Raw genomic sequence first — 216,483 nt, forward strand, 5'->3', positions numbered from 1 at the left:
TGAATACCATAGGCTACGCAGTAGTAAACACGAATTATAGATGCCGGTAGGAGTCCAATTCAGTTTTCGTGCATATATGTATTTATTCAATATTCGAGCTTCCTTCCGTCTCGTCTTTATCTTTATATGCTTTGTGTTTGAATGTGTAGAGTGGATATTAACTTTCCCGAGGTGAACTGTTAACTCAGCATGGTGGCTATTCAATGGACAAGGTCATAGATTTAATAATCGCAGCCTACATAATTTACGTTGCATGATATGAAAAAAGTGTGTTATTCGAATCCTCCCCATAGCGATGTGTTGGATTGCAGATATTTAGGGCTGTTCTAGATACATTTAGCTACTATGTCCCTATGGAGTATTTCAGTTGAGTCGAAACATATACAAGGCAGAATTTGGTACTCCAATACATAAGCTGCTCTCTGCTTGGTCTTACGGTTTGGTGTTAGGCCTGGGTAACCAATCAGGTATAATCTTGTAATTAGTATTACATTGAATCGCTTTGTGGAATAAGGTAACGATGCCGACGCTTTCAGTTTCAGTAAACTCATTAATTATAATATCGTAATTAGCATCACATTGAATCGCACTGTGGAATAAGTTAACGATGCCGACGCTTTCAGTTTCAGTAAACTCATTAAACATTGTTCGATTCATATGTTCCTGTTCCTACGTATTACATATATTCCCCGGTAAAAAGAATGCATTACCATGTTACTAAATCATGGTGCATATAATTAATCTCATGTGCAAATTACTAACTTAATTAATTGAACAATTCCCACTGACCGACCATCTGTTCATTTTACAAAATTTTAATTTCGAATACGTTTTCAAAAAACAAAAACGTTATACAGACTGATGAAGATCAGATAAATGTTGCCCTGTAAATAAAAGCAGCAACAACAACAATAACAAAGCTAAGTATTAAAGCAAGTGTTCACAAGAATAGGCGACTATATAACCATATAGTAATGGTTATTAATATGTGCTGAACAAACTACCGTATCGGCAAATGAATTCCACCACGACAACCATACCACAGAGCAATACTCAAGATGTGTCTTTATTCGAATTTATGAGTGTATTGACTCCTTAAAACTGAAACACGCCAATAAAATGTGTTATTAGCTACATAATAGACGTGCATTGCTATCTGAATTGCAAACATTAAATTAGACATATATTCTTTACGCGTAAAGTAAAGGTCAAAACCATGATAACATATCAACGATGTTTATTTCCGTGTGTGAATGGAGCGTGCACTTTTGAAACTACTATACACCCCAATCTAGCTATATATATTATTTTACTATCGGAGGTAAAACCTACCTGACCTTTACACTCTGGCTTGTAAAACCTATCTGCCTTTATGGGGTTTATGGGTACAGATAGAAAAACACATAAAACAAATGAGTTTGCATTAAACAATTTTAAAAAGTACAAATGCAATACTACACCGCAAATACGGTTGTCTTTTTACTTAATAGTATAATATCATGATACAGCTATTTACGAATAGTTTCAAAATTGGGAACACATTATGGGTCTTATGCCATGTATATTGATCATATATGCAAATAATAACAAATGTGCTTACGTTGGCGACTTAAGACACGATTTTTTTAAATTGTTTATATTACCGATCCTTTACTTGAAATTATATTGGCATCATATACGTAATAGAAAACTGTCTACAGGAGGGTCTGATTCTAAAACTAGAAACCGCGATGGATGGTTGTCTATTTCAAAATTCGATGTTAATTAATATAATTTCAAAATTTACAATAGTTAAAGTAATGTAATAAAGCAAAGAATAATTTAATGTGTGATGAGCAGAAAAAAAAAACGGAGCGGATGTGCATGACACGGCACGGTCCTGCTTAGGTAATTTAGTGACCATTCCATGATTTGGTTTTTACCGGGTCCCGCGTATTGCTACTAGAAAGCGGTCTCTTATAAAAATTGAGGAAGAAGTTACACTCGACATGTATTCTTCATGTTTGAAAAAAAAACAGTCTGAATAACCTGTAGAAAAAAACTGGAGGTACGTTCTAGCTCGAACAAAATAAAATATTAGAGGGGGCTGGTTGGAATAAACAGAAAGTTCTTTCCCCGTAAATGAAGTACGTTAAACGAAATACTTTCCGCTATCAAAGGTTAGCCGACTGCTGAATAAGACAAACAAGCCAAAATGTAATATTACATCCTTATAGATTAGGTGATTGACAGCGAGAGTAGCTAATCGCCGACAGAGTTATAGAGTTACTGCTGGTTATCTTTGTAATGAGAGACAAGCCATGCATGATGGTGCAACATATTCGCTTTACTAGTAAACCAGCTGGGCCGAAAGTTGCGATGATGTTGTTGAGAGCATATTTAAAACAGTGAAATGGTAAACATGTGTTGTCTAGACTACTTAACTGTCAATATCAACAGATGATGGAAAATAGAGAATTATTTGATGACAGAGCAAATCTTTTGATCGTATCTGCTGCTTTAAATTAAAGTAGCCAAAAGTAGGTAGCAACACGGAAAAAACATGAAAGTTGTTTCGGGCTATACCCTCACAACACCATGCTGGTGTTATCTAGACTTATGTTATCTACTTATGACTGGATAGACTCCGAACGCTGTAGGTTACACTATTCAATATTCTATCTCTGAAAACATCTCTGACATATTTTCTGTTTGATGATTGGGATATGTAGGATAGAAAAAGAATAACATAAAATAAAATATATCAGTGGTTATATGCATTCATATGAATAACATGAGAGAACGTTAATTGACTTTATAACGTGTGCGATCGTAAAATACGTGCGTAGTAGTATTTGTTAATTGAAATCAAGAAAATGCGCGAGCCCTGTATTTGCATACATGCGCAGATAAGTCAAGCGCACTAGCGTTAATTCATCTAATATTTCCCATACCTATAACTATTATTAATATTGAATCACGATCTACCAAGGACTCGCCGGTGGTACCATGTGTCAAATTCGTTTGATGATAGTATCTTATAACTAACGGAAGATCACAGTCACTTTTATTTGCTGAATATCATTACTGCAGCATTCCCAAGGCTGAAAGCACTGTTTAATATTTCCGCATATATCGCCATATATTTGTTCTTAATTGCCTTCATATGCCAAGTGTTCAGTGAGTATTTATCACTTAGTTGCCATAGTGATTACCATAGCGGAGTGGATAATTTATAAAATAAAATGCGTTCTTCAGTCTCACCACTAACTGCATCTGAGCATAGCACGTATTTATATTTTATTCACTTCAACATGCTCAATTGCAGATCTTAACTGCCACAGCTCTCATTTGAACCTATATGACAAAATGGGGGTTCATAATCATGTCAGACTAGTTACTTTCGGGTAGACATGAGTTCCGGAACGTGCATTGAATAAAAATAAACGGGACTCACCTGAATTATCCCCAAGAATCTGATAAATATGGAAACAGTAAAACAATACCAGGATCCTCGTCAACATTTTATTCTATCTAGCAAGTCTGTAAACGAAGTGAAAAAAACATTATGTCAATTGTAAGAAGATGCCAGTTTCCGAAGTCATTATCGGGGTTACTAGAATAAAAACTTCATTTGATCACAAATAGGCCGATTATGTATTTTGTCATTTCATCAGACGTAGAGCATGTGCACTGATTCGTACAGTACAATTCGTACAATATCAACATACAACATCCCATTTGTACTGATTACCATTACGATATGTTGAGGACCTCCATACTTTACATCGTTCATAAGAACCGTTTGCATACACAATTCCAATACATTGTAAATCGTGGAAACGTTTTCATGTTAAAAAAAATGCAATGTTTCAATTGAAGCACTCTATATGAATTAAAACAAACGACAACATACGTATGTTTAATCAAAATAAAACATGACATTTCATTGGTGTATTAATTAATTAATTAATTAAGCCAAAATTGTGCTACCAGCAGTAATAATAAATTTGAGTAAAGCGACTTAAATATTGTCCGGGACTCGAACTGGAACTCCGTGTGTTCTATAGCATTGTCCTTCTCAGAGATCCTTGCGACCAGAACACCGAAAGTATCTCTTCCACCACACACCGGCATTTTGTGGTGAAACACCACAAGACTTTTACTACGCATTTTTTTTGCGTATTTTTGTTATTAGAAGGATCTCGTGTTGATTTATTCCTACTGATGAACAAGTTTTAAAATATTTCATTGATAGCTGATAATGATTTTTTTGTAAAATGCACTGTCAAGGGTGAAATAGTTATAATTTAAAAAAGAAAATAATTTCATTGCCGAATAACCGTTACTAAGGTGTTACTCGGTTCATCAAACTGACCGTCCTTCTGCCACACCGTTTGTGCTACGGAAAGTAATAAAGGAGCTTCTAACTTTGAAAACAGCCAGAATCTACAAACAACGCGTACACATTCGTCGGGTTCGAAAATCGAACACTTGCATGGCAATGTTTTGGTGGGCCTCTTTGAAAGTAGTACCACTGTGACGCATTGACCAACTAATGACGAGCATAAAATCGCGTGGTGGCAGAGATATATTCGTAGAAGATTTGTTATATAGATGTAACTAGCTGATCAGTCATAAGGTCGTTACATTGCCTTATTCAAAAAGATGTAATACAGTTTCATGTTTATGATGTTTCGAGTTTATCGAATCTAGATGTCTAATAAGTGTCACAGTCAGCAACAAAACTGTACCATCTCAAGCATCAGATTATGAAAGAAATAATTGTATGTACTCTTATATGGCCTTACCAAAAACTAGAAATCAAGCCTTGATATGTTCAAATGTTATTCGTATTTTAAATAAACCTTATTTGTAAGTGCAATTTCAATTTATTTTTCAAAAACTGTTCAAAATCAAGTATTTCAAAATAGAAACACACCTACAACGTATCATGATACTATACACGAATAGAAATGTTTCACAGCGTGTTAATACAACCGGTTCACTTTTAAGTACTTCAGAAAACAAACACACATGTAATGTTTCAACCTAAAAGTGGAACATCGTGCTTTCTAGGTCTAACGAGATCTCGGCGACTACAATGCAAATAAGTCAAACAACGTACATTATGCAAAATACACAATCCCAAGACACAACAAGAGCATAACGATGAAATATACACACAATAAACAATACGGACTATTCGTCTAGAAAAAGATAGATGGATTGTAAATAGCAAGAAAGTATCTTATTAAACACAATGAACACCACGTAGCTCTACGTTGTACACACACCAACAATATCAGGAGTTTTTCATAAAATCGGGGAATCTTATATATGCATGCAATATTTTCAAAAAAATGTCGGAAGGTATTTCACGACAATCTCCGTGACATCTATTTGTATTTATAAGTGATCTTTGTATTTAGATGAATGGCAATACTGGATCACAAGTAAAACTATGTGATACCGCGGGGTTGTAATAACTTGTTATCATACATGACTTCACGATGTGTTGTGAGATAAACACAGATGATTTCACGGCAGATTTTCGTCGGTACTAAGTGCCCGCTCAATACGTACACTGCTAGCGTACTGATAACGACGCTGGAACGGGAACAGATTCCCCTGTACGATCAAAGGGACCGCGTGTTCAATGTATGATAATGGTAACTATCTCAACAGTAATGTCGGATTGGAATAGGTGTAAGTGATCTACACTACATGTACACTAATAATAATATATAGTCTAATGAACCCAATTAATTAGAAAATTACAATTAATTAGATAATTCAGTTACTCAAACTCAATTCCACAGTTCAAGTATTTTCAAAGATAAAACTTACCCCCGACCGCGTTGAACACGAACAACTCAGGGTCTAGAAGTGAAGCCAACTGTGAAACATTTGTTCCTGTCTCTCTTATAAACATATCAATCGGTCTGTCGCCATGGTAATCCGCGTAGTTTGAATGACGTCAGGAAATACACATCATATTATACGACGCCATAATAGTTTTGACTATTATATAAAATGATTCCGTTGATGCTGTTGCACATATGACTAATTATAACACTGAAAACACACAAATCCAAATTATCTAATGGCCCATCCTGTAATAGATTCTGCTGAACCAGCATAATATATATCATTCAAGTAACAAAAGTCTACTGAAATTATATACTGCATATATACTTTTTTTCTAGAATACAACATAACTGCCATTATAAATTCGTCTTTTCATTTATGAATGTCACATCTTTATACTTTGTTTTATGTTCGTAACAGTTGAAACAGTGTTCTGTGATATCGATAATACAATAATAGAAGTATGCATTATATAAATCATATTTATTATTCAAATTCGAATCAGGATTTCTGCACTGACATTAACAACATGTGGTTATTTGCCACACACAGTAGAAAAAAAATAGTACACATGGGGTACTTTTTGGCGCTCCTTAGTAAGCTGTTGGCTTCAAGCTTACTTTATCATCAGAATACACGGTAAAATAAAAAAATGAAGTGATCAGAAGTAACAATTCCTCATGCTCACGTTTATCAGTCATAGACATATCGCATTTCATTTAAAATATAATTAACTATGTCCTACAATTTTTACTGGAGTTGCACTAATAATATTTACCAATACACGGATGGCCAGAAATTAACATTGATGATAATTCACGCGAAGGGAACGCGATAAAATGAAATGACATGCTATATCATGCAAGACACTCACATGTACTCAAATGTCAGCGTTATGATGCAGCATACCATCTGAAATATCACTAACATTTCAACTTTAATTAGATTTAATAATATTATATATTTACGGTGTTATTATTCGTAATTAAACTAATACAAGTACCACTTTCCTGAACTGAGCACATTGCCCACACGCGCCAGTAATCATACACATACGAGACTGTCTTGAAACACCAAATATATGGATTGTCTGTCTCTTAAAGTCTTGTCAAGATAATCTTACATCAATAGACATTTGATCTGTCAATGCAATGCTGATATAACCATATATTCCCTGCTGAGAATTTGTACATGCCAATTTGTAAGGATATGATATTAAAAGGACCATGCCAATTACGAAAAAACTAATTCCTCCATTTCCTGCTCAGTTTGTACACTTCGGTTGACAGTGCACCGTGTATTGATTGCGTGTTCATCGTTAAATGCCGTGATGTTATTAATATTATTATTATCGGCAAACAGCTGGGTCCGAATCTCATATTGTTTGGGTTATAAATCTCATGGACGTTTGAAACCTTTTGACTTTGTTAAGCGGCTTGGATCTTTCAGACTACATGTCTTGTTATTAGATATAAAACGGATACTCATTAAGTATTGTGGCTTTCGTGATTAGGATGTGAATACATGTTCAAGCTCGAAAGCCCTACCATCAATCAAATACCATATACCCAGTGAGCACGTTTATTCAACATAAAATGAAAAGAGAGTTTTCAAATGCGATCTTTTTTTCATCGATATAACGCAGAATTAAGTACCGAATAAATACACACGGTGTTCTTCATAGCTTGGAGTGTTAGCTTTTGCTCGAAAAAAATAAACTCTACATAATTATCATAAAACATGACACTAACATCAAGTACGAGAAGGCATCGACCCTTTTCCCCCAGACCCGTCGCATTTATGTTGAATTTGAATTAAGTTTGGGGAATCTACTGTTTGTTGAGCGATTGTGATTATCTAGCAATTCGAATAAAATCTTCATCGCATATTACACAATTTGCATACCCTCATCTTTTAAATCATTGCTCAAACATATAAAGGGTTGGTATGGCAACGATTCTAGGAATACCAACTACCAACATCAGATTTCGAGCAAAACAGAAATACTAAATCCGTTCAGAGTCTAATTGAAGTATATTAAGTATTATATTCCCTCTATTGGGATTAAATATACATTGTGCACGTAACTTCCAGTGATTCCATATTTTGGAAACGTAAAATAGGATGTTCTGTCGAAATTCTCCATTGTTGATGGGGAGTTAAGGAGGTTGAAGAAGAAGTGTGGAAGAGGAGAGGCAATGAACTGGAAGACGAAGAGAACAGGAGAGAGAAGGAGGGGCAAGGGAAAGTAAAACAGGAAGAAGTGAGAACGAGAAAAGAGAAGGAAAGAAGAAGAGGAGGTGTTGTTTATGGGAGATAGAAGGTCAATTGTGTACTGATAACAATAGTCGGTTTATTATTTACAATATAAAGGGTGGACAAATATTAGACATTTTGTTTGAAAGCAGGCTAAATTAGTTAAAGTAAATGATAATGCCATTATGTTCAATAAAATATATCTAGACATTACTAATTTCCGTAATTGGCAACGTTTAAATCATCGGTCAATAAAATAGCACAATGAATAACTTATTCCTTTAACAAACAATAGCTAATCGATAAATAACATAATCGAGTACGTGTTTGTAGATTTAAAAAAAACGCCTTTGATAAAATTAATCCTTATGTATTGTTCTAGAACCGTCTAATATTGGGTATTACGTGTAAGGTATTTGGCATGTATTGAAACATACAATTCTTTGTCCCCACATCTGTCGGAATTCCTGGCAACATTTTTCATGTTCTTCTGACTTTCGGCGTATTTCTACTCTGTCTTCATTTCTTTTCTTCCTTTTTATGAATGGTTTATCAATGAATAGAAGGGGAAATGGTTTTCTGGGTGAATGAGTAAAGTCAATATACACACAATGCCGTTAAGGCTGTATGATAGAAACGTGTTATAGTTAAAGTGATTATGTATTAATATAATGATTCAAAAGATAAGTTTGAAACAAAAGTCACTTTTTTAATATAGACGTGCAACTCGCTTTATACAATATTTAAGAGTTTAGTGAGAAAGATATTGTAAAGGTATATAGAAATCATGATGTTTGTAAATATGCGCTGGCTACACATCCACGTATATGGCATGTTTTTTAGGTTTGTTACATAATTCATGAACATGGGAATACTAGATAAAAACTGTTAAATATTGGGAACATTTGTTTCATATGGGTAAGGGGAGGTTTGAGTAAATCGGGGAGTGGTTAATAGCTATCATATTTTTGCTTCAGCCAGCAATGTAATGATGTATAACGTAACAGTTATAAGCGTTTACTAATAGTTAGATTCAAACAGAAGTTTTAAAACTATAGATGTTCTTGAAATAAACTTGAAAATGATATAACTCTCATAGTGCAGCGGATATTTATTTCATAATTTAAGCGTTGGATATAAGAGAATAATATATATACTGCAGTACAAAAATAGTCCTTTGCATGAAAACGTGTACATTAAACCAATTTGCAATACATATTCATGAGAAACTCATGGCTCGCGTTATTGTATTTAATGTGTCCCTATCCGATAATAATGTAGTATTATTATTATTACTATGTACTATATATGCACTGGAGGCTGAAGTATCATATAAAGTTTTATTCTTATAGTGTATAATCAGACACATCACCATGTATTTCCTCGTTTAGCGAGCAATGATTATTTTCTCAATATTAAACATCAAATCACGTGTTCAATCGACCATTCTGGCATTCTGGGACTTGTCCCTAAAATACGTGCGTACTTCATTCAATCTTACACATATCCCCAGCCTATGATATGATGTGAATATTACGTTGGTTAATTTTGCCGGAGCAGATATCTCATACCGTGAATGTTGCGCCATAATATAATGCTTATTTAAAAATTCCGTTGAAAATGACCTATGGATTGTTATTGCTGTTATTACACTGAATACAACAAATATGACTGCAAAATATATCCTTTTCCGTTCACTGCCAGATCCCGCGTTATGCGTGACATCGAACGTAAAAACAGAATAAACAAATGTTATAGCGTCGTAGTGACGTCAAAACGCGATAGTAATTTGGGGGGGGGGCTATTTGATAATATGCCCTATCATTTGATGCTTGTCAGTTTTGGTGGAAGAAGAGTGTCATAGGTCGGCATTTCGAAATTGACCTATAAATAAAGTAAATTCAAAATCAAATCGTTCGATTTTTGCGGCACACGTTGGGTCTTTCGCGAGATCTCGCAGTGATTGGGAAATCACATGTGTTGTTGAGGTGAATCAAGTTTTCTATTTATAGTTTAACGCATGTCATTTTAACCGACTATTAACAGAAAGGCAGTCACAGTTCGATATATACTCCGACAAATTGTTTCCACTAAAAATGAAAAGACACGGCAGTTTAAATCATACTATTCGAACCGTTTTGAAAAAAAGAATATTGGAAAATGTAGAAATACGTTATTCAAACTTGCAACTCATCAGTAAATGAGCCGCACTACTATAAGCTGATACACTCCGTGATAAGCCACAACGCAATGTTCTAAAAGAGTGTGAAAATGAGAAAATATTTCACTGTAGAAACATGATTTATGGAATCTTTAAATGCTAATCATTTTTTTATAAGTGTCCCAGACGACTGCTATCGTGCTGTTTGAAAATCCGGCAGCTCCATAAAACAAATGGAACACATGCACCAAAGGACAGAGTACATACTTCCGCAGATTCCGTAATCTTAGACAGAAAAATAAACTGACGCATCAAAACTTTGGCAATGATTACATTCATTTGCCGTAAACTTTATATTGAATATATATAGATGGTTTCAAAAATTTAAATATTCCTTATAGAATCGCATGACGATAAACTGATTGCTATTCATATAACAGTGGTAATTTATTCAAATGAGATGATTTAGGAAGTCTTGAATACGAGACCCTAATTACGTTACTGGCACTGTTTCCGCTCTTAACTGGACATACGCATGAAATTCATGAATATCAGATTGATAAAAGTGTAGTTATTAAAAAGAGCGGAAACTCGGTCAGTGCAAACTACCACACTCCTTATGAGATTAATTAATGTTTATATACACTAAATGTACAAAAATAATTGTATTTCTTGCTTCGCATTATTAATTATCGCGGTTATTCTCGCCTTGTTGTACACAGTGAACATTGCACAGAAAACGTCACAATATGCTGTAAAGTCTTTAGCATTGTCCCCACAAGAACCAATTCATTTATGATAAATAAATCATTACTCGAAAATATCCCAAATCGATTTGCTCGTTATCTTAGTATTTCTTCTGAATAAATCATTACCAAGCAGTTGAGTCTCTCTCTCTCTCGAAACGTGATAGACAAACGTAAGGGACATTTAAAAAAATCGTAGTGATCGGATTAGTGTGCATAATTTATGTTAACGGGATAAGCCATTTTGGATTAATCTCATCGGCTGAGTACATGAAACTGTATCAATGGGCTGTGAGGTTAAAGCTTAATTCAATCAGTCATTGAACTTGGTCACAAAAATCTGGCATAATGCCAACAATTCAATTGTACCCCAGGTGTTGATTGACTCAAAATGTCGTCAGATGTAGTATGTTAGGCGTTTGTGCTTTACACGGGAATCTTAATTGCTATTGACTTCAGGGGATATATTATTGATGTTGCATTATATATTTATGAAACAGGTTATTTGGGATAATACTTTATAAGACATTAAAATATATTAAATTTCTGCTTAAATCATTTAAGCGGTATCGGTTAAGGTATCATATTTCTGATCATTTGAGTTGAAAATAATTGGCGGTACACTAACGATATATATATATATATATATATATATATATATATATATATATATATATATATATATATATATATATATATATATATATATAACTGCTTCGTTCATCCTAATTACTCAACGTATTTATCAAATGTCCGTATAGTGGCGAGGGATGACAATTAACATGCTGTTTTTGCTTCTGTGACAAAGGTTGCGTGGTAATAAAAGATACATATGTATATAAGGTTACTCAGTATTATCGCAGAATTCTAACATTTGCTGAATCTGTTTAAATTGACGTGAAAGATATGCAAAATGAAAGAATGGTTTGTTGATTTCACCAAATTCATACATACAAATCAGAATGACAGGACCATAGTTACCGGAAAGGAATAAAATACAAGTGTCGTTTTAGTTGCATTAGTGTGCGTCCAGTTAATGTATATCGCGGGTGTATCGACTAAATTAATAGAAACGAAAATTTATTAAAAATATTTTGGTTTAAAACTGTCGTATTTATAAATTTTACACATGTCACATGTGTTTTTTGCATATGGCACCTGACATGACTATGGCATTGATACCATTGAATGTATTCCCCTATTAGTGAAAATCGAAACGCGCGTAAAAGAAAAAAAACTAATAACACAAACGACAAAGAGCACCTCTCTGGTGTATTATTGTAAGTGAGTCGATTCATTGAACAATATTTGAACCATTCTAAAAACAATATTTGTAATGAACGACGCATAAACGTTCTATAGGTGTGTATTAATACAGAAACACGCTATGGTTACAAACTTTACAATATGTGTAGCGATACAGTTGTATTGCTATTACAATTGTATTGCTATTACAGTTGTATTGCTATTACAGTTGTATTGCTATTACAATTGTATTGCTATTACCGTTTTATTGCTATTACAGTTGTATTGCTATTACAGTTGTATTGCTATTACCGTTGTATTGCTATTACAGTTGTATTACTATTACACTTGTATTGCTATTACCGTTGTATTGCTATTACAGTTGTATTGCTATTACCGTTGTATTGCTATTACAGTTGTATTGCTATTACAATTGTATTGTTATTACAGTTGTATTGCTATTACAGTTGTATTGCTATTACAATTGTATTGCTATTACCGTTGTATTGTTATTACAGTTGTATTGCTATTACAGTTGTATTGCTATTACAATTGTATTGCTATTACCGTTGTATTGCTATTACAGTTGTATTACTATTACAATTGTATTGCTATTACAATTGTATTGCTATTACCGTTGTATTGCTATTACAGTTGTATTGCTATTATAGTTGTATTGCTATTATAGTTGTATTGCTATGATAGTTGTATTGCTATTACAGTTGTATTGCTATTACAGTTCTATTACTATTACAGTTGTATTGTTATTACAGTTGTATTGCTATTACCGTTGTATTGCTATTACAGTTGTATTGTTATTACAGTTGTATTGCTAATACAGTTGTATTGCTATTACAGTTGTATTACTATTACAATTGTATTGCTATTACCGTTGTATTGCTATTACAGTTGTATTGTTATTACAGTTGTATTGCTATTACAATTGTATTGCTATTACCGTTGTATTGCTATTACAGTTGTATTGTTATTACAGTTGTATTGCTATTACAGTTGTATTGCTATTACAATTGTATTGCTATTACAGTTGTATTGCTATTACAGTTGTATTGCTATTACAGTTGTATTGCTATTATAGTTGTATTGCTATTACAGTTGTATTACTATTACAATTGTATTGTTATTACAGTTGTATTGCTATTACAGTTGTATTGCTATTATAGTTGTATTGCTATTACAGTTGTATTGCTATTATGGTTGTATTGTTATTACAGTTGTATTGTTATTACAGTTGTATTGCTATTACAGTTGTATTGCTATTACAATTGTATTGCTATTACCGTTGTATTGCTATTACAGTTGTATTGCTATTATAGTTGTATTGCTATTATAGTTGTATTGCTATTACAGTTGTATTACTATTACAATTGTATTGTTATTACAGTTGTATTGCTATTACAGTTGTATTGCTATTACCGTTGTATTGCTATGATAGTTGCATTGCTATTACAGTTGTATTGATATTACAATTGTATTGTTATTACAGTTGTAGTGCTATTACAGTTGTATTGCTATTACCGTTGTATTGCTATTACAGTTGTATTGCTATGATAGTTGTATTGCTATGATAGTTGTATTGCTATTACAGTTGTATTGATATTACAATTGTATTGTTATTACAGCTGTAGTGATATTACAGTTGTATTGCTATTACCGTTGTATTGCTATTACAGTTGTATTGCTATTACAGTTGTATTGCTATTACAATTGTATTGCTATTACAGTTGTATTACTATTACAGTTGTATTGTTATTACCGTTGTATTGCTATTACAGTTGTATTGCTATTACAGGTGTATTGCTATTACAATTGTATTGCTATTACCGTTGTATTGCTATTACAGTTGTATTGCTATTCAATTGTATTGCTATTACAGTTGTATTACTATTACAATTGTATTGCTATTACAGTTGTATTGCTATTACAGTTGTATTGTTATTATGGTTGTATTGTTATTACAGTTGTATTGCTATTACAATTGTATTGTTATTACAGTTGAATTGCTATTACAGTTGTATTGTTATTACAGTTGTATTGCTATTACAGTTGCATTGCTATTGCCGTTGTATTGCTATTACATTTGTATTGCTATTACAGTTGTATTGCTATTACAGTTGTATTACTATTACAGTTGTATTGCTATTACAGTTGTATTGCTCTTACAGTTGTATTGCTATTACCGTTGGATTGCTATTACAGTTGCATTGTTATTATGGTTGTATTGCTATTACAGTTGTAATACTATTACAGTTGTATTGCTATTACCGTTGTATTGCTATTACAGTTGTATTGCGATTACAGTTGTATTGCTATTACAGTTGTATTGTTATTATGGTTGTATTGTTATTACAGTTGTATTGCTATTACAATTGTATTGTTATTACAGTTGTATTGCTCTTACAGTTGTATTGCTATTACCGTTGTATTGCTATTACAGTTGTATTGCTATTACAATTGTATTGTTATTACAGTTGTATTGCTATTACAGTTGTATTGCTATTACCGTTGTATTGCTATTACAGTTGTATTGCTATTACAATTGTATTGTTATTACAGTTGTATTGCTATTACAGTTGTATTGCTATTACAATTGTATTGCTATTACCGTTGTATTGCTATTACAGTTGTATTGCTATTACAGTTGTATTGCTATTACAATTGTATTGCTATTACCGTTGTATTGCTATTACAGTTGTATTACTATTACAATTGTATTGCTATTACCGTTGTATTGCTATTACAGTTGTATTGCTATTACAGTTGTATTGCTATTACAATTGTATTGCTATTACCGTTGTATTGCTATTACAGTTGTATTACTATTACAATTGTATTGCTATTACAATTGTATTGCTATTACCGTTGTATTGCTATTACAGTTGTATTGCTATTATAGTTGTATTGCTATTATAGTTGTATTGCTATTACAGTTGTATTACTATTACAATTGTATTGTTATTACAGTTGTATTGCTATTACAGTTGTATTGCTATTACCGTTGTATTGCTATGATAGTTGTATTGCTATTACAGTTGTATTGCTATTACTGTTCTATTACTATTACAGTTGTATTGTTATTACAGTTGTATTGCTATTACCGTTGTATTGCTATTACAGTTGTATTGTTATTACAGTTGTATTGCTATTACAGTTGTATTGCTATTACAGTTGTATTACTATTACAATTGTATTGCTATTACCGTTGTATTGCTATTACAGTTGTATTGTTATTACAGTTGTATTGCTATTACAGTTGTATTGCTATTACAATTGTATTGCTATTACCGTTGTATTGCTATTACAGTTGTATTGTTATTACAGTTGTATTGCTATTACAGTTGTATTGCTATTACAATTGTATTGCTATTACCGTTGTATTGCTATTACAGTTGTATTGCTATTATAGTTGTATTGCAATTACAGTTGTATTACTATTACAGTTGCATTGTTATTACAGTTGTATTGCTATTACAGTTGTATTGCTATTACAGTTGTATTGCTATTATAGTTGTATTGCTATTACAGTTGTATTGCTATTATGGTTGTATTGTTATTACAGTTGTATTGTTATTACAGTTGTATTGCTATTACAGTTGTATTGCTATTACAATTGTATTGCTATTACCGTTGTATTGCTATTACAGTTGTATTGCTATTATAGTTGTATTGCTATTATAGTTGTATTGCTATTACAGTTGTATTACTATTACAATTGTATTGTTATTACAGTTGTATTGCTATTACAGTTGTATTGCTATTACCGTTGTATTGCTATGATAGTTGTATTGCTATTACAGTTGTATTGATATTACAATTGTATTGTTATTACAGTTGTAGTGCTATTACAGTTGTATTGCTATTACCGTTGTATTGCTATTACAGTTGTATTGCTATTACCGTTGTATTGCTATGATAGTTGTATTGCTATTACAGTTGTATTGATATTACAATTGTATTGTTATTACAGCTGTAGTGATATTACAGTTGTATTGCTATTACCGTTGTATTGCTATTACAGTTGTATTGCTATTACCGTTGTATTGCTATTACAGTTGTATTGCTATTCAATTGTATTGCTATTACAGTTGTATTACTATTACAATTGTATTGCTATTACAGTTGTATTGCTATTACAGTTGTATTGTTATTATGGTTGTATTGTTATTACAGTTGTATTGCTATTACAATTGTATTGTTATTACAGTTGAATTGCTATTACAGTTGTATTGTTATTACAGTTGTATTGCTATTACAGTTGCATTGCTATTGCCGTTGTATTGCTATTACATTTGTATTGCTATTACAGTTGTATTGCTATTACAGTTGTATTACTATTACAGTTGTATTGCTATTACAGTTGTATTGCTCTTACAGTTGTATTGCTATTACAGTTGGATTGCTATTACAGTTGCATTGCTATTACAGTTGTATTGTTATTATGGTTGTATTGTTATTACAGTTGTATTGCTATTACAATTGTATTGTTATTACCGTTGTATAGCTATTACAGTTGTATTGTTATTATGGTTGTATTGTTATTACAGTTGTATTGCTATTACAATTGTATTGTTATTACAGTTGTATTGCTATTACAATTGCATTGTTATTACAGTTGTATTGTTATTACAGTTGTATTGTTATTACAGTTGTATTGCTATTACAGTTGTATTGTTATTACAGTTGTATTGCTATTACAGTTGTATTGCTATTACAGTTGTATTGCTATTACCGTTGTATTGCTATTACAGTTGTATTGTTATTACAGTTGTAGTGCTATTACAGTTGTATTACTATTACAGTTGTATTGCTATTACAGTTGTATTGTTATTACAGTTGTATTGTTATTACAGTTGTATTACTATTACAGTTGTATTGCTATTACCGTTGTATTGCTATTACAGTTGTATTACTATTACAGTTGTATTGTTATTACAGTTGTAGTGCTATTACAGTTGTATTACTATTACAGTTGTATTGCTATTACAGTTGTATTGCTATTACCGTTGTATTACTATTACAGTTGTATTGTTATTACAGTTGTATTGCTATTACAGTTGTATTGCTATTACCGTTGTATTGCTCTTACAGTTGTATTGCTATTACAGTAGTATTGTTATTACAGTTGTATTGTTATTACAGTTGTATTGCTATTACAGTTGTATTACTATTACAGTTGTATTGTTATAACCGTTGTATTGCTATTACAGTTGTATTGCTATTACAGGTGTATTGCTATTACAATTGTATTGCTATTACCGTTGTATTTCTATTACAGTTGTATTGCTATTACAATTGTATTGCTATTACAATTGTATTTCTATTACAGTTGTATTACTATTACCGTTGTATTGCTATTACAGTTGTATTGCTATTACCGTTGTATTGCTATTACAGTTGTATTGCTATTACAGTTGTATTGTTATTATGGTTGCATTGTTATTACAGTTGTATTGCTATTACATTTGCATTGCTATTACAGTTGTATTGCTATTACAGTTGTATTGCTATTACAGTTGTATTGCTATTACAGTTGAATTGTTATTATGGTTGTATTGTTATTACAGTTGTATTGCTATCACAATTGTATTGTTATTACAGTTGTATTGCTATTACAGTTGTATTGCTATTACAGTTGTATTACTATTACAGTTGTATTGCTATTACCGTTGTATTGCTATTACAGTTGTATTGCTATTACCGTTGTATTGCTATTACAGTTGTATTGCTATTTCAGTTGTATTACTATTACAGTTGTATTGCTATTACCGCTGTATTGCTATTACAGTTGTATTGCTATTACCGTTGTATTGCTATTACAGTTGTATTGCTAGTACAGTTGTATTGCTATTACAGTTGTATTGTTATTACAGTTGTATTGCTATTACCGTTGTATTGCTATTACAGTTGTATTGCTATGATAGTTGTATTACTATTACAGTTGTATTGCTATTACAGTTGTATTGCTATTACCGTTGTATTGCTATTACCGTTGTATTGCTATTACAGTTGTATTGCTATTACAGTTGTATTGCTATTACAGTTGTATTGCTATTACCGTTGTATTGCTATTACAGTTGTATTGCTATTACAGTTGTATTGCTATTACAGTTGTATTGCTATTACAGTTGTATTGCTATGATAGTTGTATTGCTATTACAGTTGTATTGCTATTACAGTTGTATTGTTATTACCGTTGTATTGCTATTACAGTTGTATTGCTATTACAGTTGTATTGCTATTACAGTTGTATTGTTATTACAGTTGTATTGCTATTACAGTTGTATTGTTATTACAGTTGTATTGCTATTACCGTTGTATTGCTATTACAGTTGTATTGCTATTACAGTTGTATTACTATTACAGTTGTATTACTATTACAGTTGTATTGCTATTACAGTTGTATTGATATTACCGTTGTATTGCTATGATAGTTGTATTACTATTACAGTTGTATTGCTATTCCAGTTGTATTGCTATTACCGTTGTATTGCTATTACAGTTGTATTGCTATTACAGTTGTAATACTATTACAGTTGCAATACCATTACCGTTTTATTGCTATGATAGTTGTATTGCTATTACAGTTGTATTGCTATTACAGTTGTATTGCTATTACAGTTGTATTGCTATTACCGTTGTATTGCTATGATAGTTGTATTACTATTACAGTTGTATTGCTATTCCAGTTGTATTGCTATTACCGTTGTATTGCTATTACAGTTGTATTGCTATTACAGTTGTAATACTATTACAGTTGCAATACCATTACCGTTTTATTGCTATGATAGTTGTATTGCTATTACAGTTGTATTGCTATTACAGGTGTATTGCTATTACAATTGTATTGCTATTACCGTTGTATTGCTATTACAGTTGTATTGCTATTCAATTGTATTGCTATTACAGTTGTATTACTATTACAATTGTATTGCTATTACAGTTGTATTGCTATTACAGTTGTATTGTTATTATGGTTGTATTGTTATTACAGTTGTATTGCTATTACAATTGTATTGTTATTACAGTTGAATTGCTATTACAGTTGTATTGTTATTACAGTTGTATTGCTATTACAGTTGCATTGCTATTGCCGTTGTATTGCTATTACATTTGTATTGCTATTACAGTTGTATTGCTATTACAGTTGTATTACTATTACAGTTGTATTGCTATTACAGTTGTATTGCTCTTACAGTTGTATTGCTATTACAGTTGGATTGCTATTACAGTTGCATTGCTATTACAGTTGTATTGTTATTATGGTTGTATTGTTATTACAGTTGTATTGCTATTACAATTGTATTGTTATTACCGTTGTATAGCTATTACAGTTGTATTGTTATTATGGTTGTATTGTTATTACAGTTGTATTGCTATTACAATTGTATTGTTATTACAGTTGTATTGCTATTACAATTGCATTGTTATTACAGTTGTATTGTTATTACAGTTGTATTGTTATTACAGTTGTATTGCTATTACAGTTGTATTGTTATTACAGTTGTATTGCTATTACCGTTGTATTGCTATTACCGTTGTATTGCTATTACCGCTGTATTGCTATTACAATTGTATTGCTATTACAGTTGTATTGCTATTACAGTTGTATTGCTATTACCGTTGTATTGCTATTACAGTTGTATTGCTATTACAGTTGTATTGCTATTACCGTTGTATTGTTATTACCGTTGTATTGCTATTACCGTTGTATTGCTATTACCGTTGTATTGCTATTACAATTGTATTGCTATCACAGTTGTATTGCTATTACAGTTGTATTGCTATTACCGTTGTATTGCTATTACAGTTGTATTGCTATTACAGTTGTATTGCTATTACAGTTGTATTGCTATTACAGTTGTATTGCTATTACCGTTGTATTGCTATTACAGTTGTATTGCTATTACAGTTGTATTGCTATTACAGTTGTATTGCCATTACAGTTGTATTGCTATTACCGTTGTATTGCTATTACAGTTGTATTGCTATTACAGTTGTAATACTATTACAGTTGTATTGCTATTACAGTTGTATTGCTATTACAGTTGTATTGCTATTACCGTTGTATTGATATTACAGTTGTATTGCTATTACAGTTGTATTACTATTACAGTTGTATTGCTATTACCGTTGTATTGATATTACAGTTGTATTGCTATGATAGTTGTATTGCTATTACAGTTGTATTGCTATTACCGTTGTATTGCTATTACAGTTGTATTGCTATTACAGTTGTATTGCTATTACCGTTGTATTGATATTACAGTTGTATTGCTATTACCGTTGTATTGCTATTACGGTTGTATTGCTATTACAATTGTATTGTTATTACAGTTGTATTGCTATTACAGTTGTAATACTATTACAGTTGTAATACCATTACCGTTGTATTGCTATTACAGTTGTATTGCTATTATAGTTGTATTACTATTACAGTTGTATTGCTATTACAGTTGTATTACTAACTTCTTGAATATAGTAATACAGCGCTCTTTCTTGTGTTTAATGATCAATGTTAAATTGGCAGTTTGTCAAGTCAAGTAGAACGGTGAAACAACGGTATTGATTCATCGTAACATGTTCACACTGTTTTACTAAGTATGCCCCCTGCTTATACACATCTTGTCATATTTGGGTTGATTTACATTGATTAACAACATTGCCCCAGTTATAACCGTTAAACAAACAAATAGTGTGGCAAAACATACATATATGCACTCCCCAATATTCAAGCTGATGATGTACACGTAGTCATATTACATGAATAGAATGAGCTAATTATAATCAGATGATTGTGCTCATTCTATTTTATGCAATCCAAAGTAAGTACAACCAGTATCGCTAATGCAAAATTATTTCTAAAATTGTTAGATATTTAAAAATCAAAGTCTTTCAACAACATACTAGATATGACGTAGCCAACTAGTGTTCACAATGTTTATCGGAAGATGTGTTTGCCGCATGGTTTCTGCGAAGAAATATAACTGTCTTTGACTTGTGTTTCTGTAATTTCGTCGTTAAAGCAGAATACGTCGGTATACACCATGTGTTCTACTCACGTCGTTGCCATTGTTGACACTCGACAGAACATAACGACGATGACGGAGCAGTTGATGAAGTTAGAAATAAATCACATTACCTACCTTCGTCCGTTCATTTACACAAATTTAAAATGACTGTAATACTCACATTTTCACGATACGCTATCCTAGTTTTGGTAATAATATACACTCGACAAAACCACATCATACGACAGCTGTGCGCGCAACACGTTTGATGCAACACTCACACATTACTCCTTTGAAATTCTCGTTATTTAAATCGATTAAAAACTGTGGCATTCTGATTCGCCAGCATGACATTTCAGTCTACTAAATATCGTTGCTTCGATACCGTCTACGTTTAAAGCACAGTCAACTTGTGTGTGAGTGGTAATTCAATAAATAACACCAAGATAGCAAGCAGTGTGTATAAAAGTAGTATTTTAAACTGTATTTATCTGCGGGGAATCGTGTTGGCTTTCCAAGTGCTAAACATCGCAGTAGTTTTATTTAGTAAATGCCGGCGGACTGTTGGTCATCGATGATGAATTCCATGCATTGTGAATTTTGCACAGAATATATATCCTGGAGCGTGAATGCACGTGTTCATGTTGTTGTGATTCTTCGTTAGATCTAGTAGTTAAAGGCATGTTTCACCTCTCTGACAATATATGGGAAATAAAAGACAATAGAGCGTATAATACAATTATTGACATCGACATAAAACTATAACTGTCTAAAGCCGCTGATAAATAACTGACACTATGCGCTGTTGAATTGTTAAGACCTTTTTCATAAAGTAATATTCGAATCCAATTAAAGCCGCTCTAGTGCTTAAAGCGCGGTAGTCGTCGCGCTGCGCGACATGCGCAACGAATGCACATTGATTTTCCCACAATCCAATGCGTTCTTCAAATGGAAATCACAAGTATGAGGTTTGACCGAAGCGTGACTTGCACTGATTACCGACGGTGACTCCTTCGATACCTTCCAATCGCATGAAAATTCCCTAATTAAAGAAACGTCTCAGTTTGTACTCGTTGATCTGCGCAACAGTCAAAGTCGCCATCTTTGTTTATATGAGACCCATATATCTCGCACATGCGCAGCGCGACGACTACCACGCTTTAATAGACTTCATTTTCCATTCTCTGCCGCCATCGCACGGTTACACGGTTCAGTCAGCGACGGTTGAGAATGGAACTCTATCTGGAAGGCACAAACAAGTCGCGTTGCTCTTTTGCTCGGATCGAGATCTCAACGGCCATTTGAAACTATAACTATTGACTATGTACGGGTTAATATCAGAAAACCTCGTTTTCATTTGTTTTACGTCGAGCATACGTTTCCAGCAGGGACTATTTGATTATGATATTGAGACATGGCTGGTTCAATATGCGAAACAGGATGTGCGCACTCGAATCTTTATTTTATGTGCTTTGGGTCCATTAGAAATTTCTCTCGCTGATTTCATATTGTGTGTTTGTTTGTTTTGTGTTCGTAATCTCCATTTACGAATTGGAATTTGAGAGAGTGTGACATTATTTCTACATTTCTATAACGCAAGGTGATGGCATCGGGAAAAAGACACCCCTTGATGAATATTATGTATTCGCGAATAACGTTTACCTCCACAACAAAATAGAATTTTAGTCGTGCCAACTTGCCTATACATTCTTTTTTTCATATTATGAATGTGCATGTTTAGCGAAAGACAAAATATGATTTTCGATAGCGTCAATTCATCGCAAGGTTTTGTTTTCAAGTGCCGGTAATATTTTCAATTTAGATGCAATTATTTCAGATACATTCATTACAGATATCCAAGTGGTCAAATCAGGCGAATGTTCAGGAAATAAATGACGAAGCGCCGCCTATCGTTATGTGATACCAGAGCAAGAACTAAGATGGGCGTGATAATTGGAAAGATACAGACAAGCAAACTGTTTAGGCGAACGCCCCCAGCCGAGCACTGTTATCACGTAATATTGAACACTACGTCGTCATGTATCCTCTGAATATAATTAATTAAAATTCAAATACGCGCATATATTTTGCAGCCAAGTAATTGATTCATACACCCAATCACAATCCATATGGGTAAATAATAGATACAATGGAATTAAGTACTTGATCTACTCCAAAAAAACTAAAATGCATTAAAACCCCAATAAACCATATGATGACTGTTGATCTCATAGTTCATATAAAGGCATCTTTTAAACCTACTCTGTGTACTATGCAGAGTGTAAACTAAACCTTCTTTGATATTGGTCAAGGCACAATGTTTGAAATTGAATTGAAACCAGAATTCATCTTTAAAGGTTGAGTTCGAAACAAAATTTCAAAACCAGAGGCATACTTTTGAACATCAAAAGCATTGGAGATTCGTCTGAAGGTTCCAACAAAAAATACGTATTCAACTGTATTTTTGCGTGTGTTTTTTTCTCTGTATATCGTCACGGTGATATAAAACGAAAATGATCACCCCTTCTGTATATCGTCGCACTGTGACGACATGTGAGTACATTTTTGTACATTTTTGTCAACCAGCATTCTAATTTGTGATCAACACAGGCTTGCGACTGATCTAGGAGTATGATTACATTGCCAATAATTTGTTTTTAACAGAAACTCATACATGTATATTTAATACTAACAGCAGCGAACAACGCCATTATTTTATCGCGAGTGCGAATGGCTGGTTCTTGCCAACCAGAACCAGTTACTGCGCACGAGTACGCACACGCGCACAGAACGTAAACAAGTGCGACATAATAGATACACATAATAATTGTGTCAATGGTATAAGCTGTTGCACTCATTGGAAGCTCACGTGTAATATATGCATGTAAATAGCATCTCCGCGCATACTTCACTTTTCCCAGACTTCAGTTGTCGAGACGTTGTGATGCGATCAGTACTTCGATGATACCCAAATTCCATTGCGCTATTTCGCGCCAGGTCCTATTTGTCACATTCATTCAGAATATGTACCATGATGCCGTAGAACCTAGAACAAAGCTGCACGCCAACTTAAAGGCAACAGCGCTATTTTGGGGATTACCCGATATGTTAATTCATCTTAATCTGAACATATGGAAAACGCTGAACACCGGTATGTTAATATATTCATGTCTTTTTTTAATGGAAGTAGCCAGCGGTTGGTTTATTGGAGTGTGTTATATATGCGATTTTCTGTTCGCTGTAGGTTTGAGTATTGCATTCTCTAGACGATTGAAGAATAGATTGATTCAGTTCGACAGTTCAAACTGAGCAGCCTGCAGCATTTTGTTTTGGTGATTTAAACAACAATTCATTGGCAACCCATCAAAGGTATCAAAGGTTCACGCTTCTGTCGTCAAAATGGAGGAGTGTTTATCCACACCGGCGACTGCGGAGTGATATCAGTGCCAATATTGATTTTTTTAAATAATACGTTATATTAGCTATTTATCACACGATTATTGTGGGCGCATTTTTTAATATAATTTTTTGTTTTTTTCTGCATTTTTGATCATTTTTCGACCAATATATGATTGTTTTTCCACGTTTTTTGGTTATATTTGATGTTGTGAACTTTTTTCGTTTTGTGCATTTTTAGATTTGATCGTTTAATTTTTTTTTTTTCATTGTCATAATTTATGCAAATATCTTCCTAGACATGATCGCGTGGTGGTATTCAATGTTTAATATCGTAGTAAACATATCGTACTGCTACTTCAGGGAAGTACCGCCACCAGCCCCCGCCCCATCCCTACTTAATGCTAGATAATGCATAGATGTTAAGCTCGCTTTGCTGCAAGTACTGCGTTATGCCCAAATTGTCGGTCGTTTGTTATGCCCAATATTTTCACAACAAGCTTATTGTCCTTTAAATTGTGTACTATATCGATTTAAGTGTTTTACTTTTGATGTTTAATTTTAAACGAACATTCCAATATCAAATAAACCCTGTTTAAATTACCAATACGTGATGATATTACTCGTAATACACAAACTCTAGTACTTTCATGACGTACAACAACAATGACTACCAAAATGCATTGACTTTCAACAGTTACAACGAAGTAAATCAATCGAGCAAACATAGCGGTTCATTGAGTAAATATAAACGATCTGTTCTTGGAATTTTGTGTATTGGCTCCGGGCCAAGCCGACGTTATAATGGAAGTAGTAAAACCTGTAACAACCTTATATTGTACCATATACCTTCGAATGCTATATTTTCTCCCGCCCAAAATGTTAGAACCATATTTTACACATTTGTATGTATTTTTCTATGATGGCTATAGATCTTGCGCAAAATATTTTATTTTTTTGTTTTAATTATGCAGTTTTTGTGTAAAAAATGAAACAAGTTGACTTTGGCGCACAAAAATTAAAATAGAATATACAGGTATGCTGAGTAATCTAGACTATATTGTATAATTATGCAGTTTTATTTGCAACCGCGATTCGCGCAAAATATCCCACATGCAGATCAGCCATGATCAATTAACACAAATATTTAATATAATACCTTCATAACCGCATGATGACCACTAAAACAAATTACGAATTTATCCAGTGTGTGTTTTATAAACTGACAAGTGAATTGCGCATATACTTCGGAAATGCCTAAAATACGATTAAGAAGTTTAGTTGACCCAAATTAAGTTAACATTGTGCCATTACTTAAATGCTGAATGCAGTAGACCATTCAACATAAAGTCAGTTACTTTTACTAGAGCGAATGTCCCCTACATGATGCATAACAAATATCATTAAAATAATGGGCGGGAATGATTAATATTGAAGCTGTGGTTAGTCTCCCTGAATTAATATGCTGTTTATTTAGCATGCAAACAAACAAACCAATTAGGTAGGTGTCAATTGCCCCATCATGCATAGCGCTGACCATTATAACTGTGTGTAGGTCGAGTGTCGGGAAGAAAATCTCAATATTCAATATTTCTAAGCAATAGCTATATGACATGATAATATGACATGAGCATGAGCCTTAATCTAATTTATGTTTTTGTATATTGCACTCCCATGAGCTGATCTAGTGCTAATGACCCCCTTTCTTGCTACATGTGCAACTTATAAAATAATACATGAAAGTTATGTGTTCGAATAAACTACAGATTGAAATCTGACATCCAATCCGTTTGTTGATTTGAAATTGTGATAATCATCTTGCACTCCACTATGGGAACTGTCGCGCTGACAGAGTAATAATATTTTATTTGTACTAATCAAATTATATTCACATAAATCACGTTCATATAAATGAGCGCAGTACATTCAACATTACAGTAGTCAATACCAATGGGAATGTAACAACGTTAATACAATCTCGTAAAACCGGACCCGATGATTGTTTTCGGTGAATTTACATTAGCTTAGGGGGTCATACAATACTTTGAGGACACAAGTGATGTATGTAATATGCCTTCTACTGAATTATTCAATCATGTAACCAAAATGAAATATAAATCATCGTTTAACAATCCTAGCGTTTCGCCCCAAGATAGTTCCGTCAATCAAAATACACTAATATTTAAAACACAATAATTTAAATAAATATCTCAATTTAATCATTATTATAACATTCATTAGTTGTATTATATTTAATATCAGTTTCGTCGATTTGAAAGGATAACAAAGCTATATGATTTGTATAATGTGTTTCGATAATGCATATTTTTCTACAATAGATATCCGCCCAATGTGTCGGTATTTTGGAACGTTAACCTTTTAGCGGAATTTTAGAGAAACATTTTGAACTTTTTTAAGTATTTCCCTGTGATGACGTCATTAATTTTGGATCAGTTGAAAATGATTTCATACGAATCACACGTCCTGATAAATGATGTTGATCCATTTTGTAACAAAGGTGAATTTTAACGTTCCTTGAGTTGTATCAAAATACACCGGATATCTGAATAAAACAACGTATCTGAGAACTGAAAATGTTTTTGTTTTTTTTATTTTTCGAAAGCGAAAAGACAGTCTCTCTGGAGTTTAATGCACGTTCACTACAGTCAATGTAATCAAGTCTATGTGCGTAAACTCTGATCTGGTCATTTTAAATATAGAACTCAATTTTGAAATCTATAACAAGTTAACGGTTCAGATTTCAATATGATAACTAGTCGTAATTAAGTGGCTATCATTTCTTAACTTTTACCACGTAACTTCATTTCACGGCGTTGCTCACAAAATTCGGCTGAATTTGGTCACCGAAACATCTGTCAACTTCTTAGTTGGGCAAATGGTGATAAAAGCACGAAAGTGACTTCTAAGGGGATACCTAAAAAATCACTCTGATTGGACACTCAAAGATGGCGGCCATTTTTCCAGATAAGAGGTTTTCGCATTTACAGGGGTATGGTTGGTCAATTGGAGTGATCTTAGTGTCAATATATATGGTTTATAGCATGCTGAATTCAATTTTTCTAGCTTTACAATCTTCAGAGTACCTGTTGTGCAAGAAAATGACAAATTGATAACAGCAATACACATATTCAATTTAGTTATTTTTTTTATTTTTAAGGTTTGTTACTTTATAACATATTACACTTTTAAAAGATCAGATTATTGATTCAAGTGCTGGATATGAAAGGCTTCTCACTGCAGGAGGATTAGGATTCTTGGGAATAAATGGAACCTTCTTTACACTAACATTGGCACCGATTTTTAGTGAATTACGTTCCTAACCATGGTGTTCAGAGGTAGGATGCTGAAAGATGAACATGATGGTATCATGGAACGAAGATTTAGCTGCTTCAGTTGGTTGTGATCAATGTTGTCCACAGCTGCAGTTGTGAACACATCTATCCTCAAGACAGGTGGGTAGATCACTCCATCTTCCACATACTGGGCCACAACTTGGCTGATATTGCGAGGACCCTATCATAAAATATACTGACCCCATTTTCATGAAGTATCTCTATGAGTCGCCTCTTTCTCGTCTTAGCAAATATGGACATGCAAACGTAGACAGCAATATGTGTCTTCCGGTCCTTGGAATGTGACTTTGCTAAACAGTTTTACTGCAACAAATGTGACATTGCAATGTCCAGCCATGCTGCAGTTGTGACTTAATGTCAACTCCATGCTCGATCATACAGACAAATTGAAGCAGTGATATTGGGACAGCTTTTTCAAAGCATCCATCATGGAAAGTACTGTTGAACCCTGATTTATGTTGAAGCATGTCGTATCACCCCAACAGATTTTGCAAGATAGATAGCTTCTCCATGTCTGCTTGCTTGTGCAAGGAATAACCTGACGTCTTTCTTAAAGGCTAGAAATACATCATGCCCCTGGTGATGAACTTCTCAACTCAGGGATGTGGAAAAGCAGCTGGTCCTTCAGTCAAGTAGCATGCACCTGAGGAGATGCAATGCCAAGCTGCTCCAGGCTCTCCCTGTAGAGCATACGTAGGTCAATAAGTCTGAAAATGGGTGGGTCTGGACTCTCACTTGCAGTTTTCATCTCATTGATGTAAGTCAACAGTCACCATTGGGTAGGTTTTATTCTCTTGCAGCAACTTTTTGTTTTTGTGCATTCAGATAGGCTTTTTCTCTATTGTGCAGAGCTGCCAAGCATGTAGGGTGGTACTTCAGCTTTTGAGCACTCAGTGTTGCAAGGAGCTTCCCGTCATTGATTGTCTTTGCACATTCATTAATTCTTCTGTTCATTTTCATAGTCATGGCTTGACTTAGACTGTCTCCTTCCTCTTCACACAGAAAGCGCTCCACTGTCCACTGCTGGGGTCAAACTTTTCTCAGCTCTTTGTAACATTGTGTTGTTGAACAGTAGCCAGCAACTCTCATAATACGCAGCATTTTTTTCTCAACGTTTCGTAAATCCTACAGCCATCATCAAGTCTTGCTGGATAAAGCTTGATTGGTAACTAATTGAATATTCCTACCCAAGAGACTATAGCCACCGTCTACCCTGCCAGGATTTGCACGTGGAGAGGTAAGTACTTCCTTCTTGTTTTGTCTTTGTATCCATTGTATTGTTCAGGACGGAGGGTTTATCTTTTTACCACCCTGTTTGATGGACACATTCCTGTATGGGATACAACTAGGTTCATGCATTTCGCCCTACGCCTAGCCCGATCGTTCATCCAACGTAATTTAATTCCTGTCCCATCTGTACACCATCTGGATAACTATGAACCCCGTTATCCTTGGCTCGGCTTCTCGCGCTGGCACATTCAGGTGCGGTTGCATAAGTGACTGGGGTTGGTTGGGCAACATTTGGGACACTAAGTATGAAAATGAATTCTTCTTAGCTTACGCTGAATCCCATGCTACGTTAAACAGCTAATTGTCACCTGTGCGCTCTGGTAGTGCCTAACAATCACTCCTAAGGGAGGAAAAGCCTCAAGGTTCACTCTCCAAAAAGTCCTCAAGGTACACTTTTCAAATAAATGTACAATGTGAATGTGTGGTTCACTGTCTCCAATTGCTAGTCAGGTGCCTATCATTCAGCTATTCCATTTGCACAAAGGCCTGGTTCGTGATCTTCATGCACATTATAATTTTGTAGCTAGACATAGTGAATCACAACTCTGCTTGCTACCCTAATCTTGTTCAGTCATCATGCCAATTCAGTTTACTGGGTGTGGCCGATGCTGTGTAATAGAAACTTGTTGTAACCAAATGTGAGACATGGCTGGCTGGTACCACCTCTATCAATAAAACCATACATCTCAGGCATACACAAGCAGAAAATATGGAACCTGAAAATTGACACAATAATCCGGAAAAGACTCGTCAATTCACCAAAAAACTGAAAGAAATTGACACTCGATATTGCTAAATCTAACAAAGATTGATTCGGCATACAAGAAAACATAGAAATTGACACAAAAATCACTCAACTCGACCAAGTACATGCCTTTCTATGAGAAAAAAACATTTCCAGGCTTATTTGAAAAAATGGCCGCCATCTTGGATTTTCAGGTGGACAATCGGGTAGATTTACTAAATATACACTTGGGAGTCGCCATGCAAAATTTAGTGCTTTTATCACCTTTTGCACGATTTTTGTGCAAAATTGTTTTTGCATTGGTTCCTTACGTAAAAAGCATTCGTCGTAAGTAAAACATTCGTTAACTAGGTATGCGCATATGCCCACATTGTGTAATAAATTCACTAAACGTGTGTATTTTACAGTCACAATGTTGTTAACTTTGAGTGTGTACTTGTACCATTTATTGTGAAATAAATAAAAACTCATATTGGGGTTTTGCGGTGCTTCGCGGAAAGAATAATGCTAGGTTTTATGTAAATCACATCAATTATTTTTTTTTAAATTCCTCAAAATTATAAAATAAAATTCGCAATGCCTCTAACAAGCCCTTACGACTAACCAATTTATTTCTGCAATTAATACCAAGAAAATTTGCCAATCAATTATTCAAAGTGACCCTGGGAGAAAAAATACAATTGCACATGATTCTGATTAATTAATGTTCTGTTCGATTTTCGGTATGATATATGCTGTCTTGGTGCACCACTTTCAGATAAAATGAAACTTTGCGTTATTTGGGATTGATCATTACTCAAATCATTAGACTTTTGTTCACATAATAACAAGTGGGTTTTCAGTTTAAATATAACAATGCTGGACATGAGCGGCTGCATTTGTTTTTAAAAATGCGCCAAATGCCGCTTATAGATCATTTCCATCCTCTACGAGATCCCGCATTACGCGAGAAATAAAACGTAAAACAAGAACAAATAATTTGACATGAGAATTCTGCCAAAATAATGTGTTATATACATTTGATGGTGGTCAATTTTGACGAAGCAAGAGTATCTCAACATCATATTCTTTTCTGAAAGACCGACAATCTGATATTAAGCTATACAGTTCAAATCCAAATGTCTTTATCTAAACAAACTGGACATTCTTTTAAAAACTCAATTCAGATATCGTGTCAAACACAGTACAGAACTCTTTGCAGATTTAACGACGGATAATATTGACAGTAAGTGCACAACTTCGGGTATTTTTTAAACGATCTGCGGAAAACCTTTGATACCATCAACCATTCTATCTAGATGCAAATATTGAAACACTCCTATTTACAATTACATAATTTTTATTAAAATTACATAACAATATATATATATATATATAATTCATTAGATAAATTCCAACTCAATTTAAACGACTTGAATAATGAACTTGGTAAAGTCACTGATTGGTGTAACGCATTGCCTCATTGCCAACATTGCCATCACAAATTACAACTCAATGGCCTGTCAATATGAAAGCAAACTCACAATTATCATTGAATAAGTTGAATTTGTATCGCATTCTATCTACCCGTATTAGTAAAATTACACGAAAAATGATTTATAAAATTGTTGTCATCGACAGTTAGAATACTTACTTGTAAAACACATTGTATTAATGATTTATAGTTCTTTAACTCTACCTGTATTGAAATATGGGGTAATATATTTAAAGCGGGGAAGTCGTCACCTGCGCATGCGTCAGATGGCCATATCGTGTCAATGTTTACAAGCAAGCGTCTACACATGAGCCTTTTGCGTTTTTAGCGTATGTTAAGTCGCCTGGGACTAAATACCCGTGCGTGCGCAGGTGACGACCCATCCGTTTTTAATCTCTTATTGAACTTATTGCCCAAATTACAAAACAGTTAGTTCACCAAATCACATTTTCTAAAGCCAGTGTCCACACTTCTCCTTTTTTCAGAAACTGTGCATTCCAGACATTGTTAAAACTTTTATTGTAAAATGCAAATGTGTATGTTCACATTTGACATTAAACATGGACGCTATGCCCATCCCTCCAGATCATTATATCCACGGGTTGACGCATATTTACAGTACTAGTCAAAATCCAATGACAATTACCTTGTACCTTTTATCAATATGGGAATAACCAAGAACTTACTTAATACTGCATACATGGAACGATCTGCCTTATTCTGTTAAAAACCTAAAGTCACGCTCAAAGTTCAAATTTTTGCTTAAAACAGCCTAATTTATAAATGCTCATATGTTCTTATATACTGTAAAGGGGGTAATTATTCACTGGGTTTTAATTTAGCTTATTTCGCTGACTGGAAAATGCGCTAATTTAAAACCCAGTGAATATGTAAAATTTAGCATAGAACACATTATCTAAATGACAAAACCGTGAATTTAAAACCCACTGAATATGCCTGAAATGGTAAATCAGTGAAATTTAAACCCAGTGAAAATTAGTCATTTTACAGTATGAAGGTATTTTTTCATCCAAAACTCTTTTTTTTTCTTATCCGTTGTTTCAATAATGTAAGATGGTGAAATAAATAAATAAATAAATAAATAAATAAATAAATAAATAATTCCATGCGAATATTGTGTACACAATACACGAGATCTCGCAGTGCATTGAAAATAACCAAATATGTTTTACGCTCAATGTAAAATTCTATGTATAGAACTTATTTTCCGAACATCATGGTAATATATAGGTCAAAGCAACAAAGATTGTGATGACGGTAGAGAATGAAACTAGTCCCCTGGCTTTCCCAGTCAACGAAATCTCGCCGTCCACATATTTGCAAATGGGGTCGATTTAAGAGAATTGGAAAAGCAGAGCGGCTTGAAATGTCATTCAATGACATTGTTACAACATTACATCACTGCAGGGATGCAATTAATGTTTCAGATATTAGACAACAGATGTAGGATGCAATTTACTACTCACAATGGTTTAGTGCTGTTTCTTTTATTACATTATTATTATTTTTCAACATGGTGAACACATTTCATGGTTCTTCTGTTCAAAATTTAAGTGGCACGATGAAATTACAGGCGAGGCGTGAAATTACACAATTGCAAGTACTTATAAAACACCACTGATATCGATGTCTAGTAGTCTTTGTTCACGCCATGGTAGCTACGAAGTATAATACAATCGGATATGTTATGACAATTTCGTCCACACTCACTAATCATAAGGGACAACGTCAAAAGATCGATGTCGGATAAAAAACTTATTTCCTTTAGTTTGGGGGTGGGGTTTTGATCTAAAAAAGTTTCCATCTTACAAAAACGATTTTATTTTTTAATGAAGTCAAAAAATCTTGGAGTATTTGTAGTTCTATCCAATCATGGACAGAAATAACCGAAAAGGGAAAAAAAACAGAAAAATGGTTTGGTTCGAGTGTAAATCTGTGCGGCAAATGAGGTGCATTTCTAAACTCTTTTTACACCCACCCGACAACCAACTCCTATGCAATACTACTGTCCGATTATCAATTTGAATTTAATGATGAATGTAGTCTGACGCCATGACCAATATTTATCAATTAAGTTTCAGTGTGTGTGGGGGGGGGTAGGGGGGTTTGGAAAAAAACTAAAGGAATTAAGTTTTTTATCCGACATCGATCCTTTGACGTCGTCCCTAACAGAGCTGACATGCGCGTGTTTGATGTGTTTGTACAGGTACTATACTTCTAACACAATTGGGTATTAATATAATTATTTACCTAGACTAATGCCGATATCAAGAATTACCGTTATTAGGTGGCTGCTATTTGCCGACTCTGACCCCAGGAGGACAATGCCAGCCGTTTGGAAACGGTAATTCTTGATATCAACACAAGCCATAGTCCAGTATTAAAGTTGATCTCTGGAACCAAAGAATAGTCAGTTGTTTGAGCAATATAGTCGTTTTCTGCTAAATGATATGTCCCGGATTTTATGACGCCAGGAATACGAAAGAGTTAATAAGATGTAGGAGGCCAAAAATAAAAAAAAAAAAAACACTTGCAAGCCAATATCGACTTTTCCGCAAAGATTCTTATTGATCGCAATCGTGTTATGTATAAGGGATATATTCTTGATTCAATGTTTGTGTAGTTGTGGGTCTGACGTATATATCGTTCACATTTGCAGAAGATAATTGTCCAGAATACATCTTAAAGCGGGAGGGTCATCACCTGCGCACGCGCGGGAATTGAGTCCCAAGCGATGATAACAACACTCGCTAAAACACAAAGGCTCGTGGGTAGACGCTTGTTTGTAAACAATGACACGCTAAGGCCATCTGACGCATGCGCAGGTGACGACTCCCCCGCTTTAACCATTTGAGTGCCAATGTCAACTTTATTCACCATTCACAAAATAAATACCCACATAATTTTACTCATATTTATTCCAAAATGTTAATCAACGTCAATAAGAAATAATTTTCAATTGTTTCAAAAGTTATAAATAAACAAAAACATAAAAATAGGCAAATTATTGGACCAATTATTGGGGAATAATTAAATTATTTCTGTTATTATGCGTTCATTTTGGGTAATAATATGTTATTGTATTTAATTATTTGTGTTTCTATGTGTATACGCCTCGTTTCACACAGCCAAGGCGATTGACGAGACAACGCATGAGATAACGCATCGATAATAACGCCTACAGGAGGCCATGGGTGACTAGTTGCCTGAAACACGATATGACGGCTTTTCATGCGATGTTACCTCATAAATCTCTCCGTGTAAAATGGCATTTAATGACTGAGTTTCTGAAGAAAATGTCAGAAGTGGCCATATGTGGTACCTGTATGTCAAGTATGATATTATCAGAAACATTCCAATGTTTGGGATAAAATAAGTACTTTTTTATCATAGAGAAAGTAAATTTTAAATGGGTTGCTTTACTAGCATTGTATTTATCATAGCAGTATTGTCATTAAATTCCAAATCTAATAATTAAAAGCGATATTCTTTCATGACCATGACGATTTGTTTTAGTTGGGCTTAACCGAGTGTTGGCATTTAACACTATACATGATTGAATTCAACGTGCTACACATTGTCAGAGACCAGTTGACGAGAAACAAAAGTAATCACTTAACTAACGTCAAACTCTTACCTTTTGTTTCTCTGTTGATGCACACGCATATATTATGTTGAGAAATGTTAATTTGATACATTTTTGAATATTAAAATGGTGTGATTGTGTATCACTGGTACTGCTGAAATATTAGTTTCTAAAAAATAGAACCCTCACACATCCAAATACAATGCATGCAACTCGTGCATTACAGTGCAAAATGATCGCGCAATCCCTAAATCAAAGAAAGCTAAGAAAGAACTCCCGTGTGCTGAAGATATTGGAGACATGAAGTACAAATAAGGAATATTGCATTACTACTAGGTAGCTATGGTTTAACATTTATAAATATTCAATAAAATAGTGACCAAATATGATGACTTCATATTTTGGGTCATGTATATTGTCAGACAACACAATATTAGCATTTACGATATTACAGGTATGCATATTATGACCATATATAGTCATCTGATGATTTAGTAATATCGCATTATCAGATGCCTTCACTGGTTCCGCGTTCAATCTTTGTATGGGCCGCAATGTACAATATCTATGTATCCTCGGCGGCGGAGCTGCGTCACAAGACGTGCCACGTTGCTAAGACGCGCACCACTGTACATTTTTTCTATGGGTTATGCGCGCGCTGCTGAGCAGCGCGGAACGCCGAGCGGAGAGCAGGTGAAAAATTCAAGAAAACAAGAATTCAAATTTGAAGTAATCCTGAACAATCATATTTATATGCGTTACACGCGCAGGGGAGTTTCAACAACCATCCCAAAGTACAGTTTTCTGATAGTTTTCGGCCTTTGTTTTCACCGTGATGGTTGCCATGCGGTGAAAATGCCCGGATGTCCGCCCGAGAGTATAGCTTCCAAATGTTGTCATGGTACTTATAAACGTGTCACGGCGATTATGTTAGCATTTGCATTTGGGACAGGCAGTCACAGGCTGGCATACGCCTCAGTGGGCACAATGAACCCCGCAATGGATCGCGTCTAAGTTGGAAGTTACGGTCAGTGGATTCATTTGTAGAAAATCACACTGTGTTAGCATTAATATTTACTGGCTGATTTTTTTCTAGCAGATTTTTTTCTATTTGCAGATTTTTTTCTATTTTCCTATGCCATCAATTTATCATCTACGATATTCGCGTAGAATCTAAATATAGATAGTAACTAGAAAATATTTTTTATGTGTGTTTTGAAGCGGAAACGTTTCTCTGCACTTCATTATATTTATTATATACCCTATATATAAAATATGTTTTTTAAATTCAGTCCTTCACCCCTTGGCTATTATCGCCGATTTTTCGTCGCCGGAATGATTTACATCGTCAATTTTGGTTCCCCTAGCGTCTCTAATAAATAACCTATCTAACCGCTGGAATGAATTAATGATATTATCAAAAAATCATTGAAGATTTGGCGAAAATCGGTCGTTTTTGACATCGACGTATTTTCGCTCGGAAACGCAAGGGCGATAAGGCTCGATTTTCAATGACGCAGGTTGTTTGGATCGAACTGTTTCTTTTGTTTCGAGTTCGTTGTAAATCTAGAAACATAACAACGTTTTTTTTAGTGAATCAGAATATGTTCTGTTTCAATACAGGATTTTGATATGCCAATCGTTCAATTTTAACAATTTCTCACTGAAGCGTTCCCTGTATAAATGGTCCTTTAACTCTCCAAAAAATGACAATGGTACTAGCCCAGAATGAACTTCCTGTTCAGCAAGTTTTTAATTGTAGCAACGTTTACGCAACTGTACGAAAATACGAACACTCGCGAATTTGATAACATTCACTTGAGCGTTTTAGTATAGTGTCATGAATTTGTTTTTGCGTATCTGTTGGTCGACTTAATTAACTGATTATTAGCGAATTGCTGTGTTATGTCTGTCATCGTGTAGGCCTATTTGAAGTTTTGGACGGAACTTGGCTCAGCGGTTTGGAACTAATTACAAGATACCGTCGCTATTCTGACATTCATAGTTATTAATGTAGTGAACGATTAATCAAAAGATATGACGTATGCAGTACTTAGTTTGATTGGCTTTATGATTGAAGTTTACGCCTTAGAGTCTTTTTACTGCTTTGTAATTGGTTAGAGTTTTGAAAATGAATAAAGAGAGTTTGAGTTGGTCTTGGCGAATACTCCACGACAGACGAGTAGAGAGAGAGCAGTCTGAGAGTCCGAGAGAGTCCAGGGGCGAGCCTTGAGGCAGTCCAGTCTTGGGCTAGTCTTGGGTCAGCCTTGCGAGAGTCTTGGGGATTTTTTCCCCAGGGCGCTGTGTCTTATAGAGTGCTCGATTGACCGACTAAGACGAGAGCTGAAACGTATTTCGTTGTGTGTGTCTTATTTGACTGTAAAGTTAAAGTGACTTTCCCGATCCCGTACCTCAAGGGGACGAGATAGAGAGACGAGACGAGTTTCCCCCCTGACAAGTGTGGAGACCCCAGAGAGAAGAGATTTCCCCATGACAATAGTGGGAATAGAAGCAAATAGATGGAAATATCAGTTACGTCACTCATGAAGATTGATGATTCGATTGCTGGGTGGTATAGCTGTATTTAATGTTCATTTCTATGTAATATGTCTACACCTGCGATTCTCAATTTCGATGTGTAAAATCATATCGCTGCTGTGGACAGCGACGGCTGACAGACAGTTTTGGTTCCGCGGCTCTCTTGACACGGGCAACTAATTTTTAGATTACTTTTCTTTTTTACTATTCTGACGTTTACTTGGTCTCATTCTGTATATACCAGTCAGACACTGACAACAAGTAAGTAAACGCGCCGGGTCAACATGGGACTCTATAGGCTCCGGAGAGCGTCATCGTACAACATTAACGAAAAAATGCATTATTAAGACAAGGAAAAATAATGCTTTTTTGTCAAGTCTATAAATTCTCTTATTTTGGGGATATTTTGTAAGTGTACACGTATATGTATACCCATTAAAATTATCAAAATTTCAAATGTGTGTGAGAGTGATTTTGGAGTTATTGAAAAAATACCCGAAATGCTGTGACATTGTCTAATTGGTGGTGTGAATTGTCAAGCCAGCTTATAAAATAGTGAACTAAAGATTTCGTAAATATTACTGACCGCGAAAGAAGCCCATCGCGAAGTGTCTTGTTTTTATCATGATTAACCATAGACCTCTTTGAAGGTATATGGATAAACTGAATGTTCTGTGAATATCACGCATACCAAGGTAGCATACTTGGTTCTCTATTTTTTATAATATATTTTAATGATCTGCCACTTCACATAAATAGTAGCATTGACATTACGATGTGCAAGGTGTCTTTCTGAAATCGAGAAGACTCTCCAATAATATTTACAATTGGTGCAGAAATAATAGAATGGCTGTAATTTGTGAAAAGACAAAAACATTGATTGTCACAACACAACAAAAACGTAATCATTTAAACAAACAAACAAACACCAAACTGTAAACTTGGTGAAATCATGGACCTTAGAATTCTAAGGTCTATGGTGAAATTGATTTACAAAAAATACTTGGTGTCCTTGTAGATGAAAATCTAACATAGAATCCTCACTATGATAAGGTTTTCAAGCAAGTAACCAGTAACATTGCTTTACTAACGAGAATTAAAACATTTTTACCAATGTATACCAGAAAACCTTTTTATAATAGTTATATACTACCTCATTTGGATTATTGCAAAAACGAGCTCTGAGAGTTATATGTGACGTAAAGTACAATGCACCAACTGAGCAATTATTTAAAAAAACTATGTAATGCCATTACCAGATAGAATTTGTTATAAGAATGTATGTATGTTCCAAAAATGTTATGGGTAGCCTTTTTAATGTAATTAATCACATACGAGTTACTAGATCTAAAGCACGGTAATTAATGCAAATTCCGGCTACAGCCAAGGATTTTTATCGTAGAGGTTTCACTGTGAATGGTGCAAAACCATGGAATAGTGTAAATTTTTAATGTAAGATCTACTAGCTCGCTTTCTGGATTCAAGAGATCATATTTGTAGGAATATTGGGGTTGATGCTTTCTTTTAAAACTGCAGTATATTTTAATATTATTTCTGTAAAGTTTTAGTGTATTTTTATAGTTGTATTGTAATATATTATAATATTGCTTTGTATTTAGAGGGCCCTAGGGTGAGACAAGCATCTTTGTTGAAGCTTACCAGGCTACCCTTATTAAATAAGGTTTAATAAATAAATAATAAATAAACATAATTGAATTCGAGTTTAAGTAATGTAAGTCATTTCGCAATTTCTGCAGTTGATTTTCTAAGCGAACACTTCCTCATTGGCACGTAATATCCGGGTAGTATCACACATCTCCTTAATCAGTTTGCAAACGCTTTCAGGCGTTCGATAATTAATTACGAACACATTCAAGCGTTTGTAAATTATATTTCCCTTAAACGAAGTTCGGGATGAAAAAATACGAGACCCTTAAAATGTTTCGAAACCCTCAATATGTAGACCTTTTTGAAGACAACTGATTGGGCATAGTTATATAAGACTATGGTTATGAGACTCTCTGGAACAGCGTAAAATGTACAAATTTGCACCTGCACAACAAATTTGGTTAATCAGGATTGTCTCATAAATGAGTTTGTGCTGTTTTCTTGACTATAGCTGCTAAACCGGCTCTTCGACCGGCGCTTCTTGGCAGCTCGCGAAAAGGCCATAAAAATACATGATACAGTGGTTCAAAAAACATAGAACCGTCTGTGACGTCGACGTAGCTCAGCTCCACGAATATGTACTGTCAACTTTTTGGTTGGTATTTAATAAATAAAAAGTCGGGCGATACTAAAGTGACATTCAATGTTGGAAAATATCGAATTGATATTTGGATTGTGAAATGCAAATAGAATTTTCGATTATTGCAAAATGCACAATAAACCAACATGTGACTTACCAAATAAGGGCGAAAAATACTTTTTTGTAACACGACACTGTGTCTTCAGCTGATATTACGAGACGGTTCAAAACCCGCTAGTTCGCAGCATCGCATCAATTCACAATAACAAGCGTATTCTAAAGACGTTTTAATATAAACGCTTTCTTTAAGATAATTCTTACTAAATATTTAATGTACAGTTACAACGGTATTAACCAATAGGAAATCTCTTTTGATAATTAGTTTATGCAATAGTGATTCTATTATAAAATTCATCTTAGTTGTCATTTCCCTCCATAAATGTTAATGAGAAGTCATTGGTTTGCGTTAATTAATTAAACTGTATACAATGCATAATTAGCATATATAGTAGTCCTTATTAATAGCTCAAGGTAACTGGTTCAACATGTTTACATAAAAAAAAACAATATATAGAGCTCTGCACATCAAACTATAAACATCGTTAATAACTTTCAAAGCTGGGAATTAAACGCTGCTTAATATTTACATTTTTGTATATATTAGGGCGGAGGGGTTGTCACTCGCGCACGCGCGGGAATTGAGTCCCAACCGACGATAACAACGCGTGTTTAAAAGGCAAAGGCTCATGGGTGGACGCTTGTCTGTAAACAATGACACGCTATGCCCATCTGACGCATGCGCAGGTGACGACACCCCCCGCTTTAAATCAATAATGATAGTTTCGCTTTAACACATATGCAAATTTTCAATGTAAGTAAATCAGGCTCATTAACCCATATTTCTCGTATTCGAAATGTTTTAGACTGAACAATTAATTCACGCGTTTATAACCTCAAGATTGAATTACTGAAATAGTCTTCCATCTTCCAGAACATCTGATCAGATTGGCCGTCATTTTGCAGCACGGTTGTTACACCGTCTCGTAACGTGAACACATATCGCCTATTCTTAAAAATCTGCATTGGTTACCAACCACTCAGCGTATTGTTTTTAAAGTTGTAATGCCCACACATAAAATCTAACATGATGATGCGCCAACCTGTTTGTATAACCTCAATAATATCCATGTCAGAGCAGCCCGTTCTTCGTCTATGATTAATTTAGTTGAACATCGTTCTAAGCAGGAGCACTATATTGGATTATTATTATCAATTTCTTTCGTCAGATAATAAAAATAACTAAACAAGACTAAGACAAAATAGTATTATTTTTACTATTTGTGTTGTTATTATTTTTCACAGAAGCTTCGTCACAAATAAACATAGTTGGTTGTTCATTTCAGCTTCGTATTTACGGATACTCACTCTCTATCTGAAACCAATTAAAAACAGCGAAGACAGCATTTCAATATTAACACATTTCTTAGCGCAAAATAAATACTCCCGATACAAAAATAATTGGACAGTAGTGCAAATTTTGATTAGGCACTCGTTATATTAAATTAGCTTTTAATCTGTAATAGAAAAATGCCATAAAAAGCGTTCAAATATTTACACTTGTTGCTAGTCGCATACATATGTGAGGCTATAACGGATTAACCCTGAAAAACGGAATAAACTTTTAAACCTGACAAACCTATGTCGATTTAGACCTAACACCCGACATTGCAATATTGTAAAGCATCTAGTAGCATTTGTTAGTGTAGCTATGGTCAGGTATAATATTGAACAGTTTACACCAATATTTAACACATGCAGTATCGCACAGTATGGAAAACATCGGTACTCTCATATACGCCTAAGAACATACACATTTAAAGCATTACAAGTGACACCTACAAATCTGTGGCAGAATTGAAACTGAATTTGTTCCAAACAGTGATACTAGTATTCATCAAACCCCCATATGTCTGCACCATATGTTAAAATTAAAAAAAAACCTTCAAACGAACACATTCATGTCATTCGTGTAACTATAAATATGTTAAAGAAAACGTTCTCAGCCTTGAAGGAGAATGTTTTGGCTGTCTCTGAACATATCAGTATAATTATATTATATAATACACCGCCACTGCTACCCTTTCATCGTTGTACACCCATTTTTCATTTGCCGCCTGCTTTAGGTGCACTAACTTTTGTTTTTATTAAGTCAACAGATGATTTCCCTGTTGAAGGACGCTGTAAGCCAATAACTGTATTGGATACTAGAGAAATGTCGTCGTCATACTCTCAATCACGTTTGGTGGGTGTTCCGACGCATACGAATGAGCGATTCATTTGACAATTCGTCAACGAAATATGAAAACAATAAGGGCTTAACATGCACTTAAACAATTAAAATAATCAGTAAACGTATTATCATACGTATTATTTGACACACATCTGTGTACATAATATTAGCATCTTTAACAAGTCATCCCTCATTCTAAAAACAGTGTCGAAGGCCTTAAAACACTCAATGAATACACAATAAAGTTTCCTGCGCTTTTTAGATCTATAGTTTTAATAATCGATTGCAGAATATCCACGACAAAAACCTGATGGTATCTCATCGATCTTACTAATCCATTCTGCCAAAAGACAGAACGATTATTTAAGATAGAAGTGTAAAATGTGCTAAGAATACTCGATAACAAAGTAATTCTGAGTACCATATACAGAAGGGAAAACACCTGAATCAAGTCAGTTAAAGGTGCGGGTATTTGGTATCGGATATAAAATTAACATATATGGCGGGAGCTAATACCCGAGCGTAACCTCTGATCTCTATTTTGTTAGGTATTTAATCCAGTTTATTAAGTTTCGGAACAGGATCACAGGTCTTCTAGTACCACTGAATAAGACCTTGCTTCAGATGGCTAGATTCAGAATAACCATGTTATAATGTAAGATATGGGACGTTAAAGGTTATAAATATTATATATTTATAATAATACATAGTTTATATCGTGTCTGATATCAATCAATCAATCAATCAATCAATCATACCAAATACTGCTTCCACATTATTACCCTGGCTAGTTTGTCATGTACTGAGTCAAACTTATTCGCCATCTAAACTCCCAGGAAGCATACAAGCCTGGCTGTCATATACATGCTCACATGAGTTGAGTGCCAATCGACTGCATAGCAGGTTTCATTGTTTCCTGCGTAGAGAGTGACAGTAGTAGTAACTACCTTTCCCAAGGATACAATACCATAACATAGTCAGATTTCGAAAACCTTATCTAATCACCCGTTCAAAATGTTTGTACATGAGAATCAATTATTTTTGAGTTATAAATAAAAAAACATTTCCGAAATTACTGTTACTGTTGCAACCGACTCACACCTCTACCAATTTGCAATGGTTTGCTCTTGTGCCAATCAAAGTGAACCATCAATCCATAAGCTCGATAATCGACTTCTCAAGTGTCGCAAACACTCAAAATCGTCTTATAAACGTAAAAGTAAATGTTAGTGGTGCTTACCCGATTTACGTCTCAAAAACAGTCTGAATCGAAATAACGATTTCTCCTGTGAACACTTTTTCAATCATGATGGTCTTCGGTTCACGATCATCGGTGTCATTATGTGTCACATATGTCACATATGTCGCTATTTTAACAAGCTCATCTAATCAACAAGCAACGTTATTGGCGACTCTTTGACTTGTATCAATTTCACAGCAACCACTTTACTTTAATCACCTTCCGACTGGATGTCTCTTGGAATCACATCACGTGCGCTCAGTGTTAAGCTATGTATGTGTATTACACGCATAGATGGGACAACATTCATCGTGAATCGGTGACTAGATTAAAATGTATCAATTTTGCCTAGGCTGTAGCATACACTATGTCACCATATTGAGATCGTTACATTCTTCGCAACAACACAGGCAGGGGACTCAATCAGCCACGTCACTCTCTCGAATGTATACGAACTATTGCTGCGCATAACTCGGCGGCGAATCTGGAAACATGTACATAAAACATGTTCTTGCTTTTTTTCTGTTAGTTTCTGTTTATTAACGTATTTTTCTGATATATAAAAATGAGAACAATCGCTCATTGTCAGCCACGTTTTCGTACGTTGCATATACATTCGATAAAGCATGTCCAATGGCATTCATCAATGGATGTTGTGAGTGTGTTGTCAGTCAACATGAATTTGCACTTTCTCGGATTTCCGGGATGTATTAAAGCGGAGGGATCGTTACCTGCGCACGCGCGAGAATTGAGTCCCAGGCGACGATAACAGCACACGCTAAAATGCAAAGGCTCAGGGGTAGACGCTTGTTCGTAAACAATGACACGTTATGGCCGGCCATCTGACGCATGCGCAGGTGACGACTCTCCCGCTTTAAGATTTCGGGTTTCCGAGTTACCGCTGAAGTGTATGTCAATAGTGAAAACAAGATGAAGATGATATATGGCGGTTGTAGTCAATTCGATTCTGACTAGTTCTACAATTATTGTAAGAGTGGGAGTCTGTATTGAACAGTTCTAAAACCATGTACATAGTACCGTGTCCATTGCATGTCTACACACATATTGGGGAGTACCGGTATATCAGTACTATCAACATGTTATGTTATTGACCTCTACGCCTCATGTCGTTGGTGGCGCTTTCCAATTCCAATTGGATTTGCAAGATTTATGGCGCAAGACATGAGTCCTAGTTGACACAGACACACCGCAATACTCTTCACTTGTGTGCATGGTAAGAGTTTCCACAGTCACCACTTACAAGAAACAGTCACTCAATTCTGTTCTCCGTTGTAGAACGGCTGCGATTTAAACTATTTATTAAGAAATTTACTTTCTTCGTGGCAATCGCCACTTTTGACATACCTAAAAATAATCAAACAACCCCGTCGGTTTTAACCAAGATTCAAACATCGCTACTCTTTGTACTAGATTTCTGGCGATGAATTAGCTTTCACAAAAAATCGTGATTGAAAGTATTATATTATTTATTATTCTCGAAAATGTCACCATGCCATAACCAATATATATGCACGAATTAAACAGATATATTGATACATTCACGTGCGTAAATGAATAAAGCCCCTTGGGTTTACTGCGTAACCAATATCTAATCAAACTAACATACATTATTGAATTGTGTATCTTATATTATACAATGTTGTGATGTGTCGTTGATATATGCAATGAATGCTATGAATTTTTCGTAACACTGGGGACATTGTTGAATGAATGGCGTAGGGTATGTTTAGATCTTAGCACTTGCCACGACTACGATTGAATTGCGACTAGATCATACAGTCGAATCGTAAGGTGCATGGATGTATATGACTGTAAATTAAAGTCGTAACATTTCTACATGTTGAGTTTTTACGACCAATATTGGCTAATCGGTGACAGGTTATAAGTGTACGTGTATCAATATTTTTAACACGTTGATGTAGGATAAGCGGACTAGTTTAAAGCAGGAGGGTGGTCACCTGCGCACGCGCGGAAATTGAGTCCCAAGCGACGATAACAACACACACTAAAAACACAAAGGCAGGCGCTTGTTTGTAAACAATGACACGCTATGGCCCCCTGACGCATGCGCAGGTGACGGCACCCCTGCTTTAACATTTTACAAAGTCAGGTTTGCCGCTACTGTGAATAAGTTGTCAATAGTTGAAAATGTGATATGTAAAACACAAAAATGAGTCATGTAACCGGTATTGACATATTTACAATGCTGGAACATTTTGTTCATTTATGTATGCCAAGAATTTCTCGTCGTCTATCCCCAATTCACCGGTCGGCCGGTTAGTTGGTGTGATTTGAACGATCCTTAAACCCTAATTTCATTTCACAAACAGAAATAATGACAACTTTAAATCGTATATAAAAAAACAAGAGCATATAATAATAATAATAATAATAATAATAATAATAATGAAAGTGTGTTAATATTCTATTCGTTTCTATTCGGTCAACGAAACTGTTCGTGTAAGACAGCCGTTCGAGTGAGGTTTTGGGAGTGGGCGGAAAAATATCTTATAGGTTTGTTGTTGGGAGGCAGTTTTACTTCTCTGCACACAGTTCAGCAAGTACGATGTATTTTGGCAAGAGGGCGGAGAGATTTTTCACGCGTTTGCGTGGGTATTTTCATTCTTGTAGTTGGTAGTTCACAATTAACCGCTAAAGTACTCCTAGAGTTCACCTTGGCACATGTACTTTGTTTGTCACTGTTTACGTTCGGTACACTACATAGCCTGAGACCCCTTAGCGAGTAGGACTTTCGTTCTTTTTACCAATCTTATTGGCCAGTGTTTTGTTACTTTCTCCTTGCGAGTGCAGAAGCTGTTCGACAAAAACGTTCGGTAGTGGGATGGGGATGCGCGCACCAAATGCAGTGAGTGGAGAAAGAAGAAGATGAAGATTAAAAGAGATGCAGATTTTGAATTTTTAATTCCAAAATGGTATGGCACTTTCTTAAAGGAGTAGAAGGAGTTTTTGTTAATGACATTTAAAATTAATTGGAAAAACTACATGAGCACTATCAGAGGTACATTGCTTGGGGTTTGCAACCACGGTGACATGATACCAAGATTCCGTTTCAATCTCGCTCTCGCATAAGCGTTCCAACTCAGAAAAATGCGAATGCGCATTCCCGAAGTAACTAGGATACTGGGATGTCCAGGTAGATCAAAATAGTTGCTTACGATATGACGGATTACGATAACTATATTTTCTGTACATTTTTGATGTATTACATTTTTTCACTATGATAGTGGTGAGACATGTTTTGATGTTTTATCTACGAGATGAGACTTGAATGGGATCTTGACATGATGTCACCATACAGTACTATGCGCATAGACTGGCGCAGTCGGGGCGATTAATTTGTTTTTGTAGTTTAAATAAAATAAAACATTTCGCGAAATGGAGGTGTTAGCGCGAAATCCCCTGTAACTGCGAAATCACCCCGACTGGTTTATTCTGCATGGCCCTCTATCGACACTGCAGGAACCCGTCGATTTTTCACCGGGTAGTTATGTTAATGAGTGTTGTAATTGACAACCATCTAAGCCAATCACAACGTCTCTTCAACTGAACTTTTTTTTTTAATTATACGACTAGTACGAGTTACTTTTTTACACACTGTGATGAATTAGAAACGACGACTACGACAAACTCGAATTTCAACATGCCGCCATGTTGGGTCTGCATTGTGACATTTACCATGTTGACCTCATTATGCACGTATTTCCGCGCTCACCTCGTTATAATATGTGCTCATGAATATTTAATAGCAATGAACTTCCTGCAGAATAAACCAGTCGGGGTGATTTCGCGCTAACACCTCCATTTTGCGATTTTTTTTTATTTTATTTAAACTACAAAAACAAATTAATCGCCCCGACTGCGCCAGTCTACTATGCGCATTGCAAACCCCAAGTAATGTACCTCTGGCATTATGTGTAAAATCGCCCCTTGGCTGTTTCACATATAGGCTGCCTTTGTCCAACCATAACCCAGGGCATTGTCGTAATCACAGTATAGTATATATATAAGAGCGGCTAATCGGTAAAAGAGAGTCATTTTGGAAAGAAATTGAGCCATGCTGGAGCACAGTGGAACAAGCCGTAACAGTGTCCAACGACAAACGTAACCTTCATAACAACCTGTTGATGTCCTTCGTGGCCAGCAGAGGGCGATATCACTATTCGTATGGGTTGACGCTGTCTTTAGTTCCGATTAGAATGTCTTTCCTATTTGATGACTTTTGGTGTTAAAAAAGTGCTGTGGTGAATGTAATCAATACGACGGTGAAGAGAAAAGCTGAAACGTAAATTCTATATTTGTGATATTACATAAATTATGTATTACCCCTCCCCCCCCCCGCAAATATGGAGATTTGTGGCGAGATGGGCCTGAATCGTGTCCATATATGGAATGCAATAATCCGTACGTGTTGGTTTCAATATCAACCAAATACCCCGGATGTTCCTAATCTGATGTTTGCATCGAATTTGCGTAAAAGTGCGGGTATGTTATAAATGAAATGAACTGGTGGATCAACTTGAGAATCAGGACATTTGATGATAATCAATCAGTGTGTGTGTGTTTAATGTGCTCAGTCGATAGGCAGCGTGTTTGTTTGCGTCTTCAAATGTTGCACAGAAGGGTACGCACGTGTCAATTGTCCTGCCGGAAGTCGAAATGCTACTCAATCACCCGTCGACACGGTTCTTAACAGATGCTAAGTCATAGCGCCGCCTACGATAGAGGTCAGTATGTTTGATCGATGTACAGCATAAAGATAAGGTATGTTAATATTTAATCGTATCGGCACCTGTATGGATAACGTAGCGTCCTTCTGTTACTGTTCACGGGTACAAAATCCCGTTGTCATCGTTATATCTGAGATTTCTTTGCCTAGTTTCGCTGTTATTAGTCGTTAAATGTATGGTTCTTCACACGCTGTCTACTTGCAGTTACCAACGCAGAGTGGTTTGCGAGGACACTGCTGTTTTCCGGACCGCTACCAACCCCAAATGACGAACTGTTCGTTCACACCTTAATTTTGACCATGGACGTCCACTGCTGATTAATACACTATAAATCAACGAAGATATCAGCGAAGGTAAGTTTACTACCGTGGGAATAGTAATACTGGATTCTACAGTTACATTCGTCTCGGTGACCCCGACGCTTTAAAGTAATATATTGTCCTGAACAACATACCTAGGACGCCGTAGGGTTATGTGATGTATCACTGCACAGACTATTATCAACCGAAGTTTTGTTCATTTCAATGTAACGGACACGCTCCAGTGACTGGGTAATCGCGGGGAAACACGCATTCAAATCTTAAAACGACTCCGAATGAAAATGACGGTAAATTGACGCCCTGGTCACCGCAGTTCACTAAAATAAACTAAACGTTTTTAGCACATGTGTGTTTGTTTTGTTCTTGTGTTTTACTCGTTTTAAATCGATGACGTTACCACAAGTAGGGTGTGCTATTTGTACCTACCATTCAAAAAAATACGATTACAGTGGTTTAAGGCCTCGGTATTTGAAAAACAAGATGGACAGAGAAATGGTTAAATTGTAACTTTATCGATGACATCGTGGATCCACATTTCTGAACTTGACATTGTGAAGTTCATGACTGCAATAAACATCTCCCCGTACAAATTCCACCCACATTGTTAGTTTCTTTTAACGGTGTTAAATATGATTTTATACAACACTTCATTGTTCATTTACGATCTTACAGGTTTTGAACACCTTCAACAGTATTGCTCAAATACAAAATACGCTGAGACAAATCTATTTTCGGGTTAGATTATCATTGCTGTGTAGCTACGGCGTAAGTAGATCCAACAGTCCGTATTTGACATCTGTGTGGTACATCTGAACCTTTTTTCTTTTTGTATAATTTAAATTGTTATTGTGTTCGAGGGTTTTTTACAATATTAACTTTTTTCTCGGAACAAATGCTTCAATCAACACCTTTTGCATGCTAAAGTTTTAAAACTGATAACATTGGCATCTCGTCAATGTAATTGAGGTCGTTAAGAGGCTGTTCTGTTTTAAGATGAACTTCCCGGTATAACTTCCTTATAAAAACATGTTTACTTGGATACGTAGTCATATTTGACATCTGTGTGGTACATCTGAACCTTTTTTTTTTTTTTGCATAATTTAAATTGTTATCGTGTTCGAGGGTTTTTTACAATATTAACTTTTTTCTCGGAACAAATGCTTCAATCAACACCTTTTGCATGCTAAAGTTTTAAAACTGATAACTCAATGTAATTGAGGTCATTAAAAGGCTGTTCTGTTTTAAGATGAACTTCCCGGTATAACTTCCTTTTGAATAACATGTTTACTTGGATACGTAGTCATTCTGAACACAGTGTACGGAGTAAGTCCATACACTCGAACTTATAAAACATCATTGAAATATAATGTAAATAGTCTCATTTATATCAATACCCTATGTTTCTCGGGGAATAAGATACTATTTTGTGTTTTCTGAGCTCTGTGTCGCGTAACAAGATATATTAGGAGATAGGACATCATTTACAGTTGTCATGGAAGTAATATTTTATCGAAATATCTAAACCGGGATTAATAATTGGCGGAGGAGTCAAGGTTTGATCAATTATTACCTATTGACCCCGCTTAATCGCTAATTATGTATGTGCGAAGGTAAATGTACATCTTTGTTTTAGCCAAAGTCCGCTTATTGATTATCGCGTTACCACTATATATTCGTTCGTGGGGACGTATGTTTGTATCGAGTTCACAAAACCGTGCGATTCGGATGATTCGGTTAGTGCAAGGCCAAGCAGATAGCTAGGATCAGAACTCGACACCAACCATTGCCCAACCGAGACACAGTCTCTCTTTGTCGCGACGTAATGTTTGAAATCTAGGGGGCGTTACACTTTCACATTTTGTTCGCAAACTTTAGTGTGTTTTTTTCCTGCTTCGCTATTATTAGGCGTGAAGCTTACGTCATTGTTTTCCGTGTGATCACGTCATCGTCACTTGCGCTCTAAATCGACAGATATGTGACGGGCGTTACGGTGATATGAATGTGCGCATGCGTTAACGAAGGCATACCTCATAAGTATTTGTTCCAGCCAATAAAATCGTACACCGTGAAATTAGTTCATCGTAAACATCCACTATTCAAAAAGGCGAAGCTAACGGAATGACCTTTTTGTGGAAAGACTACATGTGTATTAAGACATTTGCGGTGTATGCTATTGTGTATGCAACTATTAATTCATTAATAATATTACATTTACTTTTTACGGAACACTCCTTCAGGCATTTTTTGGTTTTTACTAATAGTTTAAATGTGCGTTTTTCTGATTCACATGGTGACGCCCTTTGTGTATATGTCTGATGCATCGTGGGAAGAATGGGGCTAGTCAAATCCACCGTGAATCTTCGCAGTACCGAAAACGCCCTAAAATACGACTCCATGTCCACTCCAAATCTTTGGTGAAATAATAATAACTTTATTACACTACTAAAAAACCTTCAGAGGGTTTTTGTATGGTAAGGAACATAAATACATACATTTGACTAAATACATAAATACATAAATACATAATAAATACATAATACAAATACATAAGTGAATATACATAAATACATACATCATATTTGACTCGTTATCAGCCACTAATCGCCAAGCTGATCAAAGTCCAAGTGATCTCACAGATTTTTAATAGTTTAATTACCATGGTAACACGGTCATGTACTCAATAAATGAATTGAATGCATGTACATGTAGTGGTGTCCAGGCAAGTTTGATTCAATGTAAAAATAGACTTATTTAATAGCTGTTAGTTGCAAACTCGGGTCCTCAGGACTGCTGCGAACGCTACCCGTTGAGGGCGCAATGCATTGGCCAAGTTGACTCCGAGCTACACAGCTGACACTAAGCAATGATATGTGATCCATATTTGACTGGGTTTCACACAGTATGCATAATTAAACTAAACCTGGATCATGTATCGATCTTAATCAATGATTCACTGTTCCCACGGTCAAAATTTAGTGCAGCAATTTTCAACTGAAATGTATGACATGTTCAGTAACAGTCGCTGCAAGTGACCGGTATTTATTTAAATAAATAAATGAGAAAATGTTAGTTATAAAGTCAGTAATGGTGGCAATTTCAGCTTTGCCGTCTTACTGTTAGTTGGTGATAAGGCTATAGATGACACATTTGTTCGTACATGCAATTATTTACAGATTCAATGTGGACAAATATATATATATATTTATTATTTTGGTCAATACTATATACGAAACCGGATTGTGATTTATCATCATAAAGTAACAATGTTGCATTTGCAGGGACCCCCCAATACTCATGTGCAGTGATTCGGGGGGGGGGTCCCGCCGGCAATAAATTTAATTTTAGTTCAGTATGTAAATATATAAAGTATTAATTTGAATGCACATTCATTACATTGTAATACATATCTATATCCCATGTACAAATTAAAATGCACATTCATTACATTGTAATACATATCTATATCCCATGTACAAATTAAAATACACAATAGTTTCCATGAAGTATATATTGATTGAATATTGACTCAGCTTGAATGCACAAACATTATGTAAGAATTTGAATCTATCTAGCCATTACTTACCAGTAACTGAACACAATCAAATACAAAAATTTTGTTTGTTTTCTTTTTCTTTTCTTCACTTGCTCGCACTCACTATTTTTAAAATTTAAAAGCACTAGCCAAATATCCACACAAATTCTCTATGAGGTGCATAAAAATGTTTAAAATATTTTTATTTTTACACAATTTTCACTGAAACTTCTGTATCGACTTGAGTTAAAAAAAAAACGGCCCAACCCAATTATTATAGGTGATGTTAATTTTCCTAATATGTCTAGAACGTTCCACGTTGCTAAGACGCGCACCACAGTACCACGTATTTCTACGGGCTCTGCGCGCGCTGCTGAGGAACGCGGAACGCCGAGCGAAGAGCCAGTGAAAATTCCAGAAACCAACAGGAACTCAACTTTGAAGTAATCCTGAACAATCAAATTTGTATGCGTTACGCGCACAGGGGTAATCTTGTCAAACTGTTCAGGGGAGTCTCAACAACTATCCCAAAGTACCGTTTTTTGAGAGTTTTCGGTCTTTGTTTTCACCGTGATGGTTGCCATGCGCTGAAAATTCCCGGATGTCCGCCCCCGAGAATAGTACATTATTGTACGTATCAAAACAACTTACACATGTGTATTATATCAAATAAGCACGTGTGCTCTACAAAAACAGCGTTTATAGTTCATGTTAAATCATAATCTAATGTACCAGAGGTACATTACTTGGGGTTTGTAACTACGGTGACATGATACCAAGATCCCGTCACAATCTCGCTCTCGCATAAGCGTTCCAACTCAGAAAAATGCGAATGCGCATGCCCGAGGTAACTAGGATACTGGGATGTCCAGGTGGATCAAAATAGCTGCCCACGGTATGACGGATTACGAGAACTATATTTTCTGTACATTTTCGATGTATTACATTTTTCACTATGATAGCGACAAGAAAAGTTTTATTTTTTCATTACAAACCTTGAACATTGATATGTGTCATGTCATAAGGTCGTAGCCTCAGTCTCGCTATCTACGAGAAGTGACTTGAATGGGATCTTGACATGATGTCACCATACAGTACTATGCGAGTTGCAAACCCCAAGTAATGTACCTCTGAATGTACCTATCAGTTTACAAATATTAATATTAATCGTAATTATCGTAGCCATTTTAAAAACTTTAATTTTTGCATCATAATATATCGCAATTTGATTTTGAACATGTAATGTTGTACCAAATAACAGCATTCCAAATATATTCGATGTCTAACAATATTATCGTTTTTTGTGTTTTTTTCAGTAACTGTAAGATGTCAACGCATGACAACGGAGGGTTCCCGGATGACGACCTGATACAATGTCCCGGATGCAAAGAGTATTTTGAAAATTTGAAAGTACTTCCCTGCTCTCATTATTTCTGTTATGACTGCCTTCTCCATATCGCTGTATCATTGGCTGGGAGACTGGGATGTCTCACGTGCGAATCCAGCCATTATCTACCGGTAGGAGGAGTGCCTAGCCTACCTGATCTCGTCCCATGGCTTGGGAGAGCTAGATCTCGCGATAGTTATATATCACGTGACAGTTTCCCTTCAAGTGATTCGTTGGATAAATTCGCATCTCATGATTCTCCGCGTGAAGGATTGAAAGTGTCAAGTTCGTTCGGGAGACAGTCGCATACAACTAATGATGTAGGCTATTACGTAGATGATGACGTAGGTGATGATAAGTTTGATATATGTTGGTTGTGTGATTTTATGGCGACTGAATACTGCCATGACTGTGACAGGATTTTTTGTAAAAACTGCCGAGAGGACTATCACAAACTTCAAAATAGTCCGCGTCACAATATAGTTGCTATGGTAACCGATTTAGACGATGCGTCATCTTCGAAACCGAATGAAGATGAACATGTAGAATACCGTGAAGAGTGTCCTGAGCACCACGGTGAAACAGTGATATATTTCTGTCAAACATGTGAAAGGTCTCTTTGTGAACGTTGTAGGGAATCTCACCAGCCGTCACATGCTATGACATATCTATGTAAAGACGCAAATAATGATGAGGACAATAATGATGGTGGTGGTGATGACGAAGACGATGATAGTGTAGAATCTGTTCAATACTCGCCTTCTGACTCGCCGAGATACCTGGAATCGCCAAGGCAAAAATCGCACACCGACGACCTCGAATCGGCAATTTCATACATTAAGTCGTCGACTGGGAGACAACCAGGCCATGTAGCATCACCAAAACGGAATCAGTCGTTCAAGTACGCAACGGTTAAGACAAAACAGTCCATGAATCAACCGTCTCTCGCTCCACTTTACGAAATTTCAGCCCCTCGGTCCCAGTCTGCCACAATGCCCCGTTCGTTAGCTAGGTCGCCACATAGTCTGGCAATGACAATGAAACAGGAGGAAGAACTTGAAAGAAAAACGTCAGAAACTATCAGAAATATTCAAACATGGGCCAACGACATCATGATGGAACTTAAGATTCAAGAGAAAGAAATGATCGGCGAAGTCACTGGTTATTACGCTGTTGCTAAGCAACGACTGCAGGACAAACTGACTTCGCCTTCGTCGCCGTCTTCAAACGGGCTTCAACGCAGAAAGTGCAATTCTATGCAAAACGAGTTTATGGGCACTAGGGCAATCACACAACAAACTAGACGGCTATCGAGTTCATCATTAGATGACAGTTACCATGGAGACATCGAGAATGTCCTTTTATTCAAGAGAAACGACCAACTCCTTGGGATGTTAAAAAACAACCAGATCGGTTATCTAGCGAAAATGCCGCTAACTGTGACCAGTCACAAAGAGGTTTCGAGAAACGCTGAGCCACACCCTCGAGCGAGTGTAGAAGTTCCGCCTACCTATCTAGTTTACCGTAAATTGACGTCAGTTGGCGGAAGTCACGACCCAGCCACGAAACTAACCATGCCATTTGGTGTTGCCATGACAGCACGTCGGGAATGTCTCGTGGCGGATACGCTTCGCGGGGTTGTGGCGTTTGATCACGATTATAGATACCGAGGACATTTTTCCACTGGTGGCGAGGAGGAGGAGTTTGAACCACGTGACATACTTGTGTTGAAAGACGGCAACATCGCCGTTACTGATATCGAGAAGGGACGCGTTGTCGTATGCGAGCCGTATGGAAGGAAAAAACGAGACTTCGGGAACTCCGAGTTACAGAGCCCAGTAGGAATCGCCGCATCATCAAATTCCCGGATGTACGTAACGGACATTGATGCCCACTGTGTAAGAATTTATGATCGTTTTGGAAAACACATGAAAACGTTCGGTTGCTATGGGGACGGGCCGGGCCAATTCAAAAACCCCTGGTTCGTCACAGTCAGTCGTAATGATGACGTCATCGTGTCAGATTACTACAACCACCGTGTTCAGGTGATGAATTCCGATGGAGGTTATCTATACGAATTCGGGCAGCGTGGCTATGACGACGGACAATTTTTCCACCCAAGGGGTGTAGCAGTAGATCCACTCGGTAACATTCTCGTCTGCAGCGACCATCGCGTTCAAGTGTTCACCGGTGACGGCAGATTCTTGTGTCGTGTCGACCAGGATCTGGACGAACTTTGGTTTGCTTCTGGTATCGCGGTGACTGGCGGTGACCCATATGATGTAATTGTGACCCACCATGCAAAGAAATCCCTGATGTCACCGGCAATGTTTACGGTATTCTCAGGCAAAATAAAGTCAACCTAATGATGGTGGTTCAAGTATATGCAGACGAGTGTATTGAACACAAAGTTGAACAATTCATATTTTCGCACCCTCTAGCGACGAAGTGGTTCTGTGGCGTCAAGGACACGTCTTATCCGCGTCGTTGTATTTTGTGTGTATCTGTGTCGTCCTTCAATAACAATACTATTTTTTCAAATGCTGAACGACTATGTGAAAGAGTAGACTATTTGAACAATATTATAGACCACTTTCCCGGAAGATGAAGATACGCCGTTTCGCGTGCGCGTGGCTGTCGGATATAGGGTGTAACGTAAACATGCGCGCGTGACATTGTGCTTTTGGGTGTACCAATCGACGTCACAAAAATAAAATTGCCTTCCATCGACTAGCAGCACACTAACGACCCATGGGACAGGCATACTCAACGAAATTTCAAAAAATATTCCATCACGCAATCCTGGATTAAAACGTTCGTGAAAGTGGAAAGTGATAACTCATCAGAATATGTAATATTTCAGTCAGGAAGCAAAACAAAAAATGCAATTTCAGCATTCTCGTTCAACGGGTATTTGGTACATATAATACAATTTCTATATATTTAATATCACATATAAAATAGTTTGATAGAATATATGCAGTATCAAAATTGTTCAGTTTAAATTAGACAGAATGTCAAATAAGATAAAATCTTATCTCCTGACTTTTGCTTACAATATTGCAAAGCAACATGAAAAATCACGTTGATACCCATTGATATAAGTAAACTTTGTAATTATATCCTAAGTCATTCACATCATTAATTTCTAACGATATATAAGCATTGAAATTCATGTTAATTTTAATATCACGGGATGTAGGGTTAATCATGTTCTGTTGTATCGCAGCCTACAGAGCATCGCTCCAAATTACTATTAGCTTAGTTACCATTTAGGAGAAGTAGTCGATGAAGAGCCCCGCACATGTATACAATGACAAATTACAGTGTTTTTAAATTTATTGCACATTTCTTTCTTTCTATTTTTGTATACATTTTTAGATGAAGGGTTATCTTACAAATAATGAAGATAGAATAAATGTAGCATTGCAGATATCCAATCATGGTCACGTGGTGACGCTGGTAATGAACGTTGTATTTACAGTAGTTTGATTTTTTTAAACAATTTACAATAAATTGCTTAAACTAATTTGAACAAATATATGTGATATTAACATGTCTTAAGTCTGTCTAGGTTCATACTGAAACATTGTGACAATATAGCGACTCTGAGGCAAAAATCGAAACAAAACACGCGGCAGACATTGTATTGTGTCAAAATGTAATAGATCTATTTGGCAATTCGAAATCGGCATTATGCGAAACACGGAATAAACTTCACAATGGCGCCATGGAAGTTACGTCTCAGAGCAATTAACACTGTTACGCCTTCTATATTAACGGAATTAGAACAGTGTGCAATACTCACATGTTTCAGTTGGTGAAAAATTTGGGTACGTGTAACGCGTATTAATGGTACGTACCAGTATCTCAACACACATGCACTATGAATTAACGATTGATTTGTGCTTGTCATGCGGTGTATTTGAGACATGCATCATTGAGTTTTGGTGCAAGTTTGTAATAGGTGAATTGGTTTTGAGCGAGTTAATTTCGGGAGAGTTGGATTTGCACGATTTGGTTTCACACACTGTACCATGTATTTCTATGGGCTCTGCGGCGCTGCTGAGGAACGCGGAACGCCGAGCCGGTGAAAATTCGAGAAAACAGGAACTCCACTTTGAAATAATCCTGAACAATCAAATTTATATGCGTTACACACGCAGGGGTAATCTTGTTACACTGTTCAGGGAAGTCTCAACAACCATCTCAAAGTACCGTTTTCTGAGAGTTGTCAGCCTTTGTTTTCACCGTAATGGTTGCCATGCGGTGAAAATGCACGGATATCCACCCCCAAGAATAAGTATGGCCATGGTACATTCTTTTTCTCGGTATTGTAACTAAGTTACAGTAATAAGGTCAACATATCTCGATACTGCAATCTCTGATGATTGCATTCAGGGGTCGACCATCATCTGATCGTCAACGTTACTATGAACTTTAGTCCTGCATTATGATCGTGCTTATCAAGTTGAGGGCGGAGTCGAACTACTAGCAAGTCCTCGCTGCTAGTACATGTAATCTATACTCAACTTCAATTATTCATACAAATTACGCAACAAGCATGAAATGCGGTGGTTGCAGCACCCAGGAGCCACACGCGTTTATTACGTGTATTTACCCCCCCCCCCCTTACATATGTAAATATACACGAAATTGATGCCAAAGCCCCATCGCGAATACATCGACCGCCCAGGAAAAAACAGATACAAAAACCCGTCAAGGGAGAAAAACATCTGGAAACCTGTACCCGACGCAATGTCAGATGTACCTAGGGGTAGACGTCGGGAGTCGTCCATGTTAAGAAAACTATACATTTATAAAAATAAAAAATACATCGTGAGTTGTTTGCAACTGAGACTGAATACAATAGAATACTCTTCTTACTATATACTCATGAGCACCTGGCTACTTAACCACTAACCAATCGGAGCGGTGCAGTGGCACCTGGATAATTTACATACGAATAGATAGCAGTTATCTGCTAATCTACGAAACGCAGATAATTTCTCAATCTATACTCAACTTCAATTATTCATACAAATTACACAACAAGCATGAAATGCGGTGGTTGCAGTACCCAGGAGAGCAAAAAATTAGTTATGGTTTCACAAAGCGGAATCCAGGGGCGAAGCTGTATTCGCGTCGTCTAACAAAATCCGAAGATATATAGCAATCATGATGTGCAACGGCTAGGTGGAGAGGCGACGCCCTCTGTCAGATTTGACTTGCACCTTTGTTTCCATCTGAGCCAACTGCCGGTGTACTTGATTAACGCATTACCGGCTCTAGACGCCAACATCACAGAGTGTCGCAGAAGTCATCCACTGGGTTGCTAAGTTCGGCCTTCCAATCCTGTATCTGAAAGACATCTAAAACTACACGATTTATACAACAAAATTAACGCGACGGCGCAATAATATACTGACATTTAAACACGTATTGTCTACTTACATCGCACGCTGCTGTTGCACAAGAACGTCATCAGCGTCCATAACGCAAGCAACACGCCGAAAGGCGAATATATACAGACATGGCGAAAGGCTAATATATACAGACATGCCGAAAGGCGAATATCTATACAGACATGCCGTAAGGTGAATATAAACAGACATGCCGAAAGGCGAATATCTATACCGACATGCCGAAGAGCGAATATATACTGACATGCCGAAAGGCGAATATCTATATAATACCGACATGCCGAAAGGTGAATATAAACAGACATGCCGAAAGACGAATATATACAGACATGCCGAAAGGCGAATATATACAGACATGCCGAAAGGCGAATATCTAAATAATACCGACATGCCGAAAGGTGAGTATATACAGACATGCCGAAAGGCGAATATATACAGACATGCCGATAGGCGAATATATATACCGACACGCCGAAAGGTGAATATGTATACCGACATGCCGAAAACGAATATATATACTGACACGTCGAAAAGTGAATATGCCGAAAGGCTACATACCCTGTAAGAAGGTAAACAAGCATACAAAATAATGCGACATAAATCATTCATAAGTTACAGCGTGCCGTAATTTTGCGGTATTGCACTGGGTATTTTCATCCTACCATATTATGAAATGCGAATTCCAAATATGGACCGTTACGCTCGTAATCGTCCTCTAATTATAATGAGAAAACAAAACAAAACAAAACAGAGTTTGACCGTACCCCACACAATGATTAGAAGTTCGCTAAATCTGCTCTAAACTTTTGGGATTTCGGCATTTCCATGAAATATTCAAGGGAGGAAAAGATGTATAATAATGAGTTTATTACGAGGATACTGCAAAGTATGCACGAAGACAGTACAGCGAAGTATCGACCGACGCACAGCGGAAGGCGATGTGTCCGAGTACTGTCATATATAGTTGTATCTTTTGCTAGCTCGCGGACAATATATTCGCTAAATTGAACAGATTATTCATTTCAGCTTGTCATATTTAGCTCATGATTTGCTCTCTTGTTGAGGTATGGCGCCCGCTAGTGGCAGTCTATACTACATACATCCAAAATGGCGTTGAGGGCCATTGCTTGAACATACGGAAAAAGACAGGTAAAAAAACAGTACATTACGCTATCAAACGTGACGAAGCGGAAATAAAAGTCGAATTTATTTCATAAGTTATACATCTTGTATTAGTACAAATTATCCCAGAGATTTGCCGGAACTTTGAGAATTGCTTTTCGTTTTCTGAAAATGTACAATTTTGGTTCACATTATGCAAATTCGCTCCATGCAATTTCTTTACAGTGATATTTAATTGTTTCTTTTTTGTAATAATAGGGGGTGGGGTACCTGGTACAGGTTAAAGGAAATAAAAAAGGTATTTTACGTTTTTACAGAAAATAAAATGAAAGTTCCATTTATAGTAAAAAATAGTTTTTACACTTCACAGATAATGTAAATTCCTAATTATATTTTACATTTTTATAATATATTTGATAATTTGTGTTTAAAAATTAAAATTGTAAAAATTTACGACTTTGACCATGGAGCTTTACTTCTACTTCTAATGATATATACCGTAGTTACTTGTGACTGTTAGCAAACTCGACAATTACTCGACTACCTATAAACCCCATGTACATTGGAAGCGAAAACTGAAATAGCCGAGGGAGTGTGTGCGTATGCCCGGGGTGTGTCTGGCGATGGCTGTGGCTTTGTCAATAAAATCGTTATTGACGAAGCAGTTACCCGCCCTAACTGCTATTATGATGTCTCAATTACACCCATTTCAAATTATGTTCGCATAGGCTACCGTGCAACCCCCTTGCTTTGTGGTTTAAACTATACTCTAATAGGGTATGGAGTCTGAGTTAAAATTAATTATTTCGCAATTTGTTTGCCTGGCAGGCGTCCAGGTGCATTTACTAGTATATTTCTGAATATTTGCCATTTCTTTATTTCGCTGAATTTCAACTTGTTTTGTGCAGAGTACAATGAACTGAGATAAACACCCTTCATCAAAGGGTTTTTATCACCCTTTTGTTAAGTGGCGGTCTAAAGTAAATAACAGTTGCCTAGTAACAGAGTGGCATCATCGACGTCACCGCCATGATATGTAAATTAGCAATCCTGTCATTGACGCGGGTCAGCTTTTTTTTCTTATCGCTATCGGTGATTGGTTCGCTGAAATGAGAGGTTTATTTTCAATACCTGTTCCATCAAATGTCTAGAACATGCCAAAATGCGAAAACATATCTTAATAAACTTTGGGTTTCAGAACAACATTATGAATGGCAATACTTCACGAGAATATTTGTGTTATATATCACTGATATAATATTTGTCGCGGACCAATCAGAGAGCTCGTTATAAAGGGCATCTGAAGGTTGACGGAAAGGAAAGTTGTGAAACTCAAGACGTACTGTGTAAACTGAATCGACGCACACGGCGGTTAAACGCTGCGGTTTTTTGACATTTCTGCTGTGCCGACCGAAATCACAAACACTGGGATTATAAGCAGCCAAGGGAAAGTAATTGCAGTATCTCTTGCCATTGAAAAACCGCTAAAAACATCAGAACGACTTGACGGATGATCGCATCGACAAGTGGATGCCGTTCAAAGAGGACCATGTAACGAAGAATTTATCCGCTTTGTAACTCGCCGTCCATATTTATTTATATAAATAGTTAGGAAAATGATTGGAAATTTTCCCTCCGTATCCCATATTTACATAGGAAAGTCTATTTTTGCTATATTTACATTGCTTCTGCTGGTTTCAGGTAAGTTACTCATTTTAAATTCAATGGCGATTCATTTCCTTTCTGTTTCCCATTAGTGTCCTTCAAAACGTTATGAAAACATAGCCACATTTAAGAACTCGTGTCGAGTCAACTAGTTTTGATATTTTTGTGACTTTTTTTAACGAACACAAACATCCCTCACTAAACTCACCAACGCTAAAGATCAATTAATTAATCGTCGTAAAAAGTATTGTTCCATTTGACGATTCGGATTTTTTGTAATTCTTTTGGAACCACACAATTGCGCTTCAAAATAATAAAATACAGTCGTTTCTAAAATCGATTTAGTTTTGATTTTGTGTTGACGATCACAATAACTTTGACGGATTACCACCGTTTGATGATATAACCTTACGCCAGTTTTGTATGTACGCCGGTAGTACATTCAATTTTGCAATTCAAACAGGTGGCCTATGTAGGTATTCAGTTTTGGAAAAATGATTATCATAATTCTTTGCAGCTTTTGTTTGTTTATCTGGGTAAGTTATCAGTTTACAAAAAATAAAATAAATTGTGAAATGTGGACCTTTTGCCTGTGCAATGGTATTGATTTAATAGGCATTCATTACATAATAGAACAGAATACATGGTCTTGCTATACCGTATTTGTACTATTAGTATTCAAATCACCTGTCCTATAAAGTAGGCTACCCTAATGATATCAAAAATTGAATTAAATCAATTTTTCTGTACTACCAGCATTAGACAGGAACCCTCTGTTTTGGACATTAAGACCTCTATTTGCATACACTTTTATTTCTCCTGTACTTTTTAATCTTTGACTTGCATGGGAAAAGTTGGTTGAGTTTGATCAATGATGTACATACATTTTGGGCTTTTCAATGCAGCACCTCTGGAAATTGTATTGTAATATTATTTTTAATTCTAATATTACGGAGTTAGTTCAACATTATCTAATCAGCAAGCTCAACATTTCGAATAAGTAGGTGGTCGCAGTTGTTATGTCATATGAAGGCATGTGCACGAAAAATTGGACAATTTTGAGCTCTTGAGAAAATGGCTATTAAAGCGTGGTGGTCGTCGCGCAGCATGTGTTTGAATTTTATGTAAATAAACAATGTAGTTTACATGCGTTGTATGCATCGCTATGAGTCCCATATTGAACAGGAGGCGACACAACAACTGCCGCCTTTTAAATATATGGATTTAAGTGAAAGCTGTTGATCGGTAATTAAAAATTGTTATAAATATGCTTTTAAACTAAAACAGCTTTCTGCCTTCCACTGTAATCAATAACATTTATTTGTGCCTTTCATTTTATAAGCAGGATTAAGTAAAAAAGTCTAATCATTGACACTCATCTTAGATAGATTTTTTTTCCATAGATGAAATTACTGGATCGATTCAGTCTTTGGAAATTTAGACAGACCATTTACTGCACAGTCAATAACATTGTATTTGCTTTTCTTTTTATAAGTCTTGAGTGAAAATGTAAGACTAGATATTCATATTTTGTTCTGTATTGAAAATCCAATAACGGATCATGTGAATTTAAACCTTTCAGGATTTTGTTTAAATCGGAAATTGTTATTCATAGCTGTATAGTGAGTGTACAGCAAAGAATATTAAGTTACAGTTGGTAGAAATGAAAAGTCTGTTGCATAATAGTGAATGATTGTGAAGGAAATTGATATGATGTATTGAACTGTGCCACAAGAGTAGACTTTTAATTAGCTATTAGGCCTACTAAAAAAATAAGAACGGTTTTCCTACCTACAAGTAGCATTTATTGTCTACCCAAAACTATTTTTGGTCAAACATGGAAAAAACGCTACAAAATCAAACAAGGTTTCAATGAGATGAAACTGATTTTATTATCCAGAATTTTGACTGCATGAGTAATCAGCAAGCTAGTGATGATGACAAAAATTTGTAAAAACAAATTTGAAAGCTGACCTACCCTACCCTTTTTGAAGTGCATTTATCGTTTTGACACTAAAATATAACATTTCACAGTGCATTAGTGAGTTTGGGAATTTTTCTCAAAAAAATAGAAATGTTCCAAAATTTAGCTAAAATTGTGTCACATTAATTATTTATTTATAATTATAATTATTTCAAAATCACAATTGGTAACAATTCTAAGTATCATATTTGCTCTATCAGAAGCACATCTTTAATAGAAGTTCACATAACTCAAAATTGTATTTATGCTATGCTGACTCAATAATATACGACTTATTTTGACAACAGACACACCTCTGTCATTTAGGTAATGCACTACTAATAGAACAAATACTGTATTACAACTTCATATCGATTAATTTTTATTGTAGCAGACACTTAATAAATTAATTCATCCAGTATATTGAAAATATGGAAATGTCCCCAAAAATTTATTATTCTGGGTCAGACTGTCTACTGTCAAGTCAATCTGGTAGAATAAAATATGTCTTGACTTGTGATATAAAGTAATTTTTAGGCCTAACTTAAACAAATTAGGTGTGCAGGCAGGGATTTTTATTTTATTTTATTATTTTTTTTTTTCGAATTAATTGTAGTCTTAGGTTTTTGTGAGAACATAATCTTGATTTAACCAATTCCATAGACTAAAAAAAAATGTTTTTTCAGATCTTTGATTTAACTACAGAGGTAAAAAAAATGACATCTAAGTTAGTTTTCAGAATATATTTCTTTAATTAATACAATCGCAAAGGCAAGTAATTCACTACATGTAAGGAAGTAATTGAAATAAAAAAAATACAACATTGGTGGAATGATCATATTTAGATCAGGTTTTTGTGAGAACATAATCTTGATTTAACCAATTCCATAGACTAAAAAAAAATGTTTTTTCAGATCTTTGATTTAAACTACAGAGGTAAAAAAAATGACATCTAAGTTAGTTTTCAGAATATATTTCTTTAATTAATACAATCGCAAAGGCAAGTAATTCACTACATGTAAGGAAGTAATTGAAATAAAAAAAAATACAACATTGGTGGAATGATCATATTTATTTATTGAGTACATTTATTGATTTGAACAATTTAGAACCCCACCCCTTTATCTCAATTCAGCTGGATGTCATATTTTGAGATGTTTATTTGGGTGGGATGGTTCAGGTCAATTTATAGGTGCTATTATCAAATAACAACACATTCTGGGTGTACTTTTGTTATTTAGTACATGTCTGAGTTGGCCTAAATATATTTTTAAAAGCAAATGGCTTTAGTAAGGGAAGTGCATTTCCTATTAGCTTCTATCAAGTTAAATGCTTTGAAAATGGAATGTTGCATTTCTATGTGGATGTTAAATTTTCTCCTTTAATAAGCATTGAAAATAAGTATAACTTGCATACAGATTGGCTTGATCTTCAGTAATTTTAAGGCACCCTATTTAAAGGTGAACATTGTCTTGTGAAGGAAATATTTTGAAGGAAACACTTCATTCAGGTTGTATCCAGGCAACTGACAATGTTTGTTCACATCTTATTTAACTCAAAATAATTAGGATAATCTGTTTTTAATTGCAGAAAAATATTTTGCAGGGTAATTTCTTTCCTGTCATATTTCAACCTTTTCTAATGTTAGTCAAGTACATCATGGGCCCAGGGAACAGAAAATGATATATCAGAAAATATCAGAAAATATTGAGAATTCATAACAATTTTATTAGTATGTAGTCATAAATAATATGTAATTATATATTAGACCAAAACTGAAAAATATGGTATCTAGGTTACACAGAACTGATTAAATTCTTCATTTACACCATATTTTTGCTTAAATCTGCACAGGTTCACTATTCTTAATTCTCTGGATTCTATATTTAAATGTTTTACTGTGGATGAATCTGTTATTGTTAGAAATATGTATTTAACATCTTGAATTTTAATCCTTATTTGGATGGACATTTGGCGGTGGAGAGAAAAAATAAAAACCAAAACGTTTAACGCCTGATCATTAATCAAGTTCAAAATGAATGAGATGGCAGAAGAAAGTATATCTTGGATTTTGATATATTTGATGAAAATTCATAAATGTAATGTAACATATAAATTTATAAAAATATAGCTTTCAAAATGAAAAAAAATTTCTTGCAGATCAATATTGACTTATTTTTTGGCACAAAGGGATTTTCTTATATTAGCCTCACAATAAGTAAGCCATTTTGCCAAATATCTCATGTGGTATATTTATGTACAATGGAATACACAAACCACTGGATGGAATGCAGGTTATTATTTTATGTGTTCATGTTGATTTAAGTTAGAGAATTTTACTTTCCAGCAAAAACAACAAAATTAAAATCTGCAAATAATTAACCAAGGCTGAAATTTATAGTAGTCCAAGGCACACAGACTAGGGCCACCATTTTCCAAAACTAGTAGCTAGACAATCTCACCCAAATTTTGTTGCACTTTTTTTTTTTTTTTTCTTATATTTTATTTTATTTTTAAGTTAACCACATATATGAATACATAAAATTATCCCATCAAAAAAGTACAATTTCTACACAAAATCCATGGTAATGAAATATTTATAAGAATACGAATATAAAGTAAAGAGAAAAGAAAAGAAGGGGGGGGGTATGTCAACATCACAACATATTGAATGATTTCTGCACTTATTTTTTATACTCTTATATATATTTCTGGAAATTTAGAGTCAACATACAAAATTTGAGTCAATTATCAATTTTTACTCAAACAATTTGACTATTTTTGTCCTATAAGGGAATATTTTGTGATGAAAAGAGAGAACTGGTGGTGAAAAGGCTAAGCCAAATGATGTTTATTTATTTCTATTGACATTTTTTTGCATGGGTGTCAGTACCTACTGATGGACTACCCAATATGATTATATGGGAATTCCTGTTCTCAAAATGGTAACCCAGCAGATTTCTAACACAATGTATTAATTTCAAGCCCTGATTTAATAAATTTAAGGCACCTATGACAATTGTTGTTTTCACTCTCTTTAGATGCAGTTAATGGCCAGTGTGATTCTTCCAATTGTACTGCTGGTCAGTATTGGGATAGCAATACTGTAGCCTGTATGGAATGTGATCCTGGATTCTTGTAAGTACCATCCCTATTTTTAATTGGTATCTTCTTATATGTATTTATATTAGGCCTTACCATTCATAATTCATTTTTAGTCTTTGTTCCGCCAAAGTCCGAAGAATGGGAACTTATGTTTTGACCTTTGTGTATCCATGTGCGTCTTCACCTGTATTTCAGAACCGATTACATTCATACTTCATTCATCCATCATGCATCTTGGGATGAATGTGCACATACATTGGTTTTGCGGTCTGATTCAAAATGGCCGAACGGTGGTCATTTTTGTGCTTATTAATCAAATCAAACATTTCTGCCATTATGGAACTGGATCTCAGTTATGTATGAAACAATTTTGTTCAGGCTTTGTATATACATTATTGGAAATCATATTGTATTTCAGATCGGATTCAGAATGGCTGATCAGTGGCCATTTTGTTTTAACGAATCCTGTTCTGGAGCTAAATCAATGACATTCTCTGACCGATTATGTTCAAACTTTTAATATACATCATATGCATATTTATTCATTTAGTGATCCGATTCTATTAAGTGGTCGATTTAAAATTGTTTTAATGTTAAAAATTCATCAAATCCAGCATTTCTGGATTAAGATCTTGGTCATGCATAGACAGATTTTGTTAAAACCTAGTATGTACATTATTTGTTAATAAAACTATGGTTTAACTACAAAATTTCCCTTTTACTCACAAAATTTTCTTTTTCAGTTATTGTGAGTAAAAGTGTTATATAGTAGTTAGAGAATGAACCATTATTCTTGTTGAGGGAGAATCAGGTCAGAATCGGAAAACCAAACAAATAAATGTGCATGAAGTAAAAACGGCACAGTGACTTTCTGTCAGGTTTATCAATTTTTGAAAATATTTTGCATTGAAAATAAATAATTTACATAATGTTTGACATTCACATGGGTTTTTGTAATTTAAAATTTATCATAATACAAATTGCCTACATATCTACCCTTACATTAAATAGACATACTGTATGTGACAGAATATAATAGACCATTTACCCAAACTTTAAGATTCATGCCATGCAAAACAAAACAAAAATCTTGTTGTTATAGTAACGTCAAAACATCACATGAGACTTGACAAACATTGAAGGTTCTTTTGGTTATTTTCACACTCAATAATGCTCTACCGGCGTATATACACATTTGATTACATGCAATTTTTATGAAGTAAAGGTATCACATCGCCATGTACCCCTCTTAAAGATCGGTATTTGACATTGATCAGTAAAAAACAAATTCAAGTTACTGTCATCGCCATATTGTTCCGAACACCAAAACAGCAACATTGCCAGCTATGTTGCTGACTGGTTTGCTAAGTGCGCTTGGCGATCGTTACGCGATTAGAACAAGTAAGGTCAATCCAACCTGAACAGGAGACGTCGAACTAATAGTGAGGGACTAAGACACATCGGAATATAAATGTGATAGCTTTTCAATATATTTTATTTAATCTTGTACATTTCTATATAATAAATGGCAAAGTTATGTATTTACACAGTATGAAATGTCTGGACACCGGCAATGGTGTGTCAAGTGCATGTCATTTTAGCCGAAGGGTGCACCCTCTTAACAGTGGTTTGAACTAACCAGTTCTAATAACACAACAATCTCGAGACGTGCTTAACAAACCAGTCAGCAACTTAGCTGGCAATGTTGATGTTTGGGTGTTCGAAACAATATGAACAGTAAAAAATCAAATCATTAGATTGTTGTTGCTGACTTTCAGTTCACGCATAATGCAAGATATCATATAACTTAGAAGTACTGAAAATGTTTATTTAGCCACAAACTTTTTTGATCAAAATCTCAGGAAAAAATATACCATCCCCATAGATAAATGTTATCTACTGACTGTCCACTTTGCAGATTTATTCCAAATTTTTTAAAATTACTGTAAAACATTTTCACTGGTATTTAATTTCGCAATTTTGATGTTTGTGCCTTTTCATTGGCTTTTAATTTCACAAATTTGGCAGAGAAACAATGAGTTCTTTTTATTATTATTTTACATATTCAAGTGGATTTTGCTTATTGACGAAAATAGCAAAAATTAAAACCCAGTTAATAATTTATGTCTTCACAGTGCCGTATTTTTCACTGTCTTATAATTGAGTGGTGTCTGTGCAATATTTAACCCACATATTGTGGTAGAACATAACTGAATGTTGTTGTTCAATAACACCACAAACAGTAACTCTTATTAATTGTAATACACCTTGCATATCACAATATATATGACAATATTGTGAATTGAAGTGACTAATAACCATTATGTGGTAATTGTATCGCTGCATTTACATCACATGTCATTGTCATTGCTTTGTCTGTCTGTAAGCGAAGATAAATGTAAGCGATAATAACTGTCACTACAAATTGCCAACTCGGCACTTCATGTCACCCAACAACAAACCTCAACCAATTTCTGTTTATGTTGCTTTACTTGACTACCTTAAACAAATACATGTTGGTGTGTACAGTGACTAAGCCTATAAGCATTCACAGCCATCTGTCTCGATCATGAACTGTAAGTTGATTTATGGGATTCAGTACTGTATATTCTCTAATGCGATTTACCACTGACAAGTTTTGTGATTTTATCTCAGAAAACCAACCTAAATCCAGGTGTTTTTTGATACAAAATGCATGAAATTGGGAGGAATGTCTGTGTTCTCCACAGAAAAAGTAAAATAGAGTATGGGCAACTTTACATAACAATAGACTGTGTAAATTACCTTTATTGTACTCATTGTTATGCTAAATTGGTTCTATTGTTTATCCACAATTTAATAGTGGAGAACCCCTACTCTATAATGTGCTAGGGAAAACCCTGAATGTTTTTTTCAGATTTTCTAATTTAACTGAGAACCCTGTCTTCAGACAAAAGAAATCCTGTTCATCAAAATTTTGAGCGAATGTCAAAAGTAAAGCATGATTAATTTTTTTTGCTAAAAATTTGAATGTTAATACCAATCTTTAAATGATGTACGCCATACAGAAACGTCAGAAACAGTATTGCAAACATGGAAGCAGCCAATCACTGGCGGTGAACAATGACTATGAATTCAGTTGGGAAAACACACTGATGACTTTGGCATATGCGAAATCTTGAGTGTTGCAACAGTTGCACATGATTTTTTTAGCACAAATCAAAAAAAAATTTGAAAATATGATCAGGCACGTGCAGTGAAATCTATTATTGAGCAAGTTTTTTTTTGTTAAATTTTATTAATAAAATTTGCAAAAAGGCTAATGCTAATGGGTGGAAATCTGTATTGTATATTGTCACACTCACCAAGTGGGCTTTGTTCTTTTTAGTTCACACATACACATGTGCATGTGAGATGAAGACCTATCGTTCTTACCTCAGAGCAACAAACTACTATACAATATAACTAGACAAATAAGCTGTGAATTGCTTATTTATGATTAAGCACTATATGTAACAATCATGTCTAGATGTCTGTGGTTTTTGAGATAAAGGTGCACTGGATTTGAATACCATGTAATGTAGGAGATGTAGTTTTCACTGTTATTACGTAATCAATTTTATGGTTGACACATGTAATTTATTTTTACATGTTTGTCATGATTTACATGCAAACCTCAGGCAAATTAGTATATCTTCTGCATTTTTATTTTCACCGATTTATTTTATCATTTCAATGAAAGTGATAAAAATAAATTTGAAGTTACCGATGAAATGTTGTCGAGCCAGTAACAACAATCATTGCACTGAATGTTGAAAAGAGTCAAAGGTGGCTATTTAATAATTCAAAATGGTGGTTGTTTAATAGTTAGTTGTCATGACAGCAGTTCCTGCATGAACTCTTGGTCACCCTTCACAGGTATAATACAATCATTCACAGCTAGCAGTGCTTTATAATTAATCACTCAACTGGAAATAAATATAGGAAATAAAATCACAACATTCTATTTTCTCTTTCACTCAGAACAGTTTTCAGTGGGGGATTTCTGAGGTTCATACAGCATTATACAAGGCACCTGGCCTTGATAGATTTGTCAAGACTACACATGTTTTTGACAATGTGCAGTTATGATGAGGTTGCACTTGTCTTTATGTTACTGCAGTAAAACCTTGTAAGTGGCCATCTCTATATAAAGACCACTAGTTTTATGCAGTCCCAAGGCATACTGTATGACCACCCTTACAACATTATTTTTGCAGATTCAACTTTGTTCAGATGCCTAAATTATAATTAGCATATATTTATAAAGCAATTTTTATTTTTCTCAAGTCAAACTTATTTGAATTTGATCAAAAGTACCATGTCATTATAATCCAACCTCTATATGTGTGCAGGTGACAACCCTCTCGCCTTTAAAGTGACATAGAAAATTTGCCACAAGAATGGAGCTATTTGCGTTTTATATTTGAACATTCAGTTCTGCCACATAGCTACATGTAACACAGAGAATGTACCCTAATGATCACAATGTTTTGCTGATACATGAAATATGCCTCTGCAGGGCTTCATCTCATCTCATCTGTCTGCATGCATATTTTGTGGTGTTTTTGTGATAACTTATTAGTCTCCGTTCGGACGAAGTCCGAAAACGAGGACTTATAATTTGGTCTCCGTCCGTCCGTGTGTTCGTGCATCCGTCTGGAATCATATCTCAGAATCCCTTGGACCGATTCCGTTCATTCTTTGCATGTGCCTAGTACTTTATGTGGGACATATGCATATACAGTGGTTTAGCAATTCGATTCAAAATGGCCGACTGGCAGCCATCATGTTTTTTGAAAATGTTGTATTTTGGACATGCTTTGTCAGTTTTCATTCAAGCTTGGTATATAGATTATACATGTTAGGATACATGTCCATGATGATTTATTTCACAATTGGATCAAAGATGGCCGACTGGCAGCCATCTTGTTTTTTGAAAATGTCGTATTTTGGACATGCTTTGTCAGTTTTCATTCAAATTTAGTACATAGATCATACATGTTAGGATACATGTCCCCGACCGTCCGTGAGTTCCTGAGTCTGTCCGTCCGACCGTCCGTGTGTCCGTCTGTCCGTGCGTCAGTCTATCCAATGTCATATTTCAGAATCCTGTGGACCGATTCCGTTCATTCTTTGCATGTGCCTAGTACCTTATGTGGGACATATGCACATGCAGTGGTTTAGCGATTCGATTCAAAATGGCCGACTGGCAGCCATCTTGTTTTTTGAAAATGTTGTATTTTCGACATGCTTTGTCAGTTGTCATTCAAACTTGGTACATAGATTATACATGTTAGGATACATGTCCATGACGATTTATTTTGTAATTGGATCAAAGATGGTCGACTGGCAGGCATCTTGTTTTTGTTTTTTTATGCGGTATCTTGGACGTGCTCTGTCAGTTTTCATTCAAATTTGGCACATACATGTACTTTATACAGGTTAGGATGCATGTCCATGACAATTTGTTTCAAAATCTGGTCAAGGATGGCCGATTGACAGCCATCTGACTTTTTGGCCTTACTACTATATTTCCACAATTTATGTACCATTTTCATTCGTATTTGGCACATACATCATACATATCAGTGTGTTTCATAATCAGATCAAAGATGGCTGAATAACGGCTGTTTTTATTTTGGCCATATTACTATGACACGAAACACATGTTTTGATGTAAATAAATAATCTGTTGTATACGCCACTTGGAACTCAAGTTTCAAGGACACGCTCGCGACAACCCCTCCGCTTTAATATAACGAGCACAAAGAGAACTTAACGGGGACTGTGTCATTTTCAATGACTTGTTATTAATATTATACAACTTTTCCTAATTCCAGTAAATATTTAATTGCCTGAAATGCCAGCTTAAAAGATTTTACCGGATTTGCGTCTATGCTTTTGCTTGTGCTTAGTGATAGGATTCTATTTTTATTGCATTACATTGTTGCTGTATTTGATAAACAAAGAAAAGTGTTTGTATATGACGCAAGAAAGAAAGAGATTTGTTAGATTTAAACAAGTCTGTACAGGTTTTAATGAGTGGCTAGAATCTATTGTTGGAGCTGAGTGAAATTTAGCAAAATCTAATTAAAGTAATTTATCATTGGAGACTGGCAACGATTTAAAATCTCAGCTATTGAACACATGCGAATCTAAACTAAATCTTGAATAATGGCCACCTGTTGAAGTATATGTCCTTTGCTACTACCATTTGAACTAACATAGTTACAATGCCTGCCACTGTGGCATGTGTGTATATATTGTTTCAAATGAAAGAAAATGATTTTCTGCATTCTCGTTTAGAATCAGTCAAGTGAAAATAGGGATTCAATTGTGCAATTCTCACTTATATACATTTTCTATTGAAACACCCATGGGAATGAATATATATGATGGTACAACTCACATAAAATGATCAGGTAGTATGTCATTTGACATTACATCAAATCGATTGACATTTTTTTGTGTATACATGATAACATTCATGTGATTCCTCATCTTTAAGTATTTTATATGCTATTGCATAGAACAGTAAACACCCCATTGTTACATGTCTATAGCACCTTACTGACATCTCAATGTGTTCTTATTATCAAAGTAACAATGTTCATAGATGCCATATACTGGATTAGGCATTTGTGTTACTGTGAAATCAATACTGATTGCTAGGTATTCTCTGACTTTAGAATTTACCGGGGTAACAGGTCATGGCCTTTTGGCAGTTTAATAATGGACTTTATAATATACCATGAAGCGTGTAGGCGTTGTACTTATTCAGATGTCAGATGTAAAGGCATCCTAAAGTGAAAATTTTTAAGGTTACAGCAATAATAATTAGCCATATTGGTGAACATGTGCCCTTGTTTTTTTTCATCGTGATTTTAGATGTTTTTTTTGTTACCTGAATGCTTATTATTATATTATAGTCTCTTGAAATATACTGTAAAATACTTTATTTTAGCTGGAATTAGTTTCGCTGAAAAGACTTTTTGGGTGTTTTGTATGAAATTTATTTTTTACTGATTTTTGACGAGTTGAATGTAAAATATAGGAAAAAAGGTATATTCACTGGATTTTATTTTCACTGAGTCATTCCTTCAGTGAAAATAGTGAAAATTAATTCCAAGCGAAAATACCGGGGGTAAAGTATTTTACAGTATTTCACTATGATTTCTCATGATAACCATATCGTTTTATATCATTTCCTGTAGGTAGCCTTATTTTAATGGGAGATACGCCACTGAAATAAATAACTGAAATGCCAACAAAAACAATTTTTACTCAAGGCTTATAGTGTCCGTGTGATCATATGTTTTCAGTACATGATTCTTTTTTCAGTCCCATGATTTATTGTTACTGCTTCTGATGTCAACGACGCTAAGGTGTAAATAATTGTAAAAATATTTTCTTTCTAGTTTTTGTGGGCCAGCAGAATGGTGAGAGCTGGTTTAAAGTGAAAGGAAACACATAGTGAACAGTTTGTAAATATTGACACTTCACACAAGTGTCTCCGTCTTTTATCATGCTTAACAAATTAACAAAATTACACTTTTAATCAAATTGTGAGGTTTTAAGAAATTTTTAAAATTAAAATAAAATAAAAAAACAAAAACACAATTGTTTTCACTAAAGTCGCTTTGCTTGCAAAACTTTCTTTCTATTGCTTATAGACGGAGGTTTTCATTAAACTGACAAATTTATTTATAGTAGTGCCGTAGGTTAGATTACTTACTCCTACAATTGCCACACTAAACATACATAATACCAATATATCTGAATTAGTTTCTGAAAATTCAGGATAATATTTTTTGTTATCCTTTGTGAACGCACACAAAGAACTAGCTTAAATACCTGAGGTATTTGTTGTTGGGCTGTGTCTGTTTTGATGGTAACGAACGCTGCTGACGTCGGCCGCATTCTTTGTACTCGTGCATTGGCGCATAGTACATGAAACCCGTTGGAGTGCAGAATTGTGATTTGTAATTGTGTTACATGTGCTTTCACATCTAGAACATTTATTGTCTTGTTTTCTGTGATGTTTGATAAATGTTTCTCAGCATGACTACCTTGTTTTGTGTTTTTCCTGTTGATGACAAGTTTGTCTGTTGAATTTTGAGAGTACATTCCGTTCATGGTGTTAGGAGTCAGAAAAAGACTGACCAAACTAAAGCCATTCACACAGCAACTTTTCACGCATGGCAATAACATTTATTTGTTTGATCAGTATATGTAACCAATCGATTTTGTCCATTGTTTTTTGGTATGAGAGTGATTTTGAAATCCTGACAATGGTTGTTGCTCAGTTACAATAGGGACTAAAGAGACATGTTTAATAGTCTTTTTAATTGTCTTTTTCATGCGGTTAAGATTTAAGGAGTGCTGTGGGCAGATACAGTACACTCTAAGAATAACTTAACATTTAGCTAGCTTTTAGCTTGATTTCAAATCTTACTCTGCCTAAAAAATTGTCATATTAGTAACAGAGTTTTTTCTTAGCCGGGGAACAGGGGCGCAGCGCCCTGATACTCTCGGCTGGCGCTCTCTTACTGAATTGACGATTGAACTTTCAAGTCATAAATATGAAATGAAACAACATGAAATCTTTCTTAAATATGTTTTTTTTCATGAAAACTCCCCCAAATATATTTTTCTTCATGAAAACTTCCCAGCTGACAAATACACTAAAATTACTCCAAAAATATTTCAATGGCGATAGATACACCATTAAAACGGCGCAGAAACCTTCCGATATCATGGCGTTTCCAGGTCGATCGTGTGTGCTCCCTCTTGTTTATTTTTTCTAGTAACCCCTGAGTAACATATGTAAATAGAACAAAGAGTAAGTTTAAATTATTGGTGTCAATGATACTCATTTGAAATAGGTTTTATGAAAAAGAAAAGCCAGCAGACAGCAAGCGTGGAAGTTAAGTCACTCCTTGGCTGTACTGTACGTAGTATCCTGGTCTGGTTTGTTTGCAGTACTTGTATTACATGTATATGTTTGGTAACAACATAGACTTCACTTGTCTCATTAAAAGTTTGCGCATATCCACAATCTACAGGTGTCTTAAGTGATGTCAGAGAAATATGCTAAAACATAAATTTTGGCTTCCAAAATCAGTCAAGTGAGCCATAAACTGAGTCACATAGATCCTTAACCATGATTGTGCATGTTTTTTTTTTTTTTAAATTGAAATTGAAATTTTATTTCACCAGTAACAAAAGGAAATTAAATAAATACTAATGGTTTGAAATATAGATTGTGTAGATGGAAGGTAAAAGATAATCAAATCATTATTGAAAAGTTTAAAGCAAATACCATTCTGTTGGTTAGACTTATCATAACCCTCATATACTTTAGAGGTCGAAAACCGGGAGCCAATATTTTAAACTGTTTTTGGCAAAATTTGCGAGCCGAAAAATATTCCAAAATTTGGTAGCAGTCATAATTTCAACTTGGCTCGTCTAGCATGTTGGGAGTGACAGTGACTTTCATGAAATGTTTTCCAGGAGGTACTCACATTATTAAATTTTAACAAACTTTTTTAGTCTGCTAATTACTAAGTTTCTTTTATTTGAATACTTATTGAAATTACAAGTGAATTGAGGTCAAGGGGTCAACCCTTTTACTAAATGTTGTTGACTTAGATAGAAACCTGATATTTTGTGTTTGCATGCTTTGTTGACACTTACTGTTAACAAGTTGTAAGTATGTACTCTACATAGTATGTACTTTACTGCTGTATTCCAATTACTTTTTTAAGGGACCATCTCAAATACATTTTACTGAAACTTTTGTGCATAATAAATCATAAATTTATTATTTGTGAGGGAAACAATATATTCTGTTGTAACTTTGCATATTCACTAGATTTTTGTTCAGTGCATTTAGCTATCAGTGAAATAAGCAAAAGTAAAACCTAGCTAATAATTGAGTACCGGTATTATTATACATCTGTAACGCCATAAGTTACAGCATGCCATAATTTTGTGGTAGTGCGAATTCCATATATGGAATGATTACGTTCGAAAGCGTCCTCTAATAATAAAAACAAACATGACTGCCACCAGGGTTTAACTGGACTTCACATAAAGAAGTTCGCTGATTCTGTTCTAAACATTTAGGATTTCTGCATTCCCATGATGTATCCTTTATCCTTGGAAGGAAAAGATGTATAAGGTTATTACGAGAATACCTCAAAGTATGCACTCAAACAGTACGCCGCGCATCGACCTCCGCTACACATTGGTTGATACTCGAGCTGTACTGTCTTTGTGCATACTTTGAGGTATTCTCGTAATAACCTCATATTAATAGTACGGTATATATTGAAAGTTTGAACATGACATTTCTATGGCTATGCATGTGCCTAAAATATTCAGAGATCATCTGGATGTTCATATTTCGGGATGGACACTGCAAAATAATGATTCATGACTTGAGTGAGTATGCTACTAGCAGACTAATAAGTAAACTACTACAACAGTGTATATGGCATTTTCAAATTTCATTTTATCTTTTCAGTTGTCTTGGAGGAAGCAATGCTAAAACACCATGTGCTGCCGGAGAGTATAGCAACTCTGGATCTACATCAAGTGGTGATTGTCAGGTAGGCACCACGATATGAAATATATAATCAAATGTTATGCAATGTATCATTTTCTCCAAAACCATATACAATGTACCGATAAGCTGATTAATTTTATATATGCTGTCCAGCTTTAAGACAAAAACAATGTTTTTGATCAATTTATTTTCTAAAATTAACATGTGTGGGTGAATATTTTTTTTTTCTTCTGAAATTGTTATTTGTTTTATTTTTTAACTCCGCTGTCGACTTTGTCGAGCGGAGCTTATCATATGAGTGATTGTCCGTCGTCGTCCGTGTCAATGTTTTACTTTTTCGACTTCTTCTTGAAAACTACAAGCCTGAATGCTTTGATATTTGGTGTATATGTACCTTGGGTAGACCTTTCTCAGATTTGTTCATTTCATGATGATATCTTCAATTCTCTAATTTTGATGAATATTTTTGTAATTTTTGGTAAAAAGTGATATTTTCGACTTCTTGTTAAAAACCTCAAGTCCAATTGCTTTGATATTACATATATAGATACTACATATGGACCACTCTCAAATTTGTTCATTTCATGATGATATCTTTAATTCTCTAATTTTGATGAATATTTTTGTCATTTTTGGTAAAAAGTGATTTTTTCCACATCTTGTTGAAAACCGCAAATCTGATCGTTTTGATACTATACATATTGTTCATTTTTTAATGATACTTTGTGTTCTTTAATTGAAATGTGCATTGCTAACAGCAGAGCTATCTCAGCCCAGAGGCTGCTTGTTCTAAAATCTTGTCTATATAAATAAAAAAAGCTGTGAAACAATTTTTTTAAAATCCAACCGATTTTTTGGAATGAATAATATGCATGTGAGCTTGCCAAAATGATCTATTGTTACTGCAATCCGTAGTTATCAGACTATATATAATCCCAGAAGCTCTGGGCAATATTCAGGTTCATGTACAATGAAAAAAGTCAGGCAATATGTGACATAACACTGTACTGGGTTTTTTTGGTGATATGCTAGACTATAGACAGTCGGTCGTACCTAATATTAATCTGTTATTATTAATAAATATTGTGTATAATCGTAATAGGTGTGAATTAATTTGCGAACGCCGGGATAGGAAGTATGGAGTGCCATTATGTAAATAAATAGTCGTGCAGATGTCATTTTATCATGGCCAATCGTGAAAAAGGTCAGGGGTCACCTGCTACTAGCATCGCCCACAACTTACGCAAAGTTTGTTTTGACTGTACTATACGTGATCACAACACTTTCCACAGCAGTTTTTGATATCATGTCACAAACAAATCTTCACGTGAACAACTTTGCATGCATTATGTTAATATAATTTATTTCGTGACATCTGCATCAACTATGAATTATTCATATCAACTAGAAACCTGCAGATGGGGACAGTGTCTCGAGACTAAAATCCCTCGCGTGAAATGGTTTGCATTTCCAATCGAACGCCGAATCTAAGAAGCGCAATTACATTAGGTCCGAGGACTGTCGACAGTCTGGTGATACGCTTGTGATATTGTCCAATAATATATAGTTGTTCTTTAAATTTATCTTCAACCTTTGATTACAATTCTATATGAATTATGTTGTAATAATAATCTTTACTGAAACCGTATCCCAATTTTCGATCTTGATAATGAGAACAATGAAGTAGCAACAACAGAGAGAAAAAAACACTGATAAGATGAACAAAATAAACAAAAATATGAAAAACAGAAAAAGAATGATTTGATTTCCTCATGTTGGCATTTTATGATTTTGTCATTCTGAAACAAGTGTGGATGAATTGAGCTAGGTCCAATGATTGTTTAGTTATTTTTACTTTTTAGCAGACTGTAAACTGAAATTAATTTTTGTAATAATTTTTTCTTGTTTCTTCTTGAGTAGGTTGCATTCTGAGGAAAAAATGTTTTTCATTTTAAATTTCCTGTTGATCACAGACTATTCCAATCAATTATGGTGATAACAAGAACTGTTTTTTTTCTTTCTTCAGACATGTCCTTCAGGTCAATTCAGTTCTGCTGGGTCTACATGTCTACCATGTCCTGCTGGGTTCAGTTGTGATAGCAGTACTGGAATAACAACATCATGTACTGGGACTCAATATTCATTAGATGGTGACGTGGCATGTAATGCTTGTCCTAGTGGTTATTATTGCCCATCAACATCACAGCCGCCTCAGGTACGTTTTCGCAATAAATATGTGGTACAATTTAGTTTTTTAATTTGTTGTCTCTCCTGGCTTTTTTGTATGCAAATTACCAATTGTTCTTTTTATTTAGTTTTGTCCGGATGGTCATGTTCCATCTGCCGATCAGACAACTTGTGATATATGTACGGCTGGAAACTATGCTTATAATGTAACATCTTTATGTCAAACATGTCCTGCAGGTGAGTAATAAGGAGGGGGTACTAGTGATTGGTAGAATAGCATGAGTGATAAACATTGCATTTACTGGTATAGATTGATAGCTATTTCTGTCTTAGTATTGCCTCCCTCCAGATTTTCTGTAAAAAAGTTTGTAAAAAAAAATTGCATTGGTTAAAATAAAATATATCTATAAAATGACCTGCTGTACAAATATTTTGATATCACAATTGTGTGATTTCATTTACAATATTACTGCTCACCACATAGCCCTTGTTCCATGAACTCTAAGTGATTGCATACAACCCATGATACCATCAGTGTCAAAAAACTCCATGAATATTGAACACAGCATAGCATGCTATAATTATATTACTGTCCTAAGTTAATTCTGATATTTTTTAAGCTTGGAAAACTAAAACCATAATTTACAATATTAAAATGTGTACTCATCAGAGAAAATATGTTAACTCTTTGAACATCCACATTTTACCTGCAAGAATTTTTTAGCCATATTTTAGACATTTTTATGTATTTTTCTAAAATTTATTTGTTAATTTTGGATCAAGTTGACATGTTTTTACATTGCTTACAAATCTAGATCTTAATTTTTGAAAAAAATTGAGAAAAATTATTTGGGTTTAACTTAGTGAATGATGACAAAAGTTTAATTTGGAACTCAGTGGGTTAATGTAGGATACTTTATTATCACTTGGAATTAATTTTCACTATTTTCCCTTTGGAACTCAGTGGGTTAATGTAGGATACTTTATTATCGCTTGGAATTAATTTTCACTATTTTCCCTTTGGAACTCAGTGGGTTAATGTAGGATACTTTATTATCGCTTGGAATTAATTTTCACTATTTTCCCTGAAGGAATGATTTAGTTAAAATAAAATCAAGTGAATATACCTTTTTTCCTATATTTTACATTCAACTTGTCAAAAATCAGTGAAAATAAATTTCATACAAAACACCTAAAAAGTCTTTTCAGCGAAAATTAATTCCAGCTAAAATAAAGTATTTCACAGTAATAGAAGTCACGTATGTTATGTGTGTACAATGTGTAACATTGATAATGTTGCTGCCTTCATTATAGGTTATCATTGTCCAACTGATGGTATGAGTTCTCCTGAAGAGTGCCCTACAGGTTAGTGCCATTGTGTATATCAATGTTATACTCAATCACAGTCCCTCTATCCCCGGTCTAGAAACGGTCATTGTATTAGGTGTGAATTGGTCTCCTTCCCTGGCAAAGGCGCTTTGCGGGTGTGGGCAAAGCATTGTCACCTGATCAGTACGTGATTTGACATCGTCAGTGTTATGTATTTTTTTACAACTTAGTTGTTTATTCCAGAATTCGTACTTTTTCACATAATTTTTAATCAGGATATCTGTATAAGGTCATATTTTAGCCAGCGAGTAGTTCTTTAATTCATCTATTTTACCAGCAGCGACACATTTTCGCATCAAATTTTCATACCTTTACCCAGATATTTGTCGTTTTTGATTTTGGGGTGATTGAAATTAACTCAATTTTATTTACCATACTTCTCGGCGGGAAACCAATATTTTTCTTCGATTTTGACATTTTATGATCGAAACATATCATTAAAAATTGGTGGGCTGATTTGTTATTTGTCACACCGCATTTTATTAATGTTAAATTGAGCGACTTTTATGGATGCTTTTTAGATCGTAAATGCAAATGGCGACGTTTTGAAATGACAATGTACTCAATTCTGTGCTAAAAAAAAATCATTTATATACAAACATTGAAGCATTGTTATATACTTTTGTATGGAATAAAGTCATTAGTTGTTTTATAGTTGACTTGAACTGTTATGAACCCCCCAAGAATCAGAAATATGACAGGTTTTTCGATCGACTACGTTAACATGAACGACGCCATTTTGACAAGATTTGTTTAGCGATGTCAGGCATGTTGGCACGCGAAGTTTTTTCCCTATTAAAATGAGAAAATGAACATAATTCCCGATATTAATCTTTGAATTGCAGGAACTGGATGATTATGAGTTGGTAGGCTGGTTGTGATGCGTATCAGGGTTCAAAAAACCCAAATTTCATAGTGATAATTTTGTTTACATGTTTGTTTACGTTGTGGTTGCCCGAATTTGAAGTCAAAGTGAAGTCATACAATGAGGTATCGCTTTGCATGATGGTAACTTTTGAAGGTATTGTAATCTGTCTGACTTCCTGACTCCCTCGGCCCGCGTGTGAACGGTTTGTTTACCCGCACTGCAGTTTGAGACAAAAGAATGCTAGTCGTTTCCAGACCGGGGATAGAAGGACTGTGACTCAATATACCTCTCATTGTCCATGCTGATATAATTTGCTTTTTTACTTGACACATTTTAGGCTGGTATACAAACACAGCAGGTCAAAGTTCATGCACTGAATGTACTGCTGGTTTTTACTGCACATCAACAACACAGTCAGCTTGTGCAAGTGGTTATTACAGTTTATCAGGAAGTACATCTTGTACACAATGTCCAGCTGGTTATCAATGTTCTGATGCTGGTAGTTTACCAGTTATCTGTACTGAAGGGTATTACTCATTAGTTGGTAGTACAGAATGTACACAATGTGAAGCTGGATATTATTGTCAAAATAATGGAACAGAAACTCAGTCACAATGTGCTGAAGGTACTTATGAACATGATAGTATGGCTGTATTCCCCTATAGAATAATAGAATAGTCCTGAATTTGTAAGGTACTTGTAGATGTGTTCCCTTATGTAATAATAGAATAGTCATAAACTTTTATAGGTACTTATTACATGTAGATGATACCCCTTCTCCATAGAATAATAGAATAGTCCAGATTTATAAGGTAATTGTAGATCTATACTCCCTATGGAATAATAGAATATTCCTCAAGCTGTAAACCTATTTGTAGATGTATACCCCTATGTAACAAATGGAATAGTCATAAACATGTAAAGTTATTTGTAAAGTTTAACCTACTTACACCCCTATGTAATAATGGAATAGTCCTGTAATTTAAATTATATCTGAGTACTTCAACCCAATGTACAAAAATGTAGTAGTAGAATAGACAATATAATGATTATTATGAATTTCATAGCCATATAGAAATCAAATCTTCAAAAATATAATCAACTATTACTAACTGTAACTAAGGGGTATATGATTATTTGTCTCCCTAATGTGACAATTATTCACGGAGGTGCAACAGAGGTGAATAATTGTCATATCACAGTGACAAATCTTCATGTACGCTGACACTTACAGTTAGTAATTGGTTTGTTACTCTCAAATTTAGGAGTTGTAAAAATCATGTGGTGATTTGAATGTGTGTAGCGGCAAGCACTGCAGCACAGCATGCAGAAACCTGGCACAACAGTTCTGGGACAACAGTACTGTGCAAGAAGATATTTATGCTGTTTTCAACATGATTATTGACAAGAATATTTTGGATATGATCTCATTGAGAAGCTGAATTGTTCAAAGTACGAACATCAAGTTACGAAAACATTGAGTTACAAAAATGACAAAAAAAACTTGATGTCCGTAACTCGAACAACTCAGCATCTCGATCTCACCAGGGATGATCACATTAAAGTAGCATACTTCTCATTGTCCATGCTAATATCATTTGCTTTTATGCTTGACATATTTTAGGCTGGTATACAAACACAGCAGGTCAAAGTTCATGCACTGAATGTACTGCTGGTTTTTACTGCACATCAACAACACAGACAGCTTGTGCAAGTGGTTATTACAGTTTATCAGGAAGTACATCTTGTACACAATGTCCAGCTGGTTATCAATGTTCTGATGCTGGTAGTTTACCAGTTATCTGTACTGAAGGGTATTACTCATTAGTTGGTAGTACAGAATGTACACAATGTGAAGCTGGATATTATTGTCAAAATAATGGAACAGAAACTCAGTCACAATGTGCTGAAGGTACTTATAAACATGATAATATGGTTGTACTCCCCTATAGAATAATAGAACAGTCCTAAATTTGTAAGGTACTTGTAGATGTGTTCCCCCTATGGAATAATAGAATAGTCATAAACCTTTATAGGTACTTATTACATGTAGATGATACCCCTCTCCGTAGAATAATAGAATAGTCCAGATTTATAAGGTAATTGTAGATCTATACTCCCTATGGAATAATAGAATATTCCTCAAGCTGTAAACCTATTTGTAGATTTATACCCCCATGTAACAAATGGAATAGTCATAAACATGTAAAGTTATTTGTAAAGTTTAACCTACTTACACCCCTATGTAATAATGGAATAGTCCTGTAATTTAAATTATATCTGAGTACTTCAACCCAATGTACAAAAATGTAGTAGTAGAATAGACAATATAATGATTATTATGAATTTCATAGCCACATAGAAATCAAATCTTAAAAAATATAATCAACTATTATTAACTGCAACTAAGGGGTATATGAAGGTTTGACCCCCTAATGTGACAATTATTCACAGAGATGCAACAGAGGTGAATAATTGTCATATCACAGTGACAAATCTTCATGTACGCTGACACTTACAGTTAGTAATTGGTTTGTTACTCTCAAATTTGGGAGTTGTAAAAATCATGTGGTGATTTGAATGTGTGTAGCGGCAAGCACTGCAGCACAGCATGCAGAAACCTGGCACAACAGTTCTGGGACAACAGTACTGTGCAAGAAGATATTTATGCTGTTTTCAACGTGATTATTGACAAGAATATTTTGGATATGATCTCATTGAGAAGCTGAATTGTTCAAGTTACGAACATCAAGTTACGAAAACATTGAGTGACGAAAACATTGAGTTACAAAAATGACCAAAAAAACTTGATGTCCGTAACTCGAACAACTCAGCATCTCGATCTCACCAGGGATGATCACATTAAAGTAGCATACTTCTCATTGTCCATGCTAATATCATTTGCTTTTATGCTTGACATATTTTAGGCTGGTATACAAACACAGCAGGTCAAAGTTCATGCACTGAATGTACTGCTGGTTTTTACTGCACATCAACAACACAGTCAGCTTGTGCAAGTGGTTATTACAGTTTATCAGGAAGTACATCTTGTACACAATGTCCAGCTGGTTATCAATGTTCTGATGCTGGTAGTTTACCAGTTATCTGTACTGAAGGGTATTACTCATTAGTTGGTAGTACAGAATGTACACAATGTGAAGCTGGATATTATTGTCAAAATAATGGAACAGAAACTCAGTCACAATGTGCTGAAGGTACTTATAAACATGATAACATGGCTGTATTCTCCTATGGAATAATAGAATAGTCCTAAATCTGTAAGGTACTTGTAGACGTGTCCCCTTATGTAATAATAGAATAGTCCTAATCTTGTAATATTTTGTTGGCTATGTTAATAGTACATTGTTACAGCCTGTATCCTAGATTAGGTAGTCCTAACCTGGATGGTTTTTAAGAAATCTTAACTATTGAATGTTTTATTCTGCTTAATTTAGTTTTCTGTTACCAATTGTTATATGAATCACTATGTGTAGTAATACATTTTAATCATTAGTAATTTTGTCCATGGGTCATCCAGAATGCTTTGTTGCAGTTTGATTTTGTTTTCCTGATTTGTAGCTTAATTTCTTCACTGATAAATATTGCACAAAATTAATAACAGTAAAGTAAAATAGCTATGAGTCACTGACTCGAGTATATCATGAGATTTTGCACTAAAGCAATCCATATACCAGCACACTAACTCATTCATATTTATCATCCTGTGCCAAATCTCATGGTATCCTATGTCAGATGATGGTTAAATCACTGTTATATTCACATTATGCACTGAAAGTGGTGGTATGCAACATTTGTGATCTATGTTAGACAATTTCATTAAAATCATATCATGCAAATAATTTGTATGATTATACAAATGTATGTTGTTTCATAAAAGTGATTTGGTTATTTTCGGCTATCGCCATAGTTACAATCAAAGATACTGATCTAGTATCATCTTCTGAAGTCGCATCAGTTCTGATCTCATCTAAGTTGCATACCTCTCAATGTCAATTTTGTTTCCTATGTTAATAGCACATTGTTATACCTGTATACTAGGATAGGTAGCCAAAAAGAACTAAACTGGATAACTTTTAAGAAATCTATATTATTAAAATCTAAATTATTAATTGTTTCATTCTTCTAATTTATTTTTCTAATTTCTGTTATTAATAGTTGTATGAATAACTATGTCTTGTTATATGTGTTTAAATTTTTCTGTGGACATACCCAGAATGCTTTGTGGCAGTTTGATTTTGTTTTTCTTTTTAGCTTAATTTTCTGCACTGATAAATATTAGACAAAATTAATAATGTCATAATGGTAGAATAGCTTTGTAACACTGCCTAAGTGTACCATGAGTTTTTGCGTGGAAGCAATCCATATACCAACACACTAACTCATTTTTATTTGTCATCCTGTGCCAAATCTCATGGTATCCTATGTCAGATGATGGTTAAATCACTGTTATATTCACATTATGCACTGAAAGTGGTGGTATGCAACATTTGTGATCTATGTTAGACAATTTCATTAAAATCATATCATGCAAATAATTTGTATGATTATACAAACGTATGTTGTTTCATAAAAGTGATTTGGTTATTTTCGGCTATCGCCATAGTTACAATCAAAGATACTGATCTAGTATCATCTTCTGAAATCTCACCAGGTCTGATCTCATCTAAGTTGCATACCTCTCAATGTCCATGCTGATATAATTTGCTTTTTTGCTTGACACATTTTAGGCTGGTATACAAACACAGCAGGTCAAAGTTCATGCACTGAATGTACTGCTGGTTTTTACTGCACATCAACAACACAGTCAGCTTGTGAAAGTGGTTATTACAGTTTATCAGGAAGTACATCTTGTACACAATGTCCAGCTGGTTATCAATGTTCTGATGCTGGTAGTTTACCAGTTATCTGTACTGAAGGGTATTACTCATTAGTTGGTAGTACAGAATGTACACAATGTGAAGCTGGATATTATTGTCAAAATAATGGAACAGAAACTCAGTCACAATGTGCTGAAGGTACTTATAAACATGATAACATGGCTGTATTCTCCTATGGAATAATAGAATAGTCCTAAATCTGTAAGGTACTTGTAGATGTGTCCCCTTATGTAATAATAGAATAGTCCTATTCTTGTAATATTTTGTTGGCTATGTTAATAGTACATTGTTACAGCCCGTATCCTAGATTAGGTAGTCCTAACCTGGATGGTTTTTAAGAAATCTTAACTATTGAATGTTTTATTCTGCTTAATTTAGTTTTCTGTTACCAATTGTTATATAAATCACTATGTGTAGTAATACATTTTAATCATTAGTAATTTTGTCCATGGGTCATCCAGAATGCTTTGTTGCAGTTTGATTTTGTTTTCCTGATTTGTAGCTTAATTTCTTCACTGATAAATATTGCACAAAATTAATAACAGTAAAGTAAAATAGCTATGAGTCACTGACTCGAGTATATCATGAGATTTTGCACTAAAGCAATCCATATACCAGCACACTAACTCATTCATATTTATCATCCTGTGCCAAATCTCATGGTATCCTATGTCAGATGATGGTTAAATCACTGTTATATTCACATTATGCACTGAAAGTGGTGGTATGCAACATTTGTGATCTATGTTAGACAATTTCATTAAAATCATATCATGCAAATAATTTGTATGATTATACAAACGTATGTTGTTTCATAAAAGTGATTTGGTTATTTTCGGCTATCGCCATAGTTACAATCAAAGATACTGATCTAGTATCATCTTCTGAAGTCTCATCAGTTCTGATCTCATCTAAGTTGCATACCTCTCAATGTCCATGCTGATATAATTTGCTTTTTTGCTTGACACATTTTAGGCTGGTATACAAACACAGCAGGTCAAAGTTCATGCACTGAATGTACTGCTGGTTTTTACTGCACATCAACAACACAGTCAGCTTGTGAAAGTGGTTATTACAGTTTATCAGGAAGTACATCTTGTACACAATGTCCAGCTGGTTATCAATGTTCTGATGCTGGTAGTTTACCAGTTATCTGTACTGAAGGGTATTACTCATTAGTTGGTAGTACAGAATGTACACAATGTGAAGCTGGATATTATTGTCAAAATAATGGAACAGAAACTCAGTCACAATGTGCTGAAGGTACTTATAAACATGATAACATGGCTGTATTCTCCTATGGAATAATAGAATAGTCCTAAATCTGTAAGGTACTTGTAGACGTGTCCCCTTATGTAATAATAGAATAGTCCTAATCTTGTAATATTTTGTTGGCTATGTTAATAGTACATTGTTACAGCCTGTATCCTAGATTAGGTAGTCCTAACCTGGATGGTTTTTAAGAAATCTTAACTATTGAATGTTTTATTCTGCTTAATTTAGTTTTCTGTTACCAATTGTTATATAAATCACTATGTGTAGTAATACATTTTAATCATTAGTAATTTTGTCCATGGGTCATCCAGAATGCTTTGTTGCAGTTTGATTTTGTTTTCCTGATTTGTAGCTTAATTTCTTCACTGATAAATATTGCACAAAATTAATAACAGTAAAGTAAAATAGCTATGAGTCACTGACTCGAGTATATCATGAGATTTTGCACTAAAGCAATCCATATACCAGCACACTAACTCATTCATATTTATCATCCTGTGCCAAATCTCATGGTATCCTATGTCAGATGATGGTTAAATCACTGTTATATTCACATTATGCACTGAAAGTGGTGGTATGCAACATTTGTGACCTATGTTAGACAATTTCATTAAAATCATATCATGCAAATAATTTGTATGATTGTACAAATGTATGTTGTTTCATAAAAGTGATTTGGTTATTTTCGGCTATCGCCATAGTTACAATCAAAGATACTGATCTAGTATCATCTTCTGAAGTCGCATCAGTTCTGATCTCATCTAAGTTGCATACCTCTCAATGTCAATTTTGTTTCCTATGTTAATAGTACATTGTTATACCTGTATACTAGGATAGGTAGCCAAAAAGAACTAAACTGGATAACTTTTAAGAAATCTATATTATTAAAATCTAAATTATTAATTGTTTCATTCTTCTAATTTATTTTTCTAATTTCTGTTATTAATAGTTGTATGAATAACTATGTCTTGTTATATGTGTTTTAATTTTTCTGTGGACATACCCAGAATGCTTTGTGGCAGTTTGATTTTGTTTTTCTTTTTAGCTTAATTTTCTGCACTGATAAATATTAGACAAAATTAATAATGTCATAATGGTAGAATAGCTTTGTAACACTGCCTAAGTGTACCATGAGTTTTTGCGTGGAAGCAATCCATATACCAACACACTAACTCATTTTTATTTGTCATCCTGTGCCAAATCTCATGGTATCCTATGTCAGATGATGGTTAAATCACTGTTATATTCACATTATGCACTGAAAGTGGTGGTATGCAACATTTGTGATCTATGTTAGACAATTTCATTAAAATCATATCATGCAAATAATTTGTATGATTATACAAACGTATGTTGTTTCATAAAAGTGATTTGGTTATTTTCGGCTATCGCCATAGTTACAATCAAAGATACTGATCTAGTATCATCTTCTGAAGTCTCATCAGTTCTGATCTCATCTAAGTTGCATACCTCTCAATGTCCATGCTGATATAATTTGCTTTTTTGCTTGACACATTTTAGGCTGGTATACAAACACAGCAGGTCAAAGTTCATGCACTGAATGTACTGCTGGTTTTTACTGCACATCAACAACACAGTCAGCTTGTGAAAGTGGTTATTACAGTTTATCAGGAAGTACATCTTGTACACAATGTCCAGCTGGTTATCAATGTTCTGATGCTGGTAGTTTACCAGTTATCTGTACTGAAGGGTATTACTCATTAGTTGGTAGTACAGAATGTACACAATGTGAAGCTGGATATTATTGTCAAAATAATGGAACAGAAACTCAGTCACAATGTGCTGAAGGTACTTATAAACATGATAACATGGCTGTATTCTCCTATGGAATAATAGAATAGTCCTAAATCTGTAAGGTACTTGTAGATGTGTCCCCTTATGTAATAATAGAATAGTCCTAATCTTGTAATATTTTGTTGGCTATGTTAATAGTACATTGTTACAGCCCGTATCCTAGATTAGGTAGTCCTAACCTGGATGGTTTTTAAGAAATCTTAACTATTGAATGTTTTATTCTGCTTAATTTAGTTTTCTGTTACCAATTGTTATATGAATCACTATGTGTAGTAATACATTTTAATCATTAGTAATTTTGTCCATGGGTCATCCAGAATGCTTTGTTGCAGTTTGATTTTGTTTTCCTGATTTGTAGCTTAATTTCTTCACTGATAAATATTGCACAAAATTAATAACAGTAAAGTAAAATAGCTATGAGTCACTGACTCGAGTATATCATGAGATTTTGCACTAAAGCAATCCATATACCAGCACACTAACTCATTCATATTTATCATCCTGTGCCAAATCTCATGGTATCCTATGTCAGATGATGGTTAAATCACTGTTATATTCACATTATGCACTGAAAGTGGTGGTATGCAACATTTGTGATCTATGTTAGACAATTTCATTAAAATCATATCATGCAAATAATTTGTATGATTATACAAACGTATGTTGTTTCATAAAAGTGATTTGGTTATTTTCGGCTATCGCCATAGTTACAATCAAAGATACTGATCTAGTATCATCTTCTGAAGTCGCATCAGTTCTGATCTCATCTAAGTTGCATACCTCTCAATGTCAATTTTGTTTCCTATGTTAATAGTACATTGTTATACCTGTATACTAGGATAGGTAGCCAAAACTGGATAACTTTTAAGAAATCTATATTATTAAAATCTAAATTATTAATTGTTTCATTCTTCTAATTTATTTTTCTAATTTCTGTTATTAATAGTTGTATGAATAACTATGTCTTGTTATATGTGTTTAAATTTTTCTGTGGACATACCCAGAATGCTTTGTGGCAGTTTGATTTTGTTTTTCTTTTTAGCTTAATTTTCTGCACTGATAAATATTAGACAAAATTAATAATGTCATAATGGTAGAATAGCTTTGTAACACTGCCTAAGTGTACCATGAGTTTTTGCGTGGAAGCAATCCATATACCAGCATACTAACTCATTCATATTTATCATCCTGTGCCAAATCTCATGGTATCCTATGTCAGATGATGGTTAAATCACTGTTATATTCACATTATGCACTGAAAGTGGTGGTATGCAACATTTGTGATCTATGTTAGACAATTTCATTAAAATCATATCATGCAAATAATTTGTATGATTATACAAACGTATGTTGTTTCATAAAAGTGATTTGGTTATTTTCGGCTATCGCCATAGTTACAATCAAAGATACTGATCTAGTATCATCTTCTGAAGTCTCATCAGTTCTGATCTCATCTAAGTTGCATACCTCTCAATGTCAATTTTGTTTCCTATGTTAATAGTACATTGTTATACCTGTATACTAGGATAGGTAGCCAAAAAGAACTAAACTGGATAACTTTTAAGAAATCTATATTATTAAAATCTAAATTATTAATTGTTTCATTCTTCTAATTTATTTTTCTAATTTCTGTTATTAATAGTTGTATGAATAACTATGTCTTGTTATATGTGTTTAAATTTTTCTGTGGACATACCCAGAATGCTTTGTGGCAGTTTGATTTTGTTTTTCTTTGTAGCTTAATTTTCTGCACTGATAAATATTAGACAAAATTAATAATGTCATAATGGTAGAATAGCTTTGTAACACTGCCTAAGTGTACCATGAGTTTTTGCGTGGAAGCAATCCATATACCAACACACTAACTCGTTCTTATTTGTCATCCTGTGCCAAATCTCATGGTATCCTATGTCAGATGATGGTTAAATCACTGTTATATTCACATTATGCACTGAAAGTGGTGGTATGCAACATTTGTGATCTATGTTAGACAATTTCATTAAAATCATATCATGCAAATAATTTGTAAAAGTTCATAAAAGTGATTTGGTTATTTTCGGCTATCGCCATAGTTACAATCAAAGATACTGATCTAGTATCATCTTCTGAAGTCTCATCAGTTCTGATCTCATCTAAGTTGCATACCTCTCAATGTCCATGCTGATATAATTTGCTTTTTTGCTTGACACATTTTAGGCTGGTATACAAACACAGCAGGTCAAAGTTCATGCACTGAATGTACTGCTGGTTTTTACTGCACATCAACAACACAGTCAGCTTGTGAAAGTGGTTATTACAGTTTATCAGGAAGTACATCTTGTACACAATGTCCAGCTGGTTATCAATGTTCTGATGCTGGTAGTTTACCAGTTATCTGTACTGAAGGGTATTACTCATTAGTTGGTAGTACAGAATGTACACAATGTGAAGCTGGATATTATTGTCAAAATAATGGAACAGAAACTCAGTCACAATGTGCTGAAGGTACTTATAAACATGATAACATGGCTGTATTCTCCTATGGAATAATAGAATAGTCCTAAATCTGTAAGGTACTTGTAGACGTGTCCCCTTATGTAATAATAGAATAGTCCTAATCTTGTAATATTTTGTTGGCTATGTTAATAGTACATTGTTACAGCCTGTATCCTAGATTAGGTAGTCCTAACCTGGATGGTTTTTAAGAAATCTTAACTATTGAATGTTTTATTCTGCTTAATTTAGTTTTCTGTTACCAATTGTTATATGAATCACTATGTGTAGTAATACATTTTAATCATTAGTAATTTTGTCCATGGGTCATCCAGAATGCTTTGTTGCAGTTTGATTTTGTTTTCCTGATTTGTAGCTTAATTTCTTCACTGATAAATATTGCACAAAATTAATAACAGTAAAGTAAAATAGCTATGAGTCACTGACTCGAGTATATCATGAGATTTTGCACTAAAGCAATCCATATACCAGCACACTAACTCATTCATATTTATCATCCTGTGCCAAATCTCATGGTATCCTATGTCAGATGATGGTTAAATCACTGTTATATTCACATTATGCACTGAAAGTGGTGGTATGCAACATTTGTGACCTATGTTAGACAATTTCATTAAAATCATATCATGCAAATAATTTGTATGATTGTACAAATGTATGTTGTTTCATAAAAGTGATTTGGTTATTTTCGGCTATCGCCATAGTTACAATCAAAGATACTGATCTAGTATCATCTTCTGAAGTCGCATCAGTTCTGATCTCATCTAAGTTGCATACCTCTCAATGTCAATTTTGTTTCCTATGTTAATAGTACATTGTTATACCTGTATACTAGGATAGGTAGCCAAAAAGAACTAAACTGGATAACTTTTAAGAAATCTATATTATTAAAATCTAAATTATTAATTGTTTCATTCTTCTAATTTATTTTTCTAATTTCTGTTATTAATAGTTGTATGAATAACTATGTCTTGTTATATGTGTTTTAATTTTTCTGTGGACATACCCAGAATGCTTTGTGGCAGTTTGATTTTGTTTTTCTTTTTAGCTTAATTTTCTGCACTGATAAATATTAGACAAAATTAATAATGTCATAATGGTAGAATAGCTTTGTAACACTGCCTAAGTGTACCATGAGTTTTTGCGTGGAAGCAATCCATATACCAACACACTAACTCATTTTTATTTGTCATCCTGTGCCAAATCTCATGGTATCCTATGTCAGATGATGGTTAAATCACTGTTATATTCACATTATGCACTGAAAGTGGTGGTATGCAACATTTGTGATCTATGTTAGACAATTTCATTAAAATCATATCATGCAAATAATTTGTATGATTATACAAACGTATGTTGTTTCATAAAAGTGATTTGGTTATTTTCGGCTATCGCCATAGTTACAATCAAAGATACTGATCTAGTATCATCTTCTGAAGTCTCATCAGTTCTGATCTCATCTAAGTTGCATACCTCTCAATGTCCATGCTGATATAATTTGCTTTTTTGCTTGACACATTTTAGGCTGGTATACAAACACAGCAGGTCAAAGTTCATGCACTGAATGTACTGCTGGTTTTTACTGCACATCAACAACACAGTCAGCTTGTGAAAGTGGTTATTACAGTTTATCAGGAAGTACATCTTGTACACAATGTCCAGCTGGTTATCAATGTTCTGATGCTGGTAGTTTACCAGTTATCTGTACTGAAGGGTATTACTCATTAGTTGGTAGTACAGAATGTACACAATGTGAAGCTGGATATTATTGTCAAAATAATGGAACAGAAACTCAGTCACAATGTGCTGAAGGTACTTATAAACATGATAACATGGCTGTATTCTCCTATGGAATAATAGAATAGTCCTAAATCTGTAAGGTACTTGTAGATGTGTCCCCTTATGTAATAATAGAATAGTCCTAATCTTGTAATATTTTGTTGGCTATGTTAATAGTACATTGTTACAGCCCGTATCCTAGATTAGGTAGTCCTAACCTGGATGGTTTTTAAGAAATCTTAACTATTGAATGTTTTATTCTGCTTAATTTAGTTTTCTGTTACCAATTGTTATATGAATCACTATGTGTAGTAATACATTTTAATCATTAGTAATTTTGTCCATGGGTCATCCAGAATGCTTTGTTGCAGTTTGATTTTGTTTTCCTGATTTGTAGCTTAATTTCTTCACTGATAAATATTGCACAAAATTAATAACAGTAAAGTAAAATAGCTATGAGTCACTGACTCGAGTATATCATGAGATTTTGCACTAAAGCAATCCATATACCAGCACACTAACTCATTCATATTTATCATCCTGTGCCAAATCTCATGGTATCCTATGTCAGATGATGGTTAAATCACTGTTATATTCACATTATGCACTGAAAGTGGTGGTATGCAACATTTGTGATCTATGTTAGACAATTTCATTAAAATCATATCATGCAAATAATTTGTATGATTATACAAACGTATGTTGTTTCATAAAAGTGATTTGGTTATTTTCGGCTATCGCCATAGTTACAATCAAAGATACTGATCTAGTATCATCTTCTGAAGTCGCATCAGTTCTGATCTCATCTAAGTTGCATACCTCTCAATGTCAATTTTGTTTCCTATGTTAATAGTACATTGTTATACCTGTATACTAGGATAGGTAGCCAAAACTGGATAACTTTTAAGAAATCTATATTATTAAAATCTAAATTATTAATTGTTTCATTCTTCTAATTTATTTTTCTAATTTCTGTTATTAATAGTTGTATGAATAACTATGTCTTGTTATATGTGTTTAAATTTTTCTGTGGACATACCCAGAATGCTTTGTGGCAGTTTGATTTTGTTTTTCTTTTTAGCTTAATTTTCTGCACTGATAAATATTAGACAAAATTAATAATGTCATAATGGTAGAATAGCTTTGTAACACTGCCTAAGTGTACCATGAGTTTTTGCGTGGAAGCAATCCATATACCAGCATACTAACTCATTCATATTTATCATCCTGTGCCAAATCTCATGGTATCCTATGTCAGATGATGGTTAAATCACTGTTATATTCACATTATGCACTGAAAGTGGTGGTATGCAACATTTGTGATCTATGTTAGACAATTTCATTAAAATCATATCATGCAAATAATTTGTATGATTATACAAACGTATGTTGTTTCATAAAAGTGATTTGGTTATTTTCGGCTATCGCCATAGTTACAATCAAAGATACTGATCTAGTATCATCTTCTGAAGTCTCATCAGTTCTGATCTCATCTAAGTTGCATACCTCTCAATGTCAATTTTGTTTCCTATGTTAATAGTACATTGTTATACCTGTATACTAGGATAGGTAGCCAAAAAGAACTAAACTGGATAACTTTTAAGAAATCTATATTATTAAAATCTAAATTATTAATTGTTTCATTCTTCTAATTTATTTTTCTAATTTCTGTTATTAATAGTTGTATGAATAACTATGTCTTGTTATATGTGTTTAAATTTTTCTGTGGACATACCCAGAATGCTTTGTGGCAGTTTGATTTTGTTTTTCTTTGTAGCTTAATTTTCTGCACTGATAAATATTAGACAAAATTAATAATGTCATAATGGTAGAATAGCTTTGTAACACTGCCTAAGTGTACCATGAGTTTTTGCGTGGAAGCAATCCATATACCAACACACTAACTCGTTCTTATTTGTCATCCTGTGCCAAATCTCATGGTATCCTATGTCAGATGATGGTTAAATCACTGTTATATTCACATTATGCACTGAAAGTGGTGGTATGCAACATTTGTGATCTATGTTAGACAATTTCATTAAAATCATATCATGCAAATAATTTGTAAAAGTTCATAAAAGTGATTTGGTTATTTTCGGCTATCGCCATAGTTACAATCAAAGATACTGATCTAGTATCATCTTCTGAAATCTCACCAGGTCTGATCTCATCTAAGTTGCATACCTCTCAATGTCCATGCTGATATAATTTGCTTTTTTGCTTGACACATTTTAGGCTGGTATACAAACACAGCAGGTCAAAGTTCATGCACTGAATGTACTGCTGGTTTTTACTGCACATCAACAACACAGTCAGCTTGTGCAAGTGGTTATTACAGTTTATCAGGAAGTACATCTTGTACACAATGTCCAGCTGGTTATCAATGTTCTGATGCTGGTAGTTTACCAGTTATCTGTACTGAAGGGTATTACTCATTAGTTGGTAGTACAGAATGTACACAATGTGAAGCTGGATATTATTGTCAAAATAATGGAACAGAAATTCAGTCATTGTGTGATAAAGGTACTTATAAACATGCTAGCATTGCTGTATTCTCCTATAGAATAATAGAATAGTCCTAAATCTGTATGGTACTCATGGATGTGTTGCCCTATGGAATAATAGAATAGTCCTAATTTTGTATGGTACTTGTAGATGTGTTCACCTATGGAATAATAGAATAGTCCTAAATTTGTAACATACTTGTAGAGTCATATCGTCATGGAATACTAGTAATAGAAGTGTCATAGACCTTTAAAGGTTCTTCTAGATGATACTTTTCTCTCCTAATGGAATAATCCTGAAACTGTACTGACTTGTAAAGCTATACTACGTTTGTAACAGCTAAAGTTTTCAGGATATTGCAAACTTTTACTCCAGGAAAAATTGTGTGAAACAAGGTACTTTGTTCAAGCCCACCTGTTGATTCACTTCCTTGTCCTGTGTATGTGTATTCTTGGATCTGACTTTATTCACACAACTGTGTATCACAATAGAATATTTCCAATTCTGTAAAAACCATAGTCTAGTTGTAAAACCTAGATCATCTTCTGTCGGGGGATTATTTTTTGTTACTATAATTTACTATAATTTGTAATTAATGTGTACATACGTAATACTCTGACATACTAGAAGACCCATTGATAATAAATGTTCAGACTTTATAATTAAATATAGACTTTATATACATATAATGTACTTATGATTGTATTTGATGTGTATCTCATGCAGTTGATACAGCTTGTGCTATTAATAAAGGTGCATAGGGATCTGTCATCTCTAATGTTTTCTTGTTTACACAGCACAAACGACACTTTGACAAATTTAAATTTGGGTACAAATTTAAAATATTTGTAAGCAGCTACTGCACCATGCATTACATTTCAATGTTGTTAATTGAATTATGAATTTAAAATTCTTTTTAGTCTTGCACTAAACAAACATTTAGTTCATTTTAAGTTTTTCTCATTTTCATGTTATTTTTATATACCATATCTATGATTGATTTAAAACATGACATGTATCATACATCACACGAGTAGCTGCCTTTTTCCTTTCCTTTTTCCTCACTGAAGTACATCGACGTTTCCTATGACGTACCTGTTCTGGATGTTTGCACTTAACTAACATTTCTTGATTTCCAGGTTGGTACTCGGCTAGTAGTGGTGCCAGCGCCTGCACAGAATGTGCTGCTGGTCGCTACTGTACATCAACCACTGAGACATTATGTAATGCTGGTTACTATAGCAATGCAGGTCAAACATCATGTGATCTATGCCCTGGTGGATATGATTGTAGTGATTCTAGTACCATTGTGCTATGCCAAGAAGGGTTTTATTCAAGAAATGGAAGTTCATCCTGTACATCATGTGAAGAAGGTAAATACGTTATATGAACTCTGATCACCCCAAAACATTATCTTTCTTGGAATAAAAACTGATACAAAAAATGGTCACTAAATCGTTATTGCAAAACAATTATGTGCCTATTATGATCTTCATTCATTCCAAGTTGAAAACAAATTATTTCATATTTAAAGTTTGTCATTTATGTTGATGAATTAAATTCCTGTAAACATGCATTTCATTATCCAATTAGAGATGGCCCAATGGCAGCCATTTTAAAGCTGAAAATGCACCAAAATCAAGCATTTATGTTATTATGCAAGTCTAGGCTGACTTTGTTCAAATTTGGTACATACTTTGATCTTGATACACAACAATTTTATTATACATGTCTCTGCTCATAATTCCATCTTTCAGGTCGTAGCTGCCCTGGAACTGGCAGAGTTGAACCACTTGAATGTGAACTTGGTACTTACGCTAATGTGACTGAATCTCCTGAATGTCTGGAATGTCCAGCGGGATATAAATGTCCTGTTCCATCACAATCTCCAGTGTTCTGTATCCGTGGTACTTATAGTGCTGCTGGTAGCACGTCTTGTACAGCATGTCTTGATGGGGAATATGCCGATACACCTGGTAAGTATAGACCAGCACATTAGGATGTCATGTGTTGTTACCTTTGCCAACAAGCATGGGTATATATGCCTGATAAAAGATTGTACATGACTGGCTTATGAGTATGCATAGTGTTATTTTAACTGGGGCACATACATGTGTATTTGATAACAATTTACAGCAATGAACAGTAGCATAAATTTATTTTTATATGCATATGACTGCTTTGTGCCAACCAGTCACTGCACATATGCATTGAGATGAACCCTTGCCCTCTCACCATCGTTGACAATTTTTGTATCTTTCAATAAAAATAGTCTTACTCAAAGATTACTTGGATTCATAAAGGATTTTAATCAAAACTTTAAATTGTCAGAATTTAAAATAGTTTCATTTATTAGTTTTACATTGCACATATGTAAATTACATACAATTTTTGTGTATATGCACAGTATCATTTGCTTCAAAACTGAATTAACAACAAATCTTGTTATGACATCTACACTAACCCAACAAATATGTATAGGGTGTGTCAAACTGAAAAGTGTTTCATAACCTAATGACCATGAATTCCTATTTTTTGCCTAATTTAAATAATTTCTTTAAATAAAAATAGTTGGATTTTTAGAAAACAAAAAAAAATAAAATATTGAATAATTTACGAAAAAAGAATTTTTGTAATTACAAAAAATGTATTGCTGGAAAACCACAAACTGAAATCAAATCATAGTCATTCAGATTCTCACTATGTTTTGTGGTGGAATCAGCTTATAACAAAACACTTTTCAAACTGTTCACTGGTAGCATAGTGGTTGTCGCATCAGACTGATGATCAATAGACCCAAGTTCAAATCCTACTTTAGGCTGAACATCAAAAGGGTCACAGACTCAATGTCACAGACTCAATAGGAAGGCCAATTCCACTGGGCGAGATTCATTCACTAACAAATGTGACTTCGGGGGAACCTTGGTAAAGATCAGCAGGTGCTTGTGTTCAACCGAGCCTGGTTGATGCCAGGATAAAAATTGCCAGTTGATAGAGAGATGGCCACACAGCCCTGTCATGTAGTCCCAAACATGAATATGACTAATGTGGCAAAATGCAATGTGTCAGCACTAGCACTTGCACTTGCACTTACAAAAAAAAGTTAGGGGAGACAACAGTGACATTCAATGTCCAGAACTGTCGCCTGGCACAAAAACATTAAAAAAAAACACACTTTTTTTTTAAATGAGTAGTAAGTAAAACACATTTCAATGTAAAATGTAAATTTTTATGTCTTGATTTGAGTTCTAAAATAAATAAATTGTTATTTTACAGCTTCTGAGCAGTGTTCTCCATGTACCGCTGGTTATAGTTGTGTGGATAAAGCTCAAGCACCTCAAGCTTGTCCGGCAGGAACATACAGGTATGACATATTTAATAATAATCAATTTTTGCTTGGAATTTATTTTTGCTATTTTCACTTAAAGAAATGATTCAGTGAAAATAAAATCTAGCCAATATACCCTTTTCCTATATATTACATTCAACTTATCAAAAATCAGTGAAAATAGATGCTATACAAAACACCCAAAATGTTTTATCAGTGAAAATTAAAAGTAAGTATTTTACAAAATTTGATGATAAATTTAATGTAAATCCAGTGAGTGGTGTGGCCAGCAGTATTTCATGCCTTTTGATTTTTAAAGTACAGTTTGTGTATATATTTAGGTGTTGTTTAGGTACATGAATATTTTAATTACTGTAGAATACTTTATTTTCGCTTGGAATTAATTTTCGCTGAAAGAATGATTCAGTGAAAATAAAATCCAGCGAATATATACCTTTTTTCCCCTATATTTTACATTAAAATCACCAAAAATCAGTGAAAATAAATTCTATACAAAATACCCAAAAAGTCTTTTCAGCGAAAATTAATTCCAGCTAAAATAAAGTATTTCACAGTACTTTGTATGCTTGTTATCCATAGCGTAGTGCTTGCTGCCTCTGACCAGTGATGGTTTTATCCTAAGTTGAAGTGCTACCTGGGGTTGAAAACCAAACTTATACCTCAGGCTAATATGATGCAGACTCGGGGAGGCCAAAGCTTTGCACTGCAATGGATTTATTTAAATTGTGGTTATACTGTATCTATAGTCAATCTTAGCAATTACACTTACTGTAAAACTATTTCTTTTCACTATTTTGATGCTTTGAACAATTTCAATGGGTTTTGGGTTCATGAAGTTGGCAAGGAAACAATGAGTTGCATTTGTCAGTGGATGCAGCGAGAATGCAGTTCTAAACTTTATTCAGTTGACAATAAACGGTGTTAGACGAGTTACATACTACGAGACGTTGAGTTATCCAAAAGTCTACAAATTGAACCTGCTCGGCGACGCCTGATAAAATACAGCTCAGTCGTCAAGCCACAACGTTCACTTGAAATTACTTGCTAAGTATCGGCAAAATTAAAAACAAGCGAATAATTAATGGATTTACAGTAAACAGAAAGTCAGAAGTGACAACAGTGGCGCTGAAGAACTTTCATTCAAGTAAAAAAATATTTTTAAAGTGCTTTAGCTCATTAATGTAGCACATTGGCCTGTAATATTGTGTCACAGTTCTCAATATTTTTTCTAAAATGTTCCGTTTATGATGTTGTCCTTTGTTCTCGTTTATACAGTCCTGGTGGTTTAAAGTATTGTTCGTCTTGCCCAGCTGGCTGGTATGCAGATGGCAGTACTGCTGATTCTTGTACAGATTGTCCAGCTGGTAGTAAATGTTCAACCACAGGTGGGTTTGTAAAATTAAAATTATACTGATATGGAATACTGTGGACCATTTATTTTTCACTGCTAGAAATTTATTGCTATTTCAGGATTTTATGTTATTCATGAAGTAAAAATTTCCCAAAGGCACTGAAAAAAATCCATGTTGTTTGACACCAGGGAAATTTTGACTGCTACAAAATTTAGTGATTTTTACTGATTTTCGAAATTTGTGAAAATTTGTCTATTATGTTATTCATGAAGTTAAATTTCCCAAAGGCACTGAAAAAAAAATCCATGTTGTATGAAATTTCAACTGCTACAAAATTTAGTGATTTTCAATGATTTGCAAAATTTGTCAATCATAAAATTTTACAGTACATGCTGGACCAATAACATATCAAACAAATAGATTGGGGACACAATTTGCTATACTATAACCATGATAGAGTTGCATTCTCTTGTTATGACTACAGAGAAAACAAGGGCAACAGGAGAATAAAATCTCCACAAACTAAAATGCCTAATTTTCATAATGTTAACATAACATAGATCAGTTGAAAAAAGTTGGCCATTTCATTGGCTGAGATGCATTTGTGTTATCATACAACAACAGAGAAAAGTAGGATCACCCTGTTTTTTGACATCCATTTTGAATTGAAATTAAATCGCGAAAGACATCATAAATTCTCATTCGTAGCCAGTCAAACAATGTTCACTAGAATCATCTTTCAAATATCTGTCTTTCACGCCGTTGAATGACAGAAAAATACGTTTCTTCAAACATCAGGAAATCCAGAAAAAGTTCACGTTTGGCCTATTAGTTTGCATGCGCAAGAAGGTGACTGTGCACACTGTGAGTTTATAAGTCCCGAAAACCTGTAAGGCAAGAAAAAAATAATCTCTGTTTCTTGTTTCATGGAAATTTTAAAATGAGGCGCTAAAATGGGGGGAATTTGAGACAAGTGCAAGTACAAGCGCATTTTGGAATGCTTTAGCAGGAAAAAAAATGTCCGAGGCGCATAGTTCAAAATGATGCACGTGGAAACGAGAAACAGAGATATTTTTTTTCTTAGCCTAATTCTAATGTTACATCTTTTCCTAAAATAATTCATGTTTAAAGGTCTAGAGGCTTGCAGTGATGGTTACTACTCACTTGGTAATACTACAACTTGTACGATATGTCCAGCAGGACATGAGTGCTCTAATAAAGCTGTTGACCCTGTACAGTGTATGGCTGGTACATATGCCCCTGAGAGCAGTACTTCATGTAGTAATTGTGATGCAGGGTATCAGTGTCCAACTGATGGATTGTCCAATCAAATAATGTAAGTATATTATGAGGTTATCACGAGAATATCTTAAAGTATGCACAAAGGCAGTATGGTGTTTGTATCATCCAACATGAAGCAGAGATTGATGTGACCCTGTACTGCCTGAGTGCATACTTTGCGGTATCAACCATATTGTTATACTCCCCTGCTGGTAATACTGCTTTAATGAGAGTTTAGAGTCGTCAAATGATAATGACAAATCTTTTGTGATGTGCGAACCTTTGCATTATGTAACAAGATTCTACTGCGGCCACGCACTATATTGCTTTGCATCCAATGAGGGTCGGCAAGAGGTATTTTCGTAAGGTGTAATCAGTTTTTTTTTTTCGTAATAATGTAATTTAAATAAATAAAAAAAACATAATTTTGTATAATAATAATGGGCAAGGTGTAAAATGTAATCAGCTATTTTATTTGTTCGTAATTTTAATAAGATCATATTTTTTGTAAGCGTATAAAGCATTTTCCACATTAAATGTTGTAACTAGTACACAATTTTCAATTTTGATCCTTGAATACAATTAATCAAATATATTATAAAAATGTAAAATGTAATTAGGAATTTGCTTTATCTGTAAAATGTAAAAATCTATTTTTCCCTGTAAAAACATAAAATACCGTTTTTATTTCCTGTAACCTGTACCAGCTATCCCCTCTTGCCCCCCTCCCCTCCCTCCAATGTAAACAGTGTTTGAATGTGACATTAATAACTTTGAACATGTCAATGTTGGTAACTTAGTTTACCCAATATAAGAAAGAATTCTTATATTTGATATCACCATTATATCTTTCTGTTTGACTGGCAATGTGGTTCATTTTTTTGGTTAATTAACCTTGTAAATTATTAGTCATGTTAACTATGTGGCATCCTGAGCAATCCTCAATCATAACCTCAAATATGAACTTTGGCGACTAAGGAATTGTGTGACTTTGAAACATTTACATACTTTGCATCATAAGAAAAATAGTTTGCATTAAACAAAAATAATAAACAACAGATTGAAAATGCATTTTGTTTTATAATTCATCATAGTGAGTTGGAAATCACTCATGAATAGGGATATGCAGTAAATATAACAAAGTTAAGCACCATGTGTGTCTATTCATCTCATATAAACTTCTAAGTAATGTGCATCAGAATTATGTATGCCCACCTGATTCTTTTCTTTGGTATTTAAAGGGGAGCAGAGGTGTGGCTTTTGACACTCTGTACAGGAAATTTGAGATCTATGAATGAACTCTGTCAATAAAAACAACTTGTATGTGCTGTGCTGTGCTGTGTATGGCTGTGAAGCAGACGACAAACATTCGCTTTGCCTGGCATCATTTCACCTCTAGAGGGCCAGTCAATGATATCATCAGTGAACACTGATAATTGAACCCATTCATTCTAGTACGTCAACCCCACAGAAATGTTACCATGAAAGGCCTTGTTAACTGACTACTTAAAAGTTGAAACATGGTGAGGTGTTGTGTTATGAATGCCATAACATTCACGTCTCTTGAGAAGTTTTCCACATAACATATACAAATGTAGCATAACAAAATAGAACTACTGTAGAACACGTTGAAAATGATAGCTGCATGCAATTTTAGCGAATTTGACTCTTGGCATGAATTAACAGAATCCTAATTTAGCTAAAGTGTCGACTATCTCCCTATGAGAATATACTTTATGTTAAATTAGCTGCATCTTGAATTAGCGAAACTACAGAGTAGCTGAATTAGCTAAAATAACATGCTAGCTAAAAAAACATGTTTTATTGTTTAATTATTGCTATAAACGTTCGTCTGATGTCTGTTTTATAATATTTCACCTTGGTTTGTTTTATCTTACAGCTGTAGTGACGGTACCTACCAAGATCTCACTGCACAAACAAGTTGTTCAGATTGCCCAGCTGGTAAGAGCTGTTCAAATGTATCCTCCACACCTGTTGATTGTTCTTCTGGATATTATTCCGTCCTTGGTTCTACATCTTGTACTATATGCCCTGTAGGACATAAGTAAGTATCCCTACTATAAATTAACAAGTACTAATAAACAACAGTAAAAATAAACCTAACTGTAGAGGGTGCAATGCACTATGGCCTAAATGGACATTAACAGGCTTGTTTTTGAAACTTTTGACTCTTTTAATAAACTTATCTGAGGTTCCTGAGCTTCCTGGTTACTATCATGTGTGTGAAAAGGGTTGAATGAATTAAGCTGGTCAGCAGAAATACACAGTTTTAGGCAGTTATTTTACCTTACCACTAAACTTATCTGAGGTTCCCGAGCTTCCTGGTTACTCTCATGTGTGTGAAAAGGGTTGAATGAATTAAGCTGATCAGCAGAAATACACAGTTTTAGGCAGTTATTTTACCTTACCACTATACAACACATATTTTTTTAACAAATTGTTTTATTGCATTCTTGAAATAAATTTTCATCAGTTAAAAGATATAACAATGAAATACATAAACAAAACAAAAAAATTTAAAAATGCACAAAAGAAAATGAAAAAAAAAAAAATGATAAAAGTAAGAATTACAGTTGTATCTTTTAATTGGATGTTCTGTTCTAATGTCTAATATGGCATATACATATTCACCCACTTGTCTTATAATTTCAACATCATTGCAACTCATCAGGTATATAAATTTCTGATTAATGTTGTGGGCTGTGTTTGGAATTATTACATCTCTCAATAGTTTTTGTCTGTTATTGTAATATTTTGAGCATTCCATGAAAAAATGTACCTCATTTTCTATTTTGTTCTCTGAACAATGTATACATAATCTGTTTTCTATTGATATTAATTCTGTAGTTGTAGAAATCTAACAATACCTTGAAAGTTTTTCATGAAATAGAGAAAACGTGTTTTACATTCATTCACTAAAATTTTATTTTTATCCCTATATATGTATGAGCCATTGTATTGTATTTCTGGAGGACAACATACAAGCATGTATATTCAACTCACAAAACACTGATGCTAGCAGGTTCATCGACGACCTGTTGTAAAATGAAATCCCTTTTTGTCATGAGCGAGTTTTAGTATAGTGTCAAGCATGGAACACACCCACACATCCTGGGAAATTATAACTAGTCTATTCTTGGTTCATGGGTGTAAATTTTATTACCTTTAGTGCTGAAGTAAATTGTTTTCTTGTTTTTTATCAAGCCAATATATCTGAAAATAATACGTGTCCTATGAATAAATACAAATAAATGTTTTGGGTGTATTTTTGATGCAATTCACTCATTATATTATGAGGATACCTTAAAGTATGCATGAAGACAGTATAGTGGCTGTATAGACCGACATCATGGGAATGCCGAAATCATAAAAGTTTAGAACAGAATCAGCTAACTTCTTTGTGTGGAGTCCGGTCAAACCCTGGTGGCAGCCATGTTTGTTTTTATTATTTGAGGACGCTTTCTCGCGTAATCGTTCCATATTTGGAATTCGCATTTTCTAATATGGTAGGTGAAAACACTAGATGTATAATAATATTGTTTATTCTTTTTAAGGTGTCCCACCACAACAGCTGAGCCTACTAGTTGTAACAGTGGTGAATATGCCCCAGCAGGCCAGACAGATTGTACACCATGTGAAGCTGGTAATTACTGTCCTGATCCACCGTCTTCAGGACCCATTAATTGTCCATCTGGTTGGTATACTGAGACTACTGGAAACACTGTATGTACAAAATGTCCAACAGGTAAGAGAATGTAACATACTACTATGATCATCGCATGTCTGCTCTCATTTTCAACATATTGTCCAGTGGGACAACCTCATCAACCGTCTGAGTGCCGAAGTCAACATCAGAGACCATCCACAAAATAGTTCTATTTATAGTCTGCTAGGTGTTTTACATATGAAATGTTGTGAAATTTAAAAAAAAATTTGATCAAAAACTATAGAAGCAATGTCACACTTTGTCTGTTTGATTCAAAATTAAAGCGAGAGGGTTGTCACCTGCGCACACGTGGGAATCGAGTCCTAAGCGATGATAACAACACACGCTAAAAACACAGAGGCTCATGGGTAGACACTTGTTTGTAAACAATGACACGATATGGCCATCTAATGCATGCACATGTGACAACTCCCCCGCTTTAAAATGTGAACAAATTTACCCAAATTTTAAACAAAAAAACATACACACTCAAAGGGTGCTTGTTCACATGACATTTTATTTGTCCTTGATAAGAGCAAAGTAACCAGAGTATATTTTAGTGGATACAACGTTAAAGTCATCAGTAGTAGAATCTTGCATTTCAAACAAACAGTTTAAAACTGATATGTAATGATGTATTATATATCTGTATTTTCATGGTTGTCTCAGCTTGTCATCCAGACAGGCTTCAGGTTTGGCTTAGTTTTAAGACATTAAATATATATGTTAATATTTATTGCATCTTCAGAAAAACAGTATTTCTATCAGTACAGTAGCAATAAAAGTATAACATAGTATAATTATAATAATAATGAAATAATAAAGAAAGAGAAAATATTATAATGTTAAGTATAAAAGTAAAATGTAATGTGTTAATTTTTTTTACTAATACTAATAAGTTTAATAATAATAAAACTAAGACTAATAATAATAAAATTCAAAACTATCAACTATTCTTACTGGTCAACTATCTATTCCTTCTTGAAAGGCTTTGTAAATAAACTGTAAAACCTTTTTTATAATTTCACATTCTTCTGCTAAGCCACATCATGGATGGGACTGGTATTTTGTAGATTGAGATGCACTTTTACATGTATGCCTTTATTTACATGTTTTAAGCCCTGTAATACATGTATACGCATTTTAGATGTTTGATGAAAATAATTCTCTACTTTTCAGGTTCTAAGTGTCCGGATGCCACTACTGCTCCAGAGTCGTGTGCAGCTGGATACTATACAGATCAGATGGGTTCCACAGAATGTATAGCTGTAAGTCAAATATCTGCCACTATTATATAATAATAATAATAACTTTATTACACAACAAAATCATCAGAGGATTTAGTGAGGTAAAGAGAATAACAAGACATACATAAACAAATGTAATAAAAAAAATACAAGACTAAAGAAATATAAAATTAATAACTTCAATAATCTCGTAACTTTTAATTGGGGATTTATAAATAGTATCTTTAAGGTATAGTGAAAGGGCTTTTGCATTTTTACCTCAATAAAAATATCATCTGATAAATTAGACTTGAGATCGCAATCTTCAAAAAGTCTTTTTCTTTCACTTTTAAAGGAAGGACATTTAAGGATAAAATGCTTCTCATCATCAATAGAATTACACCACAAACAAACACAATTTTCATTCTGTAAAAAGCTGTATTAGCACTGATTCCAAAACGTATCTTACTTGTTCAAGTTTTGTTTTCATATGTGGAGGAATATGTTGAACTTTGTTTTAGGTTATTACTGTCAAATTCATAGACTTTCCTTTGTTTACAGTACATACAGAAGTGGTATACTGAGTGACGGAAATAGAATCACTTTGCTAAACACAAACAAATGCACAGTGCATTGGCATTTATCTTATTAAATTGTTACTACAAAAAGGGAAAAAAATGTATAACAATGAACCATTTTCATGCATACTTTACAGTATTCTTGGGATAACTTTATGATATTATTTAGTTACATGGCTTTGTAGAATCTACCCAAAAAAGGTTGTTGCTAATATTTAATTTTTATTTCGTCATAAAAGTAAAATTTCTCAATAGTGTATGTATCAGTACTGTTATCTGATCCTTAAATGAATTTCTGGTACAAATATCCCAAAAACTCAAAATAGCACAGATAATGTACTTACATACATGTACATTATTCTCCGGGTTTTAATTTTGCTATTTTCTCCGATAAGTAAAATGTGCTAAATTAAATTCAATTACAATAAAATATGAATATGTCCAAAATATTAGATAGATGGTATGTGAAATCATGTTGGATTCCCTGGTTTGTTTTTCTCCATAATAATTTAATCTGCTATGCTGTAGCTTCCTCTGCAATAAAGGAGACATTGATTCTACATCATTATATTCAGATTTCCAATAAAAAGAATACTGAAAATGTTATACTGATAATCTTAATTTTGTTTATTGTATATTTTTCAGTGTTTGTCCGGTTATTACAATCTTAATTCTGGCTCAGATTCCTGCATTCAGTGTCCATCTGGTTCTAAGTGTCCGGTTAAAGATCAGGCGCCTATTGAGTGTGGTGTGGGAACGGTAAGTCTCATGATTGTGCAGGTACCTGGAGAAATAAATATACCATGTAGAAAAATGCATTTTTGAAAATTATATACTTGTGTCTATTAATTTTGGTTTGTGAAGACAAGTTTTCCATTGATTCCAGCTTGTACGGGATATTAGGAAATTAATTTATTTCGCAAAATATGTCAAGAAGTCAGGGGAGATTCAAAGTGACATTACAATTTGCACATCACTCCCAGAGCAACCTAAAAACAGGAAAAAAATTCTCTCGTTCTGATTATAAAGTTTTAAAAGTAGATATCCTGTCCTGACTTCTTATTTCTTAGACTAACATACCTACAATGTATCTACTGTAAATGCATTATGAGTGGTTTTTATCAATTTTGCTATTCTCGCTGATAAGTAAAACAAAAGACAAATTGTTGAAACTAAAACACAGTGAATATGCTTAAAACATTAACTTAATTTAGGAGTCCCACTGAAATTGGAACTTTTCAACTTCTGAAATATGTAGAATCTTTAGATTTCAGTGCATTTATTTTCATGAAAGCTCAAATTGACTTTACTTATCATTGTTATTGACCTTTCTCTTTATTCATGTGTGTGTATTTTATCAGCGTTTTCTTCGAGAAGTAACTGCCAGTATTTTGTTGCATGTCTACTGTGTTGTTTATATCATGTTGTCATCATAGTGTTCATTGTATTGTAAAAGTCCCTGCACATAATCTACGTCTCATCAGCATCCATATACGATATAAAATGTATCACTTACCCTATTCCTGACATACCTTTTAGCATTTCCCATATTGCATTGCATTAAATGGTAAAACAGTCAGCAAGACATGTTTGGCAGCTAGAATGTAAATAGAAATTCTGAACTATTTTTATTGTACAACCATATCATCAGAGGATACAGTAAGGGAAACAAACAAAATAGAACTGCATACATCAAAAATGGATTAAATGCTATTAATTAAGGAGCATTTCGTTCATAATTTCGTTTCATAATTCCATATTAACAGTTCACAGTTTAATTTCAAAGCGAAAGTAAACAAAATTAAAATAAATTTGATCTCAAAGTCTTGCTGACTAAGCTAATTGCCTGAACTGGGTGGAGTGCCTGGCTTTGCCTGTTAAATGTTTGCGCTATTGATAATTATGTTAACTGCACATTATTTGTTTGCTATTTATTTTCTCCACTCATGCAATGCCATCCTTATCATGTTCAATTCACACATCATTTCCATGGATACCATTGTTGCTATGACTACATCATCTACAGACGAATGAGGTATTTTATAATGACATACAGTAGTTGGTTTTCATAGTTTTAGATATAGATGACTGAATACTGTAAACATAAAGAAATGACCATTACATATTATAGAAAACATCCACTATGTTGTCTCCACTTTAGGAATATTTTCACCACACTGCTCTGTTAAAAAAAAACTTTTTTACCAGTCAGTATATACTGCAAATGGTTCAAATTATGTTGCTAGAAATATTGGCAATATTTGATTCACGAAAAATGTTGTGCAAGTCAATAACCCCCTAAAAATTCTCAATGCTACACAATTTTGTGATTTTCACCTTTTCATAATTGTTCATTGTAAAAATTTGTCTTTTCTGAAATTAAAATTGTTTGCAGTAGTATGTTCTTGCCAACTTTCTATAATTGTTTCTATTTAAAATAAAATCATGGCGGTTGCTATGGTTACGAGCATGCAAATGCCATGTACATTGTAAACAAGCACACTTTTGACCCATATGGTACTATGAGTTGTATGGGACCCATATCAAACATATATGAATGTGGCAACCATGGCTTTGTTGTTTTTCACACTAAACTGAATAATCAGATATAAATTATTGAAAAGGCAATTGTATCCATCAAAGTTTGGTTTCTTTTATATTAATGGTCAATTCTTCAACAGACTGCATAACAGAGTAGCTTTACTCAAGAATCTAATATTTGTTATAGTATTTTTTTTATTACTAACTTTGTATTTTTTACAAAACCTATTGTCATTATTGATTTAACCCAGAGTTGTGTATTAGCTATTATAGTTTACTACAAAATCACAGCTGTCTTGATCACCTATCTTATTTGAAATCTTTCCCAGAAAAAATGTGTTTTACCTGCTTGAGCTTTTATTGACATTTTTTCATTTTTGGTAATCATGAGTATATACAGTCTGTTTTCGTTGTTATGACCATGCAAAATATGTATTATGTCTTAACAATTATTCTTGCTTTTAAATCTGAGACCTATCACCAATGTCTGTGGGGTGTGGTGTACATGTAGCTTGAGATTGGGTCTAAATGTAGGTAGGTTTCACTGTATCAACTGGTTTACTTGCTGTCATGCTATTTTACCCAATCAGCAAGCACATGTGACACTAAATTTGGTATATTATTCAGTACTTATAGTTTGCAATCTTAGTAGATAGTGTTCCCTCTAAGCAAGTGTGGCACTGAGAAATGTTTTCTTCATCTGCAAATCCACCTTGAATCAGGTGTGTTTGATTACATAATGCATGAAATTAAATTCACTGAGAAAATTTCACAAAAGTAGTCTTAATAAGAACATTGCATTGAATATTAAACTGCATTGTTTTTTTGTTTGGATGTGACTTGTAGTTCTTGCCAACTTTGGTCATGGCACATGCACTAAAAACAGACAGGTGTGTCCTTCTATTTCATTTTAATTTACAATATAAGAATCCTGTTAGTGATTAAGACAGCTGTGATGGATTTGTACAATTTAGTTTAACCCATAGGTTTGTGTTATTTTCAACTTTGTATAGAGTAGTAATATTTGATTTTGTATTTGTTATGTAGTTCTAACATATCACTGATAGTGTTCACCTGGCAATCTACAATTTATCATGAAATGTATACGTGTGATTCAAATGTACGCATCACATTGCTGTCAATGCAAATATTACTCCATATGTTATGGGCCGAATTTATCAACATTGGCACACATTATATATACATATTGACTCAAGTTGGCACATGTCACAGTTTTCACAAGTACCAGTCTTTGATACTAATATTTATCATACTTTGATTTAATTGTTTGCGTCAAGTGGATGACACTGAACTGAAGACTTTGTATATTATATAAGAGTACACTAATTTGTCTGGAATTTGTTTTTGTTCACTGAAAGCAACATTTTAATGTGTTGTATTTTATCCTGACTGGTTCACGTTAGTTTCTGGCAAAAAATTGAAAATCTTTCGTCATTAGAAACCAACTTCTAACATAGATATGTTTCACTTTTGTTTCATCTTCTTGACTCACCAAAGTTTGTATCATTCAAAATTAAGTTTGTTTACATTATTTTTTATATTTCATTGACAAAATATAATTCCATGTTAAAATAAATTACTCTACAGTACTAGTCGGACCATATCAATTCTGGGTGGGGGTGGTAGGTTAATGTAGTGTGTTATTATATGATGTGTTGATTTTTTCACAGTTTTCACCAGCTGGTTCTGACAAGTGTTATACCTGTCCAGCTGGGCAGTCATGTGGTGATCCAACAGGAACTCCTACATTATGTAATGTAAGTATATCTCATGTGGCAAGTTATTTACCTTCACACAATGGTATAGTTATATAGCTTCGCAATATTAGAACATAGGTATCTTTCATGGTAGGATATATATCAGTAGATTGACTTAATTGTATGCACTCATACAGGGTATTATTATATATCTACGCTGAAATAAAATTTAACATTCTTTAAAATAACATATCAGCACTCATTCTAACATTCAAATTTATTCTTATATGTGGTGTCACCAACATTGAACTAGTTTCCGATTATTAAAATCACATTTGAACACACTACTTTACAGTGGATACAGAAGTGTTATACTGCGTGATGCAAATAGAATATTGTCATTCAATATTTGCACAAAACAAAATGGTTTTCATTAGGATTGTTTTATTGTTATCTCTTATTATATTTAACTAATACAGGCAGTATCAACCTCTGATACATGTATGCGTCAGTAGATATCATTGTTGTACGGCCATGGTATTCCTGTGACAACTACTCAACATACCAACTGCATATGCTAGTCAATGAATATACACTTTCGTATTGTTCTGATTTTTAGATTAGTTCTTCATTAATCATGTTTTGACTAATTGTCCAATCATGTGATCAGCAAATATCAGTGTGTGGTGGAAGCTCGTTTACTTTACAAAATATATCCAGCAGAGTACTGAACACAGAAAACACATAACCATGAACAAATATTGATACTTCTATTTAAAGCATCATATATTTTGTAGACGTTCCATTCCATAAAAGAACATTACCTGCTTTTGTAATGACATTCGTTTTTCATAAAATTTAGTGTACCCAAGGTGTACCCATTTAAGATGTTTTAAGTATGCAGGTGACACACCCATACTACTCAGGTTCCTTCTTTATTACTTACATGTACATGTAGTATGTCTTTTCCCTGAACAAGTGTAGAACTTGTAGCATTCATTTGTGTGAGCGTGTAAAAGGGATTTTTTGCAACATGGAGCAGAGAAAGAGTTGATAATATGTTGTGAGTGGGCTGATTTAACAAAAGTTTCAATATGCTTGTAGGGTCAAGTTTGTATGTGTGGAGTCAATGCAAACTCATCAGAAAGAAATGTTTTACCTCCATATTGGATTTGCAAAGGATTATGGGATAGACAAATTTGACACTTCTCCATAGAGCCCCATGTTAAAATCATCTTTTTACCTCCTCTGTTTTCAAGAGATTGTACATGATTGGCTATCCAATCCTCACACTTAACAGACAGACCAATCAAAGAGCAGCTTGTTTTTTTTCAACATTTCAAATTTTGTCCTGTTTACATGTTCTACTCATCTGTATAAGTATCTTTGTTATTAATTTGAATATCTGTATGATGTTATTTTATGTTTTCAGGTTGGTGAATATTCCAATGGCACAGCATGCGTTATTTGCCCGGCTGGCTTCAAATGTCCCTCTCCATTGTCTAATCCTACTGAGTGTGATTCAGGATTATATCAAGATAGTGCAGGCCAGTCAACTTGTCTTCAGTGCCCGGCTGGTTCTTCATGTTATAATGTTGATGAAACACCAGTTGAATGTGGAGCAGGATATTACAGCTTAGCTTATGAAGCTGCTTGTACAGTGAGTATAATTTCATAAATTAAGCGTGAGGATTGTTACTTGCGCACACGCGGGAATTGAGCCCCAAGCGACGATAACAACACATGCTAAAAACACAAAGGCTCATGGGTAGATGCTTGTTTGTAAACAATAACATGCTATGGTCATCTGGCGCATGCGCAGGTGACTACTCCCCCGCTTTAAAGCCGCCATAGATCGTTTGAATTAGACGCCATGAATTCTCATCAAAACAAGCCCACCAATGTCTAGGCATTGATTAAATGCCAAATATGCAAAAAGCATGTTCACACATGTTCACCTTTCTTCAATTGGTGTTATACAGTAGTTTTGATCTTCTGAGCTGACTGCTTATTTAGTAGTTTTGGTGGTAGCACTTTTTGCCAAGGCTATTGGTTTGGGGGTATTTTATTCAGTTGAATTGAAGTAATATTAAAAAACTAAAGTATCCTACAGTAAAATACTGTATTTCCACTTGCAATTAATTTACACTATTTTCGCTGAAGGAATGATTCAGTGAAAATAAAATCCAGTAAATATACCTTTTTTTCTATATTTTACATTCAACTCGTCAACAATCAGTGAAAATAAATTCCATACAAAACACCCAAAAAGTCTTTTCATCGAAAATAAATTCTAGCCTAAATAAAGTATTTTACAGTATTCCAAAATCATGTTTTTTGTCTGTTGAAAAATTAAATAAATCTATTCACTACAACGCAAACCAACTGTACCAGAATCTGATTAAAACAAAAATGTTGTACAAACGTTTTGTGTCATTATGCTAACTCCAATCTTGCTTCAAAGTAAATAATTCAACCAATCAAAAAATCTTTTACTTCCAGAATTGTCGCAGTATGTGTACAAACAAACAATTTATTAACTCATAACAACCTACTGAAGGAGGTTAAAGGTTACAACAACAACAAAAATTACAGATAAAAATTAATCAAATTACAATGGCTAACAGTTTAAAGACAACCAGAAACAGACTAAATTGAAGTTAGTAACGGAAATATATAATAAAGTAAAATGAAACACCAACAAAAAACTATAAACTGAATATAAAAACAAAAACCCAATGAATAGAAGAGAATATACTGGTATTGGATTGCATACACATGGCCTGTGGCTTTGAATGAGTAAAAGTTCAAAATCATGCAAATTGAACAAGACTGTAAAAGTAAAAACAATAGATCGTATTTTACTCAGATTGCCTTCTGTTGAAATCAAATTTGAAGGCAATGCGAAGCTACATAGTTACACGATTGTGTCTGATTGGCCACCCAACCTGAATAATCAGCCAATCAGAGAGCAGTTTGTTGTTTTTAATGTATCAAATTCTGCCTTATTTGCTTTGACCCACTACTTTGATTTTGTAGGTGTGTCCTGATGGTCAATGGAGTGATAGTGGTGCAGCAACTTGTCAACAATGTCCAGCTGGTCAATATTGTTTTGACGGTTCAGCACCGACAGCTCCTACTGATTGTGATGCCGGTTATGCAGCAGCTGAGGGGGTTGGGATATGTTCCGCTTGTCCACAAGGTTAGTCCATGGTAACAGACGCAGATACTACACTGTAAAATCTGTTATACAGTCTGTATTACGTCTTCTAAAAATGGCACAAGGCATCAGAGGTGATGCGAACATTTGCACATGCTGTAAAGAATTTATTTTCACTGAAGGGATTTAATGAAAATAAAATCCAATCCAAAATACTTTCCTTCCTATATTTTACCTTAAACTCCTCTAAAATCAGGGAAAATAAACTCCTTACAAAACACCCAATATGTTATTTCAGTGACAATTTTAGCTAGAATAAAGTTAGAATAGAATAATATGGTAATATGTGAAATAGGAATGAGTGTGGCTTCTATTAGAGATGTGTCATTACAGTAATGTTTGATATTTGAATACCGTGTTTGCTATATTAGTAGTTTATGTAAATAACAAAGGTGTGTCTGTGGACATATTTGTATGATCTGGTATGTAAGAAATACAATGTTTGGCAATGCAATGTGTGTACGTCTGTTGTACATCTAAAAGAGCAAACACATATAATATAATATGTTATGATAAATCTGTCACTGTAATGCAATAAGTTACAGTGTAACATCGAATTTCGCTGCACTCCTGCTGTACTGTCTTTGTGCATACTTTGTAGTACTCTCATAATATGAGGTTATTACAAGAATCCTAAAAGTATGCACAAAGACAGTACAGCTGGGGTATTAACCCGCAGTGGAGGTCAATGTGCTGCGTATTGTCTTCGTGTATACTTTGTGGTACCCTTATAATATGAGGTTATTACAAGAATCCTAAAAGTATGCACGAAAACAGTACAGCTGGGGTATTGACCCGCAGTGGAGGTCAATGTGCTGCGTATTGTCTTCGTGTATACTTTGTGGTACCCTTATAATATGAGGTTATTACAAGAATCCTAAAAGTATGCACGAAAACAGTACAGCTGGGGTATTGACCCGCAGTGGAGGTCAATGTGCTGCGTATTGTCTTCGTGCATACTTTGCGTACCCTTATAACACCCTCACTATATAATATATACTCCCAAGATAAACCATACCGGTACTTGCCAAATTTCTCAGCAATCCAATTATTTTATTTACTCTTCACTATAGATATATTTATTTGATGTTCTTTTTTTCTTTTATTTTTTTACTTTTATTTTTTTTCTCTATTAAAATTTTCATTGATATATTTCAACCCACGTACTACATTATTCTGAAATCACAAATACATTTCTTGACAAAAAGGTGCAACTTTCATACAAATGGTATAGTGTTTAGAATAAGTGGCAATATGTTTTATTATTTTGGTGTATACTCTACAAAAATAACCAGCCAGCCACTTCTTCTTGAAGTGGAGAATATTTCTAAATATGTTCTCCAGTTTACAGTGTTTTATTTTTTGCAAATCTTCCAACAAATGTTATCGGTGTGAACAAATTCATTGCTTGTCAAAAATATTGTACCCAGTGATTGTCTCCTGGTCTAGACATATGATACATATTGTACACAGTGATTGTCTCCTGGTCTAGACATATGATACATATTGTACCCAGTGATTTTCTCCTGGTCTAGACATATGATACATATTGTACCCAGTGATTGTCTCCTGGTCTAGACATATGATACATATTGTACCCAGTGATTGTCTCCTGGTCTAGACATATGATACATATTGTACCCAGTGATTGTCTCCTGGTCTAGACATATGATACATATGTCTTTCATTCTGAATTCTCTCGATTTGGAAATAATCAAACTTTTGAGGAAAAGTGTCTGTCAGCCATTATTGCTTTTAAAATTATTTATGTTTTTTTTTTGTGTTTTTAAGGTACATACAGTGCAGCTGGTGCCTCTTACTGTAGTATATGTCCAGCTGGGACTCACTGTTCTGATCCCACTAATCCTGAAGCATGCGATAGTGGGTTTTATAGTCTTGGTGGTGAGGTAGGTGTCAACATTACAAATATTATAGTCTTGGTGGTGAGGTAGGTGTCAATATTACAAATATTATAGTCTTGGTGGTGAGGTGGGTGTCAACATTACAAATATTATGGTCTTGGTGGTGAGGTAGGTGTCAACATTACAAATATTATAGTCTTGGTGGTGAGGTAGGTGTCAACATTACAAATATTGTAGTCTTGGTGGTGAGGTAGGTGTCAACATTACAAATATTATAGTCTTGGTGGTGAGATAGGTGTCAACATTACAAATATTATAGTCTTGGTGGTGAGGTAGGTGTCAACATTACAAATATAGTTTTGGTGGTGAGGTAGGTGTCAACATTACAAATATTATATAGTCTTGGTGGTGAGGTAGGTGTCAACATTACAAATATTATAGTCTTGGTGGTGAGGTAGGTGTCAACATTACAAATATTATAGTCTTGGTGGTGAGGTAGGTGTCAACATTACAAATATTATAGTCTTGGTGGTGAGGTAGGTGTCAACATTACAAATATTATAGTCTTGGTGGTGAGGTAGGTGTCAACATTACAAATATTCTAGTCTTGGTGGTGAGGTAGGTGTCAACATTACAAATATTCTAGTCTTGGTGGTGAGGTAGGTGTCAACATTACAAATATTATAGTCTTGGTGGTGAGGTAGGTGTCAACATTACAAATATTATAGTCTTGGTGGTGAGGTAGGTTTCAACATTACAAACATTATAGTCTTGGTGGTGAGTTAGGTGTCAACATTACAAATATTATAGTCTTGGTGGTGAGGTAGGTGTCAACATTACAAATATTATAGTCTTGGTGGTGAGGTAGGTGTCAACATTACAAATATTATAGTCTTGGTGGTGAAGTAGGTGTCAACATTACAAATATTGTAGTCTTGGTGGTGAGGTAGGTGTCAACATTACAAATATTATAGTCTTGGTGGTGAGGTAGGTGTCAACATTACAAATATTATAGTCTTGGTGGTGAGGTAGGTGTCAACATTACAAATATTGTAGTCTTGGTGGTGAGGTAGGTGTCAACATTACAAATATTATAGTCTTGGTGGTGAGGTAGGTGTCAACATTACAAATATTATAGTCTTGGTGGTAAGGATGGTGTTAACATTACAAATATTGTAGTCTTGGTGGTGAGGTAGGTGTCAACATTACAAATATTATAGTCTTGGTGGTGAGGTAGGTGTCAACATTACAAATATTATAGTCTTGGTGGTGAGGTAGGTGTCAACATTACAAATATTATAGTCTTGGTGGTAAGGATGGTGTTAACATTACAAATATTATAGTCTTGGTGGTGAGGTAGGTGTCAACATTACAAATATTATAGTCTTGGTGGTGAGGTAGGTGTCAACATTACAAATATTATAGTCTTGGTGGTGAGGTAGGTGTCAACATTACAAATATTCTAGTCTTGGTGGTGAGGTAGGTGTCAACATTACAAATATTCTAGTCTTGGTGGTGAGGTAGGTGTCAACATTACAAATATTATAGTCTTGGTGGTGAGGTAGGTGTCAACATTACAAATATTATAGTCTTGGTGGTGAGGTAGGTTTCAACATTACAAACATTATAGTCTTGGTGGTGAGTTAGGTGTCAACATTACAAATATTATAGTCTTGGTGGTGAGGTAGGTGTCAACATTACAAATATTATAGTCTTGGTGGTGAGGTAGGTGTCAACATTACAAATATTATAGTCTTGGTGGTGAAGTAGGTGTCAACATTACAAATATTGTAGTCTTGGTGGTGAGGTAGGTGTCAACATTACAAATATTATAGTCTTGGTGGTGAGGTAGGTGTCAACATTACAAATATTATAGTCTTGGTGGTGAGGTAGGTGTCAACATTACAAATATTGTAGTCTTGGTGGTGAGGTAGGTGTCAACATTACAAATATTATAGTCTTGGTGGTGAGGTAGGTGTCAACATTACAAATATTATAGTCTTGGTGGTAAGGATGGTGTTAACATTACAAATATTGTAGTCTTGGTGGTGAGGTAGGTGTCAACATTACAAATATTATAGTCTTGGTGGTGAGGTAGGTGTCAACATTACAAATATTATAGTCTTGGTGGTGAGGTAGGTGTCAACATTACAAATATTATAGTCTTGGTGGTAAGGATGGTGTTAACATTACAAATATTATAGTCTTGGTGGTGAGGTAGGTGTCAACATTACAAATATTATAGTCTTGGTGGTGAGGTAGGTGTCAACATTACAAATATTGTAGTCTTGGTGGTGAGGTAGGTGTGTCAACATTACAAATATTATAGTCTTGGTGGTGAGGTAGGTGTCAACATTACAAATATTATAGTCTTGGTGGTGAGGTAGGTGTCAACATTACAAATATTGTAGTCTTGGTGGTGAGGTAGGTGTCAACATTACAAATATTATAGTCTTGGTGGTGAGGTAGATGTCAACATTACAAATATTATAGTCCTGGTGGTGAGGTAGATGTCAACATTACAAATATTATAGTCTTGGTGGTGAGGTAGGTGTCAACATAACAAATATTGTAGTCTTGGTGGTGAGGTAGGTGTCAACATTACAAATATTATAGTCTTGGTGGTGAGGTGGGTGTCAACATTACAAATATTTTAGTCTTGGTGGTAAGGTAGATGTCAACATTACAAATATTATAGTCTTGGTGGTGAGGTATATATACATATAAATATATGTATATACTGGTGATTGTTTGTTTAGATACAATTTTCTTTCAAAAAAGCAGTGCCATGGATGAATATTGTAGAAATAATGTTGGTATATTTTAGGCATTCACTGTCACATCTTTGTTTATGTTCCAGGTAATTTCCTGCACAGAATGTCCAGCTGGTTTTTCCTGTGCTAACGCTGCACAGCCACCCCAAGCATGTAGTGTTGGTCAGTATTCAACCTCTGGACAAACAGCGTGTGTTGATTGTCCAGCCGGCCAGTCATGCATTGACCCTGGTGATACACCTCAGAATTGTGATGCTGGCTACTACAGTGGCCTAGTAAGTATTTAACTTGTGAAGGTTCAAACTGAATTGAAAATGATGTCATTTTCTTTATGCTTACATTATTAAAAGTTTATCATCAGTTATCAGGAAATTTTTTGAGAGTCCAAAATGTCATTCAAAATCTTTAACAATTCACACTTTTGCACTTGAGTTTTTGCTCAGTGACATGAGATAAACAAATCATGTTATTTTTTTGAATTTTAATATTGTTTAATTTAGTGTTTTTTTCTGTGTGATAATTAGTTATTCTGTATTTACAAGGTCTTTCCCATAATGCATTGTATACATGCACAGCAAGCATTCTCACTACCATTAAATTTGAATTCATGGCAATATGCAAAATGTCAAATGAATTTTTCTTTGGCATTTCACTTGTCATTACTTTCCCAATTGTTTTTAATTTATGCTATTACTGTGCTAAACATGTGAAATTAAAAGAAGCTGGACATTTGTAAAGACTTTGATTCATTTCAAAATAAGGACTTGGGTTACATCTGTCTTTGCATACATGTGTGTATGCGTCCATACAATGCCATTTCTTGCTGATTGCATCCATACTTGGTGTTTTGCGATTTGATTTGATTTAAACTTGCTACTTTAATTGTGATATAGCCTGTCCAATTGTTGATAACATCTAATTAATGTTAACTTGTAGGGTGATTCACAGTGTTACCCATGTCCTGCTGGCAGTGACTGCACTGATGCGGCTGTCGCATTGGCGGATTGTGCAAGTGGTTATTACAGTTTACGTGGTCAGCATGGATGCACTGAATGCCCAGCTGGCTCTATGTGTCCAGACATTGACCAGGAACCAATAACATGTGCTGTAGGACAACATACAGATGGGTTAGCAGGACAGATAACATGTACAGATTGTCCACCAGGAAAATACTGTTCTGATACATCGTGAGTATTGCTGTTTATTACCTGAAAATTGTCAGTTTGTATCTATAGAATAGAATAGAATAGAATAGAATAGAATAGAATAGAATAGAATAGAATAGAATAGAATAGAATAGAATAGAATAGAAAATAAAATAGAATAAGATAAAATAAAATAAGATAGAATAAGATAAAATAAAATAAAATAAAATAAAATAAAATAAAACTCTTCTCATAGGCAGCATGAATGTCATTGCTGCTCATATAAATTGTTATCAGATGAGGAATTATAAGCATGTAAATGAGAAAACATAGATTACATGAGTTTTCATTCATCTGTGTATAGTTTAAATCTATATCACCCTGGAGGTCCTTTCAATATTTCAGGAAAGAACAACACATTTTTCAACTTAAACCTTGCACGTCATTATGGGATTATGGGATACATTAACATTACCACATCATCTTAATATCGTAAGTCCTAACTTGATATAAATTATATTATTTTAACAGGGTAGCACCTCAGGACTGTTCAGCAGGTACCTACAGCTTAACTAATTATGTGGCGTGTACCGACTGTCCTGCTGGATATGAATGTCCAACAACAGATGCCGCACCAGTTGCCTGTGATCCAGGATCTTATACTGCAAATACTGGATTAGCAACATCCTGTACGCCATGTGAAGCTGGCTATGCATGTCCATCCACTAGAGATGTCAGTGAGAAATTTGCATGTCAACCTGGTAAGATATACAGTTGATTAGATTAAGTTTGACAGGATTAGGTTAAGTGAGATTATATTATTAATATCTGGAGCAGCATATCTATATGAATACAATTTAAACAGATTTTACCAAATCAATAAAGTACATTGGCTTAGAGGCTAAAGTTAGACAAAAATTTTGCCATTACCCAACCTTTTAACTCTTGCTCTGTAATTTTATGGCAGGGATTTATTTTAAGAAATTGTCACATGGGGTGATTACCACCATGTGGTGTCTCAAATTAATTTACCGATATTATCTGCCTGGCAAGTAACTGAATCATATGTCAGATCTTCATAATCTGTTTTTCTAGTATTCTGTCAAACTCCTTGACAAATTGGCCTTAGATGATGATACAGAACTGAAACTGAAGTGTTGTAGTTTTACTGTTTTAAACTGATTTGACTAATTTCTCACTTAATTGCATGAGAGTCACCTTGCTTTCGTTTGGAAATTTCACCTCCTCTACTTCTAATCATCTCCAGAACAATTTTGGATGAATCGGAGTAGTTCACAAATAAGTTGGTAAGATGAATTCCTTTTGATAATGTGGTCACACAACTTTGTTTTGCCTTTCAAATTTTGAAGGCATCTAGTTGATATAATGTAACAACCTAAGGGACGACGTTAAAAGATCGATGTCGGATAAAAAACTTAATTCCTTTAGTTTTTTTCAAAAACACCACCCCCACCCCTACCCCCATTGAAACTTAATTGATAAATATTCACCATTAAATACAAATTGATAATCGGACAGTAGTATGGCATAGCACTTGGTTGACTGTAATAATGACTACTTTTCTGGGTTCTGTGCATGCTCTAGGTCCATGCCCTGAAATTGACCTCATTTGACACACATATTTAAACTAGGACCAAATCATTTTCTCGTCTTGGATGTTTGTTTTTTTATTTTCTGTTATTTTTGTCTATGATTGGATAGAAAAAAAACAAACTACAAATACTCCAAGATTTTTTTGAATTCATTAAAAAATAAAATTGTTTTTGTAAGATGCAAACTTTTTGAGGTCAAAACCTCCCACCCCCAAACTAAAGCAAATAAGTTTTGTTATCCGACATCGATCTTTTGACGTTGTCCCTAACCAGCTTGTTGAAACATATCAGTTTTGCAAGGTAATTTGCAGTATTGATGTCTCAGTCTCACAGGTGCTTACTTCCTTACTTAACACCTTATTACTACAAGTATTCTAGACTTGTATTCTGATAATATTATCTTTTATAGGTTCCTATGCGTTGGCTGGAGCATCATATTGTACTGCATGCACTGCTGGGAAAGAATGCCCAAACACAAATGATGACTCCACCATTACAGACTGTACAGCTGGCACATACTCTTACAGTGGGTATGCAAGCTGTCAATCCTGCCCGGCTGGCTGGAAATGTACAGAAACAGATGGCAGTGGCAATGCACCTTGTATTGCGGTAAGAAACACAGAGAAATAATCCTGTCTTTATAGAATAGAATAGAATAGAATAGAATAGAATAGAATAGAATAGAATAGAATAGAATAGAATAGAATAGAATAGAATAGAATAGAATAGAATAGAATAGAATAGAATAGAATAGAATAGAATAGAATAGAATAGAATAGAATAGAATAGAATAGAATAGAATATTGCTCTGTTACAATGTCTTACAATGTATAGTTGCTATAGAATAGAATAGAATAGAATAGAATAGAATAGAATAGAATAGAATAGAATAGAATAGAATAGAATAGAATAGAATATTGCTTTGCTACAATCTTAAAGAAAATTTGAAAATCTTTTTTGGTTTCTACACATGTAGAAGGGAATAAAACTAAAAACAAAACAAAAAGTGTGATATATGATAGATCATCAAGTGTTAGCTACTTAAATTCAAATAGCAATTCAAAATAATTATGGAAATTCAAACACATAGGAAATAATTGATAATACAGTTCACTTAAATTCAGACATCAATTATTTCAAATGAAACCCTAATAAAACATTATAAATGATCCCAGAGGACAATTTTATCTGAACCCTGTATAAATTAGAATGCCTGGACATCAATAATATTTGGCTCAAATTCAATGATAACTCTTTTCTTGATCACTGATTTTTTTTTTTTTTATAATAGCAGTAAAAAGTTAAGGATTTGTTCATTTTGTGATGACATTCTCAATTTTCAATTTTTGTCGAATATTTTGACATTTTTGATAAAAAATGCTATTTTTGACTTCTTCTTGAAAACTACTAGCTCAATTGCTTTAAGCAAATATTTTCATGTTCTTTTTGAATGTTACTAGCCAGATTGCTTTAGTATTTGAGTAGTACATCATTTTTGTGAACATTTTGTTTGATAAAGTTGTGTTGACATTTTCTCAACAAAGAGAGTTTTGTCTTACAGATGTGCATTGCATTGCTACCGTCTTGAAGGACAACAGAGCTATTTTGACTGTCAAGTCGCTTGTTGTGTTTTGTTTCTTGTTTGCACTGCTCATTATTTTCAGCCAATCACACCAGTAGTTTATGTGTAATACTTCCAAAGTATTAAAGAATTGATGTTTATTTGTTTGTTTGTAGGGTACATACTCCACTGGAGGTGCTACTGACTGTACTGCATGTCCTGCAGGTAAAGCCTGCCCTCGAACAGACACATCTGACCAGATTGACTGTGTTGCAGGTTACTATTCAGTTGGAGAACAGACTGTGAGTACATCTTTGTATTTTCAATAATTTATACTGCTCCAATAAACTCTACTGTTGACCTAGACAGAGAGAAATATTGTTTATCATTTTTAGTCAGTCCATCAACATTTAATTTTGATTTCTAGAAACCATTAATGAGATTATTCTGTGATGCTAACAAATGAAGTGGTTCTCTCTAAGATTTCTTTATTTCCAGACAATAACTGCAATTTTGTTTAAGCCATCTCTCTAATAAGTTTTATTTTATGTCATCATATGCATCAGTTTTACCCCTGCACCTCACACATTTTTTGGGCAATTTTATGTCTTGGTGAAGTGCGCCACATATGGGAGAATGAGGAAAATGTTTGCTTTCTGTTTCAGAGAATGTTTTGTTGATTAAAATAAACCCTTGATACATGTAAAAAAAAGTATTATTTAAGAAATATTAAAAGTTGAACATATATGTTGTGGTTATTATATTAATTTAAAATTCTCTTAATACAAAAAAAAATTGAACCATGTCATCATCAGAAAGAGAAGCAATATTATTGGGTGGGGGGTGGTTTGGCTGATGGTTTTTGAAAGCCACTGCTCAGATTACTAAGATGCTTAACCTGACCAGATTGTTAGTGCCTTCAGAATACTGAAGCTATGTGTTGTTATTTTCACAGAGTTGTACTATGTGTCCTCCGGGATATGAGTGCCCTGATTCAACATCAGATACAGAAACACCATGTGCTGATGGTTTCTATAGTACGGGAGGACAAGATGCATGTACACCATGTCCTGCTGGATCATCATGTCCGTCAACATCAGATAACTATCAATTTGTGTGTTGGGCAGGGAGTTATGCAGAGTCTGGTTCCAAGGTAAGTTGTATGTGGTGATGGTAGAATGGTTAGCGTGTTTGTCTTGCATCAAGGGAGTTGTGGGTTTGATTCCCTGAGCTGACTGTTTACTCAGTATCATATAAATCAGAGTACAGTCTGCTCTGCCTTTCAAACATGTGGTATCAAGTTCACATGTGCACTTTATGAAAAAGTTTGTAGTTATTTTTCAACTCTGATGACTCAAGAGAATATTAAATGGTCACACCTTGTGACATATAGTAAGGTAGTAAGGCAGCTGGTTTTTCTTTTTAGGTTTTTTTTAGCTACAAATATTTTTATCATTGTTTTGATATTTGTATAATACCAATTTTACCAAAAGTATTCATAATTTTTACTTTCAGTCTTTTCACCACCAGTACTTCTTTTCATCACAAATTTGCAAAATAGTTCTGTTCATAGTCTGCTGTTTTCTTCAGAAGATCCGGACAAAAATAGCCAAATGTTTTGAGTGAAAATTGAAAATTGACTCAAATTTGGTATGTTGGCTCCAAATTTAAGGTTCTTTTTCAGAAATTTTGAAGAATATAGGAAAAAATGCAGAAAAATTTGGACGAAAAAATCTATTGGTGAAAATGCTAGACCAGCAATATGTCTTGTGTGTTGTGAGTTTCTTATTTGTTACTTGTGAGTGTCTTGTGAGTGTCTTGTGTCACCGTCATATTATACACCTTTGATTTGTAATAACATCTATTGTACTACTTTGTAGGAATGTACACAATGTCCTGCTGGTAAGGAATGCCCAACTACCACAGATGCTCCACTAGATTGTGCTGTAGGTTATTATAGTCTTGGTTCACAGACTGCTTGTACACCGTGCCCAGCTGGATTCTACTGTCCACAGAATGATGTAGAACCTCAGATATGTGATATTGGTTTCTATAGCAACCAATCATCTGTTGTGTGTTCAGAATGTGATCCTGGATACGCCTGTCCAGAGGGCAGTGAGAGTAGAGTACCAACTGATGGACTTTGTAGGCAAGGTAAAGAAATAATTTTTAAACTCATAGTTGCTGTCGACATAGGAAGTAAAGTAAGCAAATAACACCGAATAAACGGCAAGGTAAAGACTATGTCTAATTATAGTAAATACGTACTGCGTGCGTGACTCGAACCGGCGCTCGCGTACGGCACCTAATCGCCTAGCTTCACGCCACTACACGTCTTCCCCTCGGCCACCGGGCATCCCCAAAAAAGGATGCTTAATAACCGAGCTTATTACGTGCAGAGAACGTGAAACCCGTCCACGCGATACGCGCCACACAGCATGGCCAGAATGCGGCAAAGGCCTTCAGATCTGGCTGTAGTAGGATGGTGAAAGTAACGGTACAGCATTTTAACAGTGAATAAGTACTGAGAAATAATTTTTAAACTCATAGTTGCTGTCGACATAGGAAGTAAAGTAAGCAAATAACACCGAATAAACGGCAAGGTAAAGACTATGTCTAATTATAGTAAATACGTACTGCGTGCGTGACTCGAACCGGCGCTCGCGTACGGCACCTAATCGCCTAGCTTCACGCCACTACACGTCTTCCCCTCGGCCACCGGGCATCCCCAAAAAAGGATGCTTAATAACCGAGCTTATTACGTGCAGAGAACGTGAAACCCGTCCACGCGATACGCGCCACACAGCATGGCCAGAATGCGGCAAAGGCCTTCAGATCTGGCTGTAGTAGGATGGTGAAAGTAACGGTACAGCATTTTAACAGTGAATAAGTACTGAGAAGTAATTTTTAAACTCATAGTTGCTGTCGACATAGGAAGTAAAGTAAGCAAATAACACCGAATAAACGGCAAGGTAAAGACTATGTCTAATTATAGTAAATACGTACTGCGTAAATACGTAAATACGTACAGTGTTAAACTCTAATTTGGAAGCCATTTTAATTGAAAATATAACAGAGGTTTATAATATTAGTTTGGGTAATTTTTTTTCACTGGAATCTTTAAAAGCATTAAGAATGAACAACATTTCAGGAAATTCCTCTGTGTTATAGCAGTGTCCATTATTATTATGATTATCATTTGAAGATTTCATTTGAAGATTTTTTTCTAAGGTAAAGAAGTGAATGTTTTGGATACTGTATTGGCCTGTACTGTTGGAAATTCTTCAAAGATGGATACAACAAATTTGTAAAAAAGAAAAAAATCAACAAATTTAAAAACTTTTATAGATATTTTTTGAGCACAGTGATTCTGATTCATCAAATAAATGGCAAAAAGCAAATAAAAAGGTGTTCAAACCTGTTTCCATGGAGACAATTACTTAGTGATTTTCCCACAGTGTTAAACTCTAATTTGGAAGCCATTTTAATTGAAAATATAACAGAGGTTCATAATATTAGTTTGGGTAATTTTTTTCACTGGAATCTTTAAAAGCATTAAGAATGAACAACATTTCAGGAAATTCCTCTGTGTTATAGCAGTGTCCATTATTATTATGATTATCATTTGAAGATTTATAATATTTTTTTTTCTTAATTCTAGGTTATTATTGTGAGGATGGTCTGAATGAATTCCCATGTCCAGCTGGTACCTATGGTAACAGAACTGGTGCAACATCAGCTAACCAGGGTTGTGGCACATGTCCACAAGGTCAGTTTAAATATTACCACCAGGTTAGATGATACACAACTATGACTGATTGTCAGGTTAGGTGGCTCAAAATCACTAATAACCACCAGTCTACGTAGCTCAAAACTAATAATTACCATCACAGTCATTCTAAGTAAAATCAGAATATTGGGCTTCGCTTCTTCTTTTTTATTCATTATTTTTTGTATTTACAACATATTTTTTAATTACCACCAGCTAAGGTTGCTAGAAACCACTAATCACTATGTGGCTCAAAACATCTAATCACCATCAGGTCAGGTGGCTCAAAACCACTAATCACTATCAGGTTAGGTAGCTCAAAACCACTAATTAGCACTAGCTTAGGTGGTTCAAAATCACTAATTGCCCATGGAAGGAGCCACAACGCTATTGTTTTAGCTTTGCCCCATGATCGTTTGTCAATGTTTGTTCACAAACATTGTTTCTGTTAGCTCTCAAGCATTTGGTAATATTCGGAGCATGTTCGGAAGCGATAGACGAACCTCGCATGTAAAATGCTGAAAATGGCGTCTAGTTTGAATGCTGTTGTTTCCGGAGATCTTGGCGAACTTTAATAAAAAATTAGCAGATATAACATCGATTGGAGAAGAACTGATGAACTATCGTGAATATTTTTGTATTTGTAACGGTGATGAGACTTAATCAATGATTGCCTGTGATAATAACGACTGCATTATTCAATGGAACCATTGTCATTGCGTGGGTTTGACGCCCGAAACTGTTGAAATTTTCGACTACCGGGCATCGGCGAACACCAGCAGAAAAGATAGTATCAAAAGAAGGGCACGCCTAGACACTTTCTCTGTGATAATATTTTTTAGGAGTCCTTAGGAATTTTTGTTGTAGACACTCGAAATATTGTTCTTGTTACAGTTGCTAACAACTAAAACATGTGAAATATGTGAAGTCAAACGTTCATCTGTTGAATTTCCGGTTGTGAAATACGTATTTTAACCTATCACACCTAAACCAACCGAGTGCGCATGTGTGATGACCGTAGTTTCATAATGCGCATATATTTTATCGTCACATTTAAAAATCTGCTCGGTTGTATCAAATTCCGCTAACTCGTTACTTGTGTAAACAATCGCAAACTATCATAGACATCAAAGATAAGCTAGACAATGTCCTCATCAGGATTAGCTTGGGTTGAAACAATAGAAAATAAGCCTGTTAAGAAGCTTAAGTGGCCACTTGAGAGGCGTCGTGGCTCCTTCCGTTAGTACCTTCTATGGGTGACCCCAAACCACTAAATACCATCAGGTCCAAACCACTCATCACCTTCAGCTTAGGTGACATCAGGTTAAGTGATTCAAATCACTAATTAATATCAGGTTAGGTGGCACAAAAATTACCTTTAAGTTAAGTGGCACAAAGTTGTTGTTGGGTATCACTTAATTCAAATTTTGATCAACTTTGATACAGCAAATTTGAATTATGTTGACAATAAGGTATATACTGTATTTTGTTATTAGTAGCACATACAAGTATTATGTATATGACAGTTATATTCAATGGTACAGAATAATTGTTAATATGTGCTTTTAGAAGTGCTTTTAATAGGACATATACAATACAAATGTATTTGGAATATTTTATTTACCAAATGAATCTTCCTGACCCATCACAATTGTGACATCACATATAAATCTGGGTATATTTCATCTGTGACAGGTTTTTATTGCCCGGAGGCCACAGTAGGTGAACCAGGTAACGAGTATCTCTGTCCACGTGGTCATTATTGTTCAGAGGGTACAACCGTAGCTACTGAATTTCCGTGTCCAGGTGGTACATATAATGCTGAATTGGGTAAAGTCAGAGAAGAAGATTGTGTGGATTGTCAGGGTGGTACATACTGCCCTTCAGGTCGGTTTCCCATACCAGTCATACTAATGTAATATCAAAGTTTCTTTTGAATATTAAATATCTTAAAAGTTATTTTCCTGATGTTTCTTGGGCCTTAAAAATGTTTTGATGAGGTTTTGAGAAGTGAAAAGCGCTATGCAGTTGTCACGCAGCACATGTTTGAATGTCATATAAACAAACAATGTATTATGCACAAGTTGCAGACGTCGCTATCGAACATGACACGCCAAGACAACTATAGTGCTTTAACCATATCATCAATTTAAAACTAGTTTGGATATTCTTTTTTTGCATAATTTATAAACATTTGCGTTTAGTTTTTATTGGTCTCGTTTGTTATTTTATACGCATGTAATTTACTTCAAACCAGTATCGTTATCAACAATAAAGCTATCTCTGGATTTAATCTAACAGTAATCCTAAATAAATAAAATAAAACTGTATTGTACTCGGATTAATGATCTTATGATAAATCCTTTGAATTACTGCTGTCATCTTGCCACAGAGGGCGCACTTACCATGAAGTTACTTTGTACAAATGCCAATGAAATAACTGTGCAGTATTATTTTGCAAGAAACTTGTTTGTTTTTTTTGCATCTTGATGAGTGCATGCAATCATGACTCATTGTATCAATCATTGTATTCTATATGTATTTAATTTTAGGAAGTGCAAGTGAACGCATTTGTCCAAAGGGGAAATACTGCCCAGGTGCCACTGCAGGTCCAGTGGATTGTCCAGCTGGTACATTCACAGAGGAGACAGGAACATCAGGTACTGAAAAGATCATGTACTGTAAAATCTGTATTAAAAGCCACGGCTTCCATTAAAATGGTGGGTCTCAATTGTTCAAAAAGAATGGGTGTGGCTTTTAATACAAATTTTATAGTAATTTGGATGCAGGGAGTTTTAATAAATCACAAAATTTGAGGCCAGCTTACCAGGAGTGACTGTAACTTTCACAAAATGTCAACTTTATGAATTTTATTTTATTTTTTGTACTTATTTATTCAAATAATTAGCAGCAGTAAACTCCCAATTATCGGCTCTGTAAAAACATATACAAGTACTTGATAATACCTTTTTTTATTATGTACTAAATAACATGAATATAGAGCCGCGAATATATTGATATTTGGGCATGATTTAAAGAGTTAAGCATAAGCTTAAACGTTGCATCTTAACAAATACTAAAGTAAAGTCCAGAGTTCACTTCAAAGGGCCGATGGTCGCATGCCGTCGGTGTCTTTTTTCAGTCTCCTTGACCTCCCATCCTCTGAACCGCTTTAGCGCCCTCCCTTACTACTATGCGCCATCTAGCCTGGTCACTTGCCAGAGTCTCCAACTGCTGATGACTGATACCAGCCAGGCCAAGGCGCCGCTTTACCGTGTCCTTGAAACAGAGTCGCGGCTTTTAATAAATTAATCATTTCATTTTGTTGTCAGCTGAAACTGATTGCAAAGGATGTCCTGCTGGATATTACTGCCCAACTGGTACTGACACTCCAATTGCTTGTCTTGCTGGTACGTACAATGCACGTGTTGGACAAGATGATATTGACGATTGTAAACCATGTATAGCTGGATGGGCGTGTACTCAACCAGCGCTTATAGGACCAGATTATTCATGTGATCCGGGGTGAGTCCATTTCCTTTTTTACAAGAATTGACATGAGCTTCTGAAAATAATATATTCAACAACTTTACATGTATTATATTGTTTCCTTTACTGTTGATGTGTCGCTACAGAATAGTTGTAGATTGCGCTATACTTTATTCATTATGAAAAGTGAAATTATATTGCCCTGTGTTTTCTAGGTGCTACTCAATGGTCATTATGACCATCATACTAAGCAGTGCACATTAAAATTCCATGTAAAAATAAACAATGTGCTACACAGACATTACATGTATGCATGTCACATGGACCCTGTACAGAACGTGATGTAGTGTGATAACTATAACGCAATATGAAAACTTATCCCAATGTGATGACTGACGCAGTTTGACGGCAGTGATGCAGTAAAAAAAGCATGGCTCTCAAATAACATCATTGAGCATTAAAGTGGCATTCAGCCTTCGTAATGCTGTTAAAACTCAATACATATAGTCTATTGAGAGGTATTTGTGCTTGTGAAAATGCATGAATAGCAAGAAATCAGCCCGAAACAGACAGTGACTGGAGAGAATTTTATTTTTCGGTGGGCCACCCATAAACAAAAACAATCATGTGAGACAAAAAAAATAGTAAACAAATAGTGATGTATTTAGAACTATTGAAAAAAGAGCTTTGTTCATGTTGTAAACTTTCTTACGATTTATAATTCATCACAAAAAAAGCCACAGTAAAGTATAAACATTGAGGGTGAAATTTTGTTGTCTATGCACATTGTTTGCATATGTATCACATGATGAACAAGATTTTTTTATTATATCACTGGTATTTTTAGTCTGTTGCATCTCTGTCCCTTTAAAAATAAAATTATTTGTTTGTGCACTATTATATATTATTTCTTTATTATTTGTTTTTTTTCAGATACTATTGTCCAGAAGGTAGTGACAGTCCCAATGATATTACACATGGTTGTCCAGCTGGGACGTACACTAACTTTCATAACTTAACAACTCAGTACCAGTGTGAGACATGTCCAGAACAAGTAGCCTGTCTGCTTGGTAAGTACATGGTCTATGCTATGCAAAAGCTACGAGCCAAAATCAAAGAAATTAGTGTATCAGGTGACTACTCCAATCATGCACTGCTGTTTCTCCTGACTTTCTGTTTTATTGCAATTTTTAACTATTCATAAAAACCATATCAATTGATCAAATCGGACCAAATTTAATAACTGAATTGCTTTTCTGTCAAATGGCATCACAATCCACTATTTTGATGTAAACCAAGCTGAGTTGATCACATCTAACTAAACATATGCACCTTAATCAAATTTACCCCAAAGTCAGTAATGAATCTCAGCAAGTGTCTTTGGCCTCGCTATTGATCTGTGACACTTCTTGACATTCACATTAGATTTCACTCCTGACAATTTATTGAAAAATGCTGATGATATTGTTGTTACTGTGTATTGTGTCACCAAGACCTTATTATAGGTTTGGGTTTACATGACAAGGTTTTGTAACCATTATCCTAACATAATACAATCATTAAAAGTTAATAACAGATTCACATCCATTGTGCTTTTCTCAGTGTTTGTCCAACTATTAATTCTTATTTCAATTTCCCGTCTGTGACTTCCCAAACATTTTCTCAGAAATTCTGCAGCAGATATCAATGAAACTTGGCAGGTTGATGAACAAGTTTCTGCCGAGTATGCACGTTATTTTTTTTTCCTGATCTGAATATCCTAAGTGGGTCTTTTTTAAGATTTTCATCCAAAATTACCTCTCCCTACTGCATTGACAAAGCAACTGAGCATGCTCAGAATAAATAATTAGCTTAGATTGTATACTAGGGTTTTTAGTGATGTCATGACCTTGATCTGAATCAGTGACAGATGGGTCGTACCATTACCAATCTCAGTGGAAACTGTAGAGGAGTGTGAGGGCTACATTTTGATGGGAATTATAGTGGTGATACTGAAACAAACCCATGTCCTGGCAATATACAAAGACCTGAATTAACAAAGAAGTCAAGTTGTTATTAAAGATACATCAAGGTTTACTCAGATTTATGAATGCAGTTTCTTGAGCATGTATGAGACATAGTTTGGTTGCACTTGTGTACTCTGAGATTTTGGACCCCGGTCAATGAAAGTTTTCAGTTATCAGATTAAGGGAAATCACTTTATGATGAGTTGTACCCACATAGAGTACATATTAATTCAATTGTTTGCAGATGTTCCATGTATTATTTTAACATGAGTATTTTATAATTAAATAACAGGGACTGGGGCATTCATGTCTTGTTAATAACCACTTTCAAGAATGGCTTCCTAACCTTGTCATACGGTAATTAACATTAGTGTAAGAATAAAGTGAAACTGAATGTGAATTTATATTTCATATTTTTATTACAGCCACTGGTGGTCAGCAAAGACCTCCTGAAGCTTGTGCCCCTGGTCATTATTGTCCAGCGGGGACCGAATATCCTGAACAATTTCCATGCCCGGCCGGATCTTACACCAATCTTACAAATCTGAAAGAGCCAGCAGAATGTTATGTCTGTACTAAGGGATATTTCTGTTTGGAGGGTTCTGTGGAACCGACTGCAGAGTGCCCAACAGGGCACTATTGTCCTCCTGGTGAGTGGTGATATCATGTGTATGTCTTTTATTGTACAGTGTTACTTGTTTGTGAAAATTGTTTGATTCACAGAGGTGTTTGGTCTATGGATTCTAAAAATAGAGACTGTACATGGGTTTGCCTAGAAGGAAGCAGAGAATACCTATAAATATGGATACGACACCAGTTATATTGATGCCACATAGTGTGAAGGAATCAGCTCATAGGTGAAGAAGTGCATTTAAAACAATAATTGCATCACCAGCACTAGTAGTAGTATACTAGCGTGGCATGGGATCATCGACGACATCGTTGATCGGAGCATTAGCATTAACTCGCCGCTTTCTGCCACTGCATCTGGTGGAAACTGTGTTCTCCATAACAGTATCGTAAGATAATTATGAGAATCGAAAAGTTGAAGTTTAACAAAGGAGTTACTGCCACATTGTCTTAAGACTGAATCAAGATGGCGCGTTGACTGCCAAGATCTCAGATCACACGGGGAAAGTGTGAGATATGTGTCATAAACACCGTTAAATGTTATCACATTAAACACACATTTACTGTATGCTAACTAATTGAAACATGTCTTATTTTGACAATAGATTTACCTCAATCTGTAATTTGAGTACATGCTCTCTCTAATAGAGCAAATACAGTATATTGGGAGAATATGAACAAGCGAACATTTGGAACATTTCTTTCCTGTTTAACATATCCTGCAAATGAAAAGACATTTGTAACAAGAAAAACATTGAACCTGTGATTCAAATTATATTTCATCAACTGAAACACAGAATGACTGACATAATTTCTACTCGTAATGGTATTATGACTGAGTAAATCAAGGTGTATTTCGTGTTGTATAATATTATATGTGTAATCCCCTGAAGTTTGAAGTCATGTGATCACTACTGAATCAGACATAAGGAGTTAAAATAAGTGTCTGTGGTACATGAACAAAATTCCATTGTCATAGTCAGTGTATTAAAAGCAACACTTTTATGATAAAAATTTTTTTTCAAACTTTACATATACATCCTGTAATGTGTTAAAGTGAAATGAAAAATTATTATAATTTCCTCACTAACCAAAATGAACAAATAACTATTTAAAACTCTCCGAAACGCGACAGAATTTCCGAAAGTAATCTGGACACTGTTTAACACATTTACACATGCATCTTTTTCAGAATCTGATTCAAGATGGCTGATCACCATTTTCGTGCTAGTAATGCATTATGAATGTCATGGGCAAAATAAAAGAAATATACTGGTTCCACTTTGTATCATGTCTGTCACATGAGTGTAAATAATTATTTGACAGTAATGTTGCCTGTCACAAAAAACTGGAGGGGACTTGTCATAGACAAAGGCTTGTTTTCACTTATTTCACCACTGCACAGTGTCCTCTGTTAACGAAGTGATGAAACTTACAAAACAATTAATGAGTAATCAAAACACTTCACTGATCAAAGAAACCATTAAGTACAGTGTTACAGCATAAGGACTACATTATAAACTGTATATGCCATATTCCTACATACTGTAATTTGTCTCGCCTTTAATATTCACAGATAGTTTTATGATTGCTCAACTATTTGTAATCACCTTTATAAACTTATTAATTAACCAAAAAAGAAATGTTACATTATCTTTACTGTATGTCACTGTAATGCCATAAGTTACAGCGTGCCGTAATTTTGCGGTATTTTACAGGGTATTTTCATCCTACCATATTAGGAAATGCGAATTCCAAATATGAAATGATTACATGTGTAAGCGTCCCCTAATAATAAAAAAAACAATATGGCTGCCACCAGGGTTTGACCGGACTCCACACAAAGAAGTTCGCTGATTACGTTCTACACATTTTGGATTTCGGCATTCCCGTGATGTATCCTTTGAAGGAAAAGATGTATAATAATAAGGTTATCACGAAGATACCTCAAAATATGCACTCAGACAGTACGCTGCGCGTCGGACGATACTGCTGCTGTACTGTCTTCATGCATACTTTGAGGTATCTTCATAATAACCTCATATTATTATCAATAATAATAATAGATTTGGTTGTGTTAAAAATATTTAGTGAGAATCTGGGATCTTTCACTAATCATTCCTTTTATTTTGATTTCAGGTACTCGGTGGGCTACTGAATATCCTTGCCATGCTGGGTCCTACTCTGATAGAACAGGCAATGTACGATGGGAAGTTTGTACACCTTGTCCTGAAGGTTATTATTGTCCACAAGGTTCATCATATCCAACTTCTTGTCCACCGTAAGTTTTAGGTCATACATCCTGGCATTTCTGGGGGTATAGATGTATTATGCATGCACCTCTAATTCAACACTCTTTAATATCAACTTCGATGACAGTTGCTAAACTTTTTTTGAAAAATATATAATTAAGATTTTTCATTGATAGATTTATTTTTGGGGTTATGAATAGCATTAGCAACTTTTATCAAATTATTTTTATGACCATCTTGTTATATTCCAGTAACTTTATCTATATAGCGCATTTGTGCATGTACACCAACATTTATTGTAAACTTCGTTATTAATATATATATAACTTATTTTAACCATAGGATACCCCTCTGCTAATTATATAAGTGTGTGCAATACTATTTTTTTTTTTTAGAATTGATGTATTCATTTGTGGACAACATGTACAGATGATTTTTCAACTGCCAACAACTTTACTTTGCTGTGGGGTTCTCAGTTATTTGTTGTGAATTTCTAAAAATTCTACTTCCTGAACATCCCCCCTACATTAGATATGTCTGTTATTCTAGTTTGTGTTTACATATTTAATTGTCCAAATCAATGTTTTCATGAATTACTGTAAAATACTTAATTTTCGCTTGGAATTAATATTTACTATTTTCGCTGAAGGAGTGATTCATGAAAATAAAATCGAATGTACCTTTTTTCCTATATTTTACATTCAACTCATCAAAAATCAGTGAAAATAAATTCTATACAAAATAGCCAAAAAGTCTTTTCAGCGAAAAATTAATTCCAGTGAAAATAAATTATTTCACAGTAATTAATTTGTGACCTAAGTTATTGATGTGTTGTTTTGCAGTGGTACGTTCCGTGATGAACAACGAGGTGCAGAGCTTGCTGACTGTGGAAACTGTACACATGGTTATTATTGTAATGGTACTGGTAATGGTGAGCCAGCTCAGTGTACCAAAGGATACTACTCAGTAAGTGGGGGGATTCAAAAAAGGAACATTCTTTGCATTTGACGTGATTCACCATGCATGTTAGAGCTATTGAGTATTGGGAACTGTCAAACAACTATGTTCAAAATACTGTAGGTGCAATGTAAATACAAAGACATGGTGATCATATTGTCAATGCATAGTAGAGGTTGATGTGATCCTGTACTGCCTTAATGCATACTTTATGGTATTCTCATGATCATGCGTCTTTTTCTGATTGATAAGCCAGCAACAATTATTTTACAAGATTCATGCCTGCACCATGAATGAAAGGAACCAACTAATTGAATGGAAGGAACAACTCTGAATCGGCAACAGTGTTGTTAGCTTAGTACCCCGGTAGTATAGTATTTGTTAATCAAAACATCACTTTCTGATAAAAATACGTCTTCAGATTTCTTTTCATTTCTTTCCGTTTGAGACTATCATAGTGTAATTAAACTTAAATTCCTGGTGTTAAAAAATATTGTGAAGAATACCAGTCACACATTTTCATTTATTTTGTCTGTATCATAGATAAATAGAAATGTATATTCTAAGAAAGTTTTTGTCATTGCCCATCATGCAATTTTTTCTGTGGTTACTTAAAAATAGTTCTTATTTGATTATCTTCAAACATGGATACAATGTATCTTGTTATTATAATCTCAACAAAGTTCAATTTATAGTAAAATTATTAGTGATTTATGGTATGGGTGAAAATTAATCTAAAAAATGCCTGTTTGAGCTAATTCTGTTAATTTAGTATTCTTCTTTTTTTTATTTAGGATTGGGGAGCTGAAGAGTGTTCACTGTGTCAACCAGGATTTTACTGCAATTTACATGATACAAGTATGGAAAAAATGTGTGCTGATTTGTGGTGTCCAGCTGGTATGTGGTGCAAAGAAGGCCGCTCTACTGCCCCGGATTTGAATACCGATCCTTGTCCACAGGGACACTACTGTTTACGTGGTGATGTGGTAAGAATCAGATCATGTCATTTGCATGCACACACAGTCCAAAAAGGTCTGGAGGGACTGTGTTGCACACTGTTAACCAGAAGATGGATCAAGTTATCATTTAATTTGTCTTTGTGTTTTGTTATTTACCGATCCAATTAAAATCTAATGTAGGTAAAGCTCCAATTTTTTTTTTTTTTTTTATATTTCTATAATTTTTTTTTTTATTTTGACTATTTTGTGGTTTATACTTGCCGTTTTCATTTATTGTTTAAGGTTACCGAGATACAATATATAAAAAACAAGTAAACACCCCCAAAGAAATTCATAAATGAATAAAATACAGAAATTAAAAAAAATGAAGCCTATACTGATTTATTTACCAACATGTCACATTCTGTTATAGTGTGTTTTAATTTAAAATTCATCCTATCCAATCTACTATACAAGGCATCAAGCAGGGTTGTCAAAGATACAACAAACAATGTGTGACAAGCATTCCTGCATCATTTGAGAGCATAACTAGACTAGCTTCACCTAAACTATTTTCTCCTGCCGAACCATTTCTGCTCATCTTAAATAGTTATATACTTTAATATAATGTGGATTTCTTGATGATTTAATGTAAATTTCATCTTTATTTTACCGGTAATATTTATTTTATGTATCCTCTAGCATAATGGTGAAAAAAAGTGAATAAAGTCAGCATGTATAAGCATCAGTCACGTACATGTAGCAGCCTTGGCATGTACTGTACAATGAATGATTACGCAATTCTCTTCTCTGTTAAACATGTTCGGAAAATCGTTTTTGAAATTTATGATTATAACATAACTATTCATGAACTATACAGAATTAAATGGCAGATTTGATGAAGTTCTCTGACAAAGATATCACATGATACTGACCTGTAGGCATTGCTAATTACCATAACTTTTCTTGACAGGATGCATATCCCCGTCCCTGCCCAGAAGGTACTTACACAGATCAGAATGGTACCATGCAAGAATCAGATTGTGTCCTGTGTCCTGCTGGCTATTACTGTAATGATACTGGTCTCACTGCGCCGGTAAGTTACTGAAGTGTTACTCTATCTTTATTTTAAATGAATTCATCACTAAAAATTTATACTGTAAAAGCTTTAATTGTAATTTCACAATTTTGATATTTGGAGCATATTTACTAGTTGCACAAAATTTCAGGAATTTAGTAAAACAAATGATGTTATTTTTTTGACTTGATCACAATAAAACATTAATATCATATTGGTGTATTACCTGATAGCATTAAAAAACAACAGATTTGTAATAGTGATGATTGTTTAATTTTAAAAATATATTTACCTCATTTGGTTTGCTCTTCCAGTTCATTGTACTGTACAATTCTGTTCTAGCGCAGTTAGAAATTTACAGCTTATGTTATGACCTCCTCGTGTACATGCATGCATGCATGTGTGCATCTCCACACTTCACACGTAGTGTATCTGTGATACAATTACATGAATACAAATAGATTTGTTTCGCAATCTGATTCAAGATGGTCGAAATGCAAACTGTTTGTGCTTGAAATTCGTCAAAAAAAAAACTTACAATATTTGCCATTTCGGAATCTGATCTTGGTTATGTATAGATAGATCAAACTTAATAGTTACATATATTGGTCATTATGGAACTTTGATTCAGGTTCTTTTGTTTTTTCAGATTATATTCAAAATAGCCGACTGATGGCCATTTAATGAATGCAATTCTCAAGCCATATCATTGACATGCTCTGACCATTCATGTTCAAACTTCTATAACTTGATAACTCACAGGGACTATGTATAAATACAATTCTATTTAATCTTAATTTATTTTATTTTATTTTCTAGGCTGGTGATTGTCCACCAGGTTATTACTGCATGTTGGGAACTGCTGACCCTCATACCAACCCATGTCCTGTTGGTTTCTATTTAAATGAAAGTCCTGGTACAGAGTATGCTGACTGTACACCATGTGTTGCTGGGTATTATTGTGACAGTTCAGGTCTGGCTGATCCGCTGATATGCACTAGGGTAGGTCAAAGTTCAGATTTGTAATAATAATAATAATAAAAAATAATAATAATAATAATAATAATTTTATTGCATCCTTGAAATAAATTTTCATCAGTTAAAAGCAATAACAATGAAATACATAAAAAAATTAAAAATGCACAAGAAAAAAAAATGACATGGGGAAGTTCAGTTATAGGGTGCACTGTAGAAAGGTCAAAGTTAAAAATATGTAATTGAAATATATAGAAAAAGTGTTTTTCATTCGTACACTTAATGAAAATTGGCCAAAATATTATTCATAATATTTTGATATTGGTACATAATTTTGTAACATGCCTCTGCAGGGACATGCAAATACTGTAAAATCTGTATTAAAAGCCACAGCTTCTAATAAAATGGTACAATGCAACAGAGGGGATGTGGCTTCTATTAGCGTATCTACACATATTAGAAATGGTGAATTTGTAGGTCTCAATTGTTCAAAAAGAATGGGTACGGCTTCTATTAGGGATGCTGCTTCTAATACAGATTTTACAGTAGTATATTTAAAGACCATCACACTTATTTACATTCTATGTGGCTGCATGTTCACAGTGACTAGCTGGTCATTTGCACTTGAAGATAAAATAATGGTGTTCACTGCTGTTGTCATTAGATATATTATAGGATGCACTATGGGAAGGTCAAAGGTTTTTCATTCATACTCACATAATGAAAATTAGACAAAATATTATTTATAACATTTTGATATTGGTACATAATTTTGTAACATATCACTGCAGAGTCATGTAAGTAGTTTTTTACATTCTGTGAGACTGTGGGCACAGTGACTGGCATAGTGACTGGCTGGCAAGGGCCAGTCATTTGCACCCGAACATAAAATAATGGTGTTGTTCACTGCTGTTGTTATTAGATATACATGTATGTGTTCCTGTTTATAAAACAACTTGTGGGCAATGTTATGACAGCAGGACAATCACGAGCCTGTGTTAATCATTGAGCGACATTTGTAACACATTTGCTGGTTGGCAAAAATGTAAATATATGATGTCATATTGCGACTGCGTATTCAATTTGTGAAAAAAAGGGAGGGAAATGGTCATTTAAATCCCCCCTCCCCCTACCTGTCCCTCTTTTCACGCTCAGTAACGTAATTACCAGGTAACTCAAAGCGCATCTATTTTTAGTGTTTATAAGCATTGTATCTTGGCATTTTATTTTTGAAAACCTTTTTTTATTTGTGCCTGGTGATTATTGTAGTGTTATTGATTTCGTGTGTTTGCTGTTTATTATATTCAGGGTTTCTTCTGTGTGACTGGTAGTACTTATCCTGTAGCCTGTCCTTTGGGTACATATGGCAACTCTAGTGGCTTAAGTCGAAGTGATGAATGTACTCCATGTCCTGGTGGCTATTATTGTGATGGAATTGGAAGAACTGAACCCACCGATGTGTGTGACGCTGGATTCTATTGCAGAGAGAAGGCGTATACTTCAGTAAGTGTTATTTATGTATCTATTGCTGATATCTTTAGCTGCTACAGTTAACCTGTGTGACCCCCTTGATATAAAGACCACCTGTTTATAGTGACTACTTTTAGGTAGTCCCAAGGTATAATATGAGCAACCTGTGTATAAAGACTACCTGCCTATAGTGACCACTTTTAGGTAGTCCCAAGGTATAACATGAGCAACCTGTGTATAAACACTACCTGCCTATAGTGACCACTTTTAGGTAGTCCCAAGGTATAACATGAGCAACCTGTGTATAAAGACTACCTGCCTATAGTGACCACTTTTAGGTAGTCCCAAGGTATAACATGAGCAACCTGTGTATAAAGACTACCTGCCTATAGTGACCACTTTTAGGTAGTCCCAAGGTATAACATGAGCAACCTGTGTATAAAGACTACCTGCCTATAGTGACCACTTTTAGGTAGTTCCAAGGTATAACATGAGCAACCTGTGTATACAGACTACCTGCCTATAGTGACCACTTTTAGGCAGTCCCAAGGTATAACATGAGCAACCTGTGTATAAAGACTACCTGCCTATAGTGACCACTTTTAGGTAGTCCCAAGGTATAACATGAGCAACCTGTGTATAAAGACTACCTGCCTATGGTGACCACTTTTAGGCAGTCCCAAGGTATAACATGAGCAACCTGTGTATAAAGACTACCTGCCTATAGTGACCACTTTTAGGCAGTCCCAAGGTATAACATGAGCAACCTGTGTATAAAGACTACCTGCCTATAGTGACCACTTTTAGGTAGTCCCAAGGTATAACATGAGCAACCTGTGTATAAAGACTACCTGCCTATAGTGACCACTTTTAGGCAGTTCCAAGGCAATAATGTATGAGCAACCTGTGTATAAACACTACCTGTTTTATGTGACCACCCTTTCGGCAATATTTTTGCAGACTTGTCTTTGACAAAAATAATAATTAACATTCAGTTATAAAACAAGTCAACCTTATTTGAGTTTTATTTTGATCAACTCAAATAATGAGTTGACACTATCATCTTATTATTCCCAGGACCAGTATGTCTAAGGTATGAGTTGCCGACTAATAAAAATGTAAAAATTCAATATTTATATAAAGACAATTTTAAAATTAATGATAATTAATAATTAATTTCACTGTATTTGCACAAGATTCATTTATTTGTGATGTACTAATGACATTTTATTTTTAGATTGATTAAAAAAGATTTACAGAAAAAATGTTGTTAGTGAGAGTGATCAGTGTGGTTGAACGTGGTCATAGCATTGATTGCTCTCAAAGTTGTGTTAATAAAATATGAACTTGATTTAAAATTACACAGTCAGTACATACTAAGCAATGCTTAAAAACAAGGATTTATACGATTAGAGTATACTAATTCGTGTCCCAGATTGTTTTTGGTAGTCAATTTGCATATTCACAAAACGTTTACGTGTGTTCGCATATTTCAATTTTCGCAATTGAAATTCAATTGTGTTTAGTTACAATATGGGTTAAAAGTACATTTGATTGAATTCATTTTTCAGTTCGGTTTATTTTCGCTCGGAATTAATTTTCTATTTTCGCTGAAGATAAAAAATAGATAAAATCCAGCGCATATACTGTTTTTCGTATATTTTACACTCAAATCGTCAAAAATCAGTGAAAATAAAATCTATACAAAACACCCAAAAAGTCTTTTCAGAGAAAATTTATTCCAGCTAAAATAAAGTATTTCACAGTGACTGTGTGTGTTGCTTTAAACATTGCTTAGTTTGTATATTTCTATCTATAATTCTGTAGGTTCATTTAATATACCGTAGTATAATTTGACAATTTTCTTACATATAGACGTAACCACTGTGTTATTATTTGCAGGCACCACCTGATGGTATCACAGGAGGTCTGTGTCCAGCCGGTGGTTACTGCCCAGCTGGTTCAGCTGTACCTGCTCCATGTCCAGTTGGCTATTATAGTAATTCAACTGGATCTAAAAGACCAGAAGACTGCATAGCCTGTGATCCAGGGTAAGTGCTGTAAATTAACTTTAATTAAGTCATGATTTACTGTAAAAGTATTAATTATTCACTGGGTTTCAATTTTGCTTATTTCGCTGACTGAAAAATGTGCTAAATTAAAACCCAGTGAATATACAAAACTTAGCATAGAACACATTATCTAAATTATGAAACCGTGAATTTAAAACCCACTGAATATGCCTGAAATGGTAAATCAGAGAAATTTAAACCAAGTGAAAATTAGTCATTTTACAGTAATCTGTGAAACATTTGGATTTATCCCATTATCAATCAATCATAAATTGTAAGACTGACTGCATATGCCAGGCCTAAAAATTCAATTCTATTTTCAACCATGCGAGTGATTGGAGTGATTTGAATTTGGTGGGAACCCAGTTATGTCTGTGTTTGTCGGAAGAGTTACCGGTAGCTCATTTTGCATTCTATTGTTGGATTAGGTATTTTAATGTCAGTTCACAACAAAAAAATACATAACCACTGGCAGCTGAAAATGTGCATATGCCTCAAGGCACATATTAAAGCAAGGGAGTCGTCACCTCCGCATGCGTCAGATGACCATAGCGTGTCATTGTTTACAAACAAGCGTCTACCCATGAGCTTTTGCGTTTTTAGTGTGTGTTGTTATCGTCGCTTGGGAAATTCCTGTGCACGCTTTAAACACATATTACCACTTTTCAAGCATCTCAATTTTATTGAACTGTGATGAAAACCTGCAATAACGTACCATAAAACATATCAATCTTTCTCAAATAATACTAGTCATAAGACCAATAATACAATAACCCTAGGCGACAGTTTTAATGTTTGGTTTGATGTCATAAATTCAAATCTTGTTCAGCAAAATGATTATTGGTTACCTGTATCGCAGTTGTTCATAAGTAAATCAAATATACGTTGAAATCAAACATCAAAATAATTTATTTAGACCAGGTTTCAGATCATCATAGTCTAGAACTATGTTTGTGGTTAACAGGAACAAGAATTTTATCTGTTCTACCAATCACATACAATGGAAGAATTTCATACAATATCATTGACTTTTTTTTCTTAGATATTTCTGTGCTGGTGATACTAATCCGGAACCAACTGGTCCTTGCTCACCGGGATTCTACTGTACTGGTGCGTCAACAACTCCAACCCAGTACGAGTCCCCAGCTGGTCATTATACATTATCTGGTGCCTATACACCAGAACCATGTCCCAGAGGAACATATCAAACAGTAAGTTCTCCTGCATCACATTTTATTTTGGACAATGAACGTACATCACAGTTTTAAAGATAGCTGTTGAAGTCTATGTGTGTACACTTTAAATTTGAGAGGTAATCATGGTGAAACACATATGGTGCATTCATATTTTAGTAGATGATCACATAAATTTGTTTACACTGGGAATGTTCGAACAAAGTGACAACAATACATCAATAACATTTCCTGGTTTAGTAGTTCTTTGTCAAGAGTAATGCTTAATAAATTTTTACAGTGTCTCTGCACCATATCTTTTTGGGAAATGCTAATTTATTGCTTTCAATTCCATTTGAACACTTCATAGTTCATGCCATCAATTGTTACAAAAATAAAAATTCGGTTGAGAGCCATCATTGTGTTTTATAATGCTTTGTTTTACATGTGGCAATCAAACACAATCATTTGTCTATCCCATCTGTCATTGGAAGTTACAGTTATGAATGGTAGTGTGTTAAGTTCTGATTGCAATATTTCAAGGATTAACACTAAAAGGTATTCCTATAGCCCAGAAGAAGTAATATTGCCATAGCAAATATATAGGCAATTTACATTTTGGACAAGCAGGTTTTAAAGATAAAGCCAAGTCCTGTATATTGTAGATTTGTGTTTTCAAAAATTTTTACATTTATATAGTATATTTAAAGAAAATTTTGAATTGGAAAACTATCTAAATGAAATGAAAAACTTCAGCCAACGTAGAGTGTTAGAAAAGTTCAGGCTCAGTGACCACAACCTTGGAATTGAATTGGGAAGATAGAGTTAAACCAAAAACCCCAGAAAATGAAAGAACTTGCAAAAACTGCAATTTAAAGCAAATTGAAGATGAAATGCATTTCATCTTAGATTGCAATTTCCATGAAGTAGAGAAAAAACATGTCTTGAATTATTTTAAAATAAAAATTAATGAGTTGTTCAGAATGGTAAGCTTCGTGAAAATAATGGGAAATAATATGGCTTTATCATATTATTTAAAAAATTCAATTTTCTAAAAGTAAAATATGTAACTGTGGTCTGGGAGAACCTACTGCTGTATAATTAATTTTTCAGAGATTTGTATTTCTTTCTTTTGTTGAATTTCAGTGTATTTTAATTTTAGTGTTTTAGTGTGTCTTATTTTATTTGTCTTTTGTAATCATTTTTTACCTTACTAAACCCACAGATGGTTAAATTGCGTAATAAAGTTAGTATTATTATATTCCAAGCCTCTAAATAATTAACAATCTTATTATTTTTTTTACATAGGCTACAAAGGCTTCATATTGCCTTGACTGTCTCCAAGGATACTATTGTGAGTTAGCAGGCACGATAAAAAAAATTATCTGTGATCGTGGACATTATTGCCCTCCAAGAAGTGAAACACCAACACCGTGTCCTAGGGTAATTAACTGTTTTTCTCAGTTCCTACAATTTGTTAATTGATCATTTCTCGTGCAGATAAAACTTTGCATCAATCACTATGACTTTCTGACTTAAGTTTCAAAAATGTTGTGCATTTGACTACTCATAGAACAAATACAGTAGTACAGAATTTTAATTATTTTTTTGTAGGGTACGTTTGTATTTGACGAAGGTCGGCAGGAATTAAGTCAGTGTGATGAGTGTACACCTGGAAAGTACTGTTCATCAGTTGGTTTGCAGGAAGTAAGTGGAGACTGTCAAGCAGGGTATTACTGTCTGGCTGGTTCAAATACATCAACTCCAGTAAGTACTTCCATTATCAGATTGTAGTGAAATGAAAGGAAAGGTGTAGTACATAGTTGAACAAATTTTTTTTTCTGATCATTTAAACAGGTATTGCTTATTGATCCAACATATGTAAAATACATTGTTTGCTTACCGGTACATGAAATTTCCACATGCATGACTGTAAATTTTATGGCATTCATGAAAACACAATTTCATGAAAGTTGCTGACAATCTGTGTTGCTGGACTGACTCACAAAATTCGCGAAAACTTGTCTCCTGCTAAATTAAAATGGTTTAATCCATTTTTCTTAAAAAAAGTTTTATTTGTTTATTTTTTGCAGACACCAGAGTCAGGTATGGGTGATGTCTGTCCTGTAGGTTACTACTGTCCAGCAGGTACCGTAGGACCATATGAATACCCATGTGGAAATGGTACATATAACAATGTTACACAGGCTATGAGTGTTGACGACTGTCTTGATTGCCCACCTGGTGAGGTCTGTGAAGGCATGGCATTGGTTGGACCAACTGGTCTATGTGCAGCAGGTATGTTAGCAATGAACAACCTAACCCCAGCATCACATCTGTAAGCAAACAGGGGAATGCCTGGCTGGTAAACTGGATTCACTGACACTATAATCATAAATAACTTGAATAACTGTACATTACTTACCATCGTCCAAATTGGCATGGTAATGTTGGCATTGATCTATGAGCCTCCCCTCACTGGACATGCAAGTCCACAAGAGGAGGCTGATCAGCGTTGGTATTTTTAAATTTAAAATTGTATTTTTAAAATAACCTTTTCATTTTTTATTTCTTACCATTGATAATGCACTTCATTTCATACACAATTTGATACACTCTCAATAAATGTATCTTAGCTGTGTTCCTTTCCTATGTGTTTCAGTTCTTAAAAAAAACTGGCATAATTGAAAGCAATGGTGTGATTACAATTAACACTTTGTCACATTTAGCTACAGAAAGAGGCTTCATGATTTGTAGTGACATCTAATCGGTTGACATTTTTCACCAAAATTTAACAATTGCCTGCTGAGGGCGCTGTCTAAATATGCAAATATGTAGTGCTGTCAAGGTTTTTTGTTGTGAGGGTATCCTACAGCCAAAAAAACATATAGACGGCAAAGAAGATTACTTCCTCTTGCTGTCCTATTCATTGAAAACATCATTTTTGTTTTTCCAGGTTATTATTGTACAAGGGCTGCATATACAAAGTATCCAGATGCCTTGTTAGATGCAGGAACAGGCGCTATATGCCCTATGGGACACTATTGTCCTCAAGGTTCACCAGCACCTAAACGATGTGAAGGAGGATATTATACTAATATCACTGGACAGGAAGAATGTTTTGATTGCCCTGCAGGTAATAATTGATTATTTTTATAAGGTTTATTGTGAGAATACAGCAAAGTGTAGTTGTGAGGAATACACACATGCAGACTTGTATTGGAATTCATTGTGACTGTTTAGTGTATATGAGTGCATACTTTATTTTTGCATTTTATTGAACATTCTGCATGGTAATGGAATAAAAGCAGGTTTTGATGTAATTTATTGGTGATATATTTAGTAAAAACTGTATGCAGGTAAATATAAAAGTCAGATGATCAATATAGAGCTGCCTATGTGATCATAGAAAATCCACTTCTTAATTTGGTCTGGTGACACCCATGCTGAAAATAATACTGTTTCAGTGATTTGTGACTTTAAATAAAATAAAATTGAAGGCATACACATTGTGCACTTGTACGTCTCTTAGGCCTACCACACACCACTCTCTAGTACGCTGCTGTTGATTCATATACGATAGGCTACAACTAGTACACAACATGATAGATTTTCGTCACATCCTGGATTCTGAGCACGTTCAATTTTATCATATTTGGGTGATCAGCATTCCCAGTTATGTTGCATCATGGGATAATTCGAGTTAAGGCAACCGTATCATGTTGCTAGAATTGCGATTATCACATTGTAGAGAAGGCAGTGTTCAGCAAGCTTTATAAATACATTACTGTAACACTACAATATTTCACATTGATATTTGTGTAGGATTTTACTGTGCTGATGGTGAGACACTACTACAGTGTCCAAGAGGAAACTACTGCCCACAGAATACAGGCGGTAATGAATTTATACCATGCCCTAGAGGTTATTATAATCCCGATTTAGGATTAGCTTCTGAAGATCAGTGTTTGCCGTGTGCTCCTGGTAAATACTGTACCGCATTGGGTGCATCAGATTTCCAGTCTATCAATGCATCAGCTGGTCCTTGTGATGCAGGCTACTACTGTGTACTCGGTAAGGGTTGTCAGTATTATATAACTAGTAATATTTCATTAGATGAATGTGTAAACTCGAGTCATCTATCACTGTACCAGTGACACTGAGATTACTGTAAAACATGCCATTTTAGCAAACTTGACTCAAAACACAAATTATAAACAGAATCCTTAGCTCAGCTTGATTTTTGGAATTCCGTTGTGACTCCACTTAAAAGTTTACAGGACTTTATAATAAAACAACTTTAAAAATGTTATGTGATTGAAGCACCACTGTAGTAATTAAACTGTACTATTTACTATCGTGTTTATTTTCATTCAATGCATTTTACACATATTTTATGTGGCACTTAATTAATGTCTTCTATATTTATTAAGGTTGGCAATGGTTAGTGGACCATTTAAAATGCTCCCCCCCCCCCCCGTGTAGTTTGTTTATTTATATAAAATGCTATTGTATATGTCTCTTTTAGAAGCACACTTAAAGGGTCACTTCCAGTTAAGCCTAATTTCACAACAAATTTAGTTTCTGGATTAAAATTACAATCTATAACAAAAGATAGATTAATATTGTGAACAACATAAACAATAGTGTCTCATGATTCTTTGGTGCAATCCCTGGGTTTGGAAGGTTCCCCTTTAAACAAGACATACATGTAGTATTTATTGTATACTGGATTATTAAAATATGACTTTAAGTTTGACCTTAGATAGGCACACTTCTGTACGTAAACACAAGCACTCCTAATAGAGCGAATGCAGTATGTGTTGTATACCAATTGTAAAATAACAAAGTTGAATATTTTCAGCATAAAGCTTGAAAATTCTGAAATATTTTTGTTTGAAAACTGTCAATTAACTGACCTGTTGGCTGTAATTGTGATTGATGATGGCAAGGTTACCATGTTTTCACTATGTTCATTTTACAGGTAACAATGTGAGCAATCCAACACCAGAGACTACAGCAGGTATTGGTGGACCTTGCCCGCCAGGATTCTTCTGTCCACAAGGCACACATACACCACAGGGTTGTCCAAATGGCACTTACTCCATTAATACACATCTACAGTCAGAAGATGAATGTATGCAGTGTGATTTAGGCACCTACTGTGCTAGTTCTAACTTAACAGCACCTACTGGGTTATGTGATGCAGGATTCTACTGTCTACTGGGTGCTACATATCCCAACCCAACAGGTGAGTAATCATAGGGTTATGTGATGCAGGATTCTACTGTCCACTGGGTGCTACGTATCCCAACCCAACAAGTGAGTAATCAAAAGGTTACATTTTTTGTATGTGATGCAGGATTCTACTGTCTTCTGGGTGCTACGTATCCCAACCCAACAGGTGAGTAATCAAAGGGTTATGTGATGCAGGATTCTACTGTCTACTGGGTGCTACATATCCCAACCCAACAGGTGAGTAGTCAAAGGGTTATGTGATGCAGGATTCTACTGTCTTCTGGGTGCTACATATCCCAACCCAACAGGTGAGTAGTCAAAGGGTTATGTGATGCAGGATTCTACTGTCTGCTGGGTGCTACGTATCCCAACCCAACAGGTGAGTAATCAAAGGGTTTATGTGATGCAGGATTTTACTGTCTACTGGGTGCTACATATCCCAACCCAACAAGTGAGTAATCAAAGGGTTATGTGATGCAGGATTCTACTGTCTTCTGGGTGCTACGTATCCCAACCCAACAGGTGAGTAATCAAAGGGTTATGTGATGCAGGATTCTACTGTCTACTGGGTGCTACATATCCCAACCCAACAGGTGAGTAATCAAAGGGTTATGTGATGCAGGATTCTACTGTCTACTGGGTGCTACATATCCCAACCCAACAGGTGAGTGATTAAAGGGTTATGTAATGCAGGATTCTACTGTCTACTGGGTGCTACATATCCCAACCCAACAGGTGAGTAATCAAAGGGTTATTTGATACAGGATTCTACTGTCTACTGGGTGCTACATATCCCAACCCAACAGGTGAGTAATCAAAGGGTTATGTGATGCAGGATTCTACTGTCTACTGGGTGCTACGTATCCCAACCCAACAGGTGAGTAATCAAAGGGTTATGTGATGCAGGATTCTACTGTCTGCTGGGTGCTACATATCCCAACCCAACAGGTGAGTAATCAAAGGGTTATGTGATGCAGGATTCTACTGTCTACTGGGTGCTACGTATCCCAACCCAACAGGTGAGTAATCAAAGGGTTATGTGATGCAGGATTCTACTGTCTACTGGGTGCTACATATCCCAACCCAACAGGTGAGTAATCAAAGGGTTATGTGATGCAGGATTCTACTGTCTTCTGGGTGCTACATATCCCAACCCAACAGGTGAGTAATCAAAGGGTTATGTGATGCAGGATTCTACTGTCTACTGGGTGCTACATATCCCAACCCAACAGGTGAGTAATCAAAGGGTTATGTGATGCAGGATTCTACTGTCTTCTGGGTGCTACATATCCCAACCCAACAGGTGAGTAGTCAAAGGGTTATGTGATGCAGGATTCTACTGTCTACTGGGTGCTATGTATCCCAACCCAACAGATGAGTAATCAAAGGGTTATGTGATGCAGAATTCTACTGTCTGCTGGGTGCTACATATCCCAACCCAACAGGTGAGTAATCAAAGGGTTATGTGATGCAGGATTCTACTGTCTATTGGGTGCTACATATCCCAACCCAACAGGTGAGTAATCAAAGGGTTATGTGATGCAGAATTCTACTGTCTGCTGGGTGCTACATATCCCAACCCAACAGGTGAGTAATCAAAGGGTTATGTGATCCTATTAACATAAATATAAGGTTTGTAAGATAAGAATAAACAACTTCAGATATCCATGAAGGATGATATGCATAAACGTTTCAATCAAATTTACTTCAATGGCTTCTAAGAAAGATTTTACTGTGTAAACTGAAATGTATGAGAATATCACTGTATTCAATAATGCAAAAAACATGTAATTCTCACTGTGACACTAGCAAAAAATGACCTATTGGAATCCTATAGAAATTTGTCTTACAGAAGTCCTATAAAAATTGTCATATAGGAATCCTATATCAATTTGTTCTATAGGAATTCGATAAAAATTGTCCCATATGAATCCTTCCTGAAGAATTTGTCCTGTATAAAAATTACCATATAGAAGTCCTTTCAGATTTTGCTGTACAGTCACATGCCTTGCATAGCAGGTTAGATTTTCTCCCTTCTAATGATAACTCATTTTGTTTATAGGGGATGATACTGGCGGTCCATGTCCAATTGGTCATTATTGTCCACCTGGTACGTCGGTGCCGATTGAATGTCCAGCAGGAACATATAATGATATAGAACAACAGGCTGTGTGTTTCTCATGTGAGGCAGGGTATTACTGTCCTGCGAATGTGACTACATATCTACCCTATGTCTGTCCAGCTGGACACTATTGTCCCAATGGTGAGTACATGTTATTGTGTTCTATAGTGCATATAGTAATCATATGTTATTGGTGAGGCATACTTGAGGGTCCAATCTAAAATTTTATTAGTCCCTGTTCGGATGCAGTCCGAAAACAGGGAATTATGTTTTGACCTCAGTGTGTCCATGCGTGTGTGCGTCCGTGCATGCGTCCGGACCTGTATCTTAGAAATGCCTAGACCAATCACAATCAAACTTCACACATACATCATACATGATATTATACATATGCACATCAATTTGTTTCACGATCTGATTTAAGATGGCCGAATGGCGGCCAATTTTTGTGCTAAAAATCATCAAAATCAAACATTTTTCGGCTGTTTACAGATGGATTTTGTTCAAAATTGGTATATACATTAGACATTATAGGACCGTGATGCACATCATTTTGTTTTTCAGATAAGATTGAAAATGGCCAACTGGCAGCCATTTTGTTTTAATGAATGTGGTTCTAGTGCCATATCTCTGACTTGCTTTGACTGATTATGTTCAAATTTTAAAATTCATTATACATCATGTCATAGATATACAGATATATAGGTTTGACGATCCTATTAAAAATGGCCGAATGGTGGCCATTTTTGTGCTAAAAAATCATCAAAATATATAAAGAAAATTTCCCATGAGACAAGTGAACCTAAGTAAACACAAGTCATATCAGCTTGCAAGGTTCTAATATGTGCATTTTCACAAATCTTAGAAAATTGCGAAATTAAATAGCAATGATCATTTTCCTGCAGTTTTAAGACATTAATTATTCTTGACCACGGACTGACATCACACTTTTCAATTTCACTGTGGAAGTCAATGGAGGGCTTTCACACCGTGAGGAAAGTCAGCAAAACTCAAAACACAAATGGCTAATTCCCTTCACTCTGCAGTAGCGCTTTGTCTTTAAATTTTAAAATATGAGTACAGATATTTTGTATACATTGTGAGGAATATTGTTGTCTGGAATGAACATGATTTTGGCGAGAATATTACCAATATGATTTAGTTGATTAATTGTTTTTATTTTGTAAAATATCCGTGACGACTTTAAAATTTCACCCCCATGATTATTCAGTTGAAAAAAAGGGTGGCTATACAATGCAAATAGCTTTTTTCAAAACTATTTACTCTTTTTAAAATGCTATTAATGTCACCACTCTTAACAGATCTTTCAATTCCAATAACTCAAACAATTGTTTATTTGTTGTATATTTAACTAATTTCTACTTGTAAAATGGGTTTTTCAACAAGATTTCAAACTTGTCAATTTATCTATAGTACTTATTTTTGAAAGAATGTAAATTGTGTGTGTTTTTTACTTAGGTACTGAGTATGCAACACAATATCCTTGTCCTAAGGGTTCTTACAGAGATAATATGGGAGGACAGTCTGTAGTGGATTGTACACCTTGTGATCCTGGATACTACTGTGCATGGGAAGGCAATACAACATATACAGACCTCTGTGAAGCAGGTATGGTAATTCACAAATATGTTATAAGTCAATACGGTCATATGTATATACCCAGGGAAGAAATATACTGCCTGCTGCATTGCTAGCAGGGAGCAATACAAGATGTATTCACCTCTTAATGCAGACATGCAGGTACACACACACACACTTAAGAATGCAACTCATCATATACTGCCCTCTGATTCAGGTACATACATTCATAAACACAAGAAATCAGCAAATCATATACTGACATATGTAAGTATCAGTGGCAATATAACTTACTGACCTCTGTAAGCATGCAGACAGGTAAATATGCACAGACTTGAGGAGGTGACCAATACATCATATACTGACCTTTGTTGCATGTAGGTCAATACAAGATATATTGAACTTTATGATGTTGCAGGTAAATATATACACACATGAGAAGGCAATAAATGATGTGTGTTGATATACATGAGGGCCAATCCAACATGCCATACTTGTCTGGCTTAGAACCCAGGGTACTCGGCTTCAAAAATCATGTGTTTTCGGGGGATGGGCGCCTACCTCGAGCACCTCCTTTGAAAAACTGCAAATGACAATTTTAGTTCACCATGTGACAGATTCAGGAGAAATTTTATAATGAAGAAACAGAAATAGTCACAAAATATATTCGCATTTTATTACAATATTAATTAGGAGCATTTAAGAGGGGTTTGGCACTTAGCCGAACGTGACCCTGAAAATAGAAATGTCCCAAAATGAGGAGGGTGTTTAGCCGAGCATGGGTGCTAAGACAGTCGAGTATGGTATAGTGACCTCTGTAATGTAGATAGAAAGTTCTCAATCAACCCAATATACTGTGGGGGACGATACGTTGCGGATATGGAAATGAAACGAAATATAGTATGCAAAATTATCTGCTACACAATCAGCACCAATCACCACAGAAGAACGACTTAAATGTAAAACTCAGAATTTATTCACTAACGGAAAACCCGCTGGCAATCCGGAGACTTACAACTGGATATCAACGATATAACACAAATTGTAAGAATGATACAGAATTGGCAGTATGCCCTTGATATACATCGATAAACTCTTGACCGTGTAAGAAAATTAGTGGGAAAACTTCTAATTGGATGAATATAAAAATTGAAACAAAAGAACATCCTGCGGTGGTTTCTACCACGTTCGCATTCATGTCGTCGTCTCACTTCAGAATCCGTATTTTGCAACAATGTATATGTCAGAATACAGTATTATTGAACTTGTATAAAACGAAATGAATAAAGCGATTAACAAATATTGCATGTTTCAATTACAATGCTTCACAGATAAATGATTCAGAAATTACTCCGACATATACCTTGACAGGAGGCAACTGACGTTGCAGTGATTGTTGCATGATCACTTTCTTCTATTACTTATAGGTTGGTTCTGTATCGGTTCAGCATGGACCCCACGTCCATATGATTATGACAACTATACTGGTGGTGATTGCTTATGTCCAACGACTTCTACTGGAGGTGAATGTCAACCAGGTTTCTTCTGTCCAGAGGGATCATTCGAACCAACACCATGTACTGAGGGAAATTTCTGTCAAGTTCCTGGTAAGTAATGTCATACACACTTGTATAAACTTTTATTTAGTCATGTCCTAAAAAAAGGAAATTCAGGAAACAAATTAAGTACGTATAATTTGATTAAAATGGAATATGAATTTGAAGGATATTTAACAGAAATTCAGGATTTCAATTTGAGAAGAATGGTTACCAAGTTTCGACTTAGTTACCATAATTTTGAAATAGAATTAGACAGGAGAAAATTCCCAAGAATTGAGGCAAACAACAGATTGTGTAAAAAATGCAACACAGGTACTGTAGAAGATGAAAAACATTTCATCCTTGACTGTTGCTATTTCACTCAAGAAAGAAATATCCTTTTAGAAGACTGTAAATTAAAAATGTGTAGTACAGCTAACCGAAATTTAATATTCACCTGCATTATAAATAGTAGTACTGCACTTGCAAAATACTTAAAAAACACAATTTATAAAACCTAATTGTAATACATATTTTATATATACCCTTTAGTTTGTTATGTTTGTAATTTTGAAACTTTTGTTGTTTTTGTTTATTTGTGTTTGTTTTTTCTGATCTGTATCCTTACCATACAGCTCCTAGGTGTAGTTGTGTAATAAAGTTATTATGTTTTGTTAATTTCTAAAATAGTATACATGTACTTGTTCATTTAAAAATTTAGAAGATTGAGGTTTGCAACTTTCATAATTATGTACGGTGATATGCAATGAATATCTCACATGAGGAGAACTAAGTGTTTGAAAGCAATCTATTCCATGTACATCAATCAACCAATCATGTCACAGTACTAAGTTGAAGCTCCGGAAAGTTTGACTACAGAAATGAGCAAGATTATTGCCGCTGTATCCAAACATGTATTACACATAGATAAGCAAGAATCCTATCAAAATATGGTCTGAAATGAAATTTAATAATTTTTTTCACAGACTCACTTCAAATTTCAAGAAATGCAGGTTTCTCATGTCATTTTGCAATAATCATGATTTCGTCAATTCGTGTGAGATCTACATCGCATATCTTATCACTAGCATACCCTTGTATTATAAATTCTTTGTTCAGCTCAATATATAATGTTTCTCACTTCTCCTCTAGGTCTTGCTGATGTCTCAGGTCCGTGTGATGCCGGCTTCTACTGCAACCGTTCTGCTAACCGACCTGATCCCACTGATGGAGTCACAGGTGACATATGTCCAGTTGGCCGATACTGCCCATCAGGTACTGATTCTAATCCACCAATGTGTCCTATTGGGACGTTCTCTAATGCGCTAGGATTGGCCAGTGAAGACCAGTGTACCTCCTGTACACCTGGGTATTACTGTGAAACACCTGGATTATTTGAACCTACAGCAGAGTGTGATGAAGGTAAGTACATTTTACGATCTGAAAAATTTATGGAACAATCTCAAGGTGTGTGCAACTTTATATGGTTATGTCACATAGCGACAATCTGCATTTACATAATTTCCATGGCTGGTGCTTAATATTTTAAGCTTTTTGTAAAAAAAAGTACTACATTTCAAACAAGAAGCAAAAATAATAATTAACACATTAGCGGCTAAAACCCTCCATGGATAGCTAAATAGAATGGGAAAAAAGAGTAGGTGATGTTTAATACAAACATATCTTTAACAGGTCTCTTTTTTTTCCTAAGGTCTGTTCTATTGTGTAACAACTTTTCGGTGGCTTCATTATTTTCATTGTAAAGGATATATTAATCCTAGTGGGCAAGGTTACTATAATTTCACTATGTTACTGTTTCAGGATATTTCTGTCCAGGTGGTAATAATGTGAGTAATCCATTCCCTTGTGGTAAGGGATTTTATTGTGACTTTGGTAGTTTTGAAGAGACACCTTGTGACTCTGGTTATTATCAAGACGAAGAGGGACAGGGCTCCTGCAAAGTCTGTAATGCAGGTAAGAATAACAGATATATTATATATCATGTTTATTATTATTTAATTATGCACACGCATATAAATTATGAAATCAAATTTGTGTGGATGATTGTGTTAAATATATTGTTTTCATGAACTCACTATTGTTTAGTAAATAAGTGTCTCATGAAATGATATATTTTACTCAAATTTCACTTTGATTGACTTGCCAAATCCAATTAGATAGATAAATTATTTATATTTCAAAATTTAACTTTAATAGAGATTCATTGATCTTAATCATAGTTTCTTGATGTAGTTTACTTTACATGTTTTTTGGTAACAACAGAAGCGCTCTCTCTTAGATTCTTAGTTCTTCTTGTTCCCAAGACAGAAAAACCATTGATATAACCTCTCCCATTTTTTTTTAGCTCCGCTGTCGACTTTGTCGAGCGGAGCTTATCATATGAGTGATTGTCCGTCGTCGTCCGTCATCCGTGTCAATGTTTTACTTTTTCGACTTCTTCTTGAAAACTACAAGCCTGAATGCTTTGATACTTGGTGTATATGCACCTTGGGTAGACCTCTCTTAGATTTGTTCATTTCATGTTGATATCTTCAATTCTCTAATTTTGGTGAATATTTTTGTCATTTTTGGTAAAAAGTGATATTTTCGACTTCTTGTTAAAAACTGTAAGTCCGATTGCTTTGATACTATTCATATTGTTCATTTTCTAATGATGTCTTCAGTTCTTTAATTGAAATGTGCATTGCTAACAGCGGAGCTATCTCAGCCGATAGGCTGCTTGTTTTTTTTCAAATAGTTATACTCACTTATAATATTTGTGAAAGTAGGCTGGTATTTTCAACCAATAGACCGTTTTCCATTCACTGCGAGAAATCGAACATAAAAACAGGACAAACAAAGGTCATAGCATTGTAGTGGCATCAAATATCGCGATGGATTCAACAAACGCGAAAATATTTTGGGGGATATTTCCATGCTTAATAATGTGCTGTACACATTTAATGATAGGCTATTTTGATGAAGTAAAAGTATTCAGACCCAATATTTCTCTGTTAAAGGTCGGTCTTTTACGAAGTAAAAAAATTCTAGTTCATAATCAAATCGTTTGATTTTTGTGGCTGATGCTTGGTGCGCATCTTTCATATAACTTATTAGATCTCACAGTTTAATGGAAAATCACCTATTGGGTATGATAAAGTTTGAACCAATTTAATTGTTTTCTGTAGGTTATTTCTGTGACAGAGCTGACTCCCCTGTTGTTGACTACACTCCATACTCTTGTATTGCTGGTTATTACTGTCCCAATGGAACTGAATATGACACTCAGTATGGGTGTTTAAATGGTACATACAGTACCACTCCGAATTTAGAAAGAGCTGATCAGTGTGATTCATGTCCACCAGGCAAATATTGTCAAGGAATTGGACTTAACGCTGTAACAGGTAAGTGTCCTTCCATCACATAAATCAGTAAATGTTCTTATCTAAAAACGGTTTTAAAGTTGCAGAACAAGCTAAAAACAAAATTTGTTCATATGATGCTGTTTTAGCTGAAAAACATGCTATAATAAAAATAGATGTCATGCTCTTACTTTTCTGTATTTCATTTTGAGAGTACTGAAGGGGCTTATCCCTTAGACAAACATACCTACAATGTAAATGACCTTCAAAAAAAAAAAAAAGCCTCCTAACTCATTGAATGTCTAACATTTACAAATCTAGGTTAATTGCTCATTACACAACCACGATTCAAATATTTGATGATGTATATTGGTCAGAAGATGATACCTGTTGATGATACAAAAGGTGGAATGCAATGCATAATTGAGTAACTTTAACTGCAATAATGCAAATGATGTAGAAATAAATAATACAAAAATGTACAACATTTTCTACCACAGACTTTGTAGCATAACCATTGTACAATATGTTGAATGAAAGGTGGAAACAGAGTATTGTTGATGTATATACTTATGATCCAATTGCCCTGATGTTTCAATGATGAATCCAAGGGAAACGACTCTGAGTTGTAAAATTAATGTTAATTAATAAATATTAATTTTATAGGTGATTGCTCTGCTGGTTATTGGTGCAAAGGAGGAGCTTCTTCTCCAGTTCCAACTGATGGTGTGACTGGTGAAATATGCCCACAAGGACAGTTTTGTTTACAAGGTATGTACTAATTGACATGTCTTCTTTATCAATAATGAGTGATTTCTGCTGTTGTTGCAGCAGCAGTACTAGCAGTTGAAAATAGCTTCCTTGAGTGATTAGGGGGGTCTGTTCGATTTAAATCCCTTCAAAATATTACAAACTGAGAGTGATCTTGGTCTTAGTTTGTGTGATAGGTGAGTGGAGTCGCCACTCGTCTTGGAAAGTAATGTCTGAAAGTGAAATTAAATTGAGAGTGATGCATACTCAATACATCAAAGCCACTTCTTTGTCTACAGCAGTCAGTGAGCTCAGAACCCAGAACATGAACTCAGCATGTGAAAGATGAAGAAATAATTAGCTATGTGTATGACATCACAAGATGCCCATATATGGACAACGGTTTATAAATAATGCCTATAATGTTACTTTGTACGTAGGAACCCTAGCTCCAGATGACTGTGCTGTTGGAACATGGTCTGATAGTACAGGTTTGACTGCACAGAGTGAATGCCAACCATGTACCGGTGGATTTTATTGTAATGGAACTGGTTTAGTGGAACCATCAGGACCATGTGCACCAAGGTATATAATTTAATCATTTTACACTGCTGCTAAAGTTTTGTCAAACAATGATATAGTGCTGATATATCTGGGTTTGCATGCAGCCTTGAATTCCTGGAATGTACTAGAATTCTAAAAATCATATTTCCAGGCTTTGAATAGTCATGAAATTTCACATTTTTTTAATAAAAATCATGAAAAAAAAAAGGAATTCCACCACTTTCTCAAACTTAACTCTTCTTTCTTTAGTCCCTGTTCAGTCGCAGTTATACATTATGTGTGCATTCTTTTGATTTGGACAGGGATGTTTATTTAAATATTACAATTGACTGCATCTTGCCCATTAATACGTACATCCCCATTTTGCCCTGATATCACCCAATAATCGGTAGTACAGAGTCATCAATTGCCTTTCAAATATCTTGATGTGTGTGACTGTTCACTCTGCTTTATTTCTGATTCAAAGAATCACTTGTAGCTTGTGTTAACTTGAGATATTTTATTTCAGATATTACTGTACATCTAATGCAGTGACACCAGTACCAGATGATGCAGGTGTAACTGGTGCACCATGTACAACTGGTCATTATTGTCCAGAAGGCACTGCTGTACCCATTCCATGTGATCCGGGTACTTTTATGATAAACACACATGCTGAAGAATGTGAGATCTGTCCTGCGGCACATTATTGTGTTACTGGATTAGATCCAGAACGTTGCCCACCAGGTTAGTACTTTTTACAAAAAAATGATTATCTTGTGTTTAGCTTATAGAATATAATAGACTATTATTACATCTATCACTGTAACGCCATAAGTTACAACGTGCTGTAATTTTGCAGGTGTTTCCAACCTACCATATTAGGAAATGTGAATTCCGAATATGGACTGATTATGCGTATAAGCGTCTTCTAATAGTAAAAACAAACATGGCTGCCACCATAGTTTGACCAGACTTAACACAAAGAAGTTCGCAGATTCTGTTCTAAACTTTTTGGATTTCGACATTCCCATGGTGTATCCTTGGAAGGAAAAGATGTATAATAAAAAGGTTATTACGAGGATACCTCTAAGTATGCACTCAAACAGTACACCGTTGCATCGACCTCTGTGTACTGTCTTTATGCATACTTTGAGGTATCCTCATACTAACCTCATAATATTGCACTATAACAACCTTAACACTAAGTGCTAAAATCAACTTTTGTCCCCTTTCTCAAATTTTAAAACCCACACAGTTTTTTCATATTCATATTTTTCATTATTCTAAAATTTTGATAAAGACTATAGGAATTATGTCCATTTGGTCCAAAACAAAAATATTAAAAAAAATCCATTTAAATACTAGGCAAAATGATGGCACTCAACTATATAGTACTGTAAAACATGTCTTTTTCGCGAGCATGTCTATTTAGCGAATTTAGAGAGAAAACTAATTCGCTAATTTAAGATGTTGCTAATGACTTCATTATAAATTCAAAATGGCGGCCAAACAACGTCTTTTTCTCCTCACACACACTTTGTAAACAACGTAGAAAACGTAATAATCTGGTGCGCTTCCTAATTACACTTGACAGATTTTGTTTGTTTTTACGGAGGTGACAACTGTGCATTTGTTTTGGAAGGTGACAGACAACTATTTTGAAAACAGAAAATCAACAAAGACAAGAGAGATTCGCTAAATCAACATTTCGCTATTACGTCATTTTACCATAATTCGTTAAAATAGTATGTCGCATTTTCAACATGTTTTACAGTATATTGAGCTTTCTAAGTTCAAGTAACTAAAATGAAGTTTATAAATATTTCTTCTTTTTTCTTCTTCTCAGGTTACTATTGTCCAGAAGGTACAGGATGGGTGTGGCAGTCCTGTCCACCTGGTACATTTAGTAACAATGATGGCCTAGCTAATGAAACAGAATGTCAGACATGCTCAGCTGGTATGTATTGTTCATCTCCTAATGCTACCGCGCCAACAGCGTACTGTGACGCAGGATACTTCTGCGCTGAGGGATCTGATACTCCTACTCCAGAATTCAACTTCAGAGGTAAGAAATGTAGATTTAGTATTTTTCTCTTATTTTTCGCAAAACCTGGAAAAAATATATTTTGTTTGCATGTAACTGAAATAGTTTGATTCATATCCGCAATGAGGCCCTAGCTAAGAATCAGTCATGAAATTATTATGTGATTTGAGGGAACTTGGTTAAGATCTACTGGTGCACACGTTGACTGGTCCTGCTTAATTCTGGGATAGCTACATGTACATATATAATGGCATTTGGCAGAGAAAAAGAAAATTGCTGATTCAGAAATAGAACACAATTTCATCTCATTGTATTGAATTATTATGTTTTATAGGAACTGCCGGAATTTGTCCAGAGGGCCACTACTGTCCTGTAGGGACTTCAACACCAAACAAATGTCCACGTGGAACATTCAGTGATATCACCAAATTAACTGCACAGGTAAGTTATCACAACCTTTTCAGTACTTAAGGATGTAGTAGAGGTTATTGCTATTGCAATTGCATAGCACGTTTCTAAAGTAACACATTCTTTGAATCCCATCAAGTTGTATATTTTTAGAAAGCTTATTTTTCAAATAATATGAAATAAATATTCCAACAACAAAAATGGAACCATGTAATCACGTGATCACTGTGCAAATAGAGAGGTGTTATTTTCGAAGAAACCGAAATAAGGCCACAGAAATGATGTTTGCAGAATTCAGAGATAATATACCGGTAGAAGGTTTGAATTTAATATCCCAGTTCGTCTACCATTGCGTGACTTAGATATTTACCTCATAATGCTTTTTTTAAAAACATCGTCAACATTGTTTTGAAATATGGTTCCCTGTTTCATAGTTCACATAGGTGAGAGTTGTGTCGTATTTTCTAAAGTCAAAGTGGTAGACAAACTATCTTTGCCAGATTTCATTAGCAGCTACCAGAGAATACCTATGCCAAAAATCACCATCGTGGAGCAGCTGGGAGTCGAGATCAACTCTCTGGACTAACCCCCAAATACTGATGTTTACTTAAGCGTGAAAAATCACAAAAAATATAAAACACACTGTATCTCAGATTTATTCAAAGTGTATTACCCTCCTAAACCATCTCTACAATTGTTTTTTCTAGTTAAATGCATGCTTCATATATTTGTATGAGAGAATATGGAAAAAAGTAAATTTTATATTTTCAAAGAAAAAAACCTCTACTACATCCTTAAACAGTTCCCTCACAGTGATAGCAGGTTTTATAAAGGAAAAGTCAACCCTGGCTTAAATCACATGTATCTTAATAAATAATTCTATACAATTACAATTTCAACAGTTAATTTTCAATATTAAGAATCCTATTGTTTTTTTAAATTTGCATTTGCATTTATTCTTCCCTTTTTTTTTGTAGGCTGAATGTACAGATTGCCTTTATGGAACATACTGCAGTGATGAAGGGTTAACTGCGCCCTCTGGAGACTGTTATGCAGGATTCTATTGTTTAAGAGGGGCTATGGACCCTAACAATCCTACAGTAGATTCCACCGGTGGACCCTGTCCAGAAGGTTAGTGCCATTTTAACAGTCTTGTAATATTTTGTCTCTGGATTCTTGCCAGTATACAAAATATATATTAATTGTCATGAATTGATCAAAACATATTTTCTGTCCAATGATTGGTTCCTAACTTGGTGAAGGAGTAAGTGAAAATTTAGCATAAAATAATGCTAACAACCATGAATGTTGCAACCTTGTGTGTGTACGAAGTTTAACGTCCTGGAATATCACAGATCTGTTTTAAAAGTGCCATCTGTTGTCATATGGATCTCCAGCCTCTCCTTAAAGAATAATCATACCGCATACACACTACGCTAGTTTCTGCTATACTCTTATCTTCTAGGTTGTTATCTTCTCTCATTCTGGAATTATATTTCCAGACTTGATCGTAATTATGACTTTAAAAAAAACAAAAACCATCAAATCATCATTAATTCAATGCACTTTTGAATGTTGAATTGTGTTCCCTTAGTTCAAATTCCTAATATTTACTCTTGTATATGTGTTTAATTGTACAGGTCATTTCTGTCCAAATGGAACATCTTTCCCACTTGGTTGTTTCCCTGGTACATATAATCCACTAGAAGGGCAGGCTGAATGTATTGAATGTGAACCTGGGTAAGAATGCAGTAATATTATGACTTTCAGTTCTGCGTTTTCCGAAAATTCTGATATATTTAAAATTTGAGCTTTTTTGATAAGCAGGTAATGTATGAATTGAAAAAAACATAGAGTGTGGGAATTATTTATTGAGCAGTGAAGAAGTTATAGAAAGGCAGATGTGGTCTGTTGTCCAACTGTTCTATGATTAAATCTTTTGTGGTCAGTAATTATGTATAGTAATTAATTCTGACCATGCCAAACTTTGTTACTAACTTAAACCAAACCTTAATTGTATTCTATTTTATTTTGGATGAATTTTCCCTTCTAAGAAACAGAAAAAAAGCTAAAAATGAAAATAAAAACAAATTCACAAAATTTAGGGAATTTTTTTTCATATTTTCAAAAGTTTTAATCAAAACATGTAGCCAATTTTGTCTGTCTGGTCTAAAATTTAAAAAAGAAATTATAAAAACAATTATTATACATCTGTCATCGTAACACCATAAGTTGCAGCGTGCCGTAATTTTGCGGTATTTTACAGGGTATTTGCATCCTACCATATTAGGAAATGCGAATTCCAAATATGCAATGATTACGCACATATCCTCTGAACGGACTCCACACAAAGATTTCGGCATTCCCATGATGTATCCTTGGAAGGAAAAGATGTATAATAATAACTTAAAGGTTATTATAAGGATACTTCAAAGTATGCACTAAGACAGAACATCATCGCATCGACCTCCACTGGGCACTGGTCGATATTCCCCCTGTACTGTCTTCGTGCATACTTAATAACCTCGTATTATATAAAATTTTGGCGGGAAAAATTATGGTGTCAAATGATTAGATTCTTGACTGTACAATTTATGGCCATTTTGTCTAAATACTTTCAAGAAATGAATAGTGTTTCCCATCATTACTTTGCATCAATTGCCATTTCAAGACTATTATTCCTAGATTGGTACTTTAGCATCACATGAGACAAATTTTTAGTTATTTTTCAGAGAAATTCACATTCTGTAGCTGTCAAAAAAAAAATATTTTGATATAGAATCATAAAATAGAGTCATGTCATACATATCAAATTATTGTATTATGTACATAAACAAGCCTACACCTCTCCACTCATTGACATTGTAGGTACTGGTGTCCAGAGAACGCTACCACATACTCTAATACACCATGTCCTAGTGGTCATTACTGTCCAGCAGGAACAGAGTTTGCTACTGAGTATCCATGTCCAGCTGGTACTTACAATGGTGTGACAGGAAAGCAATCATTAGATGACTGTGTACCATGCCCACCAGGTAAAAAAAAAATTATATCATCTCAAATAATTATTATAGTTGGAATAGATTAGAAATAACATCTCCTTGTTGATGGTTTGTCAGTCATTTGTTTTGTGTTGTTGGATTTGTCAACTTTACTTTTGATTATGAATTTAGAGTTTGCTTGTGTAATTTATTTCAACTTTATCAAACACAATCAGTTTCATATTCAGTGTACCAAAGAAGTCAGCACAAACTGCTCTATGCTCCATATGTGTCACTTCCCATTTATCAATCTTTGTCATAATTAAATCTATAAGTAACATTAATGCCATCTTGGATTATTTTTGTAGCAGAATTCTCGTATTAGGCTTATTTCTGAAATTGTATATATACATTGTATTTCTTGGTGTAGACTTGTTTCTATTAAAAATATTGAAGTAGGAGGGTCATCACCTGCACAGGTGCAGGAATTGAGTCCCAATCGAACAACACATGCTAAAAATGCAAAGGCTCATGGGTAGACACTTGTTTGTAAACAATGACACGCTATGGCCATCTGACGCATGCGCAGGTGACGACTTCCCTGCTTTAATTTTATTGAATATATGACAATAGAAGGTTCTGTGGTGGGTTCTTCGTAAACAAATTATTATTTTGGTTAATATGTGCATACGATAATGAGCTAAATTACATTTTTCTTCTAGGTGAATACTGTGCAACACCTGGACTGTCTACATCAAGTGGATCCTGTTCACCAGGATGGTACTGTATTCGTGGAGCCTGGTCTGATATGCCAACAGATTATGGCTATAATAACATGACATCAAGTTGTTACTGTCCTAACAATGCCACTGGTGGGCAGTGTGATCCAGGTGAATTTTGCCCAGGTGGATCAAGTCAGCCAACACCATGTTCACCAGGTTAGTAGGCTTATATAATACTAATGCTTATATTGGTCCAAAAAAAAGATATGTTTTTAGTCTAAAAATGGAGTGTTGATGACATTTTGTTTTCATGAAACATAAATAAAGTGGATTTGTGCCATCAACTGCATGCAGTTTCCATTATTTTATTTTATTTTTTTAATTGTTTTTGCCTCTCTTTGATATATTTTAATATTCTAATGTTAAATGGTTTTTTTTTCATAGGTCATTACTGTGATTCAGCTGGTCTGGCCATTGTTTCTGGTGAATGCGACATGGGTTATTACTGTACACTTGGTGCCTCTGTACCAGATCCAACTGATGGTGTAACTGGTGATATTTGCACAACAGGACATTACTGTCCACAAGGCACTTACAATCCAGTATCATGTCCATCTGGATACTACACTAATGCTACTGGAAACACAGCATTTGAAGACTGTAATCTATGTCTGCCTGGTTCCTACTGTGGGGATAATGGTTTGTCAGAACCTACAGATCTCTGTGATGCTGGTTTCTATTGTCCTGGTGGTCAGAATGTTAGTCGTCCAGAAGATTACAAGTGTCCCCCTGGACACTATTGTGAAATTGGTAGTGTGCAGCCGAGTCCATGTATTCCTGGAGAGTACCAGGATGAGTGGGAGCAGTCCACATGTAAGACGTGTCCATCTGGTTTCTACTGTGACGCTACACTGCAGAATGATACTTTCTGTTCTCATGGCATACAGAATCCACAGCCTTGTCCAACTGGACATTACTGTGTGTATGGTACTGAGTATGCTGTACAGTTTCCATGTCCTAATGGGACGTTTAGTGACAGGGTTCAGCTAACTTCTGTCAATGAATGTACTCCTTGCTCTGGTGGATATTACTGTGGTCAGGAAGGCCTCTCAGCCCCATCTGGTGAATGTACAGCAGGTTACTATTGCATCAGTGGAGCTTACATGTCAACGCCTCTTGATGGAACAACTGGCGACATCTGTCCAGAAGGTGCCTACTGTCCATCTGGTTCAAATACATCAACTTTGTGTCCGCCTGGAACGTATAATCCAACCTTGGGTCTAACATCTGAAGATGAATGCCTAGGATGTACACCTGGAGACTATTGCCCTGAATATGGTATGTCAACAACGGCAGGGAACTGTAGTGCAGGGTACTTTTGCAGCGGTAGTGCGTCAACCTCAACACCAACAGACGGAACCACTGGAAATGTCTGTCCAATTGGTCACTACTGTCCAGCAGGCTCAAGTCAACCATTGCCATGTGAGCCTGGTACATACACTGATACAACATTGAATGAAGTTTGTCTGCGATGCCCGTCAGGTCATTACTGCACTAGTGGTTCTAATCCTCAAGACTGTCCAGCTGGATTCTACTGCCCTGAAGGTACTGGACACGTATGGGAATCCTGTCCTTTTGGAACATTCAGTTCACAGACTGGCCTGTTGAATGAGACCCAATGTACCACTTGCACTGGTGGTTATTATTGTAATGAATTGAATACAACAGTGGAGTCTGGTCAATGTGATGCTGGTTACTACTGTAGAAGTGGCTCAGATTCACCAATGCCGAGTTTGTTATCTCTGGGTGATGCTAATATCTGTCCTCCAGGATTCTATTGTAGTCTTGGAACTGCTGAGCCTGAACCATGTCCTCCATCTTCTTTCAATAACCAAACTGGAATTACATCAGAATCTAAATGCCAATCATGTCTTGAAGGTTACTACTGTGAGGTGCCAGGGTTGGAGTACCCAAGTGGTTTCTGTGAAGCAGGCTTTTATTGCACCCTTGGATCAAATAGTTCCAGACCGAGCCAAACATCAGTGAATGGTGGACCATGCCCAGCTGGTTCCTATTGTGAGATTGGTAGCAGTGTTCCTACTCAGTGTGTTGCTGGTACTTACAATCCCATTGAAGAACAGAGTGCTTGTTTAGATTGTCCAGCAGGTTACTATTGCCAGGAAGGAAGCATCACAATCACAGAATGTCCAGTGGGTCATTTCTGTCCACTTAACACCGAATTTGATATTCAATATCCTTGTAACAATGGTACATACAACAACCGCACAAGAGGTGAGAGTGTTGATGACTGTGAGCTCTGCACACCAGGAACATATTGTCCATTCCGAGGGATGGAAGAACCTGCTGGCCTCTGTGCACCTGGATGGTATTGCTCTTTAGCGGCATGGAAAGATAAACCAACCACTCTTGGAAATGATAGCAGTGAATGTCATTGTCCTGCTCAGTCTACTGGAGGTATGTGCTATGCTGGTTCGTTCTGCCCAGCTGGATCATCTCAACCTATTCCTTGCACGCCTGGCTATTATTGTCTGGATGATGAACTAAATGCTGAAAGTGGACTCTGTACGACAGGCTATTACTGCAATGGAAGTACGATATTCCCAGATCCAGTGAATCAAACAACTGGCGATATGTGTCCAATGGGTCACTATTGTCCTGAAGGAAGCTCCTACCCAGAACCATGTGAGCCTGGTACTTTCTCTGATCGTTATGCTAACCATCTCCACAATGACTGTATACCTTGTACTGCTGGTATGTACTGCACAGGATGGGGTAGAGATCTACCTAATGGAGATTGTGATGAGGGATGGTTCTGTCCAGAGGGATCCACAGCTGCTCAACCACCTGGTAATGAATGCCTGGCTGGTCATGCCTGTCCAGTAGGTAGTCCAGACCAAACACCATGCATGTCCGGGTATTACCAACCACTCCCAGGACAAGGCAGCTGCATTGAATGCTCAGCTGGAATGTACTGCGATCAGAATGAAGCAATTGAGGAAGAACAAAGTGGTATTGGGGCGCCATCACATGGAGTTGTAACACCAAAAGATTGTCCAGCTGGGTTCAATTGTCCCAATGGGACACTTACAGCTCGTCAGTTTCCATGCCCTGTCAGTACGTACAGCAACACTACAAATCTGGAAAGTGAAGCAGAATGTCGACCTTGCCCTGAGGGGCATTATTGTGAGGCTGAAAACATTACAACACCAACAGGTATATGCGCAGCTGGTTACTACTGTGTATTGTATGCGACCACCCCAACACCTGAACCTGCTGATGCTACTGGTGGTCCCTGTCCACAAGGTACCTTCTGTGAAGCTGGTGCCTCCTGGTATACACCATGTCCTAAAGGTACCTTTGGAGATCGTGATAAACTTCCAAGTGAAGCTGACTGTACAGATTGCTATCCAGGAATGCATTGTATGCGGTCTGGCCTCACTGAACCCAATGGAACATGTTTAGCTGGCTATTACTGTCGCATACGAGCAGTAGATCCAAATCCTGTCAATGAATCCTATGGTGACATTTGTCCAGCTGGAAGCTACTGTCCAGAAGGAAGTCCAGAACCAATCGATTGTCCTGCTGGAACGTACCAACCTGATCCAATGAAAAGTAGCCCATCAGATTGTCTTCCATGTACACCAGGATATTTCTGTAATGGTACTGGTCTGTCAGATGTATCTGGTTTCTGCTATGAAGGTTTCTACTGTATTGGATCAGCTAGTTCCCCAACACCTAGAGATGGTGTTACTGGTGATATATGTCCACCTGGCTCTTATTGTGAAGAAGGATCCCCAAGTCATACGTATTGTTCAAATGGAACTTATATGAACCATTCCATGGCATCAGAGTGTTATGACTGCCCACCTGGTTCTTACTGTGTTAATCGTGATAGAGCTGATCCCTGTCCACCTGGGTTATTCTGCCCTGCGAAAACTGGTGCAGATTTAGAACTCTGTGCATCTGGAACCTATAATCCAATCTTTGGTATTTATGAACAAGATCAATGTTTGCAATGTGATGGTGGATACTATTGTCAAGAACCGGGCAGTGCCAATGTGACTGGATTATGCTCAGCGGGGTACTACTGCAGATATGGAGTCAACATGCCTGAACCCAATGGTGGACACACAGGTGATGGGGCCATCTGCCCAGTGGGCCACTATTGCCCTGTTGGATCACCTGATCCAATTGGCTGTGCTCCAGGAACTTACAATGAGCTGACAGGGAGACCTGTCTGTGAGCTTTGTCAAGCTGGTTACTACTGTCTTGAGAATGCAACAACATACTTAGACACTATATGCCCAACAGGTCATTACTGCCCAGCTGGAACAGGGTATGATATAGAGTATCCATGTCCAATGGGAACGTATAATCCAGTGACTGGAAGTGATGCCTTAGAAGACTGTTTGGAATGTCCTGCTGGAGAGTACTGTGAAAGTGATGGTTTAGAATATACCTCAGGTAACTGCAGTGAAGGATGGTACTGTACTGGTGGGTCATATACTAGTACTCCACTGCCATTCAGCAATGCTACTGATATTTCTGAATGTACTTGTCCATTAGTCAACTACACTGGTGGTAAATGTTGGCCAGGAACTTACTGTCCATCTGGTTCACCTTACCCTGTGGAGTGTGATGAAGGCATGTACTGTCTGGAATGGGGAAGATCTCAGCCAAATGGTTTATGTGATGCAGGATACTTCTGTGATGGAGGAGAACATCTACCTGATCCAACCCATGGGCTATGTCCAGCTGGTTTCTACTGCGTACAGGGATCACACACTCCAACTCCATGTCCTGCTGGTACTTACTCCAATACAGAAGGTAATGTGGAGATAAGTGACTGCATGGATTGTACACCTGGAATGTACTGTGAAGGAAATAATAATACTGAACCCACTGGTGATTGCACTGAAGGTTACTATTGTCCCGCTAGACAAAGCACACCAACACCAGATGAGTTCAATTGCACCATCGGCCATTTTTGTCCGACTGGCAGTCCAACACCTGAACCATGCATATCTGGACAGTATCAGGATGAAGAAGGCAAGCCTACATGTAAAGCATGTCCTGCTGGATATTATTGTGATGCTACAGAAGCTGCCTTGATCTATGGTGTCGCTAGTCATGGTGTTGTCATCCCAGTGGATTGCGTAGCTGGTTATTATTGTCCTGAAAGTACAGAAGGAAGCCATCAGTATCCATGCCTTGAGGGGTATTACAGCAACATTACCAAGTTGGAAATACACGCTCAATGTCAGCCTTGTCCAGGTGGTACGTACTGTGATGGGCAAGGCTTGACTGCATATGCCGATGTCTGTGATGCTGGATTTGTGTGCGTCTCAGCAGCTAATAACTCTAGACCTACAGATGGTTTGACTGGGTATGAATGTCAGCCAGGTTACTACTGTCCAAAAGGATCCGATCAAGGGATCAAATGTCCAGTTGGCACATTCAGTAATGAGTATGGACTCGAGAATGTTACAGAATGTCAAGCGTGTACACCAGGATACTATTGTCAAACGGAAGGTCTTACTGCACCAACAGGACCATGCTTACCAGGATACTATTGTACACTTGGTGCTATTGACCCAAACCCTATCAGTGAGGTCTATGGGGATACTTGCCCAGCTGGTAGATATTGCCCAGAGGGCACATATGATCCAATACTATGTCCAATTGGCACCTTTTTACATGACACTGGTCATGATGAATTATCAGACTGTATAGATTGTACAGGTGGTAAATACTGTGACACACAAGGCCAGACTAATGTCACAGAAGACTGTGATCCAGGGTTTTACTGTACGAGTCGTGCTAATACAAGCTCTCCATTAGATGGTGTTACTGGCGATGAGTGTCCTGCTGGTTCGTATTGTGAATTAGGAAGTAGTGCACCTATTCCATGCAACGATGGATACTATATGAATCACACACAAGCCAGTGCCTGTGATATCTGCCCGGCTAGATACTTCTGCATAAATAAAGATAGGGCTGATCCGTGTCGTGCAGGAAACTTTTGTCCGGAAGGCACTGGATTCAATTGGGAATCATGTCCTACTGGCACGTATGGACCACTGGGGATGTTGAAAGATGCTGCAGAATGTACTGAGTGTGATCCAGGATTTTATTGCAGTGAGACAGGTGCTACAGCAGTGACAGGTCAATGTACTGAAGGTTTTTACTGTGAACTTGGTGTTGATACACCTGCTCCAAATAACAACAATACAGGTTTTGGTGGGCCATGTTGGGAGGGTACTTACTGTCCTGTTGGTACAGCATACCCCATTGGTTGCCCAGCTGGAACTTACAATGACCTCACCATGCAACCAATTTGTCAACCATGTCCAACGGGCTACTATTGCTTGGCTAACTTTACAACATATTTGGATACACCGTGCTGGAAGGGATACTATTGCTTAGAAGGTACAGAGTATGCAACCCAACACCCATGCCCTGCAGGTACATTCAACAACCGAACTTTAGGTGACAACATCTATGACTGTCTTCCTTGCACCCCGGGTGAATATTGTGAAGGAGATGGCTTGGATGTCCCGACTGATAAGTGTGCACCTGGATGGTACTGTGCACAAGGAGCATACACAAACCAACCAAATATCTTTATCAATACCTCAGCAAGTTACTCAGCTTCAGAATGTCCGATTTATTCGCTGAATGACACTGGCGGAATATGTCACCCTGGTACATACTGCCCAGAAGGATCAGATCGTCCTCTACTATGTCCAGCTGGTCAATACTGCGAGGTACATGCATTAGCCGCACCAAGTGGTCTGTGTCTTGCTGGTTACTTCTGTAATGGTAGTTCAATTGTACGAGACCCAGAACCATGCTCAGCTGGTTATTACTGTCCTGAAGGAACTGAAATTGAGGAGCCATGTCCACCTGGAACATTCTCTGGAAAGGAATACAATGTTAATATTACAGACTGTGAGGAATGTACTCCTGGTTCTTATTGTGAACAATATGGTCTTGCTGCCCCAAGTGGTCTCTGTGCTGCCGGGTATTTCTGTCCAGGGGGTCAGGCATCAATTCAACCTGTGGATCTGGCATGTAGTCCTGGGCACTTCTGTTTTGAAGGTAGCTGGAACCAGACTGGATGCCCCAGTGGATATTACCAACCACACTGGAGCAGATCAAACTGTGATATATGCCCGCAAGGTTTCTATTGTAAAGCGTTTGGCGACTATGAAGACTTAGATGCAGAGAATATGACACTTGCTGGCAACTTCAGTGGAAGATACCGAAGTTACAGAGGTGTGGCTGTTCCGATCATCTGTCCTGAAGGCTCATACTGCCCAGAAGGTACTACATACGAGAGAGAATATTTATGCCCAGCAGGTACCTACAGTAACATGACTGGCCTTTATAATGCTGGTCAATGTACGCCATGTACCCCAGGGATGTTCTGTCAAGGAGAAGGAAATATTGAACCAAGTGGTGATTGTACAGCTGGTTATTATTGTACAAGTGGTGCCTATAACTCCACTCCAACCGATGCTGTGACTGGTAATATTTGTCCAGCAGGAAAGTACTGTGAAATAGGGAGCATCACTGGTGTGGGATGTCCAATGGGTACATACAGTGATCAGTTAAGTCTGCAAAGTGCTGCTGAATGCAGTGACTGTACCGGAGGTTATTACTGTGGACAGACTGGTCTTACAAAAGAGTCTGGACTATGCTGGGCTGGTTTCTATTGTACCCTTGCCTCAGAAGAACCAAATCCTATCAGTCAAGTCTATGGCGATGTCTGCTGGGCTGGTTACTACTGTCCAAATGGCACTGACTACCCAGTGACATGTCCTTCTGGGACATTCCTACCCTCAGCAGGAATGGATGCAGTTGATGACTGTTTGTATTGTACTGGTGGTTACTATTGTGAGTCATCTGGGCAAACCAACGTGACCGGTCTTTGTCAAGCTGGATTCTATTGTATTATTGGTGCAAATACAAGTACACCTCAAGATGGAATCACAGGAAATATATGCTGGGAAGGTCATTATTGTGAGGAGGGTTCTGCTTGGCCATCAGCATGTCCAAATGGAACTTTTATGAATCATACTGGTGCTTCTGTGTGTGACATTTGCCCAGCAGGATACTATTGTACACAAGGCCATGCAGAAAGATGCCCACAGGGAGACTATTGCCCTGAGGGTACTGGTTGGGACACTCAAATGTGTCCGGTTGGCACATATGGGGCTACTACTAGTTTAATACAGGAATCAGACTGCACAGAATGCACTGGTGGACAACAGTGCAGTATTCCTGGATCTCCTGCGCCTAATGGCCCCTGTAATGCTGGCCATTATTGTGAACTTGGTGTCAACACAGCTACTCCAACTGCCACTGATGGCCACACAGGTGTGGGTGGAGTCTGCCCACCAGGTACATACTGCCCTTCCAATACACCAACACCTATACCCTGTCCAGCTGGTACCTACACCATCATTGAAGGAGAGAGTTCGTGTACACCTTGCCTAGCTGGGCACTATTGTCCAGGAAATACAAGTGATCCTATCATCTACCCATGCCCAGTTGGTCACTACTGCCCTATAGGAACTGAATACAACATAGAGTATCCATGTCCAGAGGGAACATACAACAGGCTTGAAGGCCAACAAAACAGCACCTCATGTTTGCTGTGTCCACCAGGACTCTACTGTGAGGGAGATGGACTGGAGGTGCCTACGGGTAATTGCAGTGCTGGTTGGTTCTGTACTGGTGGATCTTGGAGCTCTAGGCCATTACCTTTAGGAAATGCGACTGATATTTCAATGTGTACCTGCCCTAATATTGATTATACTGGTAATCGCTGTCCGCCTGGATATTACTGTCCTGTAGGAACCTCCTTCCCCGTGGAGTGTGAAGGTGGCTGGTACTGTGATGATTATGAGCTAGCAGAACCCAAAGCAGAGTGTTCAGCAGGATTTTACTGCCCTGGAATTGATATCAGACCAGATCCACCTCAGTATAACTGCCCTGTTGGCCACTATTGTGAAGTTGGAACCGCAGTACCTACAGCTTGTCCGAATGGTACTTTCTCAAATACAACACACAACACTGAATTAGCAGACTGTTTGTCCTGTACTCCTGGGATGTATTGCGAAGGAGAGCGTCTATCTGAACCAACTGGTCCTTGTGATGCTGGTTACTATTGCCCTGGGGGACAAAACACTAAGACACCAACAGAGTATGTTTGTCCAAAGGGTTTCTTCTGCCCAGTAGGAAGTCCACAACCTTTAATATGTCCAAGAGGAGAATATCAACCAACAGAAGGCCAACCTTCATGTGAATCATGTTTAAGTGGATTTTACTGTGATCCTTACGAATATGGAAACATAACTGGAGTTATTGTTCCAATGGACTGTATACCAGGACACTATTGCCCTATTGGCACTGAATATGCAGAACAAAATAAATGTGAAATTGGAACATTCTCCAATCAGAGCAATCTGGCCAGTCAAAATGAGTGTACTGATTGCACAGCTGGTTATTATTGTGAGGAAGCTGGTTTAACTGCCCCAACAGCTGTGTGCTATGCTGGTTATTACTGTGCTGGACGTGCTGAAACTCCAACTCCAACTGATGGGGTCACTGGCAATATTTGTCCAATGGGACGATATTGTGAAGAGGGATCAGTGGCTGGAATTGATTGTCCAGCAGGACGTTATGGCAACACTACAGGCCTGAGTGCTGATATTGAATGTCCACTCTGTGATCCAGGATACTACTGTCCAAATCCTGGATTGGTGACACCATTTGACGAATGCACAGCTGGACATTACTGTGAGCTCGGAGCCACAACACCAAACCCAACCAGTGAATCGTATGGTTATCTATGTCCAGTTGGCCACTATTGTCCACAAGGTACACCCACTCCTGTGGATTGTGGTGCTGGTTATCGCCAACCTCAGGAGGGTATGGATGATATATCAGATTGTCTTCCATGTGATGGTGGATACTACTGCTTGACATCAGGACAACCCAATGTCACTGATCAGTGTGATGAGGGATATTTCTGTAGCAGTGCTGCCTATATAGCAAATCCTACTGGTAAGTATTACTTTACATAGTATGGATCAACACATGCATGATACTTCTATGAGATACAATGATTCCACTTGATTATATACAAATATATTTATATTATATGTTTATATACAAATAATCATATAGTTGTATTCATTCATTCATTATAATAATTATTTTGTTTTTAATTATTAAACTTATTTGGACAATGGGGTATCAAAACAAATCACACTATCATTTGAGGAATCTATAGCTGCATGTAATAATTATATCTAAGATAAAGGATTTTTATTTCACTTTCAGATGGTGTAACTGGAGATATCTGCCCTATTGGACATCATTGTCCACTAGGAAGTGAGAGACCCATTCCATGCTCCAATGGCACCTACATGAATGTGACCGGTGCTGCTGTGTGCCTGGAATGCCCAGCTGGATATTACTGTATTCGAGGAGACTATCCCATTCCCTGTGAGCCAGGGTATTACTGTCCAGCTGGTACAGCTTATGATTTACAACCATGTCCAGCAGGTACATATGGACCAATTGAAGGCTTGGCATCTTCTGACGACTGTACTGAATGTTCTGGTGGTAGTTATTGTGACATTCCAGGGTTAGATCATGTTGCCGGTGACTGTGATCCAGGATATTATTGCACACATGGTGTTAATATTTCCGCTCCAGATAATAATGATTACACAGGAGAAGGAGGTCTCTGTCCTGCCGGATATGAGTGTCCTCAAGGTTCTGCTCAACCTCAGGCATGCGAGCCTGGTACTTACTCACCAATTGAGGGATTGGATGCATGTTATGTTTGTCCTGCTGGTAAATATTGTGTCAACACTACGATAGTCCCCGTAGATTGCCCGGTCGGACATTATTGCCTCGTTGGAACGATGTTTGCTGATCAGTATCCATGCCCAGGTGGCACATACAACAATTTTACTGGCCAAGTAAGTGATGCAAGTTGTGAGCTCTGCCCACCTGGTTTATTCTGTGAAAGTAGTGGTCTATCATACCCATCAGGGCTCTGTGATGAAGGTTATTACTGTAAAGGTGGTTCTGATATGTATCGGCCATTTGACATTGGTTTTGCTGCACCACTTCCAACTCCTACTAGTTATGTGTATCCAAACGATACCTGTCATCCGTTATATGACTGTGTGTGTCCAGACTTCTCTCTCAGCGTTGGAGGACTGTGCCCATCTGGCTACTATTGCCCCACTGGATCAGACGAACCAGAACCATGCATTCCCGGCATGTACTGCCAGACAGCAGGATTAGCATTCCCAACTGGATATTGTTATGCCGGTTATTACTGTAACCACACAAGCGATACTCCGGATCAGCATGACTGCCCTCCTGGTCACTACTGCCCTGTTGGTACCGATATTCCATTCCCATGTCCTTCTGGTACCTATACTGGATCATATCTAAACATCGATGTCATAGATTGTGTAAACTGTACAGCAGGCAAATATTGTGAAGGTATGTGATTCCATTTATGTAAATTTTGACAATTATATTTATATGCACGTTTTTATAAACTCTTTCATTACAGAGAACTGATCAATTTATTTTGTGTACAAGCCATACCATAGTTCATAGTCTTTCTGACAAAAATCCAAATCATATATGCCAATTAAAGGCCATGTCAGTGTATTTTGCCAGAGTATGTTTGGAGTATTAAAAACACAATGGTGGGCGAGTATGCAAAATAGGAGGGAGCCTGATAATACAAAAATGGTCAAAAATGGTACAAAGGAGTCCACTGACTTCCAATTTAATACTTCACCACTGCACTGAGTTATACAGTAATTTATCATGCTTACTGTAAACCACTTGAGTTTTGCAACAAAAAAATTCATTGATCATTTTTGGTGTCTTTTGCATATTTTTGTCTCTACAAATGCCATATAATCATATATTGTGAAAATGCATAGCAGCGAAAATAAAACGATTTACAGTATATTTTAAACCTCTGGTGAACACCAAAGTAAACTTTTGTAACAATTCAGAAAATAAGGCTGTGAAATTGTTTTCAAAAATTCTGATGAACACTTGCCAATAGGAAAACACAGAAATTATAGAAAAATTCAATTTTAACGGAAAAAATGATGCCACTCAAGGGTTAACAGTATTAGAAATATGTATGTTAAAATACTAACATTTACAATCAGTTTTGTTGATGAGGAATGAAATTCAGAAAGCGTACAGTCACATAAAATACTATGATTTGTCATAAAATTAAATTGTCAATATGAATTGAATAATACAATTACCCAGTACGTTTTGTGTTTCATCTTAGGAATTGGAAATATTGTACCGGATGGTGACTGTGATGCCGGGTACTACTGTCCTGGTGGTCAAGCTATTGCAAGTCCATATGATTTACTCTGTCCTCCTGGACACTACTGCCCGATTGGTTCCTGGGAACCCTTACTATGTCCAAATGGTACATTCCAACCCCAGAGTGGACAAAGTGAATGTGGAGAATGTCCAGCTGGATTTTTCTGTGATCCAACCAATGGTAAGTCACTTCTCATTTTATAATTTTTTTATGACCCTAATAATCCATTAGAATAACCAAAATAATATTTTTTCTTGCCAACTGCAAATGATAAATACATTCACCCTCTTGTTATGACTGTATACTGCATTCCGGAATTTATTTTCACTTTCAAACTTAATTGCAATTACTGGAAAAATATGGTTTAACCTTTTCACCACCAGTTCCCTCTTTTCATCACAAATTCACAAAATAGTCCTGTTTATAGTCTGCACTTTCCTTCAGAAGATTGTAATAGCCAAATTATTTTGAGTAAAAACTGAAGAAAAATTTGAGCAAGAAAGTCTGTAGGTGAAAAAGTTAATTTGCATATGCAAAGTATTTGAATGGGTAATACTAGTACGTGTGTAATGAATGACAGCTTCATATTTGTCTGTTCGTATTGGTAATGTTTTCATCCAACAAAGTTTTATTAGACAAGACAGGTGAAACTAGTATGAAATAAAACCTTGATTCTTCAAAATTGTCAAACAACGATTTTTGACTCCCGTGTGCGAAGCACAAAAGGGAGTCTTTGCAGTTACCCTGTCTGTATGTCTGTATGTATAGGCTGCTTAAAATGGCACTAGACATCACACACCGGGCGATACCAGTAGGAATGAAAACAATTATCAACAACTACAGTAATGTTAGCACACAAGTCACTGAGTCATCTTATCATCTTGAGCTTCTTTATCGTGATGATGACAATAATATACTACTCAACTGCCCACTTTATAAGTTACAGAAAGGTTCCATCTACAAATTTATCATTTCTACAAATTACCTATTGAAACACACTACTTACCGTTACAACATATGGTCAGATGTACTCTCTCTGACAGACGAACATCGGCCAAATTACAACGACTGCTATATTTCACCTATTACCAAAAAGGAAGGCGACCTCCAGTGGCGGCTCTTACATGGCGCCTACCCCACTGGCAGCTTCCTACTGAAATCAGCCAACATCATACAATGCTGTCTGCCAGGAACCTCTCTTTCACAACAACTTAATACTACATCCAATACAACAAGTGCCACTTGTTCTTACTCATTTTTGTGAAGGTGGTATAACTAAAATTGGTGATCTCTTGTCGAACAACAAATGGCTAGACACAGAAAGCTTATATGGCAAAGTACCATGTTATTCTAAAAGGCTGCTTAAAATGGCACTAGACATCACACACCGGGCGATACCAGTAGGAATGAAAACAATTATCAACAACTACAGTAATGTTAGCACACAAGTCACTGAGTCATCTTATCATCTTGAGCTTCTTTATCGTGATGATGACAATAATATACTACTCAACTGCCCACTTTATAAGTTACAGAAAGGTTCCATCTACAAATTTATCATTTCTACAAATTACCTATTGAAACACACTACTTACCGTTACAACATATGGTCAGATGTACTCTCTCTGACAGACGAACATCGGCCAAATTACAACGACTGCTATATTTCACCTATTACCAAAAAGGAAGGCGACCTCCAGTGGCGGCTCTTACATGGCGCCTACCCCACTGGCAGCTTCCTACTGAAATCTGGTCTCCAAAATACTGATAATTGCCCATTCTGTAAACAAAAGGAGGATATAGCTCACATTTTTGTCGAGTGTCCACGGCTTACACCACTTTTTGATATTTTCAACACAATTATCTATAAATTACTTGATTGGCAAAATGTACCTCTTGCCTACTATGTTCTTGGTCCACCGAGGGGGAAAACCACCACTCAGTCACATCGCTTGTTGTGCTATTTACTTTCATCACTCAAAACAGCTATACATATAACCAGATACAACAAACTGAAAGATTCAGCTCAAGTCAGTGTGGTACAGTGCTTCTTTTCTCGCCTGAAATATAGAATAACGTGCGATTACAACTACCATCTACTTATGAAGACATTGGGCGTATTTGAACTACAGTGGTGTGTCAATGGTGCAGTGGCTACACTAGATGGGGACGCACTAAGAATTTCGGATGTCATCGACAATGGCTAGACTACTTATCACGTAACAAATCTACAGAAGATCAACGCAAAATAGACATTGGCAAAGAAACAATCGCAAAATTCAACTCGTTTATGTACCCGTTTAATTTCAACATATCATCATTTTTCGCACATTTCAATCTCGCTTTATTCATTCGCATTTACCTTATATATACATTCGTTTATCAGTAACTTACACAATTGTAATCGACATCACTTCACTCGTTAATTATTATTCGATTTAATATTAGTTTAATTGTTCCTTTCCCCTCACCTACGTGTGAGTTTTTAAACTGTAAATAATTGTTACTTTTAATACTTGAGTAATAAAAAAGAGAAATGTATGTATGTATGTATGTATGTATGTCACTTTTTTTGTTCCACCGTTATCTCAAGAACCACTAATCAAATTTTGGTGAAACCTGGTACATAGATGCTCTGGGATAATGCGCAGAGTTGATTAGGTTTTGGTAAAAATCTATGAATATTAATTACCTAATTTGCATGATAATTAGCTGATTTTTAGCTGTTCCAAGACTGTTCCACTGATATCTGAAGAACCACTCATTGGATTTTGATGAAATTTGGCACATGAATGCTCTGAACTAGTGCGCAGATTTGATTAGATTTGGGTAACTATCTATGAATATTAATTACCTAATTTGCATGATAATTAACTGATTTTAAGCTGTTCTATGACTGTTCCACTGATTTTTGAAGAACCACTCATTGGATTTCAATGAAACTTGGCACATGGATGCTCTGAACTAATGCGCAGATTTGATTAGTTTTGGGTAAAAATCTGTTAATATTATTAATTACCTAATTTACATAATGATTAATAAATTTTCGGCTTTTCCACTGATATCTCAAGTACTAATCATAACATTTCAATAAAACTTGGTACATAGGTGTCATATGACACTGCACATACCTGATAGTTTTTAGGGTAATATCAGTACATATTAATTACCTAATTTGCATAATTAATTAATTTTCAGCTTTTGATATTTCGAGTAGTAATGACCACGTTTCAATGAAACTTGGTACATAGTTACTTGAGGACTGTGCAGAGATCTTATTAGTTTTTGGGTAAATATTTGTGCATATTAATCACCTTATTAGCATAATTAGTTAATTTTCAGCTTTTCACCTGATATCTCAAGTACTAATCATCACATTTCAATGAGACTTGCGACATAGATATTCTAGGACTATGCAGAGACCTGATTAATTTTGGGATAAATAATTGTGCCTTTTAATTACCTAATTTGCATAATTAGTTAATTTTTTGCTGTTCTATGATGTCTAAAAACCACTCATTGTATTTCAATGAAACTTTTAAAGAGTACCCATCACATTTCAATGAACGTAAGACTATGCACCATATTAGTTTTTGGTAAATATTTATGCTTCTTAATCATCTAATTAACATAATTAATACTGATATCTCAAGTATTGATCATCACATTTGAATAAAACTTGGTACATAAATGCTCTAGGACAATAGACAGTCTGATTAATTTTGGGTTAAAATCTGTTCATATTAATTCTCTAATTAGCATAATAATTAATATTTTTTTGGTTCTTATCACATTTCAATGAAACTTGGTACATTGTGCAGACATTATTAGTTTTACACTTAAATCTGTTCATATTAGTTACCTTATTTACATAATTAGTTTTCAGCTATTCCATCAATATCTCAAGTATAAGTAATTTTGAATTAATTTTTAATGTGTCTCCAAAACTCTCAGCACACGGGAGTTCTTTCTAAGCTTTCTTTGATTTAGTTTGACTGTCAAAGTAAGCATTTTGTCAAACGAAGAAAGAAAGAAAGAAATCTTTCTCGTAGGAAATATAGAAATATTTATTTGTTTATAATCTGACACATTCAAATATTGTTTATTGGTGCAAATTAGATCAGGGTGATATGACACATGTGTATGGTGTAAAATGACAAACAAATAGACCTGCTGTTGATGAGTTTTTGTGCAAGGTATCTGAGTTAATAGTAATTACTATTTTTTACTATTGTATGTTGACAGGTACTGCAGCTGTTCCTTGTCCACAAGGATACTACTGCCCCCCAGGAACAGCTATAGGTGAAGCCAAACCATGTCCAGCTGGTTCCTATGGAGATGGTACGTATCTATGGAATGTTGACAACTGTACTGATTGTACAGCCGGCTTCTATTGTGAAACCCCGGCATTAACTACACCAACTGATGAATGCTTTGCTGGTTATTACTGCACTGGTGGAGCTGCATCACCAACACCAGCAGGTCACCTTGTCGATTACACCGACAATTCTACATTTACTGGTAACGATATTTGCCCACGTGGGTACTACTGCATGAACGGAACTGCATATCCAGAACCATGCCCGATTGGTACATTTTCAATAAATACTAAAGTAACCCAGGCTGAAGACTGCGAAGAATGTAGACCTGGTCACTACTGTAATCTACAAGGTTTTGTACGGGTGGATAATGCACCATTATGCTATGCTGGCTACGTATGCACTGGTGGGAGTTCAACACCAACGCCAACCGATCCAGCAATGGGCTACATATGTCCCGCTGGATATTATTGTCCGATTGGGGCAACAACTCATCTGGGATGTCCAGTTGGTTATTATAACGGCAATGAAGGCCAAGGAAACTGTACTATATGTCCGGATGGTTTTATGTGTCCATATATGAATATGACTTCTCCAGAACCATGCATGTCAGGTAAGTATATGGTCAAAATAAAATTTTAGTCAGTATATTTACAAATGTAATTGCATTACAACTGACTATATTATTTGGTCTGAATTTTTATGTACATGGTACCATAGCATTTGTTTTTCTCTATTTAAGATAATGATGTGAATATAAAGATTTTACCATACCACATTGGCAATGGTATTTCACGCTAAACAGCGTGGCTGTTAATAATATGCAGCATAGTCATGTGATAATGTAGCATATTACGAGAATACCAGAGAGTATGTGCAAAGGCAGTACAATGATCATATTGAGGTATGCTTTGTAGATATCCATGCAATCCTGTACTGCCTGACTGCATACTTTGCTGACTGTCATGGTAACTTCATTATTATACATTTTTTTTCTGCCTGTAGTTGTAATTTTTAATAAATTAATGATAACAGCCCAAACTGGCAACAACAAATGTTTTGTTCTGTGCAAAGGTTTTGTGTTCAGTTGCAAGTTTCTTTTTTAGATCACACACTATAGCACTTCTGGAAGGAAAGTCTTTGAATGTGATACACAAATATGAATGTGATTTCCAAATAGGAAAAACATTCAAATGCGTCGATAACACTTTCAAACCTGTCTGTATTGTATTTTATGGGTAGGTAAATTCTATTGTTTTCAGTGTCAGATCTATAATAATAATGATTTCTATTTATAACCTTTCAGGACACTACTGTGTGGAAGGGGAACCTAGTCCTATACCTTGCCCTGCAGGTACCTTTAACAATGTCACCATGTTGAGTACAGAAGACGAGTGTACAGACTGTTCACCTGGTACATACTGTTCTGGTGCTGGTAATAGTTACCCCACTGGTCTTTGCACTGCTGGATATTACTGTGAAGGTGCCGCTAAGAGTCCTATTCCAGTTGCCACAGTTGATTATCCCAACAATGGAATCTGTCCACCTGGATCTTACTGTGATGAAGGAACCCCAGCGCCTAAGAAATGCCCGCCTGGTACAATAAGACCTTCCGATGGTAAGTAATTTTCTTACTACAGAATGTAATGGGATTAACTATTTACTCCAACAATGGAATTACGGATAAATTTGAGTGCTGTATCGACATAGGCTTTCTTCGTACTCAGTTTTGTATTTCAATATTGTTTCCGTGTTTACTTCTATCGGGATCACACCTGAAATATTTTAACACGGAATGATACATCTGTTACGTATTTAGTTAGCTAATGCAATACTGCCCTCAGTCGGTGAGATGTTCGTCAATCCACCACCCCCATCGATAATTATTTTACTACAGCATGTAATATGATTAACTATTTTTTTAATGTAAACTCCAACAATGGAATTACATGTCTGATCATTGTGTGTTTTTACGAGGACTACCCATATAAAGATATGTCAGATATGTCCATCTGGTACATATGGTAAACATATACGTGTAGGAGAAACGGGATCTACATTAGAGCACAATAACATAAATAATTTGAAACCAGTACATTGTCCGCCAGAATCATGTAATATTTAACAGAAATTATGGATGTTAATCCGCTGTGTTGACTTTCAAAATAAACTTTAGTTGCAAAGTTTGGTCAAAACATTTCAATCGGCATTTAAATTTCAAATAAAATTGTATTGAAAGAGTTGTATTTTAAAATGAATAAAATGTAAGTACTGATATTTTGTATTGAAGTCAATAAATAGAAACACTTGTCAAATTCATTGAATATAACTGTTGATTCACTTTCATTCTGTTATTCATTTGCATAAAGGAAAAAAAATGAGTTCAATTTATGATTTATTAAATATGTTTTTTATGTTTTCTAGGTGCTACAGGTATTGATGATTGTTCTCCTTGTCCTGGAGGTCATTACTGCTCTGGTTATGGTCAAACCAGTGAAACTGGTCTGTGTTATGCAAGATTTTATTGTCCAGCTAATGACACAACTTCACACCCAGAACCAGGTCATCTTAAATGCCCTGTTGGTCACTACTGTTTGAATGGTACTACTGAGCCATATCCCTGTCCTACCGGGACTTACCAACCAGGTGAAGGGTTTGATGAGTGTATAGCATGTCAAGCAGGATTATATTGTCAAAGTGCTTTGGAGCCAGATCCCCAGCCTTGTCCAGCGTATCATTACTGTCCAGCTGCCACCATGTACCCAATACCATGTCCAAATGGGACATTCACGTATGACAACACCACAAAGCTGAAATCTGCTTACGAGTGCCAGCCGTGTAAAGCAGGTGTTTACTGTCGAGGAGGTTACATTGTTGGTCCATGCTCCGCTGGTTATTTCTGTTTGGCAGGTAGTCAAGACTATACACCAGATGATTATTCTCCTCCTGCAAACCCGGATCAAGATCCATGCCCTCCAGATACAGTTTGTGCTGGTCCTTGCCCATCTGGTCATTATTGCCCCGAAGGAATAGAAGATCCGATACCATGTCCGAATGAAACACTGAGGGAGGAAGTTGGAGCTAGTCAGTTATCCAATTGTAAGGCATGTCCTGCTGGCCAGCACTGTTTTGAGGGAGATCCAATTTCATATGATTGTCCAGTTGGTTATTATTGTGAGAATGGAACAGCACCAATTAAATGCCCGCTGTATACTTTCCGTGATACCCCCGGTGCCACCAGTGAGGGAGATTGCACTCCTTGTCGCCCTGGGTTTTGGTGTAATGACACTGGCATTGTGAATTATCGACAAAATCCATGCCCAGTTGGTCACTACTGTGAGCGAGCTATGGTATATCCAGAACCCTGCACTGGTGGTAGGATGAGTACAACAACTGGAAGAGTCAGCAATGAAGATTGTCCACTTTGCACCCCTGGATATTACTGTCCCAATGATACCATCAATGTTCATGGTATTCCATGCAGACCTACCTATGAATGCCCAGAAGGAGCCTCAATAGAAGTTGTGTGTCGACCTGGACATTATTGTGAAGGGGTAACTGGTGATCCACCGATTTGCCCAGGTGGTTATTATTGTCCGTTAGGATCCAGTTTCTATACTCGCTGCTTCTTTCCTAAATATTGTCCGGAAGGTAGCGAGGTTCCAGTTGAGTGTCCTCTTGGATACATGGCTGTCAACCATGCTAATATCAGACCAGATATTGATGGTTCATGTCAGATATGTCCAGCAGGTACTTACGGTAATCATACTGAACGGTATGAGTGTCGCATTTGCCCAGCTGGTTACTACTGCCCAGAAGGAACCGGAGATCCTAGAAACAACCCCTGCCCTATTGGATACTATTGCCCGGCTGGTTCTGGTTCCCCTACTCCATGTCCCATGGGAATGTATGGAAACATAGAGAAAGCCCAACGATATGATCAGTGTTATGACTGCCCTGAAGATACATATAATGACATGCTTGGGCAGCAAGCCTGTCGACCGTGTGGAAGCTCTGCATATGCTCCTCCTGGCAGTCCCCTATGTATCTGTGAGGGTGCGAACCGAGCATTCCAGACATCTAATGGAGCTTGTGTATGTTGGAGTGGTTATATATATTACAATCAGATTGACGATAAAGAAACTTCCGGAAACGACGCAAGTGATTGTCAGCCACAAGTAGATATGCGTTGTGATATTACTCAGCTGCGACTTGCTAGTTCCAGACAGTGTGTGGATCCCAATAGCTATGACTGTACACCTGCATGTGGTGTTGACGGGGGAACACTTAATATTAATCTTGCCAGGTCAGTATACCATGCCATATTATTTTATGTTTTATATTTTATTTGAGGCAAAGTTTTCCTTATGAAATTTAACAATCTGGGAAGGGATCTTTTTGTTTATAACATTTCTCAGTGCTAAATTGGCTTAACCTTTTCACAACCAGTTTTCTCTTTTCATCACAAATTCACAAAATAATCCTATTTATAATCTGCACTTTCCTTCGAAGATCATGACAAAAATAGCCACATTTTTGAGCAAAATTAACTTTCATATTGTCTGTTGGCTCCAAAATTGGAGTTCATTTCCAGAATATGAGGAGAAAGTTCAGAAATATTCGGGCGGTAAAGTCTGGTAGGGAAAAGGTTATGTCAGTATTTACGGTAATTCAAAGTTGAACTAAAACAACATACATAAAAAACTTCACTGGGGTCTTAGGACAATTATTTGATAGTATGCATATGCACAAATTGAGGGAGATGTTTTGGTCAGTGTTAAATTGATCCATGATAATTCAGGACAAATCCTTGTGAATCTATGCACATTGAAACACTGTTTAAAAATGTCAGCAAATGAAATTTGTACATCTAATAAGCCATAACGTAACAACTACCAACGTTCATATGCACTGAAATCGTTCAGTTCAGATTTCCTGCAATCCAAACAAATTCAGACCATAAAATATTGCACACATATTGTAAGCTGTCAAAAATAATCTTGGAAGGCATTTTTTATATTTTTACATCAATATGCTTTTGTCAATGTTTGTATTTTTTTAGGTGTCAGTGTACTTCCTATGTTACACCACAAGAACTATGTGACACAGTCTGTGAAGCCACATCACCTACTATTGGTGGCACACTGAATGCCGCAGCACAGCTACAGATAATTACTACAGATCCTTTGACAGGCGATAGCACTACTGAGGTATTTACTACTTTTTGATATTCTATGTTGTGTTATCACGTTGATAATGGTGGATTATGATGTTTATGATTAGGTTGTACAACCTGTGCTGTGTTTTTAATATTTGGTGACATGGCTGTCAAAACTTTGAGGTTTGCTAATTTGGTGTTATCAAGGTATGCATAGTATGGCGGGTTTTATGCTGTAAAAAAGGCACCGCTGTACCTACATTTTGTAAATGTAAGTTCGGCCTGCAACTTGATGCAAGTACATTTACTAGTGCAACAATGGGCTTCAGAGGCAATTCGTAACATCACTGTCATTTGGAGCGTGATGAACGGATATAGTTGTTGCCAATGTTTGAAACTTAATGAATTAAATCATGATGTAAATTTTCATGAAATTTATGCTCGCTAATAACGTTTCGCCAGTAAAAACAAACAAACAATAGAATAATTTTTATTTTGTAATATTTCTATACGAGAACAAGTTCCTTGTAAGACACTATTTATCGTTTTCTATTTACCATTGTATGCGGTGATGTGCAGTGTGAAGATAACATATGAGAAGCGAAAACACATGATTTGCGAGCATTTGAAAATGATTTTGTTCTGTGCACTTCAATTGAATATAGCTCTAACCAATAGATACTTGCATAAACAGAAATGAGCATATCACATGACTTTTTCAATTTGCATGTTATTTAATAACATATCACATACTTGCATACCATAATCATATTCTTTAATAGCTATATAGCTGGAATTACATTTTAATACAAAGTTGATTACATTTATTCAATGCCAATGTCTTCTATATCAACATTTTCTCATGATGCAGTGCAGACAGCCAAGTCATACTGGTAATGGTAAAGATGTTATCCTTGTAATAACCTTATTATTATACATCTTTTACACCCAAGGATACATGGGAATACCAAAATCCAAAAAACTTAGAACAGATTTAGCGAACTTCTTAGTGTGCAGTCCGGTCAGACCTTGGGGGCTGCCATGTTTGTTTTTATCATTAGAGGGCACTTATATGCATAATTGTTCCATATTTGGAATTTGCATTTCCTAATATGGTAGGATGAAAATACCCAGTGCAATAACTGTAACTTGTGGCTATACGGTGACAGACGTAAAATATTATGTTATTTGTATTGCAGACTGTCCCTAACACTGTTGGCCCAAGTCAACACACATCTGGCACCAAATTAACTATCATTGTTAGCTTTACTACAACTGAAATACAAGGTCATATCATCACAGACAAGGAACAGATGGACATCTTGCAAAGTAAGTTGATAAAATATATCTTAAAATGGCATACAAAGTATCATTTCAAGTGAAATATTGTTTGGCGTGAACAATCACATTCAGAATAAAAACTAAAAGTAATGTGGGATAACTTAATATATGTTGATTTTCTTTACCATTAAATCATATGTGGCTGACTGGCAGCAATAAATGCTAAATTCTGATACAATTTCATTCAGAAATATTTCGTCAAAAATACTTGTTATCACAGTCTGTAACAGATGAAGCAAGACTTTGTATCAGAATCATGCACACTTGGTTACAGATGCATGTCATAGTCTTTTTGAGATTCAAACAAAAATAGCTAATTAATGATCATTTGGTATCTATGCTAGTTTCTCTGCTTGTATATGTAATCATAATCACCATTTTATATTTAGTTATCAGTCTATGCAGTTTATGCATGGAGTCTTTGGTGTATATGTGATTTGTGCTGAACGTTGAGATCTACTGCCAGTAAAAACAACACAGGGACAGTGCAGTCAATGTTTCTTGTCATTGTTATAGATTAATAAAATAATTATTTTATATATTCTTTTATTTCAGCACCAATTACTGCTTCTCCCAGCTATGTACCAGCAAGTGCGAGACGAAAACTTCTACAGTCAGCGTCGCCAGTTACCAATGTACCGTATATTCCTAATCCGGTTATATGTCTGGAGATAGAAGATATGATTGTGTTCCGTATTTACATTGACGAAACTGACCGAAGTCTCAGCAATTATCCCGTGTATGTAAAGGACCATTTGTATAACTCCAACCCAACATTTGACTACGGGGCGTTCACAGAGTTGAAATTCCTCGTCGAGGAGACAAACCTAACAATCTGGACATTCGCACATGTGTTCACTGAAGCAGGAGAGTTTGTTTTTGCTGATGCACAGGAGCCAGACAGAGAGATGATTATATCGGTCAAACCAGATGGTGCTATCTGTGATGACAGCCAGAATCGTATTCAGCCATCATCACCTTCAAACTTAGTTTACTATGGTGTCACTCGAAATAATGTTTTAAATGAGGAACCAGACTGGGGGCTTGTTATAGGTAAGAATCAGTTTGATAAAGATGATTTCCTAGACTGGTTTGATTTGGTTTTTACAGGTAGTGAGACTGGTTTGATCTGGTTCTTGCAAGATTAGGAGACTGGTTTGATTTGGTTTTCACAGGTAGTGAGACTGGTTTGATCTGGTTCTTGCAAGATTAGGAGACTGGTTTGATTTGGTTTTCACAGGTAGTGAGACTGGTTTGATCTGGTTCTTGCAAGATTAGGAGACTGGTTTGATTTGGTTTTCACAGGTAGTGAGACTGGTTTGATCTGGTTCTTGCAAGATTAGGAGACTGGTTTGATTTGGTTTTCACAGGTAGTGAGACTGGTTTGATCTGGTTCTTGCAAGATTAGGAGACTGGTTTGATTTGGTTTTCACAGGTAGTGAGACTGGTTTGATCTGGTTCTTGCAAGATTAGGAGACTGGTTTGATTTGGTTTTTACAGGAGATTAAGACTGCTTTGTTCTAGTTCTTTTAAAGAAAATATAACTGGTTTGAACTAGTTCTTACAGGATATGAATTAGTTTGAACTAGTCTCATTGATCTGCAGTTTGAAACTAGTTCTAATTTCAAGGGGGAAAAAAGCTAAATGTAATGAAATATTATGGTATTCACCAGATGCAGTGGATATGTATCTCAATCATATTTTTTGAGTAGGTGAATAATATTTTCAAAAACACTGGTTATTAAGTTTGTTTATTGCATAATTGGCTTTATTGAAATGTACAATAAATATATGATGCAATTTATTTATCTAGGTATGCTTGCATTCCTCGCTGCATGTATTGTCATGGTGATAGTTGCTGTTATTGTGTGGCGACCTCGTAATGCTGGTATTTATCCAATGAAAATGTGGAAACCCAAGTATCGTAATGTTGGTGCACCTCCACAGATCCCACCCTATTTACAGTACTGTGACTATGATAGGTATGTATGAATGGCGTGTTATGTACTATGTATGTAGGTTATCCAATAGACATAAATGGTCTGCCGAAATCTCACTGAGAACGAGAATGCCATATGATTTCTTGTTATTTCTTAAATAGTGTTACATGTATATTCTCTTTCGTCATTGAGTCCTACATATGTAACCATGGTATCTGGGGCAGTGGACACAACAACAGAAGAAGAATTCTCTTCAGTTGGCTTTTTTGCTCTCAACGAGATACCAACAGTCATTTCTAGATACTGTGATCAATTTTAGCTTTGTGTGAGATAATTAACATGGAGTCACAGCCAAAGCTTTCAAATATGAAATAAGTGATCATTTGGGGGCCCCAAGAAAATGATTTTCCAGCTCTCTAAGTGCAGTTGGAATATGTATGTAGCATAATGTTTCGTGCCACAAATTTCATTTTGGCTCAGAATAGATGATTTTTTGTACTTCTATGAGATGATTTTGATTAATTTTGCATTATGATTTTGAGGCTTTGATCAAACGTCAGCCATAAACAATTGGATGCTTTGATTTTTAACTTGAACTTTTGTATTTATCAAAACTCCAATCTTTCCGAGGGAACATGTCGTTGAAATAACCTTATCAAAATTGCCCATCATCTAATGTGTATTAAACATGAAAATATCTGTCTGCGTTGATCAAATTTTTATGTTGCTATAACTTTCGTCTATTCTGTTTTTATATTCAATATCATACAAAATGGCGTATCTCACAGTGAACGAAAAATTACATAGATTTAAAATAAATGACAAACACAGAATATCGAGCCCTTTAACAGAAAAACTATGATTACTGACAGGGACTGTTTATATGTGACTTGTTTATGTATTTATTAAAATAGAGAGGAAATTGTTTTTGGACCACGTGGTATACCAGATGGGATAGAAGGTGGACTTGCTTATAAATCTACAGAGAATGGAGAATTGGAAGATTTCAATGCACGGACATTCTATGATAAGTTGGAAGACCAGACACTGTACCTGAATGCACAGTTAGCCAAACATAGGGAAGAACTGAAAAACTTCTATGATAGAATCAGTCGACAGAATGACGAGTTGAAGAACATGTTAAATAACTTAGACTTGTCGAAACTTGAAGAGATTGAGAAGAACCGACGGCGTCAAGCATTGCGTGATGGTGCTGCTGAATCGGGTATGACAGGCGCTGGAGCTACTGTGGTTAATACTACTATCCGTGGAGGTGACGTGACCCGCCAGTATAATTTAGGTACGATAGTTTGTCATTGTTTCATAGTATTTCAACTAAGGTTTTTTTTATGTTAGTTGATTTTAGGAAATTTATTTTCAATTTCTAAAAACCCTGACCTGAGCAATAATACAATAGTTATCATTCATCTCACATCAAGGAAGTTGTGGGTTCATTTCTCAGAGCTAACTGCTTACTCTGCAGTATTAATCACTACTGCACACTTTGCTCAGCTTTCCAAGCGAGAGCTATTATGAAGACTGGATTGCATAATGTATTTGCAATATATCACCAATGACATGAAAAACCTCATGAATGATAGCAGTGACTTCATTCTCCTGAATTTTCACATGGTACAAATAAAAATTAAAACCTTTGTTTTTCAGTATTGCATGTCTTATAAGTGATGTCTATTAAGATGTAATTACGAAAATAATTAAATTATATGTGTCTTTTGTAAAATAAGAATTTTGACTGTCAAAGCAGTAGTTAAATAATTTACTTACCAACTTTTGTCATCACGTTATTTGTAAAATCATGAGAGAATGTTGTATTCTTGAGTCAATGAATTAAAATTTGTCAGACTAACTTGAGATGCATTTGATTCCAATTATTATAAGTTTTATAACAAAAAATTGATATTTACTTGTATTGCAGGTGGCAGTTCACGTGATCAAGAACTCATGCAAGCATTACAGTTACTTCTAGAGCGGATCAACTCAGGTAGCATCCCACTTTCAATAGATATCCTGAGACAAGCCGGTCTTGGAGGTAATCTTGGTACCTACAATATCTATGGTAAGACAGTATCTGGAAGAGGGTCAAGTGCTGATCTGGTTAAAAGACAAGGTGCTGAAAGGATGCAATTAGAAAAAGAACTACATGATGATGAAGATAAGGAAATGGATAAATTATCTGAAGAGCATGTGAGTAATCAAACTTTACAGTAAATGTTTTTTCAGTAATATTTGGAGTGAACCATTATTTCATGATGGGGTGGGTAGGTCACAATTCATAGGGGAGAGAATGTTTTTCATTTTCATTTACTGGTAGCCTTTTGTGAGATACTGTGGTTATGAAGTAATCCTTGTTGTATGTGTCGTGTATGCGTTTGTCTTTCGTTCACTATTGTATGAACATAAGTTTGTTTACTCCATCTTTAAAATGAAAAATGACAAAGGTCTGTAACGGTTTATATGCTAAATGCAACTTTTATCATTTTTCACTATTTTTCCAACAATTTAACCGGAGTGACCCATTTCAAACTCTTAGGGTATATAGATTTCTTCCATAGAGTTTGCTTCATTAGAAAATAAAATACTGAGAAAGTGGCTTTGCAATAAAACTTACTATGGTTGAAAAAATTGTACTTTTAAATTATTAAAATAAATTTACATTTTGTCCATTTTAGTCCAAAATTCACAATGAAATTTGTAGAAAAATATCAACAACAAAAAATTGCAAAATTGGTCAAAAATGAAAATGATGACATTCAATAATCCCTCAATTTTAGACTCACCTTTCCTATCAGTGTGGGTTACCACTTGTAAATAATTTTCTATATGAAAAATGCGAAGCAACCTTTTATTAACATACCCAGAACAATTTACTACTACTGATATGTACATTTGCAATCTATCTAGCTAAGTTGGTTAATATTTGTTGGAAATGTTTCAGGAGAATAAACGACAAGAAGTTCTGCAGAAGATGTCATCCAAATTAGCATCTCAGTTGGATGGTGATCTTTCACAATCTGAGGTTGATCGAATAATGTCCGATCACGAAAAGGAACTAGCTGCACTGCTGGCCAGATTAGATGGACAAAAGCAGAGACAAACACAAGATCTGCGAGATAGACTCGCACAACGCCGAAAACAGAAAGAGAAAACACTTCGAGAGAAGCATGTCAAAGAGGTGAGGTCATCATAGTAAACATATGTGCACTGGCTTGAAGTGCCTTGGTTTCGAATTTGGAAACTTTCTGTGATTAATCACTGGATCACTGGTAACATAGTGCTTGTTGCACTGTACCCATGATTGGTATGTGACAGTTTGGTTCCTGCCTTGAGTTGAACACCCAAAAATGCTCAATCCATATCCTGGGTATATGTACCACGGAAGCTCAATGAAATACATATACATGAAAGTTTTTGTGAATAGATTGCTTTATGCTATACTAGGTTAAGAAATGGTGTCAGAGCTAAACCAAATTTTTAAAATAAACGTGATATTACTTTTACAAGGATTACATGATTCATACAGTGGACTCGATGGGGAAAAAGTAAAACATGCAAAAATAATTTCTAATTCAAAACAATGAAAATTAAAAATATTCCCGTAATTTGCCCTATAGTAATACATATTGGTGATAAACATGTTCTCGCAGGAAACTGCTGCCTACACACCCACCCTTATATCTAATTTGTAACCCTTTTCAACCCTTCCAGGGAAAGTTGTGTTAATAAAATGAATGCTGGGATAGTGTCATTGAGAGATATTGATCTCTGTAAAAAAAAAATATATATATATAAACCCAATTCCTGATAATCATATATCTCTCAATATTAGGCTGAAGAAGCTGGTATACCACCTCCAGAGGAGAAGAAAGGAGACTGTGATAATCAGCTAAAGTTACACCAATCAGTGATAGACACACTGCATGCAGAGGAATCTACCGCCCTGGCCAAAGCACTGACGAAACAAACAACTGAAAGCACACAGGAACAACAACAGAAACTCTCTGAGAACCTAGCTAATGCAATAGTAAGTCATTAACTGAAATAGTTATTAAAACCATATTGTTATTTTTAGGTAAATGTGGGACTCAGTGTTAATGCTAAGCGAATTACTCATGTCCGAATCTAAGTAACAAAATCAGAATGTCAAAATTGTTGACAATATTTTTTTTTCTAGGAATCATTGGAGAACACTGGTGTTATTACAATAGATGAGAAAGAAGAAATGATAGCAGCACAGAGACAATCAGAGAGGGTGGCTCTGGATAAAATGGACAAGAGACAAGCTGTACAGGTTAATGCATTGAAAGATAGAATGGCAAAAAAGAAAAGGAAACAAATCAGAGATTTGAAAAGTAAACAAGATGCAGAGTTAGAAAAGGTAAACAAACAATTTGATGTTATTATGAGTATACAAAAAAGCCAGTACAGTGAATGTTTTTGCAGAGTGCATACTTTGTGGAGTTTAATAAATTTAATATTATACATCTGTATCTCTATATACATTACAGTATGGCATAAATTTGTGATTTTGCAAGGCGTATCTGCCTATCTACCTTATTAAGAAATGCAAATTCCAGATGTAGTAATACTTTGTGTTATTTCCAAGATGGCGAAAGTTTTTTTTTTTAAATGAAGTTCATAGCCAAAATGTTTCTATATTTGTCATAAGTTTGCTCAGTTCTGGGCTTTCTAAACTGAGTAATTCGATTGAGAATATGGATAAAAAATGAAGGTTATTGCAAGGGTACATGTACAACAAAATATGCTTGCATTTTTTGGGGGGGGGGGGCTATGTGATCATTGTACTGTATAAGTTGTACATTTTCAAACATGTTGAGTGCTTACATCTGAATCTATGATGTGTAACGGTTGGTGGCGCCACTGAATAGACCATTTTCCGTACACTGCGAGAATCACGCGTTATGCGTGAAATCGAACGTAAAAACAGGACAAACAAATGTCATAGCGTCGTAGTGGCGTCAAACATCGCGTGGGATTCGACAAACGCGAAAGTATTTTGGGGACATTTTCATGCTTAATAATGTGCTGTCCGCATTTGATGATAGACAATTTCGATTAAGTAAGGGTATTTGGAAGCAATATTCCTCTGTCGAAGATCGGCCGGTCGGTGTGAGCTACGAAATAAGGAAATTCGAGTTCAAAATCAAATCGTTCGATTTTTGCGGCAGACGTTCGACGCGCGTCTTTCATGCATCTCGCGAGATCTCGCAATTGTACTGAAAATCACCTATTACAGTGCTCTTGCAGTTTTTTTCTAGAAAAAAACCTGCAGATTATCATTGTTAACACATTGCTTGCTTGCCATGGAGGGTTTAAGAGGGTGATGTTATAAAACATTACAATATCGTTATCAATTGCATCATTCTGATAGCTTGGACCCAAGGATGATATGAAGGCGGTAACTGAACGACAGAAACAAGAAATGGAGGCTCTGGAAGCTGAATTAGAATCAGAAGAGGCTATGCATGAGAAAGACATCCGAAGAAATATCGATGAAGAGAAGACACGAGAGATGCAGGAAGCACACAGAGGTGTAATGCAAAAGGTGAGTATTAATTGAATTAAATGGTTTTTGTAAACTTACATGTAGTCAATAATTGAGAAATCAAATTCTATTGGCAGCAGTATTTGTTTGGTTTGGTTCCTTGAGTGTCACAGAAACGTACCGATAAATGTCCTCCTTCCAAAAATCATAAATTGTGCAGATTACAGTCGTTCATTTAAAAAAGATTAGTAGATTTGTTTGCCAGACTTTGCTGCAAAGAAACCCATGTACTGATTTCCAGTTTACCAAGAATTTGATTTGTTTTTACAAGATTCTCTATAGTAGCCTGTAATGTTTTTTTTCAGCTCTCAAAATATGGAGTGGATCCTGTCATACTACAACAGATGCTTGACCAGTACAGACGAGACGCTGAAAACCTTGATTTTGAATTGTCTGCACAGCGCGAAAAACAAGAAGCTGAACTTAAAGCCAAACTGGCAGCTCGCAGAAAGCGTAAACAGAAAGAGGCTGCACGTAAAGCTGAAGAGGACGCCCTCAAGAGGCTGAGTGCTGATGAAGAATTGCAAGGTTCTAAGCTTGATGCTCCAGATCTGACCTCGGGATTGAAATCTGATGTGAACATCGCCGGGTTGTCCATGGAAGAACAAGCGGTTATCCGTGAGCATGAACGTGTACAGGAAGAAATGAGGAAACGACATGGTGAAGAACGTACCAATCTGAACGGTAAATTGGATGACAACGCTCAACAACAGGAAGCAAGTGATGCAAAGAAGTCTAATGCAGAGAGAGAAAAACTAATTCGAGAAAAGAAAAACAAACAAGCTGCTGAACTAGCCGCTAGAAAAGATTTATCAGAGGAAGAAATGGCAAGAGTGAGTGTACTTTAATTTTGTTTTTAATCTGAACATCATATTACATCATAAACAAGGGAACGGGAGCGCAGAGCCCTCATGCCATGGCCATGTGCCCCCTTACCCTGGGGAGCAGATCCTCTGGCAACCATAAAATTCTGATTGACCAGGGATCACATGTGGCCACAGTCTTCAACTGTGACCTGTCTGATAGTAATTTTGGCCTCAAGGAAGCCATGCTCCATTTTAACTTAGAATTATCAAAAACTCCACACCCTGGTAGGGGAAACCCTATCTCCCCCACTTGGTGGCGCCGCTGAATTCAGACTGAGTGTACTTTTACTTTTTTTCAATCTGAACATATTTTTTTTTATCCATTTAATCCTGACTCAGAATGGCCTTTGTTTAGTACAAAAAAAATGCATGTTCACATGAGGTAAAACATTACAATTTTAGTAATATGCATATGCAAACATCACCTTGGCAGCTAGAAAATTTGTGGTCAACATAAATTTTACTTTCGAGATATTAGAAAACTTCATCTATGCCACATTTCATGACATATCACTGTGTGTTTACTCATTTGTGATCACAGCGGTATTTTTGGCTTAGTGTAACATGAATTATAAAACATTCAATTCAAGAAAAATACAGCTTACATGTATGTCTTTTCAAACTTGTAAAAAAAAATATATTGAACTTTGATTTTGTTGTTTCAGCTCTTGGAGGCACATGCCAGGGAGCTGGAAGAATTAGAAGACAGACTTGACAGTGAGCGTGCTCGTCAGCAGCTAGCTCTGCGTGATAAATTACTAGAACGCAAGAAACGAATGTTAGCAGATCAGAAACGCAAACAGGAAGTCGAAATGGCACAGGAGCTGCTGGCTCAGAAGAAAGAATTGGCCGACGTCAGAAGTAAACTGGTGAAAGACGCTGAACATAAAGCAATAACTGAGGGAATACAAGAACAGGGAACTGAAAATACCGAGACTGTTGTCAAAGCTGTAAGTTTATTCTCATTTAGACATCCATGGCTTGGGCCATTCCAGTGTATTTATGTATTCCTAGTGTAGACATTTCTGAACTTCTGACACTGTAGATAGAGATTCAGAATTGAAATAAACATTCACATTTATATGGAAAGCATAGAGTGCAAACTCATTACCTATTTACGTGGGGATGGGGTGGAGCCTTTGCTTTAATGTGCGTTGTTATCATCGCTTAGGACTCAATTCCCAGATGCAGGTGATGACCTGTTCACTTTAAGTTGTATTGTCAGCAAAAGTTGGAAGCCCTTTCAATTTGGAGTAACTATGCCAACAGTTAAATCTGAAAGTTATGTTATTTAGAGTGATACTAATCGAAACCTGACATATTGTGTGGTTTTTGAACTCGACTAACCTAAGAAGTACATGATGTTGGAGGTTTGCCAAGAAACAGTGGTAATAGGAGTAAAATAGTCATCTTAAAAATTCAAAAGGGCAAGACAAATTCAAGTGTGGTGTGCATATCCAAATAATCTAATGCTTCACATCAAATTTTGTAAAATATTTCAATCATCAAACAGAGAATCCTACTTCACACGCCAAAGACTTGAGACAAAATTTGACTGACAGAACAACTTTAATGTTGAAATGTAGGGGAAAATTAAAAGATATGTCAATAAGTTTTTAGTAAATTGTCAGTGGGATAAAGCTGAACAAGTTAATTTAAAACAAATATGGGGAAAAACGTTTATAAGACCATATCAGTATTCAATATGTGCAATTATAATAACGTATACTGCCCATTATTGCAATGCCATGTTACTCATTGGTAGATCATTACCATGTGTATCCGTGTTTTCAGACGATAACTGGCCAGTGATCAATGTCAATGCACAAACATACAAACTAGTACATATCATTTAAACAAAACCTTTCATGATTCCTTCATGTTAAGAATTTCTGATTATTTTCATCTAGAAAGTTACCTATCAGCGTGTTTTCACCTTGTGAACATGCTATGCACAACTGAAATACAAGAATCTGTTTCAATTAACTGTTGGTTTCTCTATTTCCTGTGCTTCTGAATACTGCCCTCAATAGGCAATGATAATGTAACTTTTGTTTAAATGTTCTTTAGGTTCTTGATAAAAGACATGCCCAAGAGATGTCTGATCTTGATGCACAGTTTGCTGCAGAGCGACAGGTTGCAGTGGAAGCAAAACTAGCCAAACTACATGATAAATACGACGCAGAACGTGACAAGATGCTACACCGCCATGATGAAGAGATGAATAAACTACTGCAGCAAAACTTAACACCAGAACAGATGCAGCAGAAGAAAGCAGAGCTGTTGAATAAACAGCAAATAGAGCTGGCAGAGTTGGAGAAGAGATTGGCGGAGGAAAGAAGACATCAAGAACAAGAAGCTTTACAAGACTGGGAACTAAGATATGCAAGAGCAAAATTGGATTTGAAAGAAAAACACTATCAGGTACAATAAAAATGAAATTCTGTTCAGATTAATCCAAATTCTTATTTGTTCTGTGCTCAATGAAAACAATGAAAAGCCCTTGGGAATATGAGAATCAAATGTGTTTGGTCTTTGTGAGTGAGCCCATGTAAGCACAGGCATGGTTTTCAAAATAGAACTGTTTTTAAAATAGAACTGTTTTCAAAATAGAACTGTTTTCAAAATAGAACTGTTTTCAAAATAGAACTGTTTTCAAAATAGAACTGGTTTCAAAATAGAACTGTTTTCAAAATAGAACTGTTTTCAAAATAGAACTGTTTTCAAAATAGAACTGGTTTCAAAATAGAACTGTTTTCAAAATAGAACTGTTTTCAAGAATAGCATATGAATAGTTCATATGATTTCAATTCACAGAGATTTTGATTATGTCATTCATTAAAATTATGTCTTTTTTGGTAAAAGGTGATATTTTCAACTTCTTGTTAAAAAACGCAAGTCCAATTGCTTTGATATTACATATATAGGTACTACATGTGAACCTCTCTCAGATTTGTTCATTTTGTAATGATATCTTTAGTTCTCTAATTTTGGTGAATATTTTTGTCATTTTTGGTAAAAAGTGATAGTCTGATTGCTTTGATATTACATGTGTATAAATATAGATTCATGTACCTTAGATAAAGCTCTCAGATTCATTCATTTCATGATGTTACCTTGAATTATCTAATTTTGATGATTGTTTTTGTCATTTTTGGTAAAAAGTGATATTTTCGGCTTCTTGTTGAAAACCGCAAGTCTGATTGTTTTGATACTATACATATTGTTCATTTTCTAATGATATCTTCTGTTCTTTAATTGAAATGTGTATTGCTAACAGCGGAGCTATTTCAGCCGACAGGCTGCTTGTTTATAATAGTTAGGTGTGAATTATTTAGTGTATTTTTTTTTATAGGAATATGCAGAAGCTTTGAGGAAGTTCCTTTCTGACAAGAGTAACGTAAGTGCTGAAGAAGCCATGAAAGCAGCACAACAACTTGAAGACGTCAAACGTAGATTGGAAAGGGAGAGAAAAGAAAATGAAGATAGACTAAAGAGAGAATCAGAAGGTATGGCCTATAGAGGGCACCTTTTTGTGAAAAGTTTGAAAGGCTGTAAACCAATTGAATTGAATTGAATTGAATTGAATTGAATGCCTCACTGAAATTAAAAATATGTGAATCACAAAAAATACTTTTCAGTTAAAATTTAGGGCATATTTTTAGCGATTTGTATTCTTGTTTTGTACTGGAACATTCGTCAGTGTTCACATTTTTCCATTGAGACAATGAACCATTTCCTCTACCTGGTTTTAACACCAGGTAACAATCCTGTTTTGTGTGTATAACAACTTTACCAACAAGAAGATGCAACCTTTCAGGTGATTGTGTAGGACCAGGTCTAGTTGATGTTCGGATAACACATCAAATTACCATTATAATAGAAATATTGCATAGCGATGTGATGTAAGTCCAAAGATATAGTAGTAGAAAGCATGTACTGTTTTCACTTGCATTCGCACATAGGTAATGACAGGAGAGACATCTTCAAAATTTTTACCTGGTACCAAAATATTTTGATAAAAATCTTTTGCTTCCCTGCCTTTCTGTTATGAATTACTGTTTGAACAATATAATTCAATGATGGAGATGTAATGAAAATTAAATTGTAAATTACACATACTTTAATGATTCACAGAGTTTGAAAGAAGAGAAAAACGTAAATTTGATGAGAGCATCTCTGCTTATGAGAAACAGTTGGATGCTGAGTCCAGGAAAGAGAAGGAAAGAACAGAGAGGTCTGTTGCTGCACTCAACAAACGTAAAGAAGAATTACTGCAAGAAAAACAACAGAAGATGAAGGTAATTATACCAGCTTCAGTTTGAAGCACTTTTTTGCTACTCGGCATGTTACTGAACATACTGTTTTTACTCCAATCAGGTTGGAGTACAACCACAGATAATATCATTTGATCAATTATTCTTGAAAATATTTTAAATGTTGATGCTTATTAATTTAAATATAACTTGTATTATTCAGGAGCAATTAGAGAATTTGAAAGGACAAGGTGCCACTCAAGAGGAACAAGACAGAATAATGGAGGAACATCAGAAAGATATTGCTAAGTTGACAAACAAAATGGACGCCGATAGACTGCGTATGCAGAGTGGTCTGCAGGTAACAAATTGATTATAATGTACAGTATTTGCTCTATTTGAAAAGCATCTATAATAGAAGTGTACATACAAAAAAAATTGCATTTTATATATGCCGGATTATCAAAATTCTGACGACAGACACATGTATTACTAATAGAACAAACACCTCATTGCTATATCAGCATTATTGAACATATATTTGAAAATACAAGTGATGTTAAAACACATTTGTTCACTATAAGTTACTAAGAAATGAATCTATAGCAACATTTAAGTTTATAGGAATCTGGGGTGTTGGAGAACATAACTGTACATTTGGTGTCTTTATTTCATGTCAAATACAGTTATAAATAAAACCAGTAGGTAATTATTAAATCCAGAAAAATATTGCAAGATATTTCATGATTATTTTAATTATATTGTTATTTATTTTTCAATTTAGGAGCGTTTACGCAAGAAGCGAGAAGAGAAAATAAAATCTCAGCAATCCAAGTCTAAAGAAGAGATGTCTGAAAACATGAAAGAACACAAAGAGAAAAGACACATGGAAGAAAGCAGAATAAAAACAAATGAGGTACAAACCTTATTTCCATTTCTAGAAAATTAACCTACTATATGTACACACAGAGGTTGTTACAATTGTCATACTTGCTATACATACTTAGTCTCACGCGGTTGTAATCCAAAATGGAACATCATTAGTCCTCAGTGGACATAGTTTAAAACTAGACATTATTTAGTTCTTGATGGTCATAATCCCAAACAGGACTTCATTTAGTTCCCGATTGACGTACATACAATGTAGTCCTGAGCTGACTGCCCTAAACATAAACATAAAGTGTCTACTAGATTGTCCAATACTAATATTAGAGATATTTAGATGCATTATTCTGCATGTATAATTTTAATATGTTAACGTACACTCAGATTGTTCTATAGTTTTATTTCTTGAGTTCTTCTGTTACAGGATTTGTTCACTAATCAGAGAATTTCTAAAAAAAATGGATTGTTTTTGTGTTTACAGTTAGTTCTAATTGGTTATTGATCAAACTCGGTTGGAGGTGATATTAATTTATACTACTGTAAAATAATTTATTTTAGCTGGAATTAATTTTCGTGAAAACACTTTTTGGGTGTTTTGTATGGAATTAATTTTCACTGATTTTTGACGAGTTGAATGTAAAATATAGAAAAAAGGTATATTCACTGGATTTTATTTTCATGAATCATTCCTTCAGCAAAAATAGCGAAAATCAATTCTAAGCAAAATAAAGTATTTTACAGTATGATTATTAACTGAGTTACAAAAATAATTCTAATTCTTTTTGTTTGTGTAGATCCTGACTTTACGGGAGATGGTAGACCTTGATCATTTTGGTCATCAGGTCAGTGAGATGCCGCAAAGTGCACCATACAGAGAACCAGCTGTAGATACCTCAGCTTTGACTGAGCAATCAGGAGAAATGCCATCAAGTTACACGATGGCGGCACCCCTCAGTGATGCTGAGATCACAGCATTGTTGATGGCGTCACCATTATACAAGAAATTGGAAGAAATCAAAGAGTTGATGAGTAAGGGTGTGAAGCCACCAAAAGCTGTTTCTGATGGTGAGATTTACTGAATTATTGTTGGATTTTTAGATATTGCCTAGGAAGTTTTGCTGTAGATTGCAGTTTACTAATAAAATTTGCTAGTTTTAGATTTAGCCAATTTAATTTCTGACTAAGTTCTAGCTTGACTTGATAAAAAGTTTGATTTATGTTTATTAATGCAGATGAGTTCATTTAATATTTTTTTGGAAATGAGATGAGACTGGTGGTATAAGAAGATTATACATGTATTCTTTGGTGAGTGAGGCCTGAGCAAATCTGATATTTTTTTCATATTTTTAGGTGATCATTTCTTGGACAACCGTGATGCACAATGGGGAAATGATGGTAAACTGGTACCTGTAGATCTCAATAAATTAAGTGGTCGTAATCTGGTTGTGTATAAATTTGGTTGTTTTGTAATTGAGCTACTTGCTGTACACTGTCAGCATAAGCCAGTCACTCTTCTACTAGCAGAAAAGATCCCAGCAAACAAGGAGTTATCAGCCAATGCTTATAGAAACTCCTACCACTATGATCACAGTAATCGTATACTATATATGAGACTTGCCAGGTTGGATTTCGTTGGTGAATTCTTACTGGTTCTAGCTCACAGTCTAGCTCATATTCATACCGGTAAGTCTTGTTTTATTTTATTTGAAAATCACAAACTTTATAAATTGAATAACCTGGCAACAAAGAATGTCAAAAGAGTAACCACAGTTTTGTATGTTCTCAATTATTCTGTCTGTATGTGGTCTTTCTGCTCATCGCAATATGCTCTGTTCCATTAGTATTAATCTCAGTTGATCTGATTTATATATTATTGATCAAGGTATATTAAGGTGTCCTGTAACAAATAACTGAACATATAGTGATGATATTGTTGGTGAAATTCAGACCACAACATTCTTAAACAACAAACATTAATTTGTGTCCAATTTAAAATGCACAACAGAGTAAATTAAATTATACATTTGTGTTTCACCAATGATTTTCACCGTGCTATCCCCGGCATGTGAAAGCCCATTCGATGGTTAGATTAAAAAGTGTCATGGCTGTCTGCGGTCAAGAATATTAGATTTGTCTAATTTTTACACAAAATTCTGCAATTTCTGTATTTCTATCTCTTGATTTTGTTTTCCACATCACATGAATTAGATTGTACAGAATCATTTTTAAAGAGTTTTTTTTTTGGGTTTCTAGGTGATATGAGAGATGATACACAACCAGAATTCAGTCGAGAGTTCCACAAATCTCTCTCTGTGTTATGCCATGATTTATTCTTTGCTCGTTATCGTCGCTCGTCTTCCTTGTTAAGTTTGAAGAGTGCTAGCAAGGCAGAACAATCAAAAGAAGAACAGGACTCGCGTATGATGCTGGAAATGCTGTTCGGAGATTCTCATCTTGATGCTGATCAACGTAATATGGTGGATGAATTGATGGATGTCAAGTTGCTACGGGATACCAACAATGAGGGCGTGCATTTTGATAAAGATAATATGGATGAAAGGTGATTATCTAATAATGTTTTTATAAATTTTTCACACCTGAAGTTCTGTGGTGAGATGGCAGCCATTTTTGAGGGCAAAATTTCATTAAATTGCCTTAGCATAAGAGAATAGTTTTGTCCTCTATGCTTTTAATAGTTTCTGTGTTGAATACTTTTAATGCGAAAGTCAACTTTTGCCCCCTTCCTTAAAGTAGACCTGACTGCAACATCAGTAAAAGTCATGTCTGCATCTAGCTTTTTAATCAGTTGCTCAAAAAATTTTATAAACTGGTACTTTGTGCTATGATAGGACAATGTAATAGTGTGATTTTTGTATTTTGTTTTCAGGGGTGTATCAATGAGCAATTGGTTTTCATATTTGGTTGCCCATATGCCCATATCATTTCATGGAATCTGCACTGACAGGCGCAGTAGTTTACCATCAAGAGAACGATAAACACGTTTATTATTGGGCAAAATAAAACTAGAAACCCTTGTTGTAGCTGTTTCCATGAGGTGAATGTTCAATAATCGTTTTTCTTTCAGATTAACAAAATACAGCAAGTTCACTGTAAATAGCCAACTAAGAGGCTTCCTTGGCCGCAGTGAGGACAAGATAGGATTAGCACGTCAGCACGGAATGTCTGACAAAGTGGATGAACGTTTGAAGGAGTTAACAGGTACTGCTCCAGCAACAAGAGTATTACCAAAACATTCCACAAAGAGTCCATTATTAGCTAAATTACCTGCTGAGTTGAGTGGTACAGCACTGTGGCAGAAAGCTACACAGGATGCTCTAGCTAAGGAGTCTAAAACAGGAAAATCAACTGGAAGTACAGAGGTGAGATCATTTGAATATTTATTTTACAAAAATCAATAAAATGCCCCAGTTGCATTCAAATTTTGTGTAAACAATATACTGTGAAATACTTTATTTTAGCTGGAATTAATTTTTGCTGAAAAGACTTATTTGGGTGTTTTGTGTGGAATTTAATTTCAGTGATTTCTAACGAGTTGAATGTAAAATATAGGAAAAAGAGTATATTCGCTGGATTATATTTTCACTGAATCATTCCTTCAGCGAAAATAGCGAAACTTAATTCCAAGAGAAAATAAAGTATTTCACAGTACTGCATTTGTTCTATTAGAAGCACATCTACAATAGCAGAACACTTAATTGCATTTATTACTGTAATGTTAAAATATAATTGAATCCAGTTTCTGTATTATTCTATGGTCAGATGTGATTGCACATCTTTACTGAATTGCTTTAAACATTTCACTGAATTTTGCCAAATCTGGAGGTGATATAATTGTTAAATTGTTAACTGCATTTAGTTGGGCAAATTCGTATTTTTTTTACCTGTGAGGGGGTTATTCATATAACCATTTTACTGGTTGTCCAAAAAACCCGGAACCGTAACATAAAAATTAAAAAGATGTGAAGTGCAACCTCAAGTGGAAACATTGTAAACATGCGCTTTCTGCCTATTATTTCATCCACATTATTAGAATAAGTGTACACACAACTACAAATTGCAATTATAATAAAATAAATAATATTAATAATAGATAAACTATGTCCATTAATGCAATATCACTTATATTAAACAACCTGTACGCCCAAATATTTTTAATTTCACTTTCCGGTTCCGGTTCAGGGTTTTTTAGACAACCCATTTTACTAACCATTTTCTGATGAGAGATGAATAAACTGTCTAGTTTACACTTGTATTCTATTACATAGACTGAGACTGAAGAGTTACAGGATACAGTGGATCAGCTGACAGCGGATTTCTCTAATCATAGTAGTAAACTAATAGAGACAAAGGATAAAGTGAACAATCTACAACAACAACTACACAGTCAGTCAGAATCAATGAATTCAGGGACATTATCACCGGATGCCAGAACTAAGCAGGTTAGTTGCTTACTAAACAATTGACTTGACATCACTTGAAGAGGATGACTTGGCTAGGGAGTCTCTCTATGAAACATGCTAGAGAGTTCAGGTCATGAACTTGGTAGCATGTCCAGATTGCTAAACATGCTAGGGAGGGTAATTGCCTATAAAGCATTCTAGGGAGTTCAGTTCTCTAAATATGCTAGAGAGTTCAGTTTACCAAACATTCTAGAGAGTTTAGTTCACCAAACATGCTAGGGAGTGCAATTGACTAAATATGCTAGGGAGTTCAGTTTACCAAACATTCTAGAGTGTTTAGTTCACTAAACATGCTAGGGAGTACAATTGACTAAATATGCTACGGAGTTCAGTTTACCAAACATTCTAGAGAGTTTAGTTCACTAAACATGCTAGGGAGTTCAGTTTACCAAACATTCTAGAGAGTTTCGTTCACTAAACATGCTAGGGAGTACAATTGACTAAATATGCTAGGGAGTTCAGTTTACCAAACATTCTTGAGAGTTGAGTTCACTAAACATGCTAGGGAGTTCAGTTTGCCAAACATTCTAGAGAGTTTAGTTCACTAAACAGGCTAGGGAGTGCAATTGACTAAATATGCTAGGGAATTCAGTTTGCCAAACATTCTAGAGTGTTTAGTTCACTAAACATGCTAGGGAGTACAATTGACTAAATATGCTAGGGAGTTCAGTTTACCAAACATTCTTGAGAGTTGAGTTCACTAAACATGCCAGGGAGTTCAGTTTGCCAAACATTCTAGAGAGTTTAGTTCACTAAACATGCTAGGGAGTACAATTGACTAAATATGCTAGGGAGTTCAGTTTACCAAACATTCTAGAGAGTTTAGTTCACCAAACATGCTAGGGAATGCAATTGATTAAATATGCTAGGGAATTCAGTTTGCCAAACATTCTAGAGTGTTTAGTTCACTAAACATGCTAGGGAGTACAATTGACTAAATATGCTAGGGAGTTCAGTTTACCAAACATTCTAGAGAGTTTAGTTCCACTAAACATGCTAGGGAGTTCAGTTTACCAAACATTCTAGAGAGTTTCGTTCACTAAACATGCTAGGGAGTACAATTGACTAAATATGCTAGGGAGTTCAGTTTACCAAACATTCTTGAGAGTTGAGTTCACTAAACATGCTAGGGAGTTCAGTTTGCCAAACATTCTAGAGAGTTTAGTTCACTAAACAGGCTAGGGAGTGCAATTGACTAAATATGCTAGGGAGTTCAGTTTGCCAAACATTCTAGAGAGTTTAGTTCACTAAACATGCTAGGGAGTACAATTGACTAAATATGCTAGGGAGTTCAGTTTGCCAAACATTCTAGAGTGTTTAGTTCACTAAACATGCTAGGGAGTACAATTGACTAAATATGCTAGGGAGTTCAGTTTACCAAACATTCTTGAGAGTTGAGTTCACTAAACATGCTAGGGAGTTCAGTTTGCCAAACATTCTAGAGAGTTTAGTTCACTAAACATGCTAGGGAGTACAATTGACTAAATATGCTAGGGAGTTCAGTTTACCAAACATTCTAGAGAGTTTAGTTCACCAAACATGCTTGGGAGTGCAATTGATTAAATATGCTAGGGAATTCAGTTTGCCAAACATTCTAGAGTGTTTAGTTCACTAAACATGCTAGGGAGTACAATTGACTAAATATGCTAGGGAGTTCAGTTTACCAAACATTCTAGAGAGTTTAGTTCCACTAAACATGCTAGGGAGTTCAGTTTACCAAACATTCTAGAGAGGTTCGTTCACTAAACATGCTAGGGAGTACAATTGACTAAATATGCTAGGGAGTTCAGTTTACCAAACATTCTTGAGAGTTGAGTTCACTAAACATGCTAGGGAGTTCAGTTTGCCAAACATTCTAGAGAGTTTAGTTCACTAAACAGGCTAGGGAGTGCAATTGACTAAATATGCTAGGGAGTTCAGTTTGCCAAACATTCTAGAGAGTTTAGTTCACTAAACATGCTAGGGAGTACAATTGACTAAATATGCTAGGGAGTTCAGTTTGCCAAACATTCTAGAGAGTTTAGTTCACTAAACAGGCTAGGGAGTGCAATTGACTAAATATGCTAGGGAATTCAGTTTGCCAAACATTCTAGAGTGTTTAGTTCACTAAACATGCTAGGGAGTACAATTGACTAAATATGCTAGGGAGTTCAGTTTACCAAACATTCTTGAGAGTTGAGTTCACTAAACATGCTAGGGAGTTCAGTTTGCCAAACATTCTAGAGAGTTTAGTTCACTAAACATGCTAGGGAGTACAATTGACTAAATATGCTAGGGAGTTCAGTTTACCAAACATTCTAGAGAGTTTAGTTCACCAAACATGCTAGGGAGTGCAATTGATTAAATATGCTAGGGAATTCAGTTTGCCAAACATTCTAGAGTGTTTAGTTCACTAAACATGCTAGGGAGTACAATTGACTAAATATGCTAGGGAGTTCAGTTTACCAAACATTCTAGAGAGTTTAGTTCCACTAAACATGCTAGGGAGTTCAGTTTACCAAACATTCTAGAGAGTTTCGTTCACTAAACATGCTAGGGAGTACAATTGACTAAATATGCTAGGGAGTTCAGTTTACCAAACATTCTTGAGAGTTGAGTTCACTAAACATGCTAGGGAGTTCAGTTTGCCAAACATTCTAGAGAGTTTAGTTCACTAAACAGGCTAGGGAGTGCAATTGACTAAATATGCTAGGGAGTTCAGTTTGCCAAACATTCTAGAGAGTTTAGTTCACTAAACATGCTAGGGAGTACAATTGACTAAATATGCTAGGGAGTTCAGTTTGCCAAACATTCTAGAGTGTTTAGTTCACTAAACATGCTAGGGAGTACAATTGACTAAATATGCTAGGGAGTTCAGTTTACCAAACATTCTTGAGAGTTGAGTTCACTAAACATGCTAGGGAGTTCAGTTTGCCAAACATTCTAGAGAGTTTAGTTCACTAAACATGCTAGGGAGTACAATTGACTAAATATGCTAGGGAGTTCAGTTTACCAAACATTCTAGAGAGTTTAGTTCACCAAACATGCTAGGGAGTGCAATTGATTAAATATGCTAGGGAATTCAGTTTGCCAAACATTCTAGAGTGTTTAGTTCACTAAACATGCTAGGGAGTACAATTGACTAAATATGCTAGGGAGTTCAGTTTACCAAACATTCTAGAGAGTTTAGTTCCACTAAACATGCTAGGGAGTTCAGTTTACCAAACATTCTAGAGAGGTTCGTTCACTAAACATGCTAGGGAGTACAATTGACTAAATATGCTAGGGAGTTCAGTTTACCAAACATTCTTGAGAGTTGAGTTCACTAAACATGCTAGGGAGTTCAGTTTGCCAAACATTCTAGAGAGTTTAGTTCACTAAACAGGCTAGGGAGTGCAATTGACTAAATATGCTAGGGAGTTCAGTTTGCCAAACATTCTAGAGAGTTTAGTTCACTAAACATGCTAGGGAGTACAATTGACTAAATATGCTAGGGAGTTCAGTTTGCCAAACATTCTAGAGAGTTTAGTTCACTAAACAGGCTAGGGAGTGCAATTGACTAAATATGCTAGGGAATTCAGTTTGCCAAACATTCTAGAGTGTTTAGTTCACTAAACATGCTAGGGAGTACAATTGACTAAACATGCTAGGGAGTTCAGTTTGCCAAACATTCTAGAGAGTTTAGTTCACTAAACATGCTAGGGAGTACAATTGACTAAATATGCTAGGGAGTTCAGTTTACCAAACATTCTAGAGAGTTTAGTTCACCAAACATGCTAGGGAGTGCAATTTATTAAATATGCTAGGGAATTCAGTTTGCCAAACATTCTAGAGTGTTTAGTTCACTAAACATGCTAGGGAGTACAATTGACTAAATATGCTAGGGAGTTCAGTTTACCAAACATTCTAGAGAGTTTAGTTCCACTAAACATGCTAGGGAGTTCAGTTTACCAAACATTCTAGAGAGTTTCGTTCACTAAACATGCTAGGGAGTACAATTGACTAAATATGCTAGGGAGTTCAGTTTACCAAACATTCTTGAGAGTTGAGTTCACTAAACATGCTAGGGAGTTCAGTTTGCCAAACATTCTAGAGAGTTTAGTTCACTAAACAGGCTAGGGAGTGCAATTGACTAAATATGCTAGGGAGTTCAGTTTGCCAAACATTCTAGAGAGTTTAGTTCACTAAACATGCTAGGGAGTACAATTGACTAAATATGCTAGGGAGTTCAGTTTGCCAAACATTCTAGAGTGTTTAGTTCACTAAACATGCTAGGGAGTACAATTGACTAAATATGCTAGGGAGTTCAGTTTACCAAACATTCTTGAGAGTTGAGTTCACTAAACATGCTAGGGAGTTCAGTTTGCCAAACATTCTAGAGAGTTTAGTTCACTAAACATGCTAGGGAGTACAATTGACTAAATATGCTAGGGAGTTCAGTTTACCAAACATTCTAGAGAGTTTAGTTCACCAAACATGCTAGGGAGTGCAATTGATTAAATATGCTATGGAATTCAGTTTGCCAAACATTCTAGAGTGTTTAGTTCACTAAACATGCTAGGGAGTACAATTGACTAAATATGCTAGGGAGTTCAGTTTACCAAACATTCTAGAGAGTTTAGTTCCACTAAACATGCTAGGGAGTTCAGTTTACCAAACATTCTAGAGAGTTTCGTTCACTAAACATGCTAGGGAGTACAATTGACTAAATATGCTAGGGAGTTCAGTTTACCAAACATTCTTGAGAGTTGAGTTCACTAAACATGCTAGGGAGTTCAGTTTGCCAAACATTCTAGAGAGTTTAGTTCACTAAACAGGCTAGGGAGTGCAATTGACTAAATATGCTAGGGAGTTCAGTTTGCCAAACATTCTAGAGAGTTTAGTTCACTAAACATGCTAGGGAGTACAATTGACTAAATATGCTAGGGAGTTCAGTTTACCAAACATTCTAGAGAGTTTAGTTCACTAAACATGCTAGGGAGTACAATTGACTAAATATGCTAGGGAGTTCAGTTTGCCAAACATTCTAGATAGTTTAGTTCACTAAACATGCTAGGGAGTTCAGTTTACCAAACATTCTAGAGAGTTTCGTTCACTAAACATGCTAGGGAGTACAATTGACTAAATATGCTAGGGAGTTCAGTTTACCAAACATTCTAGAGAGTTTAGTTCACTAAACATGCTAGGGAGTACAATTGACTAAATATGCTAGGGAGTTCAGTTTACCAAACATTCTAGAGAGTTTAGTTCACTAAACATGCTAGGGGGCGCAATTGAGATACAAGTATAGTTGTATTCTTCATTTATGTTTTCTGACTTGTTTGCATTTCCAGGCTTCACTAGTAAAAGAAACTACAAAACGTCTGTTAGAAGCCCAGGAAGATGTTGTTGCTTTGACTATGAAAAAAGACAAAACTCTTGATCGTCTGAAACAGGCAGAAAACGATCTGGAAAAGAAACAAGACCAACTGAAAAACAAGAAATAAGGAAATTCCAATATCAATTGAATCACTTTATGCAAAAACTGTTATGTATGTAATATCTTAGCAATGGTATCTTTATATTGCTGTAGTAGTTAATTTTTTTTATAAGAATGGTCGTTCAATGGTAGATGTCTAGTATCAATAGTCACTTTATATTTGGCTTGAAAATGGATTCTGATTTCAAAATGACAACTAGCCTCTTTGTGGTTTCAAAATGGCCACCAGCCTCATTTTGTTAAAATGGTTTCCAGCCATTCTCTGGTCTTTATTGTTGAACGCTGTCTAACCAACTGAATACTGTAAAGTTTTATTTTTTTTTCATAGCAACTGTTGCTAATTTGCATAAAGGTTCAACGACACTGTCAGCACCATATCAATGACAGACTAGAGGTTAAGCAAGAAACAGTATCATTTACATAATTAAGCAATATATTTGTACTTTAGATAAAATTTTATTAGTTTTTATAGAAACATAGTGATTATGTCAAGTAAAATGTATAAATTCCATGGATAAATCTAAAATTGACTGTAATTATGGTTTTAATAGTTAGTCATAACAAATACTCAAAAGATAGGAACAAATCCTTTTTCTTTAAGGGACACAAACATGTGTGGAGTTCCACTCAACGAGAATGTGTATACATATCAACCAATTTTACAATGTTCTTCCAATGTAGGAGTACTGTACAGTTTGCCACACAGTCATTGCTGCAATATCGCATTTCAATTATGTCATGTTGATGTCCTTTGTTGATAGCTTTCCACTCCTCACGCTAAAGTATACCATGACACTGATACAAAAATAAGGAATATAACCAAGACATGACATTTTTTTGTAGGATTAAATTGAATTTGTATTACTGTTTATATTTTTTTTTTATAGTTTTAACCGTTATCTGGTCTAGTCAATGTAAAAGTACATAGGGCTGGCTGCATAATGGTTAATATCAGAAATTAGATGCAAATATTTTATATATATTATGACCGTTTCCTGCCCTCAGCATTCAAGATTCAACACTTCGTGTAATTCTGCTGCACCTGTTGCAAATATCATCTTTTATCAGGAGAAAATGGAATAATCCAGGAAACAAAATTAGAAATTTATTATATATTTCATAGAAGTGAAGTTCAACACTGGTTAATATACTGTATATATTTGGATTATGTAAAAGATTTGTGTACAAGTGTTAAGAAGAATCTTTTTAAACCTTCTACATTCCATTTCTGTTCTTCCGTCCTGATCACATCTGTCATTTTTAATTTTGTACCAAAATATTCGTCTGTTTTAAAGTATAGTGTGATGTCTTTCTTGTTTGAAGGTATCTTTGTAGATCGATTTTTATATTTGCATTTCTGTGTAAGTACCATTTTTTTTGAAACATTTTAATTTCATATCCGTGCCAAATTTTACTTTCAAATGCTTTATAGAAAATAATTCGCTGAAATTTTTATGAACCAATCATTGAAGCAGTTTTATCAGAAATGTGGACCATTTCTTGAACCAATCAACATAGCTGTTACATTAGAAGTTTGGATTTGTCAGTGAAACTGTTACATCAAGCTCATAACATCAGCATGACCATCCATTGTTTTAATCTCCATCCATTATCTGAACGTAATTTTTAAAATCTGATTTAATTCCATTGTATGTAAATATCCCAGTAAGTCATTTGTAAAATATTTGATTATTACATCGAGGATTGATCTTCTCTGGAATGTTTGACCTATCAGCTATGTATTTTTATACTTCAATAAAGATATGAATATTTTATAGTAGTTATTGTAATAAGTACCGTAATTTTGTAATGAGTGTTGTTTTGCGTGTGTATATTTGTACAGAACTATAATGATATTATACTAAAAAACTGATTACAACCAGGCGTAAATCACTGAATTTTGTATAAATCCACATGGAATTGAATATGATGACGGATGCAATGATAATTTGATTGTTTTGTGTAAAATAGGAAAATGATGTTACCATAGATACAATTTCAAGGAGATGATAATCTCCACATAGTGTACGTTTTTTTTGGATATTTCTTCTGTTGACAATGACTGACTTGGATAACATCTCAAGAAGATATTGTGGTATCACACTAAATGTTGGTTGTAGATGTGCAAGTCAAGTTCAAATTTTGTACGTCGCATAGGACTATGTCGTGCAGTGCAGTTGAATGACTGCCTCTTTTTAGTCACAGCTTACTCAAGCAGCTGGACAATCCCTGAAAAGTGATTTGGATATATACAATTTATCCAAGTCTTAAATTAAGAATGTGTCTTGGCATTATATTTAGGTCGATATACAGTTTATATCGCCACTATGCAATTACTACATAATGGGATCGGACCATGACGCACTTTATTTAATTTTTCTGTTTGGATTAAAAATGACCTACTAGTGTTTTTTTTTATTAAATAATGCATCATCAACATGCATCAAGTACTAAATAAACTAAGGCCGATACAAGACATTAATGTTTTACTATCGATTTTGGCCGACACTGATATGACAGATATGATACAAACTTAAGCCAGGATATTTGTGTTGAATGACATGTGATATGGCTCTGGAATAGCATTTGTTAAAACAAAATGGCCATCAGTCAGCCATTTTGAATCAGACCTGAAGAAAAAATGATGTGTATTATAGTCTTATGTTCAATGTATGTACCAAATGTGAATGAAATATGTCCATGCAAGTTCTCGTTCAGAAGTGCTTGATATTGATGCATATTTAGAACTTAAATGGCCGTCTTAAATTGGATCATGAAACGTGTATGCTTAGGTATAATATGATGTATGTGTAAAGTTTGAATGTGATCAAACAAAGCATTTCAGATTTATGACATTGGATTGTCATGGTTGATGACAGGTTCAAAATATGATTTTTGAGAATTAGATTATCCACCAATAGGTCAAAAGTGATTGAATTCTAAAATTACTTGATAAGCATATTTAAACTAGAGATACAAGGACTTGTGTCAACTTTAAACAAAATCGGCTAAAACATATCACAGAAATGACTAGGGACATACAAAACTGAAACAAAAAATGACAACTTTTCAGGCATTTTGAGTCAAAACAAAAAAATGATGGGCATCATAGCATTGCTGACAAAATGGTTGATGACACG

General features: G+C 35.3%; 2 protein-coding genes across 2 annotated transcripts; both read left to right on the top strand.

Annotated features, from left to right (window-relative positions):
- Positions 1 to 59,272: 59,272 nt before the first annotated feature.
- On the top strand, positions 59,273 to 215,136 carry LOC100369099 (uncharacterized). Its single transcript, XM_085499013.1, has 81 exons — positions 59,273 to 59,315; positions 66,709 to 66,805; positions 77,322 to 77,406; positions 79,390 to 79,578; positions 79,679 to 79,787; positions 80,865 to 80,915; positions 83,432 to 83,719; positions 86,556 to 86,843; positions 87,681 to 87,968; positions 97,712 to 97,945; positions 98,330 to 98,548; positions 99,849 to 99,936; positions 101,197 to 101,306; positions 102,411 to 102,480; positions 106,130 to 106,320; positions 107,461 to 107,549; positions 108,731 to 108,844; positions 112,318 to 112,404; positions 113,777 to 114,004; positions 115,384 to 115,546; positions 117,356 to 117,471; positions 120,287 to 120,475; positions 121,137 to 121,387; positions 121,877 to 122,106; positions 123,368 to 123,567; positions 124,696 to 124,821; positions 125,475 to 125,672; positions 126,400 to 126,673; positions 128,181 to 128,288; positions 129,984 to 130,175; positions 130,841 to 130,948; positions 131,621 to 131,813; positions 132,711 to 132,847; positions 134,209 to 134,433; positions 136,553 to 136,694; positions 137,508 to 137,631; positions 138,417 to 138,608; positions 139,534 to 139,656; positions 140,458 to 140,640; positions 141,922 to 142,116; positions 143,986 to 144,134; positions 145,198 to 145,366; positions 146,636 to 146,770; positions 146,942 to 147,094; positions 147,421 to 147,625; positions 148,284 to 148,463; positions 149,153 to 149,401; positions 150,312 to 150,578; positions 152,628 to 152,828; positions 154,167 to 154,316; positions 155,714 to 155,893; positions 156,977 to 157,246; positions 171,579 to 176,732; positions 177,012 to 178,193; positions 179,014 to 179,235; positions 183,301 to 183,987; positions 184,681 to 184,992; positions 185,799 to 187,680; positions 188,437 to 188,584; positions 189,732 to 189,861; positions 190,429 to 190,926; positions 191,687 to 191,855; positions 192,728 to 193,113; positions 193,750 to 194,018; positions 194,770 to 195,006; positions 195,661 to 195,855; positions 196,006 to 196,209; positions 197,224 to 197,397; positions 197,703 to 198,230; positions 198,929 to 199,213; positions 200,334 to 200,687; positions 201,619 to 201,772; positions 202,401 to 202,564; positions 202,743 to 202,880; positions 203,304 to 203,435; positions 204,199 to 204,469; positions 204,755 to 205,087; positions 205,658 to 205,964; positions 206,490 to 206,784; positions 207,691 to 207,864; positions 213,198 to 215,136. The coding sequence occupies exons 1-81, from the start codon at positions 59,273 to 59,275 to the stop codon at positions 213,348 to 213,350; spliced, it is 23,982 nt and encodes a 7,993-aa protein (XP_085355139.1). The 3' UTR covers positions 213,351 to 215,136.
- LOC146746145 (uncharacterized) lies at positions 157,469 to 171,500 on the top strand. The gene is made up of 14 exons (XM_085499463.1): positions 157,469 to 157,481; positions 157,646 to 157,798; positions 159,013 to 159,228; positions 159,853 to 159,957; positions 160,377 to 160,521; positions 161,009 to 161,226; positions 162,329 to 162,547; positions 162,861 to 162,967; positions 163,912 to 164,065; positions 164,575 to 164,674; positions 165,803 to 165,969; positions 166,638 to 166,853; positions 167,082 to 171,427; positions 171,483 to 171,500. Exons 1-14 carry the CDS (start codon positions 157,469 to 157,471, stop codon positions 171,498 to 171,500), a joined length of 6,177 nt encoding a protein of 2,058 aa, XP_085355589.1.
- Positions 215,137 to 216,483: the final 1,347 nt, after the last annotated feature.

This window comes from Saccoglossus kowalevskii, chromosome 5 (genome assembly GCF_978046115.1).
Source record: "Saccoglossus kowalevskii chromosome 5, keSacKowa6.1, whole genome shotgun sequence".
Lineage (NCBI taxonomy): Eukaryota > Metazoa > Hemichordata > Enteropneusta > Harrimaniidae > Saccoglossus > Saccoglossus kowalevskii.

What these genes read in the sequence shown, in the direction of transcription:
- LOC100369099 (XM_085499013.1), top strand. Translation starts at nt 59,273, where the DNA reads ATGCCGAAAGGCGAATATCTAAATAATACCGACATGCCGAAAG. An exon ending in TCAGTCACAATGTGCTGAAG is followed by an intron (nt 86,844 to 87,680) that starts GTACTTATAAAC and finishes GACACATTTTAG; the next exon opens with GCTGGTATACAAACACAGCA. An exon ending in CAGAGGAAGAAATGGCAAGA is followed by an intron (nt 198,231 to 198,928) that starts GTGAGTGTACTT and finishes TTGTTGTTTCAG; the next exon opens with CTCTTGGAGGCACATGCCAG.
- LOC146746145 (XM_085499463.1), top strand. An exon ending in TCCAGAACGTTGCCCACCAG is followed by an intron (nt 161,227 to 162,328) that starts GTTAGTACTTTT and finishes TCTTCTTCTCAG; the next exon opens with GTTACTATTGTCCAGAAGGT. An exon ending in TCCAGAATTCAACTTCAGAG is followed by an intron (nt 162,548 to 162,860) that starts GTAAGAAATGTA and finishes TATGTTTTATAG; the next exon opens with GAACTGCCGGAATTTGTCCA.